This window comes from Melanerpes formicivorus, unplaced genomic scaffold (assembly GCF_026170545.1).
Source record: "Melanerpes formicivorus ecotype bairdi unplaced genomic scaffold, bMelFor1.0.p_v2 SCAF_24, whole genome shotgun sequence".
In the NCBI taxonomy this organism is placed as follows: domain Eukaryota; kingdom Metazoa; phylum Chordata; class Aves; order Piciformes; family Picidae; genus Melanerpes; species Melanerpes formicivorus.
This window is the reverse complement of record NW_027142376.1, coordinates 9630816-9877196: the sequence shown is the minus strand read 5'-3', so window position 1 is coordinate 9877196 and position 246381 is coordinate 9630816. Positions and strand designations below refer to the sequence as shown.

The window sequence follows — 246381 nt, the reverse complement described above, 5'->3', positions numbered from 1 at the left end:
CTACCCTAGAGCAGGGAGAGATGCTTCCCCATGCAGTCACTAGCTAGAAGAGCCACAAACATCCCTGGGTGGACCACATCTCAGGTAAGTGGGAGCTCGACCTGAGTAGGGATGAGTAACACCAGGCCAAAAGAAAGGTCTCAGTTCTATCTCCACCTGTGAGAACCGCAAGTGCTATGGTGATAGAAGTGGACAAGAATCTGGATAGGAGCCAACAATGGGCACTTGCAGCCCAGAAGGAAATCACCTTGTGAGCTGCATTGAAGGAAGTGTGGCCAGCAGAGGGAGAGAGGTGATTCTGCCCCTCTGCTCCGCTCTGCTCTGCTCTGCTCTGGTGAGACCTCACCTGGAGTGCTGTCTCCAGCTCTGGGACCCCAAACACAAGAGAGACACAGATCTGCTCTAGGGAGACCTTAGAGCTGCATTTCAATATCTGAAGGGGACCTAGAGGAAGGCTGGGGAGGGGCTGTTTAGAAGGGCCTGTGGGGATACGACAAGGGGCAATGGTTTAAAACTGGAGCAGGGGAGATTTAGGTTGGAGATTAGTAGGAAGCCCTTCACAACATGGAACAAGTTGCCCAGGGATGTGCTTGAGGAAACATTCAAGATCAAACTCAATGTGGCCCTGGGCAGCCTGATCTATTTGGAGATGCCCCTGCTGACTGCAGGGTGGTTGAACAAGACGACCTTTGAGGGTCCCCTCCAACCCAATGCAATCTGTGAAGCTGTGAATGTGAGCCCTCACATGAGCAATAGTACCAGCAGCAGCACCCCTAAGGCAGAGCACGGTCCTGTCTATGCTGGGAGGTCTTATTCCAGAGACAGGAACTCTACTGATGGAGATGGTCAGCAGATCACCACCCCTAGTGTGTGCCTGTGTTGCCTGGCATCCTGGTTCAGTGCACTCCTGAAGCTTCCAAGCTCTTTTCTGAAGAGCCAAAGGGTTTACTTGAGTGAAAGGAGCCTGCATGACTGTGGTGTGGTGCCTGCCCTTCCCAGCTGCCAGCATCTGTCTGTAAATCCAACAAGGCAGTGGAGACTCCTACAAATGACAGAGCAGGTGTAGAGATGTGGAGGGTTATTATTCCTGTTTAGTGCTAATGGCTTTTGGGGTTATTGTAGCCATTTATCCCCGTTCCTTGTGCCTTTGTCACATCCTCCTCACAGATATTCTGTGCTGTCACAAAAGCTGGGAGCCATTTCCTGATGCCCCTACCTACGCACACGCTGCTAATTATAGACAGGGAGCAGGCGGAAGGAGCCAGGTACATTGTGACTCTGTTTTGATTAATGAGCCAGCAGCAAGGCTGAGGGTTTCCAATTATGCTCTGTGTGTTAGCAGTAGATTTGCTTGAGTCCTGGCTTCTGTTTCAGGAACCAGCACAGCAATCCTGCTGGGTAGATGTGTGCTCCCACTGGAAACTGAGCTTAACAGTTCAGAGTGTAGAGCCCTGAAAGCTGTACACCATGTGCCCAAGTCCTCTGTGCCTCCTGGTTTAGCTTTTAAGCAACCATTAAATCCCACTAGCCTTGGCACTCATTGTAGACACAAGACAAACCCTCTTTGGTGGTGAGAGGAGCCTGAGGCATTTATTCTGCAGAAGAGCTCACTCTCAGATTTCTCTTTCCCTGCATGGAGCAGCCTGCCTGGATTCGCTTTCCAGGACAGTGGGAGATGCTGCCGTGGGAATGATTGTTTGCATGTTAATAGACTAAGTGCCTTTCCTTGCATTGGGATCAGGAGGAATTTGAGCACAGTGCAGAACAAAGACCTTGATCTGAAGGCCATCTGAATCACTCCTGTGTTTTCAGGTTTATCTGTGTGAAGGTGGAGCTTGTACTCTTCAGCAAAAGGCTGTTGATGAAACACCAACTCTTTTGTTGAGGAAAGGTAGAGAAAAGGTGGTAGACAAATGGTGCACTCTGAGAAGTTATGCTTTGTGCTGTGGTTTTACCCAGAGGCAGGATCACCAGCAGTGTGGCAGCAGAGTCATCTCCAAAGAGTGTAGAAGTGAAAAAACAAGCTGACGCATGGCCAAGAATGAATGAGAAGCAAGGTGGCAGAGATGAACCTGAGGGAGTCAGAGATGGGATTTTTTTGCACTATACAGTCAAAGGTGCTGACTGGAGAATCCAGCAAGCATGACTGCTCTCATCAACACAGAGAAGAGGCAAGAAAATGAAGTGGTAGCAAAGGAATTGAGCTGAACCCAGGAGCTCTGGAAGATGACGCTGGAGTCCGATGTACTTTATGGGTTTGGTAGGCCAAGAGATGCAGAGATTAAGTCCTTCAGTCACTGTCTGTGGGTGTAGATCATGGCTAATCACAAGTTTAGTTTGACTCAGAAAGACTCACAGTGAGTGTGGCTTTGCTCTGTTTGGAACTACTCAGCTCAGTTCCTGGGCAAGTTTTGTTCACCCCTTGAAATTACCTGGCAAGATCCGGTACATTGCTGGTATCAGGCTGATGGAAGTCAGCCACTGCCATAGTCTGTGGTGGTGGCTGCTGAGTTGGCAGAGCCTCACAATGCCATTTCACAGTCTGGGTTTATCATGGTGAGCACCCAATGCTGCAGCTCTCAAATGGGGAGACAAGGGAAGTATTTTCCTAAGTCTTGCCTGGGGAGGGGAAGAAACTGCAAGTTGCCAGGTGTCAAGGTCCGGAGACATTAAATGTCTCGGTCCGGAGACACAGTTCTTTTAAATATTCCCGTGTTGTGAAATTAAAGGCACAAACGAGGCCAAAGTATCAACAGCTAGACTATTTATTACATAGAGAAAGTGGACATAAGAAAGGGAGAGGGAGAAAATAAAGAGAGAGAGAGAGAGAGACGAGAGATAGAAGAGGAAAGGAATTATATTACCACACCCCTCATCCCCCCCAAGACAGTTAAAGTCTGTGGTGGAAAGGTGCTGCAGGAGATGTTGGGTTTGTAGAGAAATCGTGGTGAGGCTTTTGCTGGAGAACAGCTGTGGTCCTCTGGGGAGATGTTGGGTTGATACAGGAACGGTGCTGAGGATTTGGCTGGAGCTGTGGTCCTCCGGGCAGCTTCTTTTCTCCGGAGCAGCATCGTCCCGGCTTTCTCTTCTCAGCGGCCTGGCCCGTCTCCTGTGTTTTCCTTCATCTCCGTTTTTCTCCCCGTTTCTCTCCTCGGTTTCTCTCCTCTGTTTCTCTCTTCTGTTTCTCTCTTCTGTTTCTCTCTTCTGTTTCTCTCTACAAACCAGTAGTTGCTCAAGTCTTTTATACAGTTTTTTAGTCCTTAGGTATGTAGTCAAATATTGTCCCTCAGGAATTCCAGTGGCAGGAAATCTGTGTGTTTGGGCAAGACCCTGGCTGGAGGAGGGGGGAATCTCCGTCTACCCCGTTTCCATCCAGACAGGGCTCAGGAAACAGGTGGTGATTATCTTGCCCTAAAGGTGTGATGGCTGGGTCCTTGGGTCCTATTGTTGTAGTCCCGTGTTATCACGATGCAATCACAAGCTGATTTGCATCCAGGATTGGTGGACAGGATTCTTTCCACCTTCTTTCCAGTGGCTCTGCTATCACTTTATCTTTGTTGACTCACATAGAGAGAGACAAACTTATTAGACTCTCACACCAGGCCGCTGGGGGAATGAGGTTTTGGTGTGGCCAGAGAAGATGGTTAGACAGAGACAGGACTGGCAAAGTCTCATATGAGGGTAGGGTGGTCAGTGTCTGGGGACAAGCAGATCGAGCCAGAAACTGAGAACCTGTCTCAAAACCTCAAGTATAGTTTCTGTTCCCACCAAGATGACCCCACATAATTGGTTTCCTGAGAACCTACAGAAATCACAGAGGATGGTCCTGAGCAGCACAATGAAATGAGCAGTCTGCAGTGTGACCTTTAAATGGCTTACAGTTGGTCTACATGACAGCTCAAACATTACCTGTCAGTGGGAAATTGTCATCCCACTGGTCGTTCTTCTAGTGGGGTTTGCAAGTGTTGGTACAAAGCCAACACCACTCAATGTTTCTGTCAGCAGTGTGGAATCAAGTGCAATTGCTCTGCTGACAAAATGTGATGGTACAACAATTTGTAGTGGGCTGTGGAGGGCGGTGAGGAATGCCTGAAAGAGTCCAGTTGCTGGGCTACAGCTGGCAGATGCAGAATCATGTCACCCCTGGAAAGGTTCTTCAGCTGCTTCTGAGCTAGCAACTGAAGAAGCATTTTTAATGCAATGATGGGATAAAACCTGGGCTGGTTGAAATTGTTAGGGTCTAAGAGGAGGGTTGGAGTATGTAAACACAAAGGTGGGAGATGCTGTCTGACTGGTCTTCATGTAGTGCCCGTAATTTTGTGGGTCCTATTTTGAATATGTCTTTGAAGAGACAGAAAAGCTCCATGGAGCACACAGAATGAGACACACAGCTCAGTTCATTTTAACAAAGATGGGAAGTGCTCCATGGAGCACACAGAATGAGACACACAGCTCAGTTCATTTTAACAAAGATGGGAAGTGCAAAGATGACTTATGGGGAAATACCAAGTACCAAAAGCTCTCTTGCATCTTGAGCCAAAACACTTGCCAAGCCCCAGAGTTGGCAAGGACTCCAACCATGCCCAAGTTCACAGTATCACAGTATAACTTAGGTTGGAAAGGACTTCGAGGATCATCAAGTCCAACCTATCAACACACACCCCATGACTAGACCATGGCACCAAGTGCCACGTCCAATCCCCTCTTGAACGCCTCCAAGGATGGTGACTCAACCACCTCCCTGGGCAGCACATTCCAATGACTCTCTTGGTGAAGAATTTTCTCCTTACCTCGAGTCTAAACCTCCCCTGGCGCAGCTTGAGACTGTGTCCTCTTGTTCTGGTGCTGGTTGCCTGGGAGAAGAGGCCAACCTCTTCCTGGCTACAACCACCTTTCAGGTAGTTGTAGAGGGCAATGAGGTCACCCCTGAGCCTCCTCTTCTCCAGGCTAAACAATCCCAGCTCCCTCAGCCTCTCCTCATAGGGCTTGTGCTCAAGGCCTCTCCCCAGCCTTGTTGCCCTTCTCTGGACACATTCAAGTGTTTCGATGTCCTTCTTAAACTGAGGGGCCCAGAACTGGACACAGGACTCAAGGTGCAGCCTAACCAATGTAGAGTACAGGGGCACAATGACTTCCCTGCTCCTGCTGGCCACACTATTCCTAATGCAGGCCAGGATGCCATTGGCCCTCTTGGCCACCTGGGCACACTGCTGCCTCATATTCAGGTGGCTGTCGATCAGCACCCCCAGGTCCCTCTCTGTTTGGGAGCTCTCCAGCCACTCCGACCCCAAAGTTTGGTGCATTTAACCACAAGAACCAGGGAGAGATTGATTCTTACTTTCTGATGGTCTGAAAATCAAACACTGGGAACCAGGCTCTAGCCCTGCACTGGTCCAGATATGAGTAGCAGAAGTTACAAGGTTCTGGTCACTTGGGTTTGTGCAGAGTTCAGCAGGCCAAATGAAAAGCACCTGTACAGGGTAGCCTACAGTAGCTTTTCTGGCTTCCCAGATATGCTAGGTTAAGCCCAGCCCAGGAGGAGTGAGCTGAAAAGAAACCCTAGCCCCAGGTGGACAAAGAAACCTGACCCAGGTGGGTAGAGAGACTTGGTTCCCCTTCCCAGGGGGAGGAGTCCCTGGGTCAAAGGCTATTCCACTCCCACTTCATGTCCACAAACCTATTTAAGGTGGGAGGGGGTGGGGGGGGTGTCAATTTTCTGGTTTGTTCTCTCTTCTCCTGCTCTCATCTCTCTGACATCCTGCTGCTGCTGTTAACCACATGGTCAGGCATGTTCCAGACTCTTAAGGGGGCTGCATCTAAAGAGAATCCATCTTACATCCAGAGAATCCTTTGTCAGCTGCACCTGGGTTTGTATATATTTTTTAAATCCCTTTTCCTTATACCTTTGTAACTTTCCTTTTACTCAAACGCCTTTTATATTTTGTTAAATGTACCTTTTGACTTCCAAATCGATTCAAGGCTGTTCTTTTGTAGTTTTTCCTCTCTCTTCTCCTCCTGCCTAGCTTGCTTTCCTTACTGGAAATAAAAGGGGAGAGGGAAGTCAACCTAAATCTGTTCTGTTGGGCTTTTTTTGGGGATCTGGGAAAAAAAACCACAGCACCAGGCAGCTCTGCAGGCATGTTTTTCATGCAGCAGTAAGAGTAAGAAGGGGCTATTTTCATCAGCAGGGTCTTGTCTGTGCTTGAAAGCACCTGGTCAAACATGAGCTGTTTGGAGAGATGTGCTCTGCAGGACTGTCACCTATGCCTGGTTTTCCTTTCCAAGCACAAAGATGCAGACTGCCAGTGTCTTTCTGAACTCTGTTACAATGTCCTTTAGGTAACTGGGGAAGGGGAGAATGATTCAAAGGTGAGTGCAGATATAGAAGTCAGAAACTTCTCTAGTTGCTGTGTATTTGCTTCTGAAAAAGTGACCACCTCTCAGTGACTGCAGCAGAATATGGAGCACTGCATCTGTTTGGTTAGAAACAAGCTACTGCTGCTCCTGCCTGTTCAGTCTTCCCCTACTCAGCTCAAGTCACTCTGAAAAGGACTTCCACTGAAAGGAGGGGATGCCTTCTGGGCTTGTCAGATTGTAGTTTGATTGGCTTCATTCCCCAGCGGTTGAGATTCTTAGGAAAGATGCTGACTCGCTGGAACGTGTCCAGAGAAGGGCAACAAAGCTTGTGAGGGGTTTGGAGCACAAGCCCTATGAGGAGAGGCTGAGGGAGCTGGGATTGCTTAGCCTGGAGAAGAGGAGGCTCAGGGGAGACCTTATTGCTGTCTACAATTACCTGAAGGGAGGTTGTAGCCAGGTGGGGGTTGGTCTCTTCTCCCAGGAGGCCAGCACCAGAACAAGCTGCACCAGGGGAGGTTTAGGCTGGATGTTAGGAAGAAGTTCTTCATGGAAAGAGTGATTTGCCATTGGAATGTGCTGCCCAGGGAGGTAGTGGAGTCACCATCACTGGAGGTGTTTAGGAAGAGATTGGATGGGGTGCTTGGTGCCATGGTTGAGTTGATTAGATAGTGTTGGGTGATGGGTTGGACTCGATGACCTCAAAGGTCTTTTCCAACAGGGTTAATTCTATTCTACAGAGAAGAAGTTTCCAAAGTTGAAATGACAGTAGTGCAAGAAATGGTTTCCTCCTCCTCCTCCTTCAGTTCAGCATCTCTCTCTGTATGTGTCCTTGCCTACAGAGCTTGCCAGTAGATTTGCTCAAGACCACCGCATGCTGAGGAGCATTCAAGCCCTAACTCCAGCAGCCTGTTGGGAAATCATGCAGAGGTGACAGCACTTGACCACCCTGTGAGTTACAAAGTTGTGAGGCTACAGAAACAGCAGAAGCCTAAAGCATTTTGTTCAGTTCCAGGGAGAAATGGCTTGTCCCTTTAGCTGCCTCACTTTAATATCAGCTCAGCACTGCAAGATCTTCAGCCTCTGCTGACATCTTTGCTATTCTGTTTGACTGGGTGAAATTATTCTGTGCCTGCTCTCATTGCTCTTACTGTAATCCTTGTACTGCTGTGTCTAAACTCCTTAGCTGGATTTCTCCTTCCAACAGTGAGGCTGTGACTTGCATTGCTCAGGCCCACATCTGTCTTTCTTGAGCTGCTCCCAGAGATTAAGGGAGTCTCTTCCAAGTGTTTGGAGAGAGTTTTGCAAGAGCATCATTTGCTCTCTCTGATCAGCCAGGAGCTCACTCAGTGATAGTACAAAACCAGAGTACCAGCCTTCTCCAATAGCACTGTTGGTTAGATAATGTCTGCAAAAGAAGGGGGGTGGGGGGAAGGAAGTGTGAGGGGGGGCTGGAATTAGATAATGAAACCCATTAATAGATGCCATTACAGATGCTATTCTGAACCATGTCAGTCCTGTCACAACTGCAAAGGAAGATAGGCTGGCTGAAAGACTGTGCTGATAAAGATGTACTAGCAACTAACTAGCAGCTTTTGTAACTATTTCCCAGAAAATAAGTTTTTCACCCAGAGGTAGAATGAACTGGGTTCTTCTGGTGAGCTGTAAGATGTAAACCAGTGCCAATGCACTGCTTTCACTGGAGTCTAACTGGTTTATGGCAGCTGCAGGTCTGGCTCCACCACTTTTGGGATCTATGGACCAAAGCAAGAACTTGCCTGAATAGATTTCTGAGTCTGCAGCTACTCACAGATGAGCCTCAAAACAAACCCAAAGGTCCGCACCACCACACATGACCTTGTCCCAAATTTCCGGGATAAGTCTAGAGCTGATGCACAGGTCAGGGTATCATAAACAACCTTTTGTTTCTTCAGGGCTTCATGTCTCCCCATGTACTTTTTGCTGAGAGAATTGAATCTTGTGATTATCTAACCAAAAGTATTTCCCTGCATCTCAGAGGTTCCCTGGGATGGGCACTACATCAGGCCCCGGGATGCAGGGATGCAGAGGTGTGTCAAAGCGAAGGGACGTGGTTCTGGGCCACAGGTGCACACAGCTTTACATCTCACAGCTGGGTTTAGCCTGAGGCCAAAACAACAGTAGGAGTGATGCCAGCCTTGCAAGCTTTACCTTTCTCTTGACATAACACCTCTGCACAAGGCCAGCTGCCCCCCATGTCCTAGCAGCTGAGCAAAACTTCCCTCCACGTGCTGAGCCTCATTTGTAGCTGACCTTAGTTTCCTTGTGCAGCATTATAGACCACAATGAGGCTTGCTGCAGGGAGTGTTGAGGCCAGAAGGCTATATCTGAAAAGGCCTCCAGGTCACCACTGCAGCCACAGATCTATATGGGAGAGCATAAAATAGCAAACAGGGTGGGGGGGAAGGGAAAATCCAGCCAACCCCAAACCTGTAAAAATGAAGCCAAAATTGTACAGGAAATAGCAGCAAAGAAGAAAATGTGTTTGGAAAGAAGCTGCTGCAAAATGTTGTTGCAAAAGCCAAGAAAGACTCAGGGAGATGAGTGGTGACAGGAGTGCTAAGTGTGTCAGGCAGTATAAATGTGTTCCCATTCCAGTGTTCATAGAGGGATTATGAGAGCTTTGCTGGGACAGCTTTCAAGGGGGGTAAAAGAAATAATGGGTTCCAGGTAAAGCCAGAGCAAGTAATGCAGGACATGCTCTTGCTGTGGGTTCTTAAAGCTTCAGGGTGAGGATTCAGCTCCTGAGAGTCTCAGTAGTGGGTTGGTGGAAGCTAGGGCTGTGCTGGACAGAGGGATGGAAGCAGGGATGGACCTCCTTCAATATGCCTCCACTGTGGTCTCGTCAGGCAGATGATGCAGGCAGTAATGAATCAGGTTTCTGGCATTCAGCAGCCAGTGGGCCCAGCTGGATCAAAAACACCAGGAGAAGTGTCATTTGATAAAAAATAGTCTGCAAGGACTGACAACAAAATCATGCTCAACAAACTCTATGGACACTTATTGTTGCTGAAGTGGGTGACATTGAGAGCTGACAGGCAGATACCATGGGTGTCATTTACCCAACTTCAGTGCAGAAGAAATGAATGCATTTGCGTTTAGAGAGCTCCTTTTCATCCACACAGCTCAGCAAAGCACCTTGCAAGGATCACATGGGCCATGCAAAAGGTGCATCCATCAGGAGCTGGCCGAGGAGATGATCAGGAAAGTGGGTCTTGAAGAAGCAGTGCGTTGGAGACACAAGTATCTCCTGTTGGAGGTGCACAGTCCACACCTAGTGCCCAGAGTCTGTCTGTGGAGAGCCACTTCATGATGGGGATGTAAACCTGTAAATTCCTTGGAAGGCTACAGAAGGATTCCTGCTGGCCAGCTCACAGATTCTCCCTCTCTCCAAGGGGAATCCCTGACCACGGGCTGCCTGGGCCTCTTTTGGGTTTTAGGGCATGTACCTCACACCTCCCAGGTCCTGCAGCCACCAGTATCACAGTATCACTAAGGTTGGAAGAGACCTCGAGGATCATCGAGTCCAACCTATCAACACAGACCTCATGACTAGACCATGGCACCAAGTGCCACGTCCAATCCCCTCTTGAACACCTCCACGGATGGTGACTCCACCACCTCCCTGGGCAGCCCATTCCAATGACTAATGACTCTCTCAGTGAAGAACTTTCTCCTCACCTTGAGCCTAAACTTCCCCTGGCACAGCTTGAGACTGTGTCCCCTTGTTCTGGTGCTGGTTGCCTGGGAGAAGAGACCAACCCCTTCCTGGCTTCAACCTCCCTTCAGGTAGTTGTAGAGGGCAATGAGGTCACCCCTGAGCCTCCTCTTCTCCAGGCTAAACAATCCCAGCTCCCTCAGCCTCTCCTCATAGGGCTTGTGCTCAAGGCCTCTCCCCAGCCTTGTTGCCCAGTAGGGCTGCATTAGCCACAACATCCTGCTGCTGCTGGAGCTGCCCAGTGGTGAACAAGTCCTCAGCAAAATGCTTCTTTATTTCTCTAGAGCAGTAAGGCAACGCACAGCACCGAAGCACCTGAAAGCCTCTACTAGAAATGGTCCTGACATTTGAACAGGTGATGAGGATTTTTCAGAGAAAAAAGGGTTTCAGAATGGTTTCCAAGAAGCTGAGATGTGGCTTATGTCACCCTGATGGGGGAAAAAAATCAGTATTTCTTTTTATGATGATGATGAGAGCTGGTTGTTGCACAGATCTGTGGTTGAAGATGTTCCTGCAACTGAGCCCTGCTAGCAATCACTTCAAGGCTATCCAAGGCAAGAGGGTGGCTTTTTCACACTACAAGTTTCAAAATCAAGGCTGAGATGGAAGAGTTAAAGATGCTGTTCATGGCTCACCAGTGAAACCAGCTTGGAATTTCAAACTGTCATCTCAGAAGAATTGCTGATAACTGCTCCCTCAGGGCTATCACTACACTGAGGGAAGCTGAGGCTTGTCCTGGCACTGTGGCATTCCTGATGAAGAGACACTCTGCTGTCCACCTCTAAACTTAATGGCCAAAGAGTAAGTAGAGGTTTATGGCACAAACAAGAAATGGACACTTTGGATTTGTGAAGGTTTTCTAGTTTCAGTTCAGCTGCCTAGTGAAAACCAATGTCGCTGCACTCGAGTTTTACTGAGTAGGGACTGGGGAAAAAATGGGGGAGAAGATGAAATGGGGAAGGATGGATCTGTCTTTTCCCCATCCAAGCAGTTTACTGAATCCTGGGAAACTAAAGAGAAATGGCTGGAGGAGCCCACCACCTGTGGGTTCAGGATACAGCCCAAGGACAGCACATCCCTGACCCTAGCTCTAGCTAAGAAGCTCATAGACTGGGCTCTCTCCTGTGAGATGTAGCCTTTGCTGCCTTAGGTAACTGACCTCCACTTCTCTCAGCAGGGCTCTTGGCAGCACATTGGTCTGCTCAGTTCCTGGCTGTTGGTGGGCTCACAAACATTTCATTATCTCCAGCACAGCCATAGTCCTATGGATACATCCCTCTGCAGCTGCTGGCACTGCAAACTCGTATGTAGAAGGAATATGTCAGCAACTTAGGTGGCTCTGACTAACTGCTTGCAGTTTTTTTATAACAAAGATTCTCTCTTGTGCCTTAAGAACTCAAAACCTTTTTCCCCCCCCTGTTTTAAAGCTGCACAAAGTGCTTTGGCAGTATAAATAACTTCAAAATCCATCTCATAGTTGTCTCTTCAAACGATCCCTGACTTATTCCAAAAGCATTTACTCCATGAAGCAGTTAGGAGAAATTGCACTGGCAGCCAAAGACAAGCTGTCTCCTGAGTCTGATTTTAACAGATTATTTTTATTAGAAAACACAGGGGAGTGTTAGTGACTGACAACTTGGAGAGCTGCTTCATGGCAGCCTTTTCAACAGCTCTCTCTCCACACTTAATCCACATCAATCTTAAAGGAGTATCTCCTCCAAGGCTTATCTCATCTGCACCAATTTTAGAAGTAACTTAATGAAGTGCATTTATCACCCCTTCTCCACATGAAAGCTTGGTTGGTTGTGCCTTAACATGGCTTTTCTGTGCATCTCGACCTTGGTCCCCTTTTCCTAAAGGTAAGCATCTCAGCATTTCCTCTCTCTTTGCTTCCTGAGGCTAACATCTCTGAGTTGTACTCATGCTGTTGCACTAAACTGCTCATTTGCCATAGTTTGCCTTTTAATGAGGGTCAGTAATGGTTGTAACAGGGCATTTGTGATCTCTCTGCCTCCATGCCTCTGGAGCCCCTATTACAAGAGGGATGTGGAGGTGCTGGAACGTGTCCAGGGAAGGGCCACAAGGATGATCAGAGGGCTGGAGCACCTCTCCTATGAGGACAGACTGAAGGAGTTGGGGCTGTTCAGTCTGCAGAAGAGAAGGCTCCCAGGTGACCTCATTGTGGCCTTCCAGTATCTGAAGGGGGCCTACAGGAAGGCTGGGGAAGGACTTCTCAGGATCTCAGGGAGTGATAGGACTAGGGGGAATGGAATGAAGCTGGAGGTGGGGAGATTCAGGCTAGATGTGAGGAGGAGGTTCTTCACCATGAGAGTGGTGAGACCCTGGAATGGGTTGTGCAGGGAGGTGGTCGAGGCCCCATCCCTAGGGGTGTTTAAGAGCAGGCTGGATGAGGCTCTGGCCAGCCTGATCTAGTGTAGGGTGTCCCTGCCCATGGCCTGGGGGTTGGAACTAGATGATCCTTGTGGTCCCTTCCAACCCTGAATGAAACTATGTTTCAGTCCTCTAAGGCATGGTCAACAGCCCTGTTTTGCAACGGTGCTTTTCTCCCAGGCTTCCAGTGCCACAACAGCTTCCGGGCAAGCTCCTGAGAGATGGGCCAGAGTCCACCTTCATCCTTGCCCTCCAAATGTCCCAGACACCACAGATGCATACTGAGGAGCTCATTCACATCTAAGGTGATTAACTGGTTTCAGGAACAAGCCATGATGAAGTTTCCAGGGGTCAACACCTGAAGCACTTCTCTTGTCATGGTGTAAGTCTTGTTCAGTACGTGTTCAGTTTGCTGCTGAAAGCTGTCGCTGTGTGGACTCAATGGAATCCTGAGCATTCACATTGTTATGCTTGGAATGACCTGCTATTAGCCCAAGGACTGACCACTTTTCAAAGAGTAATTAATTCCTTTTAACCCACCAAAACAGAGCAGAGCATGGGCTGCCTGGTGGCATTAGTGAGAGGATTGAACAGCCAGCAGCCCTCTTGTCACAGTGATGGGAAGGAGAGATGAGGAGGACTGAGGGGGTGCATTAGTTCTGTTCACATGGGAATGGGGAGCATGTAATAAAGAAGTCATTCAGAAATAAATACTTGGCAGAGAGTGCTCACCCTGCTCACCACTGGGAGTCATCGTTTGTCACTCAACAGAGGCTGGAAAGGAGCTTGGGATGATACAGTCCCACTCTGATCTACTCACTGCTGGTATAGCCCCCGAGGTTGAGCTGTTCAGTCTGGGTCTCATCCAGTCAACTACTGACAAAATCTCAAAAGAAGGAGGCTCCAGTACTTGACCTTGCTCAAGGTGAGTATTTTTTTCTCCTCTGCCCAAAGTTCTCCTTGATGCAGCCTGTGCCCATTGATCTTAGGTTTTGCAATGTAAAAGCAAGTGCTGCCCCACAGTCAGCAGCTCCTCCACCACAGAGCTGCTCCTCTGAGTCTGGTCCCAGCCCCAAGGGCTGTCCCAAGTGCAGGGTTTTGCATTAGTTTTTTTCTGGATGTTATAGCCAAGAGGTAGTCTCACAGGTCCCCAGCCAGCCTTTTCTAGAGCAGACCTCAGCTGGTATAGCTAATGAAGTCTCACTGCAGTCAGCAGCAAAACTGTTAGCACCTGTCTCTGAATTTAGAGGGAATGGTTGGGCTGTCCTCCAGAGGATGGCAAGAAAAAGGACATGAAAAAATCCAAACTAACAAAACCAAACCCTAAAACAGAACGTCCCGGTCCCTTCAGTCTTTTTTTGGATGATGAGGACAAAGTGCCAATTTCTGACAAACCATGGCTGCACTTCAGCAGGGCCTGAAGCTGCAGTCCGTGGAGCAGAGCTCTGACACAGTGAAGAGACAGCCCCCTGTGCTTGGACACGAAGAAACCCGTCCAGCCCTGAAACAAGCCACTGGAGGGAGCCCAGCTGACAGACACCAGGAGCCAGAAGATTATGTAAGTGTTTTTGGAGTGGTTTGGCTGGAATCATTGACTTTTTCAGCAATGGTCAATATGCAGCGTCAGAGAGCTCTGAGAGCCTCTGTCTCAGATTTATTTGCTTTCAAAGCTGGCTTCCAAAGGAAGTTTTGCACAGTTGTGCTGTGTTTGTGCTGGGTTTGCCCCCCTTGACAGGTTGGATGGTGTATGTGTCAGTTTCCAAAAAGAGTTGATAGCTGCTCAGAAGCCTAAACATCAAATTTCTACAAGTTGCATGAAAATAGGCAGCAAATAGTTGTGAAAGTTAGTAAAGTGAGGTCCTCCTATGAAATGAGTTGGCTGGAAAAATATATACAACTTCTTGGACCACAAAATGTCCAGGTCCAAGCCTGTTCAGAGAAGGGCAACAAGGCTGGTGAAAGGCCTCGAGCACAAGCCCTATGAGGAGAGGCTAAAGGAGCTGGGATTGCTTAGCCTGGAGAAGAGAAGGCTCAGGGGAGACCTTATTGCTGTCTACAACTACCTGAAGGGAGGTTGTAGCCAGGTGGGGGTTGGTCTCTTCTCCCAGGCAACCAGCACCAGAACATGAAGACACAGTCTCAGGCTGCACCAGGGGAGGTTTAGGCTGGATGTTAGGAAGAAGTTCTTCATACAGAGAGTGATGGGCTATTGGAATGTGCTGCCCAGGGAGGTGGTGGAGTCACTGTCCCTGGAGGTGTTCAAGAGGGGATTGGACATGGCACTTGAAGCCATGGTTTAGTAGGCATGAGGTCTTGGGTGACAGGTTGGACTTGATGATCTCTGAGGTCTTTTCCAACCTTATTGATTCTATGATTCTATTATTTTAGTCTATTTAAAACATTAGAGACCCCACAGAGGAGAAAGTTATAGGGGAGTTGGTGGACAGCAAGCATATGCCATAGGAGATCAAGAGTCAGTGGTCAAGGAGATACTCATTTAGATGTTACCCAGTGACTTTTTCAATATGGTTCCCTTTTCCTCCACCACTTCCCCACAATGCCCTTTCCCCAGACCCAGGTACTAGTTTTATGCCATCTCATGAAATCCAGCTGCTACCTTAATGCTGAGACAGCATTTTCAGGAACATTATGATGCCATGGAGAAAGCTCAGAGACTTAAGGTGTCCTAGTTTTTTAGCCCATGGGATTTACCATGCATCTCTATGGTGCTCAGAAACTTCTCCAACACTTTTGGACCCCACAAGAAATCCTGCTTCTCCTAACAGGACTTTGCACCACCTGATTCAACAGTTTTAGTCTGAGAGTATCTGCATGACAATCTCCATGTCCCTGTGTGAGGGTGGTGGAACCTTGTACCCATGGCAATCTGTTCCTGGAGGACTGGGGTCTCCTAGTCACAAAATGAGTGAGGAAAAGAGCAAACTGGGAGCCAAGGTAAGAGACAAGGAGAGGCAGAGAAGCTTGAAAGACAGGGTTACTTGCAATGCTTACCTAGCACCTCCAAGGACCATCTCCCCCACCCCTTCCTGGTCTTACTAAGTTGTAGTCTTCTGTGGGGGTGTTGTGGACAGGTTTTTGCAAGGGGTCTTAGAAGGAAATGGTAAACATTGCTCAAGTTTTGTAAACCTTTGTAAACAGATGTTCAAGCTTTGTAAACCAGTGCACAGGTACTGTAGACAATTGCTCATATTTTGTAGACCATTATTCAGGTTCCAAAATGATTGCTACAAGCCTACAGAAAGTGACAACACAACCCTTTGATTTTACTTGCACATCATATCCACACATGCTGGGGAGCAGCATTAGCATTTTGGCAGCAGTGTAACATTATGAGCTCTCATTTATTTCTTGTCCACGTCAGGTCCTAGGAGATGGTATCCAAATGCATCTTACATCCTGGCAAGGAACACTCAGTGCCAACAGAGGCATTCAGCAAGTGGACAGAGAGGTTCCTGAAGCAGAGTTTTCACGTTAGCACACACTATCATATACACTAATAGATTAAAAGATGATGACAAATGAGAGCCATAACACTGTTATGCACTGAACTGCATCAGCAGCCAGTCCAGCCTGTAACATTGCTTGGCTGTGAGTAGTGTGTCCAGTTCTGGGCCCCTCAATTTAAGAAGGACACTGAGGCTCTTGAATGAGTCCAGAGAAGGGCAACAAGGCTGGGGAGAGGCCTCAAGCACAAGCCCTATGAGGAGAGGCTGAGGGAGCTGGGGTTGTCCAGCCTGGAGAAGAGGAGGCTCAGGGGAGACCTTATGGCTCTCTACAACTCCCTGAAGGTAGGTTGTAGCCAGGTGGGGGTTGGTCTCTTCTCCCAGGCAACCAGCACCAGAACATGAGGACACAGTCTCAAGCTGCACCAGGGGAGGTTTAGGTTCAAGGTGAGAAGAAAGTTCTATACAGAGAGAGTTTTTAGCCATAGGAATGGGCTGCCCATGGAGGTGGTGGAGTCCCCATCCCTGGAGGTGTTCAAAAAGGGATTGGATGTGGCACTTGGTGCCATGGTTTAGTAGTCATGAGGTCTTGGGTGACAGGTTGGACTTGATGATCTTTGAGGTATTTTCCAACCTTATTGATTCTATAATAATCTCAGAAGGCTCCTCTGGGGCTAGAGGAAGGACTGGCACATGACAGAAGGATGATAACTACCAAGCTTCTTGCCCAGAACAAACCTGTCTTCTGAATAGACAGGAGTGTTAGTTCCAGAGTATTAAATTGATGTGCTTTAAAAAGAACCCAGACCCCATGCTGCAGTGCATGTGTCTTTTTCTCTTGGGTGTATCACTTCACTCAGCATCATGACAGGTGGAACGGCCTCTAGGTAAAATGCTGAAGCTTTATGGTACAAAACTGTTTTCTCCCAGCAGTCCCAAGTGTAACTGGGAGAAACTGTAGTGAAGGAGTAAAAGGGAGCATTGGTAGCATTCATCTCTGTGGGCTTGTCCTTGTACTCAGGGGAAAATGTGCCTATATTTAGCACGCAGAATTAGCACTGAGGCGATTTTCACATCACCGGTCCTTTGGCCTCCTCACACTGTTTGTGGTATCTGCTTTCCTGAAGAGGATGAGGCCACATCAAAGCAATCACAAGGATGGAAATGTTTTCAGCAGGAGAAAAAAGGATCATCAAAAAGCAGAGCAAGAAGATCTCTGAATGTTCCAGGCTGTGGGCTAAATTTGGCTCATCCTAGAGAATAGAGTGGCTCCACCTCAAGGCACGAGGTCTCCATACTTTTGCTCATGGGATTGCTTATTTGTTTCACGACTTTCTTTTATCCCATTGTCTCCAGATGGCCAGAAACTTGTAGTTGAAAGCACAACCATTAACTGTGTTTTAAAAGGACATCTTATCAAAATGAATGGGTTTTGCTTTGAACTCACAGATTTTTTCTCTTCTACCTGTGAAATGGTATTACTTCTTGCTTTTGAACAGGTCACATCACCCAGTGCAGTAATTGCATGCAGCAGTTATGGAATTGCTCTTCATCTTTCTGCAAAAAGGCAGCAGTTGGGAGAGCGTCTTGGCTGTCATCCTGAGGCAGGTACTTCCCGGGGACAACAACAACAGCACCTGGAGGCACTGATCCCCCATGGGGAGATCAGAGCTGCCTGCAGGTGCTGGTGTGGACCTGGGGAAGTTCTGAGCTTCAGCTCTCTGCTGGGGAAAGCAGCAGCAAAGCGTGGGCAAACAACCTTTGCCAGCTCCACGTGTCTCACTGGCTCAGTGAGACAGCCTGGAGAGCTACAGGCTCTCACCATTCTCCTGCCCAGTGCCAGAAGCAGAAAACCTCCCCCTGCAAGAGTCAAATGCTGCCTGATCCTGAGCAAGAGTATCACATGAGCTCAGCTGTCTGCTTGGGGATGGAGAGAGCAGAGTGGGTGAGGAGGCCTCCTCAATGGCATGAGGACATGGACACCTAGTGTGACCTTGCTCCTTGCAAGAGAGACATTTTCAGCAGAGCACTTGAACTGTGACCCACTGGCTCCTGGCTACCTCCTTTTGGGAGCCCTGAAAGGACTAGCAGGGGACACACACCTCAGCAGGATGCAACAGAAAAGGTCTGCAGCTCTGAATTCCTGTTTACTGGCCACGTTGGGACTAAATGTCAATACATTGAAGAAAAATGGGCCCCTCCTGTGTGTTGCCTGCGCTGGCTGCAAAGCCCTGCTTTGGCTGACAGTATTGCCCAGCCTTCCCCAGCCCAGGACACTTTTCAAGTCTTCTCTCTCCAGCTTTACCTGGAAGGGATGACAAAGGCCCTACAGTAATGAGTCCAGGAATGAGTCCAGGGAAGAGCAACGAAGTTGGTGAGGGGTTTGGAACACAAGCCCTATGAGGAGAGACTGAGGGAGCTGGGATTGCTTAGCCTGGAGAAGAGGAGACTCAAGGGTGACCTTATTACTCCCTACAACTACCTGAAGGGAGGTTGTAGACAGGCGGATGTTGGTCTTTTCTCCCAGGCAGCCAGTACCAGAACAAGAGGACACAGTCTCAGGCTGCACCAGGGGAGGTTTAGGCTGGTTGTTAGGAAGAAGTTCTATACAGAGAGAGTGATTGCCCATTGGAATGGGCTGCCTGGGGAGGTGGTGGAGTCACCATCATTGGAAGTGTTCAGGAGACTTGATGGGGTGCTTGGTGCCATGGTTTAGTTGTTTAGGTGGGTTGGATTGGTTGATGGGTTGGACATGATGATCTTGAAGGTCTCTTCCAACCTGGTTTATTCTATGTAATTCTATGTAATACACAGTATTTAGATATGATATTTACGTTAGAAAATGGACTTGAAACAGAGCCTTGTGGATTGTAACTCAGTGTTTAGGAGCATCTGTTCAGAGGGCTCCTAGAGAGGTAACCTGGTGGCTTTTGCCCCATTGACTGAATTGAGTGCCACTAATTTCCACCTCCTGCAGACTGGCAGGAATGAAGTGAGGGATACATACAGGAGCCTCTCCCAAGGGAGCAAGTGCCAAAATAACTCATCTGAGGAGGTGTCCCACGCTGGAGAGCTACCTAATGCCAGCCATGACACCGGAGTTAATTGCAGCCGTCAGTAGGTGCTTTTCATCTGCAAGGCCTGCTCGGTTTAATTAACCTTTGGGGAATTAGCATTTTGTTGACTGGCAGTACCTGCTCTGACTTTCTGCTAGTGTAAAAGAAATTCTGTCTTGATTGCAGAGTGACTTGTTTCACGCACGGCGTGGCTGATGGCCACAGCAGGAGAGGACTGCTTCTCACATGGCTGACTTCACCAGCCTCAGACCATCAACTGGCCTTCGTGCCAGACCATCAACTCTTCCGTGCCAGATGAACCCCGAGCCACTCACCTGGGGATTAAACATGGCCTGTCTGGACCTCTCCTTCTGACAAGTTATGTGGGATGGCATCTTCTGCGTGGCAGCACTTGACACACTCTCAGCTCTCTCATACTAATGCACTTGCATATTCAGCTCTGGTTTGGGGGAACTCCAATGAAATCTGCTGTAAAACAGTTTGCTGTAGAAAGGATATTAGCTGTGGAAAAACAAGGAAAAGCGCTGGTTTCCCCACAATATCCATAGCTACAAGGAACATAGCACTTACCCTTCCCTGCCAGAGAGCTACAAATTTCTTACAGTCTGGCTGTAAGTTAAAAGCTGAAATACAAAAAAGAGATGGATTTAGGCCAATTAGGAAGCCAATACACAGCCACCCAGCCATTGTCCCCGTGATTTAGCAGTCATTTCAAAAGACAACTAAACATTCATACCCTTTGCAGCAGCCAAAAGCAACGCAGTCTGCTATCACAGTGCTCTCCAGCACATTCTCTGGTTGAGGTTTGGTGGGTTTTTTATCCCCTCTCCAGGTATATCAGTCCTGGTGTGAAACAAACTGCTCGGCACTGGTGTGTAAGGAAAGGAGATATTTTGGAACACATTCTGGGCTGTTTTTCTTGAGGGAATGTCATTGGATTTCCAATTGCAGTTTCTGATAGAGCTGACCAACTGCAGTGACTCATTTGTTGCCATGTTGCTTGAGACCACACTTACCTAACTCTGTATTTCCACTTCCTGGAAAGTCCTTTGGCAGAGCGTGACATAACTGATCCCATAGCAATTTGTTTTTTATAAGAAAGTGAATGAGGCTCAGTTTGACTGCTTCTCTTCTGCATTTCCAGGGAACAAGGGTTCAAAAGGGCCCTTGCTGCTTCTAGCCTCTGTGTTTTCTGTAAACAGAGCTGTAAACAATTTCAGACCCTGAGTTTACACCAGTTACTTCACCAGGGAAAGCATCCTGTCATTGGGTTGTTTTGGTTTGATTCAGCAGTCTCCCCACACTCTGGTTTGTCAACAGTTGGCCAGCACGGGGATTGCAGAGGGCTTGTGGTACTCTCTCCCTTAGGAACACATTTTTTTTTCCAGTCTTTCTACCTGATCAAATTCTTTGGTTCAGAATATTATTCATCCTTCCCTGGCCTCCCCATACTAGCCTGGGTAAGAGTAGAGGTTTGCATCTCAACAAAAACAATGAGTAATTCCTCAAAACGATTGGATGAGCTGAGACATCTCAGCCCATCCCATTGCAGGTGTCTCAGTGGCAGCATTTGTCTGGGCTGTTCAGACTTCAAGTTTCTCATCTAAGAGTGCAAAGAAATTCTCAGTTGAGATTATGGTGCAATCTACATTAACTATGTACCCAATTCTCATTGCTCTGGAAGAGACAAGGAGAGGCAGAGAAGCCTGAAAGACAGGGTTACTTGCAATGCTTACCTAGCACCTCCAAGGACCATCTCCCCCACCCCTTCCTGGTCTTACTAAGTTGTAGTCTCCTGTGGGTGTGTTGTGGACAAGTTTTTGCAAAGGGTCTTAGAAGGAAATGGTAAACATTGCTCAAGTTTTGTAAACCTTTGTAAACAGATGTTCAAGCTTTGTAAACCAGTGCACAGGTGTTGTAGACAATTGCTCATATTTTGTAGACCATTATTCAGGTTCCAAAATGATTGCTACAAGCCTACAGAAAGTGACAACACAACCCTTTGATTTTACTTGCACATCATATCCACACATGCTGGGGAGCGGCATTAGCATTTTGGCAGCAGTGTAACATTATGAGCTCTCATTTATTTCTTGTCCACGTCAGGCCCTAGGAGATGGTATCCAAATGCATCTTACATCCTGGCAAGGAACACTCAGTGCCAACAGAGGCATTCAGCAAGTGGACAGAGAGGTTCCTGAAGCAGAGTTTTCACGTTAGCACACACTATCACATACACTAATAAATCAAAAGATGATGACAAATGAGAGCCATAACACTGTTATGCACTGAACTGCATCAGCAGCCAGTCCAGCCTGTAACATTGCTTGGCTGTGAGTAGTGTGTCCAGTTCTGGGCCCCTCAATTTAAGAAGGACACTGAGGCTCTTGAATGAGTCCAGAGAAGGGCAACAAGGCTGGGGAGAGGCCTCAAGCACAAGCCCTATGAGGAGAGGCTGAGGAGAGGAGAGGGGTTGTTCAGCCTGGAGAACAGGAGGCTCAGGGGTGACCTTATTGCTGTCTACAACTCCCTGAAGGTAGGTTGTAGCCAGGTGGGGGTTGGTCTCTTCTCCCAGGCAACCAGCACCAGAACAAGAGGACACAGTCTCAGGCTGCACCAGAGGAGTTTTAGGCTGGATTTTAGGAAGAAGTTCTTCATAGAGAGAGTTTTTAGCCATTGGAATGGGCTGCCCATGGAGGTGGTGGAGTCCCCGTCCCTGGAGGTGTTCAAAAAGGGATTGGATGTGGCACTTGAAGCCATGGTTTAGTAGTCATGAGGTCTTGGGTGACAGGTTGGACTTGTTGATCTTTGAGGTATTTTCCAACCTTATTGATTCTATAATAATCTCAGAAGGCTCCTCTGGGGCTAGAGGAAGGACTGGTGCATGACAGAAGGATGATAACTACCAAGCTTCTTGCCCAGAACAAACCTGTCTTCTGAATAGACGGGAGTGTTAGTTCCAGAGCATTAAATTGATGTGCTTTAAAAAAAAACCAGATCCCATGCTGCTGTGCATGTGTACTCAATTCTCATTGCTCTGGAAGGAGAGTCAAGCCCTTGAGCTCTCTGAGGTTCAATCCTATTTGATGCTCACCTGCACCAGCTTGGCTCACTGTGACTCTCAACTGACAAACCACCCTCAGCCTGTGGCAGGTGTCAGGCTTTCAGGCACCCCCCTCTGAACAACAGCCACAATAACAAAAATCCAACCCTTATCACTGCTTGTGTCTGTGTCTGCTTGGGTTAAACCTCTACCTTCCTGAAACACCTTTTTTTATGACCTTTTGCATTTTGTTTTACATCATCCTTCAGTTAAGCATCAGAGAGCGTTGAAAGGGAAGGCTGCTCTGGAGATGATGGATGAGGCTCCTGATGCTCCCTACCTTGCAGCCCAAGAGTCATTTGCTAATTTCCTCAGCTAACACTGACAGTCACCAGCCATTTCATCACAGCCAACCAACCTCTTTTCAGAGCTTGCTGTCTATCTTCTGATAGCAGTGACTACAAAATCTGCTGCCTACAATACTGTCAGAGCTTTAATACTTTATTGCTGTTGCTTTCAGCCCTTGCTCTCTCTCCTCTCTTAGAGCTAAGATAATTTAAATATAATATTGCACAATATGGTGCATCTTGCATCTTTGCTGCTCCAGAGCTTTCTTTTTTTGTCTGCTTGCTTACAGCATACTACTCAAGAGCTATTCTGTTAACTGCTTTATGGAAATATTGCAATAAATCACGTTCTTGGTGGCTGTTTTCAAAGGATTTTTGTAGGAGGAGCTCAGTGGCTTTCCCATTGCTTCTTTAGTGCAGATTATAGTGTTTCATGTAAATTGAGTACTTCTAGTTTAGTGCAATATCTAACAAAAATCCCAGAGCTTCCTCTCCTCCCACCAAGTCCTTTGACTTTCAGCTTCACTAGACAGGGTGTTACCCTGTTTGGCTGACAGCCTCAGTGTTGGAGGGGGCTTTTAGCCTGAAGGAAGAAGGTCTTCCAGGTCTCCAGAGTGCCTGGCACTAAGGGCAGCCTTGTGCTCTGCAGCCTTTGCCCCTGGCCACCCCACAGTCATGATATGAAATGCATGATCCTCTCTTGCAGAGGATGCTCCAGCTGCAGAGGAATGCTGCAGCAAACTATTGTAAAGGCAACAGCTCCTTTGGTAAGGCAAACAACACATCTGGCAGTCAGTCCAAGCTGGAATCTCCTCAGGAGACTGTGCTGAAATCATCTCAAGAGCCAGTGGTATTTTATGTTCCCAGGAGAGTCCTGAGAGTTTGATTTTGTCAAGCTCTCTGTATGCTGCTGTCTCCCTCTCAGCTTTTTAGCTATGTTGAGATGCTAAGCTCTTCACACAGCCAAAGCTGCAGTGGTTAGCTGTGACCAAAGATTGGGAAGAAATTGTGTAGGCCTGGTAGCTATCACATATGGCCAGGTGGGCTTCAGGAGCTGAAAGAGCTGCTTGCAAAAAATGACAAATGCTTTAGTATCCCCTGCTGTTCAGGCTGTTTCAGGCTAAAACTTAACCCTGGACATCTTCAAACCCTTTTTCTTTAATGATGTTTTATGGCATTTTATGGCATCATTGCTAGGGAACACGCACACCTCCTTAGTGAAAGGGTCACTTTCCTCCTTGATGGCAACATCCCATCCCTCTGGCTGTCCCTGGTGCCCCATCTACACCTGTATCCTCCCACCTGCATCTTCAACACCAGCAGCCAGAGATGTGCAAACTGCTCCAGGCTTTGGTCTCCTTACTCAAACACTGTAAGGCATAAAATGTAGAAGAGTGCAAAAATTAACCAAAATCAAGTGTAATTTGGGAGGAAAAATATGAAATATGATGATGATTAGTTTCAAAACCTACACAGATCTTAACAGTGGATGCTAGAATTGTTTCCTGTTCTTATTTATTCAACTAAAAGCAGCTATCAGTGTTAAAGCATCTGGACACTTCATCTCTGGCAACCTGTGTGTGTGCAGATAGCTGTATAACAATGTACCATCTAGTTTGTGGCTCCCAAGTTCAAGAGGGACAGGGATCTGCTGAAGAGAGTCCAACAGGGAGCAACCAGAATGAAGGGACTGGAGCACTGTCCTATGAGGAGAGTCCAAGAGACCTGGGGCTTTTTAGTCTGGAGAAGAGAAGACTGAGGGGGGATTTGATGTTTATAAATATCTGAGGGCTGAGTGTCAAGAGGGAGGGCACAGGCTCTTCTCCGTTGCACCCTGTGATAGGACAAGGGGCAATGGATATAAAGTACAGCCCAGGAGGTTCCACCTCAACATGAGGGGGAACTTTTCACTGTGAGGGTCACAGAGCACTGGAGCAGGCTGCCCAGGGAGGTTGTGGAGTCTCCTTGTCTGGAGACTACCAAGACCCATCTGGATGTATTCCTGTGTGACCTGTGCTAGATTCCATGGTCCTGCTCTGGCAGGGGGGTTGGACTTGATGATGTTCAGAGGTCCCTTCCAACCCCTAACATCCTGTGATCCTGTGTGTGTGTATTACATGTGCACACACGTATGTAAATGCATAGGAGATACGTGCAAGGACATACACACACGTGTGTATATTATGCATACCCATGCACAGGTGTGAGTGTAGGAATAAACACAGATGTGCTTCATGGTGCTGTCTTCTATCAAGCAGGACTCAGCACTGTGCCGGAGCAGCTGTGACACGATTTCACACCTAACGCATCTTACACCAGCAAATTTCCTGGCAGAAGCCCTGGCTCATTGGTATGGTGTTCACTCCAGCTTCTGTAACTTCCTGAAACTTGTGCTGCCACTTCAGCTGTCTGACTAAATGCCCTCCTGCAATTCCAGCTGCAAAGCAGCGCCTGTCAGCACGCCTGGCTCTTCTCATGAAGTATTGATGTCTCACACACTCACTGCCGCAGCAATCAGAGGAGAAAAGGTTACTGGCTATGCATGTGCACTTTCATATGTATGATTTCTGCCAATCTTTGTGCCTCCCCCTTTGATTCTCCAACACCTCCGAAGGCTTGTTGAGGAGCCAGCTGAGCAGCCACCTCGGTGAGGAAGCGCTCCAAGCTGGTTTGTCATCTCATCACAATGGCCCAGGGAAGGTGGGTGGTCTCTCCAGCTGGGCTTTCTGAAAAGGGCTGTCTGGCTGTTTAAATAGCAGTGCTTCCCTGGAAAATGTTGAGCCCTTCCTTTAATGTGGCTGGTTTTGTTCACATGCTGCCCTGGCTGGCATGGTGCTGATCCTCTGTTGTTTCATCCGGGCTCAGTGCTCGTATTCCTGCTGAGCACAAGGGGTGGCCAAGGGCAGCCAAGAGGGATCTGGTCTTGTGTGAGTCCAGCCTGGCTATACCTTAGAGCTGCTAAAGGAGTTGCTCTAGCCCACAACCCTGACAGAGCATCCCAGCAGATTATTGCTCCACTTTGCCTTAATTTCTGTTTCTAGTCTTTGAGATACATCCCTGCCCCTTCTGACCACAATTTGGCCCTTCTATCAAATCAGAGCATGACAGATCCTTGCCCGTGATGGATCCGCCCAGAGTCATCTAATCTTGTGAATATCCAGACCAAACACAGGCACAGAGAAATGGGGAGCATGAAAGTGACAGGGAGAACAAGGGAAATATGAGGGTTTTATTCCTCCATGGATACCATCAACGAGTGCAAGTCATCTTTCACGTGGTGGAATCATAGAATCTCTTAGTTGGAAAAGACTTTAAGATCATCAAGTCCAACCATAACCTCTCCCTGTACAGAACTGTTAGACCATGTCCCTAAGCTGATCATTCAAATGTCTTTTAAACACCTCCAGGGATGGTGATTCCACCCTTGCCCTGGGCAGCCTGTGCCTGATGACCCTTTCAATGAAGAATTTCTTCCTAAAATCCAACCTAAACCTAACTTGGTGCAATTTGAGGCCACTTTCTCTTGTCCTATCACTTGTTATCTGGAAGGAGAGGCTGGGCCCCCACCTCACTCCAGACTCCTTTCAGGTAGTTTTTGAGAGCAATGAGGTTTACCCTCAGCTTCCTCCAGGCTGAACAACCACAGCTCCTCAGCTGCTCCTGAGGGACTGGTCCAATCCAAGCAGTTGTCTATGCCAGTCAGATGAGAACTACATCCTCTTCTGACTCTTCTATTTGGAATCATAGAATCAACAAGGATGGAAAAGACCTGAGAGATCATCAGGTCCAACCTATCACCCAACACCTCATGACTGACTAAACCATGGCTTCAAGTGCCACATCCAATCTTTTTTTTAACACCTCCAGGGACAGTGATTCCACCACCTCCCTGGGCAGCACATTCCAATGGCCAATAACTCTTTCTGTAAAGAACTTTCTCTTCACCTGGTGCCTAAACCTCCCCTGGTGCAGCTTGAGACTGTGCCCTTTTGTTCTGGTGCTGGTTGCCTGGGAGAAGAGACCAACCCCCACCTGGCTACAACCTCCCTTCAGGTAGTTGTAGACAGTAATAAGGTCTCCTCTGAGTCTCCTCTTCTCCAGGCTAAGCAACCCCAGCTCCCTCAGCCTCTCCTCATAGGGCTTGTGCTTGAGACCTCTCACCACCCTCATTGCCCTTCCTGGACTCATTCCAGAAGCCTCATTTTATCCCTCCTGCTCTAGGGGCTGCCTGTGCTGCTGGGTCACTTCCACAGGGATTGCTGCTGACCCTGGCAGATGTGAAGTGGGAGTGAGGAAAATGTGAAGTCGGAAGTGGTGAAAATAAACCTTGCCTTGATAACTACAGCACCACGAAAGAACAAAAACACCCACTACAGCCTTGTGAATTTGGGAACTGGCATTTATCTGAAACCTATCTTCTTGGAACCAGCTTCAAAACCACCACTGAACAAATCCAGCAAGTTTATGACTGTAAGTTAAGAGAACAAAAAAAAACCCCAAACACCCTCCTTTTTATTTCAAGAAGAGTTGTTCTCTATAAAGGGTAATTCAAAGGCCCCAGGAACCAGGGGGAAGTTTTTATTGATGCTAATGAGAGGAAGGAAGAGGTGCTGCTGGCTGCAAGGTAAGGTGCTTTATATTTGACCCAGTGAAGTTAGAGAAACAATTACTTTTGTTTTTCCTCTTCAGTAGGAAAATACATCAAGTGATTATCATGGCTGGCTCTGGACACCCAGCCACTGTGAGCAGAGCCAGCACCCTTGTGGTGGCAGTGAAAACCAAGAGCATGAAAGAGAGCCATAACACTCAGAGCTTTGTAAAGGCAGCTGTAACAGCAATGTATGGAGAAAAAACAACGAAACAGATGAGTTTCAGAAGTACCAGAAACAAGCAATTATTTCAAGTTCTGTAGGAATAAAAGATGTGGTTACATTTAATGAAAACCAGTAAGTTTTCACTTTTGAGAGGGAAACGTGCAATAGCCTCCAGAAGTACATCCCCACCATAAAAACTGGCTATGAAATAGTTAAGGAACAGATGTAAACACCAACACCACTGTCTGCACAGGTGCTGCACAGATCAATATGGTCCTTGAGTCACAGCCCTGTAGAGCAGAACTCTCCTAAAGACAGCCCTTCAGTGCAGGGGGGCATTGGCCTGACCTGGCCTCATGCCCCTTTGGGTGACCCTTTGTAGCAAAGCATGTTTCTCCCAGCTTCTGGTCCTTAAACAGGGCTGTTGGAAAGAGATCTTCATAGCTCTTCTTCAGCTGCACCTTCCCATCTGGCTCTAAACAGTGGGGGTCAAATCCCATTTGTGACAAGGGAACAAAGAGGGCAGAAGCTTATTTAGAGACACCCAGGCTCCTTGGGCGCTGCGCCTGCGCCAGCACTAACCCCATCCTTTCTCAGTGACCCAGTAACATTTGGAGTTTTTCACTCTACCCTTTCCAAATGTCACAACACAGCCCTAATTTCATCAAGCTTCGATCTCAAGCTAGCCCGAGGTGCAGTGGAAGTATGTGGTAAAAGAAACCCCTACACCAAAGATGTACAGTTCAGCACAGCTCAAACACCAGCAGGGATCATCACCCATCCCAGCAGACACCCCAGGCATCCACCTCACCAGGCACAAGCACTTCACACTCCCTCAGTTTCGTTTGTGCCCCACATAAAGCCTGAAGAGTTGCAGCCTCGTTCAGACTCGTCCATCTGGACCAGCTGGTAAGCCTCCGTTCCTGCAGGACTTTGTACCAAGCACATTTCTCAGCAGGACCTAAATGCTATTGCTATTTACAGAGCAACCAACCCACAAAGGGCTTTTACAAACCCCTGAGGATGAAAACGCAGCCACCTCGAAGTACTTAAGGCTTCAGAAGGGAGAGATGAGCTGCCTGCAGTGGTCGGTCAGGATTGCCTGGAGGGAACTAGTGCCTTCCCCCCGCTAGGACACGACACTTTGGCGTGCTGCAGGGAAACAGCTGTACTGTGGCACCTGGCCTCCCGGACCCTTCATACGGTCCCCTCGGGGGCTGCTCCTCCGGGCTGTGCAGCCAGGCTGCGGGGACAGGCATTGCAGGTTGCTCCTCCGAGCGGCAGCCGGGCAGGGGCCGCACAGCGGCGCCTCCTGCTTCCGTCAGGCTGCGCTGCGGGGAGAACGGGAGCCCGGCACCAGGCAGGAGGGTTCCTCTGCTTTTAGCAATGTTATTAACTGTTTTGATTAATGCAAATCCATCTGTCTGCGGGGAGACGGAGGGGGGGGGGGGGGTGTGGTGGTGCTGGGTCACACCGATGGAGCCAACAACCAGCAGCTGCCTTCCTGTTATTTCCATCTCTGTGCAGCCTCCCACCGCCGCTCTTGCAGACGTTCTTCTGAACTCCACTTAATTCACAAGTGTAGAAGGGGGGTGGGGAAAAATGGACTTAGATTGAAGCTATAAATAATTCACTGCTGGTTTTATCCAACATGGGTGAAAATTGCAGGCACCAAATCTGCAGTCCCTATATGTCAAGCTCAAGTCATTTATCAGGAGAAGGAGAAAGAAATACTTGGGGTAAGGAGGGGGGAGGGGAAACATCTAGCTAATGAGATGTCCATAGTTGGAAAATTAAGCAAAACTGCATTTAGGAGACTCAATTTAGGCGCTCATTTAAAAAATAAATAAGAAAATAAATCAGTCACTAGGAGCAGACCATGAAGTGCAGCCAGGCTCTTCATTTTCAATTAAGCTTTCTGTTTCACACAGTCCGGCCTTTTCACTCTGCTGGTTGGCTTCACTGATCCCTAAACTGATACAACTTTACCTTCAGCTCACAGGAACTGGAGAATGCCACTCTTCTGCAAGCGCCAGCAGCCTTTGTGATCCTCCTTCACTCGCCAGGGGTCCAGCTCAGTGAGCTCCCGGGAGAGGGGCGGACAGCACAGTTGCTCTAGATCCTCTCCTGCAGGCTTTGCAGCTCCTCCAGGCAAAGAGCAGCCCAGATGTACGGTGGCAGATGCACAGGAGAGGGCCACTTTGCAGCTGGACTCCTTAAGGCCTTTGACAGTATCAGCAGCACTTGCTGGTGTTGCTGCACCTGCTACTGTAAAGGATAGCAAATAGCCTCTGAATAACCATTTCCAGAGATGACCCTCAACAAGCAGTGAGCAGATAGGGGCAAATTAGCTTAAAAGACATCATTACTTTAAACAATATCATCTCTTCTGTAAGGGGAGCCCGTTCAACCCAAGCAACAAAAGATATATGAAAAGTGACTATTTGAAGTACTGAGATGGTGAGAAAATAAATGTGGTCAGCCTGCAGTGCAAAGGAATGGATTATTAAGACTGGATATCAGTGTGAAACTTGCCAATAGATCTTTTCTCCTGATCTTTCATTCTTTTGGCTTGGACACTGATGGGACTGTGGGACTAGGATGATACAAATTGCACTTAAGATACTTCAGGTGCCATTTGGAGTTCACAATGCTCATGACTAATCAGAGTGAAAGAGTGAAAAGCTGTTGCCAGTTGCATTTTGTATAAAGAAAATAATTATTCACTGCTTTTTGCTTTCTGATTAAGTAAATCTCAAGTAAGCCTACAGTAGCTGTGGTTGTGCAAAGGCATCAGCAAAAATCTATTTGCTTTTCCTTGTGTCAAAGAAGCTGCATCATTCTCTCCTCTCCCCAGGAGAATCTGGTGTCCAGGGCATGAACACAGGCAGCACCACATACTCCTCTGTCACAGGTTGTGTAGGGTGAACTCTCCTTCCTGGCCACAGGCGCTCCAGCTTCCAGCCTGGCCTGGAGCTGCTGCACAGAAACCTCTTGGAACAGCCCCAATGGTTTGGTTGCCTCGTTGTCTGTTCATTCACTTGGCTGGTGCAATGTGCTAGCGAACCTTTGAGACAACCTCCAGGGCAGTGGGAGACAGTCATGGGCTGGGAGGAATGGGAACAGCTCTGAGCTGGGGGCAGAGCTGCCAGTGCTCACCATCAAGTCTATAGCTGGCAGCAGCTTTACTGCCAGGGCAGCAGAGCTTGTATCACCTCCTGCACATCTTACCTGAGTCATCACGTGACAAGACACTGGACAAGATGCCATTCATCTTGCAGAGTAAAATGGTGGTGAGAAAAAGTTTTTAGCTAGCACTTGGATTCCTTCTGTCACTGCCAGTGGTGCACAGCCTGTAATGAGATGACCTGAAATTTTTCCATGCTGAAGAACAGCTTGCTCTGACTTTCTGAATAGTAATTGTGAGTCCCTCAGGACATGCCTGGCTTTGCTGCTCTGCAGTCTGTGCTGCAGCAACTCATTTGGAAAGTATGCTCCATTGGCTCAATGCACAATGGAGAGCTGGATGGCATCTGTCCATGCAAAGTGCATACATGAGGGCTCCTGCTTTTGTCACTAATAGATGATCAGCAGAACTTCCTTCCTTCTCTCTCATGAAGGTGTGGCTGGTTTAAAGATGGAGGAACCTATTGAAAACCCAAGCACCTGAGCCCTTAGTTCAAATTAATATTGTAGCTCACAGCAACTTGCAGCTTCTGTATGAAACTTAATGGCAAGAATTACTGAATGAAAGCATAAAGCTACAGCATAAAGGAGTTTGCAGTTTACTGACACCTCACAGACTTGAGCTTGCTTGAAGCCACTGCTTACCTGCTTAAATTAAAACACATGTGATAGCATTTGGAAAGGTAAGTCTGTGGTGGCAGAAGCACTTTACAAACACAGAACTGGGCTCTAATAATGCATCAGGATTCCTAAATGTCAGTTAACAGATGAGCTACTTGCATGTTTATAAAATGGCAATATTATAGCTTGATGTTTAATAACTATGAAACTTTATCCAAATCTCTGCTTCAGCCACAATGAAGCTCAGTAAGTGAGTAAGAGAAGATGACCAGCCTAAAACATTGGCTTCAGTGGGAACAGACGACAGCAGCTGATGTTGTTCCTGATGCAGGATGCATTTCAGAGAGAACCAAGTTCTGTGCTAACATCAAAGCCCAGGCTTTGGACATCAGTAACACAACAGACTGGAAGGGGGAGAGTGCAGTAGAGGAGCAGTGCAGCACTTTCACTTATGTGTCTGCACTGAGGTTTCTGGACTCTGGTATCTTTTCTGCCTTGGAGCAGTACACAGAACAGGCTGCTTTCAGTTTCACTGAGCTGCTTGGGAGCTCATCACGGAGCCTCCCAACTAGGGGACAAGCAGCCAGCACCAGAGGGTGGGTGCTGCACACATGCAGGGCATGCACCATGTGTTTGGATCATTCAGCCACTAACTCAGGGCCAACAGATGTTCCCAGCTGCGCTTAGATAACAGTGCTTCCAAAAGTGCTTCTTGGCTTTCCACTATCATGAGAAGACAAAGCCTCCCAGAAACTGTGTTCATACCGTGGGTACAGTGGGGCTGGGCAAGTGTCCCCAGGGCACCTGACACAGGCAGGCTGCAGTGGCTGCAGCGTTAAATTGTTTGATAGCTGCATGGAACAGAGCCAAAAACCTTCTGCCCTTGGTGCTTCCTGCACCTGCAGGCTGATAGCCTTCGGGCTCAGGGTTCAGGTTCATAGATCCAGGAGAGGACAGCAAAGAGCCAGAAAACATCTCTGAGCATCTTCTTTGCGGGGGTGAATTGGCAGCTTAGCACTCAACTGGCAATTCCAGAGAAAACAATTCATTTTCCCTTCGAGTGGCATACAAGGAAAGCAGCTCTCTGCTGTGGTCAAGGGAAATGATGATGAAAGAAGAGAAATCAAACGTGTTTCTTTTCTGTCAGGCTTTTTCTCCATACACAGATCTTCACTTTCAGGACAAACAGACAACATTCCAGGCTAGGCTAAGAAAGAACATGAAAGCTCCTGAGAGAAAAACAAACACAACTCCCTTTGGAAACAAACGGTGCAATTTGAGAGCACACTGACAGACAAAAGTGCCTTGTCAAATTCTTCCACGTGCACTTTGCGTGGTGCTGGGCACAGGAACGTTGAACAAGGCTGAGGCACCAAATCATCATTTCTGCTGAAAGTTCCTTGCTTCATGGAACAACATTTCAGGCAAGATTTGGTGAGACTCTGTGGAACATCACTTTCAGAGAGGCCAGGGGCAGAAAAGCCTCTGCTTCAGCAATGTTAATCTTTCCTCTTGATCTTCTAGAAGTACAAAAAAGGCTCTTTTGTCAAATGCCTGCCTACGAAAGATGAATCATGCTGCTTTGCAATAAAGCAGCAGGCTGCCAAGGGACCCTCTTCAAGGTTATTGTTTTGAGTACCTGCAAAAAAGCCCACTTTTTTTTTGTTTTTTAGAAGGTTTTCTACTACTTAGAAAGGAAATAAGGGAGGAGATGAAAATAGAGAGATGAAAACTTGACTTAGCCAACTGTAAGACTGTGTCACTCATGGAAACGTGAAGTAAATTATATAGAGCACAATTTGAATGCTGCTAAATTGGTTTAAGCCAATTTTTTTTGCTGACAGCCTCCCCTTACAATCCCACCCCTCACAAATCCCCCAAAGCTGGATTAATCCATCGTTTGACTTCAGTATTGACAGCTCATGCCAGAAGATCTTACACACTGGAAGTGGAGACACAGCAGGGTGCAGCACACTCTAGCTCCAGCATGTTCTCCTTAGATTACAGCAAATAATTCAAGCTATTTTGTGCATTCACACTGGAAACTGTGCTCATTTTGCCAGCTGATTGCTGCTGGGTTCTGTTCTAGTGCTCAAAGTTACTGCCATGGAAGTGAATATTAATTTAATCTCCAAATCAAATTATTCACAAGCACTTGTTTTTCAGTTCATCACAGGTAGGAGATAGGTAGAAGCTCCATTTCCTTGAATTAATGGTTGCCCAGTTAAATCAGAAAGCATCAACATTCCTCAGGGCCTTGGGATTTAACCAGAAACAAGCCTACAGCACATGGACAATACACAGAGGTGGGAACCTGCACATGATATATCCCATGGAATGAGGGAAGTGGGACAGCCACAGAAAGAACCTTGACACCATTAGTCCTTGAGCTGACACAGACATTGATGCTGCTGGAGCCCTTTCTTGTGCTGCCCTCTCCAGTGACACACTCACACCACACAGACACCTCTGTGAGAGGAGAGGGAGATGCTAGGAGTGTGATGACAGAACAGCTGGGGACTGCACCAGTGTGACAGCCTGCCCCACATCACCTCTCTGGGGACTTCATGAGGTGGGCCAGAAGGCCACACTCGTTTGAAGATTGTCAGTCCCAGTCCCCTTTACTGACACCATGCCACAGCCCCCAGCAACAGATGCCAGCTCTCTGTCTGCTTCACTGCCACACTTGGAACACAGCAGAGCTGTACCAGTTGAAATTAACTCTCTTTCTGGTACAGGCTACAAGTAATCAACTTAAATTCCTCTGCCAGGAACTGTACAACCTCCCCAAAATCAATAAGTGCCCAGGACCAAGGTCAGCATTTTTGCACATTTTTCCAGCTGCTAAAGGCCATCATGGGTGTTCCATAAGTAAACCACACTGAGCTGTTTTGGGCTAAGGTGTGCAATAGCACAGGGCAATTTGCTGCAGGTAAGAGATGCTCATTAAATACAATTAAGCACTATCTGTGCACTGAAGGGCAGAGGAGCCAATTACTAGAAGACACAGTGCACAAGTAATGCTTACAGTGATGAGGCTGAGGCACTCCCACAGGAAACTTCAAGGAGACACAGGAGCAATGTAAATACGAGAGTGATCCAAGAGAGTGATCCAAGCTGAGCTATGGAGTCACAGGCACAGCACTCATACAACAAATGAGCCCCATCACTTACTGTGGTTGTTGGGTTAGGGTACCCCCTCTATAAGCCAGACTTTGTGAAGCACCCTAGGACTGGGCCAGCAATTTCTTGTAGGTAGCAATTACCTTGGCCTGTGTGCCAGAGCCTGCACCAGCACCCTCCCTAGCTCTGTGGCATGCTGCCCATGCAGAGCCCTGGGCTGGGGCTTTTGGATAGAATAGAACAGAACAGAACAGGTTGGAAGAGACCTTTGAGATCACTGCATCCAACCCATCATCCAACACCATCTAATCAACTAAACCATGGCACCAAGCACCCCATCAAGTCTCCTCCTAAACACCTCCAGTGATGGCGACTTCACCACCTCCCTGGGCAGCCCATTCCAATGGGCAATCACTCTCTCTATGAAGAACTTCTTCCTAGCATCCAGTCTAAACCTCCCCTGGCACAGTTTGGGACTGTGTCCTCTTGTTCTGGTGCTGGCCACCCAGGAGAAGAGACCAACCCCCACCTGGCTACAACCTCCCTTCAGGTAATTGTAGAGAGCAATAAGGTCTCCACTGAGCCTCCTCTTCTCCAGGTTACACAACCCCAGCTCTCTCAGCCTCTCCTCACAGGGCTGTGCTCCAAACCCCTCCCCAGCTTTGTTGCCCTTCTCTGGACTCGTTCCAGCAACTCAACATCTTTCCTAAACTGAGGGGCCCTGAACTGGACACAGTATTCAAGGTGTGACCTAACCAGTGCAGTGTACAGGGGCAGAATGACCTCCCTGCTCCTGCTGGCGATGGTGCAGAGGCAGCTAGGTTACACAGGTCAGTCTCCTTCACAGCATCTGTTGTAATCATGCTACTTTCTATCCTCCATGATTTTTCGAGTTCAGCAAGGAAATAGTAAATTTAGGAAAAACTCAGGCAACCAGGCTCCAAAATGCACAGAGGGGGGAGGAAGGTGAACCTGCCCATAGGAACTTGTGTCATCCCTTCTCTCACTGGAGTATTTGTTCAGTGCTAACAGGACAAACCAGATTTTTTTTCACACTGAGCAAAAATAGCAAAGGAAAATGTTTTCTGATCACACATAATGACAGAGCACTGGTATTTAAAACTATGGATTCAAGAGAAATAAACTCTCCTTGTTTATCATCAATGACTGCAATTATGTTGTCAAGTGATAGATGAGTGTTTTGATTTCCTCTTCCTTCTGTCTTTTTAACTTCAACTTACATTGTGAGCTTGCTGCTGTTTATTCATGTACTATTACAGAACCACTGAGAGGGGTTATTAATCAAGAGTATTTATTTTTCAAAGCAGTCATGCTGTGAAGCCATGGATACAGCTAAAGCTTAACCCTACACACTCCTCCAAGGCAGCCTGTTGGTGATATTGGAAATGCCCTGAGCAGCAGCCAGAACAAACAGAATCACAGAAACATTCAGGTTGGAAAAGACCCTCAGGATCACCAAGTCCAACCCAGAACCCTACTCTACAAGGGTCACCCCTAAACCAAAGTGCCACATCCAAACCACCTTTAAACACATCCAGGGTTGGTGACTCAACCACCTCCCTGGGCAGCTCATTCCAGTGCCTGACCACTCTTTCTGTGAATTTTTGTTTCCTAGTGTCCAGTCTAAACCTATCCAGTCATAGCTTAAGGCTGTTCCTTCTTGTTCTAATTACCTGTGAAAAGAGACCAGCACCTGCCTCTCTGCAATATACTTTTAGGTAGTTGAAGGGAGCAATGAGGTCTCCCCTCAGTCCCCTCTTTTCCAAACTAAAAAGCCTCAGCTCCTTCCGTTGCTCTTCAAAAGATTTATTCTCCAGGCCCTTCCCCAGCTTCATTGCCCTCCTCTCAAAATTGGACACAATACTCGAGGTGTGGCCTCAGCAGCGCTGAGTACAAGGGGACAATCACCTCCCTACTCCTGCTGGAAAACAACACACAGAGAACTCCTGCTGGAGAACAACCTAGAGAGGGGGAAAGTGCTCCCGGGTGTGCAAACTCCAGCTTTTTGTCTTGCCCACAGCCTTTATACCCAGAAATGCCTGCAGAAAAAGGAGTAACTGTAGAGGAACTACTCATGTATCACAGTATCACTTAGGTTGGAAAGGACCTCGAGGATCATCGAGTCCAACCTATCAACACAGACCCCATGACTCCAAGTGCCATGTCCAATCTCCTCTTGAACGCCTCCAGGGTCGATGACTCAACCACCTCCCTGGGCAGCACATTCCAATGATGAACTACTCACTCGGTGAAGAACTTCCTCCTCACCTCGAGTCTAAACCTCCCCTGGCGCAGCTTGAGACTGTGTCCCCTTGTTCTGGTGCTGGTTGCCTGGGAGAAGAGGCCAACCCCTTCCTGGCTACAACCACCTTTCAGGTAGTTGTAGAGGGCAATGAGCTCACCCCTGAGCCTCCTCTTCTCCAGGCTAAACAATCCCAGCTCCCTCAGCCTCTCCTCATAGGGCTTGTGCTCAAGGCCTCTCCCCAGCCTTGTTGCCCTTCTCTGGACATGTTCAAGTGTTTCAATGTCCTTCTTAAACTGAGGGGCCCAGAACTGGACACAGTACTCAAGGTGTCTGCCTTTTGCCTCATCACTACAGGCAGCTCCAGGCACAGTTGTATTGCCAGGGTGCTCAGGCAGCAGAGCATTTAATCACAGAACTGTTGAGGTTGGAAGAGACCACTGAGATCATGAAGTCCAACCGCTTGGCTAGAACTCACAATCCTACTGCTCCTACCATTAAACTGTGTCCCTGAGTACCACATCCACAGAACTTTGGTGTGGCTTAAGAGGAGTTTCTCAGGCTTAGGAGTCTACCAGTAAGAATTTTGATTAAAAGAGGCATTGTTGGTTTTCCAGTAAGGTCCCCAGGGAGACCTGAGAGCAGCTCTCCAGGATGTAAAAGGGGCTTCCGGAGAGCTGGAGAGGGACTCCTGACTAAGGCATGGAGTGGCAGCATGAGGAGTGATGGCTTCAAACTGTGAGAAGCTGGATTTAGACTGGACATTAGGAGGAAACTCTTCCCCAAAAGGTGGGGAGACACTGGAAGAGGCTGACCAGGAAGGTTCTGGATGTCCCCTCCCTAGGGGTGTTCGAGGCCAGGCTGGATGAGGCCCTGAGCATGGCACTGATTTGCCAGAAAGCACAGGTAGAGCTGCACAACAGTTTCCTGCTAGGATGCTAGTGAAGTAGAAGGCACGGTGAGGTTGCTGGCACTCATGATTCTAGAAGCACTCATGCTTTTTGCAGGGTCCTCTGGTGCTTGCCTGGGAAAGGGCAGGCCCCGTGCCAGTCCAAGGACGCAGGAGGAGGCAAACAGAGTGCTTGAGTTCCATGCGTCGTGCTCCCACGCAATACCTGACTGTGCTGTAACAGGTACACAACTCCCAGCAGAGCCCAGCTGCTTCACAAGTCATGGCAGAGGCAGCAGAGTTTGCCAACAGCTACTGCCTCAGCCAGCACATGAGACTGCAGCACTATGTAGGGTGCTGTCCTCTGGGATTCAGACTTAGAATCATTGAGTGCTTCAGGTTGGAAGGGACCTTTAAAGGTCATGTAGCAGGGGCATATTCTGCTAGATGAGGTTGCTCAGAGTCTGGTCCAGTCTGACCTTGAAGGTTTCCAGGGAGGGGGTGTCTAGCCCTCAGCATAAAGGGCAACAAAGCTGGTGAGGGGTTTGGAGCACAAGCCCTATAAGGAGAGACTGAGGGAGCTGGGGTTGCTTAGCCTGGAGAAGAGAAGGCTCAGGGGAGATCTCATTGCTGTCTACAACTACCTGAAGGGAGGTTGTAGCCAGGTGAGGGTTGGTCTCTTCTCCCAGGCAACCAGCACCAGAACAAGAGGACACAGTCTCAAGCTGTGCCAGGGGAAGTTTAGGCTGGATGTTAGGAAGAAATTCTTCCCAGAAAGAGAGATTTGCCATTGGAATGTGCTGCCCAGAGAGGTGGTGGAGTCACCATCATTGGAGGTGTTTAGGAAGAGACTGGATGGGGCATTTGGTGCCATGGTTTAGTTGATTAGATGGCATTGGGTGATAGGTTGGATTTGATGATCTCAAAGGTCTTTTCCAACCTGGTTAATTCTACTCTATTCTATTCTATTCTAAAAGTCTGCATCTCCCTTCTTTTAGTTTAAAGCCATCACCCCCTGTCCTGTTGCAAAAGGACCTGCTAAAAAGATTGTCCCCATCTTTCTAATGTGCCCCCTTTAAGTACTTAAAAGCTTCTGGAAACAAGTTCAACTCCTTAAATAATCTGCAGGTAATATGGAATCAGAGCTGCTTTTGGTTGCTGTTGTTAGTGCCTGGGTGTGTTCTGTGATGGTCTGAACCTCCAGTACTCAGGAAAAACAACAGATCCCTACTTGCAATACAGCAAGCAGGGTTTGCCCCTTAGAAAAATGAACACATTCCTTAGTGCAAGAAACTGCTGGCTTGGCTGAAACACGAGGGCTTGCCCTTTGCCTAATTTTGCCTGCGTTTATTTAATGTAAGATGAAGAATAAAAGAAGAGCATTGCCACCAGCTATTATTGACAGGTGGAGGAGAAGACAAATTAACATTATCATAGACAAATCCTCTGCACTTGACCTGTTTCCTTTGTGATATCTCCCCTGCAACAGCATAGGGGCAACTGTAAATGCAGAGATGTTTCTCCAGAGAGCATGCAATGCAGCCTCTAATTTCAGAACAAGCTGCCAGTGAAGGTGCCAAACAGGTGGCCACTGCAGCCTTAGTGCTGTTTTGTCACTGAATATTTCCCACCCAAACACCCTCTCACTTACACAGACTGCCAGAACCTCTAAAGAGACAGACAGTGGCTGGCATCAACTCTCTAAACAATTTGTTGGGTATCTGCTAGTTAACACAACACGGAGAGAAAGTGCCTGGCGGGGCAGGGGGAAGGAAAGAAAACCAGTTCCTGCTGCTACAGAGCCATACATCTGATTGCTTTACTTCAGATTATTCTTCATGAATCCTCACCCAGATGCCAAGGTGGATTTGGGAGGTTTTTTGCCTGATTGGAGTTGTCAGAATCCTTCCCACAAAAGAGAAGCAAAGCTTAAATGGAACCAACTTCAAAAGGAACAGTTTGTCAGAAACCTGTATGTTTTCACAGCCCAAGGCAGAGATCACTGAAGACAAACTGGCTGCTGTGCTGTACACCCTGCTCCTCAGGTTCACTTGCTGATTTAAATACAGGTCTGAAACTGGCGGCACAGATCTCACTACCTGACCAAACAACACTGTCTGGAGGACTTCAGTCACTTGGACAAGACTGCAGTTTGCAGGTTTGCTTTTTCATAGCACCACAAAGCTTTTGAAAGCAAGAAAATGGTGCTTTCAAAGATGTGAAGAACACCTTGCACTGTGGCAGATGGATCTGTCAACTAGAAAATCTCTTCACCATACAGATCTTATGGTACCTTTTCATCTCCATCAGCAAAAAAATGTGGGGAACAGAGGGTTTTTATTCAGTCCTTTAAGTAGGCAACTTGCTCTCTCTGACTTAAAAACCAGGAAGTGGAAGGGTGGGGTTAATAAATCTTACAGAGACTCTCAGAAAGAAGGAGTTAAAGAAATCATCTTGCATGCATAAGAAAAAAAACCCAACACAACAGCATCCACATTGCACTTACCTGAAGAATTCCAGGTATCAGCATTAGTTATTTTAACACTGCCACTGGCTGTTGAATATAACACTTTGTACCTGTCACAAAGGAGCTATTAAAAAACCATCTAAGCAAACTGAAAACCCCAAACAGAACTTGCCACCTGTGTGATAAATTTATCATTAGTCAGTGATAATGTGAGAGACTCAAACCCTACTCTCAGGAATTCATTGCTCAGTATTTTAAACCATTATTCAGATGATGAATAGAATAGAATAGAATAGAATAGAATAGAATAGAATAGAGTAGAGTAGAGTAGAGTAGAGTAGAGTAGAGTAGAGTAGAGTAGAGTAGAGTAGAGTAGAGTAGAGTAGAGTAGAATAGAATAGAAAAGAAAACTAGGTTGGAAAAGACCTTTGAGATCATCAAGTCCAACCTATCACCCAACACTATCTAATCAACTAAATCATGGCACCAAGTGCCCCATCCAGGCTCCTCTTAAACACCTCCAGTGATGGTGACTCCACCACCTCCCTGGGCAGCACATTCCAATGGCCAATCACTCTTTCTGGGAAGAATTTCTTCCTAACATCCAGCCTAAACCTCTCCTGGTGCAGCTTGAGACTGTCCTCTTGTTCTGGTGCTGGTTGTCTGGGAGAAGAGACAAACCCCCACCTGGCTACAACCTCTCTTCAGGTAGTTGTGGACAGCAATAAGGTCTCCCCTGAGCCTCCTCTTCTCCAGGCTAAGCAACCCCAGCGCTCTCAGCCTCTCTTCATGGGGCTGGTGCTCCAGCCCCTCACCAGCTTTGTGGCCCTTCTCTGGACACGTATCAACATAAACATGACTTGCTTCAGCTGTGCCTATATCCCACAGTAACTTCCTACAGGACATTAGCCAGTGCAGACACCTCTTCGACAGCCAAGAGATGCTTTTGTGCTATGAATATTAACTATGATTTATTAATAAGGTAAATATGATATCAGTAAAAATATTATTATTTATCAATACGAAAGATTGCCCAAAAAACCTTATTACTCGGTATGCTGTACGGCTGTAGTACATTTGCAATGGATATGTACAGTGTATAGGCAATATGAACAATTTAAACAGTATTAAGCAAACTGGGACAGTAACACTGCAAAGAGAATCTGTCCACTAGGGGGAGACTCGACAGGAACCTTGCCAAAGCAGCAGCAGTTCATAGTATCATAATATCAGTCAGGGTTGGAAGGGACCACAAGGATCATCTAGTTCCAACCCCCCTGCCATAGGCAGGGACACCCCACACTAGATCAGGCTGGACAGAGCCTCGTCCAGCCTGGTCTTGAACACCTCCAGGGACGGGGACCCAACCACCTCCCTGGACAACCCATTCCAGGGCTTCACCACTCTCATGGGGAAGAACTTCCTCCTCACATCTAGCCTGAATCTCCCCACCTCCAGCTTTATTCCATTCCCCCTAGTCCTATCACTACCTGACATCCTGAGCAGTCCCTCCCCAGCCTTCCTGTAGGCCCCCTTCAGATACTGGAAGGCCACAATGAAGTCACCTGGGAGCCTTCTCTTCTGCAGACTGAACAGCCCCAACTCCTTCAGTCTGTCCTCATAGGAGAGGTGCTCCAGCCCTCTGATCATCCTTGTGGCCCTTCTCTGGACACATTCCAGCACCTCCACATCCCTCTTGTAATAGGGGCTCCAGAACTGGATGCAGTACTCCAGGAGAGAACCTTTTGCAAAGAGGCTTTGTAGAGAGAACCAATTGTGGCAGCTTTAGGTTGTGCCTAGAAAATTGTCCACAGATCTTGAAGAGAAAGTGGTAGAACATAAATAAATTACCATTGGGTGTAAAAAAAAAAGGAAAATAATGATAAGGTCTAAATAATCACATTGGGCAGCTAACATAACAGTTAGTCTTGTAAACTGACTTTCCTCTCTTTTCAGTTTGTTCATTCTGGCAGATATCAGCTGCCGCTTCTGCTAGCTTGCTGACCTTGGCAGTGTTTCTTTGTTGTGGTTAAGTGCTAACAGCCTACTCTCTGCTTTTTCTCCTTTCTTCCCTTGTCCCCTGTACAGGGGAGAATCAGGGGAAGTGGAGGAAGCTGTTGGTAACCCCCCCAGTTTTGTCCAGAGTGGGGGTTGTGCTGTTTATAAAGTGTAAATACACGTAAATGTTGTATACTTTGTACATATTCATTGCATTTCATATTTACATTGTGCAATACAGCTTCATTTGCTTTCTAACTGAGCTAGTCTGGCAATTCTATGTTGGGGAGGAGGGGAATTTCAATCCACCACACCAATTACTCACAATGTTGTTTCTTCAGAATTCTCTCCGGGGCTGCAATCTAGTCCAGGATACACAGAGGGACAGGAGTTCCACCCAGGTGCAGGAGTGCTGCTGCTGTACTTTTAGCTGGTAAGGCTTTTGGAGCGCTGGTTGCCAGCAGAGTTGTCCCAGTGTCCTCATGGCCAGGCTGGCCACAAAACGGCTCTCGGAGCTTCCCAGGGTTCACAGGCTGTGCTGGGGATTCAGGCTCTGGGACAGCAGCCTGCTCCTCTCGGCACTTTGCTGTGAGGTCTGGGTTTGGGAAGCAGTCCTTAAACTAGAAGTGACTTACCGCTGCAAGGGGACAGTTCCCAGGGTCTTGGCTCACCCAGGATTTGTCCCTTCTGCCCGGCAAGACACTTCTGCCTGCTCCTGGGCTTTCACGGTGCGAGGAGGCTGCCTGTGGTTTCAGCGCAGCTTACGCAAAGGCGCTTGTGCCTTTCCGGGTAAGCTGAGGCATGGCAAAGATACTGAGTTGCAAGGCTCATAGCTTCTTTCCCAGATCTTAGGCAAGGCACATTGTTTGCAATTTGGCTTTGCTTTTATCATTTGCCCTGGGATCAATTTGGCCAACTGGCAACCAACAGAAAGGGATTTCACCAAGCTGTGAACATATGAGGTGAAGACACAAGCCCCCAAGCCTCACCTAAAGGAAGCATGGGCAGTGCAGCTGCCTGTTACCACAAAGGGAGGACATATCCCTTGTTTACCAGACTTTCTGATGCCTGGGTTGTCTTTTTCCCGTGTTCCCTGGACCCCTGCAGGAGGGAGGGGAAGAAGGGGATCACACCTGGACATGCCAGGACTCGTTCTGGGTTTGTGTTGGGCCCTACCACCACATCACGCAAGCTAACCCTTGCAAAACGAGTTGCCGTAAAAAGTGCATGTGCTGTATTCAGTCCCTCTGGCTGCTGCAGAGCTCCTCAGGCAGAGCAAAGTTAAGCACCTAGAATTCTTCACCCAGTTTGTAGAGCACAGTCCTGTAGGAAAGTTAATTTACAAGAACTGCAGTGCCACAGAGAAATTACTTCCCTTCCCTGACCTCCGACCACGCGGAAAGATTTACAATCTAGCCCCCGAAACTCCAATCTCTGAAGAAAATTAGTGGCTAGAATTATCAGGGAAAAGCAGCTTGTCTGCAGTAAAAGATAGAAAGCTGGTATCTCTGAAGAAAGGGGGGGGGTGAAAAAAAGAGCTACAAATTCTCCAGTGAGGAAATTTTCTTTCAAATGAAATTCTTCATTTTGATACTGGTACGTCTGATCTCCCTCCTAAGCTGGACTAATCCATTTCAGCCACTGTGCTCAACTGGACTTAAAAACCAAAAGTACAAACAGATTAGACAAAAGTTTAGTCTAAAGGAGGGAAGCTCTACCCCTTGTTTTTTTTTCCTGGTGGGTTTTGAAAGAATTCCTATTCTTACTTGGTTGGGCAAAAAAAAACTCAGCGAGGGCAATTGTGATTTATACCAGAAATTAAGTAAGACAATTTTATGCCCGCTGCAAGTTCTAGGCTGACAGCACTATGTTTCCCAGATTCATATCTGCTATTACTGGAGCCTTTCCCTAAGCCCCTGAGTTTTCCTGCAGATGAAGTGCCCAGTAAATTCGACTTAATCTTCAGCTTCTAAAAAAATAAAAATGTGGTTTGGGTTTTTCTTTCCCTAAGGAAGTTCCAAGAGTTTTCTAAGCGCAGGCTTGACAAACAGAATCTTCTGCTATGGAGGAAGGGGTGAAGGGCTCTCAACATGTTGTCCTGCTTAGGAAGCCTAATCAGCTTTTCAGATAGGTGATTCATAGAATCAAAATGGTTTGGGTTGGAAGGATCATCTAGTCCAGTCCCCCTGCAGTGAGAGCAGCAATACCTTCAACTAGCTCAGACTGCTCTGAGACCTGGAATGTTTCCAGGGATGGAGTGTCTTCCAGCTCTCTGGGTAACCTGTGACTGTGTTTCACCACTTCACTGTAAATAATTTCCCCTCTTTCAGTTTGAAACCATCACCCCTTGTCCTGTTACCACAGGCCCTGCTAAAAAGATTGTCCCCATCTTTCTCATAGGCCCCCTCTAAGTATTGAAAGGCACTGAACTGCACACTCGACTCGGGCAGCAGCAGCCCCAGACAAAAAGAGTAACATGGGCAAGTGTGAAAGCAAGCAAGCAGGATACAAACCACCAGAGACTTCCCCAAGGAAAAAAAGATTCAAAAGAGAAAACTGCAGTAGACTAAAACTGAAAAGTTTATTAGTTCAAGCAGAGTATTACAGCAAAGCAACCAAACACTTCAAGTTATACTTGGTTCTAGCACACAAAATGGCCAGTTCAGTGTCTAGCTTGCTAGGCAGCTCCAGTGGGGTGCAGGATTTCTGCCTCCACTACAAGTGGCACATTCAAAGTGATCCAGGCTGAATGCTGGAAATCAGGTGCCTTAAAATTAGGACAGGTATACAATATTATCAAAGACAAAAAGACGTGGCTCTGAATGACAATGCACCATAATGCAGCAGCCACTCCGTTATAAAGCTGCACCTAGAAAGGGAATGAGTCTTGTGCTCCTCTCCTGAATGCCAGAAGAGAGAACTTTGTGGTAATACAATAGAGTGACAGAGTTCAAGGGACTGATTTGTAACCCACGAGAAGACAGGAGCAGAAATGTGCTGCTCCTCTTTCCAGCTTCCTTACTTCAAGATGGCCCTGCCTGGATTCTGCCAGCAAAGACAGGCAGGACACTCACACAAGGCTCAGTCCATGGCTAGGCAATGCAACCACCCAACACCTTCTGGTGTACTCAGGACTCACTTTGAATCCAAAAGACATCCCATGGATGTTACTTATTTTACCAGGCCTTTTCTATGTGATAAGCTTTGGTAGCTTTCTTGACAAAAACAGGGCCAATAAAATACATAATCAAGTAACTGCAAGAGGTGCAGTTGCAAACTCAAAAGGAGCAAAGGAAATATGCTGGCATCTCCAGTGCTGAAAAATATCTAATATTGGTCAGCACTTTAAGTGCATCCTGCTGGAGGTTACATACACAGCTCTGTGTCTTACCTGAGACACTTCAGCTCAGTCACAAATCCTAGTATACCTGACAGGGATTCTGGCTTTGCTGAACACTTCATGTGTGCAGATTCAGAGCAAAGCCTGCACTCACAGAATCATAGAATCAATAAGGTTGGAAAAGACCTCACAGATCATCAAATCCAACCTGTCACCCAACCCCTCATGACTACTAAACCATGGCACCAAGTGCCACGTCCAGTTTCTTTTTGAACACCTCCAGGGATGGTGACTCCACCACCTCCCTGGGCAGCACATTCCAATGGCTAAAAACACTTTCTGTGAAGAACTTTCTTCTCACCTCCAGCCTAAACTTCCCCTGGTGCAACTTGAGACTGTGTCCTCTTGTTCTGGTGCTGGTTGCCTGGGAGAAGAGACCAACCTCCACCTGGCTATAAGCTCCCTTCAGGTAGTTGTAGAGAGCAATAAAGTCTCTCCTGAGCCTCCTCTTCCCCAGGCTAAGCAACCCCAGCCCCCTCAGCCTCTCCTCATAGGGCTTGTGCTCAGGGCCTCTCCCCAGCCTCGTTGCCCTTCTCTGGACACATTCAAGAGTCTCAATGTCCTTCTTAAACTGAGGGGCCCAGAATTGGACACACTCAGCCCACACTTTGACTTCACAAAAAACCCAAGTTCTTTTCCCTAAAATCCCTAACAACACAAGACTCTCACCTAAGCCACAGACCACAGCAACTGGAAACTTGACTACACTACTTGTGGATGCTACCAGAGAGCTCCAGAGCTATGCTGTGCTGGATATCTACCGAAATGGATACACTGCAGCTGCTCCCCTCTCCCCAGTTCATGAGTGTTCCACTGATGTAAGCCAGGGTGGTGGGTTGTTTTTTTTTCCAAAGCATGTATTTTTGAGAACAGAATTGATAATTACACTCCCTGCTGTTGCTTAGTTGCTGTATCCCAATTTGGTCTGGCTGCACATAACCTGGAAAACAAAAGGTAGGAGAAAAAAAGCAAAGGGCAAGAATAAATTCAATTATTTTCAGCTCTCCAGCATTATCAAGGGATTTGTCTCCATTTGAGACTTGATGGGGTACTTGGTGCCATGGGTTAGCTGTTTGGGTGGGTTGGATTGGTTGATGGGTTGGACACGATGATCTTGAAGGTCTCTTCCAACCTGGTTTGGTTTATTCTATTCTAAATAAAGGTTTATTCCATTCCCTGCACCACTGTTGTTCATTAATATTGTTGCTTTTGGGTTTTGTGGTTGGTTTTTGTGTTAAACTTGTGTGAAAACAATGATTTCCAGAGATCAGCTGTTGTAGCTCTAAGACCAGGCTGCTCTATAGAATAACCAAGGACTGCAAACTAGCTGAGGTGGTCAACACTGGACTGGAAAACAAAAATCAAGGCATTGCTTTTCCCCTCTTACATCTTTTCACCTTGTTTCCCTTCCATCATGCCTACTCCCAGGATTATTTCTCATACTACACACATCCAGCATTACTGCACAGAAAGCTCTAATTCCATGTGAGGAGGGGTTATTTTGTAATGATGAATCCCACCTGGTAAAAAAGCTTCAGGTATGTTCAAATATTTCCATTCTGCAGCCTTCAGAGAGAACTCTGCAAGTAGCAGAATTCACTTCCCAGGTGAAAGGAAGGACTACAAGTCACCATCACCACCAACAGAACAAGAGGACAAAGTCTCAAGCTGTGCCAGGGGAGGTTTAGGCTGGCTGTTAGGAAGAAATTCTTCACAGAAAGAGTGATTTGCCACAGGAATGTGCTGCCCAGGGAGGTGGTGGAGTCACCATCACTGGAGGTGTTTAGGAAGAGACTGGATGGGGCACTTGGTGCCATGGTTTAGTTGATTAGATGGTATTGGATGATAGGTTGGACTCAGTGATCTCAGAGGTCTTTTCCAAACTGGTTTGTTCTATTCTATTCTACTCTATTCTATTCTTCTTTTGCAACCTCAGTTAGTCTGACTTCATTGTCAGGTTCCTTTTTTGCTCTCCCTGTTCTCTGGAGCATTATTAATCCTTTCATAACTTTTATTTTTAATTTCTCTAAGGAAATTACAGACAATTCACCTCCAGTGCTGGGACTTAATTGGTCTGAATTCTGTGTAACAAAGCCAGTTTACAAAACTCCCTTTTAGTTCAGCCTGAACATTAAGCAGGCTTTACAGGGATAAACTTTAAATTAATCTGTTCCAAAGAGCTTTTAAATTAATATTCTTTATAATCTGAAATATGACTCTTGGCTGTGCTTAAAACTGCACTCTACAGGGATAAACTTTAAATTAATCTGTTCCAAAGAGCTTTTAAATTAATATTCTTTATAATCTGAAATGTTACTCTTCACTGTGCTTAAAGCTGCTGAGAAGCAAACAAGTTATTCTGGGAACCAAAGAGTTCATAAAGCAGCTGCACAGGCTAGGCAAGGTGATAAAAGCAGCTAAGGTTCCAAAGAACATCACAGCATCTGCAGCATAAAAGACTGGGTAAGTGTTGAATACCTATAAAAGCTGTAAGATTCCTCCCTAGAACTCACTTTGAAGCATGAAGACCATTTCTCTCAGCTAGCACAAAGTAGCACACTTTGCTAAGTCAATGTTTGCTCACTTAGCAGCAGTAGAGAATGCTCATAAATCAAGCCCTAGGAGAACAGCTCTGCACTGCTCCCTGTACAGGTGTCTGAACTTCCACTGAGCCAGCTGGGACTCTGCTACCACAGAGCAGATGGCAACAGGTAGCTATTGTGGAACTGTTCATCTTTAGAAAGCCCCTCTAGAAACACTGAAGACTGTTTAAACAGCAAGCAGGACTCCTCACGTTGGTAGATGCCGCTTGGGGATGTCTGAATTTTCACTTGGCTGTGACTTGCAGCCTGATCTTCAAAGCTCCACCTGTTCATCACACCTCAGAGTCCTCCACCAATTCTGAAAAGAAACAAACCTGAGTCAGTCAGACTTTAGGTTTCCAGCCCCAGTCACAGATTTCATAGTATCATAGTATCAGTCAGGGTTGGAAGAGACCACAAGGATCATCTAGTTCCAATCCCCCTGCCATGGGCAGGGACACCCCACACTACATCAGCCTGGCCAGAGCCTCATCCAGCCTGCTCTTAAACACCTCCAGGGACGGCGCCCCAACCACCTCCCTGGACAACCCATTCCAGGGCTTCACCACTCTCATGGGGAAGAACTTCCTCCTCACATCCAGCCTGAATCTCCCCACCTCCAGCTTCATTCCATTCCCCCTAGTCCTATCACTGCCTGACAACCTGAGAAGTCCCTCCCCAGCCTTCTTGTAGGCCCCCTTCAGATACTGGAAGGCCACAATGAGGTCACCTCAGAGCCTTCTCTTCTGCAGACTGAACAGCCCCAACTCCTTCAGTCTGTCCTCACAGGAGAGGTGCTCCAGCCCTCCTCTGATCATCCTTGTGGCCCTTCTCTGGACACCTTCCAGCACCTCCATATCCCTCTTGTAACTGGGGCTCAGCCAGACCTCAGCTTTCCAGCCCCAGTGGCAGATTTCAGTCAGACTTTTTACCTTTAGCAAAGCTCAGCAGAGAAGAATATATTTTAAAAAATAAAGCTGTGTATTTTATACCATAAACATATTCTGGTGTAATACTTCAAGGCTGCTCTGCAGAATAACAAGAGTCTCATACTGAAAGCTCCTTGCTGGGATAGTCCCCAACACATGGTACTGTAATGAAGCTTTCACGAACTAGACACCAGACCAGAAAAAAAAAACCCAACTCCCTAAACAGAAGTGACCTAAAAAATGGATTAAAAGCAACTGTGTATCATCACAATGACAGGCCCCAAGCACCAAGGGAGAGATGAGATGGCTGCTTAGACTGTCATGAAAATAAACCAAGGAACACCTGTTCTAAACCCCCAAAGAATCAGCCCTTGAGAACAGTTTTATCTGTAGTAGGACTTCGCCTATGGATCAAGCCTCCTCAGGTTCCCTCTTAGTTCAGTGGGGAGAAACTTGCCTCTCTGGACTGGGGTGCAGAACTCAAGTCTAACATGAAGCAAGTTTGCATCTTGCCCACAGAGTGCAGCCCAAATGCTACAGCTCAATGCTAGAACCATCCCCAAGGTAACTCCTCCTGCCCTTCACTGAAGCATTTCACAGTATCACAGTATAACTTAGGTTGGAAAGGACCTCGAGGATCATCGAGTCCAACCTATCAACACAGACCCCATGACTAGACCATGGCACCAAGTGCCACGTCCAATCTCCTCTTGAACGCCTCCAGGGACGGTGACTCCACCACCTCCCTGGGCAGCACATTCCAATGACGAATGACTCGCTCAGTGAAGAACTTCCTCCTCACCTCGAGTCTAAACCTCCCCTGGCGCAGCTTGAGACTGTGTCCCCTTGTTCTGCTGCTGGTTGCCCGGGAGAAGAGACCAACCCCTTCCCGGCCACAACCACCCCTCAGGTAGTTGCAGAGAGCAATGAGGTCACCCCTGAGCCTCCTCTTCTCCAGGCTAAACAATCCCAGCTCCCTCAGCCTCTCCTCACAGGGCTGTACTCAAGGCCTCTCCCCAGCCTTGTTGCCCTTCTCTGGACACGTTCAAGTGTTTCAATGTCCTTCTTAAACTGAGGGGCCCAGAACTGGACACAGGACTCAAGGTGTGGCCTAACCAATGCAGAGTACAGGGGCACAATGACCTCCCTGCTCCTGCTGGCCACACTATTCCTAATGCAGGCCAGGATACCATTGGCCCTCTTGGCCACCTGGGCACACTGCTGGCTCATATTCAGGTGGCTGTCGATCAGCACCCCCAGGTCCCTCTCTGTTTGGGAGCTCTCCAGCCACTCCGACCCCAGCCTGTAGCTCTACATGGGATTGCCGTAGCCAAAGTGCAGCACTCGGCACTTGGACTTGTTGAATGCCATCCCATTGGACTCTGCCCATCTGTCCAGTCGGCTGAGGTCCCTCTGCAGAGCCTTTCTACCCTCTAACTGACTAACATCTGCCCCTAACTTGGTGTCATCTGCAAACTTGCTGATGACTGACTCGACCCCCTCATCCAGGTCATCAATGAAGATGCTGAAGAGGACGGGGCCCAGCACTGATCCCTGGGGGACGCATTGTTGTGGCATTGTGAAATCTGCACCTACAGGTACAGGAACTGAGAATGATGGACACAGTATTCCAAACAATGGAAAAACCAATCCTCATCCAAGTATGAGACTAAACAACACCGGATGAAATCGCATGGGTTAAAGTAGAAGAGACCCCAACCTGCCCTGAAATACAGCAAATTAATTTAGCCCTTACCCAAGAAGTAAGGGCATATGGTAAATAAATGCAACATTCCAGAAAAGCAGGAATTAACAAGAAAGAAGCATTAAAAGTCGAGGCAATCCCAGGCACAAATCCAGGCTGGGCAGTGACTGGCTGGAAAGCAGCCCTGAGGAGAGAGACTTGGGGGTGCTGGTGGACAAAAAACTCAACATGAGCTCTCAATGTGCACTTGCAGCCCGCAAGGCCAATCAGATCCTGGGCTGCATCAGGAGAAGTGTGGCTAGCAGGTCGAGGGAGGTGATCCTCCCCCTCTACTCAGCTCTGGTGAGACCCCACCTGGAGTACTGTGTCCAGTTCTGGAGCCCCTATTACAAGAGGGATGTGGAGGTGCTGGAACGTGTCCAGAGAAGGGCCACAAGGATGATCAGAGGGCTGGAGCACCTCTCCTATGAGGACAGACTGAAGGAGTTGGGGCTGTTCAGTCTGCAGAAGAGAAGGCTCCGAGGTGACCTCATTGTGGCCTTCCAGTATCTGAAGGGGGCCTACAGGAAGGCTGGGGAAGGACTGCTCAGGATCTCAGGTAGTGATAGGACTAGGGGGAATGGAGTGAAGCTGGAGGTGGGGAGATTCAGGCTGGATGTGAGGAGGAGGTTCTTCACCATGAGAGTGGTGAAACCCTGGAATGGGTTGTCCAGGGAGGTGGTCGGGGGCCCCGTCCCTGGGGGTGTTTAAGAGCAGGCTGGATGAGGCTCTGGCCAGCCTGATCTAGTGTAGGGTGTCCCTGCCCATGGCAGGGGGGTTGGAACTAGATGATCCTTGTGGTCCCTTCCAACCCTGAATGAAACTATGAAACTATGAAAAGTAGAAACCAGAATGTAAGCCTAGAAAAAGGTTACAAAAGCCCAGCCCTAGGGAGATTGGAATGGTTAGAGAACAGTATTGACAGAAACCCCATCATCAAAAACTAAAGCCTGACCTTTCTCTTTAGCTGAAGAGCTTCTGCACCTGTAGAGCAGGATTACATGCAATGTGCTACCAAAATCACCACTACAAGCAAATAAAAAAAGCTAATTTCTGAACTGGGATCACACAAGGACCTGGAGAAAAGAGATTAGGAATACTGCATTGAAAGGCAGGAAGGATTCTCTGAAGACAACCAAGAACCAGTCTATTTTCAGCTTGCTAGCATTTTCAAGCCTACACAGCAAGATGGAAATCAATACCCTGTGGAGGCTTACCAGTACCTTTGATAGGGCCAAAACCCCTTCCCTAACTCTAACACTTCTAGAAAAACCAAGCTTCCTGCATTAACAAAGCATGACACCTTCAGCACAGCATGGCTGTCCTCCTGGGGACACTCTGCTCTGCCTTGCCAACCAGCCACTGTCTCTGGGAGGCTGGGCACTGCTGGTTTGTAAGGAGAATGAATAATGCACCAGATCACAGCATTACATAAGGAAGTTTGACACAGAAAAACTCACTCCAGTCAACTCCACCTCCTTTTCTCAGTAGGGTGCCTCCAGAGGAGCAGTCAGGAGTAGCTATGTTAGAATCAGCTGCTGGGGTGTACTGATGGTCACAGGATCACAGGATGTTAGAGGTTGGAAGGGACCTCTGAAGATCCTTGAGTCCAACCCCCCTGCCAGAGCAGGACCATGGAATCCAGCACAGGTTGCACAGGAATGCATCCAGATGGGCCTTGAAAGTCTCCAGAGAAGGAGACTCCACAACCTCTCTGGGGAGCCTGTTCCAGTACTCTGTGACCCTCACAGTGAAGAAGCTCCTCCTCATGTTGAGGTGTAGTTTATTAAAGCCCTGTGAGCAATACCAGACACATGTATTACACCTTTCTGAGACAATCATTTCAACAAGGCCAGCTGGGTATTATCCCCCTGATACAAAAAAAACCCAAAACCACCAAATGGGAAACATTATCTTTGTATCCCTACACAACAAGAAAGATAATATAGGGAGGCAGGAGCTCTCTTGGGCAGTGGGAAGCATGGACATAACAGAGGCAGCATGATCAGGCTTTGCACAAGATGTCAGGGTGTCTTTTGCCACTCTCTACCACTTGAGTGCCAACCTGGCATCTGCAGTGGTATGAGAGGAAATCATTCCTCCTATGCTCAAGTAAAAGATAATTAGTCATTGCTGGCAAGATGAGCTGGAATAGGAGAGAAAACAAAAAGGAATTTGACAGCTCTGTTGTCCTGCTAATTGCTTTTCTTCCAGGCAACTCTTCACATCTCTTACCAAGCCAGAATTAAGCAATCTTTCTGGCAATTGCTGCCTTTCAGCATTTATTCCCACTTCTGCAGACCACAGATGCTGCATTCCAGACCTCTTTGCCCATGCTAAGCTGGAGCACCTTGCTCAAGCTGTTTGCCAAGGCCTTCCATGCTAATCAATGTACAGGTGACAGACAACACCTGCAGAACCACAGCCTTGGTGTTATTTCTTTACCTACCATGTTCAAAATCAAAAGTAAGCCATGACAAAGAAAAGAATTGGATCTTTTTGTCCCAGTGCATGTCTACTTACTGTCACTACCTTTGCATTTGTACTTAGAATAGAATAGAATTAACCAGCTGGGAAAAGACCTTGGAGATCATCGAGTCCAACCTATCACCCAACACCATCTAATCAACTCAACCACGGCACCAAGTGCCTCAGCCAGTCTCTTCCTAAACACCTCCAGTGATGGTGACTCCACCACCTCCCTGGGCAGCACATTCCAATGGCCAATCACCCCTTCTGGGAAGAATTTCTTCCTAACATCCAGCCTAAACCTCCCCTGGCACAGCTTGAGACTGTATACTCTTGTTCTGGTTGCCTGGGAGAAGAGACCAACCCCCACCTGGCTACAGCCTCCCTTCAGGGAGTTGTGGACATCAATAAGGTCTCCCCTGAGCCTCCTCTTCTCCGGGCTAAGCAACCCCAGCTCCCTCAGCCTCTCCTCACAGGGCTGTGCTCCAAACCCCTCCCCAGCTTTGTTGCCCTTCCCTGGGCATGTTCCAGCAAGTCAACATCTTTCCTAAACTGAGGGGCCCAGAACTGGACACAGGACTCAAGGTGTTGTGAGCCATGAGTTCAAGCCCAAGTAAAGGAGAGAAAAAATAAATATAAATATTCAACCAGTCTGTTTCAAAGATGAAGCAAACTCATCACATCAGCAGGAACCTCTGCTTCTGCAGTAACACCCACCAAGGGCCTGGGGGGAAGGAAGTGAGCAGCACACAAAGGAGCACCTTCAAAAGAAGGGGAGAGATCTCCTTCAGCTGAGAGCTGAAATCCCCAAATCACCTTCCAGCCACTGCCCTCTGGGGCAGGTAACAGCCACAAAGTTCTCAGTGCTCCTCTCCTAAGGATAACCAGGAAGATAGTTCTCAGTGCTCCTCTCCTAAGGATAACCAGGAAGATCCTGCAAGTGCATTGATATTTATAGGCTCAAGCTGAGGAGAAAGTTCTTCACTGAGAGAGTCGTTAGCCATTGGAATGTGCTGCCCAGGGAGGTGGTGGAGTCACCGTCCCTGGAGGTGTTCAAGAGGGGATTGGACGTGGCACTTGGTGCCATGGTCTAGTCATGAGGTCTGGGGTGACAGGTTGGACTCTATGATCTTTGAGGTCTCCTTCCAACCTTGGTGATTCTGTGATTTATTCCCAACGAGTGAGGCCAAGTTACAGACAGTTGTTTCTTAACTCACTGCTCACGTTAGTTAGTTTGCATCAGACTTATTTTCTAATCAATGGAAACCTAATATTCGGGGGGGGGAAGAAACCAGAAAATTCCTCCTTCTCCTCACCTGTAAAGCCTATTTTCTAGTTTTCCCCAAGAAAAAAAGTTTCTGCTCAATAAGAGGGAGAAATAAGAATTCATCAGCCTCCACAGAAAATAAACCTTGGTTAGTGACACAAGTGGCAGGTGTCACATCATTATGCTTATAACATTCAGCAGCTCAGAAACATTCCCTTGGCTTGATGATGCCATCACCTCTAACATTCAGTGTTGTAATTTCCTGCAGCTTCTTGAAAAATTTCCATTGCAGCCTCTGATTTCTGCAACAAAGAGCAGATGTGGAAAAGAAGTGATCTTAAAATACCCAAGGATCACCCCTAGCACAGCCGGCGATTACAGACTGTCAACACCCTGCAGAGAACAGCTCTCTCACACCAGGCTCTCGTCTGGAGACCAGCACTTTCACTCTCTAGAAAACTGGCTTAAAAGCCCAGGGTCTGCCAGCTACTCACTTACTCACAGCTACAGCAGACAAACAAAAGACACATAGAATCATAGAATCAATAAGGTTGGAAAAGACCTCAAAGACCATCAAGTCCAACCTGTCACCCAACACCTCATGACTAAACCATGGCACCAAGTGCCAGGTGCAATCCCCTCTTGAACACCTCCAGGGATGGTGACTCCACCACCTCCCTGGGCAGCACATTCCAACGGCCAACAACTCTCTCTGTGAAGAACTTTCTTCTCACCTTGAGCCTAAACTTCCCCTGGTGCAGCTTGAGACTGTGTCCTCTTGTTCTGGTGCTGATTGCCTGGTAGAAGAGACCAAAGTCCTCCTGGCTACATGAAGATCAGAAAAGGGAAACTGATCACTTAGAATCCACATAAAATACTTTACTGCTTTTCCATGGCTTTCAAAGTGCTTTGTAGCAGTTTTGAAGCATTTTCTCTTTTTCTCAAAGCTTCTAATGACTTAGTTCCACACTGCCACGCATAGAACTTGTTCAGTTTAATTAACAAAACCAGAGAAATAAAGCCTGGTCACAGAGAAACTTCTGAAAATGTTTAAATTCCCACAAAAGAGAACCTAGAGTCTCTGGACAAAAAAAAAGGCCAAGTACATAATTCCTGCCTGCATTTATGAGATATACCTAATAGAGTCAAACCACTGCTGATTGAGGTGAAAGAAGAGCTCTTCTCTTCATAGAATCGATAAAGTTGGAAAAGACCTCAGAGATCATCAAATCCAACCTGTCACCCAACCCCTCATGACTACTAAACCATGGCACCAAGTGCCACATCCAATCCCTTTTTGAACACTTCCAGGGATGGTGACTCTACCACCTCCCTGGGCAGCATATTCCAATGGCTAACAACTCTCTCTGTGAAGAACTTTCTCCTCACCTTGAGCCTAAACTTCCCCTGGTGCAACTTGAGACTGTGTCCTCTTGTTCTGGCACTGGTTGCCTGGGAAAAGAGACCAACTCCCTCCTGGCTACAACCTCCCTTCAGGTAGTTGTAGAGAGCAATACGGTCTCCCCTGAGCCTCCTCTTCTCCAGGCTAAACAATCCCAGCTCCCTTAGCTTCTCCTCATTGGGCTTGTGCTCGAGGCCTCTCCCCAGCCTTGTTGCCCTTCTCTGGACACATTCAAGTGTCTCAATGTCCTTCTTAAACTGAGGGGCTCAGAACTGGACACAGTACTCAAGGTGTGGCCTAACCAGTGCTGAGTACAGGGGCACAGTAACTTCGCTGCTCCTGCTGGCCACACTATTCAGAGGAGTCCAACCAAGTTAGAGGCACTTAACATTTTCTCAGCTCTTCCAAACAATTCACAGAACAGCTGCCCACTGAGATGAAATGGTACCAGACAGTGGAAACAGTGATGCAGGAGAGCTGTAGCCATAGGGGAAAAGCAATGCAGAGGATTTTCCTTCAAATGAATTCTTCTAGAAAGCAATTTAGGCATCTGACAATACTGCCACACTTGGACAGTCACACCTTTGAGGTCTGCTTGTCGAGGGTTCTGTGTGGTTCTCAAAAATAATCTTGTATGTGTTAGGCCAAATTAATGTGAATAACTTTAAAATCATTACTTCATTTTGAAAATGTCCATGCTGCCCTTCCTTTTGTTTTTCAAAGCCTGTTCAAAAGTGTTATTAAAAGAGCAGGGGAAGTTTTGTGAAGAGTAAGGGAGCAGGATGCTAAGAATCCAACAGCGTGCACAGGTGGCCAAGAAGGCCAATGGCATCCTGGCCTGCATTAGGAATAGTGTGGCCAGCAGGAGCAGGGAAGTCATTGTGCCCCTGTACGCTACATTGGTTAGGCCACACCTTGAGTACTGTGTCCAGTTCTGGGCCCCTCAGTTTAAGGAGGACATCGAGAGACTTGAACGTGTCCAGAGAAGGGCAACAAGGCTGGGGAGAGGCCTTGAGCACAAGCCCTGTGAGGAGAGGCTGAGGGAGCTGGGATTGTTTAGCCTGGAGAAGAGGAGGCTCAGGGGTGACCTCACTGCTCTCTACAACTACCTGAAGGGTGGTTGTAGCCAGGAAGGGGTTGCCCTCTTCTCCCAGGCAACCAGCACCAGAACAAGAGGACAGAGTCTCAAGCTGTGCCAGGGGAAGTTTAGGCTCGAGGTGAGAAGAAAGTTCTTCACAGAGAGAGTCATTCATCATTGGGATGTGCTGCCCAGGGAAGTGGTGGAGTCACTGTCCCTGGAGGTGTTCAAGAGGGGATTGGACGTGGCACTTGGTGCCATGGTCTAGCCATGAGGTTTGTGGTGACAGGTTGGACTCGATGATCTTTGAGGTCTCTTCCAACCTTAGTGATACTGTGATAATCTCTGATTTACGGCACAAAGCAGGAATTTTGACTTTATGAATCTATCCTTGTTGAAGGAGAAAGTGTGGACACAAACTATCTGAGAATTGGAAGGGGTTCTTACTTGGAGTGACTTGCTAACCAGAGTACCAAGTATCTTATTCATTAAAAACAAAAAAGGAGAGAGGGGAGGGAGGCAGAGGGAGGGGTGAGGGGGAGGGAGAGGAGGGAGGGGAGAGCTATTAAGTAAACACAAAATCTTGCCTGAGACCACAAAACCTTGAGGTCTCAATGGAGCACAGCTTTATTGAACTTAGAACCTTGTGTAAGGATTAAAAAGAAATCCCCTCTCTACTAAATGCCTGCCCATCAATCCTTTATTCCCCCTGCTACACAGAACTGCTGCCTTAGAGGACAGCAAGTGCTCAGCACAGCTGCTAGGAAAGAGCTCCCACAGCTGAAGAAAAGCAGGTTAAAAAAATTAATAAATCACTCCAGTCTCAAGAATCCCACTACAGCCTTGCAGTGTTCTACTTCAACAAGAAGTTATCTTCAAGCAGCCAAGATGTATTGCTGCAAACAAAACACTGCAGTCTTTACAAAGCCCCCCGAACAGCAAACCTGAAGAGAAGAGCGAGTGAATGATTTTAGAAGAGCAACAACAGCCTCCAGTATAAGCAGGAAACAATCAACATGCCCTCACTTCAGGGAAGCATGGAAAATACTGTGAGGAAGAAATTGTTAGAACCTTGACAGAGCTGTACTTTTGAGAACAATTTTGCTTTAAAACCCCATGAAAAATCTAGTGAGAGAGTGATATACCTCAAGCCAAAGAGGGGGAAATAATCTTCTACAAATGCAGTACTGAAGCACTTGGACACTCAAAATCATAGTATCATAGTATCATTCAGGGTTGGAAGGGACCACAAGGATCATCTAGTTCCAACCCCCCTGCCATGGGCAGGGACACCCCACACTACATCAGGCTGGACAGAACCTCATCCAGCCTGGGCTTAAACACCTCCAGGGACAGGGCCTCGACCACCTCCCTGGACAACCCATTCCAGGGTTTCACCACTCTCATGGTGAAGAACCTCCTCCTCACATCCAGCCTGAATCTCCCCACCTCCAGCTTCATTCCATTCCCCCTAGTCCTATCACTACCTGAGATCCTGAGAAGTCCTTCCCCAGCCTTCCTGTAGGCCCCCTTCAGATACTGGAAGGCCACAATGAGGTCACCTCGGAGCCTTCTCTTCTGCAGACTGAACAGCCCCAGCTCCTTCAGTCTGTCCATGAATGCATGGAACTCTTTACTAAAATGACTGAGGGAAGCCTTAGGTTGAATTCATTAAAACTTAGTGGTTGTGAGGAATCTGAGGAAGACATATGTTCCTAAGAGGAATGAAGATAAGATAAACTGCTCCTGCTAATAGAGTATCGTTCAGCTGTCTTTAATCTTTATGCTTAGACTCTTCAGAAAGAAACAGGTAAAAAAGGTTGACAAATGTAGGAGAGCAAGGATCCAGATCTGCAGCTGCACCATTTCTAGTACCTTAACAAATAAAACCATCCAGAATTGGCACATCAAATTCTTTCTTACACAGTACCCAGTTTATACAACAATGATGACTATAACCACAGCAACAATTACACCAATACAGAGCCCAGTCTCAGGCCAGGTCCTCACAAAGACTGGTCTAAGGATATTTAACTAGTTTAACTAATTATTAAAATCAATCTAAGTTCAACCAAATTTAGAGAAGCCAACTAGGAAAAAGTTATGTGCAAAGCAGTCTTAGCCATAACTCAAACTACTAAAACAATCCTTCAGTTTACTTCTTAGCTAGCTTGGCTCTGAAGTCCCCAAGGGCTGTTTGAGTAGAAATTGTCTACATGCCTTCTTGCTTGCTGCACATTTTCACCCTGACAACACCGAATCACTGCTGTCATTGTCTTTATAACTCAGCACAAGATTCTTGCTCCTGTTAAACCAAGGTAACAGGAAAGAAAGTTTACAGCTGTAATTTCTCCAGGAAAAAATGTCACACGTGGAAAGTGGAAATGGACTGAGGTGACCTGACAGACACCTGAAAAGTACAAGCAATGGTGGTGAAATATGGCATAAACTGAATGAAAGAAAGCTACCTTAAAATCTAATCCTGTTCAAAAGCAGTGGAATATACTACTGAAGCAACAGATTCATCAGATATAAAGAGCTGCATGTTTCCTCACCTCCACTGAAGCAAAACCAAGTAAGCTGATTAATTCTGAGGCTCTGGGACACCTGTCTGTTTGAATAAGGAAAATATATATCCTCAAAAAACCACAGCCACAACTAAGATCCTCTGCTTCATGTCATGAGTCCTTCTATTTTATTCCCCACCCCCCCTCCACTTGCATGTCAGGATACTGCAGCAAGTGAAAAGTGTTGTTTTACAGAAGTAATGGCTCACAGAAACTGCAGTCTTTTGAGGGAAAGCTTGATTTGTAATTCCATTTTCCTCCTCGGGAATGACAGCTCAGCTAGACAACTTCAGCCACTGAAGGTGCCTGGCAATTTCACATCAGACAGCTGGGGTGTCTAAACAAGTGAGTGGTTTTGGTACCGCTGCTGATGAGCTGTAACCACAAAGCTACCTTCGTGAGAATTTAAGTCTTAAACTTATTTGTCATTACAACCACAAGCAAATCAAACAACCTCAACAGACCGGTGGAAAAACTACAACTACAGCTAATAAACCCCCATGGAAGATGAAGCTGGAGCTTCTCAACAACTAGCGAAGCTGAGTAAGTTTACAGCAGGCCACGAAAGCATGAATCTTACAGTCCTCGTCCCCTGTATCTCTACAGGCATGGTCCACGTGTGTTCCCACACTGCCAATGGCCCTTCAGACCCTTCCGGCAGCACCACGCATCACAGCGACTCCCGAAACTCACGGCTCCCTTAGGGAATCAAGAGACAAACCTTGCGATTCCAGGACCTGAGGATCAGATAAAGAAATAAGCACTAAGGAAGTAAGCGCTAAGGAAGTAAGCGCTAAGGAAGTAAGCGCTAAGGAAGTAAGCGCTAAGGAAGTAAGCGCTAAGGAAATAAGCGCTAAGGAAGTAAACGCTAAGGAAGTAAGCGCTAAGGAAATAAGCGCTAAGGAAGTAAACGCTAAGGAAGTAAACGCTAAGGAAGTAAACGCTAAGGAAGTAAACGCTAAGGAAGTAAACGCCAAGGAAGTAAATGCCAAGGAAGTAAATGCTAAGGAAGCAAATGCTAAGGAAGCAAATGCTAAGGAAATAAGCACGGGTGTATGTGCCAGGAGGGCAGTTTCAAAGCACGCGCATCTGCCAGCTGATCCTCAGGCAATCAGCTTCTGATACTTCTGTACTGGCTGCTCCCGGCCATCCCCGCCCGCCACCCCTTCCCCTTCCGCTACCTGCGGCCGGGAGGAGCAGCAGCGGTCGTCACAGCCGCCGCCTGCAGCCGGACTTGCAGCCAGCCCCGCAAGCCGTGGCCCGCAGCCGGACTCGCAGCCGTCCCGACAGACACCCGCCGCCCGCCATGCCTCACCCTGCTCCCGGCGCCGGCTCCCGACGCTCTACTCCTTCCGGTCCCACGCTCAAACCCCTCCGTGCTGCCGCGGAAGCAGGTTCCGGTCGGGCGGAGGCGGTCAGCTCAAACATTAACACAACCCCCCCGGAGCCAGCCCGAGGCTGCGTCCTGCTTCAGCTTTCTCCCACACCGCCGGCCCCGGGGGCTTCCCATACTGACCAGGGGGACAGGTTACTCCCACCCCTCCCAGCGGAGGGACTGATGCGGGAAGGATCGAGTGAAAAACGTCTAAGCTGAATATAATGAACTGGTCTGAAATCAGGATCACAGGACATGCTAAAGCATGAAAGGACCTCGAAGGTTAAAGTAACTGGAAACATGACACAGTAATTAAGAGCAGTATCTAAAGACAGGAGCATCTCATCAGCCTTCATGGATCTTGCCTCACTCTGGCCTCTTTAAATGAACCAGAGACAGGCTGGGATGACGATCAAAATACAAGGTCTCCCCTACCTAACCTGTGGTGATTTTAATACTAAGCCCCATGTCTCTAGGAAGAGAATTGCAGTGTAGTGAATATAATGAATTAGGTAACAGTATGATGAGTCGGGTAATTGATGGAGCACGCAGACACCCATCTGTGTGATGTAAGATCACAACTGATCACAGAGAGCTGCTTCACTATTTGTACTGCATGGGAACTGCAGCAGCCCGAGATAACAGACTGCTGGATTTGCAGTTCATGGCCTGGCGCTCCCCTCTTCTGCCCTCCTCCTGTCCTCTCCTCTCCCCTTCCTCTCCTCTCCCCTTCCTCTCCTCTCCCCTTCCTCTCCTCTCCCCTTCCTCTCCTCTCCCCTTCCTCTCCTCTCCCCTTCCTCTCCTCTCCCCTTCCTCTCCTCTCCTCTCCCCTTCCTCTCCTCTCCCCTTCCTCTCCTCTCCCCTTCCTCTCCTCTCCCCTTCCTCTCCTCTCCCCTTCCTCTCCTCTCCCCTTCCTCTCCTCTCCCCTTCCTCTCCTCTCCCCTTCCTCTCCTCTCCCCTTCCTCTCCTCTCCCCTTCCTCTCCTCTCCCCTTCCTCTCCTCTCCCCTTCCTCTCCTCTCCCCTTCCTCTCCTCTCCCCTTCCTCTCCTCTCCCCTTCCTCTCCTCTCCCCTTCCTCTCCTCTCCCCTTCCTCTCCTCTCCGAACCGAACCTCTCCTCTCCTCTCCTCTCCTCTCCTCTCCTCTCCTCTCCTCTCCTCTCCTCTCCTCTCCTCTCCTCTCCTCTCCTCTCCTCTCCTCTCCTCTCCTCTCCTCTCCTCTCCTCTCCTCTCCTCTCCTCTCCCTTCCCCTCCCCTCCCCTCCCCTCCCCTCCTCTCCTCCCTTCTCCTCTCTCTTTTCTTTTTTAACGGTGGCTTAAACATTCTTTTGGTACAACCCCAGTTTTTTAGAGTAGAACAGAACAGAACAGAATAGAATAGAATAGGTTGGAAAAGACCTTAGAGATCATTGAGTCCAACCTATCACCCAACACTATCTAATCAACTAAACCATGGCACCAATCACCCCGTCCAGTCTCTTCCTAAACACTTCCAGTGATGGTGACTCCACCACCACCCGGGGCAGCCCATTCCAATGGCTCTTTCTATGAAGAACTTCTTCCTAACACCCAGCCTAAACCTCCCCTGGCGCAGCTTGAGACTGTGTCCTCTTGTTCTGGCGCTGGTCGCCTGGGAGAAGAGACCAACCTTTCTCCTGCAGGGTACTGAACGTCGAAAGCAGGCAGCCTTGTGGCAGAGAGAGAAATGAAGACAACGACTGCAAAACCGTGTCGTTTTTATTTTAAACATGCAAAATACAGTTCATGCATCTGCCACGTTGAGAAACCTCTCGGTGCTCAGCAGATTAAACCAAAGACATCTTGGCCATCGCCTCTCAATAGATATTTCAAAATGCTTTACAGTGTAAAGATAAGAAATTTAGCAAAATTTCAACAAACCTGTATAAAAAACAGATACAGACAACTGTTTGTTTCAAGGCAACATGCTGTAAAGAGATCACTTTTTCTTTCTTATTTTTGTTTGGTGGGTTGTTTTTTTTTTTCCTGGATGTCCCACTTCCCCACCCCACCCCCCCCTAAAAATGTTTCAACAATACAACTGCTTAACAGATTTAAGCCTTTAGGCTACACATGCAAAGAAACAAAAATGAAAGAAAAAAGGAAGGAAAGGAAAAAGGGTTATTTTAGTTAAAAATCACCAAAACGTGCTACTTCGGTCGTTTCATTGTTAAGTACAGTAGTTGTAGGCAGGAGCTTTCTCTCTTTTGACTTTGTAAAAGAGTGCAGGCAGGTTCATGGAGCTAGTGTCCTGGAAGACTCGTACTCAGACATGCACTTTGGCTTTATCCCTTTGCCATTGTAATAGTCCACAACTTGGTTTGGAACTTCAGCCAAAACGCTTTTTGCCAGAGCAGCTGGGGATGCCTGCAGGAAATGGTAGAATCAGAGTTGTTAGGGTTGGAAGGGACCTCAAGGATCATCTAGTTATAACCTCCCTCACACTAGAGCAGGTTGCCCACACCCACATCCAGCCTGGCCTTAAAAACCTCCAGGGATGAGGCTTCCACCACCACCCTGGGCAACCTGTTACAGTCTCTCACCACCCTGATGGGGAAGAGCTTCTCTGTAACATCCAATCTCAATCTACCTGTTTTTTCTGGTTTTTCTTTCCATTCCCCCTAGTCCTATCACCCCCTGACACCCTAAAAAGTCCCTCCCCAGCTTTCTTACAGGGCCCCTTCAGATATTGGAAGGCCACAATTAGGTCTCTTCAGAGCCTTCTGTTCTCCCCACTGAACAGCCCCAACATTTTCCATCTGTCCTCATAGGAGAGGAGCTCCAGCCCTCTAATCATCCTTGTGGCCCTTCTATGGACACGTTCCAGCATGTCCAAACCCTTCCTGTAATAGGGGCTCCAGAGCTGGTTGCAGTACTCCAGGTGGGATCTCACCAGAGCAGAGTAGAGGGGAAGAATCACTTCCCTTGACAAGGGTTAACTTGTCCCTCTGCCAGCAGTGCCACAGGGCCAGAGGCATGGGTGCCTGGAGATCAAAGTGAGGCATGAAAAGAGAAGGGAACAAACCTCCACACAAGCTATGCTATTGCTGGAAACTCATTGAGTCAGTCTGGGCTCATAACTGGCCAACAGCACACCAAGGCCCCAAGTGCTCTAACTTTTTTCTGGTCTTTTTTTACAGTATTTTAAATTCAGGGAAACCAGACACTGCAAACCTGGGGATGGGGAGCTTTCCTGCCTGGTGATTTGAGCCACTGGTACCTTACACACATTCCTGGTGGGAAAGCACTCTTGCTTCTAGACCAGAGCAGCATTTGTGTGAGACCCAGTGGCTTGTGAGCTAGAGGCCAGCCCTGGGCTCTGCAGTGCTGTGTCAGGGCTGCCTTGGCTGAGTTTCTAACACATTGAAGGTTTATTATTGCATTTTCTCCACTGGTTACCTGCTATGCTTGAAGAGCATCCTGGCAATAAACACCTCAAGATGAATGGCTCTCAACTGATGATTGATACACAACAATCAGATCAGCCAGCACTAGGAAAATAATCCCCTGTGATGATAACTGGTGCATGTTACAAATTACTGTGGATTTGGTTCCATAGCTTCACCACACTTAATGTATAATTGCAATGAACAGTGCAAAACATTGCTCCTTGCAGTGGCTAAGAGCTGTGCATTCCACCCTCAGCTGTCATGAGGGTGTTATTAAGTCACAATTGTTAGCCTTTGTGATTAAATACAATGCAGAGTGGAACACAAGCCATGTGTGGCATCAGCTTTGTACACAGTAAATACACCACACATCCTACAGGCAGAGACTTCAGCTCTGTGAACTCAGACTGAGAGGTGATTTGAGCAGTTATGAGCCTCACTGTTCCACACTTCCACATGAAGGACACACTGCTAGGGTGGTGAGAATTACAGAGAGAACTTCACATGGGTTCAGGGAAAATATTTTCCTTTTGTTCCATTCCCCTGCAGTGAGTTGCTGGTGTCACCCACTGCACAATAGGGACTTTTGTTAAAGCAGAGATGGTTACCTTGATTTTAGCAAGCCTCTGCAACTACAGTGTTTGCCCAGAGTCACTACAATTGATGTTATCGTTTTCACAGGACATTCCTTAGAGAGTCATAAAGCTCTAATGCTTTGCTGAAGTACTTTTGACACACTGCATCCTGCAGGAGACTAACCCTCTATAATAGAATCATAGAATCATAGAATCGCAGAATCATAGAATCATAGAATCAGAGAATCATAGAATCAATAAGGTTGGAAAAGACCTCAAAGATCATCAAGTCCAACCTGTCACCCAAGACCTCATGACTACCGAACCATGGCACCAAGTGCCACATCCAATCCCCTCTTGAACACCTCCAGGGATGGTGACTCCACCACCTCCCTGGGCAGCACATTCCAATGGCCAACAACTCCCTCTGTGAAGAACTTTCTCCTCACCTCGAGACTAAACTTACCCTGGCACAGTTTGAGACTGTGTCCTCTTGTTCTGGTGCTGGTTACCTGGGAGAAGAGACCAACCCCCTCCTGGCTACAACCTCCCTTCAGGTAGTTGTAGACAGCAATAAGGTCTCCCCTGAGCGTCCTCTTCTCCAGGCTAAGCAATCCCAGCTCCTTTAGCCTCTCCTCATAGGGCTTGTGCTCGAGGCCTTTCACCAGCCTCATTGCCCTTCTCTGAATAGGCTTGGACCTGGACATTTTGTATAAAGCTTTCTCTCTGCCTCTGGTGTTGTAGCAGTGAAGTGTAAGGGTGGGTGTGAGGTTTTAGGCACCTGAGTAACTGTAATTTACCTGTGTTAAATGCCTGTATGGGTGCCTGCAGGATCAGAACCTTCTCTAAAGTCAAACTCGCAAAATAAAAGGGATTTTTAGGTTATTTTTACAATTTCCTTCACTCCCCTTTCAATTTTCTCACAGAGGCAGCTTTTGGACAGATTATTTTGGATCTGTTTGGATGGATCTGCAATTTCAAGTTCCACACTGACCTGAGAATTGAAGTAATGAAAAAATTACTGCTTGAGTTGACTCCAGATGAATTTTGGTTTAGTGTTCCAGCCAAACAAAAAAATAATTGCCCTCCTTCCATCAGTTGTAGAGGTGATGCAGATTTAGGACAAATAAAGACTTGATTTATCAGAAAACAATCTATAAAATGTATGCAACTTGATTCCTAGTCTTTTTCTTAAAAGATCCTTAAATTTTCTTCTCTGGGTAATAGCTGAACAGCCTCAATACCAAAAGTAGACACAGTGACAAAAGGGCTGTGATATTTAGCTAAATTCATCTTTGTAATATGCTGCTATGTGTTAAAACTTGTGTCTGATGAGAGCTGATCTGACAGAAATCTCCCAAATGTGTAAATTCTGCATTTCCCTGTGGGGAAAGTAAGTCTGAATCAAAACATCTGTCTGCATTCAGCCCATATCCAGCTGCTGAGTTGCTCTCATCACCCACTAACACCTCCCCAGCAGCAAGGGGGATGTCAAGAAAAGGAGAAGACACCCAAGGGTTGAAATGAAAACAGATGTAATGAAACAGCCAAGCTAATGCCAATATAAAGTATACAGAGTTAGGCCAGTGCCTGTACAGTGGTCACAATAAAGGGGAAGGCAGTCCCCAGAAGCAGAATGATGAGCAAACTTCCCCAGGGATGGGGGGAAGCAGGAGAAGAAGCAGCATCCTTGGCAAGCTTCCCCCTTTATAGTGGTTGTGATCTCTGTGGTCTGAGATGCAGCTGCAGCTGCCGTGGCCAACTCCAAACTCCTAACAGCCTGCAGACCATGGCTGGCCTGGGAGCCTGTCCCAGCAAAACCAGGCCAACAGCAAGCTCATTTCTCCCATGAAAATTGATTCCACTGGGTGATGGAAATGGCATGCTCTCCTGTTTGTGCTGAGGATAAGTGAGCAAGGTAGCTAGCTGTGAATGTCACTTCATTCAGAGAGAGAGATTTTGTGAGCTATGACAATGAAGAAGACACTCAGCCAGCAGTGGCTGTTGTCATGGGCACTGACATTTGTTGATATGCTGAAAGATCACAATAAACAGACCAAATACCAAGTTGCATAAGATACACTGACTTTTCTGCTATAGAAAAGACATTATATCTGTATTGTCTTTGCTACCAAGAGAAAGAGGGAGAAAAATATCTCAAGTTTAACGAGAGCAATAAATGCCTGTGCTGGGAAAGGATGGCAAAGTGAACCTAAACCAGGTAAAAATAATACCTGACCCTTATGGCTCGTGCTAGCAATTAAAACCACACATCAGCTCACTCACAAGTTAATACCAGAGGCACAATTTATGTAGTGCCCAGAACTGCAACTGTCAGCATTAGTCTAGTCAACCAGGGATGATTTCAACTTTGTCATAAAATGACAAACTGAAAATCACAAATGCAGCTGCCCTTGCCAGCCCCTTGCAGAAACAGGGTTTGGACTAATTGAAAGTGGATTTAGCACTGTAAGTTGTCTCTCTTGTATATGTTTACAGTACACTACAGTGCAGCACTAGTCACTTGTGGTTATCTGCTGAAGGAGGATGACGAGCTATGAGCAGGTCCTGCTCATACTTTGTTCCAGTTGATGGGTGAGCAAGTGGCACTGGCAGCCACAGCTGAGTGCAAATATGCAGCCACTTGGCATGGTGTCAGATGAAGGTGTTTTAGAAGTAGCAAACCAGTCTGGAGAACCACTTAAATACAACAGAAGGAATGAGGGGAAGGGAGGGAGAGAAAGATGGAAAAAACAAAGGGAAAGGGATGTGATCAGCATTGCAGAGGAACACAACAGCCATTCCATGTTTCCTCATGGAGGAAATAGGCCCTGGGAAACCTGGCTGTGTGGAAAAACTCCTTCTCCAGTGAATGCTGTCTCTACCCAGCTGCTGAAACAGTCCCTGGGACAGATGCTGCAATGCAGGACAAGTGACTGAGGAGAAAAGAACACAGCTAAGGCATTCTGTCAGATCTGGCAGTTTAATGCTAGTCTGTCCCTTGCTCTCCTACAGAGTGTCTTCTGTACCATGCTCAGTTCAGACAGGAGTGGCTGGCTGAGGACATAGGGAAACTCTTTCTAACACCACTTTCTTAGTTGTGTTCTGGTACAGGTTTGGGAAACGGGGTTGGAGACATATTGTGTGTGAATAGTCTCAGCTTTGAGATCTTAGGGACCTAGATTTCAATATGGGAAGAGCCTCCTGGGGAGCACTATGAGTACAAATTCACAGCCAATTCAGCTGCCTGTGGAAACGAAGGGATGGAAAGCAGAAAGCAGCAGTCCTCAGAGGACAGATCAAAAGAAAGTGGAAATGAGACACCAGGAAAACCAAGTCAGGGAGGGCAACCAAACTGAAATCTGGGAGAAAGTGGAAGCAAGAAATGACACAAGAAGTACCTGGATTCTGCCCCACCTCTTCCTTGCTCACCCTTACCAGCTCACAATAATCCCACTACTGAACACTTCTTTTCTCCCATTTCTGACACAATAATCCCACTACTGAACACTTTTTTCCCCCCATTTCTGACACAATAATCCCACTACTGAACACTTTTTTCCCCCCCATTTCTGACACAATAATCCCACTACTAAACACTTCTTTTTCCCCCCCATTCCTGACACAATAATCCCACTACTGAACACTTCTTTTCCCCCATTTCTGACACAATAATCCCACTACTAAACACTTCTTTTTTCCCCCATTTCTGACACAATAATCCCACTACTAAACACATCTCATTTTTTTGCCCCTTTCTGACACAGTGGTGCCCCTAACTACATGCTTCTCTTTTTCGCCCGTTTCTGACACAATAAAGCACTTGGTGCCCATTCAGCATCAGGCCCATCCCAGGCACTCTTCACTGCATCACGCTTGTGCCCCTATCCGCGGAATGGAGGGAAAATTCATCTTACATGCTTGAAGTTCCTAAAGGGCACGAACTGGACGATGTCTCGAAGCACAGGCTCGCCCTTGGGAGACCTCAGGATCCCATCGTCGCCATCCAGCATCTGCATGTCGCTAAAATCGGCGTTGCCCACGCCGACGATGATGACGGACATGGGGAGGTGCGAGGCGTGGACGATGGCCTCCCTGGTGTCCGCCATGTCCGTGATGACGCCGTCCGTCAGGATCAGCAGGATGAAATATTGCTGAGAAGTTGGAGGACAAAAAGGGAAGAATTCTATCATTAGTTCATCTTCCGCCACTGCTTGTCCTTTGCTGGCACAAAACTGTTCTGGCAGCTCAGTCGTGGAGCGCGCTGGTTGACAATAGGCTGAACATGAGCCAGCAGTGTGCTCAGGTGGCCAAGAAGGCCAATGGCATCCTAGCCTGTATCAGGAACAGTGTGGCCAGCAGGAGCAGGGAGGTCACCCTGCCCCTGTACTCAGCACTGGTTAGGCCACACCTTGAATACTGTGTCCAATTCTGGGCCCCTCAGTTTAGTGAAGATGTTGAGTTGCTGGAACATGCCCAGAGAAGGGCAACAAAACTGGTGAAGGGTTTGGAGCACAGCCCTGTGAGGAGAGGCTGAGGGAGCTGGGCTTGCTTAGCATGGAGAGGAGGAGGCTCAGGGGAGACCTTATTGCCCTCTACAACTACCTAAAGAGAGGTTGTAGCCAGGTGGAGGTTGGTCACTTCTCCCAGACAACCAGCATCAGAACAAGAGGACACAGTCTCAAGATGCACCAAGGGAAGTTTAGGCTGGATGTTAGGAAGTTCTTCATGGAAAGAGAGGTTGGCCATTGGAATGGGCTGCCGAGGGAGGTGGTGGAGTCACCATCACTGGAGGTAAGAGGAGATGGATGGGGTGCTTGGTGCCATGGTTTAGTTGATCAGATGGTGTTGGGTGACAGGTTGGACTCAGTGATCTCAAAGGTCTTTTCCAACCTGGTTAATTCTAATTCTAAATAGAGAAGAGTCTTCATAGCAATGAACCTCTTCAGCTACTGATTGCTCCTTGTCTGCAGTTTAGTTCAGGTAACTTCCAGGTCCTAGAGTGGTGCACAGTGTAGAAAAGGGAGTTCCAGCTACTAGGTCTGGGACAGTCAGGGCTTTGGCTGGGAAATCTGCTATAGTCCTGAGACTCTCACTAGCCCTGTTCTCCACCTGCTGCACAATCACTTCTACTGACAGGTTCCCATTAGATTTTTCACCTTTAGGGCTCTCGTAGGAGGGGAGTACTGAAGCATTGCAAGCCTGTAGCAGAGCTGTCAGAGAGGCTGTGACAGTACTTTCCAGAGGAGCTTTGCTAATAGGCAGGTGGGATGGGTGCAGCTCTCTGCAAACCAGAGGGTGACCCACTGCTGCCCATGAGAGCAGCACTGCACCATGCAGGTCTCGCCTTCTGCAGGAAAACGAGGCCCATGAGGAGTGCCTGGGCACATGCAGGGAGGAATAGTTCCATCTTGAAACACTTCCCACAGAGCCCTGGGAAGAGGTTTTCTCATTCACTAAAGGAGAGCAAGCAATTTTGTGCACTTGTCATTTCTTTCCCAAAAAATCCAAGTCCACTGAACTGGGCTCATAGGCTATGACCTGTCCTCACTTGGCAGAGGGGAAAAGCAACTCCCACTTGGATAAATCATTTGCTGGACTCACTTAACAAATGTGCCTGAACAGGAAAAATGAACATGTCTGTCACTCTGGAGGAGCAATACCAACAGCACACATTACTACAGTTCATATGTGCACAGCTGCATAAACTCGAGGGTGCTCTGTGCACCACCTCCTGCCACACAACATGCAGGGGAAAAAAACTGTATCTTGAAGCCTAATGCTAGAAATTGTTCTGTTTTTCAAACAGAAAGAGGGCAAGCTTAGGTTTAGAAGGATGAAGCAACTTACCTACTATGACATACTAGTTCAGAGGCAGCACTGGGAACAGTGAGCCACTGCAGGACTAGGTGGGGGAACAGAAATTCAGAGGTACCAATTCCCCATTTCAGGATGGGGACCCTAAATACTATCAAGGTCTTGGAAACAGCATTGGACTGACAATCACAAGTCCAGACTCACAAACAGAAAGGTTTGAGAACTCCTGTCTTAACAGGACTCAAGGAAAGGTTCAGCACAAGAAGAAAGCAAAGTGATGAGAAGCACACCAACATCCAGCTCTACCCTGTTCCTATACACAAGCTCTTTTCCTGCTGTGGGATAGGAGCTCTCTCTTACATCCTTTACTTGAACTGAGCCCTGCTCTGGTAAATGTTTCAGACCTACTTGCTCTCATATTCCCTCAGTCTGCCTTTTTTCCATTTTGTCTGGAATGCAGAAGAAAAAGAACCCTAATGCATTTCAAGGACGTGTATTTGAAACACAATTCCTGCTGAAGCCTTTTATCCCAAGGAATCTGTCCTGGGGTTTGTATCAGATGCAGGCTCACAGACTTTTCTCCTCCACACAATGCTCTGTGTCAGTAATAGCAACCTGGAAACTGTAGCATTACAGTTTCCAAAGGAATTGTTGGAAAAATGCCCTGGTGAACAAAGAAGGTTTAGTGCAGCCTCTGCAAGAGACTTGAAATGGGGTAGTCTGTGCGGGAATCACTTGAACTCAACTCCTTCTATGGGCAACACTTGCTGGGTCTGGCCCCTCAGTTTCTGTAACCTCAGTGGTGCCATTTCTGTTCCTGCCGTGAAGAACTGGGTGTGTTGCAGTGAAACAGCTCTCAAAGCAGGAGACTGAGTGTTGCAGCCACTGTTCTGAGGGCAGCTGCTGGACATGTGCAGAGTGAATGATTCCTTAGCTGACCGATTCCTTAGCATGCTGAGTAGAACAAAACAATCACACTTCATGTGTGCCAAGAACAACAACCTCACATTGCCACCCTTGGGTTGGAACGTGCTGCAGAAGCTACCTCCTCGACCTGCTGGCACCTCTCACTGGGAAAAGATTTTAGCTTATATATGTGGTTGGATTTTACTGATTAAGGGACTGAAAACAAAGAGTATAAAAAACAGCCACTGTGAGCAATAGTCATTTGGGTTAGGGCCTTGCTAGGGACTTCTGCTTCTGTTAGTTCTCTGCTTCTGGCTACGGCTTTGGTGTAGGGCTGCTGCTAGGGATATGCTTGGGACTTCTGTTAGCTGCTTTGTCTGTTAAGGGCCTCCGGGACTTCTTCTGGACTTCTTCGGAGACACTGTAATGCAAGGGACTCTACAATGCAGCAATAAAGGACTTCTGGGAGGACTCCCGAGACTCCCTGCTCTCTGCACTTCTGGAATCTCGTGGGGTTCGTGCCTTCATTTGTCATCCAATGGCCCCCAAATTGGGGGAGAACAACAACTCAGCAGTGGAGGAAGAGTTGAAGGCTGGCCATTGTAGCTGCAAAGACTTGGTACACTGCTCCACCTGCCACAGACTCACCTTCTGCGCAGGCAGTTGGTGCAGACTGAAGGCAGGACTCAGGCACATGGAAAGGCCTTGTTTGGATGGCCTGCAAGAGAGCCACCGTAAGACAAGCAAAAAGCCCACCCAGCACTGTGCCCTTACCGAGGCCTCCTTGGTGTTGGTCTCTTCAGAGGCTGACTTGGCCACCTTCTGGATGATGGGAGCGATGTTGGTGGGCCCGTACAGCTGCAGCTTGGGCAGGCAGCTCTGGTAAGCCTCCACAACACCTTGTATGCCTGCCGTGAAAAGCCACACCAAGGCACAGCACCAACATCAGGCATCTTTAAAGGCATATTCTTAATGTATGAAGTCAAAATACCAGAATTAGCAAGGACTAATTGTCTCCAGCTGCCCTTCCCAGATGTTTTTAATGCCTGTTTTCCAGGTATTACTTTGCAATGCCATAGCTTCCACCCCTCTCAGGTCAAGGTCTAAGTGATGGCTTCCTGATGATCAGCTAAGATTCACAGAAAAAGCACACAGAGAAATCCAAAACACTTCCATGTTTCTCTCTCCTCCTCTTCAGATCGGTATTTATTTCTGTCATGGGAGTTCCCAGCTCATTTGCCCTTTGTACTTACAACCTAGAGCTGTCAAGGCATTCAAACATCTTTTCAAATACCTGACTCCCCCATGCTAAGAAAATGATTTTTCAGGGTGAATTTGTGTAATTGCTCACAGGTTGAATTTGACTAGTGTGGCATAGGGCACACCCTACAGACTATGACCAAAAGCTGTGAAATCTTGAAAGAACCAGCATGATGCTTTGCAGTCTACAGAAAAACAAGATTTAGTCAAGAAGGTTTGCTGGGGAAGTAGCTATTTTCGGCTTTTTCATTTCATGATATATAGCCAGAGCAGGGAGAAGAGGCTTTCTGCTGACACAGTTGACAGATCACAGAATGGAAATTGGTGTTGCCAACGACTGGGAAGAAGGATTTCTTGAAGAGATGCATGTTAGCCTCCACAATCAGAACTCCCAGCTTACCAGATCTAAAGGATTAGAGGTCTAGAGTTGGAAAGAAAGTGACAGACTGAAGAGCTTTGTAAGGGATGCTGAAGAATGAAAGATCTTAAGCCACTTCCTGTTTGCACTCAGACTCAGCCATGTTTACAGTATGCAGAGTGATCACTCAGAAATGACAGGGAGTTGTAATTGCTTTGCAGTGATGCACCTGAGCCTCCTGTGAAACACTGCTGAAGAATGCAGTCTTCTCTCTCTAGGTAGATGCAAAGGTATTTTTGCACTGCAGTGCTCACAGACAAAACAAGCTCCAGGTACAGCCATGATTGGCTAAAAGGAAAAGCAGTGTTACAAAATTCCCCTTGGCAATTCCAGTGCCTAAATTAAGTATTGCAAACCTGACCTTTTCTTAACTCCCCCTTTTAAACCTGGTAAGCATTTCTTTACATATACTTGCTGATATTGCATGAAGGCCTCGTGAATCTTGCCCAAGACAACGAGGAGATACACTGCAGTTCTTACTTATGCATTAAAACAGTACAAGCTGAGCCTTAGTCCCTGCTTTCCACACAGATTTAGTGTGCTTTGTGTCAGAGAGTGGCTTTAATCTGAGAAACATGTTCCAGAAATGTAATTTCCAGTTTGCTATCTCAGATTAGTATCTTTTGGAAATGTCTACTGTCTTCCCATAGCCTAATCCAACTGGAAATGCAAGTGGCTGGCTTTGGACTCCTTTGCTTTAGAGGGAGCCAGCACTGCTATTTTGTGTTGCACCCAAAGGATGGCCTGGATACTAAGTGAGGGTTTGTCTGTCCAATGTCTGACTTGCTCCTGGCCCTGCACAGACCCAACAGCCTTTTCAGACAATACAGAGCACTGGCAGTGTGAGAAAAAATCAGCCTTAGACTCAAAAGAGGCAGAAATGGAGAGATTTAAAACCCATTCTTTGTATGGGCTGATAGAGGTTTTTTTTCAGAGGCATACCAAAGGTCACAACTGTCCTGCATTTGGACTAGGACACAAAGCTATGTTTGAACACTGCCTGCACAAATATGTGATCACTGAAGGCTGACACTGTTAACTGAGATGTTCTAAGCAGATTAGGCCCTGTGTAGATGCCGGTGTGTCTGTGTTCAGAAGCAGGTGAGCTGACACAGTTTCAAATATGATGGTCCAGACAAAATTCTGAAGTCTGTTTTGCTTCCCCAGCTTATCCCCATACCCTCAGTGTGACTGAAATCTCAATTTCAAGCTGGCTCACAAGCTTAGAGGGACTTCTAGATGCATACATGTAAGCTCTGCTTCTTTGAACTCCTTAAAAGCAATGTAAAAAGCCTGGTGAGCAAGTCAAGAAGCTGCAGGATTTAGGCCCAATTATATTTCATGCCTATGACCTGCAGGGGCTGGGCAGTGAAACAATCCAAGCGCATCAACAAAACAAGGATGCCCAACTGAACCAAAACCAAAGGTTTTGCATTTAAGCAGCACAAAGTCTAAACTCTTTGAATGTCTCTTTCCCTTGAATTGCTTGTCCTTTCTTATTTTCCTCACTTTATTTCTTGGCATCCTAATTCTCATCCTGGATATATTCTGCCGACCGTGGCTGAAAGCAAGTCGTTAATGTGCCTGAGAAGGACTGAAAGGAGCAACAAGAAAATGTGAAGAGGAGGAGCATTTTGAAACCCCTATTTCAGTGTTTGGAGGGTAGCAGAAGAACAAGTGAGAATCACAGCCTCTGGACTTAGACAGCAATGCTCATCTGACCAAGACTCTGAACTCAGTGCTAGTCAGGGGTTACTTGTTAGGACTTTTTAGAGATGATTGTCTTGACAAAATGCAGGAATGGGGGCAGGAGATTCTGGAAAGACAGCATCAGTCCCTGCAGACCTCACCTACAAATACAGGACATCCAGTCCCATCTGCTACATGAATCTGGCCTCTGGCTGCCAAGGTCTAGTGATTGTTGCCAGAACACTGATATCCCACACAGCACTGCCACAACCTCCTCCTGCACTTCATACTGCCTTTTACCACAGCAGTCCTCAGCCCTGACCCTGCTGTGTTGCCTTGCAGCTTGCTATACATCTGGCCAAAGAACTGTCTCTAAACCGAGGCAATCTTTGATCACAGAGGTCTACAGCCCTACAGTGTTGATGTAGCTGAAGATCTGAGAAGAAGGAATTGAGGAGACACGGCTCTAGTTTTCAGACATGGCAGTGATTTGCAATGCTGAATGTGCAACAGGCTGTGCTTCCAAAGGGAGCTGTTTTTCAGGGAATTAATGGAGCACTTCCTAAGGTTTCTAAAGCTAAGCCTGACAGCTTGGAGTCTGCCAGGTTTCAAAAATCCTCGCTGCTTGCTTTAAAAAACACTTTGAATAACACAATAAAAATGGCAAGCACATTTTGCACACAGCGAAAATACAGCAGTCTGTCCTAACATGAGTGTTACCTGCACATTCTGGGTTGTCTTCATTGAAATTGATTGCAAAATCATGAGAGACCTGCAGATAAATGGAAAGAAGAGAAGAAGACTGGAGTCAGAAAAATTATTCTAAGAGGACTTAAGGTTAAATACGCTTTGCACTCCTTCTGTGTTAAACCAACGCTCTTTCAAGCTTTCAGCCACTAAGAGTGATTTGCAGTGCTGACTAACTCCCTCAGAAACACAGCAACCACACTGGAATCAACCTTGTCAATAACAAAAACAGCACAGAGAAGAACTACCCAAGTACATGAGAAATCCAGTGACTACAGTGTCAGCACTGGGCTGCCAATGCCAGGCAGAGAAGAGGGATCTGTTGCTGACGAGGAGCTCTCCCTAGCTCAGCATCTTGGATAGCAAGGGAGAGAAAGCAGGTTGTAATACAGCACTGAAAGCAGTGCAGTCCCTGTCTGAATCCTGCACTCACACGGTGGACAGTTCCTCATTTGAAGGCCATGAGTGAACTAGGAAAATAATTAATTCTCCAAAGATCTCAAGGAAAACACCTGGACCCATTGTGAAACATTAATGTAAGAGATCTGAGATGATTAAAGAGTTAGGTTAGGCTAGGGGGTGAATTAATAATGAACAATCCTAAAGGCTCTTGTTTTCCCTCAAATGTAGTGAACCTCTCAGTCTCTCTCTTAACCTGTAATTAAGTCTGTAATACAGGGCTATTGTCTGAGAGAAATGGCTGTGAATACAGAGAAGCTGTTGAGTTTCTAATACAGCAATGTGTTGTATCTTCAGTGGGTTGTGACAATCATACAAGACTTTTTTGTGCACAAACAGGGTGAGACAATGGCAATCTCTGCTTCCAGGCTTCCCCTACCTGTCTGTCACTTAAAGACCTGCGTCTGCAGCACAAATCTGTCGGGACTAAACCTTTCTTCAGCTGCTGTTTTCTGGCTTTAAGGTTTGTTCTTGCCTGCATTTTTTTCCCAGATTCCTTTTGTCTCCTTTCTTTGATCACTGAGGAGGTTTGATTCCTTTCAATCTCTTTAGCTCTGAAGGTCTCTAACTTCTCCTGTTTGTCTTAAATTGCCTTGAATGAAGCCCAACTTTGTCTTGCAATGCACACTGCATAAATACATATTTTTTTTGTTCACAAAGAGTGGATATGGCTGAGAGCAAAGTGGCAATTTGCATGATTTAAAATTGAACTCAGGTTTATCATCCCAGATACATCAGGGCATTAATACAGCTGACTTCAACTGCAAACATTTGAGACTCATTGAGATCTCTGCAGGACCTCCAGAAGTGCCAGCAGTCCTGGTCACATGGAAAGCAATCTGTTTACTCCCTGTGCAATGGAACCTGGATTATTTACAGAAAGAGATTTATTGGTTGGATGCCACTGCTTTATTTGCTAGTTCAGATGGCTCCAAGCATGGCATGGAAACTGGTCTGTGACTTACAGACCCATAGAGCAAACATCTGAGCACAGAAAAGCTTCTGTAAAGTGCTCTAAGTTGGCTGATGACTGCCAAAGAGAGTGTCTCATAGAGAAGCCAAATTTCCCCATCACTCACCACAGTGATGCCTACCATTACTGTCTAAAGAGGCTAAGTAGGGGAAGGACTGACACAAAAACTCCCTGAGAACTTTGCTGCCACTTCAGCATAGCCAGGAGGCTGGAACATGCACACTGACCCTGCACAGAGGGTTTTATGTGGTCCACTCAGGCCATGGAAGCTCATGCAGAAAGTGCTTCCCTGTGTTCCTCTTAGAGCAGACACAGAAGCAGGGCTGTCAGACACTCGCAAGCCCTCCTGCTGAAAGCTGCTCTTTCCGCACGCTTTGCCTACCCAGTATCTGCTAGCCTCATGACTAGCTGCAGGCCACAGGTAATCACAGCTGTCAGGAGCAGTTAGGTGAGTTCTCACTGCTTGATTTTGCTGTTCACCAGCCTTTCTTCTTCCTTCAGGCTTTCTGTGTTGGCTGCACCTCAAGAGCGAGGATGGCGATGCATGTTTATGTATTGCCGGCCGACTCTCCCGGTGCTGTGCCTCCCCAGGGATTTCATTTCTTTAGCCAAACGTATTTGAAATTCTAGCTAAAGGAAGATGCTTTTCCAGAGCCATGAATGCAGTATTTTAGCCTCACATGCAAGCATGGGCTGTCTGCTTTTGTTGCTCTACCTCTTTCATGTTGTGCAAAGCATGTTGATGACAGAGGACCAAAAGCTGACCTACTAAATGGCATCGTTCTGATACTGAACGGTGCAGCCCCTATACACCCCCAGAACTCATAAGCTAATGGGATACAGAAGGCCAAAGTGTGAACACCTAAAATGCTGAAGACTGAGAAATCCTCAAGGGAAACATGACACTTGGCTGTTCAGGAGCAAGCATGTTTATGTAATCTGCTGGGGGGCTTGTACAACAGGTCAGCATTAATGTCAGGAAATGCTGGGGTGTGCCCAGCCATGCAAACAGGTGGCCTGCCTTACACCAGTGCCTGGCACAGAGAGCTGTGAGGAGCTGCAGACCATGGTCTGTGGTAGGACTAAGCCTCACGGTAAGGATTCTTCTCAGAGAACAGTGATTGTGCCTCATTGCTAGCCCCATGCTCAGCCCTCCTCCTCCCTCCTAAGATCAATGCATAAAAGCAAAGGAGAGGGACATCTTGGGAGCACAAAGATGTGTGCTCAGTCTGGTGTCACTTGGCTGCTGCACAAACACCACTAAAATTCTCTCACTAAGGACATTTACTGGCACTTGGTGAGGAACTAATCTTTTCCCTGAGTAGGACTCTGGGTAAGTTATTTAGCAGATACCATCACGGATGTGGGATTATTCAAACACAGCAACCCAGGGACTTCCTGCACCAGGAACACAGTAGTTATGGGGTAATTTTCTGAGGATACATCAGCTAAAAAAGGAGTCTTAAGATATTTCTGCTAAGGACGAGACAGTGCTTCCACTGCCTGCATGGGCACAGTGCCTAGCACCTGCACACAGAGCAGCAGCTGTCCACCAACATGATGGTGCCCAAGAGACTCTGAAGGAGCCATACCCACACTGCTACATGCTTGTGACCTTGCAGAAAGGTCACCTTGATGTAATGTAGCAGGTAACTAATTTCTCTCGTATTGGGATGTAACAAAGTTCATCCTCATAGGATGTCCCTTGTTAAACAGGTTTCTAATTAAGGCTGAAAGGAAAAGAGAATTCCCTAACTAATGAGGAATGTCAAGGTTTCTTTGAAAAACAAGCCTCAAAGCACAAAAGGAAAACCCTGCCTTGGAATGCAGCAAAGAACAAAGCTCCACTAAATCGTGAAGCAAATCGCTGGAAAGCTTTTGGACCACGCAAAGGCTTTTTGTTTAAGTTGCCTTGAAACATTACTCTCTTTTGGCCTCTACATGTTTTTTTAACCCCTTTTACTCTAACTGAACTTCCATTTCTTTGAATAAAAAGCTGCTTTGGCTCAGAAATCTCCTTTTTCATCCATTTAGCAAACACTGAATATGGATGCCTGAAATCTGACAATTAAGAATCCATTTCCCCCCTCTCCCTCTACGCTGTTGAATTCATTTAAATTAACCTCTCTGTCCCAGATAGCTTCTGCTTTCCAGAAGTCTCTAAGGTGATGGTACTGGGACTCCTTGACAAACAATCTGACAAATGCAGGCATATTTAGGAATGCTGTCTTACTAATTTAAATAGATCTTGTCAAAAAATCCTTGAACAATAGAGGCACACAAGATAAATGCCGAGATGCACAGTGTTGAGCACTTCTCTCTGAATAAATTGAACACTATTAAGCCACTGCCAGTCTGAAAATTAAATATGGAATGCCTGCCTATTTTGCAAAAGCCTAAGACACTGGCAAATGTAGAGAAGTATTGCTGAAGAGCTATTATTTTCAGAATGCTCATTAATCAAATAGTTTGGGAGTTGGACAGCCTATGTCTCTGGCGAGGCCCACGCTGCAGACATTTCAGCTGGGCAAATCTTGGCCATTTATTTTCCTCTCTACTTGATTTTTCAGCATGCTGCCCAGTTTCTATGTCTAAACCCAGGTTGCTTGGCTAAGGTGACAAATTCTCTTTTTTTTCCCCCCAAGTGTAATACACATCCTTCTGCTCTGTCAGGCTTGCATTCATTTTTGCCCTGAAGCTCAAGGTAAGTGCAGGACTCAAGAATCACAGTCCCTGACCTTTCCAGCAAACTGGGCAGTGCAGGCCAGAGTTGTACAGGGCCTGCACTGTGGCTGTAACTGCAGTCAGGGTCTCTTCAGCAACTCTTCCCAGCATAAGCAACAAGTGAAGCTTTCATTCAAAGTGCAGAAATAACCAGAAAGGTCTTAAAACAAACTGCAGAGGCTGGTGCTGGGATCTAACAAAAGGGGCAGTGTGCTCATGTGACCTGAGGCATCAATGCCACCAGATGATTATTTTGGCTCAGAAAGAGTCTTGTTTTGTGAGTCCTACCTTACTGCCATCAGCAGCAAACCAGTAAGAAGACTTCACATGTCACTAACATCTTCCTTCAAGCAGTCCTCAGCAAGGAATGTCTCTTTGCAGCTGAAAGACTTGCAGGCTTCCCCCATGCAGTGATGGTCACCTTGCAGATGATGGAACACCTAGCCCCTGCACACCATCAGGCTGGTACCCTGGTGTAGGGCAAAGGCAGCAGCACCTGGTGTTGCAGCACTGGCTGGTGCTGGGATGGAAGAGCAAGCTGGCTGTGATATAGATCATCCAGCCCACACTGCTACACAGGCAGGAGAGGGGGGCACATGTCTGTGGCAAAGGGATAGACATCTGAGAAGCAGCTACTGCATTTGACTGCTGTGTCTGGTGAAAGGCTGCTCACGGTTGTTCTCCACAGCACTCCCCCTTGCACAGCAGAGAAGGGTGTCAGCTGCTGCAGCTGGAGCAGACAGACAACAGACACAGGTGTTCTGTGTGCATTCACCACCTTAAAATCTGTATCTGAGTTCTGAAAGTTGTCTCTGGTTTTGGACAGCATTAACACTGCTGCTGCTTTTGAGGGGCAAAGCTCTGCAGATACCTTGTCAGGCACAGTCCTTTGTGTAAGTGTAGCTCAGAAGGCACTGCTTTAAGCCACGTGTGGACTTACCTTAGACACCCCTTTGCAAGGCATGTATCAGATTTGCTGTACATTACCACTGCTGCTCTTATGCAGGGATCAAACCTGCTGTCCATGAGGAACACACTGGGGTATGGATCAGGAGATGAAAAGCATGGACCAGTGTGTTCCATGCTTTTCATCTGCTGATCCACACTTTACGATGTGGAGTGACACAGGACCCCTCTCTGCACAGAAGCTCTCCACTCCAGCCACAGCTCAGAGACACAACTCAGAGCCCAGATGATGTCTGCATGATCAGAAGTCTAATGCTGTTCTCCTTCAGGTAGTATCTGATTCACAGAATCCCCAGGTAGTGTTTGGTTACTTATTTGTGCAGAACTGTTCTTCTGTCCATGCTACCTCTGCAGGTGCAACACAGGATTTGAACTCTTCGTGTTTCTTCCTAGGCTTTTCCCTGATGGATGCTCTTCCTGTCACTGTGCTGTCAGCACTCCAAACCCTACAAGACCCTGTGTTGATGCTCACGGTTGCACCATCACTGTGCTCACTCTCATTCTGTTTAGTTTCTATCCAACATGGATACACACTCTTGTATTCTCTTCCTGTTATTGACCATGTCCACTGTGGCACAGAGATTTGCCACAGGGCACACCTCTTCTAAAGTCTTTATTTAAGGAAGATGTGCAACCTCTCCATCACAAAGCATGGACACTGGACCCCTCACTGAATCACATCTTCCAGAAGGGGTTGTGTCAAAGCAGGGCTTGCACAGCTTCAGAATAAGTTTGGCAAATGCCATTCAAAGAGCCAGTTCTCCTCCTGCTAGACAGCATCCATGAGCAAAGCTTTGTCAGTATCATGATGTGTTTGGGGTGTAACACAGCTTTTTTAAGCCTAGCCTTGATTTCTGCTTTCAGTGAGGTATCAGTGAGTGAGAAAGCCAGCTGAAAGAAAACAAGCAGTAGAGCTACTCCTCCTAGCCCTTGCCCTGCCCAGAACCATTTCTCCTGTAGTTTGTGCCTCATAAACCGAGGAAATGAGAAAATGCAATTTATGCACCTACTTTGTATTCTGGGGGTATCCTTGCACCAAATCCAAAGGCTGGGAACATTTTGTCACTGGAAAAGAAGGAAAAAAAAAATCAAATAAAATAAAATAAGATAAAATAAAACAAAAAGAAAGGAGAGTTCCCTCAGAGCATTTTGTTACAATAAACATCTACTCCTCTGTAAGCATCCATCAGAAACACAGAGCAGCACAGCACACAGAAATGGCTTTAAGGTCAGGAGTACAGCATGGCAGACTGCAAGGGCACCAGGTGAGAGGAGGAGGGGCATGTGCTGACCTGGGAGAGTGACACAGCAGACTTCTCAGGTGAACTCACAGTGTTTTGGGGAAGGTAAAACCATTTGGAGAGCACTACGGGACCAAGATCTGCTGCAGAGTAACAGCTCTGTATTACCCATGCTTTGTCCACAACCTGGCAGCAGCACGAGGCTGAGCTGTCCTAGCAGCCTGTAACAACACTGACTCCATCTAAATATGGAAGTGCTCTCCCTGCCCAGAGCACAGGTGTAGGGAAAAGATCACTCTAATTAAAATCTTGTGCAAATTTGAGTTCTTATGGTTGTCCAGGTGCAAAAGAGACTTCCTAAAATATCCCAAAATGCCCCCAAGCCTGCAGGTTCTGTAAAGCTTTCTGTCTGCGTCTTTAGCAGTTCCACTAAGACATGAGTTGAATTAGGCACAGGTTGACTGATGACCTAGCAAATGCTGTGGCACAGTCCCTTTGCTTTCAAATACCCCAGTTCAATCTGTAGGGACAAAATTTCCCTGTTCAGAGAACCTGGAAGCCTCAAGGCTGTTAGTTCCCCTTCAGAAATGTAGTAATGTCTCACACAGTCCCAGCACTGCCAAGCTGCTTCTTCCCAGATGGCAAAGTGGAAAACAACAAGCTGCAAGGGATGTCTGGGCCCTGAGTCAGCAGAGCCCTTGATCACACCCCTGAGGTTAGCAATCACCCAAACACATGCCAGCTAAACACATCCTGGAGCTCAATGCCACCGGATTGCACTCCAGCGCTCGGATGAATCAGACCTTTCAACAAGGCTCATCCTATTCTGCTCACAGGCTGTCAGGGCCCTTGGAAAAGCTGAGTTCCTACCACTGCTGCTGGCACTGTCAAAATTCCCAACAGGCCAGCAGCTGCCATTTTCTTTGTGGTGTTCAAGACACTGCCACTCCAATATTCAGCTGAAGAAATTAGAATAGAATAGAATAGAATAGAATAGAATAGAATAGAATAGAATAGAATAGAATAGAATAGAATAGAATAGAATAGAATAGAATAGAATAGAATAGAATAGAAATAGGAATAGACTAGACTAGACTAGACTAGACTAGACTAGACTAGACTAGACTAGACTAGAATAGAATAGAATAGAATAGAATAGAATCAGAATAGAACAGAATTAACCAGGTTGGAAAAGACCTCCAAGATCATTGAGTCCAACCTATCATCCAACACTATCTAATCAACTAAACCATGGCACCAAGCACCCCATCCACTCTCTTCTTAAACACCTCCAGTGATGGTGACTCCACCACCTCCCTGGGCAGCACATTCCAATGGCCAATCTCTCTTTCTGTGAAGAACTTCTTCCTAACATCCAGCCTAAACCTCCCATGGTGCAGCTTGAGACTGTGTTCTGGTGCCAGATGCCTGGGAGAAGAGACCAACCCCCACCTAGCTACAACCTCCCTTCAGGTAGCTGTAGACAGCAATAAGGTCTCCTCTGAGCCTCCTCTTCTCCAGGCTAAGGAACCCCAGCTCCCTCAGCCTCTCCTCATAGGGCTTGTGCTTCAAACCCCTCACAAGCTTTGCTGCCCTTCTCTGGACACGTTTCAGCAAGTCAATATCTTTCCTAAACTGAGGGGCCCAGAACTGGACACAGCACTCAAGGTGTGGCCTAACCAGTACTGAGTTGCTTCCTAGCCCCGCTCAAGCAAGGTACCAGCAGCCAGCAACCATTAAAGCTGTTGGGCTGCTCTGACACATGCTGTGAAAGGCACCATGGTGTTTCTGACCCAACTAAAGAGAAACAGAAGGAGTTGAAAGAAAGCAGAAATAAGCCCCAAGCTTGGAGTAAGCATGGGACAGAGAGATATTCCCCAGCTCCCTGGGCGGAAGGGTGGCTGCTGTGTGATGGTTTAGCTCTCACAGTTGCTGTTGCAGTGTGTGATGGTTTAGCACTCACAGTTTGCAGCTGTCACACAAATTTTGGGAGCACATACTCTAAATGCCATATGTGACACTGTGTGACAGTGGATCTTGGAAAGGATGACTAACATCATTTGCATGGTAATGAAGCATTTTTTTTTTCAGGAGATGACAGAAATGAAGTAGCTGCTGACATTTTGATGCTAACCACCTGCTCGTTGCCTTCTCTTTGATTAAACTCTCCTGGATGTGGGGAAGCCCTTATCAATAGATATAAAGAGTTCAGGCACACACTTAAGGGACAAGGAATACAAAACCATTAGAAAAGAATCTGAGGGGAGGGAAAAAAGAGTCTTGTTTTACATCAATGATTAAGCATACTTGGATTAGAAAATCAAACCCTGTGGGGCTGCAACTTAATTGATTTTGGGCAGGAGCAAGCAAAGACCAAAAAAGAATCTTACTTAGGTAGAATGTGTCTAAATTCAATAAAGCAATGGAAAAAAGCTGATGTTGGCAGCAATTAGCCAACCTGAGAGGTGCTGAAACCCACACAGTGCCTGCATTTGCACTGCATCATTTCTTGAGGGTAAACAAGTGCAGGTACTCTCCTACCTGCAGCTCCATCATCTGCTCTGCAGCAACTCAGAGGCAGCCCTGACACCTCCAGCAGCCTGTGCTGTCCTTCTAGTGCTGAGACTCCTGCACTCCCAGTCAGAGAGGGGCACAGGCCTTGCTGTCATTCTGGAACACCTCACTCCCAAGGCAGGATATCTGCCTCAGTCAAAAGCACCCAGGTTTGTTGTTAGAGCAGTGCCAGCTACTGCTGCCACTGCCTCGTGACAGCAAAGCTTCACCCTGTGCAACCCCAAGGCAGGACTCAATGCAGCTGCTCTTTAGATGGAAGTGCCCCAACTTCAAAGGTGGGGGGAATCCTGGGGCCTGCCCCTGTGACTAGGATGTTCTCTTGCCTCACTCAGGATAGCTCCACATGCTCCTTAGGAACTTTCTCATCGTTCAGCATTGAAAATGAAGTACATAGCTCTGCCATTCTGATTCAACCTTCTGGGACCAAGGAATTGGCTTTCACTATCTCCCAGGGCTTAGTCTTCAAGGCCAGAAGTGAACCATTTGATGAGCACTCATGACATCCCTGGTGCAAGAAAGATAATCACGTTATTCCCTGATCACACCTCAAAACTGGTGGCTGACAGCTTTCAGAATAAAACAAAACTTCCCTGTGAGCAATCCTTTCCCCCTTGTCACACCAAACAAGGTGTGCAGCTCATACAAAGGTGTGCAGCTTAATGGCTGTTTCCCAAAGTGATCCTCTCCAGTCTTCCCAGCCACTGCTCACCTTGTCATAAGAGAACATCCTAGCAGCTGAGCCTGCTGCCCTCCTACACTTGCAGCACTACAGCAGGGAAGAAATGACCCAGGAGGGTAGTCAAGGACTCTCTTGCTTTCAGGACAACCCCTTATGGTACAGAGGCAACACCAAGCTGCTGTATCAGGCCCAGGGCTATCACAGCAGCATGCAGCAGAATGCAGAGAAGCTTCTCAGCCTCTGGAAGCTGTGTCTAAGGTGAGGCCATCCAGGGACTGAAACTAAGACCAGAAAATGAAAAGATGGTTTCCTTCTCCCTCAGGGGTGAATTGTGTGCACCAGGGACTCCAGCCCTGTTTCCTAAGCTGGCATTTCAGCAGGAAAAGGGTCTGCTCTGATGACTTATTTTCTTCCTTTGTCATTTCAACTCACTCAGAAGAACAAAAGTGAGAGCTGGTTTTCTTTTCCTTTGTGTTGCTTGCTCAGATGTTTGGGCTTCACTTGTACCAGGAAACAGGCTGGGATCCTGGCTGAAGCACAGGGACATGACTGTGGACACTCTCCTGGCATAGCACAGGCACCTGCCACCTAGCAGCCCTCAGAGACCCCCAGGGACAGTGCTGGGGATGGCTGTGCTTGAGCTGGCTCCCAGATTGCACTCTGGGCATCACCAGGTACAAGGACATGGGCAGTGCCATGTCTTTGGCCTCAGGCCACATCAGGATGTTTGACTTGTTTTGTTTAACCCTAACCAGACAGGCCTTGGCATATGCAAAGGAACTGCCTGCACTGTCCTGCTGGAGACAGATTGCTGAAGGGACAGGAGTGGAAAACCAAGCTGGCTCCATAAAACCTGGGCTTCACAAACTGGAGTGAGAAAAACATCAGGACTTGGCAGATCTTTACAGAATTACTCTGTCACATCTACTGCCCATTTTATACTGCTCTTTGTTTTGCATTGGTTCCCTGAAGAACTCAAACTTGGCACCTATTTCAAAAGCTGAAGCACTTGACATAAAATCCAAAGAAGCAAAAGCATCAGACTTTGGCTTTTACACCTGGTTGTGTAAGGTCTGTGAGCAGACATGCAAGCAAAAATGTGTGTGGCTGCTGACGCCCTTCCCAACCCAGCAGGCTTGCATTACTGAAAGGGACCAACAGCAGCAGACCTGGACTAGACCCTAAAGGCAGAATCAAGGAGAAGGCTCAGGTTCAGTATTGATATTGGTGAATGTAAATCGATGCAGACAGAAGAGGATTGTCAGCACTCCCAGTCCACAGTCCTCTGAGCAGAAATACAACCAAAGAGAAGTCCTTCAGAAACCTCAACTGTAACAGAATGCAGAGCACCAGAGAATCTGCCATACTCTCCTTCTGGAACACATCTCAGTTTTAGTCACCCATCCTTCAAGCTCCCTGGTGGAAAGTGAGGAAGTGCAATGACAAATCAATACATTAGCAGGGTGCAGAGGAAGGCTTTCAGTGGACTGTGCTGCAAAGGCACCAGCAGAGATGAAAGGAAGAGACAGCAAGGTTTTGTAATTGCAGAAGGTGTGCAGCTAACATTTTCCAAGCAAGCCCAGCATCACCAGGTAAGGAACACCTTGTCATAAAGAGGAGGACACAAAACAGAGAACGTTTCCAGGTCTCGTCTCATTAGTCACTGGAGCCCGCTGATACACAGAGAGCAGCTTTACTCTGGGAAGGATTTGCTGTTCCTAGTGACAAAAAGGAGAACTCAGATGAAACTGTTCCACTGGGTGAATTCATGTCAAACATTAGAGCCTTTTGCAGTTTGCTCTGAAGATGCCAGCACAGGCAATGCTAGAGCTAGATTTTCACCAGCATGGCAATAGCTGTGTTCAGAAGGGAAGTAGGAGCTGCCAGGACCAGGTGCTCTGAAAATCTAAATTGGGAATCTAAGGTCTTGATAGTATGGAGTGAATGTAGGGGGAAAGAAGGCCTCAGGCATTTTATACGCCATTTATTCCTTCTGAACAATGAACTTGTAGCTCACCACTTCCTCAGGTTGTTTGGGACTCATTTACTCATGCTCATGGAAGCCCTTTAGAATGAAGCTACAGACTTTTAAGTTCCTAAAGTCCATGCAGCACTGTGTTTGGATGCCAGCGGTCTGACTGGCATGGAAATCTGCTTGCTTCACACTGGTGCGAGACCTCTGAATCTGTGGTACTAGTGATACAGTGAATGTGGGAAAAGAAAGAAACAAGGGGTGGGGAGAAAGGAAAGCAAGAAGCCATTTTTAGTGTCATATGATTAAGATTCTCAAAATTCACAGCTCTTTGAAAGTCTTGCAAGCTGACTTGAACCCCTGGATATTAAGCTGTCACTTTTAATGTTGGGGTTGGGTCAGATCAGAATCACTGGGGAGATATTTTTTACATACTATGCTGGACAAAGCAAAATCAATTACTGTGCCTTTCATTCTCAGTTCCCATCTTCAAAGAATAAACTGTGGATCTGCTCTGTTCTAGAGACATCTCCTGTTATGAAATTAGGTATTTCCCCTCTGCCAGAAAGAAATGTCAATGGCCAAAAGAAAAGGGGAGTGTCAAACATGTATCATAGTATCAGTCAGGGCTGGAAGGGACCACAAGGATCATCCAGTTCCAACCCCCCTGCCATGGGCAGGGACACCCCACACTAGATCAGGCTGGACAGAGCCTCATCCAGCCTGGGCTTAAACACCTCCAGGGACGGGGCCTCAACCACCTCCCTGGACAACCCATTCCAGGGCTTCACCACTCTCATGGGGAAGAACTTCCTCCTCACATCCAGCCTGAATCTCCCCACCTCCAGCTTCATTCCATTCCCCCTAGTCCTATCACTACCTGAGATCCTGAGAAGTCCCTCCCCAGCCTTCCTGTAGGCCCCCTTCAGATACTGGAAGGCCACAATTAGGTCACCTCGGAGCCTTCTCTTCTGCAGACTGAACAGCCCCAACTCCTTCAGTCTGTCCTCATAGGAGAGGGGCTCCAGCCCTCTGATCATCCTTGTGGCCCTTCTCTGGACACGTTCCAGCACCTCCACATCCCTCTTGTAATAGGGGCTCCAGAACTGGACGCAGTACTCCAGGTGGGGTCTCACCAGAGCTGAGTAGAGGGGGAGAATCACCTCCCTTGCCCTGCTGGCCACACTTCTCCTGATGCAGCCCAGGATCTGATTGGCTTTCTGGGCTGCAAGTGCACACTGAGAGCTCATGCTGAGCTTCTCGTCCACCAGCACCCCCAAGTCTCTCTCCTCAGGGCTGCTTTCCAGCCAGTCACTGCCCAGCCTGGTTTTGTGCCTGTAACTGGAAAGAGTGTGAATATGGGGAGATGGAGACAGAAGGGGAGAGGGCACAAGGAGAAGGGTAAAGGAAAGGAGAAGGGTAAAGGAAAGGAGAAGGGTAAAGCAAAGGAGAAGAGAAAGGAGAAGAAAACAGCAAATGGCACAAAGCAAGCAGTCATATCTAAACTCAATCAACATTGTAATCTTCCATGTTCAGGGTGTGAACTGGAGGAGCAGGAGCTGGATTAAGTGTTTCTTCTCAGTGTATGAATGAGTCAGGTTCCTGAGTGTATTATTTAGCAGTTATCTGAGCAGGGCTTGATGCCAGCAAATTCTGAATCACAACAGGTTGCAGGGATTAGCAGCACTTCTAAGAAAAATACAGAAATCATTTGAAATATTTAAACACTTCCAGTTCCCTGCTTTGCAAGCAGAGCTTAGTAAATACAGAACGTGATTTGCAGGACCAGACAGGGCTCAGTGAAGCCGTTCAGGAGGTAGGGAGCAGAACCCATTTGCCTTGCCCCTACACAGGGAGCACATTACCAGAGCAGCAACAACGAGCTGATTATCTTCCCTCTGGGTCACAAGAGAGAGCTGGGAGTGTGCAAATCAACAGCAAATTGCTGCAGCAGCTACACTCTTTGGGCTGTCACAAATGGCGATGCTACACAACCATGTGCAAAATTCTGACATTAAAATTCATTTGCCATCTTTAATTACAGCTCTTAGTCACCTTAGGGGAGCTGGAATCTGCTGAATACTGAGAAATGGATACTGTCATCTAACTGGGTTTGAAGAACACGAGGGAATGCCTGTCCTGCCTGCTAACGAAGCAGGGGAATACCAACTCCCTGAACCTAACCACCATGGGCCAGCAGCTCATGAAATAACTTACAAAGTCAAATCTGGGTACACTGGATTTAAACTTCCCTTTGTTAATACTAACAGAATTGTAAAGGAAGCTGTGCAGGGTAAAAAAAAAATGATCAAGTGAACTCAGAGTAGACTGGGAAAAAAGTCATCAGAGCTTGAGGGCAGGGTAGGTGAAGCAGAATGCAATGGCAGTGAGATGTATCACTTGCTAGGAGGATACCCTGGTAAAATGGCATGGTCAGGAAGGTGAGACAAAATGTCAGCTTCCCTGCAAGATGACAAATAAATTGGTTTATACCCACAAGAATAACCCAATTCAGTAAAATGTATCCTGAAAATTAAATGAGACTTTATAAATGGGAATACACTAGGGAAGGGGACGCTGCAAAAGGTGACAGAGCTTTATTTCCCTGCTCAAACCAGGCAGATTCCAGACAGTCCTCTGTATGCTAGAGGGTTGCACAGATGTGCCTGTGCCTTCCAAACCCTTGTCTCTGTGGTGGAGTGACTTCTCTGTGGGATCATACATGGAAAACTGAACCATGGTGGCAAAGGTCATCCTCACACAGACTGCAAGCTCAGAGGTGACTTGAAGATGGCACTGCAGGCGAAAGACCAAACTTCCTCACTTATGGTACACGGGGTAAAGAACCCCAAACCCAACAGCACTGGAGTCCTCTTGACACCTGTGCGGCTTTCAGGCAACCACAAGAAACTCTTTGCTATGTAGGCACAGGATATGGTCCTTTTTTCACAAATGAAAGTGGAAAGGGACAGAAAATACCTAAGGGGGGTTCTGGGAAGAGGAACATAGGACTGCACTGGCACATGGAAGTGGCAAGGAGCTGGCAGAGGAATTTCTCATCAATATTCTCATGACACAAATCAGCTTCCTAGGGTGAGCAAGATAATGCTGTTACAGAGATTACAGTATGATTTAATATGACCAAATGAGCCACTGATGCAATGGTACCAAGATGAAAATGACATTGAGTCAAAATGAAGACCACAGTCAAAGCAAGCTAGAGCAAAGTGCAAGTGAAATCCAGTGACGACTAAACGTTTGACCAGGCACTGCTGGGCAGGCAGGAGGAAATGGGCTGCCCATCTCTGCTCAGCTGCTGCTTTGGGATCTCTGGGCAGCATTCATTTCACCAGAGCCTGAAGGGGATTGTAAGAGAGTAAATGAAGCCTAAGTCACAAGAATTGCCTCACTTTAACTGAGAGCAGTTGGATGCACAAACGTCCTGTTGAGGCCGACTCAGGCTGGAGGTGTCTGCTCTCTGTTTGGAGGAGACCTGCATGACAAGATTCAGAACATGGTGTTCACCTGCCACACAGATGGGTTTCCCAATGGGAGAAATTTCCTTCTCAGCTATATGCTAACATGATAGAGTTAGTGATTAGCACAGTTCATGCACAATACTGCAAGGAGGACATTCACACTTCTGAAACTGGACATGCTTGTGCTGACTAAAGATGTACCACATTAGTAACAGATGGAGTCAGTGATGATGGCAAGAGAAATTGCTGTCTCCTTTACCTATGATTATTTACTTATTAGTATTTATTTACATAAATGTCTGCTCTCTACAGCAGTAGGTGGTATGAAGTTTCACAAAAAGTTCATAGGGGTATATGCTTCAAGTCATTCTCTTCAGAAAGAAGTGCTGACAGAGAAATCCCAGCAGCAGCTGCACAGTCCCAGGGAAGTGTCAAGTGCTGCATGGACTAAAGCTTTCCCTAAGAGGAGCCTTCAAGCTGAACTGAGAAAAGACCACACAGAAAGGCCATGCAGAAGACTCAGATTTTCATGTGCCTAGCAGCTGACAGAGTGCAGCCCTGCTCTCTGCAAAGTATGAAGAGGAAGCAGTGATGTTGCTGAGACACTCAGAAAGGGCCACTTGGGACAGGTGAGCTGACACAGAACAGAGCCCCTGGAGAAGAGGTGGTGCAGACAACACACCAAGGTGGAAACAAGGTAAGGGAAGAGGCAGAGCTGTAAGAACTGGCAGTAGCTGCCCTGGTAAAGGGCCTGCAGATACACACAGACAGGTAAACAGCCATCTGTTCAGACACACAGAGAGAGTTATGTGCACAGCACAATAAACTGCTGGGAAGTCATCTTCCCAACACAGCTGTACCAAACTAATTGTCTTGTATTGATTCTGGGGATAAAAAGTGGTGATTGTAGAAATCCCCCTGTGGCAGTGGTCTGCAAACACAGGTTCCACAAAGGCAAACACTAAACATCAGCATGTGTATATTGTGGAATTGTGCCAGTCTAGGCCTTCAGCAGCTGAATTCAAGGATTTTCAGTCCAGTTTGGTGATTAAAAGTATTACCAATTCCTTTTGGCCAGTCCTGGGTTATCCAAATCTTTCAGAATATGTTTCCCCACACCTGAGCTTACTGCTAAACACAAGCTACAAGCTTTGCTGCACAGGTTGTTGTTTCTCTGTTTTTTTCTGATCTTGCATGTCTATGCAGAATTGGTCCTATCAAAACACTAAATGAAAAGATGTGTATCTCCTCCCCCACGGCTTAAAAACCTGTTCAGAGGGGCTCATCAGCTTAACAGTCTCCACAAAGTTTGTTTCTGTAATGTAAGTGACAAAGAGAGAAGCTTAACAAAGAAGCAGGGTGGGTTTTTTAATTGATCTGCACAGGTAGATTAGATGTCAACATCTCTAGCTCTACACTGGGATTTCATGAAACATTTCCTGTTGCATACAGGGTCAGTTGTTCTGAGCAGCATTTTGTCACCCCAGTTTGGATGAGTTACTCTTATACCACTGCCTCAACCACAGCCAGTTCTGTGTTTCTGGGCCTGATGGACCCTTCATTTGACTCAGGTCTTTCTTTTCTTAAATCTACACTGAGAAAGGTGTGCTAGGCTGGGAATCCTGGTCTTTTTATTTCCTCCTTTCATGTTTCCCTTCAAGTGCACTTTATTGCATGAGGGAACACACTTGCTCAGGCCTAAAATACTGAAGAAGAAATCAGAGGGAGGTGAATTTTGCATCTTAGTCAGTTGCTGCAGCACTTCATCGACCGCAGAGGCTACTGCTGAAACTCAGACTGACTTCAGGATTTTCACAACTTCTGTGGAATGTGGCCCAGCTTTAAAATGTTCACTTTAAAGTATTTTACAAAGCTCTGCACACAAATAGTTCCTGCACTTCGCAACAATAAGGTCTCTTTGCTCATTAGTGGCATTTGGGAGATTTGTTAACATGATCCCAGAATGAATGCCAGTTTTAAGGATCTACTGGAGCATTTAGGGTTAAGGAAGCTCTTTGCCTGAGTAACAAAGGACATTGGGGTCAGGAAACAGACAGAATTTATCTTCCCTACAAAGAAGTAAGAAAATATCTGCAGTATCTTTAAGAGTGAATCAACTGACAGCAAGATCTTTGAGCTAGATCTTGAACAGAAATAAAATTAAGACCAAATTTATGACCAATTTTATGACAACACTTTACAAAACTATGTGGAATGCGCAGATCAGAACAGGGATGGTCCATCAAGAATGGGAAATTGCACAAAACACCAAATGCTTTAAAGTACTTGATCTGGTCTTTAAAGTACTTGTCTTTTTCAGGGTCTGAGTATTGATTTGAGCACACAAAAGTTGGTCCTCCCTTTGTGAGCACTCTTCTAATGCAGTGAAGAACTCTCAATGTATGCACAAATACAAATGTATGTGTAGAAATTATTCACAAAGATCATCCAGGTCTGTTGGAGGCACTGAACATTTGGGTGGGGGGTGAACAGCTAACAATAAAGGTCAAATTCAGTCAGGCTCTTGACTCCATCTCAGTGCCATCTATGTTTTGCTTGAGTCAGATTGATTTCAGCGGGGTTAGACAATAAGCTTTAGTGTCTTGGTGAATCAGAACAGAGGGTTTAGCACAAAGATAAATATTTAATGCAATATAATAATGAGATTCTTAATAAGCAGAAGAGAAAAGAAAGCTTCTAAACACAGAAAGCAGATTTCAAACTGAGGAAGGGATTTGCAAGTCCTGCCATCACTGAAATTTGCAATTACATGAGCTCATGTAGGGATGATTTCCGCCTTCAGCACTGCGTGCATGTAACACATGTATCCTCACAAACAAGCTATTTGCAGCCCCATTCCTGCCCTTTTTCCTTTGCCAGAGACAGCAATCACTATGGAAAGAAGGATGAGCCACACTCAGGGCCAGTTGGTTGTATTCCAGCACTGGCAAAACAAATCATGAAGATCAACAGCCCAGGCAGTTTTCTAAAGGGTGTGCTAAAGGGTGTGCACTCTTGTTACTGTGACTTAGGACTTTGCTCTGCAGAGGAGGATAAAAAATGGCACAGAAATCAACTCTTTTGTAGCATCTCTAAGTGTTAACCATGCCTATTAAACACCCAGCAGTGTGTGATACCTGTCTATGATGTGAATATCACTGCATTTATACACACAAGTAAAACTCTAGTTGTAAATACATTAATTCATCTTTGTGTGTGGCCAGCTCCAGGTGCTTACATGAGAGATTCACAGCACATCTACACCTGTCTTGGCAAAAGGACTTGGTTTATCTCCAGGCAGTGTTTCTCAGGTGTTTCCAGACTACCAGAATGGAAACAAACTTGTCAGTGTGCTCCTCCATAGAGCCATCTGCTAGGATATTCAAATATTTTCAGTAGGAAATTTTCTGTGTGTTTTTTCCTTCTTCCAGTATTTCTAACAACATTTCAGAGCCTAATTCCTTAAAACCAATGAATGTTTCTCCTTCCTTAATGATCTATTGCTGCTGTTGCTTAGCCACTGATCAGAGCGCCTACAAACTGTCTTCCCTCTGATGCCAAATGTTCTTATACCCTGAAACAATTCCCCCATAGGATACAGTAGGAAACCTTTTGTGCAGGCAAACAGCTTTTGCATTTCCCACACCTTTATCAGACTGGTCTATCCCCACAGCACTGCAGCATCTCCACAATCAGGACAATAATCAAAGCCTGTTTCTCATTCTCTGAGTAGTGCTGATGAAAGAATGGTTCTCATTCTTCCACGCTTAACTGCGCAGGACGGTGCTATTCATTTAACTGCTTCAGCAGCCTCCAGATAAAAGGGCTTTGAGATGAGCAGGGATTATCCCACTGTACCAAGGGATGTGAAGCAGCACTGAATTTGGAGCATTAATTACTTAGAGACACATGATGTTAGGCTGATCCATCCAGAAACCTGCTTTATGAGAATATTTGGCTGGACTGACAGCACTTACTGGAGTATATAAAGAAAATGTTGGATTTGAGTGTAGTCTCTATAAATTGCCAACCCAGGTCCTCCCAAATTACAAATAAATGGGAAGGTTTCTAATTACAGAAGTGTATTAGTAGCCATGAGCTTTTACCTCGCCCACCCCCCCATAAAAAAGCAGTAGTATCCAACAGCTGTGCTATCAGCATGCAGAAGGCATTGCAAGCAACAGATCTGACTTTATTCCAGCTACCTTTTCACCTGATGGAATACACTAACCCTGAGACCCAGAGGAAAACACTCTATATCCTTTGACTGACATCAGCCACCTCTGCTGGAGGTGGGGAGATTCAGGCTAGATGTGAGGAAGAGGTTCTTCACCATGAGAGTGGAGAAACCCTGGAATGGGTTGTCCAGGGAGGTGGTTGAAGCCCCGTCCCTGGAGGTGTTTAAGACCAGGCTGGATGAGGCTCTGGCCAGGCTGATGTAGTGTGGGGTGTCCCTGCCCATGGCAGGGGGGTTGGAACTAGATGATCCTTGTGGTCCCTTCCAAACCTGAATGATACTATGATACTATTGAGGTAATCAGTGGGTATGACCTGTAAGAGTTCAGGTTATGAGCCCTGACACTGTTGTGCTCTCCTGTTTGAATCTTACTGACCACCTGTCCCTGTATCACCTGGCCCTAGGCAGACCTGATGTGCAGCCAGTCCCTCTCTTTCCCCTTCTGGCTGATCTTAACCTGGAGACAGAAATCCTGCTCTGGTACTTGAAGCACAAATGGGCTCACAGGGGCAGTTGTGGGTCTGTGAGAGTTTTACTGCATTTGAGACTGGGTTTTTTAAATTGTTTGTACAGAAGATGCTCAGGCATCTCAAGGCTGCAATTAAATACAAAAGGAACTCCTGTATAGAACCTGTGGATTATTCTGTGTGAAGCTTTGCTCCTCCTAGATTCTTCTTTGGAGAAATGGTAAGTTTTCATTGCCAGCTTGCTGGGCGTAAAGTATGCAAGCACAAAGCAGAAGCCCTCATGTGACATTTTGCTTAGAAAGCACCGGCCATGCTGCATCAGCTGGCCCATTGGAACAGAGAGTATCACAGTATCACAGTATCACTTAGGTTGGAAAGGACCTCGAGGATCATCGAGTCCAACCTATCAACACAGACCCCACGACTAGACCATGGCACCAAGTGCCACGTCCTTGAACGCCTCCAGGGTTGATGACTCAACCACCTCCCTGGGCAACCCGTTCCAATGACAAATGACTCGCTCGGTGAAGAACTTCCTCCTCACCTCGAGTCTAAACCTCCCCTGGCGCAGCTTGAGACCATGTCCACTTGTTCTGGTGCTGGTTGCCTGGGAGAAGAGGCCAACCCCTTCCTGGCTACAACCACCCTTCAGGAGTTGTAGAGGGCAATGAGGTCACCCCTGAGCCTCCTCTTTTCCAGGCTAAACAATCCCAGCTCCCTCAGCCTCTCCTCATAGGGCTTGTGCTCAAGGCCTCTCCCCAGCCTTGTTGCCCTTCTCTGGACACGCTCAAGTGTTTCGATGTCCTCCTTAAACTGAGGGGCCCAGAACTGGACACAGTACTCAAGGTGCGGCCTAACCAATGCAGAGTACAGGGGCACAATGACCTCCCTGCTCCTGCTGGCCACACTATTCCTAATGCAGGCCAGGATGCCATTGGCCCTCCTGGCCACCTGGGCACACTGTTGGCTCATATTCAGGTGGCTGTCGATCAGCACCCCCAGGTCCCTCTCTGTTTGGGAGCTCTCCAGCCACTCCGACCCCAAAGTGGCACAGCCTGAGAGCAGGCACAGGGCAGGAGACTGCCCTGGGAAAAGAAACTCTGGCTTTTGCTCAGCCCACAGCTGACACAACCTTAGCTCCGCTGATTAGCATCGACAGGCATTTTCTGCAGCACAATGGGGCTGAATGCTGCTGATGATTTCATTTAAGGAACATGTGGCCATTATTTGCTTTCACTGATTGGAATATGCAATATTGAGAGAAGAATCCTGGTTTGGGATCACTAGCTCTGTACACGAGGGACTGTGCCACTTAACTATTTGATTTAAAAAAAAAATAGACCGTAAGTGATAAAATACCAAAATCTGTCTGCATAAACCATCCCTTTTCATTCTGTTCCCTGCTTTAAAGTATATTAGTTCTCTGAGTTACTGCTGGTAATTATTAAATTACTGGGTAATCACTGAGGAATTATCAGGTCATAATAACATAATCATTTTCTCAGGCTCATTGCCTAAGTTTGACCACCAAGTTCTTACAGAGACTGTCTCAGGGCAGTATTTTCTGCAGTCTTCTTACAGGAAGTGCACTTGGTAATTAGATTAATAATGGGCAATTAATTGGATAGGAGCAGGCAGCTTATTTGAAACCAGCAGAATTACATAATGCAGTCAAAACAATGAGGAGCATTTGTTTATTTATGGCAAGCCTTGCTGTGTGCCCACATTGCCACTACCAATAGCCTTGCTCTGTGCACACACTGCCACTACCTTTTACTATTCACTTTGCAAGAGGCAGTAATAACCTACAGGAGAACACTGGAATGGGCCACACCTTTACTTCTGACAACAGCCACAGCCACTAAGCAGTTCAGGCAACTACCAGTTCTGTTTCAAGCACAGCACCTAGAGAGCACTGTTCTGCAGGAGGGACAGTATCAGGCTCCCCAGTCTTGAGCATGTACACAGGGCATGGATTTGTCCAGCCAAGGCAGCAGTCACAGAAAGGATGCTGTCAGCACGTGCAGAGCAGGCTTCAGGGTTAACTCTCATGAAACATGCACTCAAACAGGCAGCTTCAGCATGTGAACACAAACCTGAACCTTGACATGCCAGCCAAGAAGCAGGTCTGTCATGACTCTGAAACTACCTTAACCCCAGTGCCACTCCCAGAAGTGTGTGCAGGCAGACTGATGGCTCTGACATGCCCTCATTTCTGTTAAGTGACTGAACACAGAGCTAGCGCAGCCAGCAGCAGGCAGACATCGATCTCACACTGAGAAAACACTTTCTGAAGACAACTCTGTTACCCAGGGTGGTGATTTACCTGTCATAGTCCTGGCAGATCTCCCCGACAGCTACCAAGGCTTTCAGATACTCGTTGGGCTGGTAGGGGTGGATGTAGTGCAGCGAGCAGCTGTTGCGCGGGTCGCCGTTCGATGCGGTGAAGTCGATAGCTACCTGCAACAGAATCATAGAATCACCATAGAATTGTTAGGGTTGGAAGGGACTTCAAGGATCATCTAGTTCCACCCCCCCTGTCATGGGCAGGGAATTCTTACACTAGATGATGTTGTCCAGAGATATCTAGCCTGGATTTAAAACCCTCCAAGGATGGGACTTCCACCACCTCCCCGGGCAACCTGTTCCAGTGCCTCACCACCCTCATGGTGAAGAACTTCTTCCTAACAAGGGAAGCCAGAGTCCTGTGGAACTGCTCTGGGCATACCTGCACCCACAGCAGCCAGAAACTGCAGCCTCAAAGCAAAGGTCATCTTACATCTCAGATAGGATAGTATTGATAAAGATGTCCAAAAGTAAATGAGCACTTAGAAAATAAGAGGTAATAAAACTAAAATAGCACAACTAGGGAAAAAAAAACTGCATTATTGTTAGGTGTGGAGAATTATGTTCAGATACAAAAGAATCAAATTTACTATCTCTAGTTGGTCATACTTAATTAAATTGTTCCAGCCCAGGTGATATTCAGGATGTGAAAGCTTTGCAGCAAAAATGTCCCAAGGAAGTTAAAAGCCCTACTAAAACTATAATTTACAACTCCATTTAGAATAGAATAAACCAGGTTGGAAGAGACCTTCAAGATCATCACGTCCAACCTATCATCCAACACCACCTAATCAACTAACCTATGCAACCAAGCACCCTGTCAAGTCTCCTCCTGAACACCTCCAGTGATGGTGACTCCACCACCTCCCTGGGCAGCCCATTCCAATGGGCAATCACTCTCTCTGTGTAAAACTTCCTCCTGACCTTCAGGCTGAACCTCCCCTGGCGCAGCCTGAGACTGTGTCCTCTTGTTCTGGTGCTGGCTGCCTGGGAGAAGAGACCAACCTCTGCCTGTCTACAACCTCCCTTCAGGTAGTTGTAGAGGGCAATAAGGTCACCCCTGAGTCTCCTCTTGTCCAGGCTAAGCAATCCCAGCTCCCTCAGCCTCTCCTCCTAGGGCTTGTGTTCCAAGCCCCTCACCAACTTTGTTGCCCTTCTCTGGACTCGTTCCAGCAAGTCAACCTCCTTCCTAAACTGAGGGGCCCAGAGCTGGACACAGTACTCGAGGTGTGGCCTAACCAGTGCAGTGTACAGGGGCAGAATGACCTCCCTGCTCCTGCTGGCCACACTGTTCCTGATGCAGGCCAGGATGCCATTGGCCCTCCTGGCCGCCTGGGCACACTGCAGGCTCATGTTCAGCCTACCATCAACCAGCACCCCCAGGTCCCTCTCTGCCTGGCTGCTCTCCAGCCACTCTGACCCCAGCCTGTAGCACTGCATGGGGTTGTTGTGGCCGATGTGCAGAACCTGGATTTGAAATCTTACTGTGGCTGTAGTAATAGTAGCAGACACTGCCTATCTGGTAGCTTTTATCTTGAAAGCATTAAATAAAGCATTAAACAAGTAACCCTCTCCATTTCACAGATAATAACAAGCTACAAGGTGAGCTGCAGGGCAAAACCACAGTTCAAGTCCTGCACTGTTTTTTGCATTGCAAAGGCTTAGAAAGATTGTGGCAAGCATTCAACACATGAGCAAGTATCAGTGAATCCTCTGAAAATGCTTTTCTCCCTTTTAAAATGCTCTTTACAGCTCTCACTGAAGATATGCTCCAGCATGCGTCTCCCAGTGACCAGAAAGTCCTCACCCGAACTTCTGATGCTGCCTTCCAGCATCAGAAATTCCCAAAAGGAGTGATAAGGAACCCAAAGGGTCCCACAGAGGGCACAAAGTCCTGTACAAATGTTGCTACCATCTTGTCCAGTGCCCTTCTCCAAAACACAGAGCTCCATTCTCAGTTCTACAGTGCAGCTGACAGGCCAGGCCCTTGCTAAAGGCTGCAAAACCAACTCTGAAGTCCCAGAGTTGCCCCTACAAGTATGCAGCTTCTGAGCCAGAGCCTCTGCCTGGCACAGGGAAGACTAATTTAGGCAGCTGTGCTATTAAAGGGAAACATTACATTTCATTCTCCCTTTAAAAAATATTTTTCACTGGGCTCTAGCTTGGAAATCCCTTGGCTGCCTCAGTCAGCTGTGCACCCCCCAGCTCCTCACCACACAGCAGTCAGGACACAGCAGCTTGAACTGGCTTTTACCTCCACTTCCACACTACCCCCTGCTCATCACTGAGCAGCCTGCTTCCCACACTTCCCCCAAAACTGACAGCTTGATGTAACTGGGAGAAATCAAGGGAAACCTCCCAGGTATGGGGAAGAAAGAAACTCCAGTGGTTTGTGGAACAAAAAGGTAAATCCAAAGATCCCTGTAGGGGTTGGCTGAGTTTTGGGACACTTGTAAAACCTTAGCTGAAGTGTGCAGGTTTCCTTATGAGAGATGCTTGCTTTCTCTGACAATAACTTCATCTGAGTTTATTGTTTTGATTATACAAAATGCAAAATGTTACTAAGTGAGAGAGAAGCAAAGGGCATTCCTGTAAATTTGTTAAGAGTAGGCATTTTTACTGATAATCTTAGACATTAACAAGCCTCAAGGGACACATAGGACAGCACTGGACAAGTCTTCCTTCGTGTCTGTTAGTCATGGCTAAGTGCTTCTCAAATGAGAATAAGAGCAGTAAGAATAAGCAGGGGGTTTCATGAACTTGGAAAAAAATCTGTGGCTAGTGTTTGGAAAATTAAACCCCCCTTCCCAGAACAAGCTTCCTTGCTGGAAATGGTCCTTGTAGTGGAGATCTGATGGTAAGCCAATAATATCATGAAGTTTTTATGAATATCTGTGCTTGGAAGCAGTGTGCTTGACTTTGATCCCAGTCCCTGCTTGATTCCCAAAGGGAGGACTTTTAAGAAGGGAGACTGTTGGTACCATTCCAAAACACCACCACAGAGCTCTGATCTTCTGGCACTGCCCAGCAGGGCCAGCATCTTGTGCATACACACAGGATAAGGATCTGTACATATGTCACAGAAGCTAGGCTGATACCACACCTGAGCTAATCTTGTGGGCAGCAAAGCAGGAATCCTTGCTGCAGTGCAGACGTTTGATTTTTCTCAGTGTATCTTTAAATGTAGCAGTCCCAGCACAGCCAAATAAACAGCCATGGCTGCATTCTCACTGCTTTTCCCCTCAGCCTTGTAAATGGGGCATTTTCATTGAACTGCAAACACACTGCACAGCTTGGACCTCCTGCTAGGCCTGTCAGCAATGCATCAGCCTGCCCAGCACCACGACCTGCCTGACAGAATCTGTCCAATACATCTTCCTATTACAGTCCCTTTTGTGGGTGTTACACATCCTTTCTGCTGTATTTCCTGAAGTGATGACAACATCTTCTGACTACAGACCCACTTGCACTGCCAGCTTCTGAACACCTCTTCCGAGGCAGGGAATGTGTCTGATAAGAGACACAAGGGTCTGCAATAAGCACTGCACAAAAATAGCAGAGTGGCATCAGCACTATTGATCTCTGCAGATGACAGCTTCCTAATAAATGGTTTTGAAGTGAAGGATGAGTTTGCTTTCTTTTTCTAAAAGCATTCTTGCTAACTGCAAACTCTGCTCTTACAACAGATGTACCAAGCATCCCAAGAACACACAGCATGATGTCACCAAAGCCCTCATTACTGCCCTAAATTAACAAGTACATGGTACTACAGCTTTTTGTTATCAAATGGATGCTTGGCATCCCCCTGTCCCTCCCTCAGCAAGTGCCTTTTCAAATCACGCTTGTGTCACACTGCCTGCACACAGCAGGAGCTCCCCAGAAATGCCATTAACATTCAGACAACAACAACAACACGTGTGCCAGGAGAGCTGCAAGCAATTCGAGACCCATTCCAGTTAAAACAAATGGAAATCTGGGACCATGTGAAAAGAGGATTCTCTGATGGCGGCAGAAAGCAAGGGAACAGAGATATCTCCCTACAGGCTGCAGCCTGTGGGTCCAGTGCTCAGAGAACAATCCCTGGTGTGCTTCTGGAAAGAGCAGCACAGCTCACAACCAGTCCATGCTGCTGTCTCTGAGGACTGGTGCAGCTGAGGCAGGAGGAAGCAAACTATGCCAGCTACCTTGCCATTCACCCCAGACCAGCAGAGAGAGCTCCCTGGCTGTGCTCTCTCAGCTGGTGGCTTTCTGTATGGCACCACTGGAGGGGACCCAAAGTTCTTTGGTAGAAGGCTCAGTCTGGAGAGGAAGACTTGCCCACAAGGCTGATGAACAGGATGTCTAACTTTTAAGAGGCTGAAGGCAGGTGAGATGAAATCCCCCACTGTGAGACAGTCCCAGCAAGGGGAAATTCTTGCGCACAAACCAAGGCTCCACAGCCAAAGGCCAGTCAGCTCTGCCACAGGGGCTAACTCAGATGGAACTGGGGGGTGACTACACCACCTTAGTTAGCTTCTCACCCCTTCATGAAGCTGCCCTTGCTTTTTGCAGTGGGATTGTTACTGCTGCAAAACCCAAAAGTAAAAGAAGAGAAAGCTTACTGCACAAGCATAGTTTTATTTTCTGTGCTTAATACGTTTTGCAAGATGACCTTTAATAATTCACCAGGGAATGACATGTGAGAACCATTTCCTGTGACAGGAAGGGATAGGTGTTCTGAGAGGATTCCCTTTCTTAAGATCAACTTAGAGAAGTGTGGCACTTACTGTAAACTGTATTTGGCAGCCTCCCATGATATAATCTAGGAATGAGTGCATCTTGTGGATCTGCAGACAAGAAAGCAAGACAGTCAGCACAGCTGTGTACTGCTGGAACTTGTGAGAACTGTCTGAAAAAGTTTAACTGCAAGGGGGAAAGGGACCAACCAGAAATAAGGAAGAAAATGTCAAATATAGTTTGAAACAGAAACAAAAACATACCAAAAATCTACAGTTAATGAAAGGAAGATTCACACCCAAAGTAGGACCAAGCTCTGCTCCTTCTCAGTGGGACCTCAATGGTAATTTTGCCATTGGTTTAGGAGGAAGAAGAGTTTTGCAGAAATGATGGAAGTATTAGAAGGGAAACACAGGAAAGGGCAGCTGGCAATCATGTAAGTGTAAATGTTTAGTACTGCCTACTCCAGGCATGACAGCAGGGACAGTGCAAGAGAAGCGGGAGAGCTGAGAGGCAGGCAGCTTACTTGTGGAATGTGAGTCCTTGCCTTGCCTTTGTGCAGGGGAGAGTGTCCTGGTTTTGGCTGGAGCAGACCTGCTTTTCTTCACTGTAGCTGGTATGGGGTCATGTTCTGGATTTGTGATGAAAACAGTGTTGATAACACAGGGCTGCTTTACTTACTGCTGACAGTGGCTGAGCAGCGCTTATGTAGTCAGGGGCTTCTTTCAATCTCAGCCCCACTGTGGGCAGGCTGCAGGTGCACAGAATGGTGGGGGGGGCACAGCTGGAACAGCAACTGACCAAAGGGATATTCCAGACCGTGGGACATCATGCTCAGCAGTAAAAAGGGGAGGAACAAGGAGGAAGGGAGGGACATTTGGAGTGATGGTGTTTGTCTTCCCAAGTGACTGTTACAGGGGATGGAGCCTGGCTTCCTAAAGACAGCTGAACACCTGCAAACAAATTCCTCCTTCTACTTTGCTTGCATGTGCAGCTTTTGCTTCACCTTTTAAACTGGGCTTGATCTCAAGCCACGAGTTTTCTCACTTTTGCCCTTCTGATTCTCTCCCCCACCGCGTTAGATGGGAGTGAGTAAGTGGCTGCCTGGTGCTGAGCTGCCAGCTGAGGTTAAACCATGACAACCCTTTGCTACACTACAGGTAGTTCCACTTCATTGTCTGTGTTTCCAAACATGATTGAAATCCACCACTGAGAGCTCAGTAAAGAGGCAGTCAAAGAGTAAAAAACTTATTTACCTTGCACTGGTTGAGGATGACAATGCCTGAGTTCTTGTAGTTCTTCTTCTTTGCTTTGTACTTGGGGTTGATGCATTCCCATTGCACCTGTGAAAAAGAGCAGCCACCTCTTGAAGGAAAACTTCTGTACAAATGGAGCAATTCACAATAATGGCACTGCCTGAGCTCCCCAGTTGAATAAATCCTATCAAACAATGGTGCTCATGGAAGAACAAAATGAAAACCATTAACTATGTAGAGAATGATCTTCATAGAAAAAGGCTTAGAGCAAATATCTGTCTTGTGTATAAGACAGATCTCCAGATTCATGTGCTGTCATCTTCCCATCTTGCAGATTGGATGTTAGAAAAAGAAGACTGAGGATCTTTTGAGACCATTTAAAAGGAGGAAAAGAGGGGACTTAATTCAAGTGAAAATACTGGAGGAAACAACCTGCTGCACTGCATGAACTACAAACCTGCCTACACAGTAACATGGGTGTTTTGTGTTACACTCATGACTGGAGAAACTCTGATCAGAGATCATCTTGCTCTCTGTTGAAAGACAGCAATAGTTCCTCCCATAGTAAAATAATAGGTTAATAAAACATTAGCAAGTGTACAAAGATGTAGTTAACTGATTCCTGATACATGTGAAGATTATCCCTAAAAACATATTTGACCTGTGCTTTGCAAAAGATTAGTCTTCTTTACAAACAGTCAATTTCACAGCAAAGCAGTCCTGTCTTGTCCTGAAATAAATTGCCTTGTCCTATCATAACAGCTGCCAGAGTCTTACTGGTTTCAAGTTCAAATGTTCTGCCCTCTTCTGGTTTTGGATGGATTGCTAAGGCCAAGATTTCAGACCCTGGCCTCTAATGTCTGCAATATTGTTCATGCCTTTTACCAGAAGAGTAATGTGTACAATTTTCACATGCAAGTATCCCTTGGGGTTTGTAAACCCAGACTTGGATCTGTAATGTGTTAGCCAGGTGGGGGTTGGTCTCTTCTCCCAGGCAACCAGCACCAGAACAAGAGGACACAGTCTCAAGCTGTGCCAAGGGAGGTTTAGGCTGGATGTCAGGAAGAAGTTCTTCACAGAAAGAGTGATTTGCCATTGGAATGGGCTGCCCAGGGAGGTGGTGGAGTCACCATCACTGGAAGTGTTTAGGAAGAGAGTGGATGGGGTGCTTGGTGCCATGGTTTAGTCGATTAGATGGTGTTGGGTGATAGGTTGGACTCAATGATCTCGAAGGTCTTTTCCAACCTGGTTAATTCTATTCTATTCTATTCTATTCTATTCTATTCTATTCTATTCTATTCTATTCTACTCTACTCCTATTCTATTCTATTCTATTCTATTCTATTCTATTCTATTCTATTCTATTCTATTCTATTCTATTCTATTCCATTCTATTCCATTCCATTCCATTCTATTCTATTCTATTCTATTCCATTCCATTCCATCCCATTCCATTCCATCCCATCCCATTCCATTCCATCCCATCCCATTCCACTCCACTCCACTCCACTCCACTCCACACAGTTTATAACATGACTGTTTTCTTTCAAGTGTTGAGAAAAAAACTGATGTTGCCTAATGTAAAGAATACTTCCCCATAGGGAGGCAGGTGACCTGTTATCTAATACTAAGCCATATCTATCTGAAGTGTTATGACATTGTGCTTGCAGTGAAGACCTTTGTAAGTGTGTGACACCTTTTCCATAGAGAAAACACACACAGGGGATCTGTCTGAGCGAAGCGTTTGAACACGTAAAACTCTTTCCACCTGATGCACAGCCCCAGTGATTTCACTGTGCTTCAAACCACTGCCTAACAGCAATTATTTGGATGTCTCTGAAGTATTTCAAACTCAGAGCTTTTGTCAAATGTCAAAAAAGAGAAGGCAGAACATATGGCTTTGGAGCACTGTGAGACCTCTTCTGCACAGGGGAGGAGTATTTTCATCCCTGTGTTACTGGAGACAGATGACAGAGTGAAGAATGGGCAAAGAAAAAAATGTTCTGCAGGAAGCACATCTGCTTGCTCTCTCAGTTCGCCTACAGCTCAATTATTTGTCTCATGAAATGGATTTTCCACCTGAGAAGACAGGCAGACACAGGCACACATGTTCAGGGGAAATCCTCCATAAACATTTTTTTTTCCCTGCTACCCAGGGAGATGTTACTCTCTGCAGGGAAGATGCTGCCAACCCAAATATCCTCACCCCTTCCCCTACCTTTTCAGAAGAGAAGAGCAAAGGAGGCAGCCACCCATGTCACATAGCACCAAAGGGGAGCCTAGGTGACTCAATGCTGGCAGCCACTGCAGAACCAAAATTGGGCTACCAATAGCACAAGCTATTCAGAGAAATAAATGAAGGTGTCAGGAGAGTTTCCTGTACCCTAAGGCAAGAGAAATCACACTCCAGAGCAGCTGCTGTCTCTGGGACACTGTGCTGGCATGCCAGCATATCAGGTAGTCTTGTGAGGAAAGGGCAAGAGAACTATGGCAAAGCTCTGGTGATCATCAGCATGTTCCCCTTGCTCCTCAGCAATCCTCTTGTTTCTCTCCTCCCTTCAGGCAGAGCTGCTGCCACAAATGGCATAGCTTGTAAGTGACAAAGGACTGAAATGGACAGGGCAAAACAACCTCACTGACAGCAGGCAGCATAACATCTCATTTCTTTCTGGGGCCTCAAGAAAATCAAATCACTTTGAACTCTTCCTGCCCAAGAAGCTGCTTTATTCCTACCATCCCTTCTGGCAAGAGAACAGAGGGGTCTTTTTCTTTTTAGGCTCAGAAAGAAGTCCACCAAGGCAGAAAAGCAGCTTTTAATCTCTATCAGAGAATTCTTTTGGAAATGTGAACCTGGGGAATGAAATGAAAATGAAAGCATTTCTTGTGCCATGGCCCCCTCGCCTCACCCATGCTCCCGATCTCATGGATGTGGCAGGTGCCTGACATGGCTGCACCCTCCTCTGAGGCATCTGCAGACAGTCCTGGATGAACTTGACTGTCTCCTGTCAGAACTAGATGTGGCATTGTCCATTGGTGTCAATAAACTCCTTGGTCCATTACCAAAGGCTTAAAGGTCTCATCCACGGAGTTATCTGAAGAGCTTCCTGATGCAAAGGTCCTGAGTGAGGGCCACAGTCAGGCTCCTGGCAAATGGGGAAACCCAACTTGGCTACCCTCAGCAGCCTTCCTCCTCCCCCTAACAACACCTTGAGCTTGTGGGAATGTCCATGGAGGTGCTCAGCACAGCACAGCTCCCTGCTCCCCTCTCCCCTGCGATGTGCACAGACGCATGGCCAGGTTTATGTAACACAGGAACAGATTCTGCCCTTACATAACTCCTGTGCTGCATGGGGATCCAGCTGCTCTCTATTTCCATGACTTTTTCCCCCCAAATCTCTCTGGCTTTATTGCCTCTCTTTAAAAATAATTTGAAAGTTACTTTTTTTTTCCTTCTCATTAGAGGATGTCTCCTTTCAGCTAGGAAAAGCTTTAACACACAAGCTTTTCTAGACTTCTTTTCAAACATCTGATAGATTAATGAGAACACTTTCTAAAGCTGCCCCTGCACAGTAGTACAGGCATCTACGTCTCTGTCTACCTAGTAGAGGTTTCTATGACACACACATTTGGAACAAATCCTAGGCATACAATCAACTCCAACTAGCGACCAGTATTTCACTAAAACAAAATTCCTGTCACAGACAGGGGGGGACATTGTTCCTACTGTGCTTTACTGTGTCAGGATTATGGTGAAGGAGTAAATGATGACTGTTGGAATGGTGGAAAATGTTGAATGGAAGCTTTAGAAATGCCTGCTACAGAGATGCACCGAACAACAGGATGTCTGTGTGCTGTTTGTCACTGGTGGTCAGTATGAAAACAGGCTGTCAGAATCCAACAGTCTGTGACAGCAGGGCCATTATGATCGAACAAACACACACACCAAGCTGTTCTCCTGAGCTTGTTCATCATCAGGAAGTCCTCTTAAACAGTATGAATCGATTCATCTGTAGCTGTGGCAGTTTTAGGCTGATGCCTAGGAAAATCTTCCACAGACTGAGTAGAAAAGGGATAGAATGTAAATAAATTACCACTGGATGTAAAAGGGGAAATAATGCTAAGGTCTAAATACTCCCATTGGTCTGATAACTAACAGAAAGAATGGGAAGGTTGTGAGTTCAAGCCTGCAGTGGGCAGTAGTGTCCTCCCTACTCTAGTCATGAGGTCTGTGGCGAGAGGTTGGACTCAATGATCTTTGAGGTCTCTTCCAACCTTAGTGATACTGAATACTGAATATTAGTTGTAGAAACTAACTCTCTCTCTTTTTGGCTTCTTCACTCTAGCAGATACCTGCTGGTGCTTTTGCCTGGCTGTTGCTGACCTTGGCTGCATTCTTGTTGTGGCTAAGTACTAACAAGCTACCCTCTGCTCTTCTCTCTGCCTTACCCCGTGTACAGCAGGGAAGCGAAGGAAGAGGAGGAAGCTGTTGGTAACCCCCTGGCTGTATCCAGGGGGGTTCCTGTGTTGTTTATAAATTGTAAATATATGTAAATTTGTATCTTTTGTACATATTCATTGTATTTTATATTTCTAGACTGTAGTTTTTACTTGCAAATATAGCTTCATTTGCTTTCAACTGAGCTGGTCTGGCAAATTCTATTTTGGGGGGGTTAATTTCAATCCACCACAGTAGCACTGACCAAAGACCAACCAGCTTTCCTAGGAATCAGGCCTTTCAGCTGTGGAGAAGCAGCTGTCACTGGAGCAGCCTACATCACACTGTTGCTCCATGACCATAAAGGACACAGAATTTATCCTTCACAGCTGCTCCTGCCACCCCGGTCTGCAAGGCTCCCACCTTGGCCAATGAGCTGCCTGTTTGGGAACTGCTGTGATACTCTCCTGAAGACACTGATAATAGAGACACACATCTTCACCACTCTCACACAGCTCTTTTCCCAGCCACTGCTGCTACAAAACTGGGGTGCTGTTCTCCCTGTAATTCACTCTGGAACGTGTTTTCCTCTTCAGGCAGATTGGGTTTTCAGTGATGTCACATCACTGTTCATGTTACTCGTGGAATCTTTTCACTTCTTTGGTAGGTTTTATTTCCACTCAATTTCAGTTTGGTTTAAGTTTCAGTCCTCTGACTTAGTTTGAGAGAACAAACCAAGGTTTCATTTGCACTCAGGTTCTGTCCAGGTGGTCTTTACAAGGGGCTTATGTGTACCAACAGTATTGACACACGAGCAACACTTTCTACAACCTAGGTTAAGAACATCAAGAGAAAATGTCTAGAGGAATCAAAAATGTTCTTGACCTATGGAACAGCCAGGCTGCTCATTGTTTGTTAAACGACTTCTGACTCTTTGTTAGCTTTCTATGAGCACATTACCAACAGAACCTCACCATAAAGCCCAAATGAAGCTTATCAGGCATCTGTGTTTGCTTTTGAGATCACCATGAAGCGGTAAACGCAAGTTACCAGCAGATTAAAAAGTCAGCATTTTCAGCTCCCCCTCAGAGAATTCATCAAAAACCAACACCTTCAGGAGTAAGTAATAATAGGAAACGACACTTTCTGGAATTAGATATGCCAAATGATTTATCATATTTAATAAGTACCATCAAATTCAATTTTAAAAGATCAGGCTGACATAAAGAAGTGAATTATTAAGAAGTTAACAATTTCATTTTCCCCTAGGACTGTAATATTTAGAGAATAGATGAGTTTCATTGTGGTGGGTTCAATTAGAGCTGGCAGCAATGAAGGCAGCCCATGAGAAAGAGGGAAGGAGCAGCCCTCATCCAGTGAAGGCTCCCAGGGGACTGCTCTCAGTACCCACATGGAGTATCTTTAGAAAGTTAATTCAGTTTTCCTAAGGTTGGAAGAGACCTCAAAGATCATTGAGTCCAACCTGTCACCACAGACCTCATGACTAGAGTAGGGAGGACACAGGCTCAAGCTGCGCCAGGGGAGGTTTAGACTCGAAGTGAGGAGGAAGTTCTTCACCGAGCGAGTCATTCGTCATTGGAATGTGCTGCCCAGGGAGGTGGTTGAGTCATCATCCCTGGAGGCATTCAAGAGGAGACTGGACGTGGCACTTGGTGCCATGGTCTAGTCATGGGGTCTGTGTTGATAGGTTGGACTCGATGATCCTCAAGGTCCTTTCCAACCTAAGTTATACTGTGATACTGTGATACTGCACACTGCAGGCTTGAACTCACGACCTTCCTGTTAAGGATCTGATGCACTACCAACTGAGCCCCCTAATCTGCTTTGCTGTTACAGCTCAGCACCTTAGAGAAGCCTCATGCTTGGGTTTAGAGGAAATAAATCTTAGCTGAAAGAAACACCTGCAGAGTGTGGACTGGAAAAACATTCTAAGTACTTCAAGTGTGGACATCTAGGACAGGCTGCTTTTTGCATTTGCAGATAACCTAAAAACCTATGGGAGAGATCAGCACAGCACCTCACTCTGAGCAATGATGAGGCAACATCCCCTGCTCTATTGCAGGATTGCCTGAGGAATGCTGCCTGATGGATCTTATGAACTGGGATTGCATGGGTGGCTGTCCACTTACCTGTCTTCCTTCCATAGCTCCTCTCATTTCCTTGAAAGTCGAGCTAAATTCTCCAATGAAGTCGTGCTTGCCGTTGGAATCCCAGTCCCAAACGATGCACTGGGGAGGCAAAGAGGAAAAGAACAAAAGAGCACATTTTGCTTCAAATAGAAACCAGGTTTTATGGGGCAAAAGCTACAAGAGAAATTATGCTGTGCATTGGAAGGGTGCTATCTAAAAGGAAATCACCTGACACGTTAAAAACATCTTGTGCAGCTCAACATGCAAATGGCAAGTGGAATCTCAGCCCAGCTTGCTGCTGACAATGGTGTGTGAGGCAGTTTTAGGCTGTGCCTAGAAAATTTCCCCCAGATCTTGAACAGAAAAATGATAGAATGTAAATAAATTACCACTGGATGTAAAAGGGAAAATAATGATAAGATCTAAATGATTCTATTGGTCTGATTACTAACATAAGGTTAGTTGTATAAACTAACTTTTCCTCTTTTTGGCTTCCTTTGCTCTGGCAGATACTAGCTGGCTTTTGCCTCAGTGCTACTGACCTTGAATGAGTTCTGCTTGTGGCTAAGTACTAATAAACTACTCTCTCTGCTTGTCTCCTCTTTCTTTTTCCCTTAGATAGGGTGGAGGAAAGGATCAGGGAGGGGGAAGCTGTTTGTAACCTCCTGGTTTTGTCCAGGGGAGCTCTTGTGCTGTTTATAAATTGTAAATACATGTGAATAGTGTATATTTTGTACATATTCATTGTGTTACATATTTTAGACTGTAGTTTTGCTTGTAAATATAGTTTCATCTGCTTCCATCTGAGCTAGTCTGGCAATTTTGTGTTGAGGGGAATTTCAGTCCACCAGAGGGGAATTTCAGTCCACCACAGTGTGCCATGGAGCTGGCTGATGAAGGCAGACTCATGTATGTTGAAAAGAATAGAATCATAGAATCAACAAGGTTGAAAAAGACCTCAGAGATCATCAAGTCCAACCTATCACCCAACACCTCATGACTAACTAAACCATGGCTTTGAGTGCCGCATCCAATCCTTTTTTGAACACCTCCAGGGACGGTGACTCCACCACCTCCCTGGGCAGCACATTCCAACAGCCAACAACTCTCTCTGTGAAGAACCCTCTCCTCACCTCAAGCCTCAATTTCCCCCGGTGCAGCCTGAGACTGTGTCCTTTTGTTCTGAGACCAACCCCCACCTGGCTACAACCTCCCCTCAGGCAGCTGCAGAAAGCAGTAAGGTCTTCCCTGAGCCTCCTCCCCTCCAGGCTAAGCAACCCCAGCTCCCTCAGCCTATCCTCACAGGGCTGTGGATGGAGCACCCAACCTCTTCACCAGCTCTCATGCCGTGGGAACTGGCCCACACTTTGCAGAATCTTGAAAGGAGTCCTTGAATCCATCTTTTTGCTGGCTGTAAAGATACAAGATTATGTTCATGTTCAAGTGGTGCCCTGAAATAAGAGTAACTCACCTCACTGGAGTGCTTTACAAATATCAACTACAATACAAAGCACCATGCACCACAGGCAAACGTTACTGGTTCCATGTATGCAACCAGTGGAGGTCACAGAGCTTGGAAGCTGAAGGCAGCAGCGCTTGGTGCCATCCGGACTGTTTGCCAGTGCTGCCCAACAGTGACTGCTCAAACCAAGCCTCACTGGCAGTCATTGCTAAATTCATGCACAAACATGAGTATCTCAGCGGAGAAAGGAGGAAGAAAGACCCATTTTGAAAGGAAGACGTTTCCTCAGGTGGATGCAGATGAAAACTTCCCCGGGTTTATTTGTGTTCACCTTTTTCACTCAGCATAGATTTTGACTTTTACTATATATGGAGCTTCTGAGCAGCAACCAAGAGAATTTGGCACTGGAGCTACAACAGCACAGGCTTCTCCAGCTGAACCTCCTCATGCTTCCCAGGAGATGACAGCTAGGTTCATCTTGCTACCTCTGCAGGAGCAAAACCCCTCACTTGCCCAACTTCTGATTGTAATTACCTTTCACAAAACCATAATCTGCCCCATCCTCCAGCTTCAGCCAATGCTGATGTTCTGGGATGTGGGGATGCCTAGATAAGAAACAAACCAATTTCTCCATCCAATGTCCCCCATGGAGTGAAGCAGGGTTCCTGTTTGATAAATAGGATTCCAGCCTCAGATTCAGATCTCTTGCAAGGTTAATTTGTGTGATCTGACTTGAGAGAAAGAAGTGGTGTTCCAAATCCCAGTGTGAGTCAGACTGTCTTCACTGAGTGAAATACCTGTACCACTGCATACAGTGATTATTCCCATGCTGACCATCCTGCCTAGGTTTAACTCAAGAAGAACTGAATGAGAGAAAAGGCTGAGCACTGCAAGCATGCCTCTGTAAGGGAGTGTATGTGGGTACAGAGATTATTTTTCCTTGGGGGAAATGCTTCAAGTGACTTGTTCCCCTGAGGTTGTTATACAATCACCTTTGGGCAGGGGGAATGGAGAGACATAGAACTTAAACTTTCAGCTGATGAGCCAGCCCCCAACACCCTCCCAAGGCTCATTTGCAGGAGACTAACAGTGAGTCTCATGGATAAATCCTGCCTGCAGGCAGCTGACAGCCAGACCATGAAAGCACTCTTGGAAAAGAACCCACCTACATTTCCCTCAGCTGGCCAGACACTGCAGACTGCCACATGCCAGCAAAGCCTCTCAACTTCCCAGTCTTGCCAACCCAAGTTTCCACGCCCCTACACTCAATAAGGAGTGCAGAGGATCTCTTTCAGAGAAGTTTTAGGTAGGGTTTACATGACTCTTCCTATCTCACAAAGAAACAAAGTCTTGAGGCACATGTCAGTGACTTGCTATGCTCTAGAATGCCCCCTCTACTCAGCCCTGGTGAGACCCCACCTGGAGTACTGTGTCCAGTTCTGGAGCCCCTATTACAAGAGGGATGTGGAGGTGCTGGAACGTGTCCAGAGAAGGGCCACAAGGATAATCAGAGGGCTGGAGCACCTCTCCTATGAGGACAGACTGAAGGAGTTGGGGCTGTTCAGTCTGGAGAGGAGAAGGCTCCGAGGTGACCTAATTGTGGCCTTCCAGTATCTGAAAGGGGCTACAGGAAGGCTGGGGAAGGACTTCTCAGGATCTCAGGTAGTGATAGGACTAGGGGGAATGGAATGAAGCTGGAGGTGGGGAGATTCAGGCTGGAGGTGAGGAGGAGGTTCTTCACCATGAGAGTGGTGAAGCCCTGGAATGGGTTGTCCAGGGAGGTGGTTGAGGCCCTGTCCCTGGAGGTGTTTAAGACCAGGCTGGATGAGGGTCTGGCCAGGCTGATCTAGTGTGGGGTGTCCCTGTCCATGGCAGGGGGGTTGGAACTAGATGATCCTTGTGGTCCCTTCCAACCCTGACTGATACTATGATACTATGATAGAATCACTGCAGGTGGTGTGAAGTGGCAAAGGCTACCAACAGGAACTTTTCTTGGATTCCTTCTCTAGGATCAGTGACAATGTAAACAAACCAAACCAAAATGGACCCAGAAAACCCAAACAGAGAAGATTAAAAAAAATCTCAGAAAAAAAAAAAATGTACATGATCATCAAAATTATTTTTCTGTCTGTGTCTCATCAGGGTTGTTGCTACTTGCTAACAAAAGAAATCACCTGCCCTGAAAAGTGTGTGTGTTTATGAAGACAAAGCCGTCCAGCAAATGAGAGAGTAGGCTGGAGCCTTTTGAAAGCAAATGTAAAATAGTGACTTTCCATCTCAATCAAGGAGATTCCAGTTTTTGAGTCTATGTCTTTGGCCTAATAGTCCAAAAGAGAGCATGCAGCTTTTTCACATGTTCTGATAAACACAAAATCAATAGCAAAACACTCCTGGTTTGAGACAGCCAATATGTCTCAGGTGGTCTTCTCCATGACTATCCTTCCTTTTAGTTCTCAGTCTGTTTTGGCTTTGTGCAAAAGAACCTTAATGCAAGGGGATAAACTTGAGCACTGACCCAGCAGTGCCTCCTCTCATTACCAACATTTATCTGAGATTTCTGCTCATCCAGCTAACCAATCCCTGCACATCAAAGCAAGGCATTGCTCACCGACAGACCTCTCTGATGTACCTCCTGGAGATGCTGCAGACACAGCACTGACATTTCTCACAATTCATGGGTGGGTATCAAAATGTTCTCCACCTGAACAAAATTCTACCCAGTTCCCATCATCTACACTCAGGTCCTAAAAAAAGCTCAAGTCAGCTTTATCTTGCACTGTGAAAGTCAGCAGATAAGAATCGGCCATTGCCTTCTGTGTGGAGCAGGGAAGGAAGATGACAATAGCTGGCAAGAGCACAAAGTGCTCTTCTTCCCTAGAGCAGCATGAGTTTGTCCCCAAACATCATTTGTAACTATAATGAGTGCTCTATGCAGACACTGATTACACTGAGCTTTCTCTTGCCAGTCACTGGGGGAGTTAATTACATGTCTCTCAGGTATCGCTCCAGAAGAACAACTTGGCAAACCACCACTGTGGCCTGAACTGGTCATGCCAGCCACTGATGATATCACAACACAAACACCAGTGGAAGTGGGTCCTCCCAGTTATGGGTCATTTACAAAGCCAAGACAGCAGAGGTTTCAAATGTGGAAAGTGGTCAAATGTACTAAGTGGTCAAGAAATCAAGTAAGAAACGTGAAGCAACTCTAAACTTTCATGAAAGCAACATTTCAAGCCATGTTTCCTGCAGAAAACAAGGAGATGAAACATGGAGATTTGGAGATGAAGCAGAGAAAGAGTGCACAGGCTGCTAGAGCTGCAACAGCTGGAGTGATGCAGAAGGGCACAGGTAAAGGTTAAACCTCACCTTAACTTAAGGGCAAAGGTCTGAGCAGAAAGGTCACAGTTCCTTATCTCACACCCACCTACTAATCTGTTAAATCCATCCTTAGGAAACCACTACTGAACATTTTGCACTTGTCACAGCAGTCATCATCAGGTGCAAATGTTCTCATCTCTGGGGTTTGTTGTGGCTGTAACCTTCAGTTTGTGCCTCCACACAGACACTGCTGCTTCAAGGTGATCCCTCCATGTCCCTCCTCCTGATCAGCGCATAGATTATGTACTCCAAAAACTCCAGGCAGGCTTTTTCCAGCACTGCTTTTTGGTCAGTTTTCTGCACAGTTATTTTATCTGCTCTGTTGTATTTGGTGTTGAATTCATCTCCTGCACAGGTGATGAAAGCATCTACCTGAAGAACCTAAAACCCTGCTCCAGTACAACACATCACCAGAGACATCCAGTGAGAGCCAAATGAAGACTGTGACTTGGATCTTTCAGAAAGGTTACACCTCAGCTACAGAGCAGATATTTTCCTCTTCCTTGGAAGCTTATGAACAAGCCCAAGCTGTGAGGCAGTTAACACTGCTGAGAAAGAGCACATTGTTTGTGTAACTGCTCACATTTTGGGGTTTGTAGACACACAGTAGCCTAGTTTCTGGGTTTTGTTCTTGTACTGGGTGAAGAAGACGACTCTGACAGATTACTCTGCCTGTCTAAATCTACTGCATTCCTTCCCTGTGTGCATTCCCCTGTATCCACTGAAGTGTTTAAGAAATTATCTCCATAACTGTGAGTTCCAAGCAGCTGCTCTGTAGTGCCTGGGTTATGTCTTGCCCTTACACCTGTAGTGGGGTGGAAACACGAGGGACCTCAATGGGGAACCTGGCACAAATGGGATGCTCCTGAGCTTGCCAGTTAGGTAACATCTCTTGAGAGCCAGGGACAAACAGGCTAGGGATCCAAGGTGCCCAGCACCCTAGTTACTCATGATGCTTGGCAAACCTGAAGGTACACAGATGAGTTGAGCTCAGCAGCCTCTTCTGAAAGAACATTTTGTAAAGATAGGGGCATGGGAGGAAGGGAGAAAAGCTGTGGTAGAAAAGATGCTGTGGAAAATAGAACCATTGAGGTTGCCACATGGCTGAAATGATCTAGAAACCTGATGAAAGTCTAAGCCTAATAAGGTCATTGAGAACTTTGTCACAGCACCTAGGGAGGACAGGTTCTTCCCCCATGGAGAAGATGAGATGCTGTAGAGTACCTATGTATAGCATGTTGTAACTCTACCTTAATGTAAAGCATACAGAATAAATCCATAAAACACAGAGTGTATGTAGTATAATACACAGCCTCTCATATATGATACTAGATATACAGTAACAACAATAACACATTAATCTTGCTTTATCTGAATCCTTCACTGCTTCCTGAGCAAGGAAACACAATATTGTGTGAACACAGACTCATTTGGAATGTCAGCTACCTAGGCTGAAACTAAAAGAAGAGATCTGACAGCCTTCCGTGAGTGTAACTGAAGAGACAAATACTCTGCTGCGTGAAGAATGCATCAGAAAGTAGTTGCCTTAAATTACTATTGTGACTACTTTTTTTTTTTCCCCTCTCATTTTTTCCCCCCAAATATTCAATGCAAAGCATGTGCAAACAGTCATTCATTGGAGTACATTTGTCTCACTCTCTTTTCCTCCCTCTTCTGAACCACCTATATGAACAGTTGCTGAATTCTGGGAAATGATTTCTTTATTTTGAAGCTTATCCTGTTTCTCACTTCTGAGCACTTTGTTGGTACTAATTCAAGGCTCAAAGTTTGGTACTAAACAACCTCAACAAAATTCTGACCTACTCACAACGCAGCAGAATGAAGAGCCCAGATTGCCCAGGATCCATGGTGAGAAGCCCACCATTAAGATTTGAAGCAAGGCAATGCATGTTCAGCTTCTGTTTCCTGGCATGCTTACCAGTGATGATAGAAGGTAATATTGTTTGGTATCAAGTTCATCTCTGGGATTTTAATTTCTAAAAGACACTTAGCAGTTTTGAAAATACTCTTGTACCCAGCCACCCCTCTTCCTTCAAGAAAAGCCAACAAAAAATAACAGCAAATGAAGAGACTGACAGCTGTCATCAGTGGTGTATGGAAGAGGTGGCCAAGATGCACCTATGCCCTAACTCCAGAGAACCAAGATTTTGGCCAAGGATACCAGTGAAGCCAGACACCCTGAGCTGGTCTGAGGCTGGCAGTGGTGCCATTTGAGCAGACTCTCAGATAAAAGGCTTACAGGCTGAGTTTCAGCACATGGATGACCCTCCAGACTCAGAGATCAAAAACTGCTGCAAAGAATTTCTGCTGCTGCTCCACCGGAGATGTGCCAAAACACTTCTCCAAAGGACAAGAGAGCTGACCCTGTTTACTGGCCTCATTCCAGCACAAGCAATTAAATTTCTACATCTCACCACCCCTTGGAGCTCAGGCTGGAACAAGGTTTTTTGAAGCTTCCTGCCCTGCACAGTGGCAGAGTGATTCTGTGGTTCTCAGGATGTGCCACTGTTCCCTCCAGAGATGGAGCTGAAGCACAGAAAATGAAGCCTCATGAGTGAGACTTGGCAATCATTGTGCTGAAAGCAACTGAGACCCAAGACCTTCACTGCTTACAGTAGTGCCACCAGAAAATCTAGGTCTGGACCCTTTGTGTTATTGAAGATGACTAAGCTGTGAAGAGCAACTAAAAATACCAATGCTTCCATGGCACCACAGCTCAGAGAAATAAAATGAAGAAACCTCTGCACACATTTGACTGTTTTCTGCTTCCCTCTCTACCCTTCAGATTCCAGGGTGCATGGGAGTGATGAGATTAAATGACAGAAAGTTGCTGATTGCTTGTAAACTGTAAAAACAAAGCCTGCCTGTTTCAGTATGCTGGCTCTCCAGCTAGCACTGCCCACCAATACACCCCAGACTGAGCAAGACTGCCAAGGAAAGGGGGAAAAGCAGCACAATTGTGGGGCTGGAGTGTTTTAGAAGAGTTAAACCCAGGGAACAAAGGCAGCAAGGCCTGTTACTGCTGGGGGAGCAGAGGGCTCAGGTGTTTGAAGAATGCCAAGAAATGCAGGGGTTGGGAAAAATGAGAACTTCAGGGACAAGTGCAGCCAGTACTCTAAAGCCAGACCTTCAAGAGCTGAGCTCTGTGTTTGTAGGTAAACAGGGGGAAGTAACAGTGCTTAGATATCCAAGTACCTTCTCTGAATCACACAGTATCACAGTACCACAAAGGTTGGAAGAGACCTCGAGGATCATTGAGTCCAGCCTGTTACCACAGACCTCCTGACTAGACCATGGCACCAAGTGCCACATTCAATCCCCTCTTGAACACCTCCAGGGATGGTGACTCCACCACCTCCCTGGGCAGCCCATTCCAATGATGAATGACTCGCATGGTGAAGAACTTTCTCCTCACCCCCAGCCTAATGACCACAATTATGCAACACATTACTGGAGGTGAATAAAAAGAGGTCTGGTTAAATCTAAGGTGGTATTTCGTTCCTTAATGTCAACATTCTGTTAGATTAATGAGCAACTTCCTTTGCATTCAGGAAAATGGTGTGGATGCTCCTTCATCACTCTCCTGGGTGAATTATGAAGCTGTTATTAAAATAATTACCAATGGAATAAGAAGGAGAATCAACATTTAATTCAATGTAATGAGAATCTCTATTTCCTCCTAATGTGGCTGCTTTAGTTCACTATGATTACAGCAAGAAAGGACTTTTAAGTAAGCATGTGCCTGGATCAATAGGCTGGATATAAAACTATGGCCACAGCTCAGTGAAAAAGAAACCCTACAGAGAGAAGAATATTCAGGCAAAGTGATTATTCTGACTGGCCAGCAGACATTCCCTGAAGGCTACTCATAAGACAAAGTAATTGAGAAGAAATCCAAGCCATAAATACCAAGTTCATCCTGTTTTCATACATCTGTGCAGACCACAAATGTGCTCTGTCTTTAAAACTGCAAAAAAAAGAGATGGAAGAAAAAGCACTGAAAATCCATGTCAGAATCCACACAGTGTAAGTAATGCTAATAAAGAATTCATAGCAGAAGGCTCAGTTGTTGGACATCCTCTGGCACTAGGAGACAGGCTTCCCTAGGAAAGGACAGAAGAGAAAAGCCCATCAGGGAGATGAGGAGGACACAAGGCAGCAACATTAATCCTTAGTGATTCTCATTTTACCCTGCTAAGAGAAAGAAAATTCACTCTTGGGTTCAAGCACAGCCTACAGGGTCCATGTTCTCCCTGTTTGTGATGTGTTCACAGGGACTGACATCGGCAGTGAAGCATTTTAGCGGGTTCCAGCACACTTGGTAGCAGCAGCAGCTACAGAGAATCATGTCACTGAGGTTCATCAGATGCCCTAGCAACTCACCAATGCAAAGATTTTGGTTTCATCGACTTAATTTTCCAGGAAAATAATGAGTAATGTAAGCTCTTATTACAGCAAGTGACTTCTACAAACGCCGGGCTGCTGCTGCCCCTCCCCTCGCTTTGCTAAAGGCTTTCATTCCTGCGGAGCACACTCTCGGGAGCCACCTCTACAGAGCTCTGGTCTGCAGGTGGCACCATTATGTCATTATGAAAGCAAAGAAGATGATTCCTGGGACAGGCAGCAGCACCGACGAGGGGAGCCTAGCCTGCTTAAGGAAATACTCCATGAATATAAAGTATGCAATCTAACACTACTCATACATAGGAAAAACAATTCTCTCTGAGGCAAAGATTAGGAGGTATCATCTAATGTGAACTGTCAACATTAGTTGAAGTAAATGGAGCTGTATCACTGACAGCAGCACAGAACGTCCCTTTGACCTCCAGTGGCCTTTGGATGGGGCCTTCAGAACTAAAGAAGACATCTGCAAGCATAATAGCATGAGATCTTTATCTTTAAAAGAGCTGGCCAGGGGAAAGCAGATGCCACAGACAAGTTAATTCTGCTGTACAGTCTGCTGAAGTGAAAAGCAGGGACAATGGTGACAAAAATCAAGCTGTGCCACTTTTGGGAGTGTTACCAAAATGAAAACGCTGCTTACAAAGCACTGATGAAAGTCTGGAACCAGTGTATCCATGGTCTACAACAGCAATGAGCAGGGGACCAGGAACCCCTCCTGGACACAGCTCTCATCCTCCCAAACTCTGAGCCTACCCTATGTATAGGTAAGAAGGAGGTGGTGGAGCTAGCAGGTACAGGATGCTGGCTTTGCAGAGCTGCCTGGAAACAGAGGGAGCTCCAACACCACTTACCTGAGGTTGTGCTGTCATACGTAGGAAAACCACATCAGACCTGTGTCCAACACTAAACCACTCAATGCAGCCCACTAACCATGGAAGCTCTCCACTCTTTTTTAGAATAGAATAAACCAGGTCGGAAGAGACCTTCAAGATCATCGTGTCCAACCTATCATCCAACACCACCTAATAAACTAAACCATGCAACCAAGCACCCTGTCAAGTCTCCTCCTGAACACCTCCAGTGGTGGTGACTCCACCATCTCCTCGGGCAGCCCACTTGGCACAGACTTTTCTCCACCCTTCACATGTATGCATAGAAATGCTTCTAATTTGTGATCATTCTGCTGTGACTCCCAGAAGACACCTATGGAGCACTCAGGATGGGGTTATGGATCTCTTGCCAGCAAGAGACCAGCATGCAAGGTGTGCAGCACACAGCAGCACACCTGCTGCCATTAGCCAGGCACCAGCATGGCAGCAGTGAGCTGCACAGACTGCCAGGTCCCTGAAGTCCCACTGGGAGGAGTTTGTGAAGCAGCAACAGCTTCCGACTCCCTGTAAGCCACCAAGTTGAGCTCCCCTGAGCTACAGAAACTGTCCCACAGAGAGCAACTTCGGATGGAAGAAAAGCGCAGCTTAGCAATCTGTCAAGATGTGAAAGTGAGGCTGAGTAGTCAGTGGGGACTCACAAGTGGACAGAATCTTTCAAGAAGTGCAAAGAGAAACAGGTAAATAATCTTCTACATGAATGGGTCTAGGAGTGCTCAAGGCTGACAGAAGTCTGTCATATTGGACAGAGATGTCTTCAGTGGCTCTCCCAGGCTTTGTGTGCTGACTGCACTCAGAGCAGTGTCAGGATGACTCCCAGCAGCGTACAAAGAACTGGCATGGTACCTAAGCACAGGGTTCAGCGTCTGGAATCCCTAGAATACCTTGGGGCCAGGAGTTAACTTCTGTGCATTTCTTTAACTCCTCTGTTAGCAGGAGGTGACAATAATCATGCTGGCCAAGTCCTTTGATCAGATGTGCCAAAGGCTCCAAAAGGAGACACTGCTCTCTTTGACGGGAAGGATTGTTGTTAAGCACTCTAGGCTCCTCATACTCTAGTTTCCTTCCTTCCAACAGTCTGGCTACTCTGCATATCTCCAAGAGCCTCTAAGAATGGTATGGGACAGAAGGGGAATGTTTTTCCCTCTCTAAAGGATTTTCAGGAATTTAGGAGCCTCCTTTTTTCTGTATCAGGACAAACCTGGGACTCTTCACATTTCTCTTAGTGACACAAAACTGTGCTCCTGCCCAGTGGAGAGAGCACTTCTACCTCTGACTGCTCCTCCATTTTCCCCACTTCATCCACTCAGACAGGAGCTATTCCAGCCTTCTGCTTGGTACCTCTCTGCCTTATTCCTCTCTGCTGGAGCTGCTGCTGCTTTGCATAAATTGTTAAACATTTATCAAAGCAAGGTTTTGACCTCAAGTTTCTCCTGTCAAAGGAGGACATTTTAAATATGGGATGCTAACATCATCCTTTCTCTTGTTCAGTCCCCTCAGTGCAGTTGTACAACATGGATATGCTTCAGCAGCAAAGACTGGTGACACCAGCTGCCATCAGCCCATCTACAGGTGCCTTGTGTTCCAATAGCTTCCCTACATCTCAGTGGGCCATGGGCTCTGGCACTGCTCCTTGCTTGCTTTCTCACTGTCTCTGTAACCAGAGATACTCCTCACGGGATGGTTTTGTCACAATAGTTGATTTCCATGGATGTTGAGAGGCAGTAAAATGAATCTTTTCTGGTGAACAGTAGTGTGAAATAGCTACTTATGCTTAGGTGCCATCTGACAGCACTGCTGAGTGTCACAAACATGTGGCAGTGCACCCTGCTTCTCACGCTGATGAGACCCAAACCGAATTAGCACTCTGCCCATCCTCTGGTGCTAGGGGAAAAAATGGACTTGAGGTGCAGAATTTCCTGGCTATGCTGCCTCTGAGATGATGTCCCTGAATGAAACCAGAGCGTGTTGTGACTTGTCCCAGGCATTAAAACATTGTGACTATTTCTTAACTCACCTGTTAAAGAAGTGAGTCTTCATACATAGAAATGAAGTTTGCAAACCTGAGCAGAAGGTAAGCATTAGGATCACAAAATGCCCTGCTCTTATTTCAGTCGTGAAACTCACTGAAGTCTGAATCATTCCTGTCAACAGTGGTGCTTGGCAGTATTGTCTGAGGTACTGGCAGGATCAGGGTTTGACTTTCTCTGGCTCACTCCAGCATGGTTGTGTTGTTATTAACTTCATGTCACAGAAAAAAAATAATTCACTGTGAGGAATTTTAAAACCCTTAAAGAAAATGCCCTGAATAAATATTGCACAGAATCATTTGGGTTGGAAAAGGCGAGTCCCAACCTTTCTCTAACTCTACCAAGTCTGGTGCTAAACCACATCCCCCTCAGCACCATATCTCTGCATCTTTTAAACACCCCCAGGGGTGGTATGATTCAACCACCTCCCTGGGGAGCCTCTTCTAGTCTCTGAGAACTCTTACAGTGAAGAAGTTCCTTCCAATATTCAATCTAAACCTCTCCTGGTGCAATTTAAGGCCAGTTCCTCTTGTGCTAGCATGTGTTACTAAAGAGGAGCGACCACCACCCACCTTCCTACAACCTCCCTTCAGGTAGCTGTAGAGAGTGGTAATGTTTCCCCTAAGCCTCCTTCCCTCCAGAGTAACTATGAAGTGAATGCAGTAAAGGAAGACAGGTTAGTTCCACACACTGAAACTGTGAACTAAAGAAATGCATTTAATGCCCAAGAAAGGAGGGATGCTCCTTACAGTGGCTGTGACTCTGATCTCTCACTCACTCACAGATGTCTGTTTATTACCACAGCACAGGAGCTGCAGGTACAAAATCCAATGCAGTTGGCAGAAGTGTCTTTTGGTTCTGTATTACAAGATTCCATCTTTCAGAAGCACTGCAAATGACCAGAGGAATGAACGAAACAAGACAATCAACTGGCCCCTACCAGGAGCAAGGGCTCCTGTGAAATGGACCAAGGCAGTTAGTTTAGCAGATACAATAGAATAGAATAGAGCAGAGCAGAATTAACCAGGTTGGAAAAGACCTTTGACATCATCAAATCCAATCACCCAACACTATCTAATCAAATCAACCATGGCACTAAGTGCTCCACCTAGTCTCTTCTTAAACTCCTCCAGCGATGGTGACTCCACCACCTCCCTGGGCAGCACATTCCAATGGGCAATCACTCTCTCTGTGAAGAACTTCTTCCTAACATCCAGCCTAAACCTCCCCTGGCACAGCTTGAGACTGTGTTCTCTTGTTCTGGTGCTGGTTGCCTGGGAGAAGAGACCAACCCCCACCTGGCTACAACCTCCCTTCAGGTAGCTGTAGACAGCAATAAGGTCTCCTCTGAGCCTCCTCTTCTCCAGGCTAAGCAACCCCAGCTCCCTCAGCCTTTCCTCATAAGGCTTGTGCTCCAAACTCCTCCCCAGCTTTGTTGCCCTTCTCTGGACAAGTTCCAGAAACTCAACATCTTTCCTAAACTGAGGGGCTCAGGACTGGACACAAAACAATGAATTAGGAGATGCAGAAATAACCTTGCAAACATTTTTTCACTGGAGACCTGTGATTTTGATTCCTCCAGCTCAAGACCCTTCAAGAGTATCACAGTATCACAGTATCACTTAGGTTGGAAAGGACCTCGAGGATCGAGTCCAACCTATCAACACACACCCCATGACTAGACCATGGCACCAAGTGCCACGTCCAATCTCCTCTTGAACGCCTCCAGGGTCGATGACTCCACCACCTCCCCGGGCAACCCGTTCCAATGACGAATGACTCGCTCGGTGAAGAACTTCCTCCTCACCTCCCCTGGCGCAGCTTGAGACTGTGTCCTCTTGTTCTGGTGCGGGTTGCGTGAGAGAAGAGGCCAACCCCTTCCTGGCTACAACCACCTTTCAGGTAGTTGTAGAGAGCAATGAGGTCACTCCTGAGCCTCCTCTTCTCCAGGCTAAACAACCCCAGCTCCCTCAGCCTCTCCTCATAGGGCTTGTGCTCAAGCCCTCTCCCCAGCCTTGTTGCCCTTATTCAGAGGTTGCCCTTCAGAAGGTGCTGAGAAGACACCCCTTTGAAAAGCCTCATCTTCCTGGACTGCCTCAGGTTAGGTGCACAGGAATAGGTGGTAGTTTTTTATACCCCAGCCAAAGATTTTCAGTGTATTTCAGGCTCCAGACACCTGAATTCAGTTTACTTCTACCTTTAGGAAGATGAAACCAGGTTTCCTATTTATTCTCTGCTTCTCCATATTCATGTAAGAGAAAGGCTGCTAACGAGGTCATTCGAATTCACGATGGCAATGTCCTTTCCATGCTAATTCTGTAATTCTGTATTCACCCATGGTATCTAGATCTAAACTACCATCAGAAGGCCTGTAATTAGTCTTGTTTCTTCCAGGGGATGCCTCCTGAAGCTTAGGGGGGGTCTGTTATCCAGTGACTCAGTACAGACCCACGCCTAAAGAACACCTCAGAAAGCCTTTTGACTGAAGTCACTTCACTGCTAGGCTTTATTTCTGCCATTAATATGGTGGAGATAATCAAATATATAAGGAGCTCTGAATGGGGCATTAATAAAATGTGTAGGAAAAAACCAGCTTTGGAAGTCCTGATATGATGTTGGCTAGCTGTGGTGGCAGCTATATCATCCTTTTGGGCCCCATCCCTGGAGGTTTTTAAGGCCAGGCTGGATGTGGCTCTGGGCAACCTGCTATAGTGTGAGGTGTCCCTGTCCATGGCACAGGGGCTGGAACTGGATGATCCATGAGGTCCCTTCCAACCCTAACAAATCTATGATTCTATGATTTGTGCTTATCCTCCTTCAGGAGTCAGTGGAGAGAAAAAGCAACCAAGCAGCAATGCTCAGACTTGGATTTGCTCTGTAGTAGGTTTAGTACAAAATTCAAGGCAATGTAGGATGAATGTCAGATGTAGATACTAAAATCAAATAATTCTTCAGACTGGGATTCACCTGTCCCTCAGGAACTGAGATGTGAGAGCCAGCAATGGAGAAACATACAAAACAATTAAGATCCTTTCTGGGAATCCCTTTGAAGCATCGGAGACTCTGAACGTAAAGGAGATTTACATCACCTCTCAAAAAAAGCCCTGGAAAAAAGGAGTCCCACAGAGCTGTCCCTGGCAGACATTTCTGTGCCTGTGAGATAAGAAGGGATAACAGAAGAGAAGCTGGGCTAAGAAGCACTGGAAAGCCCAAAACAAGGCAGGAAACCCCTTTGGACTCAGCAGAACTGAACTTGACAGCATGAGCAAAGAAACTGACTGATACTAAACTGCCTACTGCTGGGCTCAGAATAACTCTGCACATTTGCTGTTACAAACCAAACACACTGAGACATTCCTGAGTTCTCTAGGGTTCTTAAGTATAACACACATCTACAAGAAATGAATGATTATCAATCAGCAGTTAACTTATTAACAGCAATGCACTGGAGATGGGTCATAAGCTAGAAAGAAAGGTGAAAGCAAGGTAGTGACCATTTTATTTCAGAGCAATACCTTTTAACTGGAGCAGAAAGGAAAGACAGAAAACAAGCTGATAGGACTTTTCCAGCTACCTCTTTATAATAGCTAAAATCACTGAGGTCTAGCAGAGGAAAAGGAACTAAGGAATTATTAACTATCATGGCAACACCACATGAAAAATTGATTCTCAAGGAGGAGCAGTTTTAAGCAGCTTGTTCATCTTTTAAGAAATCAAAGTGGAATATAAAAGTCATGCATCAAGCTGCTTTTATAAACTCCAAGCACAACTAATTTCAAAAGAAACACTGCTTCGTTCATGTCCATTGACTAAAAGCCTTCATGCTCAAACACAGTTATGTTTCTCCAGCGTAAGAAGTGACAGTGAACAGAAGAGGTGGCAGTTGCTCCTTGCAGTGCTGTAACACTCATGTTAATAACACTCTCTGGTGGAGATGAAAGGAGTGTTTAATCACAGAGGCAGGGGAACTTCTCAAGAGCTGTTCCAAGCTTACAGGGTATTTTAAGATTCTCAGAATACTCTCAGGGTACTTCATTTACCAAACATCCCAAGTAGGAAATGAAAACGAGTACTCAGTGGTTGCTTCTCATAGATGACAGCTGGCAAGCGCAGCTCTTTTCTGTCTGAAGTGTATTGCTCTGAAACATGCTTTTATACAAGCCATGGGGGGCTTAAATCCCACACCTGAACGGCACAGATGATGCCTGTGTGCTGCCTGACCCCAGCAATGTCCCTCTGAGCTTGCCAGCACCCAGCCTCCCTGAGCAAGAGCTGAAGTCTGTGAAATGCTGTCCAAAAGCACGGTTCACAAACTTGCTCTGTTTGAACCAGAAACAGGAACAGGCCTTTGATTCCCAGCTTTGAAATTTCAAGAGAAGAAAATCCATCTATAAAGTGTTGTCTTGAGAAGCAAAGAATAAACACACCTTGTCTTGGAGGGGATTTCTTTCGCTGAATAGTCTGGCAGGACTGTCAGACTCAAACTGTTTCAGCTGAACTAAGCTGGAGGGTTTGGGGGAAAAACCTGGGATGAAAATCCTAACAAGCTTTGTTTGGCCCTTTGTATTTATGATGGGTATGAGAGGTGGTCAAGCATAAGCACAGTGCAAGCAGAGGACTGGGTGAAAAAGAGAGCAAGCACAAGGCTTTTCTGAAGCCCAGCACTGTGTTGCACATGCAGGCTGTTCACCAGCTGCTCTTGTAGCACTTGTGCAGAATTACACAGACTCCTGTCTCCAGCACATCGAGTGGAAATACACATTCGTAAGCCACCAAAGGCTCCTGCCATCACTGGATTCTGGGCAAACTTCCCTAAAAGATGCAGGACAATAGATTTGAAAAAAAGACCAATAATTCTGGATGTTTCTGATGAGTAAAATGGACCAGTGCTGAGATATTGTAGCAATGGGCATCCTGTAAGCAGCACATGTTGACGGACAGATAAAATATGGCCAGCGAGAGAAGAGGATTTGCCTTGGCAACCAGCAACACAATAGCACTGCCAAAATGTGCATCTTTTCATTCTTCCCAAACCAATCAGGGAAGCTTTCAGCACTAAACCCAGGGCTGTGTTTTGCAGAATTCACTGGGGTTGTGAAGGATCACTCTTTCTGCAGCTTCAATTAGCAGACATGCTTCCTCCATCCTGAGCATCACAGATGGAACTGATTCCAGTGCCAGCCTTGCTAATGCTGTACTCCTTGAAAGACAAAATTATGGTGTTTTTATTAATATTAACCACAGGCAAACCTCTGCATGCCTTTAGAATGAAAGAGTGCTTAAAGTTAATATCCTGCAGAGAGAACACTTAGCTTTACAGAAAACCTCTGTTATTTGCCTATAGACTGCTCGCCAACACAAGCCCAAAAACAGACTCTTTCTCTGACTCATTCCTCTCACCCAAACTTCACCTTCACCTCCTAAGCACCTCTAAATATCTGTCCTATCACTGAGCTTGACCTTAACCTTGGTGGAAAGCCTGTCCCTGTGCACGTAGCAATGACAGCAATACAGTGGTGGTAATGGGAACGATCTGCTGCTTTCAGCAGGAAGGCAGGAAACAAGCAGCCAAAGAAATCGGCCCTAAGAGCTGTGTGAGACAGATCAGGGCCCGTTTCTGTATCAATAAAGGCTGAGGCAAATAACTCAAATGTCAACAGCTTCACAAGTAGATGCTTCATGCTCTGAACAGCCAGGAAAGGAGAGCAGGTTGGCCTGTGAGAGCAGTCAATGAAAGTGCCAGGATTCTGTATTTTACTTCTGCAGGGTCACCTTAAAGCCATGCAGTAGTGAGGCTTTAAAGCTCTTAAGGAGATGCAGGGTTCAAGTGCTGTGAATCAACAAATCTAGGCTACTAAAATCACCATTCTAACTTTTGAAATGTGCAGGAGATGATTAAAATGACGAGTTAGTGATTTTGAATTATTTTCTGCAAGCTTTCCATCTGCATAAGTCTGCCTGGAGAAGCACAAGCTGCATCCTGACAAGGAACGCCATCACCTCACGCTGCTGACACAGCTTCGGTGTAGCAGAAGGCAACGTGTCAGGGACAGGACATAACACACTCATGAACGTCCACAGTACCACTGGGAGCTGCTGTTATCACAACCTCAGTTTCAGCCACACAGGGCACATCCTGCTGCCCAGCTCTGACCCATCCACTCTGCTTTACCCCTGTCCTCTCCAGGGCTCACAGGCTGTAACACAAGCAAATTCCTTAAGCCCAGCATGGCACAAGGAATGGCTAGAGCCAGGCCATGCTTCTGCTCCCCTCACCTCAGCCAGTTCCTTCCACATGTCAGGACTCCCAGAAGAGGGACAAGGGACAGAGGAAGGGCTGAAGCATAGCAGGGAGATCCACACTTGAAAGAGGGTGGGAAGGTTTCCTTACCATGTCCAAGCCAACTGCAAGAGGAAGTGTCCATGGCTGGATCCTGACTCTTTCCAGATCCTCTGCTCCTTCCTCCTTAGTGACAGCAGCAAGTTCAGTGCTAACCTTCAGCACTACTTGCATCAACACACCTCACTTATTAATAACATCTACCACCAGTCTGCAGCAGCATTTTTTCCCCTTCAGATTATCTTGTATCCATGAATGGTTGGTTGTAGTATTATGAAGAAAACACCCTGGGAAGCTGACAATAGGCAAATCTTTTCCTCCCACATTTTATCTGGCTCAGGAGTCAAAGACTCATTTGTGGCACAACTCTGACAAAGTATTTTTTTTTTCATATTTTGAAGAGCAGGAGTCTGAAACACTCCTGTCTGTCTACAAGCAGAATTGTGCCTAATGTGAGTTGTCTCCTTAATTAGCCTGCAAAAGAAGCCTTGCTTTCCAGACAGACAGTCGTCAGCTTTTCAGATGCTTTGCTTGCAACTAGAAATGGATTCACTGCAAACCAGAAATAGATGATATCAAACAGGTATTCTGCTGAAGGAGAGCACTTTCCTGGAAAATCTATATACAAGAAAGAAAGGCAGCACATGGCTGGGCATGAGCCATCAGGGTGAGTGCTAGAAGGAACACAGAGTTCCCCAAGCTCTACTGCAGCTCCTGCAGAGCTGTACGGGACCAGCCTGGCTTCTCTGTGAGTTTGCACACAGCAAACCAGACACACCTCAACTCAAATCATCCATTTACTACTCACCTTGCCAGGATGCTGTAGTGAAGGAGCCATGCCACCCAGCTGGGAGGAAACAGGGGTCTGGCCAAGAGAGATCTAAATTCTCTTAAGGGTATGTGTGGTAGGTGAGATGAGTGTGTACAGGAGGGCTAAATACATATTACAGTATCACAGTATCACTTAGGTTGGAAAGGACCTCGAGGATCATCGAGTCCAACCTATCAACACAGACCCCATGACTAGACCATGGCACCAAGTGCCACGTTCAATCTCCCCTTGAACGCCTCCAGGGTCGATGACTCAACCACCTCCCTGGGCAACCCGTTCCAATGAGGAATGACTCGCTCGGTGAAGAACTTCCTCCTCACCTCGAGTCTGAACCTCCCCTGGCGCAGCTTGAGACTGTGTCCCCTTGTTCTGGTGCTGGTTGCCAGAACCTTCACACTTTCCAAGTGACCCCTCTGTACTGAGACATCTTTGAAAACCTTTAAAGTCTAGACACACTTAAAGTTATTTCTGCTCTCATGCTGCCCAGGATTTCACAATCATTAATTTACCATCAGGTCCCTGAAGCTATTTCCTATATTATTTTTTTTTTTTTTAAACAAACCCCTTGTTTTGCCATAAATCTGATTCTGCTGCACTCCCTGGGGATGCTGCCATTTAAAACACACATATTCAATTATCTGCAGCGTGTACCCACCGTGTGTAGCACGTGAGTATAGAAACTATAAAGGTACCATTTATTGGTAGGATTTTAAGGTGAGCTTTCTATTTAAATAGCACAAATATATTGCTCCTAGCAGAGAATACATTTATTACAAGGTTTAACAACAACAGGAGGATTTCCATGAGTGTGTGATTTTCAATTTACACAGTAAAAAAGGCATCTGTGAAGCAACCAAGGCTCTTTATAAGCTGCTTACGTGTCAGCCAATGCAAGGCTTTGCTACTTTATGAGAGCCTGAAATGAGATTGTCTGGAAATTGCCTTCACTATTCTTTCCAGTCTCAGCTGAAAGGCATGAAAAAAAAGAATATGAAAAACTGGTTACACTTCCATTTTCTCCCATTTTTAATATCAGGAGATACTGTAAGTCACACAGCAATGTGTCCTGTAGACACAGGGCTATGAGACTGACAGATCTGCTTTAAGATAGGTGACACTTTAAAGTTCTCTCCCTACAGCATTCAGCTTCTTTACAAGGTTACAGCTAAGCCTTAATCCTGATCTGGTTTAGTGAAAGCAGAGCTTCACTTCATTCTTGTAACTCAAAAAGGAAGCACTGGTCTCTAAACTTCTACCCTAAGCAGCTCTGCAGCTAACACTGTGGGGTGTTCAGTGCACTATCCACACTGCAACCTGAAAGCCAGGAAGGATGTCGAGGTTAACTCATCAGCATCCCCTCTGTCCACCACTGTGGAACTGATCCTCGCTGCAAGGGCTTGGCTTGGTCTGGTTTCCCATGGTCTCAGGGATAGTACTTAGTACTCGGTACTTAGTTATTGCCCCCTGGAGAGCCCAGACACCTCTGGTTTAGGTTATAGGCAGCAGCACTCACAGGAACCTCTGTTTCATTTCAGGAGACTAAAACTCACAGACTGCTCAGGAGAGGCAAGAGAGAGCTCTTCAAAACATTTCTTGAGCTGATGAATTGCACGGCAAAGCTGTGGAAGGCTGCATTTATTTGTCTGGAGATGAAGCCACCATGACAGTAAGCTCACCAAAAAGCAAAGTGCCAATTATCTGGAGGCAATCCTCTGTTATTTGCAAAAGAGAAACAGAAAAAACACTCCCTGGATCCCCTAATCCAGCCAAACAAACACACACATGACATTTCTGCTTGCTTCTTGTCCTCTCCTTGCCCTTGTTTCACATAATGGATGCTCAGCAATGTCAGGACAAAGTTTCTTCCTTTCTGCCCCAAGGCTCATGAAACCAGGGGCTCCAAGAAGCAAAAACCTCCTTTTAGAGGGTGAACACTGAAGTTCAACCTGTTAGAGTCACTCAGTGGATGGGAACAAGACTCCTGTCTCTCCCTATCCTGTCCATTTTATTCACACGTAGAAGCTCTTCAGCCTTCTGCTGCCACCTTCACCAGCAGCCCAGACCCTGGGAGATGTGAAAATCAACTCTTCTCTTTTTAATCTCAATATATCAGATGCTCTCTCCCTTGTGAAAACCACTTGCACCCCTAATTGTTGTGGCAACACTTGTCATTCAGATAGCTCTTTCATCTTCGAGGCACTTCACAAACATCAATTAACCCAAAGCTAGATTAATTAAGACAAAAATTAATTTGCTATCTATCCAGCAGTTACAATAACAGAGAATAAAGTGGCGCTTACGAAAGTCATCAGAAGGAGTTCCCTTGACTCTAACAAAACCAGGATCAAGCTCATTCCTTGAGTCTATTTCTGTCTCCTGCATCTTCACTGCAATCTGGTATTTTCTTCCCTAACTTCTTCAACTACAAGAGTACAGCCAAGGCAAAGGGAGAGAGAACAAGGGATCTGTCAGGTGCTGAAATCTTGCAGCTGCCCTGCACAGAGTTTATGAGGATTGATCAGATCAGTCCTTGACATGCTCAGGTAAATCAGGGTTCCAAACATGCTGCTGCCATTAATGCATTCAGGACACTCCATGTTACAAAGTGAATCAACTCCACACTAACTCAAACTGACAAAACAGAGCAAGGAACTGCAACAAATTGCCCACAACCACTGAAGATCTTCTGAAGCCAGGCACTTGAGCTGTTAATCATGGGTGCAGTGTCTCCAACCATTGGCATGGAGAGAGAACAACGGGAAGAGGGGAAAGAAAGCAAGAGGAACATTTCAGAGTTGCAGTTTTCTAATGAATCATTTACTGGATAAGTCCAATGGCATTTGTGTAAGGAGGTTTCAGAACCTGGCTTTTACAGTGTGCCATTTAATTTGGTAATGATCCTCAAAATCACATGGCAGCCTCCCAGCACGCTGGTTCAAAACTCCTGCTCTGGTTAGGCAGTAAGCACTTGTACAAATATTTCTGTTAGCTTGTTAACTACATGCCACATCCCACTATGTAAGCTTAATTGTTTTATGTTTCTTTTGCCCAGCAAGAAGGAACTTTCTGTTACCTAAAATTATCATCTGTGGAGTCAGTTTTACAGGAGCTTCCCCACAACAGGATAAGATCCTTCAAATCACTAATGAATCAGCACTGTAAAGCAGGATCTGCACCCTTCAAGGGAGAGGCAATTATTCTCAAGATTCCAGGAAAATGTCCCAGCCTAATGAAAAAGAACTGACTTACTGAAAAGGTCATTTGAAGACATCTTTTGATTCACATTAAACACACCTAAAGGCTGAGTTCCCCTTTCTTGTGCTGAAGAGTTTCCACAAGGAGGACCCCACATGCAAATGCCTCTGAAATAACATCAGAGGAAGCAGGCAAGGGGTGACTGGCTCCACTGGCATTCATTTTGTGAATAAATTGAAAGGGGAAAGGCAAAAGAGCAGAGTCCACCAGGAAAGCCTGAAATCACTCAGTCAGGTACATAATCAGCAAGCCTCCCCCACACTGTGATTCCTTCTGTGTGGAATTAAAAGCCCACAGTGAACAGCAAACCCAATGAGCCTTCTCTTCCAGAACAGTGTGAAATCCTTCATCCCATGCTTTTCTAATCATCATTCGACACTGGCTGAATTACCCTCTCTGCCATATGCTGTCTGAAGTCCTGCACAAATTATTGTTGGTGGCCATGAACCATGTCTTTCCACATTAGTGCTTCAGGCAGGCTATCATAGCTAAAGTGGGCAAGAAGAAAAGCACTAATGGATTTGTCTGAATGTATTACTGCTCATATCTCCAGCTCTGCTCACCCTTCTCCACAGGTTCTGCTCAGTTACTTTCACCACTGGCTTTCAGAGATGTCGAGGGCTTGCAGAAGCATCACAGTTTGTAATCCACCTGTACAAGCAGAGCTGTGGTACTATAGGTCACTGGAAGCTTACTGATCTAGAGAACACTGCCGTAACATCCCAGACAGTACCCAAATCACCACTGCTGTTTGCCTTTTCTTAACTCACAATGAGGCAGCCAATACACTTACACAGACCTTTCAGAAACCTTTTTCCTCCCTGATGATCCATCCTTTAGCAGGGAAGATTCACCAGCTTGGAGAAGTCAGGAGAAAGCAGTTACAACTGTTTGAGAGAGACCCAACCTTCCACCTCACAAAATGCCTTAACAGACCTTGGGGAACAGATCACTAAATTATTATTATGATGTTTTCATTTCATTTTAAAAATAAATATATTGTAAAATATTCCCATCCAGCAGAATATCAAAACCTTTCTGCTAGGCTGCAGAGCTCCTTCTGTTAACACTCCAAGCAAGGACCACGTCATATAATGGTATCAAGGAAGAGGCACTGCACAGATCATTAATTTCAGCAAGTGCAAAGCTCTCAGGAAGACCTTGTTAAAAATGATCTACCACAAAAGCATAGAAAATCATGGCCTGTGATTACTCCCACTGGAAAGGCTATTGCATTGCTGTTTATAAAGGTCTTGGTACAGAAAGCACATTGCCTAAGCATTGTCATAGCATGGAAGGTTTGGCTCTATTTGCTCTGTTTCCATCACAAACTGAGCTAGTCTGGCAATTTTATTTTGGGGGTTAATTCTCTCAAATTAGTTGGGGGGTAATCTCAACCCACCACACACATGTCTTTCTACTCCCTAATTCAGTGCTTCTTTTATAGAGGGGCTCCTGACATAAAGTAAGGAGACAGTAGTTACAACAGTGACAGGGCTGCCACTTGCCTTGAGTGCACTTCCCACAGTTCAGTGATGCTGGCTTCACATTATCCAACTGACTGGCAAAAGCAGCCCCATCGTGTTCTGAAAGTTACTGTAAGAGGTGTAGCTCACAAGCCACTGATTACAGTGGATTACCACTGCTTTGCCCCCTTCATTTGATTGTGGTACTCATAAAGCAGCTGTATGAGCACCTTTTCCATCAGACCTGATGGCAGTGCAGAATAGTATGAATCTTCAATTGAAAAAGAGACACAAAGTTTTGCTTTCTCCAAGTAAAACTCTTCAGAAAGGAGGAATGACTTCTGACCTTCAGCCTGCGGTCCTGGTCTCCACTGCACAGGGAATTTACAGACACTTTAAAGGTCTTCCATGCTGGATTCAAGTTATTCATCACAACCTATGAGTGAAAAGAAAGGAAGGGAATCCTGAACTTTTGCCGATCTCTAAAGAGAATACTGACAGCCACATTCTTCAGCACAGTATGCTCGGCAGCAAGAGAAAGCAGAGCTCAGCGGAGGTTTGCAAAACAACACACGTGGTACATGTGCCTTTAAGCAACCCTCAGGCTGCAACACTCCTCCCCTGGAAAGCCCCAGAAGGGGGCGGAAAGCCACACACAGATCACACTGCAGAGACTGCTCCAGCACTGCCGTGCCTCGGAATGCTAATGCTCAAGGTCAAGGCTGCCAGATCCACCTCTGAACTGGAAGCCATGGAGGAGCTGCAGGAGTGGGCAATGGGGATGGGCAGCATCCATTTACAGACACACTGTCTGCCTTATCAGAAGGCTTTACAGGATCCATAAGAGATAGGCTCATGATCCCAAGTATCTGTACTCCCAAATGCTGCTTTTTAAGAGTGTCAGTCATGACATGGTAGAAGGAATGATACCAGGACAGAGGCAACAAATGCAAAGTGCCCAGATCACAAATCTCTTTAGCACCAGCAGCCTGGAAGGAGGTGCAGAAGTTGCACCATTTTCAATGGGAAAATATGCCGCTGCCTGCAGCATGGGTTGGGCTAACTATAACAGGTGCAGCTCCTGACCTACAAACCTGCACTTGAATTAAATGTGGAGCTTTGGTTTCAGTGTCATCACTAACATTTCTCCCTTACCCTCATGTGCATAAGTCAAGACCCAATAACCATTGGTCAACAGTTACATAAAAGACAGAAGTGTTCCTCCTGACAGCCCACCTGTATCCTTGGAATGTGGAGTAGAGTAGAGTAAGAGTAGAGTAGAGTAGAGTAGAATAAACCAGGTTGGAAAAGATACTTTGAGATCATCCAGTCCAACCTATCACCCAACACCATCTAATCAACTAAACCATGGCACCAAGCACCCCATCCAGTCTCTTCTTAAACACCTCCAGTGATGGTGACTCCACCACCTCCCCGGGCAGCACATTCCAATGGCCAATCACCCTTTCTATGAAGAAATCCAACCCTGTCCATACCTCAGTCCTGTGAACAAGTTGTTGGGTTGCATCATCATTCATCCGGAAGATCTCCAGAAAAGGATCAGATTTGCTGAAAAAATCCTGAAATAAAACACAGGACAGGTTACTCCTGAGACTTCTTTTTCTTCAGGCTTTTCAGGAACAGTGCACTACTGCCTGCCTGTCAATGAAAAATGAGATCCAGCCTGGGTTTAGTGAGGCCACTCGGTGTCCCTCAGCAATATTTCACTCTTCTCCTTGTTCCACAAGGATTTCCAAGGCACTGCTGTTGTTCTCAGTTTTACTGCTCAATCAGAGCAGCAGAACTGTGAAATGTCACTTTACAGCCATTTCCCTTCTTACATCCAGTCCACATTCCTCAGCATTAGATCCTTTACCCACCTAGCTTGTTTCTTTCTGTCTCCATACCTGTTTGGTCTTTTGACATCAGTTTTGGGTCAAATGAGGCCCCTGAGGTGTATTCTACAATGGGTTGAATTTCACACTCCTTGCCCACCCTCTCAGATCAAAAGTAAAATGGCCAGGACACCATGACAGTGAGTAAGTACCAGGGAGATGGACTAGAGAAGGTTGGAGAAGCAAGGCCCCTTAGGATGTGATAACATGGTCCATGTTAAGGTGACAGACAGACAGACCAGGGGAGTGCAGGAAGTTGCTCGATGTCTCTAAGCACAAGCAAGCCTGTGACATACACTGAGGGTCACAAACCCACTGCAATGCACAGCACATTCCTCCGACGTGCATCCAGCCAAGAGACCTGAGCACTCCCACACAAACCTGCACTAATGTGATGCATTTGCTGCTGCCATAATGCACCACTCCTGAGCAGTTCCTTTGACAAATCTTTAGTATATTGATTTTCAGAGCATGGCACTTTGTAAGACTCAGGTTTGAGGGTCAGGCCAATGTTCCCTCAGAAAAGGACTGAAGTAACCCAAAGACACAATGATTTAGAAAATCTCTGGCAACCAGACAAAGCATTTAAGGATTTTTGAGTAGTAGTTTAATGCCAGGAAAACACCTAAGCAAAGCAGTACTCACTTGCCTTTTGCAGACACCTGCTGGGGAACCTTTCCCAAGCAATTGCAACTGCTTCTCTGCGAAGAGGAAGAGCAGTTTGCCTGCCTCAGAGCTCATTAATTTGTTACAGCTCTCATAAAACTGTAGCTGCTTGTTATGGTAATTGTAACAGCCTTTAATGCAGCAGAACCTTCCCAAAAGTTATTGTTCCACTGCAAAGTGTTCTCAGTGGATCTCTTGAAACAAATAGGAGCCATCTGAGCTGGCTGGCCTTCAACCCCACACAGAAATGCAGTGATGCCTTCCAAAGAAAGCCCTGCAATGAAAGACATAGCCTTTGTCTCTGCAAAGTCAGTTAACTACAGGAAACTTTCACACCTCTGACTTCCTCCCCATCTCCTGCTGAATGTTCCAGGAAAAGCTGAGCAGGTGTTTTACCTGTTTTGTGGCTTCTAAAACTCCTGCAATTGCATACAGAGGGAGTTAAAAAAACCAACACCCAAACAAACAAACATGCCCTGCCTGTTAAATCACACCAAGAACTGTTGTTGTTCCCTTTGCCAGAAAGGGCAGGTTGCCATCCTGCTCCTCAGAGAGAGGGAAATGCATGTGTTTAAGGATCACAGTGTAGATCATCTTCAAGGGTGGAGGAAGGAAACTCTTGTCCATTCAAAATACCACTGATGGTAACATGTGGGAAGAATCACTGGAACAGGTTGCCCAGGGAGGCAGTGGAGGTCCCATCCTTGGAGGTTTTTAAGGTCAGGATGGATGGGGCTCTGAGCAATCTGATCTAGTGTGAGGTGTCCCTGCCCATGGCAGAGGGGTTGGAACTAGATGATCCTTGAGGTCCCTTCTAACCCTGACAATCCTATGATTCTATGATTTTATCCTTAAAGCACATCCAAACCCTGCACCATTCATTCCTTTACCCCAAGTTGTGAGACTCCTATTCTGCCACCTGCAAGAGATGCTAGTGCAAGAACCTCTGGCTTTACCCAGGCATCAGCAATGTTTCCTCAGGCTTCCTCTGTCTTTCAGGAGACTCCAAGGACAGTTCCACCTCTCTGTCTCATTCTCTGTTACACCTCCATCAGGTCTTTGAACAGGGAGAGGCTTAGGACTTTACAAGATGGGCTCTTCTCAACTCTTTGATGGCTCTTTGGGACCTTTCTGTGGCCTCAGAGCACTCATGCTTTGCCACCAATGGCTGAACCATGCAATTGTAACAGGTTGAAGTGAACCAATGGGTTAACCCATGACAGCAATTTCAGCAATTTCAAACTTTAATGACAATAATTACTGATGGTGCCTTGCAGCTACTACTGTCAAAGTTCATCATAAGCCATACCCAAAGCCATAACCTTTTCTTATAAATGAGGAAAGCCAAGGTTCAGTCAGGTTTAGAGCCATGTCTCTGCCTGGAAAAAATGAAAATAGACTTCTTCCAGCTGTAATAGGCTTCCAGAGATTTTCATCAGCAGAAGGCAGGAGTTTTGGTTCAGATAAAACGTGGTGAGTCATTGCTTGAGTTGCACACTGCGTCACCCAGGAGTGCTTCGTTAGATGAAGCCCACCGTGATGGGCATGGCAGCATGGCAAGAATGAAATATTCTTCATATATTTCAGAAGGTTTCTCCTCAACTTATCCCCACTGAGTGTTTCAGTCAACTCTCCACAGCTGCTGCCCAGATAACTCTGACCTGGCTCAGCAGCATACTCTGCCAGCATCCTTTTAATTCATGCCAACAAGAGCCACAATCAATCCTAATACTCACACCAGATTAGAATTTACAGCTGTGGGAAATGAATGAGCAAGTGGAGTCTCATCATGTTGTACATGCCCTTTATTTTGTAGATGTGACAGCATGCAGAGCAGGAAGAGACTTGTGCACATTCTTGGAAATCTAAGGATGTCTGCCTGAAGGAAGGGTGTTAAATCACAATTTGGGCACTGGGACTCCAGCAATTCTATAACAATCAGCTGTTCATCTTTCAGATTCATCTTTCATCATTCCTTTCAGATGAGGTCCTGATCATTTATGATTGTTAATGAGCATGAGCAGAGTGATGTTGTTTACCTGCAGGTTCTAAATAAACTCCAGTTCTATTAATCTTTCTGTGTATTTTCTGCTTGCCTGAGTTCTTCTGGCAGTTCCATCCAAAAGTATCACTCATTGGTTATGGCCTGATCTTGAAAATCTGATATATGGCCCCAAAAGTACTCTTACTGATTTGATTGTAAGTTACTTGCATCAAATGGTTACAAGCACAGGCTTGGAGCATGAGAACCATAAACCTGAGTATGGTGTTACCATGTCTCTAATTGGAAGCAGCTTCATCCATAAGAAAGGATAATATGGCATATTTTCAATTAATGCAAAGCCCATCATCTAAAAAGCACCACAGTCTTATGACATCTATTAATTACAGAGATACTGCCTAGATTACCTCAAGTAAGTATGGCTGCTATGCCACTGAAATAACAAAGAGTGTGCCTTTTGAGTACTCATCTTGCACTTGGTCTTGAGGTTCAACAAGACCAAGGGCAAGGTCCTGCATCTGGGTCGGGGCAATCCCAAGCACCAGTATAGGCTGGGCAGGGACTGGCTTGAGAACTGTCCTGAAGAAAAGGACCTGGGGGTGCTGGTGGATGAGAGGCTCAACATGAGCCACCAGTGTGCACTTGCAGCCCAGAAAGCCAATTGCATCCTGGGCTGCATCAAGAGAAGCGCAGCCAGCAGGTCAAGGGAGGTGATTCTCCCCCTCTACTCAGCTCTGGTGAGACCCCACTTGGAGTACTGCATCCAGTTCTGGAGCCTCTATTACAGGAAGGATCTGGAGGTGCTGGAATGTGTCCAGAGAAGGGCCACAAGGATGAGCAGAGGGCTGGAGCTCCTCTGCTATGAGGGCAGACTGAGGGAGTTGAGGCTGTTCAGTCTGGAGAAGAGAAGGCTCTAAGGAGACCTTACTGTGGCCTTCCAGTATCTGAAGGGGGCTACAAGAAAGCTGGGGAAGGACTTTTTAGGGAGTCAGGTAGTGATAGGACTGGGGGGAATGGAACAAAAATAGAAATGGATAGATTGAGATTGGATGTTAGGAAGAAGTTCTTCCCCATGAGGGTGGTGAGACACTGGAACAGTTTGCCTGGGGAGGTGGTAGAAGCCCCATCCCTGGAGGTTTTTAAGGCCAGGCTGGATGTGGCTCTGGGCGACCTGATCTAGTGTGAGGAGTCCGTGCCCGTGGCAGGGGAGTTGGAACTAGATGATCCTTGAGGTCCCTTCCAACCCTGATAATTCCATCATAGTATCAGTATCATAGTATCAGTCAGGTGTACCCAGGTGGGGTCTCACCAGAGCTGAGTAGAGGGGGAGAATCACCTCCCTTGCCCTGCTGGCCACACTTCTCCTGATGCAGCCCAGGATCTGATTGGCTTTCTGGGCTGCAAGTGCACACTGAGAGCTCATGTTGAGCTTCTCGTCCACCAGCACCCCCAAGTCTCTCTCCTCAGGGCTGCTTTCCAGTTACTGCCCAGCCTGGATTTGTGCCTGGGATTGCCTCGACCCAGATGCAGGACCCTGCACTTGGTCTTGTTGAACCTCATGAGGTTGGCTTGTGCCCACCTCTCCAGCCCGTGAAGGTCCCTCTGGATGGCCTCCCTTCCCTCCAGCATGTCTGCTGCACCACACAGCTTGGTGTAATTCTAGGATTATATGATCTGCATTTTTTGGGCTGTGTGTTGCTCAAGGTGCTTGTCAACTAAATATTGCTAAATATCAATGGTTGTTTCCAAAAAAGAGGTAACCCTCACAATGAAGAGTAGTGCTGGAGTCAGAGGAGAGCTTTCTTACTAAAGAGGGAAAATACTGAACAAATATGCAGCAGTCTTTTTCTCCCATTCAAGCTACATTTAAGTTGAACAGAATGTGTATCACGGCTCAGTCATTATGCACTTTTATAGCTTCATTTTAAAACACTTTGGCTACAACATCTTTGACTGCTTACAGAAAGTTCACTTCCCTAAGCACTTCTGATTGGTGGCATTTTAAATAATTAAATTGTCATGGTTATAGCATAATTAACTCGTCTTGGTTTAATTAGAGTCTCTTGAGGGTTTCTTTTAATTGAAGAAATCCTTGTTGCAAACATTCATCTGAAACCTCTGATGTGTTTAACAATACAAGGCAAAAAATATCTGTCAGGGAGAATCTCATCAAACCATCTGTGCAGGCATTCTCCTGTCTTTCCATGAGGTTCCCATCCAGCTCACCTTGTCATCCAGCTTCCGCGCACTGAAGGAAAGTTCGACGTAGTCGTCGTTGCCAGACAGCTCCTCAGCAATCACCTAAATGGTAAGCCACAGGTGAGTCTCTTGTGGGGCAATGAAAGGGGACAAAGATGTCATCTTTCAGTGGCAACGTTGCAGATCCCATCAGGAAACTCAAGTGTGGTATAGCTGAAGGTCACTGGGCTTAGAGCTGCAGTGTATGATGCTCCCACAGCCCAGACCTGCACCTCCCAGTAACTGGCCAGACTGTATAACCCCAGTTAACTGCAGTATCACCAAGGTGTTTTGAGAGAATTTTCCTTTCTCTGAGAGAAACTAACTTAAATTCTGCCTTGGGATAACTGGCAGGGTTCTGGGAGCAGGGGCTGCAGGGGTGGCCTGTGTGGGGAGGCTGCTCACAGATAGCTCAGCAGCTACTGGCTGCACCTGGAAACATCAACCCAGCCAAGAGGCAGAGGGTATCTCTGTGTGAACAAGTTTAAGCAAGGGTGGCAGCTGCCAGAGGCAGGAGGCACAAAGGTGCCTATGAGGTCACCCTAAAGAAGATACAGGAAGAGACATGGGGAAGGGGATGCTGGGCACATAGCTAGAGAAGCATCCGTGGAAGGAGGTGTTTTGTGTCAGAATAATTATCTTCTTGCACCAACAGGTCAGCCTGTGCTGGAGAAGGGACATTCCAGCAGGCCCAGATGGCCAAGGAAATGGCATCCTGGCATGCATAAAGAACAGTGTGGCCAGCAGGAGAAGGGAAGTCATTGTGCCCCTGTACTCAGCACTGGTTAGGCCACACCTTGAGTACTGTGTCCAGTTCTGGGCCCCTCAATTTAAGAAGGATATTGAGACACTTGAACATGTCCAGAGAAGGGCAACAAGGCTGGGGAGAGTCCTCAAGCACAAGCCCTGTGAGGAGAGGCTGAGGGAGCTGGGAGGGGAGGCTTAGAAGAGACCTTCTTGCTCTCTCCAACTACCTGAAGGGAGGTTGTAGCCAGGAAGGGGTTGGTCTCTTCTCCCAGGCAACCAGCAGCAGAACAAGAGGACACAGTCTCAAGCTGTGCCAGGGGAAGTTTAGGCTGGAGGTGAGGAGAAAGTTCTTCACTGAGAGAGTCATTCGTCATTGGAATGTACTGCCCGGGGAGGTGGTGGAGTCACAGTCCCTGGAGGTGTTCAAGAGGGGATTGGACGTGGCACTTGGTGCCATGGTTTAGTCATGAGGTCTGTGGTGACAGGTTGGACTTGATGATCTTTGAGGTGTCTTCCAACCTGGGTGATTCTGTGATTCAGAGGCACCGTGCCTCATGCGTAAGCCCATGACAGAGCAGTAAAAATGGCTATGAAACAAAGAGCAACAAAGCAGAAATCCTGATGCTCTGCCCCAACCTGTGCCCTTCACCACCTCATCACAGGGGCTGAGCTTGAAGGCAAAGGCACTGGAGGCTGTGAAGGGTGCAGGAGAGGTGTCAGACTGAAGTTGTGCCTAGGAATGGGGGAGGAAAAGTGCTTTTCCTAAGAGTTTGTTTGCCATATTTGTTTCTCAATGCCTGAATCAGTAATTAAATGTTGATGTTAATTAGAAATTAATTAAATGAATGGCAGCTCTTCTGCCTGTGCCACCTCACAGCAGTGACCTGTGGCACCTCCTTATGCAGAATAGCCACACAGAGCTTGACTCTGTGACACTGAGGTCTCAGCACACATCGACAGGGCATCACCCAAAGGACTAACAACACGCCAGCAAAACATCCTGAGACAGGACATTCCAAAAACCTATGAAAAACTGAATTCAGTGGACTGAACAAGTTAGGAAACCAGTATTTGTAACTGGTAAGTACCTGGGTGCAGAAATGATGACAAACAATCCATTTGACTTGCTCTGGTTGAGACATCAGACTTGGCACACAATGATTTTAATCCAAGTTCAGTTTTCTGCCATTCCAGTGAAGTCAACTGTTCAGAAGCCAAAGCAAGTACCTAAGGTTCATACTTCATGGCTATCCCCCAGTGATAGGCCAGCAGGGACTACTCACTCACGTTCTCTCATCTCCTGTGTATCACTGAGCAATGTTTTTTTGCCAGAACACTCCACAAACAAGTCTCATGATTTTACCTGAACAAGAGCATTTGTGTTTGCACAAGACTGGACTGTTCTATCCCTCCTGGAGGGGCTCCAGAACACCACAGGGGTGAAGCATACCCAGATAATCCCAGGAGGCAAACACCACCAAATTATTCAGGGCGCAACACTCTCTCCTGTTTCTATGCAGTCAGATAAACAGGGAATTCCTTTCCAACCCAAACCTCTTAAATAGAATTATATAGAATAAACCAGGTTGGAAGAGACCTTCAAGATCATCATGTCCAACCCATCAACCAATCCAACCCACCTAAACAGCTAACCCATGGCACCAAGCACCCCATCAAGTCTCCTCCTGAACACCTCCAATGATGGTGACTCCACCACCTCCCCAGGCAGCCCATTCCAATGGGCAATCACTCTCTCTGTATAGAACTTCTTCCTAACATCCAGCCTAAGCTTGAGACTGTGTCCTCTTCTTCTGGTACTGGCTGCCTGGGAGAAGAGACCAACATCCACCTGTCTACAACCTCCCTTCAGGTAGTTGTAGAGTAATAAGGTCACCCCTGAGTCTCCTCCTCTCCAGGCTAAGCAATCCCAGCTCCCTCAGTCTTTCCTCATAGGGCTTGTGTTCCAAGCCCCTCACCAACTTCGTTGCCCTTCGCTGGACACGTTCCAGCAAGTCAACCTCCTTCCTAAACTGAGGGGCCCAGAACTGGACACAGTACTCGAGGTGTGGCCTAACCAGTGCCGTGTACAGGGGCAGAATGACCTCCCTGCTCCTGCTGGCCACACTGTTCCTGATGCAGGGCAGGATGCCATTGGCCCTCTTGGCTGCCTGGGCACACTGCAGGCTCATGTTCAGCCTACCATCGACCAGTACCCCCAGGTCCCTCTCTGCCTGGCTGCTCTCCAGCCACTCTGACCCCAGCCTGTAGCACTGCATGGGGTTGTTGTGGCCAATGTGCAGAACCCGGCACTTGGATGTGTTCAATCTCATGCCCTTGGACTCTGCCCATCTGTCCAGCCTGTCAAGGTCCCTCAGCAGAGCCTCTCTACCCTCCAGCAGATCAACTCTTGCCCCCAGCTTGGTGTTGTCAGCAAATTTACTGATGATGGACTCAATGCCACATTTAAACACATCCCATCCCAGTCAAGCACCAATGAATATATCCAAGCAAAGCCCCTGGGCATTATTTGTCAGTCTGCTGCCTGTCTTTGTAGATGAAGGCTGAAAAATTCAAACAATCAAGGCAAAAGAAACTAATCCAGCTAATTGCACATCAAGGAAAAAAAAATCCCTCCCTATTCCATGAGCAAAGCAGCAGAGATTCCCAAAGCAGAATACTTTATTATAGTCTTTGTCTTACTGCCAAGCTGCAAACGTCACAAGCATCTGGGTTGAGCACAGGCAAGCCTGAACTCCCAGAGCAGCCAGCAATGAAAGACTAAAGAGAGGTAATTCACTGATCTGCAGATTTCCAGATACACGTGGGGCTGTTAACTACCCAGTCTGTAACTGTATTCTAGCTCAGCTAAGCCTGCAGCTGGGTTATAACCTACAGCTACAACAGACTTGCAGCTACAAGTAATTGGCCAGCACGACTTTCATGCTGCCAATTTAATTTAAAAGTAGGAGTAGTGAAAATTGTGGCTTCTGTATTGCGTATTTAAGAGTGACTTACTGTTATAGATGACTTCCCTGCTGTGTTCCCATGCTTGAGTAAGGACTTGGAGAGTTTCCTCTGAGAAACAATCTGTACAACAACAAAACAAAGGGAAAAACATCAGAAACCAGGGGAAGAAAGTGGCTTACGGTGATTGCTGTTGCCTTTCAGTCATGTATCAAGGTGGTGTCCTCATCCCTGATCAGAGTTAACACTACAAGATCACAATAAAGGGTCCCCAAGAATTCTGCAGACAGGATGTGGTGGAAGGACAGAGGAATCAAGCAGAATGGGAAGAACACAACTCACTGAGTTGAGCAGAAGAATAGAAACCACATCTCCTATTCTCCTCAATTATTGACACAATGGCGATGGTAGGACAGAACTAAGCTTGAAATGGACTTCCCAGACAGTAAAGGGGAGCTGTACATAGCAAATCTGTCAAAGCTGCCTCCAAACCCCACATATTTTGACAGGAAATTCCAGCCCATATCAAAGAGAAGGCATTTACTTCATTTCAAAATACCATCAACTCTAAGCTCAGGGCAGAGGAAAGCAAACTCTCCCATAGCTTTAGTTCCAAAATTGGCTCCTTTGCATAGCAGGTACCAGACCTCCACTGCATCTGAGCAGCCTATAAATGCACCTCAAACAAATGTTACCAGAGTGATGCTCACAAAGATGTCATTTCCCATCTTGATAATTATGCCATTTCCCTAACAACCAACCAGACAATGAATTATGGTAGCTGGGCAGCCAGGCCCCTTTATCTGCAGGACCTCTCCCACTCCCCAAGGTACACTCACAACCTTGAAAGCTCTTCCACTGCAATCTGTGGTACTGAGCTCAGGGGCTCCCATGCAGGTGGCACAGCTTCAGAGAGGATCATTTGTTCTGACATACCTATTAGGAGATGGGATTAACAAGACCCACTCTCTAAGCTGTCAGCATCACCATGACACAGTAAGTGCTCTGCATATGCAAATATGTCTATCTGGGTGCAATCATTTATTAGTTATTAATTAAGTGGCCAGTGAAAGTAATCTTCCATCTGGCAACAATGTGCCAGCATTGCTGTCTCAAACTGTAATTAGCAGTTTAAGATCTGCAGATTATGACTGCAAGGAATCTCTTTTGCTTAGCAGTAAATTGCCCTTTTTGTTCATGCTCTTATTGGTTAAAAGCACCATTTCTGAAAGAGATGCCATCAAGTTAGTTATTATGTAGCAGTCTAATAGGATGTCTCCATATTTATTATGTGGCAGGGTAAATCTTCTGAACATTATCATAACGAGCATTTGCTGACCTGATTGCCAGACAGCAAGTCCAAAACATGGGATAACTCAAGGGCCTGAGTCCAGAGTTAGAGAGTGCTGAATGACTCACAAGAAGGCCATTAACTACAGATCTTCCATTTGTCAGGAGTCTCTGGCTTGACTCCTGCTTCAAACATGGGCCATTTAAAACTTTGGAGAAAAAGGTGCTTGTGAAGAAGTGCAGAAAGTCAACCTCTCTCTTCTTTCTAGAATGCAGACAGGAGAATCCCGTGCAGCCCTCATTCTATTTCTAGAGCACGTTAACCTCATGAACATTTCATGAGAAGGATGACCTGTAAGTGAGCAAATGGACACAGAAATCTCAGAGGTTTAAGAGGTGAAGCTAAGAACAACTCGAGAAGTGAAGCAAAGTGAGGTTTATTTGCAGCCAGAGCTGCAAATAAACTCTCCCCCAGCCCTATGTCCAATGAAACACACACACTGTGTATGTTTGCAAGAGGTGGGAACAGCCTGACAAAGCCACTGCTCTGTTTCAGAGAGAGAGGACGAGCACATGAAATTACCTCTGTCTATCATCTCAGCAGAGCACCACCTCAGCTAGATTTCTGCTCTGTGTTGCCAAAGGATGTCAGCTCCACAAGGTAACATGGGGACTGGTATCTGAATTTTCCTTGTTACATACAAGGCCAAAGAGGTGAAAGCCAGATCTGAACAAATGCTGTAATTAAATCTGGAGTCACGTGTTGCCATTTGATCTAATTTCCAACTTAAAATATATAAAAGGTGCTTTGCTTTTTGTTTGTTTGTTTGTTTTGTTCTTGTTTTAAAAATATGAGCAGATGCATCAGTTGGGATCAAAGCACCAAGGCACCCTCCCCAGCTGTGCACTGTGCACTGCCCAGCAGTCTGACTCGGATGAAGGTTTGCTCTCTGAGTTGTGACTAATCAGCACTGTGTAAGATGAGCTGTTAAATATAATGACCTATTTTACCTGGCTTGTTTAAGAACCTTTTAAAAATATATTTCTCTCTGTGGTCCTTCCTTAGCCAAACATGGGAATAACTTTCACTACTTTACACAGGACTCCCAGTGCTTATAAATGAAAGTAAGGAGCAGATGTCACCGTGGCTCTTTAACCTCATCATGCAGCATTGGCAGGAGCAGGCAAACACTACATCATACCGAGAGTCCTGATACACAGACAGCTGGGGCTGGTCCAGGTTCTTCCAACAGCCTTGACTCAGTTTTGCTAGGTGCCATTCTGGGCCAGAGGCCTGACAGTCAGACTGCACATTTCCTCTGGGATCAGCAAGCTGTGTGGTTTTTCTCTAGGGACTTGCTTCCACTAAAATGACTTGGGCAACATCTAGCTCAGGGCATAACACTTGCCAAACATATTGTGAAACCTATAAATTAAAATAGCAGTGAGCTCTGCCTGTAATGTGCTCAAATGCTGTACCCATAGGTACAATGACAGCCTACTGACATTTCACCTATGTTGGTCAATGATCCACTAATGCAAGGGCAGCAGAACTGAGGTAGCTCTTGCTCAAGCTGTAGAACTCTCTCTCCTTCCTCGCAGACACATCTTTACCCTGTTTTATGACAAAGCAAGATTTGTGTAACTCTGATGTGCCTGTGCCTGTCTTGCTTTCTATCCCCTCAACACTTTTGAGCCCATCAAACAAATTCCATGAAGCATGGCAGGTAGTCAGAGATGTACGCTACACTTGAACATCACAGACACCAGGCAGTGGGTAGATGCCAGCGACCTTACTCTGCTGTCATGGAAAAACGGGCCTGGGGGAGGAGTTCACCCCTTCACAGGTACCAGGAACTGCCTCCAGGAGAACAAGTTCAGATGCATGTGTCCTTAATGAAGGAAGTTTCCTTCAGTTTAATTGCTCACAGAATTCTTGGTAGAGCCAGTTTTACTGCTACAATCCTCCTCTCCATACAGGTTTTACTGCTGTAATCCTCCTCTCCACACAGGTGATACTCTGTACCATACTCACTACTCTTCAAGACTTCTTTTGCTCCCTACAGCACTGATCATCTTACAGCCTATTTACAGCTGAATTACAGAACACTGAGAAGAAAAGATATCCCTGTCACAAGAAGTAATAATGTTATTATAGGAAATAGCTTATCAATAGCATAAAAGGTCTTTGAATTTAATTAGTATGTAGTGTGGCATCCTTCTTATAATTAGTCACAACAGCAGCTCATTATAATAGCAAACTAAACTTTAAATTGCTTTTCTGAAGACTGCCAGAGAAATTCATACTGCAAAAGCATAACAGTACATGCAAAAAACAAAGCAGTACAAACTGGACAGGTAATTCCATTAACTTTAACTGACAAAATGCACCCAGAACAGGAACTCCTACAGCTTCCAAGATGCTGCTGCAGTGGTAACCCAAGAGCTCGCTGAGCACAACCAAGGACTATGAATCGTTAGGTAAGTCAGAAAGAGCTGCAGCAATGTGCTCCTGCTGTGGGTCAGCCCCGGCAGGAAATGACTTTCACATCTAATAAAGCTCATGATTCATGCCAATAATGAACCGAGCAGCTTCACTTGGAGGAGAGCAAAGGCCAAATATTTACATGCATTTAGATACCTAAGGAGGCATACAGACATCTGATGAGGTTCAGGAATTCAAACATCTCGAAAACACCAGCGCTGTCTTCTGCACCAGAACAGCAGTCAGCAGCCCATTAGACAAACATTCTCATACAGATGAGGCCAATTTAATTAATTCGGGTGCAATTAAGGCTCTTTTAACCTTTCTCCAATTCAAAAGCAAGGCAATTTGGAATGGCTGAAACTGAACTCATCATCGGTCAGCATTTTCAAGGGCAGCATCCTGGAATGGCTTATATTAATAAAAGCACACAACACTAGCACCCATTAATGAGAAGGAAGACTTTCAATCTGGTTTGTAATACAAGTGTGTATATGGGAAATATAAAACCTCTAAGTAATACTTGAAAGCTTCTTGGCAGGAAAAAAATTTGCAGCCTGCTCTAGGAGAACCTGCTTCAGCAGGCAAATTGGACTAGGGGATCTCCAGAGGCCCCCATCACTCTTTCATTGTGATGATCTGGATGAAGGGGTAGAGTCAGTCATCAGCAAGTTTGCAGATGACACAAAGTTAGGGGCAGATGTTAGTCAGTTAGAGGGTAGAAAGGCTCTGCAGAGGGACCTCGACCGACTGGACAGATGGGCAGAGTCCAATGGGATGGCATTCAACAAGTCCAAGTGCCGAGTGCTGCACTTTGGCCACAACAACCCCATGCAGAGCTACAGGCTGGGGTCGGAGTGGCTGGAGAGCTCCCAAACAGAGAGGGACCTGGGGGTGCTGATCGACAGCCACCTGAATATGAGCCAGCAGTGTGCCCAGGTGGCCAGGAGGGCAAATAGCATCCTGGCCTGCATTAGGAATAGTGTGGCCAGCAGGAGCAGGGAGGTCATTGTGCCCCTGTACTCTGCTCTGGTTAGGCCACACCTTGAGTACTGTGTCCAGTTCTGGGCCCCTCAGTTTAAGAAGGACATTGAAACACTTGAGCGTGTCCAGAGAAGGGCAACAAGGCTGGGGAGAGGCCTTGAACACAAGCCCTATGAGGAGAGGCTGAGGGAGCTGGGATTGTTTAGCCTGGAGAAGAGGAGGCTCAGGGGTGACCTCATTGCCCTCTACAACTACCTGAAGGGTGGTTGTAGCCAGGAAGGGGTTGGTCTCTTCTCCCAGGAAACCAGCACCAGAACAAGGGGACACAGTCTCAAGCTGCGCCAGGGGAGGTTTAGACTCGAGGTGAGGAGGAAGTTCTTCACCGAGCGAGTCATTCGGCATTGGAACGGGTTGCCCAGGGAGGTGGTTGAGTCATCGACCCTGGAGGCGTTCAAGGGGAGATTGGACGAGACACTGGGTGCCATGGTCTAGTCATGGGGTCTGTGTTGATAGGTTGGACTCGATGGTCCCCGAGGTCCTTTCCAACCTAAGTGATACTGTGATACTGTGATACTGTATGAGATCAGAGTCCTCAAGGCTACATTACTGTGAAGAGATTCCACACTGTCACCATTTTTAGTTGGTTACCATTAAAACTGCACTGCAAGCAAGCCAGCTGTGTGCTATTTGCAGAGATTAAATCGGTATAGAGATGTCTATTCTACAGGCAGCAGCAATGGCATACCTCCCTCCCTTCATTTTCAAGCCAATTAAGGGAGAAGAACATTAGAATAGCTTTTTTTCTCCAGTTCTCATTCTCTTTGGTGTTATAACACAGCTTATTTTCTTCCATTCAGGTCACAAGAAGTCTGCCAAAAAGAAAAGACTTTATAGTGCACTGTAAATATCCTAAGGAACAATATCTTCACATGGAGCTTTCAGCTGAGAAGAGATACAGTGTGTATGAATTCTCTTGCTGAGAGGACTCTTCCTCTTTCAGCATGGTTGGCCCAATGGCTTTAGGAAAAAAGTAATAAATTATATGTGATGGAGCTGATGGAGCAACCAAAAAAGGTGAGAAAATAGGAAACAAAAGCTCTGCAGCACTTCCTGTGCCAAGAGCCTGTATTGAGGTTACAAGCTGCAAAGGATAATCCATAGAGGAGTGCTGCTTGGCTCACCACAGGCATTGCCACAGAATGGAGGGCAAGTGCACACACAGCTCAGTGAAACCAAAGCCATCCTTGGCATTTCCATCATCAACAGAGATAAAATCTGTGTTATGAGACCCTACAGAACCAGCAGTCTGCCAGTTGGAGACAAACTGTGATTCCTGGAACACCGTGGTGTGCTACCAGTCAGCAATATAGGAATTAACTCACTGCAGACCTGGCTCTGACAGCCCCTAGATGTGAATCCTTTTGTTTAGTCATCTAAAAAGTTAGGGATGTACTCTAAGTCACCTGTCTGGAGTCTTTCAATAACTGATGTGGAAAGACAGGTATCCCTGAGGGCAATTTATCCTAGTCCATGATGGATGTCTCAGGTGGAATGAACCAACAGGTGGAACTGTTTGTTTCTCTCCACTGAACTACAGATGGAGATCAGAAGAGTCATCTGGTGCTATTTCCTATGGCATTGACTGACTTAAAGCTGTGCTGCAGCAGTAAATCAGAGCAGCAGAAGCTCTCAATTATCCTGTTCAAAGCCCTGGCACACTGACAAACCTGACCCATCAGTCACTCAGCCAGGTGGGACACTCTGGGGACATAAGGAATGATGAGCAGTGGCTGGAAGCACGGCAGCGGTACCTACTTGTCCAAGAGTGCACTCCATGCCGCCAAGAAAATCTGCTTCCTTCAGCCCATTGTGATTGCTGCTGATGTCGTGCACCTCAAACCGCAACCGCTGCACCTCTTCAAAATAGAAGTCCACGGTGAAGAGCTTGGAGAAGACAGGATTTATACAGGTCCGAATCACTTCTGTCCTGTCCACCTGCCAAATGGAGAAGAGGTCACATCAGTGTTTTGTCTCTCTGCCAGCAACAGACAACAACGAGCTCCTCATGTGCAGTTTGATCAGGATTGAGAGCCATGGCTATGGACACTGCCGCTTCGGCAGCATCAACAGCTGGTTCTGTGCAGGGCTAGTCACACACACAACGGAAGCCACCTTGCCTTGTCCCTGTGCTTGCCACCAAGTCTTTGACAAAAGTGGGTAGGCAGATGAGGAATTGCCTGCAGCCTCCTCCAGGGGCAGCAATGCCTGCCTTGTGCTGGGTGCACCGGACTGGTGAGGTGGTGGAGTCAGGAGCTGTGTGTAGGCAAAATGACTGCCTTGTGCTAGACTAATAACTGGGAAATCACCTGCAGAACAACTGCAGAACAACTGCAGAATCTACCTCCTCAGCAGCACACATCCATCACTACAAAACTGCAGCAGCACAATGCACTTTTATCAAACCACACAGAGGAGAAAAATCCCCAGGAATGACTCATCTTGGAAAGCCTGCATGGTTAGGGAGCAGAGAGATGGATCCACAGCAAACAACTTTTCCTAAGAACATATCCATTTTTCCACCTTGCTAAGTTGCATTACAGGAATCTGCTGGATCATGTGCTGCTTATCCCTACCTCTGAGCCTTACAAGTGCTACAGAAGCATCCTCAGGGCTAAACTGCTCTTTCTTCAAAAAGTGTCCACAGGGTGCTTCACAGTTCTCCCAAAATGCAGTGCTTGTGTTTGACTTTTGAAACAGGGCCTTTGCCACTTTTCATGGGGATGCAGTGTTGGGAACACCATATGCAAGGAAGCAATTTCCTTTTTCCACTTTCCTTGCTCTGGCACAGAAAAAAAAATAATCTAATAACTCTGTAAGATTAAAGGAACTGATCCTGAAGTGAAGTAGGACTTGGGCTCATCAGTCACAAGATAGGAGGTGGCTGGTGTGCCATGGAACAGACAAATTAAATAGCTCAGAAAATGAGTGACAAGATTCTTTGCTGATCAGGAACATCTGTTGTGCAAGAAATAGCATCAACTTGCTTCACATCTCAGAGTTTATAATGCATTAGCCTTGGTCATAGTTATCAGCAAGGACACAACAAGTCAAGCAAGTCAAAAACAGGGGGAGAAAAATAAACCAGAAGCCATTCTTGGTAGCACAGATTTATTTTTATGCTCATCAAAGGTGTCAGACTGACAACTCTACCATCTGAAATCCTTTAGCTAGTCATCAAACAGATGCTACCAGTCACAGAACAGATGTCAACTCATGCTACCACTGCTATCTTCTCACACAGCTGTATCAATGTGCACTGACTATGCAAGATGAGAGCATCACAGAGACATGCAGCCTTACTCACAAACTCCATTCTCAATCTCTTGGCTTAGACCAGCTGAAAAGGATGACTCTGATAAGTTAAGCAAGCTACAAGAAGTCAGAAAGGATACCAGCTATGTTCATTCAAGTGCCCATCTCAAAAGGTTCTTGACCTCCACCTGCAATCAAGGTGAATCGAGACCATCCTCACTGCTACAATATGAAATGCTCCCTATGTCAGCTGAGGTGTCAGTTCAGTGGGATGTCCCTGAGATGTCTGCTAAGTGCAGCATGACTCAAACCACTTACAGAAGAGCAGTCACCTCATGCAGATCCAACAATCAAACCATTTAAATGATCAGTTGTAAATCTTTCTTCAGAGCCACGCCTAAACTCATTCCTTGTAAGTGCACAAACTCTTAATTGGTGCAATGGATCTCCTCCAGAAGTAATGGATGTTTTTCTGTTATTCTTTCTCCTCATTTCTGCTTTGCTGCTGGACTTGGGGGGAAATGGTTCCTCAGTGTGACATACAACAAGATTTACACTTGTGCTCAGCGTAGGCTTAAATTGTGACTGTTCCACAGAATGAAGTGCACAGGGAGAGATCTTCACACAAGGACATGAAGAAGTTCAGTCTCACATAACAGTTAGACACTGTTTGCTTCTCCCAGCCTGTTGAGTGCACAACATCCCTCCATACAGATACAGGACTGAAGTGCAGCCACTTTCCTGAATCTCTCCAGTCCTCCCACACTACTGAGATGATTCACTAATCTCTACTGATGGAAGCAATGCCAGTAGTTCCATGAGCAATATAGATTTCTCAGCAGTCAGCAGCATGCAGTAGCATTGGCCCCATCAGCCTACCTTGTACCCAGGCTGCTTTGCAGTGCTGTTCACAATCACTCTACTCTTGGGCTAGAGAGTCTGGCAGATTCCTCAGAATGGGAAGTCCAGTTCCATGATCTGAACACTGTGCAGCTGCGCTGAGCACCAATAACCAGCTGGAGCAGCTCAAGAGGAAGGAGCAATGGTGGACAGAAGAGGTCTATAAAGCCACTAACCCTCACAGAATGCTCTAGGTTAAAAGATGCTATACAGAAACCCAAGGGAGAATCTCCACTGGACTTCTGCCACTCAGCAGAGGCTGTCCTTCTGGAATATTCCTGCTCTCACATTCAGCTGTAAAGTGTTAATGCTCTCTTTAGAAATGCTGGATGAGTGTGAGACCTTACTGACACCTGGTGAGAATACCATTGCTGTGTGCAGCTTCATGCTGATAATTTAGAATAAACCAAACCAGGTTGGAAGAGACCTTCAAGATCATCGCATCCAACCCATCAACCAATCCAACCCACCCAAACAGCTAACCCATGGCACCAAGCACCCCATCAAGTCTCCTCCTGAACACCTCCAATGACGGCGACTCCACCACCTCCTTGGGCAGCCCATTCCAATGGGCAATCACTCTCTCTGTATAGAACTTCTTCCTAATATCCAACCTGAACCTCCCCTGGCGCAGCCTGAGACTCTTGCTCTGGTGCTGGCTGCCTGGGAGAAGAGACCATCATCTGCCTGTCTACAACCTCCCTTCAGGTAGTTGTAGAGAGTAATAAGGTCACCCCTGAGTCTCCTCTTTTCCAGGCTGAGCAACCCCAGCTCCCTCAGTCTTTCCTCATAGGGCTTGTGTTCCAAACCCCTCACCAACTTCATTGCTCTTCTCTGGACTCGTTCCAGCAAGTCAACCTCCTTCCTAAACTGAGGGGCCCAGAGCTGGACACAGGACTCGAGGTGTGGCCTAAGCAGTGCAGTGTACAGGGGCAGAATGACCTCCCTGCTCCTGCTGGCCACACTGTTCCTGATGCAGGCCAGGATGCCATTGGCCCTCTTGGCTGCCTGGGCACACTGCAGGCTCATGTTCAGCCTGCCATCGACATGATCATAATTATAATCATGAGAGCTAATGGATATTGAGCACAGCACAGGAGGTTCCACCTCAATACAAGGAGCAACTTCTTCACTGCAAGGGTCACAGAGCACTGGAACAGGCTGCCCAGAGAGGTTGTGGAGTCTCCTTCTCTGGAAACTTTCAAGACCCATCTGGATACATTCCTGGGCAACCTGCAATAGATTCTGTGGTCCTGCTCTGGCAGGGGGGTTGGACCCAATGATCTTTGGAGGTGCCTTCCAACCCCTAACATCCTGTGATGCTGTGATTGTCTAGAAGATCACAATCTACAGTGCTGTAGACACTTGGGAGAAAAAACAAAAAGGCTGACTTGTTTCTGACCACAACAAATTATCCCAGTACCTGCAGGACCTCTTTAATTTCAATCAAAATCTGGCATCCACAGCAGCTTGACAAGATGTCAACCTCATGCCATATCTCTTCCATCCTATTGTCACCCAAAATCAGCAACAGCACTTCCACCTGCATGGACAATGAAGGATCAAATGCTTAAAGAAAACAGAGAGAGGCTTTTGCCAGCCTCATCAACTGAACATTCAGAAAGTTAGGACTTCTCAGCTTAAATGCCCTCCAAAATAAAATGGAGAACACAAGCAACCACACGAAATCTCCCTTACTGCGATGGAACAGGGCTCCTGCATGGCAGGAGTGAGTGGAACTTACACTTCAGATCTTGTTACAGAAAACACCACTCTCTGGGGCAACCTAATGCTGAAGGCAGATAGATTTCACAGCAGGACACGGACAGGGGTCATACCCACAGCTTTAGTGTTCGCTGATGGCTGGCAAATAACATCTGTTATTTGTGGACTTGGCTAGACAAAGAATTTCTCCAACTTATTAAAACAGAATTAATTTTGAAACAAAAACTGACAGCTACATGCACCTTTGGGCTCTGCTAGCAGTTAGAACTGACCTTAAAAAGATCAGTGCTTCAGCTGACACCACAATCCCAACATCTGCTTCATGGTGCAGCGGTACCTGCACTTCCCCTTCAAGGACAATTTATCCAGAGAGAAGGACTTGCATCTCCACCTCCCGGTACAAACTCCTGCTGCTTTCCCTCTTCATCTCCTTAGGCCCTTGTCACTCCACAGAAGGTGGTACCCTGCTGAGCAGCCAGGATTACTTGGCAGGCCCATCTGGAGGCAGCCACCCTGTGAGCTTCCCCTTGGGGCATGATGAATGACAGATGAACACCAAAGCAGGCCTCCACAGCACAAAGTGGAGCACAAATCCACAGCACAGATTAAAACAGAGGGAAAAAGGACTTCTTGCTTTGGGCCTTCTGAATCCTCTTGTCAAACTCAGAGAAGCTGGAAGGTGGATTTCAGTTGTATTCTCCCCCTACCACTCACTGTGGATACTGTTAGGAAATGTTGACCTGCCATAACTGCTGAAGAACTGCAAAACTGTCTTTGCAGTCAGATAGCACCAAATTAAAGGAAGACAGAACAACAAATACTAAACCTGAGGCTGGTGTCTACTGCCCAGGAGCTACTGAAAGGCAAGGAGCCTTTACCAGAACTATGCTAAACAAGGCAAACATTGAGAAGGCAACTCCTCACCTTAGTTAAAATATCACTGACAAGTAATTCAATAAAGTACAGGCTGAGAGTCCTCTCCCCAGTTTCCACTGTTAGTGGAAAAGGGAAGATAAGGCAAAAGAGCCTGAGGGGGATTTTTTCCTCTTCTATCACAATGAGATGCAGTGTCACCCATTGCACACACACAGATGGGCAGGGACTGGGCAGAACCTCATGGTCACCTTATACCTAAGGCTTTCCAGTGACCATAAACAGCCTCCTCAGCATGCCCTTGGGAACCAGGGAAACAGAACCGTCTGCAGGACCTGAAGCTCTACATTTCAAGGCCACAGATCAGCCGCATGGAGAACTCAGTGTCCCGCACCAACCTAGTACCTATCTGCTCTCTCTTGTATTTCTAGCAAACATGCAACTAGTACAAAAGCAACACATTTTCGGTGGCTGTTACATGACATCTTTGAGAGGAAAAGCAGCCAGGCTCAAAGGTTGAATTCACTGTGTTCTCACCAGAAGGAGGTTCATGAAATAGCATGGCAACACTGCACTCAATAATGATACAACTGCCTCATGAAATAAGGAAAATCTCCGGTCTACAGAACTGCCATCTGAACATTTGTACTGGTGGCCTTAGGTGTCTTTAGAAAACTAGTTGAGAAGGCATAAACATACCAATTCCATTTTAGAGAGGGGGTGCTGCCAATCAGCTCAAAGCCTGCCTTTTGGGGCTGTAGATATTTAAGACCACCAGCAAATAAAGCCACCCTTCTCTGTGCGTATTACAGGCCAACGAGGGAAAACCAGCAGGCTGTATTTTCGGCACAATTCATTACAGAATGCTGATAAAATCTAGAAGAATCACATCTGCCAGCCAAGAAGACAAAATGTACAGAGGTGAAGCGTTATTTTTAGGTCATCTGAGTTTTAACAAGACTGAACATTTCCATGCTGCAGTAGCTCACATGACAATCTGATACCAAGCAGAAAGCAATTTACACTTCGCTTGGTGGCTCCTGAAAAACTTATTAGTATTTTTTTCCATATTATTATTATTAATGGTATTTTCACATCATCACATTTCTATCCCACAAATGAAGAGTCACTTCCAAGGTCATCATAATTTATAGCCCTTTATTTCAGCTTAATTGCTGTTTGCAAACAGAGGAACCAATAGGTCTTTAACTCTTCTTTGGCCGTAGAGCTCAAAGCTAAGCACAACGCCGTCCATGGTAGGTCACAGAATTGTTTAAGGTGAGCTGTCTGGAACTTAATTGTGAGTAGTTTCTTTTCTTTGTGTGATACAAATATTGGATATCTTGTAAACCTCCAAGTCCCCACCATAGAAATCTGCTTTTAAAGCACTGGAAAAAAACTAAGACCTAGAAACAGCCCAGGCTCCAAGGGTCTCCAGTCCCTGGGCACAGGGCTTCCACAGCAAAGACAGACATGTTTCTTCTTTGTCTGACATCCTGCAGGGCAAGAGATGTAGAAGTTCAGCAAAGGCATTGCAGTGCCAGCCCATTTGAACAGATGTGCAGAAGTTTGCTGCTGCTGAGCAGCAATCAAAGCAGGGAAGAGGCCTTCAGAAATGTGCGTGGTGGCAGATGATGGACTGGGAGAAGATCCTGGCATCCGCTTCTTCTGAGCTTACCGGTAAGTGAGAACACAGGAGAATTAAGTGATGGGATAATCCTCTGCTCACTGCATATCAGTGCAACTACATTATACTGAGTGGGAAACTGACACTGCTTCAGTAGTTTGCTCTTTAATTAACTGACCATAAAGAGTGACTTGCTAATTCATTTAAAGCAGAGGCAGATTCCCTGCCTCACACACTCAGGTAAGCTCAGCGGAACTAATGTGGGTTAATGAATTATGTCAACTGATACAGGCCCAGGCAAGTTGTTAGTTTAAGAAACTCACTTGCTAGTGAAGTGATGATAATTAAAGATTTGTTAATTTATTTCTAATGCTGTACCTCCACTGTTAAATCAATTACATCACCACAGCATTAGCAGCAGCAAGACAACTCACTGTTACATACACAGCGCTTCACTTGGCTTTCTGGAATTCCTGTACCAGAAGTAACAATTTGCAAGGCCCAACTGGAATCTTCCCACACAAGTGGGGAATTTGGACCACCAATGGCTGCCTAGAAAAGTAACAGATTTCATGCAACTCGTGTTCATGTGGACCAGCACTCGCTCTTTCTTTTCTTTTCCACGTGCACCTCATTAAGCTTTGGACTGCTACCTGCTGAAACCACAGCAGCTCAACAGCAGCTCCACAACCCAGGAAGAGCAGCAGAAGGCTTTCTGTGAATTACTGCAAAACCCAAGGGGAAAAAAAAAAAGAATATGACAATACTTGGGCTTCACCCCCATTACATAAACAAGCCAACATTCTATCACCAAGCAGCACAAACCAAATAGGATAGGATAGGGTAGGGTAGGGTAGGGTAGGGTAGGGTAGGGTAGGGTAGGGTAGGGTAGGGTAGGGTAGGGTAGGGTAGAAGTAAGAAGCAGAGATGTTAGAAGTAAGAAGCAGAGATGTTAGAAGTAAGAAGCAGAGATGTTAGAAGTAAGAAGCAGAGATGTTAGAAGTAAGAAGCAGAGATGTTAGAAGTAAGAAGCAGAGTTGTTAGAAGTAAGAAGCAGAGATGGCAAGTTTAGCTGAGCTATACAACACTTGCAGACAGCATCCTATCAGCATCCTGACTTGGGAGTTGCTTGCACTACTGAAGACCTCAGTGAATGATGCTTCCTATATTTCTCTGGGAATATCTATTCCAAAATAATTTCCAGGAAGCAAAAGCTGTACTCAAGCTTGCTATCCATGCATGTTACCTGAAGATACCTAGAACTAGCTCCCATCTGACACGGCCACAATTTCCATTCCCTCAGCATGACTGCAGTCAGAGACAGGCTACATACAAGGACCTTTTCAACTGAAGTAGATTTGCCCACACAACCACTTTGGGTAATAAGCAGCCCAAAGCTGCTTCCTGCAATGGCTGCAGCTCTCCTGGAAACTGTTTTAGCACCTTGTTACTTGAGGCCATAGGGACAGAAAAATCAAGATATTCCCTTCTGCAGTGGAGAGCTCTGAGCTTGGAACTAGGTTTTCCTCACCCAGGACACACATTTTCCAGCAGCTGACTCGCTACTTTATCAGCTGCCTCAGCAGACGTAAGACAGCATACAGCTATGTCATGTCTTAGCAAGATGACTTTCAATGTCTTCAGTTATTCATTTCTGAAGAAAAATCTCCACAATTCAGTGCTTACACCTGCAAAAGTATCCTCATTATATCAATTGATAAAAAACATCCAGTTCAGAGGATGCTTTCATTATTGGTGCTTTGAGTGAGAAGACTCTAACATTGTTCAGCAATAGGTTTTGAGTGGTCCCTCAATTTTGGATTTCCCCTCCCCCAGTCTTTATTTTACTTCTGTGTCATTATAATTGACCAATTTCCCATCTCTGCATGTTCTCTCTATTTCCCAACTAGAACTCATTGTCCTTTAAATCCTATCAGTCAGAGCTCTTATTCCTTCCTGCTTTATAGCACAGATTCCAGATGTGCAACAGGGGCGCACTGAGCCCCAGATCAGCAATGAGCTAATTAAACTGTTACTAACTCAAGCTGAAGAGATGGTAATGATTCCATGGCTCAAACAAAATTCACTTCAAGGATTTCCTGTCGTATTGTGTTTAGAAAACACAAGTCTAATAGCACAAAGAAAGAGCCTAAGACAAAGTGTGTTCGAACACAGAGAAATCAAACCTGCCCATTTCTTTATCTCCTTACAGCGCTCTTGAGAAGAGTTTTGAAATCTAAGGAGAATTTTCTGGCAATCTGAAAACTGGCTGACAGGAGACAACTAAAATAAAGCTCATTTTGGTTTTTCTTAACCTCTTTTATTATTATTTTTAATGGTCTCACAAGCTGGGAGAGTTGCTGTGGTGCTCTGAGAGGTATGAAGTTGGCCTTATCACCCTTTGTCATCCTGGCTGAGATGACATGCCTGGTTGTTTCACACACAGGGAACAAGGCCAGGATTTCATGCTTTTAGATTTTGGTACCCTGAGTCCTCCAACAACATTTAGGACAAGCATGAAACCATTATTGAGAATGAAAACACAGAGCCAGCAATCATTATAGCTACAGAGCCCTGTTAATAAGTGCTTATGTATTGGGGCCTCCTCATGATAATTCAAATGGATTTAATGCTAGCTACTGACAAATCTGCTGCAGGTTGCACACAACCATCAGGATGCCATTAGTAATCTAATCCACATCTATCGGATGGTTAATGAGCCTTTTGGAATGTAAATCACTTATCTCCATTGCAAAATCACTTTTGGTGCAGGGAGGGGCAACCTTCTGGTAATCACAGTATCACAGTATAACTAAGGTTGGAAGAGACCTCAAGGATCATCGAGTCCAACCTGTAAACACAGACCCCATGACTAGACCATGGCACCAAGTGCCACGTCCAATCTCCTCTTGAACACCTCCAGGAACGGTGACTCCACCACCTCCCTGGGCAGCACATTCCAATGACGAATGACTCTCTCGGTGAAGAACTTTCTCCTCACCTCGAGTCTAAACTTCCCCTGGTGCAGCTTGAGACTGTGTCCTCTTGTTCTGGTGCTGGTTGCCTGGGAGAAGAGGCCAACCCCTTCCTGGCTACAACCACCCTTCAGGTAGTTGTAGAGGGCAGTGAGGTCACCCCTGAGCCTCCTCTTCTCCAGGCTAAACAATCCCAGCTCCCTCAGCCTCTCCTCATAGGGCTTGTGTTCAAGGCCTCTCCCCAGCCTTGTTGCCCTTGAATCTAGCTCAGCATGAGAAAAGTGAGGTTATTTTCCATTAGCTATGTAAAAGTATTGCAGAGAAACCTCAGTATGAACCTAGTATGTGAAAACACGGCTGTACAGGCTGCTGCCACAAAGCTCTGAAGGGACAGGTGACCTAGACACAAAGCATAGCTGGGAGAAGAACACCTCAGCCATGATCCTGTCAGGGGTAAAGAGCTGTGATCCTCTGGAGGCAAACTGACTTGATGAACCCCATACAGGAGACCCACCCCCTTCCAGAATGAAGCTAGGCATAGGTACTGTTTCTGGAAAACCAACCACACAACCATACAACTCACTTTGAATCCACAACCACATCACAGTATCACAGCACATTAGAGGTTGGAAGGGACCTCCAGAGATCACTGGATCCAACTCCCTGCCAAAGCAGGATCAAACCGAAGCAACATGCTTTGCATTTCTCCCCATCACCCCACTTGAGCCTGTATTTTGTTTCCCTAGTCATAAACTCTGCAAGGCAAGAGTTAGCTGTTTTAACATTACAGGGTCCTGTAATCTTACTCAGTAGCAGACTATTTCACCACAGGCACTGATATAAGGGTGGAAAGATGTGAGAGGGGCATCTGTGCAGCTGCACCCAGGGATGCTGTGGCCCAAAGCTGTTTAATGCTGCTTCCCTGCTAGTAAATCCATGCTTTGTACAGCAATGTTCAGAACCCAGGTAGATCCAGAGTGCAGAAAGAGGGGATTCCACCACTGCTAAACTTCCAGTGGCTTTACAATACTGGAGAAACAGACTTGCTGTCACTGCTTTTTTCCCCTACAAATGTCCTCTTCTGTTCATGTGCTAGGAAAATGGTCTGTCAGTGTATGTATGAGATCTGCAAGGCTCACCAGACACCAGGTTTTCACAGGATAGTTTAACCCAAATTGGATAAAGCTTTTAGCTGTCTCCTTTCACATAGGTGCAGAAGTCTCCCTAGTTTTAATCATGGCCAGACTGTAAAAGATAATGAAGCACCCAAGTCTTTTGTGAATTGGAGCACTCCTAATTCTTTAATTACCCTTTAAAAGTCATCTCTGCTGTTACAGTAGTGCTGTTTAAATGGCACATGGCTGCTGCTTAGAATTAGTCATTGTTAATTTGAAAAAACCTCTCTGCAGTGCCAAAGGCCTAACAATTATCTCAAGAGTTTCAATCAGGCAAATGTTGCTTGCCACAGTTATAGCTGGGTCTTCAGTTAGTGATGCCACACATGGCAGCAGGAGTACCCCTGACTGCCCAGGCACTGCTCAGCCTAACAGCTCTGCTGGGGCTTGCTTTCAAGGCACACATCGAGGGAGAAAGCTGCTAGCACAGAGAGGCAGGGGGTGTGAACCCACTCCAGCCAGCACAGTCTGTGAGGCAGAGAAGCTCAGCAAGGCCTGGGCAGCCCCGGGAAGGAGCAAGCTGGCTTCCTGCAGTGCATCTTTGAAGGTCTGCCACAAACGTAGCCAGCTATACAAGAAAGTAACACAGATAAACCATCACAGATTTCCTCAGCAGCAAAAAGAAGAGAAGAGGAGGCTCAGGGGTGACCTCATTGCCCTCTACAACTACCTGAGAGGTGGTTGTGGCCGGGAGGGGGTTGGTCTCTTCTCCCAGGCAACCAGCACCAGAACAAGGGGACACAGTCTCAAGCTGCGCCAGGGGAGGTTTAGACTCGAGGTGAGGAGGAAGTTCTTCACCAAGCGAGTCATTCATCATTGGAACAGGTTGCCCAGGGAGGTGGTGGAGTCATTGTCCCTGGAGGCGTTCAAGAGGAGATTGGACATGGCACTTGGTGCCATGGTCAGTGCCATGGGTGCCATGGGGTCAGTGTTGATAGGTTGGACTCAATGATCCTCGAGGTCCTTTCCAACCTAAGTTATACTGTGATAATGTGATACTGTGAGTCTGGGCACCTGCTCCTACTTGGTATAGAGGCAGGAGGATTTTTAATCTCAGTCTTACAAAGCAGCACAACAAAACAGCAGAACATTGAAAATCTTCCACCTGTGTTTAGAAATCCTCTAACCCCCCAGCTGGAAGTGGCATTGAGCAGAACATCTTTCAACACCTGTGTCAATCACATCTCCAGTCTCACTGCAAAGGGGCAGTGGTTCCATCCCTTTAACTTGAGCAGGGCACACCTGTATTCCAAAATGCAATCTCTTAACTGTGACACACAGAGCTACAGCAAGGCAAAGGCAAAACCCCACCACCTAACCACAAATTCCTCAGAGTCGTAGCTTGGATTTGCCTCCCTGCAGCACCAATCCACTGCACTGTTCACCCAGCCTCTTAATATATCACTGACCTCACAACACCACACAGCTGTGGAAACAGCTCAGAAACAGAACCTGGAAGGCCAGGGGCAAGTCATTTTGTTAGAAGGTCATTTATGTAACAAGCTCCAAATAAAAGTGCACATTGCAGAGTTTTCCTCAGCTGTAAAAGTGATCACAGAAGGCAGGCAAAAATCCAACCTCTCTCTAGAAACAGTCAGCTAGCTTCTGGACCAGGTGTTTTTCTCGCACTGCTCAACTCCTGAGATGTTCCTGACATAAAAACTGAAATCCAGAGACCTGTCATGGTGACACTTGGATGAAGCCCTGGATACATCAGGGAAAGCTGCACAACCTCTGTCCCCTCCAGATTTCCAAATTCATGTTGAAACTGTGCTGAAGTTCCAATTTCTCTGGATAAAATCACAGCGGTGATTGCTATAGCAAACCACCCAGAGGTTCAGAGGGAAGGGACCACCTGGATGCTACCTGTGGAGACATCCTCCCTGGAGTCATAACCTGTGGCAGTTTGAGTTGGGAAACAGATGCAGTCCATGTTCAATACCAGGTGTCTCTTTGGAGAGACTTCCTTGCTTCTCTAGCTACCTTTGGAGACAGCACTGTGGAAAACACAGCAAGGAACAAAGCTGCCAGGAGAGCTGAGAGGGCAAAAAGAATAGAAGGCATTACTGGCTTGTGATGGTGGCAGGCTGTCAGCTGCAGGCATCTGCAAACCCTTCTGGAAAGGCACTGCTCATCTCATGAGAAGGTCTGAAGTCTTTGGGACACTCTGAAGGGCGAAGCCTTCCCAGCTGACACACTCTGTTTAAAGAAGTGGGAGGGCAGCCTGTCAGTGCCATATGGAGAGTGTAAGTGGTGTGAAGAGTGCACACATGGCTGGGAGCTCAGCGGCGCTCACAGCGACATGCTACCCCTGACACTGCACTGGTCAGCTGCAGGGAGAGATTGATGGGCCTGGCTTTAGGTGCCTCCTGTGACCAGCAGCAAACCCACCAGGCCTATACAGCACTCTCCTGTTGACAGCAGATGGACACTACAAGAGAGGCAGCTCAGCAGACCTGTCTCCAGCCCAGCACATGCTCTCCTGCACATGGAGTCCTGCTGGCTGGAGGAGAAAGCTGCTTTTCTACCATGGACTGGTTTTGACAACATTTCACAGAACTGCTGAGGAGCAGGGGGGCTGAACACTCTCCTCTGAGCACTGAACAGCTACCCACACCTTCTGTCAAGTGCATCTGCTAGTGCCAACCACATCGTCAACACCTCTATTTACAACTTCACACGTTTGTAATGCATACCACTGCCAGATTGTGTGCACACACTACTGTCTACACCTGCTCCCAAAACTCAACCACACACAACTCGTGGAAGAACTTCATGTCAAACAGAGAGCCTCATTCTTGGGCAGCCTGTGGTGGAGGCCACAAAGACCTGATGGACTCCTTTACCTGTGCTCCAAGCTGGGGAGCTGTTAAGCCAGTTCTCATTAAGAAATCTTGCCTCTACCTTAAGGGACCTACCTGACAAGTTCTGAGAAGCTACACAAAAGAAAGCATCAGCCAATATTTGCCCTGTTCCCAGCACCTTTTCCATGCAGCCAGCCCTGGCCACTGCAGGAAACAAGCAGCTGAGCCAGGCACACCTCGGGGCAGACACTGACCGTATTTTGGCAAGATGTGGCAGTGGCAGCAGGCTGTGGCAGCCAGCTGCAGCTAACTCTCTTTTTACAAAGGAAGGCAGACTCTCAGCATGTCCCATCAAATCCTGGGTTTATAAAACAACTGCATTTTAAAAGCAATGTAGGCATGCATATTTAACACAGACATGCTTTTAGAAACAGGCACTCTACTCCGAGCTGTAAAGGACCTGAGCACTTCAAGCAGAGCAGAAAGTTTTCAGTGCCTCTGAACCAGACCATGCTCATCCTTTTTCAATGCTTTAACATTTCTATCCAGAACTACATTTTTCCTAGAGGGATAAACCTTGCTGACAGTGCAAGTTATCAGCCCTTCCCAGGCTCAGTTTACCCAACTCATCTCCATGTTAGTCAGGAAGGCATCCAAGAAAGCCAGCAGAGCTCCAGAGGTTGGTCTTTGTTGCCCAAGTGTGCTACCACCCCACCTTGAAACACATCCAGGTATCCAAAATACATCAGCTGAGACAATAATTAAGCAAAACACAGAGGCAAGAAAAGCCAAGCTTCCTCAGGGGACTCAAAACCTTTCACCTCTTGTTTTCCATGGTATCATTCATCTTGGTGCTATTCACATCTTGCTTATCCCATGGCAAGAGAGGAGAAATGCCCAGAAACAGCCTGGTCTACCATCACCCACCACCTCTGAGGTGAGATTCTGGTTCCTCCTCTTCTCCATCACACCTGAATGCAAAGCACAGCAAGGTAACAAAGCACCTATGAGGCTCTTCAGCTTCAAGGCATAAAAGGCAGGGTGACAGCAGCAGGAGCAGAGAGGCTTTCTCTCCCACTCTTCCCATCTAGCAAAGGTAGCACACGACTCCCACAGGGCTTCCATCAGCTGCCAGAAGTCTCTCCCCTATCCGATAAGTGTAAGAGATGTTATCAATTAAAAGATATATTTGTATCAGTGTGTTAGCAAACACCTAAGTATTGATTACTGATTTTTCCATACCAGTATCAGGGGTTTAATGCAAAGGGAATATTCTTGCTAAGCCAATATCATCTTAGTTACTGAAGATTTCAAGATGATTTTGTGCCCAAGACAAAAGGTTTCCCAGCTCTAGAAATGTGAATGATAGAGAAACTGAAATACAACGAAAAATTCTGCAAGGAGAACAGCTTTTCTCTGGGAGCTAAAGGGAGAAACCTTGTTCCCCCTCCTGCCATTGCAGGAGGAAATTGATTTAACCTCATTTACTGCTCTCTAGGAAGAAATGGCTCAGCCATGAGCCTCCCAGGGTGCTTCCGCTGCTGTACAAATGCTCCAAATGTCACCACACTTACAAATGAGCAGAGCCCCTTGCTCAAAAGGCTTCAGTGGAATCGCCAGGAAGAGCCCTGGCCTGCAGGCTTCCTCCTCCCAGGGGGAGCACTTTACTGTCAGAATAATGCATGTGTCTCCATCAGTGGGCTTGGCAGAGAGTGGCTCCTGGCCTAGCTTCAAACACTTCCCTAGCCAGGTTTAGCCTTGCATTCCTGCCTGTGGGAGCTGGGTCATGCAGCCCTCCACGTGTGTGAGGTGTCCAGGAGGTTCTGCTTGAGTCTCCTCCTAAAACTCTGTAACAGTGTCCTTGGTCCCCTGCAAGAATGGTGTGGTGGGACCAGATCACTTGAGAAACTGGGACAGCAAACACTGATTAGCATTCAAATCTCCTCTTGGCTTGACACTCTGTGCCAGTGCCTGCACTAAGGGTATTCTCCACCCACAGTGCTGGCAGGCAGGGGTGAGCTCTGGCGCTCTCACAGAGCCCCAGGCACACACCTGACTCCTGCCCATGTCCCCTCCAGACACACTTGGACCTTGGGATCTCTAGTCCCATACAAACAACTGACTGCCAGCAGCTCTTAGATGCAGCTATTGCTCTTAGTTCCACCAAACTTGCTCTTTGCCAGCGAGTTTGCTCCCTAGGATATTATCTGGGTCTGCACAGGCTTTGCCAGCCAAGGGGCAACATCAGCTGTACCACTCAGAGCTATCTGGGGGTAGAGCTACTCAGGCCAAACGCTGACTAGAGGAATCTGGCTTCTGTTCTCCCCTGCTGCCATCATTTTGCCTTGAAATGGTTTCACTGGGGGTGAAAAGCAAGCATATGTTACAGCAGTATCACTTGCAGTGCTACACAGGTGGCTCTATCCATCATCATATGGCATCCACTGCATGCAAGCTAGCTGTGAGAAGGCACAATGCCAGCCCAACAGACAGAAACAGACAGACTGAAAAACACACCAGAAACCCAGACCTGAACCCCTTCTAGAATGTAAGACAAGAAGCCACACAATTCATGGACAGTGCATGTAAAGTGAATTCAAGGAAGGGATTGAGGGAGGAGAGGCAGGGAGATGAGGATGTAAAATATTCAGAAGGTGCTTTTTACCACTCACTGATGCAAACTTCCTCTGCCCAAACCCAAACAAGCTGCCTCAGCAGTGTGTATTGCTTGTTCTGCTTGGGTGTTTAGGTTTGGTTTTACTGCAAGTACAGATGCACTCCTGGCTGCAGAGGGCATGTGCTGGTGGCTGTTCAGCACTGAAATGCTTGGCAACCTCAGAAGCTTGTGTGTGTATGTGTGTACACACCTCCAGCTCACGCATGCATCTGGAGAACTCACACCCTGCTTACTGGTGCCGTGGAAACCCAGGAATGTGTGCGTGGTGCTGGGCTGAAAGCGAGACTGCCTGCCAACGGGCAATGCTTGACTCCAAAGAGAGTGCAAAAGGTAAGGAAAACTTCTGCCCAAGGACTAGCCCAGTGTCACACCACAGTGCTTCTCTTTCAGCAGGAGAAACAGAAGATTCAAAACGCAGTGGAAGCATAATAGCAAACAAAACCAAGTCTTTGGAGCACCTTGTATTCAAGTGATTTCTCAGCTGACTGGGACACACATAAAGACAGCTGTCTGTTCACATCTCCTGCTCTCTGGAGTCCATCTCTGACTGCACAATGCCATTGCAGAAAGGAGGAGTCCCACTTCTTACCAAAAAAAGAGATGTCTACAACAGAAGCACACAGCTGAGAGATGCTTCCCACTGCACGGAGAGACCTGACAAAATCCTGCAGGACAGTGTCAGTCACAAAGGGAAATGCAGAATGGTGACCCTGGCTTTTGTAAATGATCCAGCTGTAAACAAGAGAACATTTCTGAGCTGCCTGCTGCCTCACCTGGAACACCAACGTCGTCCCTGTACATCTGAAGCATACTCACTGACGGTCTTCACAGACAGACAAGACACAGCCGTGCCGCAGGAGTCTGCAAACAGCTTTGGTTTTCTGACACCAAAACCATCTCCAGACAACACTCCTGACCAATAGGCAGGGTGTCAGAAAAGCAGCAGGATCTGTCAGAAAACCTAAGCTTGTGCCAGAGTTCATAATAGAGTGGTACAGGATTAAAGCATGCAAGGACTTCGTTCAAGCTCAGTTTCTAGCACACCCTTGAGCCCGTCCTGATCCTGCACACCTATGCTCAAGCCCAGCTGATATCCAGGAAGCTTAAACACATTCTTAAATTCTTTATCACAAAGAAGCTGAGGGAAAAAGCTTTATTTAAATAGAAGAGGAATTATTCTTCAGTTCAGTCTCCCAGGGGTTTGAATGGGATAGCTGCTTTCACAGCATGCACTTCCCAATAGCCTTCAAGCACTTTAATCAAAGGCAATGTAAAACTGGGCAAATAACTTTAGCTTTCACTTCCTGAGATTTTCTGAAGGCTGTGACCTGAAATCAAGGAAGAAAGCACTCCAAACCCCCTATGTTCATTCACTTCCTCAGCAATATAGATACATCCTGGCACTAATGTATTTCTGTCCAAAAGAAATAACAGCGAAGTACAAATGAAAACAGCATGGCTCAAACCCCAGCATTCGTAACTCAGTGCATGTTACAGCTAGTCACTGAACACAGCTGGTCAGCTGGTGTGCTGTCTACAGGCACCTCATACAAGCATTAGCCATGAAAACCCCAACTAATATCTCTAGCAGCGAGTTTACAGTTAAAAACCTGCAAGATACTATCCTGAAGTATTCTCACTAGAATACAAATTAGATCAGTTTCTTAGCTTAATAGTTCTCTACAAGCTTTTTCCTTCCAGTAACCTCCCCTCTAAGAGCTGTCTGGTAATGCTGCCCTTGCAAACTTGCCCTAAATAAAACACTGCAGAAAGTCAGAGCACAGGTGTATCAATGCATATCCTGAGAGAGGTCTCTGATCCCAGACAAAAAGCTCTGAAATATTCCTGCAGCATGATGTGCAGAACAGATGCTCACAGTTTGCCCTGAGCTCCTCTCAAAAGCCAAATCAAACCCATCAAAAAGTCTTACTTGGAATCCCAACTTTGATTTAGGCAAGGCTGAGCCCCTGCCGGAGCTCTGCTACAAAGAGGATGATTTTTTACTGAATGGATGATGAAATATTTATCCCATCTTTCTTGGAGCTGTCAGCTGCACTGAAGGGCTGCTGCATGACCCAGAACTCAAAGAGATGGTGGTATCACATTCCATGACCTGAAGGGAAAGAAAGGCAGGGAAGGGGAGCTGCAGGAATTGCAGTCTTGCCGCAGACCAGCCTGGAAGAAGCCTCCAAATGAAGGCAGCACTGTGTTATGCTGTGTGGCACCTGCTGACGTCTGACAGAGCCAGCTCAGAGAAGCTTCTGCTTCATTTCACAGAGCCCTTTGAGCTGGTACTTTTCAGTACTCAACAGCCTAAGTACTGCATTGGCACCACCAGCAGCTGTTCCCCAACTGGGACTGGATCTCTGGTGACTTCCAGGACAGCAAGGACTCAGGGGCTGTGCCTTTAAGAGTGGCTCAGGCAGCTCAGCCCATCGTGGTTGTATGACTTTTTGTACAAAGATTTCCCTTCCCAAGCACTTATCAGCAGAACCTATTCTTGCTTTTAAGGAAGGAAGGAAATTAGCAGCCTGATGTAATTTTAATTGCATTAATAACCAATAGCCATATGTTCTTGGCAGAAACTGCTATTGCTGTACTACTTATGGCTTTAAATATTAAATACAACTGTCTTCTGCTGAGCTCCTTTCTAATTACACTCCTAATTATTTTCTAACTTATATTTGTCTTTCTAAAAGCATTTTGGAAGTGAGTGACAAATTTCAGGCTGGGTGGATCCCATTCTTTTTAATACAGCCAAGGGAGATTTAATTTGAAACCTGATGTTGCCTTAAAATATCGATCACATCAGGGTAGCTTTGCAGTGTAAATTCAACCCCATGACTGAAAGGAGCTTGCTAAAGTTGGTTCAGGCTTTAGGAATCTTGAAAGTGTAAACAGATTGCATCTCAGAATCCTATCAACATGCAGCTGCATCTCTTTCAGTAGGGAAACAGGAGTTTGAGGAGCTAAGGGGCAGATCTTGTTGCCAATTATCAGCAAAGCTAGCAACTCCTTGAAATCTGCCTGGGGCAGCCAGTTCCTGGAGCTTCCTACCAGTGAGCACAGCTGTCAGGTCCTCCCACGGGGATGTTGTGCCCTCCCACCCAGCTTCTGCAGCAACTGCGTGTGAACAGCCACTGCCATGCCACACCTTCAGTGGTAGTTCCCGTGCTGGCACAAACCACAGCTGGCCAATGCCCTCCTTGCCAAGCACATGGTCTGGGAATGACTGAACTCTCAAGCAACCCTCTTCCTGGGGGAACAGTGACATTTCCAAGCACCCTCCAAGCTGAAACATTCCATTTGCATTAAACCTCAACGTAGCAGCTTGGATCGTGGCGGACAGAAGTCGCAAAGAGCATTGCTGAAGTCTGTGGCACAAAAGCTGTTAAGCCTGCGGAGACATTAAGCTCAATTTTAGGGCCATGAAAGTTTTAACAGCAGGAGCCACAAGACAACAGCAGAGTCTGTGAGCAGGAGCAGCAACAAAAGGGTGGATGGAACTTCACTGAATGGCTAAAAGAAGAGGTGAAAGATGGGTTTTGCTTTGGTGGAACTGTCTCTCTGAACACTGCCTGCCAGAAAACAACACTGAAAGCCAGGCAGTGCAGCAAGCCTGGGACGTCTATGGAAGCACTTGCACATCATGAGCCTGAGAGGAAAGCATAGCTGAAAGGCAGCTCTGCTCCTCCAGTGCTGATACAGACAGAGCAGTTTGGGAATCAGAAAGAAGGGAAATGCCTGCTATGATAGAGTTCCAAGTTGGACTCTGGAGAGCAAACTTGGCATTCACAAACCAGACCAGATTAAAATGTACAGTTCACTCTTAGATTTGGTTGTGGTTTGTTTTTTCCCAGGGCATCAGACACCAACAACACATGACCTTAGAACTGCAATAGCTACAGGCAGTGAAATGCATTCAGTGTGCAGCAAGAGGAGTGGCAATGGAAAGTGATGAGAAATCTCAGACCAGCAGTCTCCAGCATTTTCTGCTCCCTGCTTAGCTGAAGTTCACAGCCAGCCTATGGCCTTCACATCTGGTCATACAGTTCTTTGACTGTTTTGTAAGTGGGAAAGTATAGATACCTGGTCTTCAGAAAGTGCCTGCTATAAGCATGCCATTGGCATTGGGTGTGCAAGGAAAGACAGTACAGATGTCACCAATTTCCACTAGATACAGCATGGGAAAGCCTGAGGCTGTGCAGAAAGACAACTCCTTGGTCCTGATGTGAATCAAAGAATCAATAAGGTTGGAAAAGACCTCAAAGATCATCAAGTCCAACCTATTGCCTAACACCTCATGACTAATACCATGGCACTGAGTGCCATGTCCAGTCCCCTCTTGAACACCTCCAGGGATGGTGACTCCACCACCTCCCTGGGTAGCGCATTCCAGTGACGAACAACTCTCTCTGTGAAGAACTCTTTCTCCTCACCTAAAGCCTAAACTCCCCTGGTGCAGCTTGAGACTGTGTCCCCTTGTTCTGGTGCTGGTTGCCTGGGAGGAGATCAACCCCCTCCTGGCTACAACCTCCCTTCAGGTAGTTGAGACAGCAATAAGGTCTCCCCTGAGCTTCCTCTTCTCCAGGCTAAACAATCCCAGCTCCCTCAGCCTCTCCTCATAGGGCTTGTGCTCAAGGCCTCTCCCCAGCCTCGTTGCCCTTCTCTGGACACGTTCAAGTGTCTCAATGTCCTTCTTAAACTGAGGGGCCCAGAACTGGACACAGTACTCAAGGTGTGGCCTAACCAGTGCAGAGTACAGGGGCACAATGACCTCCCTGCTCCTGCTGGCCACACTATTCCTAATGCAGGCCAGGATGTCATTGACCTTCTTGGCCACCTGGGCACACTGCTGGCTCATGTTCAGCCAGCTGTCAATCAGTACTGTATGCCTGCTCTGCAGGTGTGTATGTACCCATCCTTCCATGTGTCCATTTACACTTGGAGTACTTAAAACGTAAATGCCTGTACTCACTGAATGTAAATGTTCCTAATACAAAGAGTTTATTTTAGGACAATATTTAAGACAATTGTTTCCTAGTTTAGCGAAGTCAAAGTGCTGTAAGATTATCCATTTACCAGAGCCCATCTGGTTCCAGAAGTATGTATACACAGTATTAAAAGAGATATTTTCTGCCTCAGGAATGCCAAACACCATTCTTCATGAATATGTATAATTAGATGTTCTCTGTGAGTGAGAAGTAGTAATTAATTCAGTGTTAAACATCACAACCTATTACTTGAACTCCATGGCAACCAAGACGGCCAACAGAGAAAATGAAATTCCAAAGTCTATTTTTAAGTTATTACAGTTACACATCACCCAGGGCTTCAAAGCCAACCTGCACTATTTTGGGATGCAGGCAATTCAGGTTCACTTCTCTAATTGAGAAAAGATTGGAGAGACAACTAACAACTACTGCTTTTATTAAGCAGTGAGTTACTGCTCCCGTGACACCCCTGAGTTTGAGGGCAGGGGAGAGGGAAGATGCTCACTCTGGTACACACAGCACTCTGGGAGACCAAACCCCAGGGGGTTCCACAGTTTCAGATACATTGCTCTCCTGACTGCTCTGGCTGACTGGACCACCATGTGGGGTTTTAGGTTCTGAGCTCAGTGTCTGAACCAGTGAATTTTACCCTGCAGCTCACTAAGGATCAGGATAGGCTGTGGAAGGCACCTGCAAATCAGCGCATCTCCAAATATTCTGGTTCAGCCACAGATGCTTGTACCTCTGCAGTGTCTACTCACCCACTCAAAGCCAAGAGTGGCACAAGCTTTGGGTTAGAAACAGGGAACAGCAAGATAAAAAAATATCAGTGCCATTCAGGAAGGCAAATTCCAGCACACACAGGGCTGCTAATGCAGCTCCCTGGGTACACTGGTCTAGGAGAAAAGGGTGGCAGAGAGGGACATTTCCTCAGATAAACCCACTGATGGCAGGAGTACCAATGGGCCCCTGGATGGAGGTAAGGCAGCACAAAGAGCTAGAGGAGGGGTTGGACTGTCCTGAACACATCCTTGGCCTTCAATTCATGACAGCTAATGTACACCAGGCTAGGCTGTTAAGGACAGATGCAAAGTGCAGTAGGAGCTGATAATTTCAAGTAAGGGAAGACAAGGCCACAGTCAGATGCAAGTAACAAAGACCAAGACTACTGAGCAAAACTGAGACCTTGCTTTGGGATGTCACCTGGAAAGCAGAAATTCAGAATGGCATCATCATTTCATTAAGCATCAATTAAGTCTCATAATTAATACCAGCAATAGATGGCAAGACATCAGCCTCTAATCAGGGAAGAAAAGGATGAGAACACACCTTGGTAAATCAGACATTTCCAGTCTGGGCTGGCTTCTCTCAGAGAAGCTGTTGACATTCATCTTGGAGGTCCCCTGGGACACAGTGAGTTTACCAGAAGACTGCAGATAGGCATATAATAAAAAGGAGGTGCCACAGATCTATAAGCCCAACAGCTTAGCTTCAATTCCCAGAACTGTGACAGAATAAATAGTCAAACCACTTGTAAATACCTAGAAAATACAAGATGAGTAGCAGACAGCATGGCTTGGTCAGGAAGGAGCCACATCAAACCAGGTTAATTTCCTTCTACACAGGATAATGGCCTCTGGGGATAGAGCAGCTGCCATATCACTTAAGTAAGCCTGGCTTTGATTTCATGGCAAATTCTGTAAACCAAAGTGGAAATATTAGTAGGCTCTAAAGACTACTCAGAAAGCAAACACACAGGCATTCAATGGTATTCCACAGGGAAGTGTCCTAGGTGTGGCTTTACTGAGTATTTTTCTTAATGAACTGAAGGATGGGGGGCAGAAAAGTTGGTTAAATCACACTCAGCTGGGAGAGACACTGAGGATGTTAGAAACAGGACTTCAGGCTCTCCTGGAAAGCTGGCAAGCAGTCAGTGCATGTGCTGCTTGTGAGCAGTACAGTGTCCACACCTCAGCAGGAGTCACTAGGGTGATCCCCTGGCCACAGGGAAGGCAGCATGTAGGTGAGCAATGGACACACCACAACCATTCCTTCACACTGCTGGGAAGACAACAAACATTTTACAGCAGTGTATGCGGAGAGGTACAACCTGAGATACACAAAGCAAACCTTGCCACTCAGCTCTACACAGCTGCAGCACCTGCTCAGCTTGCCTCACTGCATTTCAAACCAGGAATGACCACCTGAAGAATGCCCACAGGCAGATCAGTGAAGAATGCATTAGAATTAACCAGGTTGGAAAAGACCTTTGAGATCACGAGTCCAACCTATCATCCAGTGAGCACAGCATTGGCAAACACAACTTAAGAGGAAAGATTCAGCAAGCTGGGCTGAAAAGACTGACAGAATTCTGGAAACTTCTATTTCAGCAGAGGAGGGAAAAGTCAGTTCTTTGTGCTCAGGGGATTTAAGTACTGAAACTGCAAAAAGAAACCCAAACTAAGATCAGAGGCAACTGAAAGTACACTGAAATAAACTGAAAGAGCAACAGTGCTGCAACAGTGCCTGGGTAAGCTCTGCAGTCCTCAGCACTGGAAGTCTTGAAGAGGTGAGACGTACAGGCACAGAAAAAGGACAAGGTCCTAGGCCCTTTGCAGTTGTGTAAAGTACAAAGGAATAATGGACAGATGCGACCAGTAAAGAACCTGATCTGGATGGCCTTTTGAAACTACTCAGTACCGAGCATGTCTCCACCTTTCCCAGAACGTGGCAGGAACAAGCACTGCTGTAAGGAGAAGTCCTTTAACATGCAACTAAGACTAAGCCAGACAGTGCTGGGCAACTTAGCATGTTTGGTGCCTCAGAGTGTGCCAGATGAGGATTCATTGAAGGCAAATCTTACTGGATGCAGGACACAGGAGATACTCCATTGGAATGAGCTTCCTGGGGAGGTGGTGGAGTTGCCATCACTGGAGATGTTTAGGAAGAGACTGGATAGGGTGCTTGGTGCCATAGTTTAGTTGATTAGATAGTGTTGGATGATAGGCTGGACATGATGATCTTGAAGGTCTCTTCCAACCTGGTCTGGTCTATTCTATTCTATTCTATTCTATCCCTCACCAGGAGGCTCACATCATTTGCTGCAGTTCTGGCTGCTTCCTGAGCAAGCATTGCCCGACAGTGGCAAATGCTTCTACCTGCAGTGATCTGAAGGTGCTAACAGTCCATTCCCACCCAAACAGGCAGCTTCAGGTCAAGTTCTCATTGAACTTTGGCCCCTTCTGCAATGCTTCTCAATAAAGTGTGAAGGACTACTTTCCTTTTCCTGCCACAACATCCATTTTCTCAAAGATGTCCAACAGCAATTAGACAAGAGCCTGAGTTCCCTCAGCAGGCTACTGGACAGGATGAACAGTCATGGAGCTAGGTGAAACTTCTGCTCACCCAGTTCCCTTTCAGGTAAATTTAAGAATAACAAGTTAGGAATTTGCATTCTGCTCAAAAGTGAGACTTCACAAACATCTCTCCAGCAGAGACTGGAAAGAGTGATTGGTATTCTCTCCTTTTTCTGAGATGCAGCACTTCAGGGAACCCAGGCTTGCATGTAATTACATTATGGATGCAATTCATATACTAGTGAAACCACAAACCAAGCTGGTCTGCCACTTACTGACCCTCCAGGGCAGTTCCTCTGCCAATAGAACATGGCCTGGCTCCGCTCCCTGCGGGGCAGCTGCACAGGTTTACTCCACTGGTGATCTGCATTTACATTTTCATTAGACTGCTGAGGAAAGGAATCTCCAAAGTCTTTATGGAAGCAATCCATCAAGGGGCACAGCTGCTGACAGTGCTAAGACACTGCAGTGGCTGATTCTGTACTGAAAAGGAAGGCACAAAACACTCACCCAGCTATGGCATTTTTTATGCTTCAGTAAGTAACCTCTTGGAGTTTAGGCAACAACTCCAGAGCAGCCAATCCCTCAATGGCTAAATCCTGGGGAAATAGTTTCATATAAACAAAGTGCACTACAAACCCTGGGAGAGACCATTACAACTCATCACCCAAACGTTCAGTAGTTGTTACTCTGACACAGCTTCCACCACAGGTGTGCAGCTCAGGTTTGACTCTGAAAGCTGGTTTCACTACAGCAGATTTTGTCCCAGTCTTGTCATGAAATGGCTGGGGAGATTAGAGCAGTGTGCTGCAGGTCTAATGAGCACCATGGAAAGGACAACAGGTGGAGCAATAGGCATCCTGGCTTTCCCAACAAGTTAAACCATGAACTGGCTTGTGTCACTGCAGAGCTTTAGAGGCATCATGAGGGACCGTTAGTTTTGACAAGCAGTGTCCTCCTCCAGCACTGAGCTGTACGTGTGAGAAGGCGGCAAATCTTACTTGTTGCTTATGCCTGGTGCTCCTTTTGTTTGTGAGCCTCTCGAGTTTGGTAAGTGGGAAGGAAGAAAAAACACTACCTCCAGAGCTTCCCCACCCCTACAAGGCAGAGCATTAACCTTTTTTTATGACCTAGATACAAGACTGATGGATTTGGAAACTCTTTACTTATATCAGAAGAAGCCCCCAACAAAATAACCTCCCCTTTAATATTCACTCAGACTAAAGCTGTCTGCAGAGCCTCCAAAAGCCAACAGGATTTTTATTCTCCTCCCTGGGATTCAGCCTAGGACCCAGAGACAGCATGCACAAGTCAAGGACCCATAAATGAGGGTGTTCAGGAACATACATGGAACTGCCTTTCTCCCTCCTGTCCATGCTATATAAAGCACAACACAAGCAACACAACACAACACAAGCAGAGAGAATGTGCACCAGTCCCCTGCCAGTGACAGCTGCAGCATCACCAGAGCTCTATCAAGGCTTCATTTTGTGCCACAGGAACAGTCCATTGAAGCACATTCCTTGACCTGCTACCTTCAATCACAGAATGGCAAGGGTTGGAAGGGACCTCCAGAGATTGAGTACAACCCCCCTGCCAGAGCAGGATTGCCCAGGGCAGGCTGCACAGGAACACATCCAGGTGGGTTTGGAAAGTCTCTTTTATGCAGCTGTATCTCTACAACAAACTTCAGACACTGCTGTTAATTTTAGTGGCCCAACAACACTTCTGGATTCGGCATTTGTGTGAAATATTTATGTCTACAATGAGGTTAAAGAAAGAAAAAAAAGGGGGGGGGGTGGGATAAGGAAAGAGGGAATCCATGGAAATTTTACAGCAATTACAGATGTTGAAAAACAAAGCAAAAAAACCCATCATGAATCCAAACCTCCCAGATCTTGAATATAAAACCACACACAAACTTCATGGATTTGCCTCACTGTAGCACCCATTTTCAACCCAGGTCAAAAGCTAGGCTGGGTTTGATGGACTCCTGATTCCATTTGTCTAGGTACCAGAATCCAGTCTGCAAACTGGGAGCCTCAGCATCTCAATATTAATTTGTGCCCTCAGCTTTGATCATTTAGAGGTCAGAGAACCATAAATCCACCCACTTGTATTTACAGCTTGTCTGATGAAAGCATCACCTAAAGCCTGCCTTCTTGCTTATCCTGTATATTTAATTCATCTAGCCCAAGTGTCATACCTGCCCTCACCTTGCAAAGAGACAAGGACATTTCCAAACTTCAGTGTAAAGCCAAGCCACTGCGGGATGCTCATTCTACCAGCACATCCTATCTGAGAAATCCTACCCTTAGGACCAGTCAAAGACCATCTGCAAGATATTGGTTGGGAAGAAGCCACAGGATTTGCAATGAAGGTATGCAAAAGCAGAGTGGAACGGTGCTGTGTGTGTAAATTATGCATGTTTGTTATTAAATCAAACTCCTCTTCTCCTCCCTCCCCCCTCCACTTATTACACAAGTTGTCATCTTTTATTTACATGCTCTATGATACACAGCCCAAACAGACAGGGCAAACATCCACAACACAAACAGGAAAGGGGGGAGATTTGCATTTAAGACATGAATATGCATTAGCAGGCAAGATGTTGCAGAGATCTTTTAAAAGCAAGACTGTTTCTTCCGACAAGCCCACTGCTGGAAGTGCCACTCTGTGCAGCCCCACTCTCACAGCATGCAGCTGCTGCTCGGAATACACAACACCCAGCTTAGAACCAGTCCAAAGCCAGGACTGAAAAGGAGTCACACCAGGGTCAGGTGGAAGAAGGGAAAGCCTCAGGCACAGAGGGATAATCCATTCACAGCATTCTCCCCTGTCTCTGTTATTTTCTCCTCCTCTGCTGACTGTAGCTCCATCCCAGTAACAGAAATCCTTCCACAGCTTTTGCTGAGGCTTGTATTTTTACATTAAACACTGTGGAGCATGCCAAAGAGAGAAATGGAATTACAGAATTACCATAAATATAGGAGGAAACTCCCATCAGCTTTCAACTGCTCTTTGTTGCCAAAGAAATAAAACCTCAGTTTCCTTCCAGGGATAATGCACAGAACACTCTGCTGCAGCCAGACCATCAAACCAGACCAAGGCAGAGAAGCCTGTGCTGTAAGTAGAGAACCACCTGCATACAGCAGGGCTGCCTGATCCCTTTGCAGGCCTTCCTTGGCACAGAATTGGCTACCTGTGATGAAACTGCTGCTTAATCTCAGAGGAAGAAATAAGCAATGGAAACAAGCTGGACTGACATGTCACATGTTCCTGGAACAAAGGATCTCCAGCTCACACAGCACTCTGCTATCACAGTGGATGGGGTACCACAAGGAAAGAAAGCACAGACGTGTTAGCAGAAATTAACAGCTCAGGTAAGCAGCAGTTAGGAAATGAACTGGCAGCAGCACTTCATATGAAGTCCCTTTGACTCAGCTCACGATAACCTCAGCTCAGACTAAGACTTGAAAGCAAGTTAAAATACTTCACTGTCCTGTGACTGACTTGGATAGGACTGCTCACAGCAACAGCACGAACATCAGTGCTCCCAAATGGGGACAGCTCCTAGCTTGCACAAATCAGGGCCACATCATTCCCTCATCTGATTTGTAATGAACATACATCTTAAACAAAGAAAAAAAGGACAATAAAACAACCAAGAGTAAAACCCATGATAAAAAATATCTCACCTTGGGAGGGAAAAAGGGATGAAGTGGCAGCACTTGTCAATATCAACAAGAATGGCTCTATTTTGACAAGCTCTTCCATAAGTAAAAGCAGAAGAACCTAAAGCCAGACAAGTCTAACCCATTATTCCACACAGCACCAGGAGCTTCCCATCCTCCCGTCACTTCTCCCAAGCTTTGCAGGATCAGGGGTGTCCACAGGCTGAACCAGATCCAGACAATGGCCCAGCAGGGTCCCCAAGAGAGTGACAGCATACTCCTCCTCACAGTTACTGCTGACCCAGGGCCCTTCCCCAAGACAGGACTCACTGCAGCGATGCCACCATAAGCTCATGGAATACATACGGGAGAGTTGCAGCTTTACAGACCAAGACACAACCCAAGCCACAGAGGATATGCCAACATTGATCACTACTGCTCTGCAAACACCAGCCATTAGGAGTCAGAGCATTCCCTTTCTTGCTACAATTGCCTAGCCACAGACTGCTGCAGCCTGCTGTTGATGCTGAACTGAGCAATGCCCTTAGTTGAGAAGCTGCCTTGGCACAGTGAATGGGGCGGCACTGCATGCACACCAACTCATGCATGCTGAGCTACAGGCGTGCAGAAACACTTGCAGGATCAGTATCAAATGCCCACATTCCTCTTCAGAAGCTCTCTATATAATCTGCAAGAAGATTCAGACCAATTATGTATTTCATGAGTAATTATTCTAATTAAACTGACTGGTAGCACATTAGCGATTCAGACAGCAAACAAAACAGTCAGACTTTACATTCTCCTCCTCCACACCCCAGTGAAATCACCAGCATATCTTAGGATGGTTTATTTATCCCAAGCCAAGGCAAAAAGACATTCAGCTTTTCCCCAAATTAATTATATCAGCCTCCTCTAGCTTTGGATAAGAAATCCAGCCTGTGCAGGGAGACGCTGATCTGTTCAATGCCTTCCTCACTGCAGCTGCAAGTAGCTGCAGACTATCAGCAGGACCTGCCTGTTGGCAGCTGCTTCTTGTACTGCAGCTGTTCTATTAGCCAGGTCCTTGCTAGCTGGTCACACTGCAGGGAACTCCCAGTGCCTGGCTCTCTGTGCCAGCTGCTCCCAGTCCCATCTGTGTTTGTCTGCAGGGGACTGGGCACTCAGTGGGGAACAGGAACTAACATCCCCATTATTTAGGAGAGCCTCTTGCTGAGAAGGGACAACACCTCATTTCTGTACTGTTAAAGCTGAGAAAGGAAATGCCTGTGCTGGGTCACTTTATACAAAGAAAGCATCATGAGACCCCTGTATCTTCACAGGGTATTCTGAAAGCACCCAGAAAGTCTTCAGCACAGTGGACTTATGGCTCAAAGGCAGGTGCTCAGGGCAGTAACCTCCAGCATGGAGACTCCATGTGCACTCACAGGCTCTCTTCTGTCTGTTGATAATGATGAACCCTTAGTTCCATGATGATTCCTTCCCTGCACCTCAGCCCACAGCTCTGCTGTCTCACGGGAGACACAGGGTAGCCCATCCACCCCAGAGGGCTGAGTGCAACTATAGGATTGGTGCTGCTCCCTTTCACCCTGGACAAATCAACACACAATTCGGTGCAGTGTCTTTATCAGCATTGTTCTGATAAGAACACTCCATTCAAACGCTGAACTGACATGGTTCAGTCGGCCACTCGTACATCTCTGTGCTTTCTTTGGAAACCTCACCCTGTCTTGCCGTTGAACTGAGCAACTTCTATGAGTATCACAGTATCACTAAGGTTGGAAGAGACCTCAAGGATCATCGAGTCCAACCTGTCACCACAGACCTCATGACTAGACCATGGCACCAAGTGCCACGTCCAATCCCCTCTTGAACACCTCCAGGGATGGTGACTCCACCACCTCCCTGGGCAGCACATTCCAATGACAAATGACTCTCTCGGTGAAGAACTTTCTCCTCACCTCCAGCCTAAACTTCCCCTGGCGCAGCTTGAGACCATGTCCACTTGTTCTGGTGCTGGTTGCCTGGGAGAAGAGACCAACCCCTTCCTGGCTACAACCACCTTTCAGGTAGTTGTAGAGGGCAATGAGGTCACCCCTGAGCCTCCTCTTCTCCAGGCTAAACAATCCCAGCTCCCTCAGCCTCTCCTCATAGGGCTTGTGCTCAAGGCCTCTCCCCAGCCTTGTTGCCCTTCTCTGGACACGTTCAAGTGTCTCGATGACAGTCTCAGGCTGCGGCAGGGGAGGTTTAGGCTGGAGGTCAGGAGGAAGTTTTACACAGAGAGAGTGATTGCCCATTGGAATGGGCTGCCCAGGGAGGTGGTGGAGTCACCATCGCTGGAGGTGTTCAGGAGGAGACTTGACAGGTTGCTTGGTTGCATGGTTTAGTTGGTTGGGTGGTGTTGGATGGTAGGTTGGACACGATGATCTTGAAGGTCTCTTCCAACCTGGTTTATTCTATTCTATTCTTAAACTGAGGGGCCCAGAACTGGACACAGGACTCAAGGTGCAGCCTAACCAATGCAGAGTATGGGGCACAATGACTTCCCTGCTCCTGCTGGAATGTATATGTAATGCCTAGCAAAAGAAAAGAAATACATGACAGAAACTGTTTGATAGATGCAGCATTTCTTTGGGTGATCTGCTGCTAAATTTGGTTGGGAATTGGAAGTACTTCAAACCCTGAAGAGCTCAGCCCCGTGCTGTTCAAATCAATTCCTCAGCAAGTACTCCAAGTTTAAAAAAGAAAAGAAAAAAAAAAAAAGAATAATAATAATTTAAATTACCCTACAAGGTGCTGGCCAGGAGTTCCAATTGCTTCTAAAATAAGTTCCAGGTGCTCTTAAAAGTCTAAAGCAGCCTTTTAATTTTAAGCTGCTCTTCACTGCGTGTGCCATGAATGCTGATCTTTAAAAGCTGTGTCTAAATCGAATCCCTCCATCCTGCAGAATAATTGGGGTGGAAACAACCAAGAAAAGAGTAGCTGTAACAAGACAGCCCTGGCCACATTAAATGGCAACCCATGTTTAATATTTTCTCCAAGCAGAAGGTAGCAAAAGATATTCCATGTATGTTTTGCTCTCTTTTCTCCACAACTCAAGTACAACATTCCACTCCATGCCAAGCTGCTACTTTACTTCAGCTCTAACAGACTGGCTACTATCCAGAGGGCTAGCATTAGGATTATTTCTACTGTGATAGTACCTAGAGACCTTGATAAGGTTCTTAGTATTATTTGCAAATAAAACAGAAGAGAGATTTCCTGCCCCTGAGAACTTATATCCAAGCAGTTCACAATCAGAAAACAGCTGGAAACTAGCAAGAAACTGGGGAAAAAAAAACAAACAACAAACCACCAGAGCAAGAGGACTGCTCCAGGGCTGAATCTGCATGCATACAGGTTTAGAACAACACTGCACTTTGTGACACTGCATGTAAGGTGACTGAGGATTTAAGAGAGCACCTCTGGCAGTGATGGTGAACACATCCATCACACATACCTGCTGGAACCTGCCACATGGCTCTGCAACACACCAAGATCAAACTCTTTCCTACAGAGACTGCGCCTTCTGCAGAAGGGGAGAGTATCCAACACAAAACATCCATCCTGATACAAATCTCAGGGAAGTATGGTCCCACCTGAACTACGTGCCAAGGTTTGGATCCTGTGGGATTATTCCACTGAGAATGTAAGTGGGTTAGAATCATAGAGCCACTGGACACTGAAAAGGGATGCAAGCAAATACAGGTCCCTCAGATGGTTACCTGAGCTAGTGCAGTGTCAAACTGCTTTGTAGGCAGGTAACTATTTCCTAACATGGAAACATGCCAATGGGACTCCACAGGTCTTTTGATTCTTTCACTGCCATGGCTCTCAGAAAAAAAATCCTCCTCTTCTGCCATGTCTTAAGGACAGGGCACCTGAAGAGATTCAAGCAGGACACAGAGAACTGGAAGTCAGCTGCTGTTGCAGCTGAGGCACAGGATCCCACAGCTCTGGTGGAGAGGAAGCAGCTAGCCCAAACAGAACTCGGCTAGAAAACAGACCTCAACAGTGCAAGTCTTCTCTTTCTTTGTCCCCAGCACTGGCTCACCATGACAGCATTTGCCTTTAGCTCAGACAATCTGAGTCCAATGAGCCCATGTTTGAAGACTGGTTGATTTTAAAAGATGGGGGGAAAGCACTGTGGCCTCGTTTAAACACTGAGACAAGAGGAGGCTCACAAGGAAGCTGCAGTGATGGATGAGATAAAAACAAAGACCAGAGTTATAAAATGGATTTCAAATAACTAGTCACTTATTACTACCTGGGGTGTAAAAAGAATTATCTCATCAAAATCTAATGATGTTCATGTTTCTGAACTAGGCACTGGAGGAAAAAAATTCCCAGTGCCAGCTTCTAATCATATATCTGCTAACAGAAAAGATTTACAGCCTTTAGTTTTATGACTTCTGACTTTGCATAAGTAGTTGAAAAAGACCTGTGGGAGGAAGAGAGGAAAAGAGTTCTGGGTTTGTTTTTTTTTAAGAAGGCAATACAAAATGCAATCCCAGGTTGTGAGTTTGTGCACACATGCCTGTAAAAATGTACTCAGTGCTCTAGGAGTGAAGCAGATCATGAGGAAAGATGCTCTGGAGGATGTGGTGGGAAACTTGACAGCACATTCCCTGCATGGAGAGGCTTGTTTTTTGGTTTTGGGTTGGTTGTTTTTTTTTCCCTAAAAGATATTAAGGTCTGGAAAGTAAAATTTCCAATTAGATGAATTCAGGCTGAGAACAGACAGAAATAAAAAAATTGGTTTGTCTGCAGCCTGACCCTGAAGCCTTCCAGTGGTGTTGGGAAGAGATGAGCTGTCATTTGCACCACGCAGACAGACTCAGGGAAGTTTACCAGCAGCAGAAAGCAGAAGCCAAAAAGCAAATCTTGGCAGCTACAGAGGTTAGCAAGCAGCTCTCAGCAGAGAAGCATTCAGTAGCATCAACGTGCACTTGACAAGACAGCAGAGCAAGGTACAGTGGTGAGTTATGGGGGTGCAATGCTGTGGACATTCACACACAGACAGTGCTGGGAGTGCAAATAAACCCCACAGCCTTCTGTCACAAGTGAGAACAACAGGGGTCCAACAGTACTCTAAAAACCACTTCAGCATCATCTTCTAGAAATACTCCTTAGGAAATGAATGCAGCAGGACTGCACTCCCACTCTTTCCTAAGTCCAGTAATCTCCATTTATGCCAACAGATCATCACCTGCAAGATGTGCAGGGCACAGACAAAGTATTCTACAGACCTGAAAGATCTGGGCAAGTTGGAGAGTGACTTTTGTACTTCCTTGACCTCACACCTCTTCGCTGTCACTAAGCAGTACGGGTGACGTGGGGTTAGACAGGACCAAGCCTCACTCCATACATGTGCTCGTGGGGGTAGCTCTTGTTTCTCATCATTAAGCTTTCAGTTCCACCCAAATGCTTTTTTTACTCTGTTCATCTCCATGCACTCGAGAGTATCTATTGACTTAGCTTTATTTATACATGTATATATATTATGTATGTTTTTCCTCTTCACAGTGCTTTTGTAGTTATTTTGGAACAGTTTGGTAGAGCCATGGACTGTGTCAACCCACAGACTCCCCTGTTCTATGGCTTGCTGTCTTCTGTGGTGGGCTGTAACAGTCACAGATGGTTAACACGAGACAGACTTCTGGGTATCTATAGAAACAAGTAGCTGAAGTCTGTCTAAGGGTCTTCTCTTCAGATGCTTCCCCTATGCTAGGAAGGGGCCAGGAATCTCCCCACCTTCCAATACTCAGAGGAACCAAAGAAGGTCGGAGATGCTGGGAATACAAATGGGGAGCTGAAGCAGGTGAGGAGGCAGAGGAAGGAGAAGGATGCTGGAATTCACTCAGAAATACAACCAAAGAAAAATCAGGACTAAAGGGAGTAACAGAGATGAAGAGCAAGACTGTAGCCCTTCCTATAGCTCAACTCACAGGCAGCCTGTTTAGTAGGCTCTACTGGATTCCACACTAATTAGTTCTATGCATTTCCAAGATAATTGGTCTATACTGTTTGCATGAAGGTCTTTGTCGATCTGCAGGGTTAGGGAATCAGAATAATAAATTTAAAGAATATAAATAAAATAAATAAATAAACACAACCCACAACAAAAAAACCCCAAAACAACCCACAACCAACTTTCAGTTTGTTTGAATTGTGCTAAGCTGGTCCCTGAAATCAAGTATCATGCTATATGACAAGTGAATGTCAAAATGAAACGTTGTGGTTTGGCCCCACATTTGTATCACAGCTCACTGAGCTTCAAATTTGTGACTTCACACAATATTTTAACAACAAACTCCCCAAACTTTAGTAAACAAACTTATCCATGCAAAAAAAATGCCACCCAATTCCATCAATGTTCATTCTATCAACTGCATGCTCTTTTCTGGTGCTGCTTTATTTGCTCTGCAGTCACTCCAGCTCCACAGGCAGCACAGACCATCTCCTGGTGCAGAAAGCTGTCAGGGTACAGCCACAGAAAGCATTCCCAACCTCCAAACATAGCTGCTGTCTGCTCTTCCCATAGCTCTGGACAGCACGTTCTGTGTCTGCACTGGGCTGCAGACAGACACCTGCTGAGGTGACACAGGCCTCATGTGCCCAGCACAGCCCAGCCGCTCACTTGAGGGTCAGCGCAGTGTTCGCTGGCCAGGCACAGGCTGCAGAGTGCACCCCTTGTGTCCTACTCTCTCTAGCAGCATGTACAATGCAGCCCCATCAGCCCAAGCCCACCAGCTTTCAGCTGCATCTGGCCCAGGCAGGGGCTGTGCAAGCACTCCTCAGTACCTTCTGTACCTTCCAAGAGCACAACCGAATACAGAGCACAGCTTGGATTTCAGGCACCTTCAATCCAGCTGCTCCACATTCACAAACCTGCTCAGCATGGACATTGCAGTGATACTGCATTTTGTTGCAGTCTCTTTGGAGACATCCAGCCTCTAAAAGGGCTTAAGGTGTCTATAAATCCAAGACAAGTCCATGAAGTCACTAAATCCATAAACGTAAAACTCTTCATAGAATCATAGAATTGTTAGGGTTGGAAGGGACCTCAAGGATCATCTAGTTCCAACCCCCCTGCCATGGGCAGGGACTCCTCACACTAGATCAGGTTGCTCACAGCCACATCCAGCCTGGCCTTAAAAACCTCCAGGGATGAGGCTTCTACCACCTCCCTGGGCAACCTGTTCCAGTGTCTCACCGCCCTCATGGGGAAGAACTTCTTAACATCCAGTCTGAATCTAGTTTTTTTCCATTCCCCCCAGTCCTATCACTCCCTAACACCCTAAAAAGTCCCTCCCCAGCTTCCTTGTAGGCCTCCGTCAGATACTGGAAGGCCACAATAAGGTCTCCTTGGAGCCTTCTCTTCTCCAGACTGAACAGCCCCAACTCACGCAGTCTGTCCTCATAGGAGTGGTGCTGCAGTCCTGTAATCATCCTTGTGGCCCTTCCCTGGACACATTCCAGCACATCCAGATCCTCCCTGTAATGGGGGCTCCAGAACTATATGCAGTACTCCAGGTAGGGTCTCACCAGAGTGGAGCAGAGGGAAAGAATCATCTCCTTTGACCTGCTGGCTATGCTTCTCTTGATGCAGCCCAGAAAGCCAACCCGAGCCTGGGCTGCCTCAAGTGCACACTGGTGGCTCATGTTGAGCCTCTCATCCACCAGCACCCCCAGGTGCTTTTCTTCAGGGCTGCTCTCAAGCCAGTCCCTGCCCAGCCTATATACCCGGTGTCAGCGACGGAGACTGGAGTCAATACGGACGACCAATATGATCGAGTATTGTTCCTTTATTCTTCCAGTATTGTAGGACTATAGTGTGAGCATAGTGAGTATACGATAGCAAAGTAATGTAAAAGGAAGGAAAGCAAAAGAAGTGGGGATTAAGGGAACTTCTACAACTTATATAAACTCGGAGAGCATCGTTGGCATAGCTTCATCGGTTCCCTATGAGTGACCACACATCACACTGTTACAGATTATTGGTCCAACTACTAACGACACGTGAGGTGGTTGATGCAGGTGCGTGTCCTGTTGTTCCAAGATAACTTTCTGTTTATAGCTACCAGTGCCCTGCTTTAGTTACATGCTGCAGACACAGCGCTGTTTTGCTACACTGCTAGCCACTTCTGCACTTATGTTGAGCATAGCCTAACACCATGTCAGGCTCTAGGCCTACACTGCCAGGTTGCTCACACTACTCATCGATAGCATTGCCACAGCCCAGTGCTTGGCATTGCCCCGACCCAGATGCAGGACCTTGCACTTTGTCTTGTTGAACCTCATGAGGCTGTCATGGGCCCATCTCTCCAGCCTCTCACAGTATCACAGTATCGCCAAGGTTGGAAGAGACCTCGAGGATCATCGAGTCCAACCTGTCACCACAGACCTCATGACTAGACCATGGCACCAAGTGCCACGTCCAATTTCCTCTTGAACACCTCCAGGGATGGTGACTCCACCACCTCCCCAGGCAGCACATTCCAATGACTAATGACTCTCTTAGGGAAGAACTTTCTCCTCACCTCCAGCCTAAACCTCCCCTGGCGCAGCTTGAGACTGTGTCCCCTTGTTCTGGTGCTGGTTGCCTGGGAGAAGAGACCAACCCCTTCCTGGCTACAACCACCTTTCAGGTAGTTGTAGAGGGCAATGAGGTCACCCCTGAGCTTCCTCTTCAATGTCCCTCTGGATGGCATCCCTTCCCTCAGTTCCTCCTTGGGCATTTCCTTAGTGATTTCAATGTTGGATAGTCTCTCTTCATTGGTAACTACTTCTTTTTTTTTCCTTTTTAATTGCTAGTCTGCTAGATCATCAGCAGCAGAAGATTCCTCCAGACAAATTATGTCTTCAGCTATACCTGAGTGACTCTGTTCAATTTAGCTCAGCAGTTGGAGCTTAATTAAAAATCCCATCAAGAATGCGCCGGGCAGAAAAGGAGAAGGCTCCTCGTGTCAGAGCTGCATTAGCTCTGCAGCACTGATGGCAACAGGAACTAATAAAAACTTTTGTTCACACTCAGATGAAAACCCTGGCCTTTAATTAGACAGGAGGAGCAACTGCCATAAGATGAGAATTTCATCCGTGAGATCTGTTCCGCAAGAATTCAGACAATCACTCCCTAAATTAAAACCCACCTCAGATAAAGAGAATCTCCATTATATGGAACTCAAAGCTACTTATCCTGCTCCTCACTGGCCACAGACAAACTGGAATGCACTCAGCTGTTCAGAGAACTGAGATGGCCCAAAAGATTTCAGTCTGGCCTTTCCAAGCAGGGTTGTTCACTTACTTTGGCCTTCAATCCTTTTTTCCTTTGCTCATTTCTCCTGTTTCAGTGGTTACAAACACTGCAGCTAAGTGCTCCTTTCTACATGGCCAGCCAGAGTTACCTGTCTTGGGGCTACCACCTTACATTCCAGTTACACAAAGACACTGATTTTGTAGCACTAGGACAACTGTGGGAATTTTATTTCTTCTTAAAGTCTGATTTTCTACTGGGGATCAGCTTAGGAAAGATGTTGAGTTGCTGGAACGTGTCCAGAGAAGGGCAACAAAGCTGGGGAGAGGTCTCGAGCACAAGCCCTATGAGGAGAGGCTGAGGGAGCTGGGATTGCTTAGGAGGCTCAGAGGAGACCTTATTGCTGTCTACAGCTACCTGAAGGGAGGTTGTAGCCAGGTGGGGGTTGGTCTCTTCTCCCAGGCAACCAGCGTCAGAACAAGAGCACACAGTCTCAAGCTGCACCAGGGGAGGTTTAGGCTGGATGTTAGGAAGAAATTCTTCACAGAAAGAGTGATTGGCCATTGGAATGGGCTGCCCAGGGAGGTGGTGGAGTCACCATCACTGGAGGTGTTTAGGAACAGACTGGATGGGGTGCTTGGTGCCATGGTTTAGTTGATTAGATAGTGTTGGGTGATAAGTTGGACTGGATGATCTCAAAGGTCTTTTCCCACCTGGTTAATTCTACTCTATTCTATTCTAATGGTTCCACAGCAGTGAACTGAAAAAAACCCAAAACAAATGCCAGCAAAATGTCTTAACTTTTTGTTTGGCTTGGTGCTGGCCCTGCACTGGAAATGACTCAGAGCTCCATAGTTCAGCTCCACATATAACTGGAATAACTGGAACAAAACTCCAAGTTTGGCAAACCTTGGTGAAAAAGCTAAATTACTATTCTCACATGCTTTATGTTTTTGCATTTGCTTCCTGCATATGCTTCCTGCATATGCTTACAGCTGTTATTCTTTCTGTCTTTTGAAAGAGCACAATCCTGTTCTGAATGCTGAAGCTGTTGAAAAGAGAGGGAGAAATGTTCAAAATGAAATGGCTTTAACATATTCCTGAATTTCTCATATGCCTATCACCCATTAAAACTCACACCTTTCAGCTTGGTTAACTACAAACACTCAAGTTTTTACTTTTGGGTAAAATAATCAAGAAGATCTCATCTAAAATACTCCATCCCATTCAAAAGTGCTTAAGTTACAATGTTTCCATTTAGCAATCAAATGGTTTCTAGGATTGGGTAGAACTGCATGTTTGATTAAAGTCCCACCTCATGTTATCTGCAAAACAAGGCAAGGTCATAAGGCAAACGCATTAAAGTTACCAATTTCAACTGCAAATCCAGCTGTAACACCCCAAATTTGCAAATCAAGCTGCTGTCACCCAATTTCTTGCCTACTAGCCACAAATACTCCTTTCTTGCCAACTAGTCACAAATACTCCTCTCTTGCATAGCAGTTCTCTTTAGACTGGGATGCATCACAGCCAGTAGCATTATCTCTGCTATTAGAGAGTTCTTATGAAACAACAAGGCCTAAAAGAAACAAAATTATGATGGTTCAATCTTTAAAGCAGCTTCATTTTGAACTTAGACTCCAAGGAGAAGTTCAAAGTGTCACTAAGAGTGTAACCACAAGGGTCTTCACAGGGAAAATCTCCCCCTCACTGTTACAAGATCTTGCTCTGAGCTTCCAGTGCTCCTGTTTTTGCTGTTGGAATTTTGCCTCTCTTTCTCTGCCATCCCAACACATCACAAGAATCACTGCCTGCTGTCACTCACCTCAAACCACTGGCCATGGGACTGCATTTTGAGGATGACACAAGGGTCTGGTTTCGAGAGGGCATCCCTGTCTGAGATGCCTTTGCATGCCACTCGCAGCTCCACTTTAGTCAGGCATGGGCTGTTGAAGATTCCCAGGGTGTTGGCTGCTGACTCATAGATGTTGCTCATTTTTTTCATTCCTTTTCCTGAAAGACAGAGAAGGGACATTAAGAGCACAACATAGAGCACACACCTTGCCATGCAACATTCTGCCAGCCAGCTGTGAATAAGGTCCAGAGTAAGAGGGGGAAAAATAAACCTGAAGGAGTAGCCACAGACAGACATTAACTCGTATCTAGAAATAAGGCAAGTTCAGAATGCAATTTCCCCCAAAACTCTGAAGTGTGACCTCAGCTTCCAGCTCTGTTCCTGCTTGTAGAGCCACGTTTCCCCAGGTCAGAGGGTAGACAGGATTGTAATTATGATTTCTCCTGATAAGACCCTGTTCCAGTAGCAGGGCTGAGCACTCCTTCAGCCTGGTTTTATTTCTCCACACTCCATCTAAAGAGACAGGCTTTATCTTACGCAAACTTTGTGCAAATGCTACAGAAGACCACTTTCATATTAACCTTGAATTCCAGAACACGTTTCCCTCCGATTTCCACACTTCCTGCAGATTACCTCCTCCTGCCATTGCTAAGCAAGCAGGCAAGGCTGATGCTCTAAACAGAAGGGCAGAATACTCATGCTGCAAGTCGTCTTGTTACCCAGCATCTGCTCTTTTGGGTCAGCAATGGTAGTCGCATGAACACCGATGGCTGGTTTCATGCGACCCTCTGGTCTTTACTGTAAACACCACTGACAGTCTTGTAGCTCAACCCTTTGCTCACAACAGAAGCAACAAACCTCCAACTCAGAGGTCATTCATTATATGATCACTTTTGCATCAACAGAGAACACAGGAAGAGTTTAATTCACTCCTTTGCTCTCAGCTTCACAGCCTGACTCCTAAGAATCTGTCTCCTGACCACTAAAAACCTTCTCCAGCCCAGGCTCTACAGGAATATCTCCCATAAAACAGGCTTCTTGAAACGTGAGCCACACCACAACCACAGTTCCTGATGCTCCAAGATGACAGTAATCTCCTTCAGCCCCCCAGATCCCTGTAAGTGCTGTCACTAGGGAGAGAGATGTGACTGGGAAAAGAGCAAAATGAAGCATGCCCATTGCAAAGGAAATACTACCAGGCTATGCAGCAAAGCCAAGGAGCACATCCAACTTCCACAGTGTGCTCCTATTTGATAGTTCAGCCTTTCATGCAGTTTTAGCTAAGACTCTTGACACTGAAAACAGACAATATCTCTCAAAGTCCTTTACAGGGTAGGGAGCAACATTTTGTGCCAGGCCAGTTCATGACAGTGATCACAGGCCTGGCCTGAAAGCTGCAGCAAGCAGAGGGAACTGAGCTCTCTCCTAATTGGAGCTACTCTGGTAACATCCTAACATGAGCAGCACTGATCTGCATGCAAAAGGGACCTGCCCCCTGATCCCTCAACTAAGCAGAACAGCAAGTGTCTGGAAAAAGTGCAACCAGACCTTATTGCTCTCTAGAACTACCTGAAAGGAGGTTGTAGACAGGTGGGGACTGGTCTCTTCTCCCAGGCAACCAGTGGCAGAACAAGAGGACACAGTCTCAAGCTGCACCAGGGGAAGTTTAGGCTCAAGGTGATTGGCCAGTGGAATATGCTGCCCAGGGAGGTGGTGGAGTCACTGTCCCTGGAGGTGTTCATAAAGGGACTGGATGTGGCACTTGAAGCCATGGTTTAGTAGTCATGACGTGTTAGGTAATAGGTTGGACTTGATGATCTCTGAGGTCTTGTCCAACCTGGTTGATTCTGCGATTCTAAAAGCAAAGATTCAAAGCAGTAACTGGGAGCCTGGGTTTCTGATTTCTATTGCTTGTTCTTCCAAAAGGAACAGGTGAATGTGGTGGTAACTTTGACAAAGCTAAGAGTTACAAAGAAAAACGCACTGATATTTTGGTAGTGATCATCCCAAGGCTGTTCTGCTTCTAACATCCCCCGATACAGGATGTCAGGTACCCAAGCTTCAATCAAGGAGGGTTAGAAAAAGACTGAGACACTGAGGTGGGGAGGGACTGCTGTCTAATTATTTGTCATTTTATAACCTCATCTCCTTTAGAAAGCTGCTCCACAAGCTCATCCCACACATTTACAAGGCATTTTTACATGCTGCCCTTTCCCAATTGAAATCCATTTGAAAATTGGGTTAATTCTGGCGCATGCACATCTTGCATCATTAATGAAATGTCATCCTTTGTGCAGAGTTGGGCTGGTGATTTAATTAAACCAGATGATTTCAACACTGGGGGGAGAAAAGGGGAGGGGGGCAAGGGGGAGGGAGAAAGCAGCAGAGTGAGGGGGAGAGATGTATTTTTCTTCCTCCCACAAATAATTATACCCTGGTTTTCTTGAGCAGTGGGTAAGTATAAAATTACACTGCTTTTCATCACTACAACTATTACTTCAGCTCTTCCAAGTTCTAAATTTATCAATGGAAAAGATCAAGCCACAGCCTTTTTTCTTTTGTCCCATTATATTCTTCTTTTAATATAATCACCAGCTTGGGCTGTTGCGCTGATGTCACACTACCAGGAAGCTGGGAGCCTGGAAAATAGATTCTGAGCCTACTGAAAGTGGCTAATAAAAGGCATTGTTTTACCTAAACAGGTTTGATTGCATCAGAAGTCTTGTGTCAATTACCTACACACATTAGTGATGGAGGAATAAATTGGTCATTTGTCTTGGCCATGAAATTGTCTTTTTTCACGTCATGGGAAGCTCATTTCTGCAATTCCAGATGGCTTCAATGTCCACCAAGAGCTGTATCTGTGAGAGGAAAGTGACTGCACAGATATGTAAGGGAGTGAACCCAGTGCTAAGTCAGGTGCTGCTGAAGGTCCCAGCTCCCTGCTGCAGAGCAGGAAGCAGGGCAGCATCAAACGATGCCCACGCAAATGCAGCTGCCAGTGCCAGGCTGCATGGGCTCAGCTAGATCAGACATGAGGGCTTCACCTCTCCAGAGTGAAAGAGCAAGGAAGGCAGCAGTGCCAACTGGAAAAAGGCTTCAAGTACACCTTGCTGAAGCTGAAACAAGCACTGCGTTAAACAAAACCTGAACCAACTGTGTGGCAGCCCTGACACCCCGTGGACCATGGCACACCAAGAAAATGTGAGGAGCTCAGAAGACAGGGCACTTTCCCCAAACTGTTCTACATCTGCCACACTTGGAGCTCATTTAGCAGGCAGTCTTGCTCTTCTGACATGCTTAAAGAGGGATCTTATTGACATGTAGAAATTCCCAATTAGGAGGAAATAACAAAGCCAAATCCTTAGCAGTGCCCAGTGACAGGACAAGAAGCAACTGGCACAAACTGAAACAGAAAATTTTGATTAAAGGATTTTTTTTACTGTAAGCTTGGTTTAACACTGGAAACAAGCTTCTTGGAGAATTTGTGGAGCCTCCAAAAGTTGCTTGGACATAGCCCTGGGCAATCTGCTCGAACAAGAGGTTAGGTCTGCAGAGGTCCTCTCCAGCCTCTGCCACTCAGAGTAGTAGGAGACAATCAATGAAGTTGTAAAGTTTTTATGGTACAGATTGTGTCTGTGATCTATTTTTTACTCCATGCTTAGCACAGGTGGCAACTAATTTACGGTTTGGGCTCCCTGGCTCCAAAAACCATGCAGCAAATCAAAAGACAGACACGAGCACAGCTAGCTGATAACTGGTGCTACGAAGGCTACCTGTGAATATCGGATGAACGGCAGCAGCACACAAATCCAGAAGCTTCTGCCTGGCTACATAATTGGATGACTGAAAACCAGCATCACATGTTTGTCAGCTACATCTGTCTTCTCTCACAGGGACTAAATGGCTTGAAAAATGTTTAGTCATCTAGTGCCTACAAAAGCAAGGCTCTCTGTGGTGCGAAGCACAAACAGGACATGCCTCGCCAAGACCTGAAAGCGTGGAACACACACCATCAGATCCACCCTGGTGCAGAATGGTGATTCACACAGGCTTTAGAGAACTTCACTGCAAAAGCATGGCCAGGCTCCTTAGAGTCACCACTGAAGAAATCTAAGGTGACATCTGAATGCAGGTTTCAAGTTCTCTCCTCTGCCCACTCTGTCCTTTTGGTCTCCTGCACGCTCACGTGGTCTTCAGAGAGCTTTGCCGCAGGTTGTCTGGGTGAGCACAGCTTGCTTGCTGCTGTGCAGCACTTAGCAGGGAACTGAGGAACCATGCACAGAGACCCTCTCCTCCAGCTCAGGCAGGAAATGAGGAGGGGATGAGAAAGATGTTGAGACTAAAAGCAGAGACTGGTGTGCCCTGGATCTGGAAGCAGGGTTTGCTCTGTAGAAGTTTGTGCTGCAGACCAGAGCACACGCAAATGGTTTGGGGGCTGCAGGCTGAGGGCTGTGCCTGAGTTGTTTGCTTCACTGGCACCCTGGTTGTGAGATGAAACCCAGCCAACAGCTTCTGTCTGCTGCTGCAACAGCAAGCAGCAAGACTCTGCTCCTGGAGAGGTAAAAGATGGTCATGATATGTGCATCTGGTGGGAATTACTAATGGGAGAGTGAGACCTGTGAGGAAGTTCTTCTAGAAGAGGGCAAGACCTAAAGGCACTGGGTGTTGCAGCACTAGCTGCTCTCTGCTTATTTATGCTACTAAATTACATGCAGGAGAGACATTTAGCATTCAAAACACAGGAGCAGCTGAACTCTCTAGACAAGAATCTTTGAACCAACCATTTCTGGATCTTTCAGCATTTAAATCTAATGAAAGTAAAAATGCAAAACAAGTCTACAGTTAGCAGCTTAAATTCATACAACTCAAGGGTACCAGCTGCTGCTGGAAAGCAGTTAGTACTGTAAGTCTGGCAGAGATGGAAAGGCACTTTAGTAACAAATGCAATCCTTGTAGCACTAGGAAAGCTGTTTCCTCCTGATCTGGACCAGATTCCCAATTTATGGTACAGCTCTAGCCAAGTCAGTATAAAAATCTAAGGAGTCATGCTCAGTTTGGGGTGAACAAGAGGACACAGTCTCAAGCTAGGGGAAGTTTAGGCTCGAGGTGAGGAGAAAGTTCTTCACAGAAAGAATGATTGGACATTGGAATATGCTGCTCAGGGAGGTGGTGGAGTCACTATCCCTGGAGGTGTTCAAAAAAGGATTGGACATGGCACTTGGAGCCATGGTTTAGTTGTCAGGAGGTGTTAGGTACTAGGCAATAGGTTGGACTTGATGATCTCTGAGGTCTTTTCCAACCTGGTTGATTCTGTGATTTAAGTGACAAGCTGAATCTGATTAAATAAAATGTTTTGAAAGTATGCTAAAACCTTTTTCTAGGGTCTGATCTAAGGGTCCTCCATTTAGTTGCCTATTCAGATCCAGCAGAAGGCAGGCCACAGACCCACTCAGGCAGTGATGCCAGGGAGACAAGCAATCGTTTTTTCCTTTAAGGAATGCCACATGATTGGGAATTCCCAGGCTCCCTGAACTGCTAGTATCCAGGCTTCCTGGGTTGTGAACAGCAAACCCACTCCTCCTCACTCAGCTGTGTGGCTGGCAAATCAACTTTGTGCAAATGAGGAAAGATGGGAATTCATCAGGAGGTCTGATTCAGCAAGTTGATCAAATTAACATTCCACGTGCTTAATCAGGAACTTGCTAAGACCCCTGTGTGGCCCAGGGCTGGAGAGCAGAGAAAGGAAGACCTATCTTCATTACAGATGAAGAGCAACAACTGCAAACCAGTGCTTGGCCACCCAAGGTGATGCTCATTGCCCTCTTATGTCTTCTGTAAACCAACACTGATTTCACTGCAGTGTTGCCATAGCATCAGGTCTCCTGTGACTCCTGTTACACTCTTTGATGAACCTCATCATGAACTACTTTCTTCCCTGTGTCTAATCCCTGCTGCAGCTGTGGCCACTGCCTCCTGGCTTCCCTCATGCATGTCTGGACACTTCATACTGATTATTCCTGAGAAGTATCCTAAAATGTGATCATTCCATCACTCATCTTTGCCCACGCTCCCAGGCTGCTGGCTAGAGCTCTGTAACCAACTGCTACAGAAGTTTAAAGGACCACAGTAATACAGATAGAATGCCAGCTGCCAAAAGTGATTTGAACACAAATCACTGTGCAATGAGAAGTCAACAGGTTAGCCAGACCCCTCCACGGGACAGTTTGTGCAATTAAAAATACAATTTCTCCTCCTTCCTTTTGATTTTGCAACTAGTAAAACAATTAACAAGGATTGCTTTAAAGTTACACCTGTGGAAGTTTGAAAGAGCTTTTTGTAAATGAGCAATGAACTCAGGGAGAAGGAGGGGGCTTCACGGCAGTGCCACTGTGAACAAGGAGGCAGATCTGGTGGGATAAGTAATTTGTTTGGACAGAAGGGGAGAAAGTTCAGAACAAAGTGCCAGCAGTGTAAATGGAAATACACACACACTGACAGTTCAAAAGGACTCATTAGCATAACAGCAGCTGGTTCAATTACAAGGGGAGAAGGGGAAGTCAATGGGAAGGAATTGAGATGTCTGAGGTATGACAGAACACTTCGCTGAATCTTGCTGCACCTACACAAACAATCCCACTGAGCCAAGGGAGGGAAGCCCCCCTGACAGCTGGAGCACTGGAAGCCCAGTTCTGGGTGTTCCAAGTAGAAAATGTAGGATCGTGTAGGTTGGAAAAGACCTTTAAGATCATAGAGTCCAACTATTAACCAAGCACTGGTTCACCACTAACCCACATCCCTCAGCACCACATCTGGGATTGTTTAGCCTGGAGAAGAGGAGGCTCAGGGGTGACCTCATTGCCCTCTACAACTACCTGAAGGGTGGCTGTAGCCAGGAAGGGGTTGGCCTCTTCTCCCAGGCAACCAGCACCAGAACAAGTGGACACAGTCTCAAGCTGCGCCAGGGGAGGTTTAGACTCAAGGTGAGGAGAAAGTTCTTCACCGAGCGAGTCATTCGTCATTGGAACGGGTTGCCCAGGGAGGTGGTTGAGTCATCGACCCTGGAGGCGTTCAAGAGGGGATTGGACGTGGCACTTGGTGCCATGGTCTAGTCATGGGGTCTGTGTTGATAGGTTGGACTCGATGATCCTCGAGGTCCTTTCCAACCTAAGTGATACTGTGATACTGTGATACATGGCTTTTAAATCTCATCAGTGATGGTGACTCCAGCACTTCCTTGGACAGCCTACTCCAGGGCTTAACAACCTTTTTGGTGAAGAAATATTTCCTAATGTCCAGCCTAAACCTCCCCTGGCACCACCCTCCTGTCCTCTGGTGTGTTCCCTGGGAGGCAGCAGTGGGTTTGTGTGTCGCTGCATTCCTCAGCTGCACTCAGTGACACCACAGTGTGTGTACAAACACAGCTTGTTTGCAAGAGTTTATCCATTTACAGATGTAGCATATTGCAAACTGCTCATTTTCTGCAACAGATGGCCAGAACGGCTTCTCCTACAGCATCCAAATGATCCCATAAGCAAAGCTGCTTTCTGCTGTTAATCCAAAGACAGGCACACCAAGAACAATGAGCAAGCATTCCCCATTCAGTTCCTGCATCTGCAATGCCCCTTACTACAGACTGGCTCAGGGCTTCTTAGCAGTGTGAGAAAACAGGAATGTATTTCCTACACAGAGATGTTCTTGTTCTCTGAGCACACAGCCTTAGAACAGGTTGCTCTGTCAGGTACGACAGGAGTAGAAAAAAGGGAGCAACTAACATTCTGTAAGCAGCTGCAGTCTCAACTCCTAGTTGCTCTCCAACATGCTCAATCCCTTCCAGATCTCCTACAGCCTTCCAGAACTCTGATGTACAGAGAGAAACCTTCCCACCAGGGGCTATTGGGCAATGGTTGGCCTTGCCTGCTGACGAGAGCCAGTCCCAAGTTCTCCCGTGCAACAGAGGGTCAGTGAAAACAGATGGGGCTCCCTGCCTCGCCCTCACGTCATTTACTTACTGGTTTTTTCTCAGGTTCCTTAGTGGAACGTTGCAAGAGTCATCCATGTGATTTAGGCCAGGCACACAGTGCCACTCCCAGCTACATCAGCAAGTGACATGATCATATTGCAGCTTCAACTTCAGTCATCAGAAAACCCTAAAGGAGAAGGAGCTCTGCCAGCTCACTTTTATTGGAAGTGCTCATTTCTTTCCAAGATTCATTTTCACTCCTTTCCTCCATGGAGCTCCATCCCACTCCCTCTCAGGACTGCTTCACAATCACTGTGCCCTCACACCATGGTAGAGCCAGCCTCTGAAGAAGCCAGTAGCTATTGTTGGTATCAAACTGATTTGTAAAGGAACTACAGCATGCTGTCAACAAAAGGTGCTATCAGAGCCAGACATACCGGGGGTGCCAGGACCTCACTGTGCCTCCATGGCTGTATCCATGCTCCCAGGAATGGGGCTCTGCTGAGCCACCACAGCTGTGTCCTGCTCGCACAGACCCTAACCTGGGCCGTGGAACCCACACAGCTTTGTCAGCAACAGCAGCATGGAGCTACTTCAGCAATGGCAGCGTGGAGCTTTGGCTTCACCTCACTTTTGCAAACAACCTTAGGAACCCAAGCCACCAAGAAGTTTCAAATGTTTCTCTCCCTCAAAGTTTTTGGACATGAGAAATGTCTTCATTGTCAGCTACTAATACAGCTGAGAGGCAAGATACTTTGAACATCTAAAACCTTTTCTGGCACAAGATTGTCTCTTAAGATCCTTTAAAAAGGAACCTGTTGACTACACAGAGGCTTCCCTGTGACACCTGCAAGTCACCATCAGTCTTTGTTATCATGTGCTGACAACTGAAGGGTAGAACAATCCAGCTCTGATAGTTATTCCAGAGGCTCAAGGAGGAAGGGGTTCTCAGTTCCTAAATAATGGACAACACAAAATCCTGTCTTCAGTATTGCTGGAAGTCCTACTGCTAACCATCACACAGAGAGCTGCAGCACCAACTGCTGGCCTTGACACCACTGCCTGGTAAGAGCATGCCATGGAGGTCACACTAGACCAGCAATACCCTGAGATTGGGGCACTTCCTACACAGGGTTTCATCTACTTTGACTTATCTTTACAGGTCAAATTCCTACAAAGTGCAGTAAAGGACTCACAGACTGCAGGGGCCAGTTCAGAGAGAGAGAGGAAACAATGCCAAAGCCAGCAGCGATGGCACCCAACCACATAAGTGCTTAGAGGAAATGCACAGCCACATAGCATCAAAGCCTCAGTGCCAGATCTTCAAATGCTTCTTCCTGCAGTATCAAATGTAGCCCTGGATGCCCATGGAAATGATGCACTAAAAGCTCCTGAGGAGATCTGCCTCCCTAAAGTATTGTGCTACTCCAGCCACACGCAGTGCCTGCCAGTCACAACCAGTACCGCACCTCAGAACCCACCTGGTGAGCAGTGGATGACCTCTCCATGCTCTGGAGCCAAAGTGCAAACCTCTCCTATCACTTCTGCCCTCTGCAAAAATTGGATTATACAATAACCAGGTGCTTGCCTGCTGTGGCACAAAGCCTGTAATGAGCTGGAACACACGGTCATAGCATTCTGAGCTCTAATTGCTTCAGCTTTGGAGTAAATACATCAACAAAGGCTGTGCTGGGATATTAAGTTAGAGGCATACATCAAAGTAGATGTTAATGTGCTGATGTTACACAAACATTATTTCTACACCTCACTGAAGAGCTCAAACAATTCACTTGTGTAATATATTATTAAATGAAGCACATAAAGAGAGACAGCTGAGACATTTGCTTAACTGAAGGTAGAAACAACACACATAGTTAGTATTTAGTAGGGGGAAGCGCCAGTTCTTCTCATGAGACTTTTATCCTAAGCTACAAGGCCAGGCATGGAAGTACATTACCTCCCTGAATGACCCTCTCTGCTGGCTCTGATTTTTTCCCTTTTCAGGAACATTGGCATTTTGCAACATGTTAAGAGAAGTGTTTCAGACAAGTGATTGCTGCAGCATTTCTTACATAGCCACTGCTTCAGATAGCAAATTTCTGCTTCCTTTTTCCATTTATCCTCTTTTTCAGCCTCTGAGCTGCTATTTTCATCTATAATAATTTATCTACAACCCTCTTTCCCACTTTAGGCCTCTGCCAAGATGATGCTTCCAAGTCAATTTTTCCAAGGTAAAATACCCAAGGAAAATCTCAGCAGTTTGAATGTATCCACATTGATTAGACAATGACACCACAGAGGAGCTCTTTAAGTCTCAGTCACCAGCACTTGCATGCCTGACAGGATCCTGCATTGCTAAAGTCAAAATGCCCTGGGTCTTCAAAGCACTTAATGCAGGCAAACTGTTTGATCCGAGTAACTAAGGCTGAAAGAGACCTCCTGGAGTCTCTACTGCAGTCCCTAGCTCAAAGTAGGTCCAGGTCCCACAGCCTCTCTGGTCCTCTCTTCCCATGTCTGACCACCATTCCCATGTAGTTTCCCTGTTTCAGGTTGTGCCTGTTGCCATCTCTTTTAGCTTTCTCTTCTTCACACTGAATGAAGCTTGATCTCAGACCCTTCTAGGACTCTATTACTTCACCGCCTCACTTTGATACCAGCAAAGGATTTGGTTAACTCAGCTAGAGCAATGTAGGACATCACTGCCATATCCCACATCTTGGGGGGGGGGCTTTAGAAGACCACAGGTACATTACCCAGCACACACCAACTGAGAGCAACATCTAGAAAGGACTTCACAGGCTGCTATTTGCAAGGGATGACAACTTTGGCTGGTCAAACCTTACAAACAGAGCTGCAGGCTCAGTAACACACTGCCCACAGAGCAGCTATTAATACAGAGACAAACATCTTTGGTGGGGGTGTCGTGCTTCCCATGCACGCCTTTAAGAGACACTCAGAGGTAAAACAAATTAATGCAAGCCTGGGCTCGTGGTTAGAATGGTTCTGAGTGGCAAAGCAGCTTAGCAGAATGCAGTGATAAATAGGGGGGATGGTTTAAAACCTTATCTTTCCCTCCTTGGTATTTCTGAATTCCTGAATAGCTCCTTTCAGCTACACATTAGAACTCAAACACAGGGTGTCTGGAGATTCTTCTTCCCCTCAGAATTTTGTCCAAGCAAAGATTGCACTGAATTAAATCTTTAAAGTTGCTTCCACCTTGCAGTTTCTCCAAATGGATTATAATTTTTAAATCAAAAAACTTTAATTAAAACTGCTGTGCCATTTTAATGGTCTTACACTTCATTTTTACCTCAGCTTATCTCTCTGCAGTCCCTTGCAATTATTATTCCTTATTGCAGGAAACTTAACAGTTACTGCCTTGGCTTCAACCTGATGTCCAAAATGAAAACACTTCACACCTGCCCAGGGGCTAGGAAAGCTAAAAGTCTGCAAACAAACTTGGTGATACAGACTCTACTAAAGGCCCTTAGTTTATAATCAGTATCATGGTTTTCTTACCTGCCACACAGGGTGACTTGGCTGGAGCCTGCCTAGTTGCTGGCCTTGTCTTCCCCGGGCAGTCACAGCACTGACCAAGCAGCCAGCTCAGAGCAGCAGCTCTGTTTTCTGAAGCCTTAGCTCTAGTTCCCTCAGCTTCTATTTCTTACCTTCCCCTTTGGACTTTTTTTTCCCCAAAACAAGAGCCTCACACTCCCCTAACTTCAAAAGAAAGCCTCCAAGCCCTGCAAGCTCAATTTTGTTCTCCCCCTCTACACCCAGAGGTAACACTGTCCTCACAACTCAACAGGTCACACACAAGTTTCTGCCAACAAACAAAAGTGCAAAATGGTTTTGATAAAGCTCAGTCTAACAAAGGTTAAAAGCCACAAAATCATCTTTTTTAATATGACTGCATGAAAACTCAAAATATTTTGCCCTAATATCCCTCCACTTCTCAGCCATTACTCAGACATTTCAGGTTTTGCCCTGAAAAATACTCATTTAAACCACGCTGTGGGTGCTGTTTGTCTGGACTTCAGTAAAGCCTTGGGCACTGTTTCCTCCAGCATCCTCCTGGAGAAACTGGCTTCTCATGGCTTGGATGGATGAAGGCTTCACTGGCTTCAGAACTGGCTGATGGCTGGGCTGAAGGAGTCGTGGAGCATGGAGTTAACTGCAGTTGGTGGCTGGTCACCAGTGGTGCTCCCCAGTAAGCAGCAGCTCAGAACTGCCTGCCTCTGACTTTCCCTTTGTATTGGTGTTCTTTGCCAAACTTATCACAGCCCTTCTGTCCCATCTCCACCTTGGCTGCTTCCCAGCCTCTTTTGGCAGCACTGCAATGCCCCTCCCACTGCCAGCCTCGGAGAGCTGAACCTGCTGTTCAAGGCTGGGCTTTAAGGGAGGCGAGGTGGAAGGCAAAGGATACGCAGTGTGGCACTAAGGCTTTCCGGCTCCAAGATGAACAGATGCTTTCTGAGGTGGGACAGGATTCATTCAGCTGGCAAGAATAAAGTGGATCTGAACTGTTGAGTCGAATGCATTCAGCCAAATGCATCCTGGCACAAAGTCTGCAGCTGCTCCAAAGAGGGATCTGGCTGCTACAGAGGAGGATAATTAGACCACCTATCTTCTCTCAAAAAAAGAAAGAAATCTCTCTGTATTTCCCATTCAGAGCAACAAGGGACAAAACTTTATTACAGGAGGCACTTTCTACACCACTCAAAGAGAAAATCCTCTTTCCATGAGATTTTGGTCATGTAAGGTCAAAGCAGCAACAAGAACTATTCCCTGCTGGCTGGTCACAAGCATGCAGTGGAAATGGAAATCAATAGTTATTGAAGAGCATCATTTGCTGCTTTAGCTCTGTTGAGCAGCAAATACACTGAGCACATTTCAACCTTCTGCATGGACATCCTGCAAAGACAGGGAGAGACAAGTACGTAACAGTACCCACTCAAAACTATTATTATTGTCCAGTGCCTCTGCAGGACTCCAGCAGCTGTCCCTCCCTCACCCACATGACAGGATCAGCCCTGGCGGAGCTGCTGCACATCCAGAAGGTGGTTCAGACCCTTCAACTAAAGGTGCAACATAGGTATGGGAACAGTCACTACAGAGACTTACATTCAGGAACTCTTTCTCCAGCAGATCAAAACAACCTTAGTCTTTTTTATATTAATATTCTCTAAAAGATGCAACACAGCTACACAGATTTCCTTGAGATTGAACACATCCAAGTGCCGGGTTCTGCACATTGGCCACAGCAACCCCGTGCAGAGCTACAGGCTGGGGTCAGAGCGGCTGGAGAGCAGCCAGGTAGAGAGGGACCTGGGGGTACTGGTTGATGGTAGGCTGAACATGAGCCTGCAGTGTGCCCAGGCAACCAAGAGGGCCAATGGCATCCTGGCCTGCATCAGGAACAGTGTGGCCAGCAGGAGCAGGGAGGTCATTCTGCCCCTGTACACTGCACTGGTTAGGCCACACCTCGAGTACTGTGTCCAGTTCTGGGCCCCTCAGTTTAGGAAGGAGGTTGACTTGCTGGAACGAGTCCAGAGAAGAGCAACAAAGTTGGTGAGGGGTTTGGAACACAAGCCCTAGGAGGAGAGGCTGAGGGAGCTGGGGTTGCTCAGCCTGGAGAAAAGGAGGCACAGGGGAGACCTCATTGCTCTCTACAACTACCTGAAGGGAGGTTGTAGCCAGGCAGAGGTTGGCCTCTTCTCCCAGGCAACCAGCACCAGAACAAGAGGACACAGTCTCAAGCTGCACCAGGGGAGGTTTAGCCTGGATGTTAGGAAGAAGTTCTATACAGAGAGAGTGATTGCCCATTGGAATGGGCTGCCCAGGGAGGTAGTGGAGTCACCATCATTGGAGGTGTTCAGGAGGAGACTTGATGGGGTGCTTGGAGCCATGGTTTAGTTGTTTAGGTGGGTTGGATTGGTTGATGGGTTGGATGCGATGATCTTGAAGGTCTCTTCCAACCTGGTCTATTCTATTCTATTCTATTCTCTCAAGTGACAGCCTAAGACTGAAGGATTGTGACTCTTCCATCACAATTACACACAGCTTGCACCACCAAATGCTTTGTTCTTTGCAACTCCCCTGATGATAAAAAGAATTGATTTTTCACCTAATTGTAGATCCTTTACAACACTGTAAATTGCTTTACTAGATTGGAACATAAATCTTTACTGTTCTGGATGGGTTTCCACCCAAGTTTAATGCATTGGACAAAGGATCACAGTTGAACAGTGAAACATTCAAACAAATATTTTTTAAAACTATCTCTTTTTTTGGTACTACTGTCTGGAAAAAAAAACCAAACATGCTTGTAAAACTAAGGAAGATGCAGTGAAGCAGCTCTTCTACCTTTCTTCCTGTCACTTGAGTCACCAGATAAGGAAAAAATGCCTTTTGTCTCAGCCTACTCTAAAAGTCTACTGAAGTCAGTGTAAAAGATGTGGGGTCCCTCCTCACTTTCTCCTGCAGCACTTCATCTGTGGTGCAGGAAACCTATGGATTGACTCTATATGCTCTCAAACAGAGTGGCAAAATTGTCACCTTGGATGGCAAAGGCCCTTCTGTTGCAGGATGCCACAGAAAAAGGCCATTTGATAAAGACAGTGTCCTAATCCACACAACTACAGGGCTCTACAAAGCACACATGGCATAGTTTGCCTGGCACCTCCCAGCACTCCAGTGCCTGGATTTGTCTTTCAAAGGCCAAGCTACCTGCAGGGTGCCAGTTGTTTAGAAGGCAAACCAAAAGCAGACCATTTCCAGCAAGCACTGGTGGTTCCAAACAGACACCAACCAGACAGAGGGGTTTTACTGCACAGGTATTGCACCAGCACAGGCCAGAGAGTGTTCTTGCCCTATTTGGTAACAAGGTGCAACCTCAGAGCAGCAGATCACCTTCCTGGCTACCACAGGCCATAGCCAAGCAAAGGCTGTGATGCAAGACAGCCTGTGGCAGAGGGTTGTGTACAAGGCAGCTGTGCTCAGTCACTTTCAGGACAGCTGATGGCACAGGCATCCAATACTCAGGCCTTTGTAGCAAGCACAGGAAATGCAGAAGTTCTTGTGCCATAGAGCACAGAAACAACAGCAGAGGGATGGGAGGCAAGCACTTGGTTAACAAAGGCTTTCTCACTGGGAACTCTGCTATCAATTATTGATGTGCAATGATGAAAACCAAACAAACCAAACAACTGCACCAAGTGAGAAAACTCTTAAGGTATTTTTCCTCCTCCCATAACTCAACAACCACCCAACACCAACCCCCAAACCCAGCCCCTCAAAACTGAGCACTAATTATTCAGCCAAGCAATCCTGTTCTGCAAGAGCACAGGATCACCTTCTGCTGAACTGTCATGTTTGCATGGTGGCACCCAGCAGGTCAGGCAGCTCCTCACTCCAGTTCACAGGCATTCACCGAGCGGTGCTGAGCAATCAATCAGTGCCAGTGGGGCCCATAACAGATCGAATAGTGGTGACAGGAGCTATCTAAACCCTTTACAACCATGGTATAACTCAATAAACCTTTGGAGTGTTGAGATATTTGACAGTTCCCTCTTTTGTAAAGAAGCCGAAGTTGCTGCTCATCCAAAGAGTTTCATCATGGAGGTCTGGCCCTGGCAACACCCTCCCTGGAAAGAACTGGCCAAGAGGACGCACCTCTGACATCCCCAGCACTCAGGCAGCTGTAATACTGGTTCTCAGAGACAGCTGCAGCGTCCTTCAAAGAGACCATGACAAGAAGGGCTTTAACAGAACACCGTGATGTGTGTTTCAGATGCTGTGTTATTTTTTCCCCTTCATTTTGCATTTCACCCACTGCATTCATCAATAAACTTAGCAGGACACTGCCTGACATTTTAAAAAATGCAATCAATTATGAAAAGCCATGCTGCTTGAGAAAATTTATCCCACCCTGGGAACGTGAATTTAGTGACTCTCTCCAAGCTTTTAAGCTAATCTTATCACACAATAATGTCCAGGGCCATAATAGTCTTCAGAAGCACCAAGCCCATTGTGTTAGTCACAGTGGAGCAAGTCTGTAGGAAAAGAATAATTGCCTTGACCTTATCTAAAGTTCTCCAATAGAAACACCTGAAATCCAGCTTTTCAGCCACACATGGGTTTCCAGTGCCCTCCTTCTACAGTGACTGGAAAGCAAAATGCTACCCTCCAGTCTCAAGCCCACTTCCCTCAGAACTGCTCAGACTCCACAGGGCAGACCTCACACAAGCCAAAGTAAGAATGTTATTGGGTGAGCTGGAGCCCCTTCTTAACACTGCTGAAGGACTCTCCAATTCCAGCTCTCCCAGGGGCTGCATTGCCCAAAAAGAAGAGCAAATCCCAAGCAGAGACAGAGAGAGAAGTGGAAGGGACAGATGCTGTTTCTGGGAATTGAAATACCCCTTTCCTTTTGACACCTCGGTGAAGTTGCCTGCTCACAATTAGACTAAGAGAAGATGATTGCTATTTTAACTTGTGTACAAAGAGCAGGCTGTGAAGTGAAAGAAGCTATGGCTAGAGGTGCAGCCCTGCACCCACCTATACCCACACTCCCTGTGATCAGCTGTTGGATAGTGACAGTGCTGGCAGCTCCCTCCACCTGAGGAGGAAGAGCCTCATCAGCATGACTGTGGCCAGCTGCAAACCTTTATGCAAACAAGCCTTGCTTAGAAGCATCTCATTTCCACCTCTTTATTGCTCACCCAAGGCCTTTATTGGACTTGTCAGGCTGTGAAGAAGGGCAACCAGAGCAATCCCAGGATTATAGGATTGGAACCAGCAGGAACTGTTATAAAACTTTAATAGATGTCATCTCCCAACCAAAAGGAGGCTCCAGGGGAAATTCACCTCAGAGTACAGAACCCTTAATTCCAAGCCACTTGAGGGGGTACCTCCTCCATACAAAAAGGAATAACAAAATTAGGGAGCCTGCACTCCAGCTGCACTGCACCGAAATAACTCAGGAGAGGTTTCTGTTGGCCTTGAGTCTAGGGGTTATATAACAGACTGAAAAACACAGGGCCAAAAAAATGCTGATATCATTGCCATTGATTTCCAGCAAGGCTGTGCCAAATAACAGAACTCTTTCCACAGCTGAGGCAAGCATTATACACTCCCAGCACTGACACTTCTTAGCAGCACAGTCCTCCCTGAACTTGTATCTTTCCATTTACAGCCACTCTTGGGGGGGAATGCTCTAAATAAGCAACATATTCTTGCACAAAAATAGAATTTTGTGGAACATTAAATTATTTGAAATCAAATTTACCAAACAGTTTTAGTGGGGGGAAGGGGGAAGTCAAGCAGAGTCAGAGTAAATTCAAATTGCAAGAGAGCTCTGGAGGTCATCTGGCCAAACCCAAAGCAGGGAATATTTGAAAGTCCAAAAGCCTAAGTTTAGGATTTCAGGCCCATGTGAAGCAGTCTATGATTGATGGCAGTCTTGCTTTGCAAACATGCCTTTAAAAGCAAGCATAGGATGCTGCTGCTGTCAAACTGCTCCTGCCCTGCCTTACCCCTATTGCTCTGTTCAGGAAACACTGAGCAGCATTGCTCAGCCTTTCCCACCATCTCTTGATGAGGTGACTCTGCCCAGACTTACATTCCCCAATGGGTTTAATTCTTCCCATAACACATTTCAATCCTCTCATGCATCTGACGATAGGAATGGCATTACATAAACAATCCACAACCACACAGAGAACCAATCAAATGAACACCTTGGCCTTTAGAAGTATCCTTCAAAGGGGAATTCAGACTCTTCAGAGGACCAGCACTCCAAAAATGGAGAAGCTTCAGAAAGATCAGGCGCTCCTTCACACGAAGAGGATTTCTTCCCTAGCTGCTATGTGCCCCACAGCACTGTACAACACTCCCAATGCCTTTACAAACTCAGAATCAATAAACCTGTTGTATTATTTTCTTTCTCTGGTGTTTGGATCTGCTGTGACTGGCACCCACCAGTGAGGAGTCAGCAGCTGACCTGTGGTGAGTTACATCAGCTACGTGAAGCACAGGCTGTCATCCATGTCTGTGTCACAGGCTGTCACCCATGAGCACCAAGCATTCACCTGGAAAACACTCAACATAGGAGACCCCCTAACAGCAGCGAGTGCTGCACTCTGCCCCTCACCGCCCAGCCACACCGAGACAATGGCACTGGGACAGCCATGCTCAACACGTGCCATGCTTAACAGAGGCCATCAGAGGTGCTGGGAGCTCATGCCCAGCTTTGGGATAAGGCCCACGGCCCTCCCTCTTCTTACCAGCTCTGCACTGGCTGTCATATACAAGATGAGGAGCCCCTATTACAAGAGGGAGATGGAGGTGCTGGAACACATCCAGAGAAGGGCCACGAGAATGATCAGAGGGCTGGAGCACCTCTCCTATGAGGACAGACTGAAGGAGTTGGGGCTGTTCAGTCTGGAGAAGAGAAGGCTCCGAGGTGACCTAATTGTGGCCTTCCAGTATCTGAAGGGGGCCTACAGGAAGGCTGGGGAGGGACTTCTCAGGATCTCAGGTAGTGATAGGACTAGGGGGAATGGAATGAAGCTGGAGGTGGGGAGATTCAGGCTGGATGTGAGGAGGAAGTTCTTCACCGTGAAAGTGGTGAAGCCCTGGAATGGGTTGTCCAGGGAGGTGGTCGGGGCCCCGTCCCTGGAGGTGTTTAAGAGCAGGCTGGACAAGGCTCTGACCAGCCTGATGTAGTGTGGGGTGTCTCTGCCCATGGCAGGGGGGTTGGAACTAGATGATCCTTGTGGTCCCTTCCAACCCTGACTGATACTATGATGATGGCCCTGCACCAAGCCTGTGCAGCAGATGCTGCTCTGTCCCTGTGCCATGCAACATCATCTGCTGAGGTTTCCCGTTGACTTTCCAGATCAATTGCTCAAGCCACATGTGCCTGCACAACACCAGAGCTTTCAAAGCACAAGGCCTAATTATTGTCCCCAGTTAAATAACTGAACTTGATTACCAAAATGTTTCTCCAGGCATCTGCACTCAAGGACAGCTGCTGGCAGGCAAGGAAATGCCAAATACTCTCCAAATAAAAGCACCTCCAGGAAATGACGATGGGATTAACTTCGAGGAGCCTTCATCCTTCCTGTTCTGCCAGCTCTCTCCTGCCAGAGCTCAGAGTCATACTGAAAACTGAGCAACTGAAAAAGCCCTTGTCACACAACGGGCTGCAGCTCAGTTCTGGCAGCTCCACTTAAGGCACTCTAGAGAGGGATGCAATATGCTGCTTATACTGAAATATGGGGGAATGGCAACAGGCAGAGACAGAAATAATAATGTAGATGCCTTTGCTCACTAAATTCCTCTAAAAGAGTCCCTTGAACAGACTGATCTGTGGGGATCACAGAGGTAAGACTGAAGTCTCCATCGCAGGTGTTCCGCGTTTGACAATGTTTCGTGAGAGGTTGCTAAATGCATTTTTCTTTCAGCAGCTCAGCAATCTCCTGTCACAATCAATTCCATTTGCCCATTCTGATATGGGACTTCCGCAAGTTCTAGACTATTTTCAACCTTCCAGCACCTTAGTGACAGCACAGTCCCTAAAAAGGGTGGAAATTCTCAGAAGGCCATGGAATCCAGCTGCACACTGCCTGCAACTGCTCCCATTCCAAGATTAACCAGACACAACTTCTGTAACATGGCATCACAGTGACAGCTAAGCTGTTCTGCTCCTTTACAGAAGGTGCAGAGATGCAGCCTCTCTGCTGCTCCAGACAGACCTTCCAGGGACTGCTACGTTTTATTTAACTAACTAAATAAGTAATTGAAGGACCACACAATCCTCAGAGCTAGGGACAGCTCCACATTGGTTTACCCTCAGCAGATCTGCAGATGACTCCAAGCTGAGTGCTGCTGCTGACACACCAGAGGCACAGGATGCCATCCAGAGGGACCTAGGCAAGCTCAAAAGCACAAGAAGGACAGTAACCTGTTGGAGCAAGTCCAGAGAAGGGACACAAAAATGATCCAAGGGCTGAAGCATCTCTCCTGCAAGGATACACACAGAGAACTGGAGGTGTTCAGCCTGGAGAAGGCAGCAGAAAGACCTTAGTGGAGCCTTTCGCTACTGAAAAGGGACCTATAAAACAGTGCTCTAAGCAGCCTGACCTAGTTAAAGATGTTCTTGCTTACTGCAAGGGGATGAAATAGATGACCTTTAAAGGTTCTTCCAACTTCAAGCATTCTAATGATTCTATGGTAGCGGTGCCTAGCTTCCCACTGATTTCCACAAGTGCAGATTCAGGAATCAGGAAAGTATCCAGCACCATAGATGCCTGCCCACAGTGTTTCTCTTAGCACTAGCTCAGGTCAGGAAAGGTTGCTCTGGATGATAGGTCAGGAAAGTCAAATTCAAATTCACAGTGCCACTTCCCAACAGACCTCAGCAAATCATCTTGCCCTATTTGTAGTTTACTTTGTCGCTGTCTTTTTGGTTTTCTAACCACCATGCTCATTAAAACCAGTGGTGAGGAACAAGGCATCCTCCAAATGACATGTTGCAAAGGTGTTCTTCATTTTGCACCTTGCATTTGGAAAGCCACATAAGAATTTGCCACTCAAGCCTGCAGCACTGACTTTAGCCACAGTGAGCAACTCTCCACTCAAGTTTTCTGTAGCTGTGACTCCGAGACCTTAGAATGCTTTGCACTCTATTGCCTGGCTTATAGTCATGGTTACTTTATTAAATCCTAGATATCCATTCTAAATCTTATTTAGGAGATTCAGCAAGAATTTCTTCCCATTCTCTACAGCACCAAGCAGGCAGCATGGTCCCCTTGTCACCCAAAGGCTGCACAGCCTCTACAGTGTGGAGTCAGTTGGGCTGTGCAAGTCTCAAATCCCCACCCAGGATGGCTTTTGAACAGTACTTTACCCTTGTCTACAGAATAAAGCAGAACTGTAAAACCCAGTCATATAAATGAAAACCTCAAGGCCTGTACTCATTTAATACTTGAATTTGTCGTGGAAAATGTCCAGAGCATGCTTGCAGGCTTAGTGATTCCTTCACAAACTGCTTTCTCATTATCTACTTTCCTAAGGAGCAATCTTACCCTTTTCTGAACATAGATTATTAAATCAGAATAGGTTTAATATTTTCATTTTTCCTGGAACCCAATTCCTTGAGACTCAGGAGACCAGATCACATGTGATGGAACAGAGCAATCCAGCAACTTGTCTAAAGGACTGGGCTACCCCACAAACAGGCCCATCAAAGGTTCTGTGTTGGAGCCTTCATGCACCAGCCTTTTAACTTCAGAATGGCATCCAGTAAGGGCATTAAGTTAACTCATCAGAAGGACTTGCGGGGGCGACTGTGAGGTGGCTGAAGCTGAACTGAGAAGGCATTCACAGACAGACCAGCAGGGATGCTGACCATGCAGTCATTCTTGCTGGGACAGCCACCAGAGCAGCACTTCAGAGGCACGCTGGCACCTCCTGTGGAGGGCAACAGAGAGAAAACCAGGGACTTCCCGGGAAATCCCCTCCACTCTAACCCTGGAAGTATTTACACCAGTATTTTCAGATCCCCATTTTCAATCCCTTCACTTCACACATCCAACTTGTATCCAAGATGCCTGAAAGCAGAGCTTCAGAGCAGAGCAGTGTCAACAAAAAAGGGCAAGTCAGGCATGAACACACCAAGGAAGCGTGTACTGTCACTGTGTGAAAGGGCAGCAGACCTCCTCATTCCTACCCTAGAGGCAATGCAATGCAGCAGGATCAGGAACAGACTACTAGTAACAACAATCACTATATCAGTCACATAATATCCTGTGATCATTATCTGGATGTGCTTTGAATAAGAGGAGACACAATACCAGCACTGAGGGCATTCAGAGCATCCCACTCAAACACAGCACATATGCGAGGATCATAGGATGTTAGGGGTTGGAAGGGACCTCTGAACATCATCAAGTCCAACCCCCCTGCCAGAGTAGGACCATGGAATGTAGCACAGGTCTCACAGGAACACATCCAGATGGGTCTTGAAAGTCTCCAGAGAAGGAGACTCCACAACCTCCCTGGGCAGCCTGCTCCAGTGCTCTGTGACCCTCACAGTGAAGTTCCTCCTCGTGTTGAGGTGGAACATCCTGTGCTGTAGTTTATATCCAGTGCCCCTTGTCCTATCCCAGGGTGCAACTGAGAAGAGCCTGTTCCTCTGGTGTTTGACAGGTAACAACATTCATGAACCCATCTGACAGTGCCAGCAAGGGCATCAACTGGTCTTTCACACCCATCTCTTCTGCCAAACAAGAGAAACCACAGAATTTGCAGGCTTTGCTGGTGCTCCTGATACCAGCACATCCACTCTGGTACACAACACTGATGAAGCTTCCTACAAGCAGCCATGACCTGAAAGGGAGCCTTACTCCATCATTCAAAAATCATCTTGCATGTATTCTAGCCTTTAGAATTAGCCATTAGAACAGCTCTGCCATCTTTTCTGATTCAGGAGCAGCATCTGGCAGGGCTACAACAGTCACTGAGACTCTCACAATGTAAAAGAGCCCTTCCTAAAGCTGCTTTTTCTTTTAAAAACACCACCAGCCATAAGATGGACTCCATTGCTGCAGCCTGCATGCTGTGTGTGTTTCACCCACACCTATTAACATAAAGAAGCATTAAATGATGTAGAAGAGAGGCCAGGAAAAAACATTTTTCAGACTCCATGTACTTCAAACCAGCCTTTTTTGACAGGTGACAGAATCAGGTCAGGGAAAGTCTAAAATGGGACACTGTGGCCACATATGCCACAGGGAACAAGGAGTTACTGCCTTACCCCAGCAGACCCTCAGGGAGACCTGACTTGAATACATTTGGCTTTGCAATGAAGCCTTTGATGGCAACAGACATGGAGCTTTCCTCTGCACTTCTCCCCACAGCCCTGTGTGGCAGAGTCCCGTGAAGGCAGTGCTGGCTCTGAGGCAGGCTGCATGACTTTCCTGTCATTAGCAAGGCATGAGGAGTGGAGAACAAGGCTGCAGAAACACTTAGGAAATCAGACGTGGAGACAGCAGGGAGGAAATACACACACCACCCTGCGTTTCTGTGTAGCCACAAGTCTGACACTTCTCAGACTCGTGGTCTTCAGGGGAGCCCTGCTTGCACATTTTATTATCCAATTTAGTGTGGACACAGTAACAGAGCAGAAGTAACAGGCTCTTGGATCTGTTTCTATGGCTGACAGAGATGAGAAAACGAATCACTGCAGAAATCATTTTCTGGTTTCTTATCTCACCATTGCTACATCAGCAGATCTCCCCCGGTCCAACACCCCCCCAGAGCAACACCCTGAGCTTTTCCTTCCTCAGCTCCACCGTCCCCCAAGAGCTGCAAGAGTCTGTTTCATACTGTGGCAAACCAGGAGGCATATTAATGACATCAAAACCCCAATGTGACTCAATGAGGAAACTGCCCTGGACAGCATAGAGATTATCCCTGACATGGAGAGCAGCTTCAAGTCCTCAGTTTGCAGCCAGAGTCTTACCTCAGGGGCAGAAAAGGTCACTGTTAACTGTGTGATGTTCTGCATCAGAATGTGGCTAATGTTACACCTAGATTTCAGAGCAAGCCTATGAGTTAACACTGAGGGAAAGGACAAACATTTTAGAAGACAGAAACTACAAAGATGAATTAAAATAGAAATTAATTCACTACATCATAGGAAGTGCTCCCAAAGGCTAAACACTCATCATGGAAACAAACACCTTACTGCAAGGCTCTCACTGAGGATGCTCAGCTGCTCCTGACTGGTTTACAACCAGCTCAACGTTTTTCTTTCTTTTGATACAAGTTTTACCACTTCTTGCTGTAAGTCAACTTTGAAAACATTTCATGTATAGGCATATGAAAATGACAGAAATGAAAACTTTAAGAAATAGTCAGGAAAAAAAGCTTCCAGGTTGCTTCCACTTGAAAGCATGGCTTACAATACAGACCCCTCTGCAGCTCCACTCCTGCACAGCACTCAATACTGTGACACCAGTTCCTGCTGAGAAAAAGCTTTTACTTTTAGCTGAAAAAAATATGGCTCCTAGAGTTGAGCTTGACAATTCATAAAGAAAGACAGATGGCAAGTGTCAGGGAGGAGAAGAGTTGGTAGAAAATCAAATCAAATCTGCATTTTGAACTGTGAGCTGCAGTGTGACTGCCAGAGAAGTACCAGCACAGTGCAGTACCCAGAGAGGAAACTCCGTGAGCTATCAGGATCACCCCAAGCCAGAGTCCCCAAATGGTTCTTTCTTACCTAGATCTGCCTGCTTGTAAATGGCTTTAAACTTGCTCAGCCAGGCTCAGAGTTACAGCAGTACACAAAATAAAACATTGAGACATGGCACAGCAATATCCAACTTGTTAGGACCCTTGTATACTCTCACCAAAATTACACTAGAGACCAAGGCAAACATGCTCTCTGACTTCAGTGGCTTTGGTTCCATCCTGTAATGATACTCCCTCAAGCCTGATGTGCACCAGTCCTCTGTGCCAATTCATGCCCCCCCTCATTAACAGTCAGCTCTTAAACTTTAGGGTTTTAAACACCTGGTAACACTTAACCAGAGTAAAGCTGAGCTTCTAAGACAGTCACAATGGTATTAGGATAAGGCTAGGAGACCACAGACCCTTCCCAACCACCACCCAGCCCAGAACATCACCCATCATCACCCACCTAAGAGCTGAATCCCTCCAGTCCCCCACCAAGGCTAACACCTATAGGCAGTGTTCATCTGCACTGTCCTCCCTCCTAACACTGCAGACCTGCAGCTCAGCAAACTATACAGGTCAGCAGTACCTTTTTTCTCACCTCCAACCCAAAGCAGCTGTTCTGCTTTGTACTGTCTTCTCAGACAGTAATCAGAGGGGATGCTAACCCTCAAACATCACCCACTGCTGCAGGGACACAGCTTTAACAGCCACTCACAGTATTTCAAGGACAGGCTGTGGACTGCACCGTGACTCCAGTCACTGCCTTCAATATTCTTCCACACATTCATCTCGCTGCCAAGCTGGAAAATGCCAAAGCTCTACAGGTGATCAGACTGCTATGACCATGCCAGTGTCAGAGTTTGCAGTCCTGATAACATATTCAACTCAAAAGAAAATGGGAGACACGATCAAAGCAGCCCTGACACACTAAAGCTCTGACTATCCCTTTATGCAGCTGGCAAAGGAGCTCTCATCCCTCCTTCCCTACTCCCTCATTAAAAAAGAATAAAACAATAATTTTTGACCTCAACATGTAAAAAAGACTGAGAGGAACAGAAAAATTTCATGTATTTTCCCCCCTTGCATTATGCAAAGCAATTTTTAGCCTAGAAAGAGGTTTACCTAAACTGACTCCTGTGGGCATTTTACTCTGAATGTTTAATAGATGTTAGCTCAGCTGAAGCAGTAAATAGCTCATGGAAGACAAACAGCTCTAAATCTCTTCACAAACAGCAATTTTTCTACAAGTGCTTCTACCTGGGCCAAGAGCATACCTGCTCTACAAAATATCACAGCAGCTATTGCTGCTTGTCACTTGATTTGGTAAACAAATTAATCAGAATTTTGGAGATCAAGCTTCCTGCTGTTCCACCAATCCACACAAGATACTGCAGAAATGTTTTCCTAGGGAAAGGTGTACAACTGTGATGGACATCATCTGCTTATTGACAGAATCCTTCAGGTAGCAGCTGACATCAACAACCCCAGTACTTCACATCATGCCAAGCATTACAAGAGAAAAACAATCTTGCCTGAAGGCTCTACACATAATGCAAGAAGAGAAACTCCCTGAAGTAAACAGGCAACCAAAAACTGGCTTTTGCCACTGTAAGGAGGCATCTTGCCCCCTCCAGCTGTATAGTGAGTGTTGGCCTTGCTGCCTGACAACCAACAATCCACAAAACATTTAGTGGTCAGTTCACAGTGAGTAACTCCCTGAAGGGAATCACAGCAGGCAGCAGACTTAGGAAAGCACAGATTAACTGCAGAGGTGTCACGCCACAGCAGACACAGCTTCACCATCCTTGTGGTAGTTTTAGGTAGTTTCAACCCCCCCACAATCCTTTACACCAAGAAAACTTTTCCTTCTTGGGGCACATCTGCTTTCCATTTGTCTGCTGTTCAACTGAAAGAAACCTTATTCAGTACTACTCTAACTCTCCATAACAGCCATTTAGAGACTCTGCTGATCCATCAGTGACACTCATTAGCACATCAAACACTGTAGGTACTCCTGCTGTGTCAGTCACACATCTAATGAAAACAGATGAGAAACTTAAGTCAACACAGGTAGCTGCATCTGGGAAGCACAATTGCTTTAGCCAGACACAGTCTAGCCAAGGACCCTCTTGACGCTGCATACTGAGGTGATTCTTGCACTCCCTTCACTTCCAGCTTGGGAAGACCTGGCTGTAGGACAGGTTAGCAGTGAGACTCACAGAATGTACTAGGTTAAAGGGACCTTTAAATGTTATCTACTCTGACTCCCTGCAACGAGCAGGGACATCCTCAACGAGATCAGGTTGCTCAGCGCCCCTTCGAGCCTGACCTTGAATGCCTCCAGGGATGCATCTTCCAAATACCTAAGAAAGACGGCGAGGTGCCGGTGGCGGGGCGAGGGGAGCAATGAGCTTCGTGAAGGGTGGGAACTGCTCCCAGCCAGACGAGCCCCCTGCGCACAGCCAGGCCTGCGATGGAAGGGCCGTGCTGCCGTAGGACTTCAGCCAGAGGGGCCAGAGCAGCCCGAGCTCGCCTCGCTGCCCGCAGCTGCAGCGGGGCCCGGCGGCACCAACCCGGCCCGCGCCGCACTCCGCGCCGCGCTCCGCTCCCCGCCGGGACCCACGGCAGCCGCGCGCGACCCCGCCCGCACGCCGCGCTCCGCGGGCGCCCCCTGGCGGCTCCGCGCCGCGCCCTGTAGAGAGGCGACAGGAGAGGAGCTGGAGGGGAACACCCCGCCCGAGGCTCCCACCCGGCCGCTCTCCCACGGCTCCGAGAGATGAACCGAACGAAGCTGGCGGCAGGCAGCGGGGCCGGGACTGCTGTGCTCAGCGCTTATCGGATCAGCATCACGGGCTGCCACAGAAACGTTAGCGTCGGGCAAACCCCAGCGTCTCTGCGAGCCGCCAGCAGAGCTGCCGGGGCAGCGCCCTCGGGCACAGCCTCCGTACAGCCGCTTGTTTCAGGAATTCAACGGGAATTGGGCCCTGCAGCAATGTTCACTCGGCATCCGAGTACCGGGGAGAATGGGACCAACCCTGGACGGACTTCCCAGCCCGACATTAAGGTGCTCACAGTGTTTTGTTTCCGTGCAGCTGGGATGGTTTCAGGCACCGATACACATCACAGGTACCACATAACGGGTCCTGCATGCTCACAGCTGTGATTCAGCAGAGCTCTGAGCCTGTTCACTCGAACAGCTGGGCATGTGGTAGCTGCCCTAGGCTCTGTGAGCTTTTTCTAGGGCACAAATGCCACTTTCAACTTTCTGTGCTTTCAGATGTTTATGGACAGCACACTAGCCTGAAGATGAGCATGCTCCTAACCCAGCTTCACAGCCTTGCGGTGTTTGCAACCTAAGAGGACAAAAACCAGCATATCAACACCACCTCTTTCAGTTAATTTGCAGTAAACACGGAAGAAACAATCATCTCATGAGCAGGAGACAACATGAGGGTCTTCAGCTACCCACACCTGAGCTGGCACAGCAGAAATGCCTCTTGCAGCTGCAGACGGCATCAGTGCAACTGAGCCAGGAAAGGACAGCTCAGTCCCCACTGCTGGACAAGCAGACCTCTTTAGCACACCATGCCTTGCTGTGTACACAGAGGTCATGCTGCCAGGCTTCTTGTCAGAAACAAACTATTTAGCCACACTTTAAAATGGCACATTACCGTTTTTAAGAGCAAAACTGGAATTCAACACTTCAACACCAAAATTACCGTTTTCAGAGCAACCCCAGAACAGCTCTCCATAGGTACGTGCTCTTCAACCTTGAGTTAGAGCTTCCTGCTGGCTTAAAGTCACCTTTCTGGTGGAGCAAACTACAGCAGATATTGAATCTTAGCCTGGATGTTTACGTGAAGTGCTGCTGACTAATGGCTGCGCTGGGAACCATAATGCTGACCACTGGCTATCTCACATTCAAATTCCCCACTCCAACAGTCCATTAGCAGAGTGCTCTTTCTCCACAGAGTCTACTGGATGATTTAGAAAGATTACAACAACAAACCTAGGGAAAGGGAAGCTGTGATAGCATAATGAAATGTCAGTGCCTACCAAATAACACCTGCATGAAAAGACATAGAAAGTTGTACAACAGAAAAATACTTTTTAACCATTGAACAGTCAGCCAACCATTGGATGCAATATCTAGAAATATCTTTATTCCACAGCACAATTCAAGCAATCTCTGGCAGGCAATCCAGGCAGGATGGCCAATCTAGACCTTTTTCCAGCTGGCTTCCACTTCTTGCTCTTACTTCCAGAGTGACTCGGCAAAGCACTTGGTCTTTCCACATCCACAGTACTTTCCTATCCCATCCCTATAAAGACAGATCAGCAATAATGACACATCGATGGCAGCTGCTGTATAAACATCTTCTGTAAACCAGTGCTGAGCACATAAAACCATGACACACACTCCATCAACTTCTCTGCATATGGAGAGCTCTAAGCTTTGGCATGCTGCTCAGAAGGTAGTTTTTCTGTCCAAGGTACAAACATCCAATCTTACCAGTACAGTTAGCTCACCATGATTCACCTCACTTAAGTATTTCAGACTGGGGTACCCTCAGGCACCCCATTTCAGAAAAACCTCTCCCCAAAGATTAGGAAGTGGACAGCTCAGCACAACAGACACTGAGCTACAGGAACTGGTAATGCTCTTCAGGTGTAAGAATCTCTCTGTGAATGTTAACAACATTTCCTGAAACTTTCTAGCAATGTGCACTGAACCTCACAGACCCCAAGACAGTGCCTTTTTCTCACTCAAAGAGCTAAACTTATCTGACTTTTGCCACTTGAAATTACAAGGACCCAAGAATGAACTTGAAAAATGCCAGCCCAAAGGAGTTTTCTCACCTCAAAGTAGTTACAGCACAAAGAAAAAGTGCTGGGCTATGTTCATTCCACCCTCCCCAAGTCTGCTGCTGTTTGAAGTGTAAGAAGATTTCCAATTTATTCTACTTAGACACCTTAAATAAAAAGGCGGGGGGGGGGGTGGGGGTGTGGCAGTTTGACAACAGGGTTTGCAGTTGCAGCAGCAAGAAAAGTTCCACAAGCAACTCACTAGAGCCTGTAATCTGCTTACTGTCAGAAAAACACAAAACAAACAAAAACCCCAAACAAAAACAGAGCAGCAAGAACTGAACAGTCAGCTCACATGTGTGGAAACTGCTACCTGCAAGCTTTTCTGGGAGCAGGGCTCTGTTTTCTGTAACATTTCTGCATCATCACAGCAGAAAGCATGCTACTTAGTGGAGAGACTATGATTGCATGCATGCTTACACATCTTTTATTACAGCTGGGTCCCTAGCTCTTGATTAGGGCTTCTGATGCTCAGCTGCAACACAGACAGCAAGGAATAAAATGCATTCAGGATGAAAAAAGTTGACTTTACCTGGCACTGCCATCGAGGAGCATTCCTAAATTCCCGTCACTATCACCGCCACCCGTTTCTCTGTTTAAGCAACAGAGTGATTTTTTTAAGGCAGGTAAAGCAGTCCACTGCTCCCTTGGACATCCCAAGTGGAGAGGACTGACTCCTTAAAGAGGAGCTCCCGAAACTAATCTTTGAGTCCTTCATCTGGGCCAGTGAGAGCGAGCCCCTGGTGCAAAGTTACCTAACTGAGCCCTGCTGCACATCCAGGACTCGTTGTGTAACGAACCTCAGCACGATTTCACAGGTCTCCATCGGGAAAACTCCCCGCTGCTTTCCACGAGGGAGCTCTAATCAATCACAAGCTGCAAGGATTCGATCCGATTTTCTCTCTTTTAATGAAAAGGTTTATTTTTGAGTTACGGGAATGTCAGATTATAGGAACTCGGCAAGACCGTAACTTTAGCTTTAAGGGCATAAGGTACCTGTCCTGCGTTTAACCTGCCAACCGCAGAAACTAATCTCATCGGCACTCTGGTAGTGTACAGGAAAAACCTTAACTGAGATAAAACAGTTTCACAAAGAACAGACCTGTGCTCCGGCTGCTCGTACGACAGCTCAGAGCAGACGGCGGGACACTGACGGCTCTCTAAGCCAACCCCATCGCCTCTGGCTAAGAGGTGAAGCCGTGTCCACGCCAGGTCCTCCCGAAGCCACCCCGCTTCCCGAGGCAGGCGGAGAACCGGCGAGGAGACGCGACAGTTCCACAAGCGAGCTGCGGGGCCGGCACCCTCTCCGCGACCACAGGAACCGCGACGGGAAGCTCCGGGTGGCCCTGAGGGAGGGACGTGGTTCGACTCCACGTGCGCTCCGCTCCGGCCAGCAGCGCCCGGGGAAAGCTTCTCACCGGCACCACCGGCGGCGGCGAAGCCCTGCGCCCCCGCCCCGTCCCTTCCCCAAGTTCCCCGCAGGTGCGCGCCTGCCCCTACCTGCCAGCCGCCGGCGGCGGACAGCCCGCTCGGGCCGCGCCGGTCGCTGTCAGCCGCGGGCAAGAGAGCGGCAGCGCTGTTCCTGCGGCAGGACGAGCCCCATCTGAGGAGCGGCACCAGAGCCCCGCGGCACCGCCGCCACCGAGGGGAGGAGACGGGAGGCGGAGGCGGACGAGCCTTGACGCGCCGGGCGCTGCCCCCGCGCCCAGCCGCCGCGGCAGCGCCCCCTGGGGGCCGCGGCAGAGAAGGGGCCTTACTCGGCCGGCGGGAGCCCACCGCTCTCGCCTCTGAGGTTAGCGAAGTCCGAGCAGTACTGCCAAGTCAAGCGCTTGGTTACATTCGGTTTGCAACACTCGCAGGCTGTGCCAATGCGTCAGGGGAAGCAGAAGTGCTGGCCTGAACAGTTGGCAAGGGGCTGCTGTTCCTCTTGGCATCATGGCTAGCACCGATCTCACGGTGCCTCCCTGGATGTTGTGATAGGGACACGGGACAGCATGGCCCCAGCTACGCGTGAAAGACATCTCAAAGCACAGCACGCGGACTTGAGATATCAAGACTCGTTGTTTGACTTTGCCCACCCGTGGCAGCCTCTCAGTTTTCAACCAGCTGTGGCAACACCAAAGGGTGTTCTTGTGAAAGCTTGGCTGGCTTCCCAGGAATTCTCACCTTAGCCAAAGGGTGTTCTTGTGAAAACCCGGCCGGCTTCCCAGAAATCCTCACCGTACACAGAGCATTGGATTTGTGCTCATCAGTTAAAGACCTGCCTAAATGTTAACGGGATACAGCACCTCTGGGCCATAGCTGCCCTTCTGTACAGTCTGATTTCCCCAGCCCACCTCACAAGATGTGGTGAAGATAAATTCTCAAAGCCCTCTGAGGCTGACAGTGATAGAGCTCCTGAAGCATATCCACTTGGAGACAGACACTCCAGCTGCATCCTGTCCTCCTGTAAGCCAGCATCGAGATACAGGCACAAACATTTTTTTAAAGGAAATCTCTTCAGTGTTGTGAACTTTCCAGGGAAGACAAGGAGCACACACCAGAAACAGATCAGTAGTGAGACCTCACCTGGAATACTGTGTCCAGTTTTGGGCTCCCAAGTTCAAGAGAGACAGGGATCTGCTGGAGAGAATCCAACAGAGAACCATAAGGACAATTAGGGGACTTGAGCACCTCCCCTCTGAAGAAAGATTGAGAGATCTGGGGTTGTTTAGTCTTGAAAGAGAATACTGAAAGGGGATCTGATCAATGTCTATAAATACCTGAGAGAGGGGATCTGATCAATATCTATCAATATCTGAGGGGTAGGTGTCAAGTGGAAGGGGCCAAGCTCTTTTCGGTGGTGTGCAATAATAAGACAAGGAATAACAGGTACAAGCCTGAACACAGAAGATTTCACTTCAACATGACAGAGTGACAGAGTACTGGAACAGGCTGCCCAGAGAGGATGTGGAATCTCCTTCTCTGGAGACTTTCAAAACCTGTCTAGATGCATTCCTGTGTGGACTGCCCTAGGCGATCCTGCTTTGGCAGGGGGGTTGGACTCAATGATCTCTGGAGGTCCCTTCCAACCTTTAATGTACTGTGATACTGTGAATTTGAAGTCCAGTGTTTGCTGAGGTGGCAAATCCTGGACTCCTGCTCTAGGGCACTGTGAGGTGTGAAACAGAGAGCAGGCAACCAACCATGTTTGCTCACCCAAGCCAGAAACATTCATTACAAGTCTTCCAAAGGAAAAATAATAACAGCCACTGCTTGGGGTGCAGCTGAGATCTTCTGCCAAGAAGCCCCAGCCCTCTAATTAGAGACTGTGACATCACACTGCCACATATTAGAAACATGCACTGGAAACCTGATTTGCTCTGTCACGGTTGGGAGCTGTGCCCACAGGCTGGAACTGTGTCCTGCTAGCAGGACATGGCCACTCTGCACAGCAGGAGGGTGGATGTTCAACTGGGATCTCCAGGAAACAGCAGGAAACCCAGAATTCCCTGCAGGAATGAGGGAGCCCTCACATATCTGTGGCTTTGGCAAGATTCTCACAAAAGGTATTTGTGGTCTAGCTGTAGACAGGAGCTGACCACTTGGGTAAGCTGCCACGTGGCACTGTGAGAAGAAGGAACAGGATCCAACTGCCATCAGCACTCAGCTGTGTACTGGTGGGTTCTGTGTGAGACTGCTGCTAAGGATCCAGCACTCAGATCATGCTTCCCATTGTGAGGCACAGGTACAATAAGGGCCTCGAATGTCACCCTGTAGCTATGTGCCCATGCAGCGAGGTGCCCTCTAGTACCTCCTGCCAGCCTCCTGCTAGCCTCCTGCTAGCATTGCTGAGGCAAAACTGCAACGCCGGGCAGAGAGCTGCTGTAAATGAGAGAGCTGCTGTAAACGAGAGAGCTGCTGAAGGTACCTGCATGCTCCTGCGGGTGGCATCAGAACGTCTTCAGTGCACCGGGAGAGGAGAGATGATGTTCCTGCTCCAACCGCCAGTAGCATTGCAGTGCCGGTGCTGCTTTTGCCAAAGCTCACACACACTCGAGTAGTAATGTCCGAAGCTGTAGGGGTATAACTCCTGAGCAAATGACTGCCTGGCCTGCAGAGGACTACACAGCCGAGATTGCTTAAGGCTGTGAAAGGTGAGAACGCTCCTGGCTTTTCTGCCAGACTTGTACCAGGTTTTGGTGAGGAACTTCATGGGCAAGCTGCTGGCAAAAGGCCTGGATAATCACATTAGAGACTAAACACTTGCTCTCCACAAAGAGATCACCGTGGGACCCCTTTGTTTTAAGGTATGAAAACAAAGGCTGAGGTTCAAATCCTCTGCCTTCTGAAAACTGAATTCTTTCAGGGTGTTTCCAGGATTAGAAATCGCATATGCTTCTCTGAAACTCATCTCTGTGATGATACAGGATCAATTTCACCTTTCCATTTCCTCCCATGAATTTCTTCTTAATGAATTTATTATCCCCCAAAGCCAGATTTGTTCTCCTGAGCTTTAGAGTTATGACTCTGTGTGTACAACAGTCGTGGTGAGTAGGTGGCACAGAGACTGAGTGCTTCTGTTCTTGTCAGCAGTGATGCTATTCCTAGTTCTGTATGTGGTCTTGTGTGTGTCATAGATAGGCACAATAGATACACATTGGCAGCTTTGATAGTGTTCTGAGAGGAGTTGGTCTCCCAGTCCAGGAAATTATCTTAAAACTCATCAAGTTGGCAGCAGAATTTTAACCAACAGTTCCCAAGAGCCTCTGCCAGCACATCATGGCCTTTAGAGGACTCAGAGCTACTGAGCATAGCAGAGAAAACAGAAATTATACAGGACTTGTGAAAAACCAAACCAACAAACCCAGAGTGACTGGGGATACAGCTAGAGTTTCAGGCCCCACTGGTTTTACACATCAGCAAGGTGATCCAGGGATGTGTGGCAGGATCTGAACCCTTACTCTGGGCGCTCCTGGCTTCAACCCTTAGTCACTCCAGGGTCCCCTAGCAGAAAACACAGAGCTGGCTGCATTGCTGTCAGCAGCATGTGGTACAGAGCACTGTGGCAGAGAAGGCACACGTTAGCCTGAGGGCAGGCGTTGTGCTTTCTAGCAGAGCTCAAAGCGATGTCATCTCCTGCTGCCTGCCACTGCTGTGTCACAGTCACCATCACTGCTCCATCACATGGCTGTGCAGAGCCTGAGGAGTGCCCAGCAGCTCTCAGGAGACAGGACTTAGCCCAAGCAAGACAATCACAAGCAACAACTGATGCAGAAATTGATGCCACTGGCTTGGCAAGATTGTGTTATCTTCAGTGCCACCTGCTGAGCTATCTGACATCTCTGGAGAGTGTTGTCAAGTGAAAGAATGTGACAAAGGCAGAGATATCCTTTTATTCCTCAGGAAAGGTTCCTGTACTGAAGACAATTATTTTAAAATGAAGGTAATCAAATAGAGTGAGAAAGGCTGAAGATTCTGAGGTACAGGAGATAGCTTCAGCTGTGCTAAGGGGACCCCAAGCCCTTTTGGCATGGATGCTGTGGTTACCCTTCTCTAGTGTATGCACCCATGTTGTGCAGTCCCACAAAGCCAGCCCTGCCTAGTGACACCAAAGCATTCAACGAAGAAGGCAATAAAAACACTGCTGTGGTGGCACCTGGCAGCACTGTGGACAGGCATGAGGCAGGGTGGTGTAGCCCACATCCCAGTACATAGAAGGGAGCTGTTTGCAATGTTTCTGTTATATCTGCATTTAATGTGGGTGAATTTAAAAGACAGTTAAAAATACGAAGTAGCTGGATGAAGAATATGGAAAACTGAAGACAGGTCACAGCATCTGGACAGAGAGAGTTTGTTTCAAAGTGACACTGCATATGGATAAAATTTTCCTTACAGCAGTGGTGGAGCTGGAAGGAATCACAGCAGCCCACATCTAACACACTTTGCTGATAAGCTGGCAAGGACATGCTAGCAGAAGCATAATTCCTCTCTTAGCAGCTTCTTCTGTGTTTGGCAGCCCACGTTTTCTGTGCCCACTCCACTGCCCCCTGAGCAAAGGGGAGAATGAGAAAAGGTCATCACCAAAGCTGACATGAACTGGCCCACTGCAGCCTATTTTCTGAATGAAGCATGACATTTCACTTACAAATACAGATTTAGTCTAACTGGGCTTTGTTCATCCATGAGTTAAGGAGGGGTAAAGGTTACACTCCATGCAACACTCTGGCCACACTGGCTCAGAACCGTGCTCAGCCTTGTGCCATGGTGGCTGCTTCTTGGCAGACCTGCAGCTACTGCATAGCAGGCACATTTCTGTCACCCTGTTGATCAGCAGTTGGTGATGCCAGCCTCATGCTGCTTCCCTCTGTAGAGAAAACTCTACAGCTTGTTTAACACTAAGAGTCTGCTGCTTTCTCCCAACAATTGGCTGAGGGAGGAAAAGCATCATTTGTTAGAAATGCTGCTTTGACTAAAAGTACCCAGCTCCATTCGTGCTGAAGCATCACACACAGCAGGAAGCTATCTCAGTGTTTCACTGACAAAAAGTCTCTACTGCCAGGGTCAGAGCTGTTTCCTTGCCAAGTACCACTGGCAACACTTACAGCACCTGGTATCACAGAGGATATTTAATATCCCATATTCACTGTATCCTACAGATGGCTTTGTTTGATTGGTTGGTTTAAGTTTGGGGTTTTGGTGGTTGTTGTTGTTGTTGTTTTGTCTTTTGTTTGTTTGTTTTTTAATGACTAAGCAGGTATTGTACCAAATGGAAACTTACCAATAAAAGTACAGTCAGAGCCCTTAAATATGTTGCTATCTTCATGTAAAGGCACAGTAAAGCCTGTTCCCTGTCAGGTAAAGGTCACAAGAGAAAACTCTTACACATACCCTCTAAGCAAGACAGAGAGGAAGAGCACAAGTTCAGTATCTTCAGCTGCAAAGCTAAACTCCTAATTGCACTGCACTGTGTAACAGAGCAAGGGGACACCTTCATGTAGCTGCTGAATAAGCTGTTTTCTTGGTAAGATTGTTTTTAACATTCCACTACAGAAAAGTATTAACTTCCCTGACTTGTTCCTACAAGCTCTCATTATTTTTTATTTTTCTTGTCAGAAGCAGCTTTCCTAGGCCAAATTTACCTCTAGTGCAACTCTCTTGTAGTCGTGGTGTTCAATAAAGCCTTCTTTCTTTAGCAATAATGCTCTTGGGAACCATTGCTTCCATCTTCTTACCCTATGCAGTACAAGGCCAGCTGTGATGTCCAGCACAAGCAAAGAGAGGCCTTGTAGATGGTACTCTGAAAAGGAGAAGAGTTGGCTTCAATGATGGAGGAGATGGAAGAACATCCTGTCACCTTTCTCTCTTTCACAGGCAAAGCTAGAAAGCCTCTGAGGTTCCCTGCAAAGCAGCTTGGGATAAGCGTGGAGAAGAAAACAACTACAAAGCAATTAAAGAATCAGAACTAAATTCACACTAAATGAGCATTGGTCTGTGCCCATTCACAGACCAGTCACAATGACATCTGCCTTTCTGCTCCTTTCAATAGCTGACCCAGAAGCAGCCACAGCCTGCTTTTCAGCCCCATGTTATGTATAGCATCAGTGTGTTCACCTGCAATGTGCTCATTACACACAGCTGCCTCTGCTCTTCACCTCTCGCTCCTTGAAGAGTCTGCTGGTCACTGGAACAGGTCAGAGAGAGTAGATTTCAGCCAAATGAACAGCTTCAGGAGCTCACAGCTCAATGCATTACCAGGAATTATAAGAGCAATTCAAGACTGATGAGAGGACAGATTTTCCTTTCTCTCTTAAAACATCAGATTTAGTTCTGTTAACTTCAACTTCAGTTGTTGTTGCAGAATCACAGAATCAATCAGGTTGGAAGAGACCTCCAAGATCAAGTCCAACTGATCACCCAGCCCTATCTAATCAATTAGACCATGGCACTAAGTGCCTCATCCAGTCCTCCGGGGACATGGACCACACCACCTCCCTGGGCAGCCCATTCCAGTGGGCAATCTCTGTGAAGAACTTCTTCCTAAGATCAAGCCTAAACTTCCCCCTGCACAGCTTGAGACACCAGATCTGTTTCTGCAAAGCATTACTTGGTGAGATTAACTGCTGAACAGAACTATCACAGGCAAGTCTAGCTTGGGATATGCCCTGGATTTGCAGAAGAGATGCAGAGAATTCCCCTCAGAGTGCAGGTATACATCAGGCATTGTCACACGTGAGCTGGGGCAGGGAGGGAGGGTGTCAGCTATGGACAGAGATGCCTGAAACACTCCACCAGCTGTTATGACTAGTGCTAAGAGAAAGACTCACCACAGTGGCAAGGGTAGAAGGCCTTTGGGGGTGATGAAAATAAACACTAAAAGCAGCTTGCACAGAGGGATGCACATAGTGTGTCCTTTGCAGCGACTGTAACTGGCAACATGCAAAGCAGGAGGCAGACCCTTTTCTTTGGTGCTGTTGCTGCTCCCATAGCAACAGGAGGAGTGTTTCCAACAGGTCTGAACCATGGAAGTTCAAACAGAAAATAAAAATATGCTGAGTGAAACCACAATAAGGTAACCCTAACCAGGGAGATTCTTGTCCTGCCAGACTACAAGGGTGCTCTGCAGAATTCACTGGGGATCAGTCACAACAAATCCCAAGACAAGACAGGGGATCCAGAAGCCCCCACCTTTTATTTAGAATAAACCTTTATTTAGAATAAACCAAACCAGGTTGGAAGAGACCTTCAAGATCATCGTGTCCAACCCATCAACCAATCCAACCCACCCAAACAGCTAACCCATGGCACCAAGCACCGCATCAAGTCTCCTCCTGAACACCTCCAATGATGGTGACTCCACCACCTCCTTGGGCAGCCCATTCCAATGGGCAATCACTCTTTCTGTATAGAACTTCTTCCTAACATCCAACCTGAACCTCCCCTGGAGCAGCCTGAGACTGTGTCCTCTTGTTCAGGTACTGGCTGCCTGGGAGAAGAGACCATCATCCACCTGTCTACAACCTCCCTTCAGGTAGTTGTAGAGAGTGATAAGGTCACCCCTGAGTCTCCTCTTCTCCAGGCTGAGCAATCCCAGCTCCCTCAGCCTCTCCTCATAGGGCTTGTGTTCCAAACTCCTTCACCAACTTTGTTGCTCTTCTCTGGACTCGTTCCAGCAAGTCAACCTCCTTCCTAAACTGAGGGGCCCAGAACTGGACACAGTACTCGAGGTGTGGCCTAACCAGTGCAGTGTACAGGGGCAGAATGACCTCCCTGCTCCTGCTGGCCACACTGTTCCTGATGCAGGCCAGGATGCCATTGGCCCTCTTGGCTGCCTGGGCACACTGCAGGCTCATGTTCAGCCCACCATCAACCAGCACCCCTAGGTCCCTCTCTGCCTGGCTGCTCTCCAGCCACTCTGACCCCAGCCTGTAGCTCTGCATGGGGTTGTTGTGGCCAATGTGCAGAACCTGGCACTTGGATGTGTTCAATCTCATGCCATTGGACTCTGCCCATCTGTCCAGCCTGTCGAGGTCCCTCTGAAGAGCCTCTCTGCCCTCCAGCAGATCAACTCCTGCACCTTTCAATCCTTATGGCTATTCTAAAATCCAGATGATTAGGCATGTAGCTTCTCACGCAGCACAGCAAGTCCCCATCCCATCTGACAAGATTAGGAAGCATTTTGTCCCATGCAGGGGTTATTCCACAGTCATCTCCTGCCCACTGAGGCAATGCCACCATTCACAAAGGTGGCAGAAGGAGAGGAAGCACTGGTCTGATTCAGCATGAAATTTCTTACCTCCTGCTGCTTAAGGTTTTCCCCAAAGTGCTTTCATCCTCCCTGAGTTCAGTTCATACACAAGTTTAAAAGAAGAACATAAGAAAGAAAGATTATCATGCTTCTGTCTTTTGTCCAGAGGGAGGGGCTCTGATGTTTCAGAATCAATAAAATTGGAAAAGACCTCAGAGATCATCAAGTCCAACCACCCAACACCTCATGACTAAGTAAACCATGGCTTCAAGTGCCATGTCCAATCCATTTTTGAACACCTCCAGGGATGGTGACTCCACCACCTCCCTGGGCAGCACATTCCAATGACCAACAACTCTTTCTGAGAAGAACTTTCTCCTCACCTCAAGCCTAAACTTCCCCTGGTGCAGCTTGGGACTGTATCCTCTTGTTCTCTTGCAGACATTTTGCATCACAAATAAAATCCTCAGATTCTCTTTGTGCTGTGGCTAACACTGCTGAGCTGATGTTTTTCTGCATCTTTGCTGAAGACAGAGGCTGAACATAATGAGAACTTGGAGGGCACTGTGATTCATGCCCAAGTTTTAAGCAGAAGGGGTTATCTCCTAGTGTGCCCCTTCTGAAGGACTTCCTCCTGTATTTTTTTCTGCAAGTGAACAAAAAAATATTTCCAAGAGTCTACCCTGATGTGCCTGAAGTGTTGTACATGAAGAAGACATTCAAGCAGCTGCTAAAAGCATTTGTATAGCACCTTGCTAATGCAAAACCGGTGGTGGAGGTACCGATTCCTGAGCAAAGGGGAAGGGCATGAGCACAGGCACATGTGCACATCCATGCCCCAGAGCAAGTCTGATGCTCCAGGCAGGAAGCCTGTGGAAGAATCAGAATCATAGAATCATAGAAATAGGGTAATCATAGAATGGTTTGGGTTGGAAGGGACCTCTGAAGGTCATCTAGTCCAAGCCCCTCGCCTTAAGAAAGAGTTAGCTTTTAAATTCCAAGCTCCTTTTCCAGGTACTTGCAATGTCAACTCTTTCACAGGGATGTAACTATGAACATTAAATGTGGTTCTGACACATAGGATGCACAATTTGCAGGTTGCAGATGCTTTAATGGAGCAGAACCCAGAGCCTGAATTACCACTGAGCCACCTCAGTTGCACATTATCATCAATGCACTGAAATCAACTGAGGTGCAAAAGCAAACAATTGGGAATACTGCAGGTTCGACTGAACCTTGAAGATTTCAAAGGAAATCTGAAGTAAAATATTTTCCATGTCCTGACTTGTCTTTTGGAGGAGGGGACATAATATTACTGCTGCTTAAGGCCTGAACAGCAAAGGAATGGCTTTGCTAAAGTCTCATAGCAAAAGTGTAAAAAGTGGTGTTGCAAATTCCAACATCATTTGTGGCCAGCTTTAACAAAAGGGACTGTTAAAGTCTGCATGTAACATGGATTGCTTTGCTCTGGCAAATTGATCCACCAAGCCCTTGTGTGCAATTGTAAACATAATGCTTGTGCAATGCTGGCCCCTGCCTGTGGAGTGCTGTCTGCCACTCACTGGTTTGTCCTTCCCAGGCTCCTTCTTTATCTTCTCCTTAGTGTCCTGCCTCTGCACAAACCTTACCTCTGCCCCTTCAGATGGCCTTCCAGTTTTTTTCTCTTCTGTACTTTCTTTCACCCCAATCTAATGACTCTTCTTTTCCAGCTTTATTTTATTTTCCTCCCCAAACAACAGCCCAGAGTACCCACGCTGTCATTAATGACACAGTTTATCATTTTATTAACAACCTTTCCTTGCACATCTGCTGTATTGCTGAAGGCAATTAGGAAGAGAGTTACCATCCCCTGCCTGGGCAGCAGCAAATTGGCTGAGCTCCAGAAAGAGTTGTTCCCCAGGAAGGCTTCCCACCAAAAGGTACCCCACAGCACACAGCAGCCTGGATGCTATTGATCCTATTCACTGAGTCCTACCCAACCACAGCGTTTATTTCCCACAGCAAACTCATCAGTGAGAAGAAATGGGTCCAACAGCTCCTGTCAAAAGACTTGCACTGGCTTCCTGGGGAAGCCTACATCATCTGTTACCCTCAGATGCCCCTCGAGGGCCATCATTAGCCAAAAAAGAGCCTGTTATTTGGTCTACAACAGACTGGAGCCACACACCAAGCAGCTGTTGAAGTCTTTCCAGGTCCTTGAAGGCCAGCCACCGTAACAAACAGGCCCTGAGGGTACCAGCAGACCTGACTGGCTTTACCTAGCCACCCCAGGCCTCTGTTTACCCTGTTCACTGCCCAGCACCTCTAGAACAATCAGACCCTGTCCCATCAGTGTTGCAGCAGGGCCAGTCTGAACACAGAATACAGAATTAACCAGGTTGGAAAAGACCTTTGAGATCATCCAGTCCAAGCTATCATCCAACACCATCTAATCAACTAAACCATGGCACTAAGGGCCTCATCCAGTCTCTTTTTAAACACTTCCAGTGATGGTGACTCCACCACCTCCTTGGGCAGCACATTCCAATGGCCAATCACGCTTTCTGTGAAGAATTTCTTCCTAACATCCAGCCTAAACCTCACTTGGTGCAGCTTGAGACTGTGTCCTCTTGTTCTGGTGCTGGTTGCCTGGGAGAAGACACCAACCCCCACCTGGCTACAACCTCCCTTCAGGTAGTTGTAGAAAGTAATAAGGTCTCCTGTGAGCCTCCTCTTCTCCAGGCTAAGCAACCCCAGCTCCCTCAGTCTCTCCTCACAGGGCTGTGCTCCAAACCCCTCCCCAGCTTTGTTGTCCTTCTCTGGACACATTCCAGCAACTCAATATCTTTCCTAAGCTGAGTGGCACAGAACTGGACACAGGACTCGAGGTGTGGCCTAACCAGTGCAGTGTACAGGGGCACAATGACTTCCCTGCTCCTGCTGGTCACACTGTTCCTGATGCAGGCCAGGATGCCATTGGCCTTCTTGGCCACCTGGGCACACTGCTGGCTCATGTTCAGCCTACTGTCAACCAGTACCCCCAGGTCCCTCTCTACCTGGCTGCTCTCCAGCCACCCTGACCCCAGCCTGTAGCACTGCATGGGGTTGTTGTGGCCCTGCCCTGCCATGGGTCCCACTGGACTGGGTCCACATTCCACCCCTGTCCCCAGGGAGGTGAGCAATGCCCAGGACTGGGGCTGCTTTGGTCCTCACTGGAATAGTGGGATGGGCCCTATCTGGTGAGTCCTGCCCTGCTGCCCTGGGAAGCTCTCTTGAGAGATACTCCCTTAGGGAGTATCTGGCCCTTGCAGCACCCTGGCAATAACTGCTATAGAATCTGTATGTGCCAGACTCATTGGAAGGGTTGTGAATGCTGGTACTGATGGGCTGGACAAAAAAATCCCATTTCTGAGCATGGAGAATATGAGATTCCCCTCCCAGAGATGAGCTAGTGAGTGAACTGTTTGTCCCAACTATGGACAGAAAGAAATATGGATTGCCAGGGAGAAAAAAGAGGGAGCAGCTGAAAAGGATAACAGCACTATGAGGGCATCACAGCCATCATCTCTTCTGCTTCCATTCTGCTGCTCACATTTTTGACTGTATGCAAGCTGCCTCTCTCCCACTCCCATGAAGTCCACACTTCCTATCTGCAAGGACAACAGGACCTGTCACACAGAGGTCTGTGTAAGAGCCCTGCCAAGTCACACAGGAGCAGCTGAGCCACAGCTTGGTGTCTGTACCCCTGCAATACTCAGATGTGCTTTGCCACCTATGTTGCACAGCCCAGAGCACTCAGCCTTGATTCAGCCACAGATCTGCCCATCAGCTGTAGCAGGCCTTTTGTCCACAAGAGAGGAACAGCACATCCACTACATCACCATCTCTCTTGGCCAGCCATTTCCAGCCCTGGTGCCAAGGACCCTCAGGACTCCAGAGTCTGTCCAACAAGCACCATGAGCTGTTTACACAGGAGATGCTCACCACTCTGTAAAACCAGAGGGCACATTCCTACCTTGGCTAGAGCTCTCCTCAGGCCATGCATCTGCTGCTCTCTTTCCCATGACTCTTCCCAAGAGAGCAGAGCTGCAGTGTCTTTCTTCTCCACTGTGCCACCTGTCAGTCACATTCCCAGCCCTGCTTTCTGAGCTTCTATCCAGCTCCACACTGCTGCTCTGCTAACAGAAGTCATTTTCTGTCAGCATGTTGTGAGAGGTGAGCCCTTCATCTCCCCACAGCTCTCCACTGCAGTGGGGTCTCCTCTCTGCACAGCCCCTATGCTTGGAGAGTGCACAGCAGTCGGGATGGCAGCAGGCCAGTACTTCCCACCTCTGCATCAGGCACTTTTCACTGCTGCTTTCAAGTTTCATTCAGGTTTATTAATTCCTGATTATGTCTTGCCAAAAGCAATTTTTGGAATATGGCAAAATAATTAGAAGGCATCCACACTCCTTCCCCCTCCTGGATTGTGCACAAATTGATGATGAAGGGGAGGGCTAATTCATTATCCACAATGAGCTCCTAACCCAACTACAGTGCCCCTGCACACCAGCTCTTCTCAGCAGCCTGTTGAAGTGTTCTACCTTGTCTCTGCACTTCATTGCTGAAGCACAACAACAAAAACTGCTGTGGAAACCTGAGAGCAGATGGTGACTAAGCCTAAACTCCAGCACTTGGAAAGATGGCAAGTCAGCTTTTTATTCTGTTGACCAGCCATAGCACAGCAAGAGAGGAGTTTACTCCCTTCAGTCTGGAGCTGCCACTGTAACAATGGGCAGCTCTTTCCATTGCTGTATCTATGTCTATTCACAACTTGAGTCCCACAGCTCCTCTAACAAAGATAACAAGAGGAAGAGAACTGAAGCAGATTGCCATTGAGAAATCACCCAAGGCACAATTCTATTTCAGGAGCTCAGAATGTGTTCACAAGTGTATCTTGGTAACTTCAGGATAAGTTTCTGCTAGTGAGGAGCTGTTTCTTTGGTGTGAAATGTTAAGGGGTCAGTGCTCCATACCTGAGACGTGTGGAGAGGCCTCCTCCCTTCAGCCAGGCATAGAATAGCTGGCCATGGCTGATGGGTATTTGTAGAGGCTGTCAGGCAGCACTGTTACTAATGATGCAGTATGTCTGGTTTCCCTCACCACACAAGAAGACAGTGGTCCTGGACTAACGTTTCCTCCCAGATGGGATGCCTTTGGGGAAGTATCAGGAGAGGTGGCAATTTATACACAAGACAGCAGCACAATTTCGCTGTCCCTGTCATGAGCCCCATTGCCTAAATGAAAGAAAGATCTTCTTCCATGGTTGATTTTATCAAGGAAATAAATGTCTTATTGACCTTAAACGCATTCCTACCCTCCTTGAGATCAGTAGCAGATCTGAATGCTTCCAATCAGACCTTAGGCAGTTCACTTAGTGCTGCTGCTGTTACTGGATGAGAGAGAGCAGTCTGCTAAGTTAGCTTTGTAATGCCAGTATCAGTGTCACAAAGCAGCAGAGAGAAGCTGTAATTTGTGAGTTGGGTTGTCGTGAGATAGCTGTAGGTGTATGCAGTGGGAGGATAACACAGGCACCAGGGCTGTGTTGTGATTCATCTCAGAGATCTTAATATAAAGTAAGAAGGGAAACACAGATATTAATAACTGGAGTGTGCCCATCCCTTGCAGAAGAGCTGTGTGCTCTCCCTGCCCGGTGCTCTTGGTCTCAGCGTTGTGCTGCCTTTGCTGTTTGAGATCACAAGCAATAGCTCAGCACTGCCCTTTGAACACACAAATTTCATTTTCCTGCAGTTAAAAAAGCATTAAAAGCATAGAATTGGAACCACTTCTAAGAAAATGAAACAAAATCCCAGGAGGGTCCTAATGCCTCTGGAACAGCAGCTGGCACAGGCCAAAGATCTCGCCGCCTTCAGTAGAAGGGAAGAGTAGGATCTGCCCATGACACAGAAGTCCTCCGGTGTAATAGTGCTGGTTCAATCCAGCCCAAGCTGAGATAATGACAAGGTGTGTGATGAGCTATAGAGAGCAAAGAGGTGCTTGTAACCTGAGCAGCTCCTACAGGACTAAGCATTCACACCACAAATTGGGCTGCTTCCCTCTAACCCCATCCTTAAGGATCAGACAAAAACTGGCTGCAAGACTGCTCTAGCACATGAAGAAGGAGCCTCAGGAGCAGCATTACCCACAGCAAAGTACCCTGATTCTGGCTGATGGAGTTTAAATACTGCTCCTAAGTAATCCAAACTGCACCTTCATGGACTTTTCTGGAGTACAAAAGAGTTTAGCCCACTGTATCCAAAACCAACAGAGAAACCAGAATCCAGATGAGAAACTGCTCCACCTTGGAGGCAAGTAACAAGTTAGGGCTCAGAAGAAACCTCTCAGAAGAAGAATCTGTATTCACCCACCTCCTGAAACACCAACATTGCTGTTCCCTAGCATAGTGATCTGCTGCTGAGCAGTGGATTTTCAGGCAATGAACAGCAAAATACACCATGAGGATATTCAGTATGCATAGTGTCAGGAGTCAGAAGATTATGAACTTACTACTGATAAAAGACATCACTGTCAAACTGATTTTAAGGGGGAATTAGTCAAGATATTTTCATCCTGCCACTGCTCCTCACTTCAGACATGGCCCAAACTGAGTTTCACATGAGAAAAGGCTCTGCTATTTAGCTCAGATCTCACAGCTCAGAAAAGGAGGCTCCTTACTGCTTGATTTTCCTTGCCTTCAAGAGCACTTGAGGGCACAGAGGCAGGCTGCTGCAGTTCGTGGAAGGGAAACACAAGTTGCAATGCACCACAGAGAAATGTGACTGCAGCTGCAAACTTCCCTGCTAAATCTGCAGTCTCTTCAGCCAACAGAAAAGTTCCCAGGTTACATTTTTCACTAGCAAGTTGCTGAGTTCCTGCTGCCTTAGGGTGGTTTGGTACAGGCAGTCTCATGACACCAGCTGAACTTCCTTCCAGGGCAATTAATGTCCGACATCTCAACAGCTGATAAGTAGCACTGGCTTCTGATTTATCTTGCAAAGCTGCAGTATGGTAAACTGCCAGCTGCTAGAGGGCACCATCATGCTGCTGCCAAAGCAGAAGGTGAAGAAGCTGCAGTCAAGAATGACCTGAGGTTTGTATTTAACTCCCCTTTTTGCATCAGCTTGGAACTCCATTAGGGGGTCAGAGGGTCTGAGAAGAGTATGAGAAGATGAGCTGGAGAAGGCACGGAGAATTGTAAGCCCTGGAACAAGGAGAAGGTGCTATGGTGGAAGAGAAGCAATGCTTTCACTGCAGAGGAAGGGGAAAGGCTGTTGAAAGTTTTATGAAAAGGGGTGACTGCTGGTTGCAGTTTTTTGCAGAGTGGCACAAATGTGTTCAGTCAATTCCCCAGCACACAAAGTATCTGCCAGGTGGTGCTTTTTTGCTACAGAAAGGTGGAAGCACTCCAGTGTGTGTAACACAGCCACAGAGAAACAACTCATTGACTGCCCCAAGCTCTGAGTTCTGTCTGCCTTCTCTTTCCTTTTTTGAAGGCAGTTTTCACTTGTGATCTAGGGCAGCAATTTGGTTTACAAGCTTCCTTGGCCAGAGAAGATGTCTCTCAGATGCATTTCCACTTCTAAAGGATTCTGCACCCAAAATTTCTGAATTATGTGCTGCATGAAGCCACCTTCCTGGGCCACTTCCTGCCACCATGGTTACTAGAGGGAGCAGACCTAAGAAACTCAGCAATGCCACATGTGTGTAGCTCAGTGGACACACTTCATACTTAAGGCAATTGCTTATAAGATCTGAGTCTCCAATAGGCAACTTCCCACTTTAGCTATTTTGTTTTATTATTGCTTCATAAATTAGTTTCTTTCTCTTTATTTCAGTGGGCTTCCATTATTGATTTCTGTAGAAGAGTGAGCTGACTGCAGTTATGTTCTCTTATTAGATCATCTGCTCAGCCCACTGCATCTTATAGGATTAGTCAGGAAACAGAAGAGCACAAACTATTGGATTTTGGGCTTTGAATCTCTTGTGCACAGCTTGCACCACTAAAAGGGCCACAGCAACTTAATTACTCACTCATGTCAAGATGACAAGAGCTGAGCAGTGATGAACCTCATTTTCCCCCAGGTCCTCACCAGCAGTCAGCATCTTTCAGAAGTGCTTTACTGGTTCTTTTTCTGGCAGGAGGTAAGCTGCATCACAACATTGTAAGTGTCAAGGTACTTTTGTTTGACATTCCCAAATCCCTCAGTGCTCAAAAGGGAGCCAAGACTTCATTTGTCTCAGTAATCTTGCATCAAATTCCCACAGGCACCTGTGACCTTCTTTCCCTATCCCTTCCTAAGTACACACAGACACACGAGACCTTTATTCTCATCCATGCTGAAACAACCCCCCTGTGACAGAAGCATTTGGATTATGCAGAGTATCTGATGGAGCTGCAGCTCTGCAAGCACTTTTCTAGCAGACATTCTTAGGTGTCTGGCCAGCTGTGTGACAAAACAGCTATTGAGTTCAGCCTGGATGTGTTTCCACGGCCATTGAACGCTTGCTGATCCAAATATGTATTAGCAGGTGAGAAGCAGAGCGTGGGCATGACTGTCTCTGGCTGCTGAATGCACCTTGTTGCCAGGACATTGCAACAGCCAGGTTTGTGCCTGGTATGCCCAGCTGCCTCACTGGGGTCCTACCAAAGGTGAGGCAGCCTTTCCCTCCAGGCACATTTCATTACCAGTCCCATGGAAAACTAAGAGGAAGGCAGCAACAAGCTCATTGCCACATCCTAGAGCACTGCATGAAGGGTCCACGTAAGCTGATGGTTTGCCAGCACCTTTCTAACCCAAAGTCTTTCTGTGGCACAATTAATCTGAGCAGCAGCCACCATAATGGAGACACATCACAGTCCCCTGGAAATACCAGCCCTGGCTTAACTCAGCTGAATTCCACAGTGAACAGCACTCTCCACACTCTTTGTGCACCCCTAATCTTTGCCTGACCCTCAGCACCCTAAATATCTAACATAGCCCCACGCAGATCCCTCATCCTCTCTTCATAGCCTGTGAGGATTTACAAGCAGATCACATCCTTTGCTCTCATTTTCAGTAGCCACCTGCCTGCAACTCCACTTTCCTCTGGCAAAGGAACAATGCAGCTACACCAGCCCCGTGTGCCACACTGACTCTGGCACTCACAGCTTTACTTCAAGGCATTTACTCAGTTCAAGAAGGAATTATTTTACTTAGTCCTCTAATGCACATCTTGACCCTTACCCTGGCAGAGTGCCCTGGACATCTTACAAACCACACACTCCTCGCTTTGCTTCAGAACCAGGAACTCACCCTCACTTCATGGGCCATTCTGGACTATCAATGAATCACTCCAGTGTGGCCTCTACCTCCCACAGCCTTACTAGAAAACCGGGCTGGAGCTTTCCTGCTTGGAGTGAACTGAGCATTAGAAAAATGTGGAGTTTCCAGGACAGATTGCTGGGCAAAGGCAGTTCCTTCTGGTCTTATAATTACACTTCTTCTAACCTATCTTTCTATTCCCACCTGTTTGGTTTTGAAATTTAGCCTGTTGTAGTGGTTCCTCCAAATGTGACAGCCTCGTGGTTCAGCTCACCTGGAGAGGCATAGCAGCATGAGAGCACAGAAGGTATACCTGTGCTGCTAATTGCAGTGCAGAAAGTATTGCAGCCCACACAATACCTGTCTGAGGATTTCTCCCATAAGGTTGTGCACCCATAAACCACACCAGCAGCTCCAGTGCTTGAGTGCCCAGCAAACAACACTGCACATTATATCCTGGAGCCTGAATGCTTGCTCTATGGACACCTGCTCTGATTATTTGGTTGCTAGCAAGAGATGTCACTAGAAGTTGATTTATGGGGAATGGAAGGCAAAATTCACTAGAGATACAGAGTCTGATAGAGTCACAATTTGAGAAGATTTCTCTCTTAGCTGCTGCAGTTACACTGAAGACTGGCAAGAAAAACAAACACAGATGTCTTCCAGTTTTGGCTGCTGCTTGGTGATGGGCAGAACACAAAAGTCCCAAATCTGCTTTTGGTAAAAAGTCAGAACTCTGAGTCCTTGCCCAACTGTTTGTCTGTGATCCTGACAGACCTTCTGCCCTTACTAAGTCTTTTCCCAGCTGGGTTTCCCCCAAGAAATGAGCTGAAAGAACAAACACAAAGCGGCCTCTATCCTTATTAGCAGCTTTTGTGTCTGGGATTTGCAGTTACGCTGTTAAGCATGTCTGCCATCATGGAGAAGACAAATCAATCGTGTTGGACACTTCACAGCCCCAAAGTTCTTCCTTTTTAAAGAACAAATACAAGTTTAAGAGCATTTTGTTTGCACTCAAATAAACAGCATCAGAAAACAAACTTTTCTGTTGAGGCAAGACTCTGGTCTAAACTCTGCTGCCTTGTAATCAATATAGTACTACCAAAGTCAATTATCTTTTATTACGCCAGGAATAAAATTGGCTTTGGGGCTTTTTTTCTCACTTTTGGTCTCAAAATAAGCCAGCAGAGAAAGCCAAGCTACACACCAGTGGTCAGCTGTAAAACACATCTCATTCAAAGATGGCTCAGTGCAGTGTCCCTCATCACTTGGGTTGGGTTGGTTATTCACCTTGTTTTGTTGAAAGCCGTTAACAGTTCCTCTAAATCACTGCAAACCCCTGCCCTTCACCACCAAGAGATCTGGGGATTCTGACTTATCATAGTATCATAGTATCATTCAGGGTTGGAAGGGACCACAAGGATCATCTAGTTCCAACCCCCCTGCCATGGGCAGGGACACCCCACACTACATCAGCCTGGCCAGAGCCTCGTCCAGCCTGGGCTTAAACACCCCCAGGGATGGGGCCTCGACCACCTCCCTGGACAACCCATTCCAGGGTTTCACCACTCTCATGGGGAAGAACCTCCTCCTCACATCCAGCCTGAATCTCCCCACCTCCAGCTTCATTCCATTCCCCCTAGTCCTATCACTACCTGAGATCCTGAGAAGTCCCTCCCCAGCCTTCCTGTAGGCCCCCTTCAGATACTGGAAGGCCATAATTAGGTCACCTCGGAGCCTTCTCTTCTGCAGACTGAACAGCCCCAACTCCTTCAGTCTGTCCTCATAGGAGAGGTGTTCCAGTCCTCTGATCATCCTTGTGGCTCTTCCCTGGAGATTTCACTTTCACACTGAAGCAGATTCTCCTGCAGGCACTTCTTAGTGCTGGGCAGTTGAGCCCTGCATGTAGAGCACAGCTCCTAAGAGTGAGTGATTGGAAGTCTAGGAATTACAGTATCACAGATTTAAATGAGAAGGCTGCTGATGTGAAGAGATTTTGGCCAGGTGCTTTACACATAGCTCTTGGTGAAGCATTTTTCCTCTTATGAGGAAAACTGGGATCTTTGTCTCTTCCCAGGAGAATACCAAACGACTTGTCTGCTGCTCCCACAAGAGTGCAGTGCACTTTTCTGAAGAGACCATGATTGAAACAGCCATGAAACAGCATCAACACCCCCTTCCCTGGCCAGCACACTGGACCTATAGAGAGAGGAGCAATGCAGAATGTGAGGAGAAACTTGCTGTCTGCTAGGGCACAAATTACTGACAAATCACTGCCCTCCCAAATGCCCAGCACTACATAACTGTCATGGGAAAAAGAAAACCCCACTCCACACCAGCGCCAACAACAGAACCTTTGCAGTTAAACCCACTTGGTAAGCAGGGCTGTGCAGAACTGCTGCCTTGCTTAAAGTGCCATCAGGGCTGCTCATAGGCACCTGAGGGCATGAGAACAGCAGAGGTGGTCCAAGGTAGAAGGCCACCTATCTCAGTTGTAGGGCCAGTGTATATCTATATCCTGCAGGGAACAGCAACATTTCTACCTGGGTACTCAGACAATGGCATCACCTTATTATTTAAAGAAGTCTTTCCTTCAGGCATTAAAAAAAACACCAGAATTCCTGTGTTTACCTGAAACCTGCATTGTCCATGTCTACGTCAGACAAGAAGGCTGATCCTTTTTTTCCTTCTGGTCATTGTTACAACACTACCCAAGTGGTTATTACACTTACAAATACATTTTTATCTTGCATACTTGGAATCTCACAGAAAACCCAACCCCTGAATGTCACTCATTTTTAATACTACTTCTTAGTAGTATTAAATGAAATCACTGCAAGGCACAGAAAAAGATGTAGATTGCAGCTCTTCCCACCTCCCACCACAGAGGGAGAGGACTAATGTTTATGACCTGCTGCATCACCTTAAAAGCATACCAAGCACAAAGCAACTCAGTCCTCACAGCACGTCAAGCAGAGAGGAGAAACAGAAGGTAGAAATGAACCACCACCAATACAAGGAGCAGCAAATGCTCTGGGTGAGGACAATCAGCAGTTATTGGCAGGTGTTTCTGGAAGAGAACACCCCCAGGTTTGTGACAGGACAGATCATAGTATCATAGTATCAGTCAGGGTTGGAAGGGACCACACGGATCATCTAGTTCCAACCCCCCTGCCATGGGCAGGGACACCCCACACTACATCAGGCTGGCCAGAGCCTCATCCAGCCTGGTCTTAAACACCTCCAGGGACGGGGCCTCAACCACCTCCCTGGACAACCCATTCCAGGGTTTCACCACTCTCATGGTGAAGAACCTCCTCCTCACATCTAGCCTGAATCTCCCCACCTCCAGCTTCATTCCATTCCCCCTAGTCCTATCACTACATGAGATCCTGAGAAGATGAGAAAGGCCAGACAATTTTAAGTCACCTCATGCTGACTCATGGCCACCAGCAGAACACAGGATCTAAGCTCAACGCTGGGATCCCTGCTGCTGCTTCTCTGTGGCCCTGCCGATGACTGTATTGCTGTACAGACACACACACAGGACTGCACCTGCAGGTCCAGCTCTGCACACAGGAATTACAACCCTGCAAAGACTGACAAGGGGAAGAGAAACTTTCTTCCCAAATACTTGAGCCATTCACTTCTCATGAATTAGCATGTGGAGAATGAGGCACAGAATGTCTCTTGATTTCGAAGGGCTTATCCCTGCTGTGCTCTCTCCTGTGGCGATGAGCCAGCCCTGGTGACATTCCTTCCCTTGCACAAACTCCAGAGCTCCCTTTATACAACCCCCAGACTGACACAGCCCTAAGGAATGCAGCTTCCAACTCCTTTCCACAATCATTCTGAAGTGACTGATCCACTGCTCTCTGTCAGCTGTGAAAACACACCCAGCTTGGGCAGCCCTTCCTCACCTGCTCTCCCAGGGCTCCTGCATCTCCTCTAGACAGAAGTTCACTCAGATCAGCTGTGCACAGCTAGTGGGTTTTGTGGCTCAACCAAACTAAATCTGTAATTCCCAAAGATTTTTTTGCTTTCCTCTACTGGGGATAAGAATGATTTAACATTGAATTGGGGGTCTGGAAACAGCCCAGAATTGCCCAAACCATTCACTTCTGTGAGAAGAATGAATCATCAGCAACACACCAGAACAAATGAGCATTGTCCATGCCAAACTGCACACAACTCAAATCTGCACATTTTGACAATGATCTACCCTGGCATCCTGATGCAAATGAGCACTAAACAGCTGTGAGCTGAGGTGCTGCTTCTGAAGATCCATGTTGGTGCTTGTAGTGGTTTGAGCCTTAACTGAGAGTTAAAAGCTCAAATGGGGAAAAGGCTGAGAATCTCTTCCCCACTTCCCCCCCACCTCCTCCCTCCAAACAGGGAGAGGAGGGAAAAAAAAGGTAATGAGCAAATCCACTAAGCAACAATCTGGAGTCAGCTTGGAAGTAGAGAGGCAAGTAATTTTTTTTTCTTCAAAATATATATATATAGCAATAACAGGGAAAAAAAGGTTCACAAGGGCAAGGAACAAGAATGGATGGGAGGGGGATAGAAAAAGAATAATACAAAACCAGTCTGTCTCTGAGGAGGCACAGAGGCAGCAGGGAGAAGGATCAGGTCCAGCCACGTGGCTGAGGATCAGGAGAGCAGCTGCAGTAGCTCTCATCCAGCAGAGGCAGGAGCCAAAAAGGAGATCCCACAGCTATGAGGTCCTGCTTTTTTTATACCCTTGCTGGGCAGGGAGGGGGGAGTGGAACAGACTCAGCTTTCCCAGGGGGGAGACGCCCTTCAGGGAGTGTAAAGTACCCGCAAGCCCTCCACCCTGCTTTCTTCTTTTGTTTTCAGAAAAAGGTGTTAACCCACCACAGTGCTTCAGCTGAGTAACACCGTGCCTGTTTGACACCAACCCTTCTGGCTCACTGCTACACTGCCTGCAAACCACAGCAGCATGTTCACTCCAAGTATTTTCATTTCTTTCCCCCCTTCTTTCCCTGTGAACACTCATATCAGACTTTCTGGCCTTTGACTATTTGCAACAGTTTAGAGCCTGGAACTGACTTAAGAATATGTTTGGGAGAAGGACCAGCACAGGGATATTCACACAGGAGCAACCATGGATCCACATCTGCCAACTAATGTCCTCTGCAAATGGAGTGAGTGACCTAGGGAACCAGTTCCATGGCATTAAGAGTAAGGCATAGGAAAGAAGAAAGAGTCAGCTTACTTTTAACCAAGTTAAATTGGGAGTCAAGTAGAAGTGGCTGGTGTCTTTTCAGTGGTGCCCTGTGATAGGACACAAACTGACAGAGCACTGGAACAGGCTGCCCAGAGAGATTGTGGAGTCTCCTTCTCTAGAGACTTTCAGAATCCACCTGGATGCAGTCCTTGTGGCCTGCCCTGGATGATCCTGCTCTGCCAGAGGGCTTGGACTGGATGATCTCCAGAGGTCCCTTCCAATTCCTACCATTCTGTGGGTCTATGATTCCATGATTCTAATGCAAACGTGCCCAGATGTCACCCAGAGTAACACAAAGGCAAGTAAAACAGTGCAGTTCTGTGAGGCTTTCTTCTGAGGGCTGTAATTTTTAAGAGCAGTAGTGACAAGTGAGTTGATATGCATTAGCAGGCCAGCAGCTGCCACCAGGTGACCGAGAAAGCCACCCACAAGTGCATGCAATCACTGGAGCAGAACACTTGTGCTTGTACACACCATCAGCATTTCATTGACTAAAAGCACACAAATGTGTAAGCTCCACCTGAGCAGGGAATCCATGACAAGAACAAAAGTCATTCTTGCCTTGTATTTGCATCTAACAACTGCAGAGCTGATGAGTTGCGGTTACATCGGTGGCGTTGAATGAGCAATGTCGGTGTTTGATCCTGTGGCATGCAAACTGATTTTAAAGCACTGAGAGGAAGGAAACATGAACTGAAAAATATGTAGGAGAAGAGCTAGGCACTGGGCAGGCTCACATGTGGCTGGGGGGCCTGGAGTCCTTCACCCTTCTTCAGCTCTCTGGTGAGTTCATGAGAACCTGCATATTTTTCCTCTCCATTTTTTTTCTCCACTCCCATCAAGCTGCTGTTACATTTATTCAGTTCTCTGTACAGGCCCACAGCAGTTCAAGCTGCCCTTTGGTAGCCCTTCAGAAATCTCCAAAACAAACACATTCAGATCAGCTCTCTGCAGCATGAATATTTCATCCTAGACCCATCAAACTCAGCACCAAAAATCTAGCAGCTTTCATTGGCATTGAAGGGAACCAGTCTGAATGCAATGGAAAATTTCTGCTCACTCCAGGAAAGCAGGGTTCTGAGAGAGCTGCCCACAGAGAGCATTGCTGCAATGTGAGGTTTCTCACCTTCAGGCTCACTCAGAACCCATGGGCCTGCTAGTGTTCAGCCAGCACTTTTAGCATGCCTTAATTACAATCCACAAGAGGGGTGAGTCCTGCTCTGACATGGGCCTGATTTGTCCAGCCTTAAGAGGAGGAAGCTTAGGAAGACCTTGACCCTGTCTGCAGCTGCCTAATGGAAGGCTGTGGAGAAGACTCCTCAGTGTTATGAGTGTTACACAGTGGGCAGGGGAGGGCAATAACCACAAGCTGAAAGTTTGGAAAATTCCATTACAAAAACAAAAGTTACTGTCAGAGTGATCAAACACTGGCCCAGAGAGGTGGTGGGATTGAACCTGTTTTGAGCAGAAGTTTGAAGAAGAAACCTCCAGAAGTTCCTTCCAGCCCTGGTGGTTCTCTGCAGCTTCACTGCAGAGTGAAGAACATAGACTCATAGAATCAATAAGGTTGGAAATGACCTCAAAGATCATCAAGTCCAACCAGTCACCCAAGACCTCATGACTACTAAACCCTCCCATGAACCCTCCCACCAGAGATATAGAAACTCCTTCATATTTCTCCAACTGGAGTCATGTTTGTTTGATCAGAAAAAGGAAGCCAGAAGGGAAGCCAGAAAGAGGAGAAAAAATCCTGAAGTAAGAAGAGAATTTCCTCAGACCAAGAAGGAAGACTGAAAAACTGTGCACAGGTTTTCATATATGGAAGAGGAGTTTCTCACTTCACATCTCACCACCAATGAGCCACTCTTGCCACTGCCTCTGGGCAAATGCTCCAATTCATGCTGATGAAGCTAGAAATTGCACCCAGCCTAGGGAATCTTCCAATATTTACATAAACCATCACACACACCCCGCATGCCCCTGGCACTGCCTCAGCAGTGCTCAGCACTTCAGCTCTCAGTGTAAAGCTCAGGAGCACTCTCATTTGTCTGCAGTTCCGCCCCAGGTAACATGTAGAAGGAAGTGCTGTGCTCACAGACTGGGGATTGAGGTACTACAGATGTACTCTTGCCAGGGGCATCTGAAATTCTGCAAGCTACTTAGCCTTGCAGAAGTGTCTGATCCTTTCTTTTTTCCCCTACCTGAAATCCTAATCATCCCAAAGGTGACTAATCAATCCTGCAGCAACCAATTGATTTCACAGATTGTTCTTTTGGGTGAGGAACAAGCAAGTGATGATGAAACCTGCAGGGGAAAAAAATCATCCTT

At 46.8% G+C, this 246381-nt stretch overlaps 1 protein-coding gene and 2 long non-coding RNA genes across 4 annotated transcripts; 1 reads left to right on the top strand and 2 right to left on the bottom strand.

The window, feature by feature from the left end:
* Positions 1-13237: 13237 nt before the first annotated feature.
* LOC137448433 (uncharacterized) lies at positions 13238-19760 on the top strand. The gene is made up of 3 exons (XR_010989088.1): positions 13238-13427; positions 13914-14060; positions 19209-19760. It is a non-coding gene; the product is annotated as an uncharacterized lncRNA (long non-coding RNA).
* A 24596-nt stretch (positions 19761-44356) lies between these two features.
* LOC137448378 (uncharacterized) lies at positions 44357-60550 on the bottom strand. Of its 2 annotated transcripts, XR_010989062.1 has the most exons (4): positions 60414-60550; positions 59813-59969; positions 54920-55010; positions 44357-48095 (listed from the first exon to the last, which is right to left on the bottom strand). It is a non-coding gene; the product is annotated as an uncharacterized lncRNA (long non-coding RNA). The 2 variants fall into 2 exon arrangements; XR_010989061.1 differs by lacking the exon at positions 54920-55010.
* Positions 60551-62306: 1756 nt separating this feature from the next.
* On the bottom strand, positions 62307-221444 carry CPNE4 (copine 4). Its single transcript, XM_068152864.1, has 16 exons — positions 221256-221444; positions 190655-190842; positions 151261-151440; positions 144738-144809; positions 140964-141038; positions 135671-135754; positions 134521-134610; positions 110097-110195; positions 103512-103598; positions 102306-102365; positions 97520-97653; positions 81555-81609; positions 75396-75447; positions 72083-72216; positions 68503-68739; positions 62307-62988 (listed from the first exon to the last, which is right to left on the bottom strand). Exons 2-16 carry the CDS (start codon positions 190832-190834, stop codon positions 62857-62859), a joined length of 1671 nt encoding a protein of 556 aa, XP_068008965.1. The 5' UTR covers positions 190835-190842; positions 221256-221444; the 3' UTR covers positions 62307-62856.
* Positions 221445-246381: the final 24937 nt, after the last annotated feature.

What these genes read in the sequence shown, in the direction of transcription:
- CPNE4 (XM_068152864.1), bottom strand. Translation starts at nt 190,834, where the DNA reads ATGAAAAAAATGAGCAACATCTATGAGTCAGCAGCCAACACCCTGGGA. An exon ending in TGGAGTGCACTCTTGGACAA is followed by an intron (nt 144,810 to 151,260) that starts GTAGGTACCGCT and finishes GTTGTTGTACAG; the next exon opens with ATTGTTTCTCAGAGGAAACT. An exon ending in CGCGGAAGCTGGATGACAAG is followed by an intron (nt 135,755 to 140,963) that starts GTGAGCTGGATG and finishes GTTTTATTTCAG; the next exon opens with GATTTTTTCAGCAAATCTGA.